Source organism: Ascidiella aspersa, chromosome 8 (assembly GCF_963924565.1).
Source record: "Ascidiella aspersa chromosome 8, kaAscAspe10.2, whole genome shotgun sequence".
Lineage (NCBI taxonomy): Eukaryota > Metazoa > Chordata > Ascidiacea > Phlebobranchia > Ascidiidae > Ascidiella > Ascidiella aspersa.
In genome coordinates, this window is record NC_139454.1 from 14620126 (window position 1) to 14908483 (window position 288358).

At 33.1% G+C, this 288358-nt stretch overlaps 3 protein-coding genes and 2 pseudogenes across 6 annotated transcripts; 3 read left to right on the forward strand and 2 right to left on the reverse strand.

Moving 5' to 3' along the window:
• Positions 1-11810: 11810 nt before the first annotated feature.
• Positions 11811-35626, forward strand: LOC146136265 (uncharacterized). The gene is made up of 8 exons (XM_083395051.1): positions 11811-11983; positions 28391-28569; positions 29210-29336; positions 29693-29794; positions 30591-30692; positions 31026-31127; positions 32763-32864; positions 34071-35626. Exons 1-8 carry the CDS (start codon positions 11944-11946, stop codon positions 34100-34102), a joined length of 786 nt encoding a protein of 261 aa, XP_083251177.1. The 5' UTR covers positions 11811-11943; the 3' UTR covers positions 34103-35626.
• A 5186-nt stretch (positions 35627-40812) lies between these two features.
• LOC146136266 (THO complex subunit 2-like) lies at positions 40813-115012 on the reverse strand. 3 transcript variants are annotated; one of them, XM_083395669.1, is made up of 40 exons: positions 114097-115012; positions 113183-113241; positions 105455-105546; positions 100546-100668; positions 98497-98618; positions 89516-89649; positions 87765-87934; positions 80515-80607; positions 79913-80053; positions 79610-79782; positions 76653-76848; positions 76543-76578; positions 76281-76411; positions 76081-76182; positions 75920-76004; positions 72203-72296; positions 71391-71471; positions 71229-71325; positions 66202-66319; positions 65961-66140; positions 63261-63425; positions 62984-63121; positions 62607-62744; positions 62244-62391; positions 61983-62140; positions 59831-59959; positions 57757-57897; positions 57393-57452; positions 54069-54184; positions 53795-53892; positions 49440-49469; positions 49303-49366; positions 48933-49027; positions 48007-48138; positions 47506-47546; positions 46532-46567; positions 46130-46280; positions 45993-46048; positions 41834-41900; positions 40813-40976 (listed from the first exon to the last, which is right to left on the reverse strand). In XM_083395669.1, exons 1-40 carry the CDS (start codon positions 114180-114182, stop codon positions 40966-40968), a joined length of 4287 nt encoding a protein of 1428 aa, XP_083251795.1. In that variant the 5' UTR covers positions 114183-115012; the 3' UTR covers positions 40813-40965. The 3 variants fall into 3 exon arrangements, 2 of the variants coding, with proteins under 2 accessions (XP_083251795.1, XP_083251794.1); XM_083395668.1 differs by lacking the exon at positions 40813-40976 and having other exon boundaries at positions 41208-41900; XR_014501584.1 differs by lacking the exons at positions 40813-40976; positions 41834-41900; positions 45993-46048 and having other exon boundaries at positions 46169-46280; positions 46532-46719.
• A 23899-nt stretch (positions 115013-138911) lies between these two features.
• LOC146136267 (uncharacterized) lies at positions 138912-150386 on the reverse strand. Of its 2 annotated transcripts, none has more exons than XM_083395898.1 (6): positions 150135-150386; positions 149227-149331; positions 148888-148944; positions 147032-147136; positions 139563-139682; positions 138912-139334 (listed from the first exon to the last, which is right to left on the reverse strand). In XM_083395898.1, the coding sequence occupies exons 1-6, from the start codon at positions 150360-150362 to the stop codon at positions 139311-139313; spliced, it is 639 nt and encodes a 212-aa protein (XP_083252024.1). In that variant the 5' UTR covers positions 150363-150386; the 3' UTR covers positions 138912-139310. The 2 variants fall into 2 exon arrangements, with proteins under 2 accessions (XP_083252024.1, XP_083252023.1); XM_083395897.1 differs by having other exon boundaries at positions 138913-139317.
• A 16266-nt stretch (positions 150387-166652) lies between these two features.
• LOC146136268 (protein FAM200C-like) lies at positions 166653-206939 on the forward strand (annotated as a pseudogene).
• Positions 206940-207198: 259 nt separating this feature from the next.
• Positions 207199-208636, forward strand: LOC146136269 (SCAN domain-containing protein 3-like; annotated as a pseudogene).
• Positions 208637-288358: the final 79722 nt, after the last annotated feature.

Below are 288358 nucleotides of genomic sequence, written 5' to 3' on the forward strand. Positions count from 1 at the left end.
TTCTTGCCTTGTTTGCTTACTTTTGTAATGTTTTGTACGGGTGCCGGGAAGGTTGCGCAAGAACGTTACAATCGCTTTGTTTTTGTCATTAATACGTTACTGAGTTGCAGGAAAGCAGTTAATTTACCTAGTTTAGGACGGTAATTTGGAAAGTGTACTTTTTCTCTGCAAACGAAAAAGGTATACATTGCTTTACATGTTCCAGAAAGTAGCCTAAATTGTAAATTAAAAAGATAGACGACAACTGAAATTGCTTGACTTGATATTGCCGGTAAGACATATACCTGAATGTCGTGCAACGCTGCTGTAGTGCGCCAGTACGGCTTATTGATTACTACAGTCTATTTTTGAAGAATTTTGCAACTGCGTTGATCGTTCAAAAACCAACGTGTTTTTCGGCTTGGACAGATGATAATAGTTGGTGTGTATATGTGTTACTTGTTACATGTGTTAATTTTTCGTTGACGCCCCTTCGCTTTCTCAATCGAAAATATCTGCAGAAGAAGCTGCTACTCGCCCGGGTGGTCCCAAAGCCACACCATAAAGTGGGGCAACGCAACATGCTTAAACGTTAAACGTTTCTAAAACCGACTTAAATATAATGCATCACACGAAAACTGTTTTATCAATATTAAAGCTGTTATACAGATCCTTTTATGTAACTTAGAGTTGCGGCATGTCAGTAAGTCTTCTGTTCTTCCCGGCCTAAATAGGAGTGGTTCAATGACAAAAAGTGAGCAAAAAAAAAAAAACATTTTTTTTTCATGCCGGTTTGGGATGTTGATGCTGAATGTTCCAGAGCAGCAGTTAATCATTATTTTTTTAATTTTACGTGGCTGTCCTCAAATAAATTTTTAAATGATTCGCGGTCCACTATAAAATAAAGGATAATCAACAGAAGAAAAAGGTGATTTTGAAAGCAACAATTTATTTTCAAAATCAGTACACGACACTGGTACAATACACATGAAATAAACCATAAAATCGGAATTTTGTTGTTTACAAACGTTTCGGCAATACCTCACCTGTTCTACGATTTTGATTTGTTTTTAAGTGCCTGTTCATATATTGCTCGTTTTTAGTGCAGTAGATGCTAACACTTACATACGGAACACAAAACCCACTTGGGTTGCTGTCTACACCTGACACAGCAAAACTAAACTGTAAATATGAATCGTGAAATTTTGTTTCGGACTCTCTGAAGTAATATAAATATACGGTACCTTGCAGTAACGTACGGTAACTCAAGATAGCAACAGGGGTACGTGGCGTTGTTTTGCAAACATGTGCGCACTTTTGTGAGTTAGAGTTTGGAGAAAGAGTCAAAGTCCCCGCATCCCCACATCCAAGATAGAGCTTAAATTGAATTACCGGTACAAATAAAATAAACAATCATCAGAACCAACATGTGGCGTGCACCAAAACTAGCACGTTGTTTTAGTTATTGGTCTATTCACTAATAAACCTAATAAATACTTACATATCAGCAACTGTGACATAATATGAACGACTCGACGCAAATTGTGACCATGACCCATATCACAGCTATTCTATTTTCCTTATAATCTTCGACACTCGTTTTTGAACACGTAAGGCAGCACCATTGACTGAAAAGGTCGAGAACCACCGTTTCAGAGCATGGAACAAATCAATGTTATTTTTCGTCGTCTTTAAACCGGTAAGGTAATGTTGTTGGTTTTTGGTGAAATAACATATACGGCTAAGAAATGCAGAATGCTTTCTAATATTTTAAAATGTTTACCACACAACACCATTAAGGAATACAACATGGCTTAATAAACTAATTGTTTTGTTTACAGTGCTCTAAAACAGTACGATATATAAACAGTAGCTCCCAACAGGGCGAAACATCAAACTAAAGTTCATAATAGGGTCAGGGACGTGCAGTCAGGGGAGGCAGTGCCTCTCCTGCCAACATCTGGAAAAGCAAAACATATATCAAGCAAAAGTTATATCAGTTATCTCTACCGCAAATTTTACGGTTCTATACCTAAAGCGTGCTTTAGTTTTTTCTTATATTTCTGTTGCGTTATTCGTATCAAGCTTTCGCGCGGTCAAAATCATTGAAATACACGAAGAGAGACAGCGCCAAGCCGTGCCTCTCTTCAGATCACAAAAGGGCCGAAGACTGCAACTGCATTATGTGAGCCTTTTTCTTTCGCAAATTCTCTCGGAAAACATGATGTATTTAGCTTCGATTTGAGGCATGCCTCAATTGTGACTTCCCAACTAAAATAGAGGAAAATTTAGTTTCTAAGCTGAGGGATTTTTAAAAAATAAACTTTTACTATAAAGTTGAAGTCTTAAATAAAGGAAGACCTGTTGCAAATTTAAAAGTTTTGCATCAGACGACTGGACAAAAAAAAACAACACGCAACTTTCAAAGAAATTTGTAAAAATGGAGTGGATGTGTGGCTGTCATATGCGTAGCCAGGGGGGCCATGGCCACCAAAAAAATTATAAATATTGTACTCTTAATAATAATTTTTTTTGTAGCTTTTATGAACAGTAGCCTACCACAACAGTCGATCACAGACATGCCACACCTTCAATTGTCATGTACTGTTACGTCACAAACGATGTAGTCATTATTACGTTTCCATATTAATGTAGTTTTACTACGGTTAAAAAAATAGAAAAGAGTTAAAAAATAGAGAGTATTTAAGAAATAGCCTATTCTAAATTTATCGCAAAAAAAATCTTTCTATCTCAAAAATGCTCAAGATAGCGACTGTCACGTCTTCCTTTTCTTTTCCCAGGAAAGAGATCGCTGATCAATTAACGACTGAATAGTTCTACTTCTGAGATCGCTGATCAAAATCTTCAGAGAACTGCCAAAAAGGGCGATGTAATCTACAATAGCACTTGCAAATAACGCATTAAAACTTGATAGCGACTGTCAGCACTTCAACGTATTTCTTAATTTCTGTCCTTCCTCTCTTTTACACTCAAAATATGCCGCCTTAATGCCAAAAATATTCTCCCACCTACGAGAAGCTTCGGTTAAGTTACGTCACAAACAATTGTTAAAACTAAACGTCAGGTTCAGTAAATACGTTTATGACATCATAAGCTTCATAATATTCAGTTTAAGTCAGAGAAGAGTCCAGAAGGAATAGAATTAACTCGAATCTAGGTTTCGCAAGAAAAGCAATTATTACGTTATTTCGGATTTCAAAGGTTACTTTAGGACAAACATTAATCTCTAAAGATGCGGTACAAACCTAGGCATTTAAACTACATACAATCAACGCAACATAAAATGAATTATTCGACAAGGCACAGCTTAAATCAGTGGTTCTCAAACTGGGGTCCGCGGTCCTTTTGAGGTACGCGAGACAATTTTCCGGGACCGCGAAGCTTTGTGCAATAAAAGTTTCAGGCAACTTACTTCACCAAGCCAAGTAGAATATTATTATTAGTTGTTTATTCCCGTTATTGCACGCTTCAAGATTGTGACGTCATAGTGTTGCGTTGCGCTAATGAGAATTACGTTTTTACAGCCTGCTACACTGGCAATGTGGACTGTAGGGTTATGGTTTTAAAACTGTTCGTGATTGCTTCAATCAAATAAAGTGAGACGTTAGAGGTTAACATAGCTTAGCTGATAGCAAAGAAACAAGTGCACCCGTACCACTGAAACCATTAAAAACCACGTGTTATTTGTCTGTATTTTTAAGGGACCGTAAGCAATTAAAAAAATTGCTGAGAGACCGTTGCGTAATTTAAAAAAAAAAGTTTGAGAACCACTGGCTTAAATGATTGTGACAGCGACCAAACAGCCTGCCCAACACGGCCGCCAAACAAGTTTGCTGCACAATCAAACAAAGTGTGCTTGTTGGCTTCTGCTTTTATGTTTCCACACGTAAAAACTGATCATTATGCGCCATAAATCAGAAATAAACATTGACGAGTATCGAAGGTGCACTTCTTTTGTGAATAACTCTTTGATTCAGCTGTTAGCTGTACCTCCACTTATTCTTTTTTCCGGACGTGAACTATTGATCATAGGCTATATTCGTATTATCGACAAGACATAGCGAGAAACAACCGTCACTTTTCTACTGTAGTTGCAAGTCCAAATTTTGGGAAACCGCTGGAGAAACAAAACACCTTAAAAAAAACACTGCTTGTGAGCCTTAATAGTAGTTATAGGATAAATATAGTTGTTCAGCTTAATAATGTTGCATATTTTAGTTCAAGGGGTATTAAACTGCCGTGAGACGAACGACGTCTTTATTCTGACAAATTTTCTTAACACGGACTGAGCTATAGTTGGAATAGGCAAACAAAAGTAGCACACAATAATTAAAACTGAACATCCTAAAACCATGGAGTCGAACCGAACCCGAACCGGAACTTTATGAACCGGTTTTGGGCCATTTTTTCCGAACCGTAACTGAACCTGAACCATTTTTTGTAAAATTTTAAGGAGCCGAACCGGAACTGAATCGAATATTTTGAAGATCTGAACCTTAACCGAACGCGAAACTGACAAAAAAGCGATTCACTTCACCATGACGTCACAAGTTGTATTTTACAGAGTCAATTAAGTTATTTTATGTTCGAAACTTTATGGACAAAAATTAATATTGATTAAATAAAATGTTGCTTTTAATTTTTCAGATATTTGAATAATGAGCTGCTTGCTTTTTAAATGTCACCCAACTTGGATTTATTACGAGTTACAAATTCAATTATTCTCCACATTTTCAGGTTGAACGCAACTCATATTGTATCCGAACCGTTAAACCAAAAAGTTTTAAAATGCTCCGAACCGAAACCGGAACTGAACCGGATTCCGAAAAAATGCTTAAACCCAAAACTAACCTGAACCGGAAAACTCGGTTCAACATCCTGGTAGGTGTTTGGTAACCATTCTCGAAATAATATTAGTCTGTATAATCTGAATATAAATCCGTGAAGTTTTGTCAGTTGGTGCATTTAAAAAAAAAACTTATAACTGCGGTTGCAAGTCACCTACATATTAATGTAAATGAGCAGGTCAAGATTCCTTTTGGACAAACATACAGTATGATGTCCTTGTCTCCACACCCAGTACTTTAGTTTACGATCCAAGATGTTGACTCTGCACATTACACAAAGTTATCATGATATGCTTGTTTAAGTAATGCTTACTTGTTGTTCTGTATATCAGTTTTCTTTGCCGCAAAAGTAATTCGAAAGTTGTAACGTTACAGAGTAAATTTTTTACACAGTCCTTGTATTGGCTGTTAGGAGTGTTAGGCCCACTTCGAAAAAGTCTGTTCAGCACAAAGCACTGTAAACTGCTGAATGGAACTCTAAATTTAAATTAAGGACAATTAACAGTCTATATATGTTGTTTAAAAAACGTACTTTAACTATTGAGCCTAGGTTCATGGTTGTCCTAAAAACTATTACTTGGCAGCCCTGTGTAAGTAACAAATCGTTACTTCAAGGCTGGTTACCGGCCATTAAAAGATTTCTTTATTTTTACTGGAGGCCAAGACGTTTTAAAAAGTAGTTGTTACTTCGTAAGTTTCTATATAATTTGACACGGCTAAGAAACAAAGGAATTGTTGGACGTGTGTAATTCAAAAGTCCAAAATTATAAAACATACGTTGTATAACCTTTTAAGCTTAATTATAAGTGGTACCAGTTGTTTAAAATGAAATCAGCATTTGACAGTTACGTTACTAACTGATAATCAATAAACTTGATAAAATTTGATATATCACCAAGTTGCTTTCCGGTATTTGTAATGGCATTGATACAAAACAAAACGTTTGTCGAATCAGTCAGTTAATTTTCTGGTTTTTCACTCAATGGTGATTGAAATATAATATAGCCGTAACTATAAATCAGCAGAAGTAAAAAGTGACGTTGTTAGACTTGGCGCACAGATTTATACCTGCTGCTGCATAAATTTCATGGTATTGCAATGCAATATTTGAGCTAAGAGTCAAAACTCTGCGTGTCCTTGAATGGCGGCTCCTCGGCTGCATACCTTAACGAAAATCGGGTAGCCTCGAGCTAAAATTTACGCTTGTGGCTTTGCTCGACTGCTCAGGCGTTACCAAATCAGCAAAGCTTGTCGGTGTTTCGTGTTGCTTTTACCAGTTGGTCTGTAAGCATTTATTCAATAGTTTTTTCTCAGGGAACAGAATAGTATCGGCTTTCGTGCTAGGCATAGGCCTGGCTGAATGTTCTGTTTTAACGTAGTATAGTTTGGTATGGTTCTTAAAAAAAAAAAAAGCGAAATACACGCTATTAAACGTGGAATGGGCGACTGTAATACAGCAGGTTAATTTTTGTTTTCTTTGATCATCTTACTTATTTCGTCAGTTTTTGCAACAATTAATCAGAGTTAAAAGTTCAATCTAAGGCTCTTTCTAAATGACAATAAAAATCAAAGGCTTACGTATAATAGTCCAGTGGTAGGCAAACTGTGGGCCGCAGAGCTATTTTTGATGGGCCGCGAGTTACTTTTGAATAGTTTAGTGCCATCCTGTAGTTGGGCCGCGTGTTAGTCGTACATTCATTGCACTGTATTTTCCAAGTTGGTGTGGCTAACAATTTTTATATTGTCTCATCGTGGTGCAGGCCCACTTGCCAAATGTGGCCCTGAGAGTGCCTGTCAAACTATATATTTTGCCAACTTTAAGTCTATGTAAACGCAAAATTTTTCGTGCCTCGCGCTTATATTCTTCGTTTTATAGTATGTTGTACATTATGGTATGGCAGTGTTTTGGGCATCAAGGCGTCGTTTAACATTTAACCTTTTCTTGGTGTCAACAGCCTAGGCTATATAGGCTAGCGCTGTGTGAACTTAGACTTCCTGCGAAATGTAATTTCTGCCAAAATATATCTAGTTAAATAGAATTTTCTTATCAACTTTGCAATATAGCTATTGCATCGTGAGTAACATTTATCCAAATTTTAAAACAAGAATAATGTAATGGATTTCCTTTACGTGTTTCGTGCGAACGTTTTACTTGATTGCTGGTGCCGCCGTTCAGCCGTGGAGCGTGGCTTTTATGCATTAAGTACACGTCTAAGGTAAGCGATTCGCCAACTAAAACCAAACAGACGGATTTTTTTTAGTTGTATAATTTCACAACGGTCGGTTCAAGAACACCACGTTTCTTAATTTACTTGACCAACGACGTTTCTTGTGACGTCAAATGTAAGGATTTGTATGTACTTTTATTTTAAGTTTTATACTTAAATCTATTCACCCAAAAGCGATGTTCTATAATTTCTTGCATCGTGTGACCATAACTTTAGTGTACAGTCCCATTTCTGGTAGATTATACTATAAATGTCGTTATACCGCAATATTCGAATCCTATTATGTACCATGTGCGTCACGTATCTTTTTAGTTGAAGTTTTGTCAATTTTAATCTAAGCAACTTAATTTTTTTTATACGCTCATTACGCACCAGTTCGTTCGAGAAAAACAAGTGTTTCTAAGTTTGTGAATTTATTCCAATGCATCCAACTTAAAACATATATCCTGGCTCAGTTTTCGTAGTGGTTTTATGTAGTGGGCCTTCAATACCTCCGAATAGAGCATTTGGGCGCGACGAAAAAAGTTTGCCGACCATTGTAATAGTCCAATAATGTTGCACTTGGAAAAATTAAATTGTTGGCGTTTGTATTGAAAGAATTAGCGACAAAATAATTCCCAGGAAAAATACACAAATATATTGTCAGAACTTCAGCCTTTCCCTATAGAAGGCTTTTATGAAACTTATTTAATAGTCCCAAAACTTAGACTTAAAAAAACTATTTACCTTCCCCGTTTTGTTTTGATATTTAAGTTTTCGCTGTTCGCTCGAATGTAGTTTAGTACTTTGGAGCATAATGGTTGGAGGTTGTAGTAAGACGTAATAAGAATATCAAAGCCCATACAGAAGTAGGTATCATTTTGGACGTTTCGAATAACTCTTTATTCATTTTCAACATCGAAAATGAATAAAGAGTTATTCGAAACGTCCAAAATGATACCTACTTCTGTATGGGCTTTGATATTCTTATTACGTAGTTTAGTACTGTGTATCGTTTGAAAAATTTTTTTAGTCGAAAGAGGTCGTGTACACCAGTGCTCTTCAACCTTTTTTAGTTTGGTGAACCCTTAAAAGTTTTTGTGACAAACTTATGCACCCTCTTCACTTAAAAGGTAAATATCTGAAAAATCATTATGCTTAACAATCAGGGCTGCCACTCCTAGTGGTTTTCCACTAGATTTAGTAGTTTTTGAAATAATCTAGTGGTTTAGTGGTTTTCTTGGAGAATCTAGTGGTTTTTATAATCTTGAAGTGGAGTAATAAACTTTAGGTTATTTCCCGGCTTCCATTGTTAAAAATGGTAAAGTGAATGAAAAATTCCCTTTTTTAAATCAAATGTAAAAGCCTGATCATGTTTGGTGATCGTCGATGGCTCGATGCAAGTTTCTATACTGATTAGATAACAAGTTTCTATACTGATTACTGTTAGTGTTGGGCAGCAGACTATATTTAGAAGTTTGTACGGTACAGCTGTAGTGCTGCACTGTAGGGTGTGGGCCTATTTAATCACCGCTTGCCAACCAAAGGTGCTAAAGGGAGAAGAGGGGAGTGAGAGGAAGGAGCAGGTCTAGGTGGGGTATATAGGTAAAGCTGATAAATTAGTCGGCAAAATAAAAAATAAAAATTCTTTTAAAAAGTCGACCTTTAGGGAGGAATTTTTGGCAATCTCTGGCTAGGACCCCCAGGGTCAGTTATACTCATTTATAGTGAATAGAACTGCCCCCAGGGCCCAAACCCAATCTTTGCGATTGGCCCTTTTATTGGACTTAACAGTTCAATTGATATCATAGTCGGAGTGTGACGTAACTCCACCACGAAAAAACAAGTTTTTATCGCCTGTTTTACCGTGAATTAGTTGAATAATGACAGTTTAAAGCTCGACTGAAACCGGACAAGACTCATAGATATTCAGCAATATGCCAAGCTTGCTATATAAAGTTAAAACAACCAAACACAAGTGGCGTTTAATGTACCGTACAAAGACAGTGTTAAGCATAAAAGAATAATACTGCCAAACTCAAAATCACTGTTGCTACATTTTTTTAAGTAGGTGCCTTAATATTCAACAAAAAAACGGTAATAAAAGCAGAGCTTTTGTTGTGTAGTGTTAAGCATAAAAGAATAATACTGTCAAACTCAAAACCACTGTTGCTACATTTTTTTAAGTAGGTGCCTTAATATTCAACAAAACACGGTAATAAAAGCAGAGCTTTTGTTGTGTATATTTAGCAAATAGTAGCTTTAATAACGCAATTATGTCACACAGACTTAAAAAATAGTCTGTTTTTACATTGAACGTCTGGAGATGTTAAATCAACATAAAAATGGCAAAATGTTGTCGTGATAACAATCTAGTGTTTTTTTATGGTCCAATCTAGTGTTTTTTAATTTCGAGAGTGGCAGCCCTGTTAACAATATCATCATGTTGATTAAACCAAGCGGAGCTGCCGAAGTTTTAAACACTGTCGGCGAACGTTCGATTATGGCTGCGGGCTGCTTGCAAATACTATATTGCATGTCATAAAACAGCATTCGGTGTTAAATATTAATATTTCATAAAAGTTTGTGATGCACCCTTGTATACCTTTTCGTACTGGTGCATCACATGCATATTTTGATGAACACCAGGGTACACCGTGCACACCGGTTGAAGAGCACTGGTGTATACTATCGCATATGGTGTGCTGTGTTTGCTCGAATGACCACGAATTTACCTAGCAATCTGTAACTCACCTTCATTTAATCGGTAATTGTGACATAATAAACATAACTTACACAATTACATTGCGAAACTAACGTTTAGCTAAATAAAGCCACAGGTATCAAACCGTTTTCGCATAATTTGCAGGTTTACGTTATGCGATGTTTCTGTTTATCTGAAAGCACATGTATAATGTTGATCAATTTAGCTATGAAACATATTATTCGCATAGGGGCGTGAGTTTGGATGAATAGTACCAAGGGGGGCGTTGCCCAAAAAGTTTTACGAACCCCTAGGCCCAGTCTCATGTCTACCAATTAGCACTGAATAACACGCCGAAAATCCAGCAGCGCGTCCTCTGGAAATTTCTCATGGTGCCCGCATGTCCAGCTTTAATTGTTTACCGTAAAACTGAATGTAGAACTTTTTAGCTGTGAAATGTGCTGGTTTAACTCGTTGCTGAAGTGGTTTAACTCGTTGCTGAACGAAATAACAGGCCTTCAGTTTTGACTTTTAAGGTAATTTCTTGAATAGGCCTATCAATAAATCAAATTCAGTAGGTCTAATACAAAAAAAATTTACGCCAGTGATTGTTCATGTCAGTGCTGATTGCTGGTGAGTGTTGGACGTCATCAGCACTGAAATTCACTCGTACTGGCGAGAGGCCACGTTAAACATCTCAATCATGCGGTTCCAGAAATCAGTTTTATTCTACATTTTCTTTGTAGTGATAGGTTGGCGTCAGGTTGTCTCTTAGATTTAGATGTGTTGTATCTAATTTCTGTCAGTTATCTAGTTAGAAGTTTATTTTCGCGCTTACCGCCAACACCTCTTTCCAATGCGGCCATTGCGTTGTAGGTAATACGGTAAACACCTCTCCACCAAGGAATTTATTGGGATAAACGTACCGTAGTTTTTTGTTCTCAGGGCAATTTTTTACATTTTTTACGTAGTCCAACCATACAGTTGTGGGGTTAATAACTCTTAAACTTGGCAAAATCATCTTATTAAATGCCAATGATCTAGTAAAAATGAAGCCTATCTTTTTCAATTAAACGTTAGTCAATTTAACCTGAATAATTGGCTTTTTTTCTTTAGTGCGACCGATTTCCTGCCTTATCCTTAAATGCGTTTGAACCAGTTGCGTATTTCCGAGTTCAACAGAGAACAGAAAGTTTTTTAAGATCACTTGTTTCAGGACGTCACACTTAGTGGAAAAACAGAGCTTCTGCTAACTCAAAAAAAAAAAAAAAAAAAATTGAGATATGTTAGTGACAGGGGCTTATTCAGCATTTTTATTTGGGGGGTAGAAAAAATATTAGTTATACTTGTGAAAAGCAGAACAAAATCTATAAAACCACAGTATTAAAACCAACGACATAATAGAGCCTAATACGACGTAATATTTGCAACAGAAGAACTTACTCTTCTTCATAAGACATAAACCTCTTCGAATAAGTTCTAAATTTATCGGAATTAGACCTGATAGGCCAAAATAACGCCTCAAACTGTAAAGAGAGGATGTAGGATGATCGGGAGCCATGGGTCTGGCATCGGCCGTTATGTTGTCGACGTTTGGGTGCCCTATAGTTTCCGTTGGAGCGGGCTGTTTGGGGTTATTGGTGGGTAATAGAAAATGGTTTGGGGTTGAAATTATTAAGGGCGTTAGTGATGAACTTAGGGGTGGGGTTTGGGGCTAGCTAAAATGTTGTATAGGCCTGATTCTGGCCTTTTAGGTGTTATTCCGACCGGTTTAGGTCTTAATCTGAATTTTTTGTATTACAACTATTAGGTATTAGTGCTATTTTGGTCTTATTCCGAAGTGTGTTCCGACGTTGATGTTGTTCTTATTTTGGTCTTATGGATGGAGTCCGGGAAAAAGATTTTTTTATTTACGTATTAAGGTTGGCAAAACCTATAGTTTTTTGGGGGGGCCATGGCCTGATGTCTCTCCCCCTTGGATCCGTCCCTGGACCAGGGATAAATTATTATTGCACTTTCACTTAGTTATGTTTATTCTTGCGTTTTAGAGCACGGTATTTGTTCTTAGATACAATTACCTATTCGTGCATTGTAAATAAATCCAAGCTGTGTAAGCTATTATTTGTTTTACTTGATACAGTTCCGTTTATTTCTTCTGTTGCTTTATTCTTCTTCGAGTGCTGCCATGGGAAATTTTTTTGGAAAAGGAAAGTCGAAGAATGAAAGTAAGTGTCGCGAAATGATGTGTCTAGGTCGTGTAATACCAAAAAATAACATATAATCTTACAGCTTTAGGGTTACAATATGCTAGATATGTGATAGAAATAATGATAATAACAAAAACCGTGCACTGTGGCCTGTGGGTCTGGTGTTCGACCCCCCTCCTTTTTTGTAAGTTATAGTATCGTTTATGTTCGTTTTTGTCAAGGTTTAACTCGGCGGAAATGTTTTTAATTTTATAAGGTCAAACGTTCTATGCTATAAGGCGAAAACAAAATCAAACGAAAAACGCTAGCTTTCGTTTTTTTGTTTGCACCTATGATCGTCGGCGCAGGATTTTTTGTAAAGTGCCTTTCTTACCCGTTCAGGTTGGCTGATCGAAAAGGGTGCATTATACACATCAGTGAATAGATCAGTTTATTCCGTTCGCAGAAGAATTTTGCAGATAAGCAAGAGATTATATAGGTAAAATAGGTCTACTTATATTTTCAACGGTCAGTGCAGAATTCACAAAACTAAACCTCTTCTTCCTTTTTATATCTCTCGAAAAACGTAGAGTAGGGCGAAGTTTACGATACTCGCTGTCTTCGCTAATATCTCTTGTATCCCCGGTAACGGCCCTTCAGCTGAACCGATTCTCTAAAAAAGTGCTCTAACTTCGACTGTCGCACGTTATTTGTGTGCATATGCCTTAATTATTTTTTCCGTTATCAGAACTTGGATTTTAGCCGACTTTTGCGTAGCTTTAAAATTAAAGGATATCAAGTGCAGTTGTACAAGTAACAAGATATTTTTAACCAAAATTTACAACACATCTAAACGACATTTAATTGCCTGTCTTTTTAAACAGTGGTCTCCAACCTGTGGGTCGCGACCCCCTAATTTTTTTCTGGGGTCGCCATAACTCACCATATTTCTGCTGTTTTAGGACGATTTATGTATTATTAACTTAACCCTAAATAACGCTTTGTTTTTTGTGCTTTTGAGCTGATTTACGTGTTTTCGGAACAACTTTATAGATTTTGAGTCAACATTCCCCGAAATTTATTAGATGACAATTTATCTAAAAATGTGCACATATTTTATCTGTACTCCTTAGGAATATCCAATGCTTGATATTTTATTTTGAAACCAATAGGCGTTATTTTGCACAAAAAGTATCGCTATCCGATGCGATAGCTAATGGCGTCATTTGCTGTCCTCCAACAAGCGAAAAAGATAAAAAAAAAATGTTAGGGTTGACAAGTTTGAATCGTTGAATTGCAAATCACTGCTGAAATTATTATGTTAGTTTGGTATCTGAACGGCATCGATACCACCCTAGTATCGGACGAGTACCGATAATACCACTTGGCATACACATTTGCGCACAACGTTCAACGTAATTACAGGTTTCATACAGCCTATTGTTTTAAATCAGGGGTGGCAAACTTATGTTTGATTGCGGTCGACTGAGATACTTTTTAAACTCTCACGATCGACCAGGTCGGAAGTAAAGTCACAGTAACAAACCTCAAAATGAACTTTTTCGGTAACTTCTTTACTGCGTCTAAATAAATACAGTTTACACTTGGTATTAAAAATCTTGACCTACAATTTCAAGCATAGATCTTATATACTTTTTAAAAAAGCTAAAAGACTTTCCTCAATTTCACTTTTTATGTCGTAAAATAACAAACTGCTGTTAGCCTACATATCAATCCACCAATGAAGTTTAATTTTTACATCATAATACGCTTTATTTCTTGACTCGACTCAACAATTGGTCAATTTAATGTTCCGCATGTGCGCGAAGTTCTGTAATGACGTAACAAGTATTTTTCCACATAAGGAATCCGTTAGGCAACCGGTATGATAAAATATGTTGATAAAATATGTAGCTTACGGGCACACAACTAAACTACTTGTGCTGGAGTTCTTATGGACTGTATTTCGTTATATTAATTTAAATTTTGCTTGAAGAACACTCTTTTTACAAATCCGACACCAGACGCGATAAACCAGCTAAGATGTGGCGATCGACGCGTTGGCCACCCCTGTTTTCTTTCGTCACATTATGACGTTACATGGTGTGTTTTCATTTTTTGGTTATTTTCAAGATGGCCGCCAAAAAATGACAGTAAATTGGCCATAAATCAGTCATCTTTTGACCAAGACATGTAGTTTTGGTGTCTATATGTAGGTTTTTATACCCTGTGAAGTCGATGAGACCATAAAGAAAGCACATATATCAAGTATTGCTAAAGCTCATCGCTGACACTTTAGATGTCATCGTCTGTAATTATGTGATTGCTGTATGGGTTGACACATAACCAGTTTGGCACGATCGACATCCAGCATGGCATTGTAGCCCACATCTCCGGCAACTACAGTGAGGTGGACACTATTCGCAATTGCAGTGTAGCATTTTCAGTAGGTTGTCCGGGGCAGCTTTTATGTCCGTCACGATTTGAACCATCTGAATATTGTTTACTTTCCATCCACAGTCTATCTAGAGCATCCATACCATAGTCAGTACTCATCCAGAACAGCATAATCTGGAAGTAAACTCTGCTGCAGTAGAGAATGATGTAGGCGGCAAACGTTCAGGGTGAACAAAGAACTCGGCTGTTGTAATTTTCTTGACGAATGTACTGCAGTGTTTCCAGGTTACTACTGCTATCTTTGCCAAATAAGCAGTCATCTCGGTATCTGCAGTAAAGTGAACAATCGGTTGGGCGTTTATGCCGCGTCTCTGATGGGTACTTTTTTGATAGACGGACCACCATATCCATCAAACACCACCGTTGCTAAGCCATATTGACGAATCGTAAAATCTGCATACGACCGTAGACCCATAATCGTCTACAGCTTTCCATGGCACTGGATGCAACAAGGACCACCCTCCATCAAGGACGTAGTGATAGGTTTTCAGGGCATATTCTTTCACTACTTCATAATCGCCTGACGTCACACTGCTGGCATATCCTTTGATGGCGGTAATTATTTAAGGCTCATCGCCCCCTCGGAAAATATGTCTAGCTTCAAACAAGGCGGAATGGTATGCACTGAGCCCGTGCTTCATCACTTCCCGCATGGAGAGATAACCTGTTTGGGATACGACGATGAATCTCTGAAACAACAATGCGGGATCAATGGTGCGGTCTGGGGCAACTTGGCACGGAAGACGAAGTCCAGGGTTTTAGCCTTATCCTTACTAATGGTAATCTTGGCAAGAGCATGTATGTCTCTCTTTAGGCATGCATCTGTGATGTCCTTGTGTTGTTATTGGTGGTGTATGCCAGGTTGTTAAACTCCTACATTGCCATGTTGAACTGGCATGGACACTGTCCAGAGTTAGCGATGTTCTTCATTCATCCCGCTACCATGTGGCAAGCCTCCAATGTTTTTGAGAGACCTCATATGCTGTTCGATTTACGATCTGAGTTATGGGTCTATTGCACAGTCGTATGCAGATTTTACCATTCGTCATTATGGCTTAGCACGGGTGGTCTTTGATGGCTATGGTGAATCGTCTATCAAAGACAATACCCATCAAAGACGCGGCATAAACGTCCACCTGGTTGTTGACTTTACTGCAGACACTGATTTTATTGGAAAGCAGGAGCAGTTCTTGTCCCGAGCTTCCAACAAGAAAGGATTAATTTATCCAAGTTCAAAATGTGATCAACGCACCTGGCGATGGAGATGTTGACATCGTTAAGACGGCAGTGGACAACTCTCATCGACAAAATACGACTTAAATTGGGAGAGACACGGACCTTTAATATATTTGTCTCAAAGTGTACTATCAGATTATAGTCTGGATCGGTACTGAATGGTATCGATGTTCTATAGCAGGGGTGTTCAAATGATTTCTGCCATGATCCACCACAGTCAAACCTGACAACATGATGATCCACCAAATGCGAATAGTAAACATATTAGACACGCTTCAATTTTTATGGTGCTTTATTTATGTAAATGTACCCTACAACATATTCCTAACTTTGTAAGAGTCAAAAGTGAAGTGTGCTACAGCACCAAGATTGTTTCAGTGAGAAAAATGATGATTTGGTTTAGATTAGGGGTCGGCAACCTTTTTCTAGTCGCGGGCCAACACATTAAAATGTTAGAACAACTTTTAATCAGGCGGACCTCGGATCTTTTTTTTTCACTTAAAAGCGTGTTTTTACGTCGTCAACCAACTCCCAATTAAAAGTGTAATAAAACTACTTTAAAGAAACGCGATAACTTTAATAGTTAATCTTGTTTAGTGTTTGTTAACCTTTCCAAGTCAGGGCGCACGTGGCGAGCGAAGCGAGCGCGATTTTTTACGTATACCGGCATTTCTTTTAAATTTGTTGCAAGTTTTTATTACATTACCGAAAATAAAAAATGTTAGAAAATATATGTGAATACGTTTTCCGTTAACGGCAACGAAGCGCTTTTATAGTTGAAAAGACAGCATTAAAACGTAAACAAGTTGGACGCAGTAAGATCATTCGCGCGAAGCGTGAAAATTTTTCGCACTTACGTTTTTTTTAGTTAAAATAGTCAAAAAGTATGTGAAATGGATCTAGTTTGTCAAAAAGGCGGCGGACCGAATGAATTACATCAGCGGGGCGCATCCGGCCCGCGGATTGCCGACCCCTGTTTTAGACATCAGGTCCTACAATAGCATCGAATGGGGCTTTCTGTCGCTAACTGATATCCTCGAACGCTCACAAAGATTAGCATTTGGGAGTCTCGTTCTATGCTTGATATTTGACAAAATTCATCAACACTGACAACAAGTATTCACATAAGACACTGTTGAAAGTTTATGTTTTCAAGACTACATTAGAAGATCCCCACATAAGGTTAAAAAGATCCGGAACCGGATCGCGATCCGCCATTTGAACATGGCCGTTCTATAGAATGGGGATGGAAAGTGGACAATAATCAGATGGTTCCAATTATGACGGACATGAAAGCTTCCCCGGACAACCTATTGAAAATGATACACTGCAATTGCAAATCGTGTCCACCTCACTGTAGTTGCCGGAGATGTGGGCTACCATCATGCCATGCTGGATGTGGACCATACCAAACTGGTTATGTGTCAACCCATACAGCAATCACATAATTACAGACGATGACTTCGAGAGTGACAGCGACGAGCTTTAGCAATACTTGATCTATGTGCTTTCTATACGCTGATTAGGTCAAAAGTTTTCATGACCACATTGTATGAACTATTTGTGCCTGCTTAGTTTACCCAAATATATATAGAAATTTCCTTCCTCGTTTTTTAATGACCAATACATTATTATTGTTCATTTTTAATTGTTTTGGCAGCCATCTTGGATTGCCATATTATTATTTATAGGCTATCAGATAATTCAACAATTCTAAGAACGGCCTCATCGATTTCACAGGGCATAAAAACCTACACACATATGATGACTGAGTTATGGCCAATTTACTGTTATTTTAATGGTTTGGTGGCCATCTTGGAAGCCATATTGAAAATAACGACTTTCTGGAAGTTAGAATCCTTAAGATTTTCAATATGTGATAATAGACACCTAGTACTGCCCAAATCAGTTAAAAAACCTTTTGTTGCATTTTTTTAGGGTCAAACCATATATGCCCTTACCTATGGTTTAAGAGAGTATTTATTAAGTGTAAAATGAGCGCTTAATGCCTTTGACCGCGGCGCTTTACGAAAATTTTTAAATAGAAAGTTGTTAACACCGACCAAATGTTTTTATAAAAAGACAAAACAGCTCATTTTAAAGGCAAAGCATAATTAATCAAAGTTTAAAATATTTTTATATTTTCGTAGTTTATGAGTTCACGATAACCCATGACCTAACCTAAATCAAGATCAAGTTGGTATAAATCAAGTTGGTATGTTTTACTTTCTTTTTGACATGAATTCTGGCGTAACATAACACGTTTTAAGACACCCTGTGGGTTACATTAAATTACGTTTTTGCCACCAGAGGGCAAAATAGAGCAGTTTATTAACACAACATTCTCTTAGCGCTTTACAAAAGATTTAAAATCGTTTGGAAAAAAAGACAGCCGCGAGGGATGGTTTGTTTAGCTAAGGATATGACGGCATTGCAGAAAACTTGTTAGTCCATGTCAACGTTGCTGCCTTCATTTAAAAGCGTTCTGTAGTGACTCCAGTTCGCTTTACGGAAGTTCTAGCGTTTCGCCGGCCTGGAGGGCACATTCATAGATAGCCTGGATGCGGTAATTAACCATGGACGATGTTATTATTTGGGAAATTCCTCAAAGCAACTTGGGAATTTCTCAAGCAACCATCTAAATCGAGGTGTTAAGTTCAGCACCCACAAAAGCCAGATCAGAGTTTGTCGACATACCCCATCGATTAGAGCAGTGGTTCTCAAAGTGAGCCACTCGGCTCTCTTAGGGAGGAATTTTTAAATTTCCGGAGAAAATTTGTTCCAGGGTGGAACTGGGGAGGAAAAGTAAATAAAAAAAGAAGTTATTTAATTGGTTAAATGCAATAAGTAGCTTATTTCACCGTAGTGATTGTGTTGTTAAAAGTCTATTAGACCCATATAATCCAAGTCCATTGTTTGTTCACAGTCACATATTAATCTATTGCAGGGGTCGGCTAATCTATTGCAGGGGTCGGCAACCTAGCCCGCCAATGTAGTTCATCCGGCCTGCCGCCTATTTGACTAATAGGCGCGAGTCTTTTTGACTATTTTAACTGCGTAGGCCTAAGTGCGAAAATTTTTCGCGCTTTTAGAGGTTAATCTTACGGTTTGTTTCCCCCCAAAAAATTAAGCTCTCTTCGCTCGCCAAATGTGACTTAAATTAAAAAGGATAACAAACACTAAACTAAATTAACTATTAAAGTTATCGCGTTATATCAAAGTGTTTTATTACACTTTTTATTAATAGTACGGATGACGACGTGTGGACTCGAATTTTAAACCAAACAAACGCTTTTCTTCGCGCTCTGACACGATTTTAAATGCAAAAAATATCCGAGGCCCGCTTGATTCACAGATGTTATAACATTTTAATAACACAATTCTTAGTTAACATTTTGTGCGGCCCGCAGAGACCCTTCTGAGTTTGGTTTGGTCCGCAGCCAGAAAGGTTGCCGACCCCTATAGTCTATTGTTTCTTTACAGTTACAGCCATTAAAGAAATATAAACCAATGCAGGCATTTTACATAGGTATTAAATCAATACCTACGTTATACCTTCAAACAAGCTGAAATATCAGACGATTAGCGCATCCAAATTACATCGACGTTCATTATAATGTGTCCATCAACATCCACAAACAGCCGTTCCATCTCTGAATTCAATATCAATTGGCCAACAGGTGGACAAACGTGGCTATATTCATGTCCAAATCAAGTAATCTAATTCTCTCTAAGATAAGAGGTGTGGAATTCAAAATAATACAGAAAAACTTGTCTAGTGGTATAAAAATTATGCACAACTGTTACAAATGATTAGTGCTGCTAAAGGCCCAATTCTATTTTGTGATAAACTCTTTTTATAAATTTGTTTACTCTCAACATACACAGCCTAATACATTAGAATAAAAATGGCTTAAAATTTTTAAATAAAGTAGATGCAACACACATGACATCAAATTAATAAAATAGTGCATTTCGTCTTCACACAATTATATCAATAACTTATTTAAAGTTCAAAAAAATGTGCTAAAAAGCCATTTAGCGTACAAAACAGCCTAACAAATGTTGTTCAAATGTGACGTTTGTACCATGACTACTCACTTTTTTACTGCAAAACAGGTTTATTTATGGCTATTCAATTGCAAAGCAATGCAAAAAAAGAAGAAAACATTTTTTTTAGGTGGAGGACAATTTATTTTTTTCAAAAATTTTAGCCTAAATCTGAATTTTCAAATTGACGTAGCACGGTCAATACTGAACCAAACGTGCTCAGATTTGGTTTGTGGGATTTTTAGACGCAACCTAACAATTTCAGGGGGGACTAAAATTTGTTCAGGGGGCACTAAAATTTGACAAAAAAGTGTTTTTTTGAACAACCCTAATATTCATATACTAATTTCTAAGTGTTGTTGATTATTGACTAGTCTAATATTTGTTTCAGTAAAGAATCGGACCTTTAGAAGTTTAAAGATAAAGAGCTAAACCGATATGAAATACAATCCATGAAAAACGCGCCATCGCTTTTTACAGTAACCCCACTTTATTTTAATTTTTTCGATTGGCTCAGCAATAACATGCTAGTTTTGTGAGATACATCATTTCCTAAACCAGTTTGCAGTTAAAAGCAAAGCTAAAAAAAGACCGATAAATATTTACTTTTTAATGCACAAATTTTAATACGGCCAGCGTGCGGCTCACGATATTATACTGTTTTTTCAGTTTATTAATTCTAATTTTGAAAAGGATGGACTTGCTAATGTAGTGCTCGATCAAATGCTGCAATGATTGACGAAAACCGCAAAAGCGCATGGTTTAGTCATGCGTATAATAGTTGAAGTGGCTGGAAGCTTATACCTAATCATTTTTGATGGACCAATTTAGTCGTGGGCAAAATTAGCTCGAGTTGCATTTAAAATTCAGCAGTTACTAAATCGTCTTATGCAGTGGATTACCGTGTGGTGGATTTTTGCCATGCCAAAGTACGCGGTACGCGCCCAACAAAATATATTTTTTGCTAACTTTTACTACGTAAATACTTTTTTTTAACTTTTATCCGTTATTATTACGTTTTTGTCTGTTCAAAGGAAATCAGTCCAAAAAGCGCTATGTTTACTAGAACCTGGGTTACACGGTGAAACTAATTTATACCAAATACATTTATTTTTTTCGCGCTTCGCTCAATTAGACTGAATTTTGGCCAGTAATAAAATAAAACAACAGTTTTTTAAACTTAAACTATAGGTAAACGAATTTGTGGTAGCCTACTCAGCGCAAAAATGCTTTTATTTTTAGTATGTTTTGCAAGTGGGCATTCAAATGTATATAGCATGAATAAAACGGCTAATATTTTATTTTTTCGGAATTCCACAGCGTAGTACTGTGTCGATTCAGACTCACGAAAATTCTATTTTGCAAAATTATTTGATAAATTCGTTTAATTTAGACCGTTTGCGCTTCTATCATTCTAATATGGCTATTGGATCGTGAGCAAGGCTTATCTAACTTTCCGAACATAATAAACGAAAACTTATGTGTTTTACCCTTCATGCGAAATTGGTACTTGATTTCAGTGCAGCAATTGAGATGTGTATAGTACTAATACGTTCATAAGTCCAGTGCGTAAGGCTGACTTGCACGACTCAAAATGGTACGAGGGCCGCAACAAGAGAAAGTAAGCCGCACTGAAAGCGCAAAACATGCTTTTAATGGTTTAAATTGGCAAAATCTAAAAACATTTAAAGGGTCTTTGACGCTTTAAGTACGTAAAAGAAAATTTGCACATTTGCTTTCATTCGTAGAGGTAAAAGTTGAAAAAAATAAGAGTTTTTGAGGGACATGTGCTGTTTTTCCCCTGTTTATGACCGTGCTTTAACGAAATCACTGTATATCAGCCCCACAGCAGAATCTTCACACGTTAATCCACTTGTGCGACAATTAATTAAACTGTGAATTTGAAATGCATCACGCCATATCACCCTAGAGAATTTGAGTTTTAAACTGCCAGTAACACCGGGGTTATAGCATGCGTCATCTCCATTGTACATGGTATATTAGCCTATTTTGCAGCCGGTTTCCACAGCTCCTTGGTAACTGTTAGGTTTATTTACCAGCAAACATAGTCAAAGAGATGCCTTACATCAGAAAAAGTAAGAAAGGCTGCGCTACAAATTTATACCATTGTGCATTTGTTCAATATTTTTTTTTGAAAAAACTAGTCGTATTTCGTATGCGCAACACCTGGTATTTGGTGAAGTCGTCAATCAGTGCTCATCAAACGGGTATAGATGTACAACTGATCAAAGTTAAGGTGTCAAACTGACAATACGTATAATATTGGTATACAGATTAGGTCAGCATTGGTTCATGTCGCAACTTTGACAGAATATTTTTTTTTTATTCCGTCCTATGTTGTACTTTTTAGTCTTAAGGATCTTGAAACATCATAACGCAATGTTTAATTTTTGTGCTTGACATTTTTATTTGTTCGACATCACAGCCTTACAACTGTGGAGTAAATGTCCTCACAACATTGATAAAATCAGCTCGTGCACGAGCAATTTGTTGCCTAATGCTAAAGCCTCATGAATTTACAGTTTAGCGCCAATTCAACCAATTAAACTTTTTTTTTCGCGCTGCTCGCGACCGGCGACAGACTATAGTATTTTCAAATGGTCTCAGTGATATTTTATTGAAAATGCCGAATTGCTTTTCGTAGAGGGGGGGGGGGGCTGAAAAAAGGTTAAGAACCACTGCTCTATAGCATATAGGTGGTTCTCAGCAGATGCTTTCATTTTCTTTATTATTCTTTAAATTTTGACAACAATAAAGAAAAATAAGCTATAAATTATAATGCTGAAGAGGAAAACTCTGTTTACTGAGGAGCTACACCAGAAGTATGCTCGTTTTAGAAAAGGACGTGTTAATCTCGAAGCTAAATGCAATACTTGTGGATATGGTACGTTTTTCTCAAACGTCACAATTCTACTTTTGTTTTACTTGCAGGCAAGAAAATGTCCTCTTTTTGGGTGCTGAAAATATGGTAGCCGTATTGGATATTATCAGATGAAGTCGTATTTAATACATTGTTGCATAAATGTTACGTAATAATAATGCAATAATTTTTCAATCTGATAGAAAACTGTAATATTTATAAATGCTTCGCGACCCATTGGTTGGGAAGCACTGATTTATAAGTCCAATTTAACAGAAATTGGACTTTGCAGCGTTTATAATTTACATAGCTCACATGTCATACTATGCACAGGACCGGATTAAGGTTTTCATGGACCTGGGGCTGTAGGCATTCAGAGGCCTATTGGTCGTTTTTAGTACGTTGATGTTCCAACCAGAATTAACATGAAATACGATTTTTGATTCACTTGTCAAACAGATTCATTTAAGTTGTTTTCTAACTTTATATAAAGCGAAGCCGTGAACAACTTTATTGCTGTCTATTTTTTTCCAAAATCTCGAGTAGAGCTAAGGAATGCAACCTATTTTGGTCCATAGACGAACGCAATTGGTTCCTTACTCTTTTAAGGACTGAAAGAGCGTTCGCCGGAACAATTAGTAATCATCAGACAAAGATGCATCCTTAATACCACAGATACGTTAGAAAACGATGAACTTATTTTTATTAATAAATCTACACATTTGAGCTCCTTCTATACTTTCCACATAAAATTGGCGTTCTTTTAGCAGTGCAGAAAAATGAATCAACATTTTAGGCAGTGATTCTTCCTGATCATCTGGGTAATACTGAAGCAAGGTTATTTCTTGATATTTCCTGAGTAATGACAGACACTTAAAATTGTACCCCTTTATCAAATTCTTGATATCGGGTCTTTTAATGTCTAAAAAAACAAAATCAATAGACCCCGAAGCAAATTTGTCGCCTTATTTAAAGTCATTTTGCTACTACAGTGCCGGACTAGTTGTAGGCCTATGAGACCGTTCCGTTACGAATTTTTTATGAAGGTAAATAGCACGGCAAATCGCGTACAGAAGAAGATCGAAATCTTCTAAATAAGACGTAAATCTGCCGTAATACGTCCTAAATTTATTCGAATAGGCCTAAATATCTAAAATAGTTCCTGAAACTGTGGGTATAGGGTATGGGGCGATCGGGAGGCCGTCGGTCAGGCATCCGCCGTTTCGCTTTGGACGCCCTATAGTTTGACCGGTGCTTTTATGGATTCGCTGTTTTAGCACCGGATTTTTTATTTTGTTTTGGGTTAATGGTGGGTAATGCTGGGAATATAAAATGTTTTAGGGTTATTAGGGAAGTTAGTGATGTAGCGTACTTAGGGGTGGAGTTTGGGGTTAGGTAAAGTGTTGTTTATAGGCCGGATTCTGGCCTATAGGTCTTATTGCAATACAGACGGTAATACTACTATAAGGTATTAGTCCTATTTTGGTCTTATGGCTGGAGTCCGTGGTGATATCTCTAGAACAGCGGTTCCCAAACTTTTCTCAAAATTTTGCTTGGTCGACCCGTTGCAATTATTTTGATATTTCGCGGCCCTATGAAAATTTAAGGGTCAGTTGACCTTTTTTTCTTGTAGTACCCTAATGCAGTCACGATTCTTTCTAAAGTAACAACTTTCTAACTAAGGCGAACGATTCGCTTACAACGGGTAGTACAGTAATAATAGATGATTTGTGATGTTACAAAAGACATCATAAAACACGCTATATCAGACCTGGGCAACATACGGCCCGCGGGCCGGATTTGTTTTACACCGTCAGAGTATGACGTCATATTGTATGTATGTTAGATCCTATATTTGATCCGGCACGCCACAATATTTTAGGTTTCTCATGCGGCCCGCGGCTAAAAATAATTGCCCACCCCTGCGCTATATGATCGAATAATAAAGTATCCCAGTTTGGGAAACCGCTGCTCTACAATATAACTTTTTATACAAAGATAACATCGGTTGGTCTTATTAAATTCTTAGCGGTGGGCCTATTTTGTTGGTGAGCCTGGGGCTGCAGCCCCCCATACATAGGTAAACTTAGGTAAATGTATATTATATAATTTGGTGGGCCTATGATGAAACAATGAGCCAAAAACAAAACCTCTCAGCCACAGTACGTACAACCTTAACGTACAGGACAGTTGCTCCCAAACTGTGGGTCATGGCCCACTACTTGGCCACCAAGGTATTTTCAATGGGCCACAGAGCCATTTGATAGGATTCTATTGTTTTGTTAAACTGCAGATAGTGTGCGCTTTGTTTTAAAACACAATCATAGCAAGAAAGGTCATTGTTTCCTACCAATGGGGTTTAGCTGCTGTGTTGGAGATAATAGCAGTTCAAAGTGGCGAAGTAGCAATGTTGCCAACCTTGCGTTTTTCCAGCGAATTTGGGCTTTGTTTTTTCTACGCTTGCGTTTTTTTAATTTGCGGGTTGCTTGTTTTGGGCTTGTTGTTGGGAATGTTTTAATGTTTATGTCTAAATTTAGAGCACGTGGTGAGCCACGAATCGTTATTAAACAGACATTTGGGCCACAGACCAAAAAGTTTGGGAACCCCTGGTATAGGACAATCTACTCTAAAGTTATTACACAGCGCACAACTACGTGACTAAGTTATAGCCCGTAGTATTACTTGCACTAAAGAATAGCCCGAGACCCACTAAAAATACCTCAAAAGGCCCACATTTTGCCGACCACTGCCTTACACGATTAATTGTCGCATTTTTTCTCAAACGCAAAAATCTGTTATGTAAACGTATTTTTTTGACTATTTTTCAATTTTTTTTAGCACATTGGCGGACGACTTTTATCCAGGTTTATAGCTATTTATGAGGTATACGAAGTTAACAATGCGTTTGTCAAGGTTTACAACGATTTAAAAGGTTAAGAGCCCTGTGGGCAAAACAACGTCCAGTCGTCCATTTTACACGTATTAAAATACAATGCTAATTTTAATTAGTACATATTCATTGGCTAAGCTAGATTTCGTCTAGTTATCCTTATAAGGAAAAAAAGGCTGCACACGGCAAGATGTGTAGTTTGGGAAAAAATAGCTCACCATCAACCATCTCCTTTTGAGGCGATGCCGCATCTATGACGTTTACGTTAGAAGTTCTCGCTTCGTTAAGCACGGCCGCGCGATTTTGCTTCACTGTTTGTATTGTCGGAGTGGCGGCGGTTCTATTTGCTGGAGCTTGTGTGGAAGGTTCTATAGCAGTGTAGTGACTACACTCTATAGTTATTTTTGTTCGTAAAATGTTTAACAAGCTGTTTCGTTCTCGGTTTAATGAGAATGTAAGTTAATTAAACTTAGCAAGTAAAAATTTTCAGTAAAATGTATCAACAACATTAGGGTACTACTTTTCCCACTTATGCTTTTTGATAGTATAAGAATATCAAAGTATAAGGGTGTATATTGAGACCAGTTTCAGCAGAGGAGAAAATTAATTTTGGCATTCTTAACTGCTTAGGGTGGTATACAATACAGTCGTTCAAAAAGGGACTGCAAAGGCTTAACAATGATTTTTTGTAATTTCAGTTTTACGTTGTTGACACCAGTTACGTTTTTCCTAATGAAGAGTCTATAGCAGCGTTTAAATCGGGGTCAGTGTACCCTTAAACCTCGGGGGCCTTAGAGCGCTGATTTGTTTGTATAAGATCAGTGGTTTCCAAACTTTTGTTTGCCGCGACCAGTTTTCAAAAACCTGTACGACCGCCCGATTTTAGTGTATGACACATTGGGTAAACATAAACTAGATAACAATCATAAGCAATTTGGTAAAATGTTCACATTTCTAGATAGATTTATCAGATTTATCAACAAAGTCCGAATTTAAAAAACATACACAAGTAAATAGAGTTACGGTTTATGGTTTATTGGCGGCATAAATTTTTATACACCAAATAAGAAAAATGTTTTGTGCCCTTTTGGCGTAACAACAGATATTCACTTAGTTTAAACTATAAAGTACAAAGCACAAATATATCTGATTTTACAATTTGTAATCTTTTTTTAAGCCAAAGTAAAGTAATAAAGATTTAGCGGATATTTTACAGCAACTTTTTTCATACAAATTTTATATTGTCTCTGTTTTTCTCTGAATTGTTTAAATAAGTAGTAACAACTCTGTTTTCGTAATTACTCGATTTTATGAAAGCCAAACTAAAAAGTGAATTTTGAGTGTTAAAGCGAAAAACGTGGTTTTATCTCAGTGTATACTTGTCATGACATAACATTTCCTTTTAGTTTCGCTATAATGTTGCTAGCGAAGAGCATATGGCGTAAGTTCTAAACTTTAAGTTTGTTGCCTTAAATGCGTTATTTGTCCCCATAAAAGGTTTGCCAATTTTTACTATTTATCTGTAATTTTTTCTCTAAAAGGTTAATCTAAAAACTATTTTTTTAGTAATCGATTTAGCAGATCGCCTTTGGACAACTTAAACTCTAGAAAGACAGTTTTACACTGAACGCGTGTGTTTCCGTCACGTTTTTATAACTTTGTGACGGTATTCATGTTTATTTTTATGGCCTCAAACAAAAAGTCCTAAATCCTGTACCACAGTGTAATTTTTTTTTAACTTTCACTGGTATACTGTCTAAAAATCAGTACGGTACTAATTCTACAAGAAAGATACTTATAGAACAGTATTTTGCCGTACCCAACAGACAGCTGTTTTAACCGTATGCAGAAGATTAACTTTCCTAAATATAAAAACCTTAAACTTTTCTAATATTATTTAAAACATGAACATACCATATTTTACCTTTAATTGCCTCAAAACAACTTTTTTCGTTTTCATAAACTAAAATTATAAACCATGTCATTATAAAAACGAGGACGCTAGCGCGTACGGTCCAATTATAATCAAAGCTATAAAGCACCCGATCCGCCAGAAATTAGTGCTGTCCCAAGCAAAAAGGCTTACGACAATTAGGGCATCTAAAGCAGTGGTTCCCAAACTGTGACCCATGGCCTAGGAGTGGGCCACAAGACTATGTTCAGTGGGCCATAGAGCTATTCGAAAATATTGTAACTAAAATTTTTAATAATTGTAAGCATATCTAAAACAATATAGGAACGAGACCATTTTCCATATTTTGGCTTTTTTGAACTATATACGTAAAGGCAACGTCATGTGTTCTTTTGACCACGCAGTTAGCACGGCAGTTTACCTTAAAATTAAAATTTTGTTGTCATGGAGTAATTAATTCCAATCTAAAAATTAACCGTAGTTAGGTTAGGGTGCGGGTTGTTAGCGTTTTTGTTTCGGGTGGGCAAGTGTTATAAACTGTATCCCACAGTTTTTTATTATTTTTGGTAAAGTTTTAGCCAATTTTTTCATTTTATCGATGCCGGGAGTTTACCTAAAGGTCTAATTAGTGCAATGCCACGACCTCAAGGTCTAAATGTCAGACTTTTCGGCCCTTGGTTGCCCCAAATGTAGTAGACATTTTGCTTATAATTGCACTAATTCCTGACGGATCGGGTAAATACGTGTTGTACCATCCTTGTGTAAGTTCGTAAACCACATGTTACAGCCGAAGATTTACAAATGATTGTGACAATATATAACATTTAGGCTAACTTTATTGCAATATTGCGTTTGATTTATTAGATGGAACGTTTTCTTCACCTAAGTTTCAAAAAAGTTACCAAATGAATATTATCCGAGCTAATAAAAAGCCTAAATAAATTGGTTTTCGTGTTAGCCGGTTGAAATTATAAGTACTGTCATACCAGTTAATATTTTAATAAAGTTAATTTTAAACAGGTCTTAAGTCAAAAAAGAAGTCTGAATCTGAAATTCAGGCCGACCCTGCGTCAGGAGAGCAAGCAAAGGAAATAAAACCAAACGAAAACGAAACGACAGCAGTAACAGAATCAGTTGAAGAGCAGCAGAATATTGAAGTACAGAAAGAAGAAACAACCCAGGAGCCTTCACAGCCACAAGTAAATTGCGCTAACCTTAAGCTTATTAGGATTTGCATAACTATATCTATATAACTTTTTTTCAAGTGGCCTTATGTTGGCCATCGAAAAATTGCATTTATATAGGGCCTTTATGCTAAAAGACTCAAAAGAAAGCTGCTTTAAATGTTTATCCCCGAAAAATAAAAATTAAGTAAAAAAGCATTAGCATAATGAGTTGGCACAAATATAGTTTGGGAGGAAACTGGCTTTGAAATCGCTTCTTTATAAAATATTGTAAATCTCAGCGCAATTTTCCGCCTGGCCAATAAATTCGAAGAGTATGCAATCTGCAAGGAGTTTATGGTCTTAAAAAACGCTGACGTCTTACTGAATGATACTACATTTTAAGCAAGCACTATACTTTTCATAAACGATGGGAACCTATCGCGTATCATACAATTTATGAGCAACCTTCTGCGTTAAAACGGTGCGTTAGAAATATTTTTTGTGGTTATGCATTTTATTTAGCGTTGATTATTTTCAGCGTTTATTATTACACACTCTTAATTTAAGTAGGCTATAATCTATTGATTCTAAACCTCTATTTCTCGTTCCATGCGGGTTTAGCAGTGCACTATCCTTTTGTAGACAGTATCGAATAAAAATTAATATGAAACAGGTAGAACAAGACCAAGCAAAAGTAAACATGTCAGACAAACCAGATATGTCTGGTATCTCCCAATTTGACAAAAGCAACTTGAAGCCATCACAAACCTCGGAAAAACAGCAACTTCCAACCTCTGAGCGTAAGTTGAACTTCATGTTTACATTTCTTAATAATTTAGGTCAGGGCTATGCAACCTTTTATACCAACGGGGAAAATATGCCTATTCGGATTATGCCGCGGGCCAAATATTCGTAACTGGGTTGAACCATGAGCCAAACGCATTTTCATCGACCAGAATCAACAGTAAATCACGAAGTCAAAAATATCAAAATAAAACATGATCAATGCTTATTACAGTACAATAAACCATTTCATTGTGTCTAATGCTTATTTTTTGTACTTCGATTTGCGGTCAAATGTTTTTTAAATGCGTCATTAAGACCTTAAAAAATGTAATACCAATATGGTCAAACACTATTGCGATACGCTTAACAGAGATTTCAGCCGAGAAGTTGCCTTCAGAAGCGGCCAAGTATGACAAAGCAAACATGAAACACGTCGACACTGTTGAGAAAAGCAATCTGCCAACATCGGCAGGTAAGACTGTATGTGGGGGAGGACATTATCGAAACGAATTAAATCGCCGAAACAGAAAATATATATTCGTATACGCCTTACTTAATGTGAAGTGTTTAACGTTGTTTGGTTTTAAATCCTTTACATAACATGAATCTACTTTTCTATACTTATTTTGATGATTGAGACCCATATGTCCCGCATCTTTAATTTAACAGTACACTCATTACGCTTTGAATAAAATCAAAAACAGGACTAATCACATTTTGTTAAAACAAACAATGAAACCATGATATTTAAGATAGGCTTCATGGGACCCGCAACTACTACGAAAAATTCTGTAAACCATTAAATATATAAATATATCGTTTTTTTAAGTTTAAGATATGTTAAATGTCAAGGTCATTTATTATTCTTTGGTAAAAGATACTTCGCTCATTTGTAAACTTACATTTGTTTTTACAAATATAGTTTTGTTTGCAAAGAAAAGATTGGTTATCGTTTTGTTTAAAAAAATGAAACAATATAGTCCGTTGATACTATGAATGGTAGGGCAGGAAAATATTGTAGTGTCTTCATGTAATTGTTGTTACACAACTAAAACAGCAAACCTTCCCGCTTTGCCATGTTATGCTTTTTAACTTTTTCCTACTTTTCGATACCATTAAGTTAAATATTAAAATGGGTCCGTTTATGATATGTGACAATGAAGACGAAAACGATTCTTCATAGGTGTACCGAAACTAAGCTATTCAAAGAGCAGCGGTTCTTTGTGATACGCTATCTCCCGTAGTTAGGTGCGTTTTCCCACATACAGATATTGCAAGAGAGCGCGTCGTTGTTCAAGCTGCGTCAATGGACAAGGAAAGCTTAAAACATGTTGAAACAGAGGAAAAAAATGCTTTGCCGAGTGGTTCTGGTAAGATTTTTTAATTTTCAAAACTATCACGCGTATTGTATTTTTGGTTTTTTTATAAATATATTTATCTTTAAAGTTGCACGCTATTCGTGTTAAAACGAGTGGATAAACTAGTGCCTGGGCTATTGTTCGTGTATAAGTCGTTTTTGCTACAATCCACGTGTATCACTTTTAAATATGTCGAAAATAATTTTTTTGGTAATCTTGACAAACAAGTTACGTTTAGTTGCCGTTCAATACCCTCACGTTGAACTAAGAGCCTATTACACAACCTGTTGTTTTAATCGATCAAAATACGTTAAAAAAAAACTTGATTTATTGGTATGCACACAGACATTGCAAGGGAGCGCGTTGTTCTACAAGCTGCTTCAGTGAGCAAAGAAAGTTTGAAACATGTTGAAACCGAGGAGAAGAATCCCCTCCCAAGCGGTTCTGGTAAATATATTTTTAGGTTGTAATTTGGTGTTCAGGAGTGGGGCAAACATCATTTCAATCAACTCTCGTTTAAACAGTTCTACCCTTGAAAAGACTCAACGCACAATATATTTTGTTCTAACATTATGTTATTTCACTTGTAAACCATTAGTTTCGCATGTTCCTAAAAAATCCTAACATATTTCCTTGTTTAGATACCCGCAAATAAAATGCTGTCTGTTTCGTGCTATAGTCGACACGGGGATACATTCTTTTAAGGCAATTTAAGGCAACAATTTATATATTAAATATCTGCCAGCCAAACAGTCTACATATAAAAGATAATTAATAATAAAATAGAAAATTAGGTGCGTTAAACCAGGGATTCCCAAGAGAGTAGCTAGTAGGCTATAATAAATAATGTAAATGTATCTCTTATAATAAATCGTCGCGATATGTTCGCCCGGCCGAGACAGAGCAACGTCGCTCATCTCCCTTACGCAAGAACCTGGGCTGTGAGAAGTAGGGGCGACTTACTGTGCGGCACTCTTACTGTGCGGCACTCGAGTTAGGGAGTGAACCATCGCCCAACAAAACCACAACATCGATGTTTAATCACCTGAAGTACAATGGTTGTCAGCATTTGGTGCCATATATTGTTTACATATTATTGGCCATGCAGCTATACGCGTTGTTAGGCCACACGAGTGCTACCTAAACCTAAAAACGCATACAGTGATATACATTTTATCACTAAATTGTAGGCGACAATTTAAAAACATATGCTGTTTACAAATCATTGAAACGAGTTTAATGATCCTTTGAGTACGTGAATAGGGTTTAGGAAAAATTATAATTTTAAACCGTAATCTAAAATATCGTAATATTTACTTCCTAGATTCAGATCGCTTTTGTACAATTATTGTTAGGATTTTGTTACGTGACTGTGTATCATATGATTTTAAGTTTTTGCATAGAAGGTTACTACTAAAAAACGGGATTTTCTTTCGTTGGACGCAGTATGGTACCTACCGCGATTACGTATTTGCTTAAGCTTACAACAATGCTTTTTTTACACAATGCTGGTACCACGCGAATTAGTGATTAAAAAGTCACAATATTGTTGCGGCTTTTATAAGGACCTCATCCTACTTTAATTGTGAGAAAGTATTTACTCGACCCATTTTATACACAATACGAAACACTGCTTTCGGTTACATGTGAAATAACACATTTGTTTACACTTACACGTACACGGAAATGGTACATCATTGTAAGCTTGATGTCTTCTTACATTTTTAACCACGAAAAATCGGGGCATTGCACGAATACACATAATATATCGCGCTTATTGCAAAAGGCTACATATTATTGTTACAATTAAATACCCTCTTTAACCTGGGCAACGCCGGATATTTCGTCTAGTAACAAATAAAACACAATTCAAAACTAAGTTGTACATTTCTTCAACAAATTCGTGCTGTAAAGCAATAAACTCAAAATATTTTGCTTTTTTATGGACACTTCAAGAGCGTATTACAAAATTAAAATGCGTCACAGGGGAAAAAAATTTATAAAGGTATTTTCGTTAGTCTTCTAAAATAATTATAATAATCTTTAATGATACACTTCAAATAAAATTATTTTTTTGCATAGACATTGCCCAGGAAAAGACTATAGAAAACATCACGCTGTTCAAACGGGAATCACTGCAGCACATCGATCCAGTGGTTAAGGATACTCTACCCAGCAAGGAAGGTAAGTAGTGAGCACGACGAGAGAACTAACCAAGTAATTACACAGAAGCATTTAAATTAAAAGTAACGGGATTTTATCATTGGTCTTCCTAAGGAGATCTATGGATATTAGCAATGCAACCGATGTTAGTGGACTTATGTATCGGACGAAATGGCGTAATCGGTTAATTAGTAACACGAACTTCCCGAGTTATAGCTTGTTTGATTTTTGGGTGTGCCTTTCAACGGACTGTCTACCACGTAAGTAAACTAGTGAAAAATGCACTAACGCGTGGGTAAACCAATAGGATAGTTTTAAAAGGGTAGGTTGTTAAACTGGTCATAGAACTGGTATTCAAAGTTTAGATATCTGAACTTATAACCCTTTGTGTTAAACATATAATTACGCCCTATCTATTCGAACAACAATCTACTTTTGTGTCAATGTTTCAATAGTTTCAATTATAACTACGTAGGCCACGACATCCGTCAGCATTAACAAATCCATTTGTTCTGGTTTTCTTAAAAATAAAACAAACCTGCACGGAGGTAGTGACAAATGCAATAAGTTATTAGAGTATGACACTTCTAACACAATTAATATTCGCATGCTGTATAAGACACAAACATCATACAATAGGTGTATGTGAGATTTTTGGCACAGATGTTTATTTTGACCCAACTTGATTTCGGTGGCCCCCCCGTATGACCCCCAAACCCCTAAAATTTAACTTCAACAAAATTAGCTGTGGTTGGTCTCAAACAAACTAGAATGAAAAATCATTTCTAAAACTTTTTTTTAATTTTATGACATAGCCTATGTTTTAAAGGTATTGCTATTTATCGTTTTGATGACGCCATTGTTAGAATGAGAATTTTTGATCATTAATCAAATATCACCTCATTCTAATCACTTTTATAGATTTGATTTTGCGTGACTTTTTCTTGCAATTGTAACGATATCTGCATTTTGGTAAATGAAGAACAATACATTTATGTTAAATTCAGTAAATGAAATTAGAAAAAAAATGTAACAAGAAATTGAAAAAAAAACGATGTTTTATTATCTAATCGTATGCATGCCATTGCAGATAGCGTCCCCCACCATTTAAACTATATTGATTGTGAATAGAAAACGAATACTTTTATTTTAATATAATTTTTGGGCTAAAATTCAAGTTATTAATTAATTATGAATTAAAAAAATGGGTATTTATTCTTTGTTTAGCAATGGAGCAAGAAAAAAGTAACTCTGGTTAATGGACAGCAATAAGAACACAACGACTAACAACCGACATTTCAACTCAACAATGTTTATTGGACACCGTTATTAATCCTAAATTTTAGGGATCTTAACAGACAAACAGATGTTTATATCGAATAATGAAAGATCGCAGTACTTTTAGTATTCATTCAGGTTTGCTGTACATTGTTGTATTATTACAACCGTGGTATGGTGATTTACTGATTTTGAAAGAATTGTTTTTCTTTGCTGCTTATATAGCCTACACCTTGTCTTATATACAAATTTATCACATGTAATTTTTTAATTTCTTGTTAAGTAGTCCTGTTAGTTGACAAATCTCTGTGCTTTTTAACATATTCCACTTTATGTATCCGGCATATTATCCGTGCTATGTCTATTCATAATCTCCTAATGATAATGTTACTTTTAAAAAATGTATATCAGGGGTGGACAAACTTGTTGGCCGCAAGCCGCATTTCAAATTCAGCAGTTTTAAAAAGTCTCTAGAGTTTAACAGGTGGTGAGTTTTATGCAACACAGAGTTTATCTGATCCCACAATTTAGATGACTTTAAGCATGGCTAAAATGTTCGTTTTTCGGTTTTTAAGCTGAGCAATCAGCGCAGGCCAGTAGATCAGCAGTAGCTATGTGCTGGTCATTTTACCTCGACTTAATGTCATCCAAAATGTTGGAGTTTTAAAAATGGTCATGAATACGGATGTCCGAAACTGGCATTGTGTTACGATACCGATTTTTAATGGAATATTTTTCAAATACCTATCTTTAAATGTTGTCCTATTTGCCGCAAAACATGGGCCACATTTATTTAATATCGGACCGTCACCGAAATACCAGCCAAGTATCGGAGAAAGAAACTTCTACACACTATCACTTGGCATCGTGTATCATCTGCAATTCGGTTTTATCGTGAACCTCTAAACTTACAAATTATAGAGCTTTATTAAACGGAGCTGTTTAAAATTATTGCAGCAGTCCAACATTATTTTGGTTCGGTGAATTGAAACCGTCACAGTGTAATGTTACAGCATAGTGTGTAAAAAATCATGTTAACACGGGACTGTAAAAAACAATACTGTTCTTTTTTTAAATGAGGTATCACTTATTTTCAAATTTGGATTCCTCATTAGCTAAAACGAGGCTCCCGAGCCGCAGCTTGCCCACCCTATATGTCTGCAATGTATTTTGGCTATTATCTATAATTTCACCTTTGCGAGTTTTTGATTCGTTTGTTTAAAAATGTGGAGATTTTTCGAAGTGTAAATATATATCATGTAATTAATTATAAATAACAAAAACAACAAAATTGTTTTATTAGGTCAGTAAATTTACGTGAAAAGGGCTCTAAGCCCCGATTTAGTTTGAACATCTTTTTGGTTGATTCATCACGAAAAAGTTGCCGGAATCTCCCTACAACAAAATCCCAGGAAAAATATCCGAATGACGTTGTTTATATTTTTGTTATGGACTTTTACATTTTAAAAACACTTGGAATAAAGTACAAAAAAGGCTGGACCAAAACGCTAAAACTAATTGCGTTAGTAATTTTTGCATTTTAGCTTTTTAACGAAAAAATATTAATTTAGTATTTCGTCAAAGGGTTAGGGAAATAACTATTTAGACTTGACAAAACACTAAAATTTTATATTAGCGATAGAGACCTGGAATTGGTTTTATATAAAATAAATAAATGTGAAAATGTTTTGGGCTGATGTCACAAATTAGGTCTTTCAAGTTGTTTAAAACACGCGTAACTTTCAAGAAATTAAGTTTGATTGGGCCAAAGAAATCGAGTACTGTGGAGAAATAATGTTTATGTTGAAATAGCCATTATTGACCCCAAGCTGTATTGCCGTAAAAGAATCAACAAGCGTTAATGGTTTATTTTTCCTTTCTACGGATCTTTTTTTTAAGTTTAAATTTGTTGACCATAAGGTACTGGAACTATTTCATCGAATCTCCGCTGTAGTGATAACTGGCCAACAACATTATGGGCGGCCGTAGGACGTAAGCAACAAAAGCGTCACATTTGAGAAGACAAAATTAAGATTTATGAAAAACAAAACTTCGATTTACAACGTCAAATTGTGTTTTTATATCAGTCCAGTCTTGGCAAAAATAACAAGTCGAGCCCCAGACCAAGTTATTTTTAGAGCAAGTCAATTTCAAGTGATTTATAAGTTAAACTATTAAAATTGTCTAATTATGAGTAATATCTGGGAACACACAATAAGACCTAAAAAGCAACCATACCTAATGCATAAAAATCCATCATCCAGTACAGAGCATACAAGATCAAAATCGTGTAAATAACCTAACTCAAATTTCATCCGACCTTTACCGGCATATAAGTCTACTAAATTCATCGGAATAAGTCCTTAAAGTCGGAGCCAAAAAACGCCCGAACCTGAGGGGGTAGAGGGTTTGGGACGATCGGGGGCATCGGTCTGTCATCGGCCGTTTGAGTGACTACGTTTGGACGCCCTAGTCTGGACCGGCGCTGTTAGGGCGCCGCTTTTAGGTTTTATTCCGACTGATTTGGACTTATTCCGATTTGTATATTAGTCCTATTTTGGCCTTTTTCCGAATTGTGTTTTATTCTGACGTTGGTGTTGTTTTTATCTCGGTCTTATGGCTGGAGTCCTAATATCTCTAACCCCCCGATCCGTTAGAAATTAGTGCATTAAGCAAAAAGGTCTACGACAATTAGGGGACATCAAAGGGCAGAAAAGTTGGACTTTTAGACCTTGTTGACTTGTCATTGAGCCAAATGAGTTAAAATTAAATTAAAGGGTTAAAATTAAGTGTTTTCATTTTACATTTTACCACAAAATTGAGCTATTTATCTCAAATTTTATCATTATAGGCCTATTGCTATATATTTTGTTTTGTTATTTTTTAGTTGAATTACTGACGAGTTTACCAATTTTAATGGTTATCGTTTTATTATTATGATTTGGGAAGATTAAAGTATGCCTGTATTTAAATAAACTCTTAACCTTATATGACACAAAAATGTCAACAATTTTAGTGTTAGGTTCGCCCCTAATGAAAACGCAACTACAATAAAATGCTTAAAAGTCACACGTTTGATAAACAAAATTGATGGTTGAAATTTACTACCGGTGCGAAGAACGGAATTTGGTTTGGCCCGCGAACAGGAAAAGGTTGCCGACCCCTGGTTTAGATCTTTGACAGAAAAAACAAAACATAAGGAACAAATGTTTTTTCACAAATTACATAACAAAATGTCATTTAACAACCAAAATTCACAGAAGGAGACAATGATATTCCAACTGATTAGGCAAGTACAACTTAACGGCAGAAGATATCGCGACACTGGATTCCTGCCTGATGTAGGAGCAGAAACAACAAACGCCCCTTCAACATCTATATATCATATCGATAGCTGGTAAATTGTCACTTTCGTATTCTCAACGACGAATGATTCATGGATCGTATGAACAGTGCCGAAAATGGTTCCACCAGAATTACGTTAAAATTAAGTATTTATGTCCGCTCCAAAATACCAAAAATAATAAAACATTTCCTGTCGCAAAAATTGTAAATGAGAACAAGGAAATAATCCTTGGATTTTTTTCCGTCAGGCGAAAACCACATGGGCTGTATGAAGAAAAAGGATTACTTATAAATGTTTCGACTAAAATCAACTCAATTAAATGTTGATAAAACATTGGTCGCGAAAACACTTTTTTTTCAAATCCACCTGCCTCATATGGATTTTGATAGATCGACACCTAAAACCGTTATATACCAAATTTAAGCTCATTTCAACATGTATTGGTGTGAGGAAATCGAGTTGAATTTTTGCGGAAAATCGCAAAATCGGGTAAAAGTGCGAAATTTTAGGTTATGTTTAATCCATATTTTTCAAGTGAAATTCATTTGCTGTCACCTTATTCTTGTTTTTTAGACAGTTATGGAATAACAGAAGCAAGTTAGATCTGCAGAGATCACATTTTAATATTTATTTGCAGTAGTATTAAAAATTTTTGACGAAAATCGCAAAATTTATAAAAAGGCAAAATTTTGGATTGCCTTCAATCTGTTGTTTAAGTCAAACCTGACTTCAAATTAATGTTTATGGAAGGTTAAGACTGCAGATGGATATAGCGGCAGGAGACTGCGTTTTTAATACTAACTGCGCAGTATTAAAAATCGATTTTTTGCCGAAAATGTCAAAAACAGTAAAATTTGAGTTTTAAATATTGCCTGTCACTGCAAATGACTTAAAATTCTGCTTTGATTCAGTTGATGCATTGAGTTTTCGGGAGGTAAACTTGAAAAGAATCATTTCCTCTCCTTTTGAATCCACAAACAGTTTTGCTTGCTTCTGTGACAATTCTCATAACGCTTTCAATTGACTGGGTATGATTAGCTAGCACTTTTACCAAACAGTAATAAATTTATTTTGGCCACGTTTCTTTTTTATATTATGGACCGCCTCATATAACTAACCATTATTGGATAATTGTCAGCGATCATTGCTATAGGAAGGTTCTTGCTGTTGGCATTGTATACTTTTCTTTGTGAGAACGTTTCACATTTTACAATATTCTATTTTTTTTTTCGGAAAGCAGTTTAACTTACAGGTTGACATTTGATCCTAAATCACAATGGAATATAATTTTTCCATAAAGTTAACCAAGTGTAGAAGATTTTCGTTAGATTTTTCATTCAAATTATGTTCACTTATTATATACAGACGTCAAACCCTGGATACAAGTGTAAGCCATGATTTAGAGGTCATATTTTTGATTTATTATGTGGTAAAAGTTGTCCTTTTGTAATGGTGTGTGTGATATCGTATAAATATTTTTTTGAAAGAAATACCTATGCCCTACAGCAGGGTTTCCCAAACTGTTTTGGACCACGGACCACTATTTGTGAATCTGCGTTTTCGCGGACCGCAATACAATTAAAGTCAAGTTACTGAAGTTAACAACTAATTTAATGGCAGTATAATAATTACACCATTAAATTATCCTATAATCGCACTTCGTTTCTCATACCAGCCTCACAACCAACTTTTTACCCAATCTTCGCGCAACAAGCAAGAATAACTGCGGCCATTATTAAAAAGGTATACGTAGCCTATACTGTACAACGTATATGTGTGACACTTTTTAATTTCTTCATATCGCCGCGGACCACCTTTGCAGTCGTCTCGGACCACAGTTTGGGAAACCCTGCCCTACAGTACCAACAGCGAGAACCCCCTTATAGCAATGATCTATTAATACGAGGAAAATTGTTCCATAATATAAAAATATACGTGGTCAATATCAATTTGAAGATGACAGTGTGAAACAGTCCAACCAACACTAAATATAATATACTGAAATGACAAACTGGGAAAATCCAACAGAACCAGTTTATACAGAGGACCATATCAGTTGGAAAAATCAAAAAGCTTATATAATACTTATACCCAGTCAATTGAATGGGCTGTTAGAATTGTCACAGAAGAAAGCAAAACCGTTTGTGAATTTAAAAGAGAGGAAATGATTCTTTCCAAGTTTACCACCCGAAAACGCCATGCACCTTATGAATCAAAGCAGAATTTTATGTCATTTGCAGTGACAGGCAATACTTAATTAAATCTTTAAATTTTACTGTTTTTGACATTTTCGGCAAAAAATCGATTTTTAATACAGGCGCAATTAGAATTAAAACGCAGTCTACTGCCGCTATATTCATCAGCAGTGGGTCTTTACTTCCACAAAGATCGATTTAAAGTCAGGTTTGACTTGAAAACTACAGATTAAAGGTTATCCGAAATTTTGCCTTTTTATAAAATTTTGCGATTTTCGGCAAAAATTCAATTTTTAATACTACTGCAAATAAATATTAAAAAGCAATCTCTGTAAATCTGACTTACTTCAGTTATTCCATAACTGTATGAAAAACAAGTATAAAGGTCACAGCAAATGAATTTCACTAGAAAAACATAGATTAAACATAACCTAAAATTTCGCATTTTTACCTGATTTTGCGATTTTCCGCAAAAATTCAATTCGATTTCTTCACACCAATACATGTTCAAATGAGCTTAAACTTTGTATATAACCGTTTTAGGTGTCTATCTATCAAAATTCATATGAGGCAGGTGGATTTGAAAAAAGCGACCCGCCCTAATACACATACACCACACAGCATATTTGGTAAACAAATTCGCCCGTATATGCGCTTTAAACCCTATCAAGTTTTTCCTACTCCATTATTGTAGGAATCGTCTCGAGGGTGCGATATTATTGCCCACTTTGAGAACCATTGGTCTATGACTCTATGTGAATAAATTTACTTTATCTTACACTTTTTTCTCACAATGTAAGCGCCTGTTATGCCATTTATTCTGTGCAGACGTTCCTATCCAGGTAATCTCCTTCAGGGCATATTTAAGATCACCTGGATAGGTTATAGAAACGTCGGCACAGAATAAATAATTGTCGGAAGAACCCTCTTTATAATTGATATTATGCCTGGCAGCAACAGTATATTCATTTTATTTATCTTATATTCCAGGTCTCTTTCTAATACTTCCTAAAGAAAGTATCCTACTGTCTACCAAAAACTATAAAGAGACAACCCTTGTACATGACGTTTTAGACTGCCTATATAAACAGCTTCGCTTGGGGGATTGGGTGCTTGCTCGTACTGTTTAGTACTACGTTCGCAACTTCTGGCAACAATATACAAAATATTATAGTTTAAGTTGCACTCTAGCGGCAAACAGGTTCCGTTTTATTTTTCAAAATGAACGATAGCGAATAACATTTATTGAATAAATCGTTCGGTTGGATATGAACAGACGACGATCACTGTGGCGCCGTACCTATTACCTCCGAGATGTAAAACAAATTAGTTAAGGTTAATAACAAAACAACGCAGGATTTACAACCCTTTTAAACAAGGGTTCGACAGCAACGTTAAAAAACTTCCACACTGCTTACTTAAATCCATTTCAACGATATTCTTATATATGGGCCATGGCCCCTCCCAATAATTTATGACATGTTGCGCAGTGTGGCTAATAATGAAGTGCAATTTCAATTCCTAGGGGTGTAATTTTAGAATTCCTAGGGTGTAATTTTCAAGTTACAAGTGGGATTTGTAATTTGTGCAACAAATCGTATTATTATGTTTTTTATCGTCAGTGGTTGTATTATTGGTGCAAAAAAGAGCAACGTAAACAAGTTATAAGCAGAGCCCACTTTTAAATATAAACAATGCAAGTATTTTTCGCAAGTAAACCTAAAATGAAGTTTAAAGTACCTTATTACTACGTAACAGTGCGCTTTAAGTGCTCTTGTTTTGTTTACTGCGGCAGGCAGTGCGCATATTATTTTCATTAAAATGTCATTTGGCCACGTTAGTTAACAATAATTTGGTACTAATATAGCGGCTCAAAAGCTGGCACTTTTAAAGAGGTTATACGCTATTTTGCATTGACTTATTTACAGGTATATTCGTAGGTGCTATAGGTGCTATCGGTTACTATGGGGCCTATGGGATGAAAAAGGTTGAGAACCACTTGGATAGACCAATATACATAAGTTAACATAAATTTATTTAAACTAGCACTACAGCTCGAAAAAAGTGGATCTTTGAAGGCCACAGTTTTGAGGCAATTGTTCATACAGGTAAATTTATGGCCGTTTTTCAAGCAGCGCTACTCTATAATTTTCAAGAACGCTTCAAAGGATATTCTCTTTCTGCACGAAGTGGAACTCTCTCCTTGCTTAAACGATCCCTTCGAACAGCTTCTGTATCCTGGAACAACGTTTAAAAGTTAAACCATGTTTTGCTGAAAGCGTTAACGAGCAGAACATTATATAGAAATTATAAAAAAAAAGTTTTTTTGCCACTGTCTTCACGTCTAAACCAGTTGTTGTCAAAATTGTTTTGTAAGTTTTAAAAATACCCTTTTGCATTACAATGAAGTATGCTGACAAGCATGAGGACCTTCATTTACTTATCCATTAGATTAAGGCTTCCTGAACTTCTCAGTCTGCGACAACTCTTAATTTATTAAAAAATTTTGTGACGTTCTTATGACAGTGGTTAAAAGACCATTTTTGACTTACTTACAGGATTACCCTGCCGAGTAGTGCAGTATGGGTGATTGCCAAGTTATAATTGTATTAAATTGTTATAATACATCAGCGTTTTGTCAACATCAAATAAAAACTACTGTTTAGCAAAGATCAAACATTAAGAAGTACAGAAAGAATTACATTAAGTACGTTTTTTTTTTTTGCTTCATGAGCTCGGGATTGTCAAAAAACTTATGCCATTTTTCGCAATACAGCTCTTAAATAACGAGTCGGTAGTATCGAGCAGCTCTCGAAACGCTTGAAGACAAATCATCCAAATTTAAAAAATGTCTTCAGTCAAAATGTACTTAATTCACGGTTTTCAAATGACTTGATTCGACACTCGACAGAAATCTTTCGGACAAATGATTTGACTTGACTGATTGTGTCAAACGGCTTCAATAAAAGTGAATTTGTGATTTATCTCGATTGATGCACATAAAACAATTTGCTTGTTATATGTTGGTTTTTTGTTATTCTTTAGTTGAAGCATTGCATACAGACCAGTTTAATCATTTTATTAACGTTTTATTTTATATCAATGACTTCACTTGGGCAACTGAGGATTTTTAGTGGGACTGGACTTTTTTTTTTTTACAAAATAGTGGAACATTCTTAATTACTTGACTGAGGCTTGCTGTTTTAAAATTACTTGTTTAATTAAACATTGCAAAATAATACCTTGTTGATCTGATTTGAGAAACAAACCAACCACGCAAAAACGATAGGCTGTCAAAAACAGGATTTTACAAAGTGGCTTTTTTGAGCTACAAGTAAAAAACACATACTGAAGCGGAACCAATTACTGCTACAACATTTGTTGGACCGTTTTAGGAAATGCTTGGAACAAAGCAGACGACTAATTGAAGACTAGTCCTCAAAATATCAAATTAACAAATACTTTGCAAGTCGACCAATTTACTGACCTAAAAGCATACAGTTTGACTGCTTTCTTTATGCAACATAGAAATGAAACAAAATTAGTAAATGAATGATTGTTTTCCAAAAAAATTTTAGACACAGAAATTAGAAAACGATATTTTAAAATCGTTTATCAAAATGTTTTCTTTCTAACTTTTAGTGGAGTAATTGCGTATGTGTTTGTACTGCAGGCGGTTCTTTGATGGAGGAAAAACATTGGTTGTTACATATTAGTCAAAAAATACAAATGTGTTAAATGTGCATTGTGTAATACACAGAGCGAGTCTAGCGGCCAAATTTTTACATAAGACTTACAAAATGGTGTAGTTAAAGTTAGCAAACTGGCAAATTTCTACATGTTTGACAGCTACTTGATATTTTATTACGATATCGATACCCGATATTTTGAACATAAAGTATTGCGGTCCGATCCGATATCAAATTACGCCGTAACTTTATGCACAAACAAGCAACATGGGGAATAGAAAAGTTCCAATGTCGTTTTTGCTAGATTATTAAGTCAAAATTTGCCTAAGCGTTAAGAAGTTGAGTTACCGTCAGTAGTTGACTTACTACTTTTCGATAAGTTTCCTTTTAAGATCAATTCGCTGCGTTGGATCGTAAATCATAGGTGAAATTTAGAACAAGTACCGATACTACCACTTTGCGTCACTTTGCTTCGGATATCGGCTTCAATCTGATATTATCCGACATCCCTAAATACGAGTGTTTGCTAAATCATACGGAGGTTTCGTTGGCTTTCGTAAATAAATAATATGTTAAAGGCTTGCTTAAAAATTCAAAGGTATTTCGTTCGTAGAAGCGCAGAAATTTCGGACATAATCGTCCTTTCCGACTTGTTTTAAAACTAAATAACTTAAACTCCAGACTTTAAGGGCCATTATAAAACATAATCACAGCAACATCAAAGCTACGATCATAACACGAAAAGTTAACTTGTGGAGAAATAAAGTCATAACTCAAAGTATATCTTTGATTGGTTCTCCACTTTTAAAAATATAAACCTATTGTTTAGAATACAGTCGTCAATTCGTTACACCTTCCCCAAGTTTGAGAGTACCTCACGGTTTTACGAAACAATCCGTTTTTTCAAGCACTTTTAAATTCACAACGGCTGATAGAACCTTCTAACCTGTCTATCCACTGCAAACACGAGCTCCAGCGGAAAAAGCTCATGCAAAGGCAGAAGGAAAATGGCCGCGGATGCAGAAATTCGTGAGGCAAATCGTGAAGTTGAGTTAGCGGAAATCAAAGCCCCTGGCTGGGAAGGAATTTCGATTCCGATGTTTTGCGAATAGCGTGACTGCCAGAAGCTGCCGCAAAACCGCCCGAGAGATTAACGTAGGCTTTACCCGAAATAATTCTCCCGAAGTTGATGTCTGTTGATGAAATCCCAGTTCGTCTTAATCCTGTACTGTCCAAAGAGGTAGTGAATAAAAAAACTCTCATTTACGTGGATTAGAGTTTCCGCACATCGAAAACGGAACAGTCACGGTCTCCTAATTGACCTGGACAGTCCAGGTGCACTGTTTTTAAGGATGCGTCGTGGTCGAAAGCTGAAACCGTTTGCTGTAAGACACCCTTTGGATGGATTTGTTCGGACCGTCCTTGCTTCCAAGTGCCACGTCGTCAAGTACCGTGTGAATTTCATCAACACTCATTTTCCCACCACGCGGGAAGACACAAAAGCATTTCGCAATAAAGCAAAGCCAGTTAAATTAGTAGATGGGTAGATATACGAACAGCCTCTACCCTGGAGGAAATGTTCGCCTCGCCTCCTGAGAATAAATTGATGGCTGCAAGTCGCTTTGCACAAGCGACGCCTCGATGATATGTTGGACTTGAGAAAAGTTGCGTGAGTACGATACAGTCATATATCGAAGGATATGTTTAGGAAATAAAGAGCGGAAGCAGCGCAAGCATTTTTATTTCATACTAAGGTAAAATGACATAGTAATGAAACTGATAAATACCATGTTTAACCTGGACAACGGTGAGTCTCATTAGTTAATTGTCCGTAAAAAAACGGAAATGGAAAAATGAACTCTCCTTCGTAATTTATATTAAGAAATATTCTGTATTAGAAAGCAGCAAATCAAAATTTCAGTCTTTTAAGATTTTTGTTACATGTTTATAGCATATATAAAAGTTTGACCTTTTGGCTAACGGCCGTTTCTTTCTTAAACGTTTTATAACCTAGAACTGCGTATGGACAAACCACGACCCTTTATCACGGTCCACGCAGGACACAGACGTGGCAAGGCACTTGCATCAAAATCCCGGTCACAAAATAGATTTTAAAAACCCCAAGATTCTTGTGACAAGTCGGTGTTGGCGTCGTCTTTTGATTAAGGAAACCGTAGAAATAACACCGCACAACCCGGAAATTAATGCAGACCAAGCTTCTATACCACTCTTTCTTTTCAATATCTGAATCGCATGGATGGCCTTATCTGCTATCGGCGACCTACTTTCTAATCGCCGTACAACCCGGTATAGATAGTATATCTCTCTTTGTTTCCTTCTTTCAGACGTCTGCAGTATATATAGACTTACAAGCATGCCCTCTCTCTATGTTGAAAATGAATATAGAGTTATTCGAAACGTTCAAAATGATACCTACTTCTGTATGAGCTTTGATATTTTTATTACGTTTAAACGTTTTATGTTTCATTTTTGCGATTTGACTGAGTTAACTGAATTAAAGTTGATTCTATATAAGCATAAGGTAACTAAAATTTTGACGTTAAGTTAAATAAAAAATAATCATATCAAGCTCAATCAAAAATAAGGCTTATACATAGTCTGCCCGAAAGCATGTTTTCACCTTTTTAGTCCGTACTTCGGTTTTTATCTTTTCGTTCTCTCTGCTTTTTCGATCTCCTGCGTAACAACGACATATTAAAAAAAATTGTTACAAAACAAAAAAAATTGGAAACAAATCGACAAAACGACCAGTCATACCATTGTCTGACTTTAGTCTTTTGCTTCCATCTAGAAATTCTTGCGGACTTGTCACGAGTTCTCGCTTGCGTTCTTTGCTTTTTCGTGATTTTCTCTGTTCAACCTCGTCCGTATTACCATTCTTCGAAGTTTCTTTTTCCGTTAGTTTCAACTAAAATAGGTGAGTTAAGTAGGAAAATAGCAAAAGAAACTCACAGACGTACTAGAGGATTAAAAATACAAAAGTTTTCTAACAATAAAGTTTATGATTAAGCCTATGTCCAAACAATAAAACATAGATTAAAACAAAGTAAAAATCCTAATGCCATATAGTTTAAACACAACATTTATGCTATATAGTTACAAACATGATAAAACATGCCATCCGTTTATTTTAAATAAAACCATGCGCCATTTTTTTACCTTTTCTTCTTTGTCTTTCTTTTCTGAGCGATGATCCTGTGTAGATTCACAGAAAATGGGTTACATGCCAACAGACAGTAAGTGCACTTAGAAAACATGGTAATTCCATTCACAATTTCTGGTAACAATTCTATGGTTTGTCCTTGTGGCAGTTAGTCGCGAGACATAAACAATGCATGTGCAACGTACTACAATAACAAATCACAAAAGTTACATTCGATAAAGTTTAAAAATAATGTTATATAATAATGCAGTCTCATGAAAAAACACAATAGAAGTTTATAAACAAAAAAAGTACCGCGAGAATACAAAGGCAAGCAACGATAAATCATTATAACATGGTTGTCACACAACTTTTCCAAAAATGGAAAGATATTCTAAGACTTTTCAAAGAAAATTTGTAGGTTGTTCAAAGACCTTACATTTGATTGCCAGACGTTTTTTTTAAATATAATTTCAAAACAAAACACAATAAGGTCATGAAATTGAAAAGTCACAATTTAATTGATATTTAACGGCACTTTCTAAACTCATATCCTGAGCTGGACATAAAATATATTTCAAAGAATATTCAAACAGTTTTGAAAAAACATAGGGTTTTTCGAAGACTCTTCGATACGTAAATCAATTCCAATCGTTCGTGACAACCCTGTATTACGTAACATTAGTGAAATCAGAGTTTTTAATATTAAAACCACAACCAAAATATAGCCGGGATATTAGAGTAACTTAGTGCTTCTCAACACCATTATAAATGAGAATACGAAATCGAAAACGGCAAAACATTCTCCAAATAAGCCAGTCTACAATTCACATAATCACGATGCGGCTTTCGGTGAAACATAAGGTTAGCTTTCGGTGAAACATAAGGTGAGCTCTTGTAGTAGTAACACGACGACAAACAGGTGGGCAATCTTGCAAGGCCCAATTTAATGAGCGGCGGCTGTTAGCAGAACTGACTGGCGATTACTAACCTTTAAAGATGCTGAAGAATCCAACTTGCGGCGTTTATGATCTAAAACCGCACAGATAAAAAACGTGATATATAATAATAAACTGAGTAAACAATCAATGTGAATAACAAAGCGTGAGCCCTCTCGTAGCGAGCCAAAACGAGACTCTCAAAGTCTTAAATGGCAATTATATTCAGCCCAGATAGCTTTCCTGTAGTTTTGCAAAGTTGAGCCTTGTGTTTAGGACGTCAAAAGTATCAAAGAAAATACGCCTGTACAATGTTGTATGTCATACTTTTTGTAAACATTTGCAACAACGATTCGGAAGTACAACTGAAGTAGATGTTTTTCAATATTATGCATGTAAAACATACCAGATATCCCTTTAAAGCCACAACACTTCGTTGTATTCGGATTGTGATTGCGAAAATAATTAATCAACAAATTGCATTATAATTAAATAGGTGCTGGTGAAAGTGTGGTAATTCTAAACGAAAAAAAAACTTGAATGAACGCATGTACCTCTCTCCGACGACGATCGATTGGTGTTTTGCTCGTTCAGTTTGTGTGAAGATGACCTACTTGAGTTTTTATCAATGGACTTGCGAGTAGACTCCTCCTTGTTTTGACGGCCATGGGTGCTTGTTGCGTCACCTGTGATATGATATGATATATGATTTATTTGGAACATCAAAATACAAAAAATGAAAGTCGTCGAAATCAAAAATGTTTAACAATATTTGACGTTCCCAAGAGACAGCGAAAGACCGTAAGGTTCATCGAGTCAGCTGTCCCCTGTATATGGTATTTAATCATGTTAATGTAACTGAAAAAAAAACACAACCAAAAATTTAACGTGGTACGGTTGTTGTTTTTTTCCGGAAAAAAAATTAGTATTGTCATTTTCTACCAGGAGTGTTTCTACTATATCTTTGTAAAATATGAAGTTGTACGCTTTATTTCTGTTCCGATGCTTTTTTTCGTAAAATGTAGTGAGGTTAAAGCTTTGTGTCGCATAAATCCAAAAACAAACTGTAATAAAACTGTGTTAAGTACATGACATCGTCTTATTTATTTTAAATTATTGTAAATTGCTCCCCAGTTATTTTGCTTCTCTAAGCGTTTTATTTGTAAATTGTAAAAAAACACGCTTCATCTTTCAACTTGACTGATTTTATCAAGTTAGAAAAAACCTAAATATTAGGGTGGAATCGGTGTCGATCCGATAGCAAACAAGATAATGTTAACTATAATTTCTGACCCAATGCATTGATTATCTTGCTTGTTTAACACAGTAATGCCGTTACTTGGTATGGAATTAGATATAGTTTGTCAAAAATACCGGGTAAAACGATCGGAATAATACATTAAATATCGAACATTCCTACCAGTATCATATGTGACAAACAAAAACTGATTTTTTTTTACTACAAAATACTCAGGATCACCGGCAGCAAGTGTTTTTTCCTTGCTAGCTTCATGGTAAATGTCGGCCTTAGGTTTGCTTGAACTTCGAGCTTTCGGGCGCGGCGTTTTTTCTTTGCTGCAAAATTGACGATTCATGAGTAATTTTAAACTAAGTACATTCGTTTTATGATACTTCCTTATGTACGGTAATCCTGTGGTACTATATATCATAAATTGTATTGATTCTTGACAAGTTTTCGCACAACAATCAACCGTGCTTAATCAGGTCAAAGTTTTCTACTTTGATTGTGCGAAAGCTTGTCAAACTTCGTCTTTATATAGTATAGTGCCACCTGATTACCCTATTTAGAATTAGATAACTACGGCCGTCTACACATAGTACTTATCTACCTGTCTTCTGATTTTCGCTTCACGTTTTTTTCTCTGCTCTTCCCGCGATCTTTGGTATTTTTTTCTATAAGCACAAATTTGGATTGTAATTCTTCACAGATAACATTTTTTCCATTCAGTAAAACTGTAAAACCTACCAGTGAAAGTTGTTGACTTGTCGTTGGAACCTTAATAAAAAACATTTATGAATTCGTAGATTAAATCTAAACGACAGTAATAAAGTGTTTCTTAACTGATTTGTTTCATTTGGGGTCTATGTATTAACCAAAACAAGTTCCAGCTTAACTGGTCTGGGGAAAGGCGTCGCTTAGGATTTTAAAAATGGCCGCCAGGAAAAATTGTTAATAAAATGCGCAGAGTAAGCTTTTCTGAGGAAAAATGACGTTATTATGTTACTTACTACTTTCTACTTTCTACTACTGGAGATATGGACTTTTTCGTAAGGTAACTTTTATGCTTATTAAAGGGTAAGTAAATAAATTTGATGTATATAGCTCCTTGCGATAATTCTTCCACTAAGGTTCAAATTAGTTATAAACAAACAGTTATGCGCGTTAATTCCAACTGAAAAAAAAATACTTATACCTGGTATAACCACGATAAGTACGAAAGTCTAACTGAATTTTGTCTGGTTAAACCCAATGAAACAATCCATCATGCTGTGGGCTCTTCATCACTATTGCACATTACGTTGTAACACGTTAAACTACTAGGGTCGTGTTATATACCATGATAATGGAAGATAAAATTGGTAATCAGCATATAACAAAAAATAATGTTACGGATAGCGTAAGATCTTCGTCAGAGGCACAAATAATGCAGAAATATTTTTTCAAATGGGATAACATTTTACTTATTCCTAAACGGTTGCACTGCGTGTCACTAAACAGGAATTCCAAATCCTGTGATGTATTTTTTTGCTTCACGCATTAACACACACCGTGTGTCCGAAATCGGTTAACCTAATATTCTCCCACAATCTGAGTAACACTTTACAGGCTGCGTGAAAGCGGCATTAATGGAATTGCGTGTTTCATTATGTGACTTATCTGCGTGGCTCTAAAAGTCTACTTCTTTGTCTTCCTAAATTTCCCTTAATTTTTGCATTTGGTGAAAACGACGTATAACCTAAAAAGCAGTTTTGTGTCTGAAATAGGTCACTAAAGAAAAGGCGCGAACGCGCTGTGATCATTTAATCACTAATTCACGTGGTACCAGCATTGTGTAAGGTTGCTTATAGCGGTATCCGATGATTTAAAAAAAAATATTGGGGTATTGAAAAACTAACCAAACTACAACGTTGTGTGTCTTTTTAATGGAGCTACTAAACACACAACCTTTGCCAAACACGTCTCGAATATTTTACGTAACAAAAATACGCGACATATATCGATCGAAAATCACTAACAAACATAATGTCGTAATGCAGCAATTGTTCAAATTGCGCGAAATTCCAGCAAATACGTAATCCCGGTGAGTACCATACTAATGCATCCAACGAAAGAAAATCCCGTTTGAAAAGTAAATTTGCTTAGTGTTTCCGCTGCAATAAACGCGATTTTGCAAATTCAGTTCAAATGTTGCGTAGTTTACACTCGGTTACGTTGTCTGTGTAACTGTCTGAAGGCCTAATGAAAGAATGTTTAGGAAAACGCTACGATAAATACAATATGTTGCGAACTTGTAGACTATCTGTACGTGTTAAAACAAACTGCAAGAAGCCATTAAACATAACACTCCAAACTTTGTCACATTAAAACCAATGCAATGTACACTTGACTTGATTTTTACGGTCACGCACGGTATTGCCCTATCAATGCTTGCAAACGTTTTACTCTTTTACGTCAAGAGGTTTTGCAGAAGTCGCACACACACCCTTTGGAGTTAACATACAGCGAAAGTGCAATGTTGCGTGATGTTTTTCAAATTATACGACTAAACAATCGACTATAGCACACAAATCTTGGCTAAGCATGTACAATTTTTTAGGAACGAAAACCCGTGACATTTGTCAATTGGAAACCACTCTTCGACGTAAAACTTTAGGTTTGTCGTAAAACTTTAGGTTTGCACTCTTCGACGTAAAACTTTCGGTTTGCAGCAATTGTTTCGACTTGCATGATAACGTGATATTCCAGCAAATACGTAATCCCGGTACCAAATGGCGTACAACGTAAGGAAAAATTTTTAAAAGTTAAAATTGGCAAACCTCTGCACTACACGCCATATTAAGCTGCTTCCAATGTCTGACCAACCCGTAACCGGTTTGAAATATAAATTGCCTTAGTTATACTGTTCAAACTGTGACAACATACGCCATACATTGCCAACTCTGCCTATTTTTGCGTAGTTAAACATACTGCTAGAAGTTTTAAACTTAGGTCTTTACTTGAAACGTTGCACACGTTCGGCAACAATAAATTTCATAACCTGTGATGTGATTTTTCCGTTTACGTGAAGTCTATTGCAAAACAGCAAACGCGCTGGTTGGTCGTCCCTTGACTGTTTGCCGCTGAATGTGTCTGAAACGGTTTAACTTAATGCTTTTCCACAATAAGAGATTAGAACACAACATTTGCTTTTTGGTTACATACTTACCTTATATGGATAAGGTCTATATGGAAGCTACATTGAATCAACTGCGTGGTATTTATTATTATTGCACCAATCTGCGTGACTGTAAAAAAAAGCAATGCAACAAAGTATGTAACCAAAAAGCAATGTTGTGTGCTACCAAACGGCACGTTGTATAATGAAACCTTTTTGTGAGTCATTTCAAATTAATTTAAACACAGTCAATTGCAAAAACTATTAGTGTTTTTCGCTGTTGTAAAACAGTTACAACTGTAATAACCGCAATAGTTTGGGAAATCTATCTACATTTTACGTGATTAGGCCTATACTAGGGTTGCCATACGTCCGGATTTCCCCGGACATGTCCGGGATTTTAGTGTTTAAACTGCGTCCGGGGGGAAATGCCAAAATATGCTTATATGTCCGGAATTTTTTTAAATTGTTTGTTGCGTTAGGGATAATAATTTATTTGTTAAGTCATAAACGACAATACAGCGCTCTATTTGGGATACATGGATGAGTGGAGCTGGGCTAGTAGCTGAAGGCCTTATATCTTGGTCGATATTGCAAAATTTAGACCATGTCTGAAACGATAAGAGCGTATATTCGCTGAAGAAAATTATAAAGCAGTAAAAGCAGTAGAAAAATAGCGCAACAAGAAGTCTGTTGCAGAGTTGCAGACCAAATGAGAATACCAAGGAAATTGTCGTTTTGTTTAATGCTTAATGAGAACTTGCATTCGTTTATTGCAATACAACATTTATTTTCTGTTCGTGTATAGTTTCGTGTTTATCCTTCTTTCACAAAAAAGCAATGGCGGTAATTTACTTTGGTAATATTCCAAAGTTGGTCAATGCAACTGAGGTAAATTTGTTATGGATTGCGCATTATCAAATATAATAGGCTAACCCTAGCTAAGAGATCACGAGAGGTCAAATCAGAGATGACCCAATAGTCTAGTGAATTCAAGACACTATGTTCAAAAATCCACTCCGGTATACAATGGATAGGCAAAGCATTGCTAGTGTGACGTCATATTGACAGACAATGTGTTCATATCTCATTTTAAGAACCGCTAGTGGGGTGTAAAGAGTGTCCGGATTTCAGGACACGAAAATATGGTAACCCTAGCCTATATATAAAAATCAGTTCATTATGACCAGGGCTCCTTATCACTATTGTATATCACGTTGTAATGAAACCTTTTGGTGAGTCATTTCAAATTAATTTAAACGCAGTCAATTGAAAAAATTTAGTCTAAGTCAAGAAGTCTTTTTTAACAATTACAAAGCCAAGTCCCAGTCCAAGTTATTAGTTTCTCAAGTTAAGTCATTGACATTGAAAATAAATGTTAGACAATTAAAATTAGTAAGTACATTTTATTCCAAGCAATATTTCGCATGTGAACAATAACGAAAAAGAAACGAATAGCAAGCAACTTTATACGTCTAAAAATTAGTTTAAATAAATCATTTTTACAAAAAAATGGTTTTAATTAAATCACTCTAATTTGAGTAATTTGCCTGTCTAAGTCAAGTCTTACAAATGAATTTATACAAATACAAATGAATGACTTTAGTAAAACAAAATGCTCTTGGTTTTGTTAGTCGTCTATAACGCTTTTTTGTAAGATGTTTTAAGTTTGTTAATTAAAGCCTAAATAAACGTACTCGTAGTCGTTTATTGTTATTCCATTGAACGACTATGGCGGCCATTTTGTATATCGAAATTGGCTGCTTTTTTAGGGCCAGGTGAGCTGGAACTTTATTTGGGTGATATAATGATCCAATATGACACAAGTCAGTTGAAAAGATCTTGCTTCTAAGTTTTACCTAGAATAACTATTTTTAAATTTTAAGGGTACTATTATATGCTCATACTCTACTAGTATAACCACTACTATAAAGCAAACTTGAACCTTGGACTTTTCCACTGTTACTTTTGGGCGTTGTTTTGTTGTGGAACTGGTGCTCAGCGACCAACGAAGGCTTCTTCATCTTCAACATTCCAGAGTATCTGTCCAAGAATAATTCACGATCAAATCATAATAAACTGAACAAGTATTGAAGGACACGAAAAACTTGACTGGACAAAAAATATGCGTGAAAATTTTCATCCGGTACTGAACTGATGAAGAAAAACGAGAAACAACTAATACCAAAGCAACGGTGTATTTTTTCAATTTTATTTACCCCATGGCAAGTGCAAAGAGGTCAGGTCGCTTGTCCTTCTCCTCGGTGCGTATTTTGTCAATCCTTTTTTCAAGTGCTCCGGCAAGACTCGACACGGCTGGGAAATAAGGAAGGATCTGCGGAACAATAACCATGAAATGGCGGAAACGGAGTTTGTGACCAAGTTTAATTACTTAGTTGATTATATTGCAATTCAATGGTTTCTCACACTTTATTTTTTTAAGAGCACCGTAAGAATTGAAAAATGGATTTGAAGGTTAAAAACGGGTTTGAATATATCACTGACATATATGTGTTTTATTTTATTAATTGTATTCATATAAAACGTATAAAAAAGCTTAAACTGTTTTATAATAAACTCAACTGCTAGCTGTGATATACAATGTCAAGAAAACTGTCGAGATATATCGATCTGAGATTATTATCTATTATGTACATATTAATTAAGAAAACCTGTATTCGTTTAGAGGATATGACCAAAAAAATAACTGTTTTTTGCGAAACTTGCCGCTTTTTCACAGAGCCGTGGTTTCGTTAGCGTTGTATGAATCAAAATGTTTTTACGTTTGTGTTTGTAAAGTAAAATAAGTCTGCAACTGAACGTCTTCAGAACCGAAATTATTGTGCAATTTGTTCACTGTATTAAGCTTTTGTTTTTTTAATTTGGTCAACGTTTACCAACTTCCACCGACCCTTAAACATTTTGGGATGGACTTTTTTCTAAAAATGTTAGTTTTTTACACTAGATATTCAACCATTAAACGTGTTTTTTCCGAAATTTTAAGAATTTAACCATGTTTTAAGATAACCTCTTTTGTGGGACTTATTTTTCAGTACATTTTGCTAAATACTTTTATTTACTAAATACTCTGAGCCAGTGGCGCTATCACTCATTACTCGCCCAGACGAAATACCACTCACCAAAAAGGTTGGAAGCCGTCTGCAAATTTCCGTTCTAGCGCGATCATTTCTTGGGTTATCGTTAACCTGTCTTGGCGGTTTTTACACGTAAACATTAGTTTATATAAAAGTCTAGTCATTTATTTCAACGCATGGATGAACAAAAAAGAAAATCAGAAATATTTTTTTACAATTATAGTAAAAAATTAACATTGACAAGATTTACAACCTGATTTGAGAGCTACACAATCTAATGAGAGCACTATTCACGTAAACATTTGTCAATTAATTCGCATAGGTAAGGACCACATGCACCAGAGGTTCTGTGGCGCGCGACGCCCTATAGTGGGTCGTTTCAATTTTCGAAGGGCGTCGCACAATGGTTTTGATTCACATCTAAACATAATTGCGATAACAAATATTCACAGACAATATTTTTTAGGCTTTGGCTTGGTTGGCCGCTATGAACTTTAAGAGATCGCAAAATCATACTTTCGTAGACTAATTCCTAAATCTCAGGTGTAGTTACACAAGTAGTATTTAGTGGACCATTCTGTCACTCAAAACATCTTAAAAAACACTGCTTACTGATATTATCATAAGACAATTGCATTCGAACTTATTGTGATTAAAAACGGACAAAGCGTCTTTATTACGACCATTGCTTCAAACGAGACCTTCGATTAACCTTATTTTTTGTGTAGTGTTGAATGTATTTGCACTTTAGTATTTAAGGAAATAACTGGCGCTAAGTAGTAATTCGCTTAGTAGTGGTGCTTAACACACAAGTTGTCCTACACCAACTAATTCAATTTCTCGCGGAATCCACACGCCAGTCGGGCGAGCGAGCGAGCGGACGAGTGCATAATCCCAAACCTGAGATACCAAATATTTTCGACATTAAGTATAGCCGATACCAAATGACAGTAGTGTTAGTGTTATACACCAACTAGCAAAATAGAAGAAAACGAAAAACCTAGATTATTAGGCCAAAATTTTGGTAAAAAGATTAGTTCTGCAGTTGTTAATGTACTATTTTTTTAATAAATTTAAAATTTTAATCTATGCTTCAGATCGCAAATCATGGTTGAAAATCCTACATCAATTTGGTATCGGATTGACCACAATAACACCCTAGTATCAGACGAGTACCGAATTTAACCTTTAAAAAATCAGCAACCATTGATGGCAGGTTGTGCTTTTCTCGAGAGTTAAACTAGACATGGCTGCGGTTGCTATATATTTTGGCAGGGGTTATTTTAAATAGGGTAATATGCCAGCAGGACACAAATAAACTCATATACTAAAATACTTATTTTGTTATTTATATTAAGTTTTCTTAACACCTGCTTGGCCTACCCTTTTTAAAACCCCGATAAAACAACCCTGCTAACACCGGCCGCCCCTACTAACACTATCCAATAACCTCTATCCCTATACTAAACTTCCACTTCTATCGAAATACTCCCCTATTTCAAGTTTGTAGAGCTCTTCTGGCAAATGTATTTTTTTTTTATTCCGACGTTTCGACGTCCTATACAGGTCGTCTTCATCGGGGTAAATAACACTGAATGCGACTAGTACAGTGCACGATAAACAAAAGAAAAAAGAATGAAACGCAAGCACGTTACAGCGCAACGCAAACACCGCGCGATAGCGAATGATTGGGCCTCTAATCACTCCCCTATTTATTGTTTATTTTACGCTTTAATTTTATGGCTATTTTAAGTTTCTCCCCTTTTGGAATTTTCGTTCATTAAATCTGCTTCAAGTGGCCGCCTTTGCCTCGGGTAAATAAACATGTTTAGGGTGTCCTTCATGTCAGACGTGACTTAGTTCTGTTAAACAACTACTTTTGTTGTTGTGTAGATTTAGGTTTTATAATTAAGATTTGTTGATGATTATTGGTAACCTTTATCTATAACGGAGTGTTGCTCTTCCAAGCAGTATATATAATAGATCGACGTTTCGACGTACTATACAGAACGTCTTCATCAGGATACTGACGTATCGTGCCTTTATCTACTTGATTACCATTTGAGGAACGAACTACGTTGTTGAAACCATCATTTGTGGTTATTAACTTCAGTAGATATTCTTTTAGCTATTACTGAAATTGCTTTTGTGGAGTTTGTTAGTTCGAGATCGGTATTAGCCTATCCGAATCATAGGCTAAGCAGGGTTTGCGTATATATTAAACGTTTTCAGCCTGTGGCACACTAAATTAATGAAAAACAAAATTGCGACTTAACGTCACCCTTAAATTTACAACAAGATAGTAGGTTAACTACCATTATATTAGAAGTTATTCAATAAAAAGTGTACTTTCAAATCTCCCATGCTTCGCTGCATGCCTAATTGAAATACCTTAAAGTAAACACATCTATTTGATAATATTCAATTACGTCCCTGCGATTTTCTTACCTTCGTCAAGATCATGAGAGCATTTCGAATCTGTGTGTATTCCTTTGATTCCAAACAAACCTGCAAATAAAAACTATATTAGAAAAGTTTGGGAATGTCAGTTCATATAGGAGAATGACAAAGTATACTAAATATCTAGCGTCCAAGTCACAATAATAATCAAGAGCTCTTTTTATAAACATATTTACCAAAATAACAGTGATGACCCTACAAAAAATTTGACTCGTATCTCTGTGAAATCATTACCAAAAACATTTTTAAAAAGGCGTCTATGGTCAATTAAGATTATAGGCTGCAGTTCCAGCTTGGTTCAGAAGAATAGTTTAGTAATATTTGTTAGGATTACAGATAAAAAAAAACTTACCACAACAGCCTTGGTAAGTTTATACTGCCATTTGTGGCAAACGTGTCGAAAATTCTCAAAGTCAAGTTGGTTGGCCTTGCCCGTGCCATCCGCACTGTTCGCTCGCAGCACGGTAACGAAACCGGGAAATTCCCCACAGTCCTTGATAAAAAATGTGTACATAACTTTTAAACTATAACTTAGCTTAAACATCGGCTGTGAGGAAATATATTTCTGCTAAGTTGGTTTAAAACTTTAAAACAATCTGACTGCTGGCCGAAAAACGAAGTCAATTAAAAATCCAACGACTCCATAGCCCTTTATTCCACACATCCCATAACCAATATAATGTAGATGTGTAAAGGTTAAAAATTTGTCTCCCCTATTCTATTCCATCTTTACCACATATGAAGTGTGGCCTTATAGGTTCCGTACTTACTACTGTGCATATCGGAATTGAGACTCGTCGGGTTATCTTGAGTAGTATTGATGTATTTGTGCGTAAAGCGCATTTTCTGCTAAGTATTTACAACATCCACAAAGTTTTACTGGCTCCTTTAAAATTACACTTTTAGCCAATGGAAAAATATTGTTAAGTTAATGCAGTTGAACTGATTTATGAGGTGACGAAAGCATGGTAAGTCAGATGGTTTTAAATAAATTGTTTCTTCTAGCTTTAATAGGATAAACGAGAATTATTATTGTGCTTCACATGCATGTTTTCGTGGTATCTATGTTTATATACAGCTGTGGGTTCAATCCCACCTAAAACGTTCAACCCCTGGAACACAGAGATATTATTACTTATCACTAGAGCGATTATATTTTGACTTGTCTAAAAAAGTCAAAATTTTCATTTCAGGCACTTGTATCGTTGACAAAGTAAAAAAAGTATAGTCAGCTTTTTATAAATTGTCGTTTAGCTAAAATTTTATTATAACAATTTAGTTTCTTAATTATATTCAACGACATTTAAACGTATCATTAGAGCAAAATTACTTGATTAGAGCAAATATTACGGTCTACGCGAACCGGCAGAAATAACCACCCAGGTCTAGCATTAGGTTCAGCTCGAACTTCTTTTTTATTTAGTTGTGTATTCCTGATTTGGCCAATAGTTTTGAACTGTATTTGCTGTCTTTTTTCACTCGTGATTTTCAATTATTTCTACCTTGTATTTCAACTGTTTACACAACATTTTTCTAAAATAACAAGCGTCTTGTTTTTCTTTGGCATTTTTATAGCTGTTTGCTTTTTTAAAATGACAACAATATCAATCAGGAAGTTTTCATGAGTTTTGCATAGACTTGAAAAAATAACTGATTTGTGTTCAACAAACATCAAAATTGTGTGGTTGACAACGCCAAAACGCTAATAAAGCATTTCTTGCAAAAAAATGATGTTTTGGCTCATTTGCACTGTTTTTTGTGTTGTATATGCATATTGCATATTCGTTGTTAATATAATACAAATAACATTTTACGATACAGTTTGCCATTGTTTCCTTACAATATAGTCAATTTAGCAAGTTTTCACCAATAGGGGAATTCCCAATTTTTTATGATTAGACTGCTAAACTTTAAGCGCGTTGAGAAGTACGAAATTATGAGCCAAATGAAATAATTTTTACTTATATTTAACGATTTAAGTGGCCAAACGTCTCCGCGTATTTTAGCATTAGGATTTGTAACGTCAGAAGTAGAATGTTAAATGGTGTTTAAAAAAGTATTTTAGGGCCAGCTAATGGCCTGTCTCTTATTTTATCTTATCGGCTTTTGCTCCAAACACAAAGTTCTTCTCAGCCTAAGCTTGACCTAAGCAAGCTTGTATATGGTGATTTGAGTGCTTTGGGTTATTTGCAGATGCCAACGAACACTTTCGCTTATGGTCTTTCTTTTGCACACTGTTTGTAAACCACAATGGTGCTATCTTTACTATAGTGTTCACAAAATTGGATTTGTAACCTAATTGCGCATGCCACTTGATCATTTCTAGGGCCCTTTTGAAGTACTGCGGGAAATCCTTTTCTTTTATCGGTCAAACTAAAAACTTGCATGCTGCAGGGAAAATTGTTATACAACAACCATTGTCTTACTTTATCGTAGGTGCTTTTGTCAGAGTGCCAGCGTGCAGCAGTCTGCAACATCGTGCACAGAAATCTCCCATATCTGGATGCCTCGTTCTCGGTAAGACTTGCAATTGTGTATGACACATCAGAGAATACCTGCCACGTCGAAATGGTTAAACACTGTATTAAACTATAGTGATGACAACCAAATTCCATGTCTAACAATGAATTGAAATAAACAATATACAAATATATACTGAAATAAAGACCTAGCTTTATCCACGGTATTTTGAAGTATTAACCTAATACATATACGTTCTAATCCAGTGGTTCTTAACCGGGGGCGCCAAATAATTCTTAGGGGGCGTGAGGTCTACTTTAATATTTAACTTTTTTGTAGTGATTGGAATGTTTTTTTTTTGGTGTTCATTCGGTTGTTATGATGTTCTATGCCAGGGCTGTTCAACCCGCGGCGCGCCTGATGTTTACGTGAAGCCCACCACTTATTCTCACTTTCAGTAGCCTTTATTTAAAACAATTGTTTCGACTATCATCAAAACGTGTAGAACGCGCAGTATTTGATGTAGGCCTCATCTCATATTTTTTCGGAGAATATAATCGAGTCTAGGTTGCCTGGTAGCAATAGCTTATATAATCGAGTCTAATGTCGCATTTTAACAGCCATCGAACACTTATTGTGCTCCCATCATTGTTAAGCAAGATGTGTGTTTTTCTAAATGTGTTTTTTTGCAGACCGTTGTAAGCAAATATATCTGCCCAAAGGTATAGTACCATGGCATGATAAAAGATGTAACCTCAATTTTTCGCACTTCGCGCGATAAGGCCGAGTTTTACGTATATTTGTGCAAGAGTTCACTCTCGAAGACGGAGTGTTTATAAGTAAAGTTATTTTATGACGTCACGATATGGCATAACTTATGACGCCAACCCCTTTAAATTAATAGGTTTTGCGGCCCATCGAATTTTTTGCAATGCGGCCCATTAGGTGGCAAATGCGGCCCATTAGGTGGCAAATGCGGCCCATTAGGCTAAAAGGTTGGTCATCCCTGTTCTATGTTTAACATTAAAGTTACATGTGTGTAGAGTTCAGTAGCTAAACTAATAGTTTATGATTTTGCAATTTGCGAGATTCGCTACTAACGACCGTTATGTTTAGTCAGGACAATATGTATAGTTGCAAGTTGTGCACATGTATGTTAAGTTGTGCGATGGGGTTGGGCACCATTCCTACACCTGAACAAACTATTTTTTTTTGCCAACTACAATATTAAAACTGCCAAAAAAATTTAGCGCTATGGGCGCTGTTTTTTTAGTTTTGATTTTAAAGTATAACGGCAATATTCTTCCAGTTTGGCTAACTTACAGATAAACGATAAAAGGTATCCCCTCATCCAACTATTTTCTATACATATTTTATATATATATCATAGCACGATAGCAACAGGGGGACTCGGGACTTTTTTGCGTGAAACTGTAATGTTTTTTGCAATATTGCCGTTGTACTGTGTGTTGTCACCCCTTTTAAAACACGAGTATTACAATAGTTAATTTTTTTATATCAAAAAACACCTTAATATATATTTTTTTTTATCTAGTTATCTTCATGTTAGCAAGATGTTTTGTAATTAGATGCTGTTTTGTCACTAAAAGGGTATGTTACGATTGATTTCAAATAGCAATTAGATAAATATATATAAACAGGGACTCAATTTTCTCGTTTGAATGAAACCTTGGTATTGTATTTGAACATTCCTAACCCCGACCAACGGCAATCCGTGAGCCATTGCAAAATTCATAACCAGGGCTACAACAAGATGGCTACTGTCTGACGGGTTTAACGGCGTACATCTTATTGATAGGCCGGTGGTTGTAAATTTGTTTTAAAAAAGTGTCACTCGACTTGATTGCTTGATTAGTAGAGAAGTGGTCACGTATACCCACAAGCGTGAGTTCGACTTTTACTAAAGCACGACGATGTTTTAAGGACTGTCTTATCTCTTATGCATTGTTTGCGATGAAAAATTAGCAACACTGGAATACAAAAGAAAACTTTTATTTAAAGGTAAATAAAATAAAATGGTTCACTAAATATTATCTCTCTTTCTAACTAAAATAAATTAAGTTCGCTTTTCGACTATAAGCTTTAATTTTGACATACCCTGTCAAAACACAGTAAGGTGGAAAAATTTTTGGTCTTTTGCTGGTGCAAAATGTGTATAAATTTGGCACAGTAGACAGCATCTAGAGGTGAAAAGATGCTTCTTGGAAAGATGCACAACTGGAGGAACTTCGTGATCGTGTCGTTCTTAGTAGTTTCTCAAAATCAAAAAAGTTTTAGTAAATAAATTTGAAAATAAATCAAGTAAAAATTATAATTTGAAAACTTTGGGATTAAAATGTTTACACAAATTAAACTTACTGGCTAAAAACCATTCATCCTTCTCACTCTTGAATCTAGCTCTGACTCTGGATATGTGCTCATCTTGTTTCCGTTCCTCTTCCTTCAGCTTAGAGATAAGGCTCTCACACCGCTCTTTCTCTCTCTTTTTTCGACTTTCAAGGTGGGACTGGAATAAAACAACACTGCTTCATAGGAAAAACAACAGATATAGTAACACAACTGTTTATATTCCAATGCTTTCTAAAATTTCATTTGGGGTTCAGTAGGGTGGGCGCACGGATATTAAAGTATACATCGGCCTGCACTAAAACACGAGAGATCGTTATTGACATACAAGGTTAATCTTTAATATTTTACACAACGTTATTTCAACTTACTTACCCCTTCATTTTCAATAGCCTGAACAGATTGCTTGAGTTTGCTAATTTCACGATCATATGCAGATGAAGGCACATCAATGTCATAAAGGGTGAGAGTCCAAAAAGTAGTGTAGAAACGGGGGGAGACGTCAAGCCAAATCTAAGAAAAATGAATAAACTGCATTGTCATAATAATGTTTCGAGTTTTTTCTTCGGAAAAATATTCTTAATCTCTAAATCAAAAAGTGCTTATTTTAAAATGATGAATTTTCAACTTGTGAAGCTTCTTACGAAATGAATGTTTAACGAACTTGCAGGCTCTATAGACATTTTTACCCAACTATTTTGTAAAAATGTCAACAAAACTAAAATTGAAAACAAAATCTATATGAATCATACATTATTAGAATGCAATTTTTCAATCATGCTGCAAATAGGTGTGACAACAGCTTCCGAGGCTGTTATGTAACGCTGTGTCTTGTCGATAGATGACTTGGGTTTTGACCGATCCAACTTTCGTAGCTCATCATATTTTGTCTGCAGAAATTAAAAAAAAAATTAAAATGTTTTAATAAGTTATACTGTCCTAAGTTAAATCAGTAGATATACACTACAACTTATTCAGCACAAGCAAACATATGCTGCTAAAATATTTCTCAAAGAAAAGCATACATACGTTAATTTGATGAGTGAACATAGGCCTTGAAAGAAAAAAGGCCACATCTGCTGGGGTGTAAAACTCAGTTGACAACTTGTCGATGGATTGAAAACGTTTTAAATATTCATCAATACCTAGTTGCAAAGCCAGAAAGTTGCCAAACTGAACCAGAGTGTCATGACACTGTGGAAAAGATATATTTTACATTTGTTGTCAATAATAACATTGTAATAAAAGAGGTAGATGGTTGTTAGAAGGCTAAAATGGGCATAATTTTAGTCAGTTTTAGTCAAAAAACAACTTATATTTAAAGCTTTATTGTAGACATCAGTTAATGCAGTGATTCCCAACCTTTTTAGACACAGACCCTTCTTTAAAACAAATGTCTAGCTTACTGATTTACTGTTTTTTTTAAGACTAACCCAACTAAGAATTATGAAAATTGTGCTTTAGTTTATCAGTCCTGTAGTGTTACACATGGTCCCTGGATGGCAAAAAAACGTGTTTACTATACTGAAAATATCGACTTAGTGTAAAACGCCATGCAGAAACGATTTTTTTGACAAAAAATAAACAAAATCAGGGCTTGTTATCTAAACCAAGTCCTTGCACAGAGCTTTAAAAACACGATGGTTTTTGACCCAGCTTCTGAAAAAGGTAATATCTTTCAAACAATCTGACAAAACCTCTTCGAGTGGTAGTGACAATATTTTTTTTTCCGCTCGCAGACACGTTACCTAAATCTATGCCATGACGACCGAAGAAGCTGATGAATTCAAACAGAAAATGAGGAAGCAATGAAGTAACTAAGACAGGGGCGGGTAACTCCTCCAGTCGGCGGGCCTAATATGGGAAAATTAAGTACTTGGCGGACAGATTCCTGAATCGATAATTTAATCAGATTGCCATAGGCTGCTTTTTGTCGCATAATGGCGGCTAATGTTGTACTCTTTAAACACGAGAACACTTAACATACTGCTTTCTTGCCAACTTAAGTGAAAAACTAATTGGGTATCCATTCCTTGTTAAATTTGAGACACTTATTTCGATCTTATGGCCGCAGTACTCTAATTTTAACCCAAAAGAAATAGCTAAAGAACAACTAACAATCACTATATTATTTGACGTAGTAACCAAGTAGTGAGGGATTGCGGCAGACTGTGGTCGCGGGCCACATTATCATGTAATACCGGAAACTGTCTGCAGGCCGCTCAAAACCAAATTACGGGCCGGGTCTGGCCCGCGGGCCGTATGTTGCCTGCCCCTGAACTAAGAGATAAGGATGTTTCCAATAAACTAAAAACATTCTCAATTAGCGAAGCATAACGTTACTGACACTAGTCGATAAACCATTAATAGGCTACTATTAGCCTACGCTTGAATAAGCGGTTAATCTGAACTAGGAAAATAGGCTACCAATACCTACAGCTGGCACAATTTTTATATCCCATCAGCATAAAATGGATATTTTGATTGATAGCTAATTTACCCCCTAAAACAAGGAAATTTACCCCAGGTTTTTTTTTTTACTTTTTATTTTATGATCATGGATACAAGTTTAATGAGTGATAGGAAATAGGTTTATTTAACTGTGTAACCCTAAAAATGAGTTCATAACCAAATATTACAAACATGTGCTTGCTTTCTGTTGGTTAGTTAAATCTCTTTATATTAATTATATTAATTTAACAGTGTTTCACAGGCCACGAACATGATGTCGTGGTCCACAAATGACCCAGGCCTGGGTTATGACCACCCTGACCTAGGAACTTGTGGAACCATGGTGTTACGTGCTTAATTAGCACTACAAAATTATCACCGGTTGCTAATTACGCCGACTGTAAATTCTAACATTCATTATTAATTTTGCGCCTTTGCTTTTAAATGTAGGGCTAGGATTTAGGTTTTCACATTTCGAGACATGTATAATAACGTAATATTTTTGTGCGCCCTGGTGTTCGCCCGTTAATTGGACTCTGGACCTGTTATTTCCTGTCTCTAAACAACTCTACAAATCTCACGATCATTTATCGCTTGTTTCTCGCCGCGGTTTAACTTCTCACAAAAAGGTCCGCCTAAAGTTATCTTTCCACGAAACGGCCGCCCTGTAAGGCAGGCCTCGGGTTCTCGGGAGCGCGTCGGTTCCCGTGAGAAGGAGTTTTGTTTTAGCGTATATTATGAGCGGCTGACCGCCTAGAGCTCAGTAGACGTTTGGGTGTAGCCTTGTGAAATTAGCGAGTAAAACTTAAGTGTCATTATGCTCTGTCTGTCGGTTGTTTGTATGTAATCGTGTGTGTCTAAGTGTCATTATTGTTTGTGGTGTGGCAATATTCTACTCTTGCAACCAATACATCTGTATATTGGGTTTTCTTGTTGTGGTCTTTAATATAAGTTCTCTTTGGTAGGTTATTTAATACCCGAAAATAAGGACTCACAAGCGGCTTTAACAGAAGGCCTAGGTAATTTTCTAGAATTACTGTTAAAGTCGTAACAATGGTAAGAAATCCCAGCAATGAATGAACCAATTACTGGTCATTATCAAATTCTGACATATTTATTTACATAAAATATAGTCTTAATGAGTTATAAAACCAGTTCACAGTCTTGCTGTAAAAAATGCTGCTATGAAAGTGACTTACAGACCATCTTGAAACCAAAAAGTGTTAAACACAGAGGATATTCATAAATAATCTCACAGTAGTTAAATAACAAACTTGCCTGATCTGTAAGTTTGCCAACAAGCTTGAGATGAAGTTCCTCCTCTTGATCAAATACAATTCCCTGTCTTTGTTGACCCATAAGAAGGCAAAGAGGAAGAGCCAAATTTTGTTCAATAAGTGCTTCTTTAAGGCGATTGGACGACTTTTTTGTGTTACGTATTTGCCCGAAGTATCCACCCTAAAATAAAACAGTCCATATTTAATTTTTGGCATTAAATTAATAAAATATTATTAGTGACCTCTGCCTTAAGAATTTCACCACCAGCCAAAGCTTTGAGTTGGTCATCAGTGATCTCCTCTGATATTTCAATTCCAGACATCTTTTGCACTACCTCTTTCATAATTAGCAAATCCAAACTGGTATAAAAAACAAATATAAGAATGCCATTTAAGTTAACCACTTTTTATGGATTTTTAAATTGAATAATAAAATCACAATTGTCACATTTTGGGAATCTGATCACTGTTGTATTGACAATTGTACATTGACAATGTTATTATATCCCACAGTCCTTAATAATTAATGAAGTGTAAACTTTATGAAACTAAACCAGTGATATCTACCAAACAGTATGTTTTTGACATGTACCAAGTTAAAAAAAAATATTTAATTACACTGGTCAACAGCAAATTTTAAACGGAGATGTGATAGATTGATGCCTAATGTATTTTTGGAGCTGGTTCTGAAAATGCACTTATTTTTTTTCTAGTACATCAGGTTTTTGAAATATTCGCATTTTAATTTTTTTAATGTATTGCTGTATTACTAATATCTTTAAAAAACAATATAATAAGTTCAATTTTTTGTGTTGACCAGTGTTATTGTTGATCGTTTTATACTAGATAAATAAAAAAAATTGTTGTTGAGTGACAATCCTCATGGGAATTTCCGACAAACTATATTTCTACAAACGTTCAAACTAGGATTCGCGGGAAGCGCTGAAAATTTGCTAATATGTGTAACAAAAAAGGAAAAAAAAGTTAAGAAAGCAGTCGTGGCCGCTTGCGTGGTTTTATTCCAGATGCTGAGAAATAATAGCTTAGATTTATCTGGAAGCAAGATTCTTTCATCAAATGAGCCATATAATGTCACAAAAAGAGCCATAGGTTCCCGACCCCTGATCTAGACTAATGTTTATTTTCCATTCCACTAAAACTAAAATACACAAGTTATAACAAGAAATAGAGTCATGCGCTATATGGCCTGAGCAGCGATGGGTCCAATGGACCCTCTTTTCAGCTGCACAGTAAAGGTAAAATGAAATGAAGACAAAGCATTTTTTATAAATAAATAGAGCACATAAAAAAGTCAATACTTATAAGTTAAACAATGTGAATATAACAATGAACATTTTGAACATAACAATTCGGCAAAAGACAAAGTCCAGAGGAATAACAATAATCAGAAAAAAAATCAGAAACTTAAGGCAATCATAAGAAAATAAGAAAAAAATAATGGGGGTTTATCAGTTATCTTACAGCTTAGTCGTTCAGTGTCATGGGCAGGTGGGGAAGAAAAGTATGAAATACAACTTATGATTTTTTTCGGTTTTGGAGGGAAAAAATTGGTTTTAGAACATTATTACTTGCAAATTCCCAACATAAAATGTCATACAGGAAATGGGGAGGTACCAGGGCACAATATAGTGTGGTAAGACTTTGCAAATAATTTAGTTAGTACTAGAGATAATGACTGCGGCACTTGCAATTTTAACTGGAGATATGCCTAATGTGGCAATTCTATTTTAGTTTGGTGTCTTCAATTACACCCAGATATTTTGAGGAATGTGGCCTAAAAATTGATTAAACCACAGTTACTGCTTGTTGTATTGGTGTAAATCAGGAGTTGACAATTATTTATAACTGCAGGCCACATAAAAAACTCAAAATGTTGTGGCGGTCGGGGTCAAAAATAGGATCTCAAATACACACAATATGACGCCATACTCCGACGCTATTAAACAAATAAGCTAACGAACTTCGCAAATGTGCAATTTAAGTCGAATTTAAAAAAAAAATATGCAACTATAGGCGCGTTGACCCGAAAATGAAGGTTTAAATACATAAATATTTCGCGGCAATATAAATCGGGAGAAAACACACATGGCATTAAATAAATTTGGTTACCAAAATGTAAATCAGTATGTTTCCAGTATTTTGTTTGTATTTTAAAGACAAAATATATTTGGCGGAAACGGGTGAAAGGCTACAGTGCAGAGGAAGCTCTTTGTGTGCAACAATGCCAAAAAAACACAGGGAACTCACAAGAAAGACAGAAGATACTTTTTAGCAATACACTGTACTGTTGTATTTGATACCTGGTTTCCAAAATATTAATGTGTAGTAATTAGTATTTAGTAATTATTACTATACTGTTTAGCTCAGTGGTTCCCAACCTTTTTGCTACATTCCTCCCTTTGCTCATTTTTGAACTATTCATTCCTCCCCATAAGACGAAAAACAAATATAACGCAAAAAATTGTGGCAATTTGAAATATCAATTTATTTCAGATGACAACTCAATGGGAAATTTGCTCTTGTTTGCGCCCTAAAAGTAGTTGTATACGCGGCAACGCAAGTCATTCTCAACACCAAGTTTATATTTGGTGTGCCCTTAATCTGTTCCAAATGTGAACCGACTCTAAATTATAATGGACGGTGTTCATCTTAGTTATATTGTAGTTTAGTTTTATAAAGTATAACTATTTACCATATAATGTGCTTATTCGGTAAGAATTAAAATTTGTACCAACAGTCTAAATCAGTGGTTCTCAACCTTTTTTAGCTTACGGACTGGTAAAATTTAAAAAAAAGTTTTGCGGACAAGTGGACCTTCAAAAATCAAAATCAACTCAAAATGTAATTACGACAAAAGTATATGCAACTTAAAGCAAATAAGGGAAACTACAAAAAAGCAATTTGCTTTGGTCTTTTTGATATCATAGGCGTTTTACGTACAACACTTGCACCATTGTGAGGAACAATAAAGTCCCAAGTAGACTATTAACATTATGTTGCGTCACAAAGCGTGACACAGCAAATTACGGAACTGTCGAAGTTCTACATTTAATGGACAAGCTTTTAACATCTTATATAAAATTGTAATATATTTGGCGGACCGGCGGTTGAGAACCACTGGTCTAAATGTGTCTGCGATTGTATGACAATAGGCTTAAATCTACCAGGTTATTTTAAGGGCAACATGTTAATTTTGTAATTTAAAGGTGCTCCATAGATAGCCAACCTACAATGAGGAATTTATAAACTCAAACTGTTGATTGATTTCGATTGCTCATGTGTGTCGTCGTGAATAATATGAGAACCACTGATTAGACCAAACAATGTAATTTAAATAGGTCAGTTATTGTCCCGTTTTGATTCCTAATAAGGATATGTGAAATAGAAAAAGATAGTTAAAAAAACACTGGCCTAGCCCATGAGGCAAATAAATATTGACATGCCTATATTTTACATGATAGGAAGTTATCTGTGGCCAACATAATGGACATCCCTAACGTATATACAAAAATATTCTAAACACATTTCCAATGTAAATTTTTTTACTGTATTTATGAAATTCCTCCCCTGAACTCATAAAATTCCTCCCTAGGGAGGAGTTCCTCCCCGGTTGGGAACCACTGGTTTAGCTAAAAGACATAGTTCACTATCAATGTTCTGTCTTGAATGCCTATAAATTACTCCAACAATCATGTTTTCCCTGCAATGAGTTGATATTTTTAATGATAAGCTTTGATAATATTGAAGTCTAGACAGGATTTTACATAGAATGCAACATCACCAGCTTGGTAAGTGAATTCTCATTAATAAATTTAAATCCTTCAATGGAAAATATTAGCAACTGTGTCAGACTTAAGTTTGCTTTCATGTATGGCAATAACATCTGTCCTTTTTCATTGATGCATATGGTGTTTTTTTTTGAGTGATCCAGTTTTTGTTTGATTTGAATCATCACTAGGGCGATTATTTTTTGACTTGTCAAAAAAAGTCAAAATTTTGTCAAAATTTACTCGTTAGGTCAAAATTTTCAAAATCAAAATCGAATAAAAATGCACGTAAATCGTCTAAAAATAAAAAAATAACTATAGTCAGTTTTTTAAAATTGGTCTTTTAGTTGTTTTGAAATTTATTGTACAATTTTATCAAAAAAATTTAGTTTTGATTTATGTTCAAAGTCATTTTAACCGTATTATATCTTTATTAGGGCAATATACGGTATAAAAAAACGTGTGATTAAAGACGCCTAGGTTATTTAAATCAATGTATTTCTAACAGGTCAAAATTTGTCAAAATTTCAATTTTTTAGGTCAAAATATTTTATTTTTTAGGTCAAAAAATAATCGCCCTAATCATCACAAAGTTTGAATTTGTTCTCAAATATTATATTTCATGATTTTTTGCTTATGAATTTGGCAATAATTGTTGGTGGTGTTTTCTTGCTTTCACTATCTCTTTTCCTTTTCTTGTTGCCTTAAAGTTCTTAAATTGCTTCTGTTAGATTTTTCCGAATTGCATCCTATTTTGCAGCCAAAAAGTTTTGGCTTGCTTTCATCTCTTTTAAAACTGGGTTTATTTTGCTGTGCATTGCTTTTATGAAATTGTTTATTTGTTCTGTTATACAGTCAATCATGTGCTTGGTGACGTATTAGTCAGTTTATATCAGTTTACCTTCTTTGAATGAAAAGCTTTGCGATATACTTTTGATCCAAATATTGTTTCAAAGTCTAAATTAGAATGAATGTAACTAGATGGTCCATGTGGAAAATCTTTACTATACAGTTGGTTTGACAAGAAGTTGCTTGTCTTTTGATATAGGTTTGGGAAAAATGTGGATTCCTCAATCTAGGTAAATTTGTTGGGCGATAGGATTTTATGTGTTAATGTAAAGTGTTGGTCAGCAACCCAAGTGTTTTGGTAAAGCAGGGGTCAGAAACCTATGTATGATTGTAAAGCAGGGCTTGGCATGCTAGATCCAGCCAAACAATGTAAATTATCCAGACTGATCCGTTTTCTCAAACAGAGTACAATGTCTCATATACTTTATTAACCAAACAAATTATTGAGTTTATTGGATATTTTTGTTTCAGGGCATTTTTTTTCAACCTAAAGCTGCCATTCATACCATGGAATAACCATTTACCGCGTGATTTAAATTCCATTTCTGCTCTGGATAAAAAAGTTCTACTTACTTATATAAAAATTACTAATTAAAACAAAAATAAGGTGGGACTGTTTTGCATAAAAATACCTTTTTCCTGCCTTTAGTTGATTGGCAACATATTGTAGTAATCCTGAAAGCTCAATGGGATATTTCCTGAATATAGCACCGCAAAACGAAGCAAGACCTAAAAAAACAACACATTTCCTGTAATTATAATATAAATTTTCATAAATTTCAATAAAAATTTACTCTGAAGCCAATTTGAAATATTGGTGTCATCATGTTTCATACGTTCCTTGGATGGGTTTGCCAAAGCTTCAATGATACAGACTACATTTGAATCCATATTAATAGAAAAATAGTATTATAAGAAAAGCATCTGCATTTTGCCTCAAAATTTGTCAAACAGACTTGGGTAAAACAAAGTTGGTGAACTTTATTTATTCCTAGTGCATTTCACATTATGTTTTATAAATAAGCTATGGTTTATAGCAGGGGTCACCAAGCTAAGGCATGCCGGTCAGGCATGTGGAATATTTCTTTAAAGAAGAAGTACAGTTGAAATATTGTCAGATGTAATTCAAAACTAAATTTTGATTCAATTTTAAACTGGACGACAAACTATAGAGACTTACTACAGTTTTTTTTTTTTGTATAGGTATTTATTTTTCTATTTTCTTCGTTTAATGATAAGGTTAATAAAGTTTGATTAAAAATTTTATATCTAGCAGCAATCTCTAATCCTAACAGATATAACCTTGGTCTTGTGACAAGCGACAATATTATGGAACACTGTTTAATTAAATTTAGTGATGAATGATCAATATAGAATTCCAAGTATTCTCCAATAATCGGTTTTGAGTCTGGAATAACGAATCCTGAATATTGAATCCTAGCATGTTTTTAATTACCTTCAATATTTTTGGTGGCATTATTGATCTTTGTTCAATTGCCCAGTGAGGGTCATAAATATGGGCTATTAAACATTGTCAATAAAAAGTTATTAATGATTACCTAAACCTTCAAATTAAAGAAAATACAAAATAAGTAAAAAAGGATACATGCCAGCACATCATAAGTAAGATTTGTAAGGTACTTAAGAGCATCCACTACAGGCATAATCAAATTGTCATAACGTTGGATCTGTGATAGAATCTAATAAACAAAAAACAAGAAAGGACATTATAAAGGGGAAAAAAGGACATTATATAAATGCAGTGCCTGTTACGCTAGGTGTTACATTAGCATATGTCACTGGACTGCTGTTAATCAACAACACATAAGTTTGAGTGTACAAACTTTTTTTCCAAGACAATTTTTTACCACCAAGAGTTGTTCAGGGGTGTATAACGAAATCCCAAAAGAGCATTTCTAGATGAGCGAGGGGGAAGATGCTAACTGGCAGCAACTAGCACAGGGGTCAGCAACCTTTTTCTAGTCACGGGCCTAAACCAAACTAAGAAAGGTCTCTGGGGCCACACAATAAGTTAACTAATAATTGTGTTATTAAAATGTTAGAACAACTATATATCAGGCGGCTATCGTTTTTTGCACTTAAAGACGTGTTTAATTACATTCAATGAGGCAGTAAAGTGTTAGCGCAAAGTGCAAAAAAAGCGTTTGTTTGGTGTAAAATTTTTCAAGTGAAATGAAACTACTTTGAAGAAGCGCGAAAACTTTATTGGTTAATCTAATTCAATATGTACTGAGTTTTTATGTCTGGGCGTACCTTGCGAGCGAAGTGAGTGCGATTTTTTTTGGTATACCTGTATTTCTTTCAAGTTTTTATTACACTGCTGAAAAATAAATGTTAAAAAAGGTCAAAAAATTTTAAATTAGTTTTCTGTTTGTCTGTGACGCAGTCAGCTTTTCACGCCGCAACGGTAAAGAAGCACTAATCTTTTGAAAAGACATTACAAAACGTGATCAACCGGATGTATGAAGATGATTCGCGCGTAACGGGAAAGGTTTCGCACTTACGTAGTTAAAATAGTCAAAAAGTGTGTGAAATGGACTGTGTCTATTTTGTCAAATAGGCGGCAGGCCGAATGAATTACTTTGACGGGCCGGATCCGGCCCGCAGGCCGTAGATTGCCGACCCCTGAACAAGTACAACGACTTTGTAACTCACAAAACAATAAATATCAAACATTTAGCTACCGTAAGCTGGGGATATTTTGGCCCAGACCGGTCAGTGTTGTTTGTAAAAAAGCAGATTGGTTTTGAATCATTTTTGTAGTTAACAAACTAAACCATGTGTTTGTATGTTCTTAAGTATTTTAGCTATACATAATACTTTTAATCTAAACAGTTTAAGGGCATTATTTTCTTGCGTCAATATCAAACTAAGATTGTTTTAAAAGTTTCCAAAAATTTCCGAAAACTCTCCAAAATTCCTGTTAATTCCCAAAATTTTCATGGAAAGTTTCGGCTCTGAAAATTCACAGGAATTTTGCAACCCTAATTCTAATCAATATTATTATTTTTACCTCTGATTCATTTTTTAGAATAAAATTAAATATATCTACCAACAGACTCAGTTTGAAAAGTGAACTCCCGATTTAAGTGTGCAACGAATGACAGACATAAGTGAGACTACCAACCGACTCCTCAAGGCGTTAATATAGGGGTGTCCAACAGGCGGGACCTAACAAAATTAGCAGGCACGCCCCCGACCCAACCAAAAAATAATAATAAGTTTGTTATACAGCCAAATGCTATTGTTTATTCACAATATAAAACAATCGCTGCAATTACGACAACTAACAATTAATGATATTATAACATTATACAGCAGTGGAGGCTAGCAAAAGAAATTAAATAGCTTGGTGTCAAGAAACAAGAAGCAAAAGTCAGCTCACCGACAGACACTTAGATGCAGTAATGCACATTGCTACTATACAGCTCAAGGCCATTCTTTCAGAGTTCGGTTGAAAATAACTGTTTGCAAATAAGCAGTTTTGGTCAATTATCATGAATGGTTTGCTTAATTAATAAAACAAATGTTTTCATGTGTATACAAGTTTTTTTTTTCTAAATAAGGGTGCTGGTCTAGAATCCTACTACTTTTTTTTACAGTAACGAAACGAGTTGTCACAAATAAGGCACAAGAAATAAATAATAAGAGAGAAATAAATATAATAATCAGATTAATATGTTTGACCCACCCAAACCTGTACCAAACTTGCACCCTAACCCAACTAATGTTAGCCATTTTAACCTTCAGGTGAAAATGTGGTCTTTAATATTAAAAAGAATTAGTAACTAATCTTTGGCACAGGAAGAAGTTAAAAGATAAAAATTGAGCTGGACACCTTTGCGTTGATGTATTTAGTTTCTTTAATTCGTTATTTTATGAAGAAATAGTTTCTTGGTTTTTCTATATTTCTCAACTCTAGCGATGACTAGTGCACAATGAGTAAGAACAGGTAAATAAAAAATGTGTTTGTTTTAGTTAAATTGAAGTCCATAAAGCGTCATGACAACAAGGAAAATGTGTAATAAACAAATTTTTGGAAACGCCACTACGTTTGGCGAAACATTCGTTGTTGATTGTTTCAGACTAAGCATGACACTTTAGCCTAAGAGATTCACTTACAAAGGCATATGAGATGGAAAAACAATAGCGCGAAGCAGAACTTTTTTTTGCGTTTAGTAGTTTAAAAGTAGCCAAAATATGGAAAATGGAAAATGGCCTTGTACCTATAGTTTGTAAAATAGGTGACAGTCAGGAATCAGGATGATGTTTATTGGCGGGTTACCGACTAATGTTAGAAAAATATTTTTAGTGAATCAAATTATATAGTAACAAGATTTATAGATAGCTCCATGGACCAATAAAAATGGTCTTGTGACCCACTACTTGGTAATGGACCACATTTTAGGAACAACTGGGTTAGGAGATAGCATTAAACAAAGTTTGATCTTCATCCTGCTTCACAACAACCATAACAAGGGTTTAAAAACAAAAGTACATCTAATTACAAGAGGCCTTCACTTTTATATGTTGTCGTACTCGTCACTATTTTATGACATCATTATTCATTAACGTCAGACGGAAAATAGGGGAATTCCTGTAGCTGAAAAAACATTCTTCAAGTTTGCAAAAAGTCTAAAACTAATGTGAAAATAAAATAAGATTTAAACCAATTTATAGTAGTATTTTTGGATGCATTCTTTTCTATTATCTCATTTCTATGAAATGGTTTAAGAAAAAATTGTTACAAAAATTCATTTGTGTATAGAAGTATCAATGTAGTTGCTAGGACAACATTAACACTACTTTTTTGTGTGCCACAAAACGAGTCTTTAGGAAAAATATTGTTACTGCTCCCAAATCAATTAGACAAGTCTAACAAACTGAATTTATTCTTTAGCTTTTAGGTGAAAACAAGCATATTGGTTACCTCTTAAAAGCAAATGCTATAAACCCAAGATTGCCTCTTTTTTAGTTAAAACAGTTGCTTTATTACTTGGTGACCTCCACACAAGCCCTTGCAACCTTATGTTTCAGAACCACTGATTTAAGCAGTGCTTTAAAAGCATGACAATTTCAGCAAAGGTAACATTTAAAACAGGGTTAAAATAAGATAGGACATGGCTTCATGCCTACACAATTAACTATAAGTAATGTATTTATATAAATAATAGAATATTATGTTATATAAAATTATAATTAAAAAAACATAAATTACAAACTAGTAAAATAGATTTACATGACATGCTGACAAACCAGGCCCCGAGTTGAACACAACCTAAATTACCAATGCTTCACTTACACAATCAAACAGAACAGTCGGATTGCTATGACTGAGCTTTCCCATTTGTCTTCCAGTTTGCTTCACATTCTCCTTTGTAAGTCTCCTATAACATTTACCATTTATTTGACACAAGTTTTTTAATAATTGCTGTATGTTAAAAAAATGACAAGAATTTTAACCTCATTATGTACTTTGTCCTATCAATAGTACTACTTTTGGCAATCAAAAGTTGAGGATACTTTTCATATGTGTTGTTCTTCCATTCACCATACAGCCTATACCTAAAAGTGCAATCTATTTTGTTTAAAAAATATTTAACTTCATGCCTCTTATAATATTCATTAAAACTAAAATTTTGGAACAAACCTAAATAAATTACCTTGTTTGATAGGGGAGTAGTTTAACTACCAACCAAATTTCCTCTGACAAGTTGGCGTTGCAGGACAAAAGTGATAGAGATGACAACAATACAACATTGATTACATCAAGCCAACCACCAAAGATGTTGGTCTATGCAAATATTATAAATCTCAGTTGCTAATGTTGTAACTTATTTAAACAAAATAAAATTTGCTCAAAAATAAGCAACTTTAAATCCAAATATTGGTAAAACATCAGAAAAATACAACATAGTGACCTACCACCAACTGTTGATCCGAAGGGGAGGCTGTCTTGTACTGGGATATAAAAAGCAAGTTTAGAAGTTTTATGCTCATCAAAATATGTTATATCAAGTAGTATAGTGTTGTACCTCAGTTATAAAGCTATGTGCCAGTCTGCAAATTTTCACTATCAGTATAGGGTCCAGAGAAGTGTAAGGTCCCAAACGAAGTAACATTGGAAATACAGTATCATAAAGCTGGGCATACTGCGACACAGGGGAAAGGGCTAAACAATGGGATGGATAGTCAATATTCTTCGACTTGCACCCTTCTTTAACAGCAACTCTACACATATAGACATAAATTTGTAAAAAATTAAGCACAATTGTTTATATTTTTCTCATAAAAAGCCATGCAAACAAAAAAGTCTAAAATCTAAACGGTCATTTAAATGTTACAGTTCAGTTCAGAATCCATTCTCTTCAACATAGCAAAAACGAACAATATTTAGTTTTTCTTGGCAACATCTACTGTATGTTATTCTTGGGTTTTTATATTTCTTCTTTTAACACTGGTTTACAATTGACCGCAAACCTTTAAAAGTTATGTTTATTAAAAATCAAGTCATTAAAAATTTACTTGATGTTGTAAAATATCTGTCTATCACAAAAACAAACTTGTATTGTGCTGTGCTGAGCCATCATGGTTTACCGAATATGTAGCACCAAAACTTAAGACTGTAAGGCAGTGGTAAAGCGTAGTAAATTTGCAGATTAGTTTGTTAGTGGTGGATTTTTAAACAGCTTAAAATACACGGATTTAGAAAACTAAAATGAAGTTATGTTAAATTTTAATTTAGTAAGCGTGTATTGCTATGTAGTGTAACTTTAAGGGTGATACAAAATCCCAGGGTGTTTTTTGAACCAGTCTTTACTTATTCGAAGTGCATATCCAGAAAATCAAAAAGGGGAGGTCCCGAAATTTAAAGTTAGGTGATTCCCCTATTTTCCGTCTGCCGTTAATAAATAATGACGTCATAAATAGTGATGGGAATGACGTCATAAAATAGTGATTGTGATGACGCCATAAAAAAATAACCAGACACAGCCAATACGTCTCAGCATATTAGCATTAGGAATTGTGACGCTAGACGAAGTACTGTGTTTAGGGATGTTCAAAGTAGAAATTCTGCTGTTTATTTTGGGTAATTGGAAACAATAAAATTTAATGCTTTACGGATGATTGTTGCGCCTAATTGCACAAACGCATGTGGTAAGTTGGCCTGTCGCTGCGGCGACCAATTTATAGGGCTTGCTTTAAATGTAACCTACTTCGCGTCTTGTGATAGCGTTCGTCTAATAATTAAGTGTCAATCAAGCGTTATTGGGGAGCTACTAATGTGTAATGTCAGGTGAGGAGTTCGCAATTTGCCTAAATGCTTTAAGTGGCAAAAGTAACATTACATTGTAAATGCGCTATAGGGTTACTTAAGGTCAACTTTAGGCCAATATTCACCAAAGGTTATGCAGTTCTACACAGCATAATTGTCAAGTATTAGTTATGTCAATAGTAACTTTGTATTCTTTGCAGTACATTATTGACTGCTCAACAGATCATGTTAGTCAAAAAAAAAGCACTAAGATCCAAGAAAGAAAAAAACAAAAACAGGACCGACAGGATACTCAATATTGGCAAAAATAATAGTTGATATATTACAGTTTACACAACTGCTTCAAATGACAGTTGTTAAGAATGTTGGAACATATGGGTATTTTTTTTATTATATTGTACACATGTTAGCAAATTGTTTGGGCGATTTATTGCTGTGATTGTGGGCTCTGTAGGGTAGATTAGGATTAATCTCTTCCCCAAACAAAATTGAGGTTAAATTATTGAATAAAAATAACTAGGATCCGCTATTCTGGATTCGTTAGTCTAGATTCGAAACCTATTATTCTAGAATAGCTTGGGATTCTACTTTGAACATCCCTAACTGTGTTATTTGGCGTTTAAAAGTTAGAAAATAGGCTAACACTTGTCTATTTCAAGCTTAATAATTGGCTTTACAGATATTTTATCATAGAAGATTTTTCACTAAACACAAATTTCTCATCAGCTTAAGCTTGACCTACGTTAGCGCGACCTGGTATTTTGTATTTTCAGCGCTTTGGTTTATTGATAGGTGCGAACGCACACTTTCGCAGATGGTACTTCTCCCCATGTAATTCTGGAAAGTCGCACATACTGTTAGTGAACCACGATTGTGCTACTAGCGGTGTACATTATGCTAGCTTTAATATAGTTTTTACAGAAGTGGAGTTGCACACTAATTGCACAGGAAACTTGGTGGATTTCTCAAGGGGTTTTGATGCCCTGCAAAAAATCCAGGGTGTCAAAACACGCTCTGCACACCCACATTTGACGCCTATGACCACAGGTATTGTCTACAGGTGTAATTAATTTACATAGCCCATACAACCACAACATAGGGGTTATTTCATATAGTGTATAGTATTAGGCCTTTTTATTCATGCTTCATGTGAACATTTTTGTGCTTCAAATAGTTTTTCTCATTTAGGATATTGAACATTATTTGGATATATTTTGCCTATTTGTGCCCATTGAGTCAAATATACTTTAAATTGAAAGTATTTCCAATAGAAATCAAATACAGGCATTTTTCAACGAGAGAAGTTTAGCTGCATAATTCCATTGAGTTTGCTGGAGAACAGCAGGTATTTTAAAGAGTAATTGTTTTATAATGCAACGGGCACCCAAACGAAAATCATGGATCCGCACATACATGTTAATGAATTATGGCCAGAGAAAAAAAATTTAAACGCAAATTTGGCCCTTCATTTAATAAGGTTGGATGAATAGGCTCTATATAATGTATTTACCAGATAAAAGATATCAAAATATGCACGTAACAACATCATGATATTACACAGGAGACTTTAGGTTTATTACAAAGGTTACAATATTCTACCAATCCGAGGAGAATGTGGGAGTTAATAAATCTCAATATATAATAAAATAGTGATAATTGTTTTAAAAAATAAAATAAAAATAATTTTCAGAACATTGTCACTCGTGGTATAGTTACCTTTTATATAGTGGGTGGATAATGTAAGAGACAAGGCGACACAGGGCAAGTGCAATAGGTTTATGTGAAAGCATTTGATTCCATGAAAACTTATCAAACAGATAACTTGAGTGTTTCCAGTCTCCGATACAAAGCAATGCTTGACATAAGCCGAATTTCTGATTGGGCATTTGCTAAAAAAATGGTAGAAATATTTATCAACAGCTGGATTACAGCTATCATATATAGGTTATTGCACAAGAACAATGAAAATTTCTGATAAAATATACATTCCTACAACCATAAATCTAATGATTATTATACGTCTATATTCAATTTTGATGACTTCTCCTCATTCTTCTCTGTTGAGTTAAGCACCATGACTGTGCTTCTTCGAGCCTCCTCAGTAGTCTCATCAACATAAGACTGCCATTCCTTATGCAAAGTGTCATCTTCAGGGACCAACTATATAATAAAGCTAAATATGAATCTAACAACATAAAATTTTAGAAATCTTTTTGACTTAATATTGAAAACTCGGCATTTACTCATTACAGTTAGTATCCCTATATTAAGGTTAAAAAGAGCCAAAATGGCAAATGAAAACCAAATAAATAGTGCAACACAATGAAGGTACAAATTGACAACAATAATGGAACTGTCAGCATTTTAAAACCAAAAAAAAAATTAAAAAAGATCAGCTTATACCTATATTAATTAAAAACCACTTCGCGATTTCTTCCACACAACATTATGACTTACATGAAACCTAATATCCTCTTAATAAAAATGAATCAATAAAACCTAAAGCAGAAAATATAGATAAAATACACTTCGTTAAACCTAACAATTTAAAACTACTAGCTTATACAGGGCAACAAAAAAAGTTAAAAAAAAGCTTTCCTAAAAAACTAAATGTTTCCTACATGAGGCAATAGGTCATCCAAGCTGACTAGATCATGTTGTACTAAAAGTGCAGCAACGTTGAACAATGTTGATGGAGTCTGTGATGCACTTGACTGCACAAAACAAAAGAGTTAAAAATTAAAAAAAACATAACATTGGACTTTCAATACCAGTTAACCGGATCTAACTACTTGGTCTGCTCAACCTATTCACACTTTTTAACAAAATATTTGGTATATGAGTAACATATCATGGAATTTTGTAATTTTCCCAATCACAGGCACATCATTTTAAAAATTCGAGGATGTGTTTTTTAAATCAGTACAAAATGTTTACATATCAGTAATAACCAAGAAAGCGTAACAATACTTGGGAAACCGATTTAACGCTTCTGTATTATCATTATCATTGAAACAAAGCCCAGTCAAAAATTGAATGGGTGCTCTAAAACGATGAAGGACAACATATAGTGGCAAACTACTCTGCTCACAACAAAAAAATGTTCAAGCGCTGTCAGCGAACAAAATAACATTTCTGCAATACACGATTATTATTCACCACACTAAATTCTAACGCCGCTCAAGTTAACAAAAGTGCTGACAAAGTTGTAGCATACCAAAGTTTTGTGGTAAACCAATATGTCTATTATTTCTTGCAAGTTTCTAAAGATAGATCGAACAGCATAGTGTGTTTTAAGATTTAGAAATTATTATTTTATACGAAGCGATGTGTTATACAGCGTATTAAAGTTAGAAATAAACACATTGACAGTTCTGTCTATTTCAGGCTCAGTTTATGGGTTGATGCAGATTATACCAGAAGAGGTTTTACCCCAAAGGGGTAACACGATTATTATTCACCACACTAAATTCTAACACCGCTCAAGTCAACAAAAGTGCTGACAAAGTCGTAGCATACCAAAGTTTTGTGGTAAACCAGTATGTCTATTATTTCTTGCAAGTTTCTAAAGATAGATCGAACAGCATAGTGTGTTTTAAGATTTAGAAATTATTATTTTATACGAAGCGATGTGTTATACAGCGTATTAAAGTTAGAAATAAACACGTTGACAGTTCTGTCTATTTAAGGCTCAGTTTATGGGTTGATGCAGATTATACCAGAAGAGGTTTTACCCTAAAGGTGGGTTGATGCAGATTATACCAGAAGAGGTTTTACCCTAAAGGGGTATGCATGGTGCATTAGGGATGTTCAGATTTAACTTTTTTTTAAGTTTATGTTTTCTGCTTGATTTCAAATTTTATCACATATATACAATAAAATATATTTAAACAAATTCTTTATTATGAAAAAAAGGCATATAACAAAACTATAACAATGTCATAGTTGAATAAATGTAATAAGGAAAAATCAATGAATAGCTTTTTTATTTTTTAGCCAAGGTTTTTTTAGACAGTACATAAAGACTTAGTTGCACCCATTATGAGGACCATGAATCGGGAGAATGTGTCGGCCAATCACATTTCTGCTTGAGTAGCGTAAAAATAAACCAGGAATCTGTGCCAATCAAATCGTCTAAAGTGGTATAACTTTTGATTTTATGATGCAAAACTTGAATGCCTTGGTGAACATCTTCAGGTTTTGCAGTTGAAAGAAGTTTTCGGGCAATTGCTGCCTTCATGTCGTTGGTCATTTGTGGGTGATTACTAAACAAGGAAAATGTGACAAGTTTGTCTATGAAAATAGCATCATTACCCATCTGTTCAGACCATAGAAAACTTATCCCATTCACCTTGTACTGTGTGTTGCACCTGCTTGATCTTCTTCTTCTTTCATATGGACGATCTTATTATTTCAGTTCAAATGTCCGGGCAGAAGTCAAGATGCCAGTGGATAGTCTCATCGTCCAAGAGTGTCACATCATTTGTCCCACTTGGTTGGCGATATATGGACACCGTGAGACTATGTGATCTGCAGTCTGTTCCTCCAAACCACAGTCGCAGAAAGAGCTTGTCCCTATTTATTCATGGAAGACCTGGCACGCCCGACCCCTGTTCTCAGCCCGTTAAGGCGAGTCCAGGCTCGCATAGGCAGGCCAAAATCTGAAGGTTTATTGGAGGTGGTGGGGTATTAGTGGTGGAGAGGGGTAATCTTGCTCGTCCTTCCATTTGGTTGCCATTCACCTACACCAGAGATTTCCATTCACCTACACCAGAGCTTTCACATTTCTGCAGCGATTTGAGAGCAGCTGGTACGAAGGGGTATCTCAAAGGTAGCCTTTGGTATTGTGTCTCCTCTGGGGCGAAGCTCAGCGGGCAGGATGCCTGCCAGGGTCGGAATGTGAGTGTCCTGTCTAGATGCACAACGAGGTATGTTGACATATAAAACCAAAGTTCTTCCATTGGTATTGACGGACAACACACGTTTAACTTTTTATTGATGTGGACTAAGAGTCCTCTCAACACTGCACCAATTTCCTTTAGCATGCAAGAGCGCCAAGTCATCAGCATATGCTTGGAAACTGTGCCGGGCAAATCACTTGTATAAACATTAAACAGCAAATGAGCCAGGACTCACTCCCTGAGGCATGCCGTTTCTAAGGCGTCATAACCTGCTTTGATGGAGCCGTTGTTTGTCTTAAAACAAAGCTGCGATTATGGACAAGTTCCATGCTGGCTATGAGTTTGTTAAAAATATTAAACACTGATTATGCTGCTATATTAAACGACAATCCTCAGCAACATGCAAGCTTGCTACAGGCTGTTGAAGATCACAGGCGATCATACACAGGTTTTAAACAATTCTCTGAAATGTGTGATACATTAAATGACAACTCTAAATTTGGGGTAAAGTAGGGCTTTATGAATACATTTTACATAAAACTGGAAAATAGATAGTGATGCTTTCTTTCCATTGTTTAATACAAAAACTACAACGTTTCTGTAAAAATGTACAGTATCATGTCAGGGGAAGTCCCAGATTACACAAATTTCAGTATGGTAACTTTGGGGTGTCTGCGGAGCCCCTAAATGTTGTCCAATTGTTTTGAAAACTTGTGAAACTGATTTTTATGTGACACATAATGGGAAATCAAACAGAAAACATAAATTTAAAAAAAAAAGTTAAATCTGAACATCTCTAACAGCAAAATAATCTAGCAAAGCTAGCAATTCAGGTCAGACACATTAACCAGATCTTAAAAGTTATATATATATTTCGCCAACTAAGGCATCGTCAGTATATCTGAATAAACACAAACGCAACAGTATAAGAAAGAGTCAGAAACATTAAAGATTAAATAAAACAAAGTAAAATAACTAAAATATAAAAGCTTTCAAATAGTAGTGACATCCAATGTGTACAACCCCTGTACAGAAACAATAAGAACGGGTCGAGAGAGAAACGCGGCACGCAAAACAACTGCAAGGCAAAAAGAAAAAATGGAGTAGAGGCGTAAGGAATTTTAGAAAATGGTAAACAGGCAGGCCGTGGCTACTAAATTGTCAGTGTTATTTTTCACTAAAGATTGTAAAAAATTATTCCCTAAAAACATTGTTTTGAGCGGAAACTGCTTTATGGGTCATTAATTTGTTTATCCATGCATGGAAATAAATGAACAGACTTTTTTTCCAACTAAGGCATCGTCAGTATATCTGAATAAACACAAACGCAACAGTATAAGAAAGAGTCAGAAACATTAAAGATTAAATAAAACAAAGTAAAATAACTAAAATATAAAAGCTTTCAAATAGTAGTGACATCCAATGTGTACAACCCCTGTACAGAAACAATAAGAACGGGTCGAGAGAGAAACGCGGCACGCAAAACAACTGCAAGGCAAAAAGAAAAAATGGAGTAGAGGCGTAAGGAAACGATAAGAACTAGACAAATACTACTTAATTTGGGGCAGTACCATTTTTTGAATATTAATTCTAGCTTTAATTTTGTTAAGCCATCTATCCTCACAAATGTCTAACATGTGGAACTGTGGCTGGGCAACAAACTGAACAATATAACAGCTAGAAATTAACGGTCTACAGTCAAGTATACCGGGGTGGGTTATGGCGTAGTGATGTTGCAGTGCGGTTTTGTCACTTGACCATCGTGTCGAAATGCGTTCCATAACGAACGGTGGGTAGACCAACGGATGGAAAACTTATTTTTGGTTTGCCCCACGTATTGTTCTTTACACAACGTGCATGTCGCAACTATGTACCGCAATTGCGGCAGGTAAGCGCTTCCTTAAGCGGTATAGCATGGCTGTGTGTGGCTATGTTTGATGTTGAGCTCACCATTGCGACGTGTTTGCCGAAGTGGCCACACAAAGCGCAATGTCCGCACGGGTGGGATCCCGCAGGTAGGGTCGCTTCTATTTCAACGCCATGCGCAATTCTTTTATAACCTATAAGGAGGTTACCAAATGTAGCCGGCCTCTTGTAGGTGATGGAGATGTTCGGCTTGATGACCCGCTCTTTTTTAGAAGGCCTTAATAGTTGAGGAAAATTGGTAGCCCAAACATCCCTCTCAACAGATTCGTTCGATTGACTTGTTTGTGGTGGGAAGCGTTCTGTTCGGAGTGCTACGTTATCGTGTGTACTGATATCAAAAGTAGTTAAGGACAGGTATTTTAGCGGCTGTTCTTTCCAGTCCTATACATACAAGGAAAGTGTAGGACTTAGGCAGCCGTCGGCTCACGGCCTTAAGAGCCAGCGCCTTCTTACCTGTAACTACAGCTCTTCATCGTTAAGATATTTTGTTTAAATTGCCCAGATCTTGAGTTTGGAGGGCACCTTCATGCCCGCGTTCGGCGAGCGAGGTTCTAAGAGCGGCCAGTTCAACTACCCGTGGGACGTGGCGGTCTTTTTTGTAAGGTCCTTGTTGTGCTCATTAATACGCAAAATTAAAAGTTAATATCTTGTCAGTTTCTTGCATTTCCCCTATAGCACCAAAACAAATTTAAATATTTATTTTTAATTTATGCTTCATTGAGCACAGAAAAATTACCTTACAAAAAGGGCCATATCTTGAAATATAATATAAAAGTATTGGAGTGTAACAAACAGGAAATTTGGGCATGTATTTGCAAAAATTTTTGTCAGAGGGCTTAATAATTGTAAAATACACAGGCGTTGTTTGATCGTAATAAAGACTCTTTGTCTCTTTTTAAAAACATTGTTTACCGACAAACAATCAAAGACGTCATTGCTGTAGTGGTAAATAGTTAGGAGGTTTATTGATTAACGTTGTTAATTTTTTAATGTTTAACCCAGTCGTTGACGCCTTTGGAAAAGTTCACGATGTACCCAGCGATAAGAATTCTCCTTTTTTGTATTTTTGAATTGTTTGTATTAGAAAATTAAAACCAATTGCTACCGTTTTTGGTAACAATACGTTTGAATGCAAATGTCTTATAATAATATTTGTAAGAAGTGTTTTTAGGATGTTTTGAGGGACCGAAACGGCCAACTGAACACTATGATATTTTGAAATATCACCTACTTGTATAATTCCAGCTGAGAATTAGAAATTAGTCTACGTAAATATGTTGTTGCGATCTCTTATAGTTCATAGCAGTCAACAAAGTCAAAGCTTAAAAAAAACTGTCTGTAAATATTTTATATGGCAATTATTTTAAGATACGAATCAAAACCATTGTGGAGGTTGTTAACTTTGCGAAAGAATGGTTTAGTCGTAAATTTACAATTATTTTGTCATTATTTGATGTTCAACCAGTAACTATAGTGTTAGGCGAAATGCGGCGTTTTGTTTCTGGCGCGAAGCAACCTGCCATGAAACCTCCTAAAAAAGAGATAAAGAGGAATTTTAGAAAATGGTAAACAGGCAGGCCGTGGCTACTAAATTGTCAGTGTTATTTTTCACTAAAGATTGTAAAAAATTATTCCCTAAAAACATTGTTTTGAGCGGAAACTGCTTTATGGGTCATTAATTTGTTTATCCATGCATGGAAATAAATGAACAGACTTTTATAAAAACTAATGTTTAGAAACCACAAGACAGGTTAACGATAATCCAAGAAAAGATCGCCGTAGTACAGAAATTTGCAGGTGGCTTGCCAATTTGGGGAGTGTTATTTCGTCCGGGCAAGTGCTGATTGGTAGCCGCTCAACCGACTGGCGAGTGCAATTTTTTGCTTAGGAACAACCCTGATATATTTTCAAACTTGATAATTTTTTTTTGGTTGCACTACAAGGCACTAGACGTCACACAGATAGAAGTTCAAAACATTTCATATATTTTTTGCATTCCATGGTTATCGGAAGGCGTCTAGCCTACATTGTTCAAAATTGAAGGCGCTGGTGGTATGTATCCAGTTTGTTCATTATATCTGATATTGGTTGGCTAACAGCTTAACCCCCCAAAAAAATTTACACCTTGTGTATGATGTATTTTGTGCATGGGAATCAGAGGGGTGTAGCCCACATTGTAAAAAAGCCAATGCGCTGGTCATCCCTATTTTGTGCGGTTTAAGCCCATGAAGAAGTGACGCACAGTGTGACATCACTTCACCTTTTTTTCTTCTGGAAGAGAAGCCCACTAAAGCATGTCAGAAGCAAATATCCCGAATGACTGGACAACAAATCTCGACAATTATATATAAGGTTAAAACCTTGTGTGACATGGCCTGGTTAATTGACATGGAAGGACCGCTTTTGTTATTCTATCAGGTTGGCTGATTAGCATCATGTATTCAACAGTTGACAATGCTTAAGTCAATTCTTCTTCCTGTTGTCTCGCTAAAATCATTGAGCTAGTCGCAGCTAATGTTCCTCACTGTTCGCTGTCATATTCTAAAACCATGTGATTCGTGGGCAATTGACACAACTTATTTTCCCACAACCAACCGCAGCTTGTATTTTAGCTGACTTGGCAGAAAGCTCTCCTCAGCTGTTGCACTAATCGTGACATAATAACAACCAGTAAAATCAATTAGTATTGAAGGTGGCAAAAGCGTGCTCATAATTCAGCATAATCCCTTACATAGAACTTAGGAAACTTTGCTGAATATAGTCAATTATGATAATAGTAAACTCATTTTTTCACGGTCTTGGTCTAGTTTTTCGCTTGAAGTTAACAATTGCACATTAAGCGACTTCAATAGTTTAGTTTCTTTTACACAAAAATATATCAATTTAAATGATGCATTCCTGCATAAATTTGAGGAGGAAAGATACTTTTAATTTTTTTACCTGTTTTATTGTTAGCTTAATTTAACTTAAAGTGACTCCTTTGAAGCTGTTTAAGATATGCTTCAGACTACTCTACATTAGGCAAATATATTTCTATTTCTTACCTGATAATGTTGAAATTTAAAGCCCAATAAATGACACAGCGTTGACCTGTCACACAAAATTAGGTAGTTGTTTAGAAGTGGAACAAACAGGTCCTTAGCAAGTTCTGGTTGACATTCAAGTGACTCCAAAATGAGATCCAATACACGATTTGGATCAATGTTAAAGCACCCTAAAAAAGTATATTTTTAGATAAATTAAACACAACATATAACACAGAATAATGCATTAATTAAAGTGACTATACAAAGCTGACCTTATATTTATGCCAACAATAGGCCCTATACAACAAACATCTAACCTTCTGAGTTTTTTTTTTATTTAACCAAATTATATCTAAAAGCAATTGTTTGCAATTATTATTGGACAAAGAATATTTTATACCAATGTTTTTTTAATGGCAATCTATTGACTAAAAATATCTTCCAAAAACACTGCAGGATGGGTTTTAAATTTTGTTAAACCGATAGCTTAATAAGCTCATATTAAGCTATGCTAATACACAAGCAGTGGCGTGTCCAGGGGGGTTGGGGGTTCGGACCCTCCCTTTTCGTAAGTGACATTATCGTTTTTATCAAGGTTTTACTCACCGTCCGAAGCTGCGTGTTTTTAAATGTAATTGGGTCACGCGTTTTAAGCTAATGCGAAACCAAAATCATTTTTGTTTGGTCGATGTCTTTTGTTTGGTCGACCGTAAATGCTAGATAGTTTTTCTCTTTCGCCTTTCGTTATTCGTTTGGGTTGGCTGATCAGCAAGTGTGTGTTCGACAATTAATAATAATAAATCGAGCGGTTCCTGCTTTTTCTCTCTGAAAACGTTGAGTTAGACGGTGCTGATGCTTCTCGCTATTTGTTGTCCGCGTTAATATCAGATGTTGGTGTAAGACATGGGCAAGCAACCTACCGCCCGCATGCCGATGTAATTCATCGGGCCCGTCACCTCTGACAAACTATACACGAGTTCATTTCAAACACTTTGCAAAGAAATTTATAAGAAATGACGTTATACCAAAAATAAATCGTGCTTGCCAGGTGCGCCCAAACTTAAAAAGGTTTTCAAACACTGAACTTGATTAACTAACTATTAAAGTTATTGCATTTCGTCGAAGTAGTTTTATATGTCGCGCTAATCGAAACACCCGGGAAAACAATCTTCATTTAGTATTGCAGGTGGCGAGAGACATGCTTGTAATGTAGCGTAGTCCCGTACATGGATCTACCAAAATCAATCACATATATTTTCTTGTTTTTGTTTTTCTCCTGAAGTTAACGATTGCACGCTAAGCAGTTTCGCAGCTGGCGCCTGGCAGGATTGTTAACAACGCACATGTTCGCTTTTGTGTCTAAATGTTAGCTTTTGCTGGACGCTAATTGACTGTTTCTGATGATTTTTTTCTTTCTTATGACGTCATTACCATCGCTATTTTATGACGTCATTAACATCAGACAAAAAAAACGGGGAATTTGACGTCATTACCATCGCTATTTTATGACGTCATATCCATCACTATTTTATGACGTATTAACATCAGACGAAAAAAAACGGGTAATTCCCTAAATTAAAAATCTGGGACCCCTCTTTTTTAATTTCTGGATACGCTTCTGTACACAAGTCGTCATTGGTATCATAAAGTGTGTTTATTTAATTTAGTACATAAAAAAAAAATATAGTTGCAAGATAAACAAGAAATATGCTATTGGCTTCCTGCCTCTCTACATTTACTCCAAGATTGATTCCTGCTGTAATACATACCAATAAGGCCCTTTATGTTGTGCAACAATTCTGATACAGTGCTGTGATTTCCAATCAGATCACTTAGTTCTACACTCAGTTTTGAATAACCTTCCATTTCTTCCCTTAGTAGGTTAAATTTCTGCTGTTTGTAACTAAAAAACAGAACATTTAATTAAAGCAGTGTTCTATTTAGATCAGTGGTTTTAATCACTTTTCTACCATAAAGCTTGTGCCCCCTGGAAATTGTTTGGTACCCCTGTAGGGGGTGCGCCCCCAGTTGGGAACCACTGATTTAAATAATACCAAAATTCCAACTGGAACAGTATGTTAGAATAAAAGACAAACAACAAAATGAAATTCTATGTGCACAAGTTAAGAAATTATGAAAACTGATTAAGATTATTATCTTATTGAATGCTTACAGACATTTAAACCCACGAGAGCATTTTTTAGAAATGTTACAGTGGTATAAATTAAAGTAAATACCACAAAACATTTTTTTGGGGATGTTGTGAAATTATAGCAATGCCATTAATACTGGATGTGTGTTAAAGTAATGTCAAGAAACAATAAAAGTTTTGTTTTTGTTATCTTTGCCGTATTGTCTGGTATTAAGTTAAATAAAACAGACTCTATCAAAGAAGATCTGAATTAATTACATTGGCTCACTATTTCTTTTTTTTTTCTATAAAAAGAAAATTTTACCATTTTTAAATATTTTGGGGCAACTGAATGTGAAAATAACATCTGTTTCTTTGAATTGGAAAATTCAATATTTTCAAATTTTGGCCAAAGGAAATTTGCTAACTTTACCATCTGCTAAAAAAAATGGATGCAACTATCAGCAACATCCATATTGTAAATGTTTGTTAACCACTCCAGGAAGCATTTCATATTCTTAACAAGATACTGCAATATGTAATATTTCTAATATTTCAAAAATGTTGGCCAGAGAAAAGTTGCTAATTTTAACTTCTTTTTTTTCTATAAAAAGAAAATTTTACCATTTTTAAATATTTTGGGACAACTGAATGTGAAAATAACATCTGTTTCTTTAAATTGGAAAATTCAATATTTTTAAATTTTGGCCAAAGGAAATTTGCTAACTTTACCATCTGCTAAAAAATGGATGCAACTATCAGTAACAACCACATCCTATACAATTCTTAACCAGTATACTAAAGCGGATGGTGCTTTATTGCGTAGCTGCGACATGGTTAAGTTAAGGTAAAAGGGGTAGCAAAAGCACAAACACGCGTTTATAAATGTACAATTGCGAAATAGGAAAAAAGGCGATCTGCACGCTTCGATGAACGTGGATGCACATCGGTAGGTTCGCTACAATACAAACTATACATTCCTTATTCTCAATCCGATACTCCAATATGTTTACTTGTATTAGAATCCTATTAATTCAGCAATAAGTAATTAAAAACACTTGTTACGCAGCCTGTAAATTTTGTTTTAGGGTTTAATTTATGTTTGCAAGAGATTTGATTTCCTTAGCTTTTGGTCAACTGTGCACCATCAGGTAATTCAAGTGTAATAGAAGGTTTATCATTCTGATAAGCCACAGTTCCTTTGAATTAAAACTTATGCCAAATGAATAGGGATGTTCAAAGTAGAATCCCAAGGTATTCTAGAATAATAGGTTTTGAATCTAAAATAACGAATCCAGAATAGCAAATCCTAGTATATTTTTATTAAATTATTTAGCCTCCATTTTGTTTGGGGAAGGGATTAATCTTAATCTACCCTACAGCGCCCACAATCACAGCTAGAAATCGCCCAAACAATTTGCTAACACGTGTACATTATAATAAAAAAAATCTCCCATATGTTTAACATTCTTAACACGAATGCTTGACAATTACGCTGTGCATAACTGCATAACCTCGCTTAATATTGGCCTAAAGTTGACTTAAAGTAACCCTATAGCGCATTTCGGCAACGGCCAGCACGTTTTACAATGTAATGTTACTTTTGCAACTTAACGCATTTAGGGAAATTGCGAACTACGCACATGGCATTACACGTTAGTCGCTCGCCTAATAACGCCTGATTGACACTTAATTATTAGACGAACGTTATCGCGAGACGCGAGTAATTGTTCGCCCAAAACAACGCTCACACTGCACTACGAGCTTACATTCAAAGCAAGCACTATAAATTGGTCACTGCAGCAACAGGCCAACGTATCACACGTGTTTGTACAATTAGGCGCAACAATCGGCGGTAAAACATTAAATTATATCGGCTCCAATTACCCAAAATAAACAGCAGAATTGGATTCGATATTCTACTTTGAACATCCCTACAAATAAAGTACTACATTATCTATCGAATCATGTCAATATCTCATTTTGTAACTAGGTGTTTGTAGACTAGATGCTTTTATCAAAGCTTAACACTGTAGTTTATTAGTCAGAGAAAATAATAGCAGAAAAACTATTTCAAGAGTGGCGCTTGTTCATAGGCAGTTTAAATAGTTTGAAGTGTTTATTGCTACACAGAGCTGACAGGTATACAACTATCTTAATTTGCCAATTAACAAAACTAAAAAGAGCATTGTTCAAATTAATTGTCATGGTGTAGGCTAGACTTGTATTGAATAAATTGCTATAGTTTAAAAAGCCAAATTAGACATGTCTTCTGCTTTGAAAAAGAGAAAAATCACAGACGAAAGAAGAGTTTTTTATGATAGGTGGGAGGAGTTATATTTTGTCACCGCGGTCAGAGATATTTGTCATTGCCTTATTTTCCAGCAAAATATAGCTGTTATAAAGGAGTATAATATGCGTCGGCACTTCGATAAATATGATGCTTACCAGGGAAAAGTAAGAGAAGAAAAAGTCATCTGAAGTCAGCACTTCGCAAACAAAGTAGTTTCTTTACAAATAATAATCAGTCCAACGAAGATTCTGTAAAAGCGAGTTTTGTTATCAGTAAAATGATAGCAAAGTCATCACGGCCCTTTACCGAGGGTTTGTTCAAAAAAGAATGCCTTGTAAAATCAAGTGACATTTTATGTCCAGGTAAAAAAAAAACTGTTTGAAGGTATAAGCTTATCCCCAAATACAGTTGCAAGTAGGGCACAGATTAAGCTACAAATGTGGAGAAACAATTAGTTGCGACCGCAAAGGACTTCAAGGCATTTTGGATAGCCCTTGATAAGAGCACAGATGTCTCAGACACCGCACAATGTGCTGTGTTTATCAGAAGTGTCGATTGCATTCTAAATCTGACGGAAGAGTGTCTGGAATTAAACCATTGAAGGGTACTACAACTGGACGTGATATATTTCAAGCCTTGGAAAAGTGCTTCGAGAAACATGGCTTGTCATGGGATAGGCTTGTAGTGGGTGTAGTTGGATTTGTGAAAAACAGACTAAACAGTCTTGAAACGGAAAGAATCAACTTCGCTAATGTACACTGCATTTTACACCAAGAAGCCCTTTGTGGTAAAAGTCTACAAATGAAGGAAGTCATGGATGTTGTAGTTAAAACAGTCACCTTTATACAATCTCGGGGGGTTGAGCCACAGACAGTTTAAATCATTTCTTGCAGATATGGACTGTGAGTAAGGTGAACTACTTTATCATACTGAGGTCAGGTGGCTGAGCCGTAGAAATGTTTTGAAGCGTTTCTTTGCACTTAAAAATGAAATCGCTTCACCTTTGAAAATGTAAAACAGGGCAGTTCCTTTGTTGACTGATGCTACTTTTTAATGCAATCTTGCTTTCCTAACAGATATTACACATAATTTGAATGAATTCAACTTGAAGCTTCAAGGTAAAAAACAAATTATTACACAGATGTATGACCATGTGAAATCGTTCAAAGTCAAACTACGTCTATGGTTGAAGCAGTTGGGTGAGGGAAATTTGGCTCATTTCTCAACTCTGAAGTCTTTAGGAAAAGTTGAGGCTGAATGCATGAGAGAATATACAGATTTGTTGTCTAATTTAATTTAGCAATTTGACGTGCGCTTTGCAGAATGAAGTATTTGAACCGCAATTTCGACTTTTTTCAACGTTGTTTGCTATAGAAATTGACAATGTAGCCGAGGAATTGCAAATGGAGTTGGTGGAACTTCAATGTGATACTATCCTGAAGCAAAAGTATGCAGAGGTAGAAAGCCAAGAATTCTATACATTTCTTTCACAAGAAAGGTTTCTGAAGTTACTCTCCGCTGCAGCAAGAATTATTGCAATGTTTGGAAGCACATATGTATGTGAGCAATTTTTATCGATGAAGATCAACAGGACTGTGCTAAGGTCAGATACCACTTATGACATCTGCAAGCAACTCTGCGATTGGTTTCTGCTGACAAGTTGAAGCTCAATACCGAGGTCCTTTTCCATGAAAAACGCTGCCAGTTAAGAAGCCAGAATAAAAAAACAACTAGCCTAACTCATCAACCTACTTGTGTTTATCTTTTATTGTGTTCTTAATATGTGGTATTGTTGGTTGATACTTCATCATGAAGTGCGGCCCTTGGGTATTTTATACGTTCCCATTTGGCCCACAGAGTATTTTGAGTTTGAGACCCTTGCCTTATACCAGGGTTTCCCAAACTTTTTTGGACCACAGACCACTATTTGTGAATCTGTTTTTTCGCGGACCGCAATACAAAGCAAAAAATAAATAAAACCAAATTTTAAACTGACAACATTCATGGAACGGATGGGATTGCTTATCTCTGCTTTAATCATTAATTCATCACAAATGTACAACAGGGATCGGCAAACTTTTTCTAGTCGTGGGTTAAAACCAAAGTCAGAAAGGTCTCTGCGGGCCGCACAAAATGTTAACTAAGAATTATGTCATTGAAATGTGAGAACAACTGTCAATCAGGTGGGCTTCGGATATGTTTTTGCACTTAAAATCGTGTTTAGTTCCTCGTAAGGAAGCAGTGTTGGCGCACAGCGGAACAAAAAGCATATGTTTGTGGTGACGACACGCCTTACGTTTGTGAGAAACGTCTTTTTTCTCGTTTTTCCTTTTTCTTGTGTTTCGCTTACGAGTCTCGTTTTCGCGTGATTTTCAAAAATAAATTACATTTCAAAAATAAAAAATTAAAAATGTATGTCCAATGTTTTTGAACACGTTTTCCATTTGAACGCGACGCACTTTGGCACTTGGCAGTCAGTCTTCCACAGCGCAAGAAGCGCTAATCTAGTTCAAATGACAGCATCATATCGTTATGACTGATGTATAAAGATCGTTAACGAAAGCGTATATAGTTAAAACAGTCAAAAAGTATGAAAAATGGACTCTTGTCTAGTTTGTAGGATAAATTACATTCGCGGGCCGGATCCGGCCCACGGGCCGTAGGTTGTCGACCCCTGCTGTACAATATATATGTGTAACTTTTTAATTTGTTGCCATATCGCCACGGAACACCTGTGCAATCGTCGCGGACCACTGGTGACCACAGTTTGGGAAACCCTGCCTTATACAATATGTTGATTAGAAATATTTCAGCCAATGTGTAATTATATGTCTGTAAAGTAGTTGTATGCGAAGTTGCAAAAGGCAATGTATTAATACATTTTAAAGTTCACTTTTTTATTGCATCATTTGAGCATTTTAGGTGCTCAAATTGCAAACATAATAATAACCCATAAATACCAATTGAAAAATACCAATAACCATTTAGAAATTATAAATACTATGTTTTCTCTAGATTATTTTGCCAACATAAAAAAGAGCAGAAAGCTTCAAAAAAGTCTTCAGAAGTTTTAAGCATCATTTTGGAAACCAGTACCCATAGGGGAATAGCATCTAATTACAGGCTTCTGTTTCAAAAAAAAGTCCTCCACAGAGATAAAAGCACTAAAACAAAAAACGTCTCATTTTCACCTAGAAGTCAAATTTTTAAAACGTCATATCTTTGAAACCGCTCATCACACAACGCTCAAAATTTTTGCAACAATTTTTTCATTAAAATCTTTAATTGTTACAATAAAAAGAAAATCTGAGAACATCGATTCCGGCCCTTTAAAGTAAGCATTGAATGACCCAAATGATTTCTGGCTAAAATATAGTTCTGTCAACAACAAAACATGTATTTTTTCAACTTTTGTTTGTTCCATTTATTCACTTTCAGTTTTTTCCTAATGTAGTTTCTGGGTCTGTTTCAGGAGCACAAATGGATATTTGGGCTTTATTGTTATTCAGCAGCAATATGCCCACACAATTACAATTCTACTATTGCCCAAGAAGTCTTATTATTGCATAACAATAAATTAAGCAAATGCCAAAGAAACATTCGAAGTAGTGATACTATAAACAAACTTGGTTGGAAAGAATCAAACAGTCTACATTTTGGCAGATATTAATCGTCGCCAGTGTTCCCGCTAATTTTTTACCATGTGCGCAAAGTGCCCAAAATTTTGTTTTCCGCTAATTTTTTAGCAGGTGCCCAAAATTGTGTTTCCCGCTAATTTTTTGTGTTTCCACTAATTTTTTAGCAGGTGCCCAAAATTTTGCGCTCAAGCCGAAAATAAGTGCACAAAGTGCCCAAAAATGCGGGAGAAAAATAATAATTAGTTCGGAACTTCCGTTTTTTAAAATCTGTAATTATTTTTTGCTACCTTTGTCGAACGGATGCTTTCGTTGCAATGGAGAAGAGCAATATGCGCGGGAGAGCACAAGAGGCGTCGCAATAATCTTAATTAATTTCTCCCAGACATAAAAATGAGTCTCTTTATTTGGAGAATTGTGCTCGCTTGAGACATGATTTCGCTTGGACTTAGTCAAGCGTAGCGCGGTGTAAGTTCCGCCTAATGGCCGAGGTAATACTTTTAAACGGGTTAATGCATGATAACTTTGATTAGAAACAAATTTGGCCTTCACATCTATCCTGATCATATTGACATAAATTTAACCTACTCGTTTAGTTGACACAACACGCAACTTTGCTTTTTCGGAGTATATTGTAATTTGCATTGTACACTGTTTTACCAAAAAAATAAACCTAAAAGTTTTATCTTCGGAAAGTCCTAACCTTTTAAGCATTAAAAAACAGCATGAAAAGTTCTTTTTTGCAAATAAAAGCATATCGCAGGTAATTGTAATAATTATGTTTAAAAAAGTTTAAAGCTATTACAATGCGAGGTTTTTTATATAAAGCAAGTATATACTTTCCTATAACACAAAACATACAGTGCAAAACACAGATACCTTGAACTAAAAATATCTCCAACTTAGGAATAAAATAAAGTTGTAAAACGAAAGATTTGCGAGTATCGGAAAAAAAATACAGTTGCTGAGAACCATGGCCTAGTGTCTACTCGAACCTCTATACAAACCTTAGATTCCAGTCAACTGCACTACCTTGTTTAGACAAACTAAGCCGAAATCCATCGTAAAAGATGCAAATATGAGTTAAATGAGCCTATTAGAGACACTGAGAACTAATCAAAATTAGTAGTTCAAAAACTTGCCAATCACAAAACCACTAACCAAATTTTACAGTTACTAAACTACCACCCGATCTGTCAGGAATTAGTGCACTTTTAAGCAAAGGTATACGGCAATTAGTGCATTCAAAGCATCAAAAAGTCTGACTTTTAAACTTTGAGGTCTTAGACAATGTATATAATAATTGACTTAACAAATATGCTTAAGACGATTAAATTTAATAATACCTGCCAGCCGAGCACAAACGCTGACGAGCACCCTAACCCAAATAATGTGCATTGATTTAGTAATAATATAAACTCTTTCCGTCCGAATACATCAAAAGAGTTTGGGCTTTTTCCCATCATTTAAATAATTATTAAATTAACGTACATTATTTGAGATAGGGAACTGGTGATCGTTTGGGTTCGGATGGGTCAAGTATTATTAAATCTATCTCATAGTTTTTTGTAAGTTTTTAGCCAATATGTTTTGGCGCTCTATTTGGGTGTCAGCGCCTTCCCTAGTTAAGTACCACTTTTTTCGCATGTATATCTCAAAGCAAACTAATTTGGACACTTTTTTGGTCGTACGGAGCTCAAATAAAACTAATTTGTGCACTTTTTTAACAGTACGTAGCTTAAATAAAACTGATTTGAGCACTTTTTGTTCCGTACGTAGCTCGAATAAAACTATTTTGGGCACTTTTTGTTCCGTATGTCGCTCAAGTAAAACTTATTTGGGCAATTTTATGGTCGTATGTAGCTCAAATAAAACTAATTTGGGCACTTTTTTGGTCGTACGTAGCTTGAACAAAACCAATTTGTGCACTTTTTAACAGTGAGTAGCTTCAATAAAACTAATTTGGGCACTTTTTGTTCCGTACGTCGCTCGAATAAACTAATTTGGGCACTTTTTGGTCCGTACGTAGCTCAGATAAAACTAATTTAAGCTCTTGTTTGGTCGTACGTAGCTCAAATAAAATAAATTTAATTTGGGCACTTTTTCGGTCATACATAGCTTAAATAAAAGTAATTTGGGCACTTTTTTGTCCATACGTAGCTTAAATAAAACTGATTTGGGCACTTTTCTGTCCGTACGTAGCTTAAATAAAACTGATTTGGGCACTTTTTTGTCCATACGTAGCTAAATAAAACTAATTTTGGCACTTTTTTGTCCATACGTAGCTTAAATAAAACTGATTTGGGCACTTTTTGTTCTGTACAAAGCTCGAATAAAACTAAATTGGGCACTTTTCGAAACTTTCGTGAAGCAAAATTGGGGTACATAAGGTATTATATGTAATAATCTTTGCAAAATAGTGATAATGTGGGCTTCAGGAGACGACTGGAGGTCGAATTTAAGTAAAAAAACAACTTTTAGCGGGAACACTGATCGTCACTTAGTGACAATATAGGAATTTTTGCAACATCTTCGTATAAATAGAGCAATTGCCTATGTTGACATATTTTGTTTAAAAACTCTAGAACTAGAGTTTTTAACCTGCCTCACAAACTAATATGTTCAAGCTAATTGGTAGAAGGAATTCATCCAATATATTTGACTACAAAAAATTATTATTAAACAACTTACAATAGTCTGGTTTTTGTTTTGATGTATTTTTGTTGAAACATTTTAGTGCTGTTTATTAGGTGGAGCAATTCCAAAGTTTCAACTTCCAATCGTTCCTTGAGTAATGCTATGCCAATATCATTCTGCAAAAAATATAGAGATGTTCACAAATCAAAAAAGAAATCATACCTAGGGATGTTCAAAGTAGAATATCAAATCCTTGGATTCAAATCCAAATAGGATTTGAAGCCAATTCTGCCATTTCTTGCGGGTAACTGGAACCGATATAATTTTATTAGAGCTATGTAGACTAACAAAAAGTTCCCATATTAGTCTTATTCAAGCTACGGCTGAATCAGTATGCAAATTATATTTTTTTGAGCTATATACAAACACAAAATTGCCTAAATAAATTTTATTTAAGCTACATACACCAAAAAAAGTACCAATATTAGTTTAGACGGGCTATGTGTTAATAAAAAAATGCCAAAGTTACAACTATAAGAGCAGTTTTTCGCTGCGCATTTGTTCTCATGTGTTTTTATTTTAGTTTCCTAGACGAAATACTGGGCGTTGACCAGGTTAAATAGAGTATTTCCAAGTTTGATTTATAACTGTTCAAGGACTACTGGCATTTCCTTGTCAGAGGGATAAACCATGCAAAAAAGTATTTTTTGCAAATGGCATAACATTTTTACTTATGCCTTAACATAATAAGTAACACAATTCAAGGATAGGGGTTAAAGGGGTTATGGTGGGTAGTTGATGGAGTCGCAACCCCACAAACACATATTGGTTGCTAAATCACATTTTTCATCCGAATGAGAGATCACAAGTAGTAAAACTCAATTCTTTTCAGTTGAGTTACAGAAACCTTTCTCTTTTAAAATGAGCAAAACGCAAAACGCAAAACGCAAAACACAGATTTGTCCTAATAAATAGAGACACAATAAGTTTATATGTTTTTTTTAACCAAGATATTTATTAAAAAGCAACCATCCAAGTCATCTTAAGTAGTAAAACTGTTAGTTTCATGATGAAATACTTGAATGCTTTGGAGAAACGAGACAACATTGCCTTCGTCCCGATGAACAACTATAAACATTCAGAATCAGGTTCCTCGTGCTCAACTATTATGCAAGAGGAAGTTAGGAAAGACTTGCCAGAGAGGAAGACCGCATTTTCCGGAAAAAATAGTGCACGCTTTACAGGCGCCATTTTTATGTAAAGATAGTTTTCGTAAAACTATTCTTTATAAGCATATTTTTCAATTGACGCAACTTATTTTCCCCTCAACCGCAGCTTGTATTTTAGCTGGCTTGGCACACAGCTCAGCGCAGATATTAACCGTGGCTTAATAACACCTGGGTAAAATGATCATCATACAGTATTACAGGTGGTAAAGACATGCTTGTAATTTGGCATAGTCCTGTACATGGAACCTAAGAAACTGCACTGCTGATAGTCGAAACATGATTCTTACAAAATCACACAATTTTCGCCTAAAGTTAACAATTGCACATTAAGCTGTTTTGCAGCTGGCGCCTGGCAGGAGATGCATGTGTTCACTTTGCATTTATAGGCTCGCTTTTGCTGGAAGTTAATTGGCTATGTATGATCATTACAATCATTATTGTATGACGTCATACCGTCACTATTTATGACATCATTGTATATAAAACATCAGATGGAAAATAAAAGAATTCCCTTAGAAGATGCAAATTAAAACCCCCCTTTGGGTTTCTGGATACGCACCAGAGTTTGTCATCTCTAAGATTAAATGGGTTTAGAAATGTTTGTAACCTGTACAGATAGAAATTTAACAAAAAGTTACAAAGTTAATGTGCATGTGGATCCACCTAGCACCAAACACAGATCAAATGAGTCCACAGACTGGGGGTTGAGAAACACTTATCAAAACAAAGTACATAAATCTGTATTGGAGAACAAATGCAATATGTTTTTCCAATTTTACCCACGCTAAGCTATCTACAAATTATATATATCCTTTATTACAATGAAAAAAAAAACTTTATTACTGATAAGTCTAAAAGCAATAAATTTGATTACCTTACAAGATGAAATAAGGGCAACAAATTTTTCTTTTCCTTCTTTGTCATCAAGTGCACCAAGTTCAATGTCGACAATTGATAAGACATCAACTACCGTAGAACAAACGGCATTATTTTTTTCCTGAAAAAGTCACAAAACATTTATTCTATATACAATAGAAACACTTTGATTTAAACCACAAAAGTAAATTTCTGTTTAATAACCTAATAATTATCACTATATGCAAATCAAAATCAAGCTAATGTTTGTGGAGTGAGTCAAGGAATAATCATATAACCATTATTTGCTTCAACATGTTAGTACAAATAACTTCAGATCAAACGCGATCTACAGTACCAATCATTTAATGAGAACTCTGGACAAAAAGTTTAAAACATACCAATCCCCAAAAAAACAAAAGTCGCACATTAACTTAAGAAACAATATACATTTATTGGTGTTAGTTAATACTTGTTAATGTCTAACTTAATATATTGAAGTTTAGTATAGTTGTTATGGCAAGCTCTGTCAAATGCTTTAAGATGCAAACAGGGGTATCCAGAAATCCAAATGGGGGTAGCGAATTTTTTTTAATGAAATCCCCTATTTTCCTTCTGCCATAATTGAATAATCATGTCATAAAATAGTGATTTTAATGACAGCATAAATGGAAAAAAACTAAACATTTAGAGCTAATTAACGTCCAGAATAAGCAAACCTTTAGATCAGTGGTTCTTAACCTTTGGTCAAATGAGCCCCCATTTGCTAAGTGTCCTGTGCCTTGCCCCCCTTACGAAAATCAATTTGGCATTTTTCAATTACTTATTATTGAGACAACATAAAAAATACTCAAGTGTATTGTTTGTCAAAAAAATTTTGTCAGTTTATTTGATTGACTTGGCTAAAAATTGTAATTCAAGAGACTTTTCGCATTGGGTGAACAACTTTTTATTTTAAAACAGACATGTTGTGACGGCATTGACTTAACAAATTGTAAGGCTGTGAAGAAATTACGTAACAATGTCTCCCAAAGCGCAAAAATTACCATTTGCGTTAATCATGTTTCAAATTTTTTTGCAGTTTTAATGTTAAAGGTGCCCCAAAAACAGTTTGTACAGGTGTACGAGTGGTGCCCAACCCAACTGAACAAATTAGATCACATGTTCACAATTTACCCAAGTGTCCAACCCATGTGCACAACTTACAACTACCATATTGTTGTACTTGTAAACATAGCCCAAATCGTTCATAAAAATTAGCAATTATAGTCCAGAAACAGAGAACTATTTCTTTAGTCCCCTAACTACAAGTACACGCATGTAATTTTAATGTAAAAAAGTATAGGACATCAGTTGTTGTTGTTGTTTCGTTTGAGCCAAGATTTTACATTATTCCGGGCTAGATTTTGGGGCAGATGTTGGCCAGCCAGTATATTGTTTGGTCGTCCAAATTCTTCAGACCATGCACTCCATGCGGTGCTCGTAGAATTCTGCACTCCTCAATGACGTGATCTACGGTTTGTTCTTCCGCACCGCACTCGCAGTCTCCTGACGGGGCTAGGCCCCATTTGTACATTGTTGAGCTAAAACGCCCAACACCTGTTCTCAACCGGTTAAGCCTAACCCATGAAACTCTAGGTAGGGACATTCCCATGGGTAGGGATCCAGCATCTGGGATGAAGTTTTGAAGGCAGTTGTTGGCTGAATGCCACTCCATATTCCATGTGTGGTTCGTCCAGTGGGCCGCGGTGGTACCAAGCTCGTCAAGGGTCTTCGTTAGCTTTAAAGCGACTTGCACAAATGGGTGTCGAGACTTAAGGCGGGGTACTCCCTTTGGAGGAAAGGCCAACACGGAGTGAAGCAGATTGTTAGGATCAAGTGCCCGGCGGGCCAGGTGTAAAGTTGTTCCTTTGCGGCGAAGATCAGCTGGTGGAATACCTGCAAGGATTGGCAGACAGGTCGTTGGGGTTGGCCTCAGACAACCTGTGACAATACGCAAGGCTTTGTTAAGCGTTGTATTGATGAGGTGAGTGTGAGCACTGCAACACCAGGCAGGTGCACAGTACTCAGCGGTTGAGTAAACCAGGGCCAGAGTTGCTGTTCGCAATGTTGAAGCGCATGCACCCCAGCCTGTTCCCGCCAGACGACGAAGTAACGCAATACGCGTTGACAGTTTCTTTTGCAGTGATTGTAAGTGGCATCGAAAGGTCAGTGTCCTGTCCAAAGTTACTCCAAGATATCTCGGCTCGTTGGAAAAAGGCAGAATGCCATCGCCTAGGTGGACTTCAAGTTCCGGCCTTGCTTCCCTGTTGTTAAGATGGAAGGCTGCCGTAGCAGTTTTACTAATGCTGAGAGTCAGTCTCCATTTTTTAAGGTAGTCAGTGAAGGCTGTCATATCTTGTGTGAGGGTTGCCTCCAACGACCGCCAGTCCCCAGAGGAATGAAATTGCAAAATGGCTAAGTTGTCAGCATAAGCATACTTTTTTGAGGTCATTTCGGGCAAGTCGTAAGTGTAGATATTATATAGCAGAGGTGCCAGGACTGAGCTTTGTGGTACGCCGTTCTTGAGACGCCGCAGTCTACTCAGCTTGCCGTTTCCTGTTGTCAGGGTGAAACTCCGGTTCGAGATAGCTCCAAAATCATGCGGACCATGTGCCTGTCGGGAAGCAGACGAAGAAGCTTGCATGTAAGGCCGCGGTGCCAAACGGTATCGTAGGCAGCTATGAGAAAAAATACAGCCCCGGCCGGCCTTTTTCTTAGCTGCAAAACTGTCCTCGATGTCCTGTGTAATTAAAGTGACCTGATCTGCCGTTGATCTCCCGCGTCGAAAACCCGCTTGCTCCCGTGGAAGAAGTGGGTCAATAGTTGGTTCAATACGCGCGTAGATAAGCCTTTCGAGGATCTTAAAGGGAATACAGAGCAAGGATATGGGACGGTAGCTTTTGGGATCTTCTGGTGGTTTGTTCGGTTTAGGAATCGCAACCACTAATGACCTTCTCCAGATTTTTGGTATTCTGAGGTGGTGCAGACATGATGACAGAAAATCACGCAGCCATGATTTCATAGCACTTCCGGCATGATGTATCATCTCTGCAAAAATTGAATCTGGACCTGGCGCCTTTCCGGATTTTAAACGCCCGAGAGCGGTATCGAACTCGTCATCAGTAAAACAGAATGAATATCAAACGAAACCAATAAAATCACTACCAAAAAGGTAAATATTGAATTAGATCAAAGGTTTCCAACGTGGGCGGTACCACCCCTTGTGGGCGTTGGCGAGTTACAAGGGGGCGTTTTGGGTCTTTTTCCCATTTTAGGGGCGCTAAACGCACATAAGGGGGCGTTACATGAATCTACTTACGGCAAAAGTTTATGAAAAGTTCACATAAAATAGTAACAAACAGCACTGTAGGTAACTTTTAACCTTAAATGGCAACTTCCGTACTGTAAACTTGTAGTAGTTTCCCGACCATTGTTACGTAATAATTGGCTTTCTTATGTAAAGTTGTTGGTTGCTATTGCGTTTCACCGATTAATACGCGGCAAAATGTTTGTATATTTAAAGGAGGGGTCGCCAACCTACGGACACGAGTCCATTTCAAATATTTTTTTACTATTTTAACTTAGTGCAGGCAAAAATTTTTCAAAAGTTTTTTATATCTGCAATTTGTTTACGTTTTGATGCTGTCTTTGGACTAGATCTAGATCAGTGCTTCTTTACCGTTGCGCCGTGGAAGGCTGCCAAGTGCGTCGCGGACAAACGGCAAACGTATTAAACAATATTAGACATATATTTCTTAACAATTTTTGCTTTTTTTCGGCAATGTAATAAAACCTAGCAGGAAATTTAAAAGAAATGCCGGTATACCCTCAAAAATCGCACTCGCTTCGCTCGCCAGGTTCGCCCATAATTCAAAATCTATTGAGCTAATCGCGTTTTCTCAAAGTAGCTTTATTACACTTTTAATTAGTAGTATGGATGAAAAAAATCCGATGCCCGCCTGATTAACAGTTGTCTTAACATTTAAATAACACAATTCTTAGTTAACATTTAGTGCGGCCCGAAGAGACCTTTCAGTGTTTGGTTTGGGCCCACGACTAGAAAAGGTTGCCAACCCCTGATTCTTGGTTCAGAAAGTTGAATTTTTCCTGTAATGACATAACCTGGTGAAATAATGTATCTATAAATTCCCATAGTGAATGTATTAGACAACCTAAAATATGACTGACAGCTTATCGAAACGAAAGTGAAGACAATGATGTTAGACACATTTAATATAATACTTTACTGTAAAGCAACATGAGGGGGGCCATATGTAATAATATTGAGCCCAAGGGGGCACTAGTGTAAAAAAGGTTGGGAAACACTAAATTACATCCTTGGTTTGTAATATTACCCTGCATTTTGGTGTGTAAACAAAGTCTACAAATCAGAGTGTTTACTTACATGCATGTTGGAAAAAAGGAATGTAGTTGTGTACTTAACACTAATTAATGCTTTTTTAAGAATTTTGATGCCCACAAGTAAACAAGTTTACCAAATCATTGTCAGTCTGTTTTATAGAGCTGCCGTAATCAGGGCTGGGGAGCAACAGTAAATCAAGATTGGCCCTGGCTTCAGCTCCAGAGCAATTGAACACTTATCCGGAAGGCCTGGCTCCAGCCACGGAGCCATCAAACACATATCCAATGGATCCAGCTTGAGTTTTGATTTTGTAGCGTAATTTTACTCATTGGCAAAGTGAACTTAAAATCCTAACCCTGTGCTAGGATTTAATATTCTGGATTAATTATTCTAGATTAGAAAACTATTATTCCAGAATCCCCTGTGAAAGTACTTTGAAGTAGCATATTTTTATATTTAAGAATTACTACGTTTGCGATCTGTGTTGCCACTATTGCTGTTCAGAAGTTTTAGTTTTGCATACCTTGAGTAAAGATAATAAGTCATGAAAATTTTCTGGTTTGAGTTTGCCTTGTAAAACATGATGCACAATTTCATACCAAACTCTTCTGATATCTGCAAAAAGAAGAGGTGATTAGTTAAGAACAAAAAAAAATATCTTTCACCAACTTTTACTATGTAGATATATTTTTTTGGGCTTTTTTTCACACAAACTTTGCACTGTCTTTGTTCTGTGTTTTTTCAATTGTGTACCACTTTAAGTAAATCCATTCATATCCAACTTTTACTATGTAGATATATTTTTTTGGGCTTTTTTTCACACGAACTTTGCACTGTCTTTGTTCTGTGTTTTTTCAATTGTGTACCACTTTAAGTAAATCCATTCATATCATATGAGCTAGGTATGTTACAGGATGTAATAAATTGCGCCACATTACTAACAAAATATATAAAGTCAAATTTCTATTAAATTAAAATATGAATGACAGTACTTTTTAACAATATGCAATTACTTGTTTTTATGTGTTAAAAAAATTCGTACGAAAGGTTTTTTAACGGTTTCTTGTAGTATCTATCATCAACAATAACATATTAAAAATCTCAAAAGAAAAAAAAAATATTTGACACTTTTTATTTCAGCAGTTTGTTGTTTAATAACACTGGTCAACAAATTTTCATTTTTTTTCTAAACGAAAATGTGAGTATTTCATCTTAGATGTATTTTTCACGCTGATTCCGAATATACATTTAGTTTTTCTCTAGCACATCACATTTTTAAGATTTAACCAATTATAATTTTCCGAAAAAGGCGCTTTGAAAACAACGCACAGTTGTGATATATAGCCTTAAAAACATCTGACATATAATGTTTTTATACACATAACTCGATTCACTACAATAGTACTTCTATGATGGAATTTTTAACTATTCCCTTTAATAAAATCCTTGATGAGGGGTTTTAGAGCTTAAAATGTTGTTTTTGTTTGCGCGGCCCACAAGGGTATCAACAAGGGTACCATGTTATCCATCGCTGGCACCAGTTTTGGGCAGGTCTCAGCTCAGACCTAATCATTGAACAGAGCCTGATGAGATTGCTGAAGACGTCGGGAGGTTTAACGCGTGGAACCGGCATGACAGAAGAACGATCATTGTGGACGATGTCGACTACAATCAAGTCTGAGTACAGTTATGTCATACAGGAATTCGATACAGTCTCCTACACAACAAGCGAACAACGAAGGAAGCAACACAGGGTAGGGTTCAGAGAGGCAGTTCTGATCTTGAAAAGCTGAATACATCACTGGCTGGTTATGTACCTTTTTCTCAGGATCCAACCCAGATAAATATTGTGAATGGTGTTGTGGCCGAGGATGACGTTAATGTACATCAATTCGAACCAGTTGGAAGGAAGCATTAAGGAAAAAATGACTGGACAGTCTGTTTTCTCAATATCTTCTTTGCAGAAGAATAAGTCAAGACATTTGGCAACACCTCATCAGTGAAGGTGGTGACACCTGAAAGAACGATTGACCTAGGTTTGCTTTTTCAACGTTTCCGAGTTGTTTCACAACTAGGGGACTTATCAATTGAAGATATCTTAAAGTATGAACTAAGCCCGTTCCCTCCAGCACTATTTGAAGCAAGGAAAGTGCACCGGAAGCCTGATAATCCTCAACTTGCGAATGCTAACAGACTATGCAGTTCGAGGCAGTTCGTGAAATTGGTGAATCCCATAGGAGACACTTCACCAAAAACTGAACACTACGTAATAGATGAAGGTTCAGTACTACAGCGGGCCGCTGTAGTAGTGAACCTCCAGTGTTTTTTTAAGGTGCTTGCTGAATGCTGCTTTGGTCCATCTCACCAAGTTATCATTGTTGTTTAGAAAAGGTAGTTTTCACTTTTCTCACATGCAGTCGGCACTTTCAATATGCAAAAAATAGATTAGGAGCATTGCCAATTCAGATCAGGTTTTAAACAGCCTAAAACTTGACTGGGAGAAGATTTCAAAAATTTTACCAATATCTCAAAATACACTTCTTGAAGATGATTTTAAACTGCTGCGATTCACCACAGAAACATACTGTGAGGCACTGCTCTGTAATCTCGAAGAACGTTTCCCTGAACCTGAGGTACTCTCTGCTTTTCGAATCTTTGATGCTAATGAGATTCCTCTTGATCTCTCGCTGCTCATCAGAAGATTTGACATTGTTCCTGCTGAACAAACCTTGAAAGTACTAAATGACTATCAAACGTTGAAAGATAGAATGACAATGCCAGAATTTGAGTTCTGTCAAGATCCCGGTGATGTCTGCAGCAAAATTGCTCGAGACAACGTATTCCAGCAAATGTTTCCAGAGCTGCATCAACTTTGCTGCATTGTTAATTCCTCTAGCAACCGCCTGGCCAGAGCAAGGATTTTCGACTCTATGTCGTGTTTAAACCAAGCAACGAAATAGGCTACTAGATATCACCCTGAATGCTTTAATCAACATTTCGATACACGGTCCGGAGCAGCTCACTGACGAGGATGCACAAAAGATAGCCGAGAAATGGCAAAAAACAAAGGACCGACGAACAGTGAAAGGGCGAGCATTGAAGGCGTTGGAATCTGCAAACAACGAAGAAATGGAAGCTGGCGGATGGGAACGGGATTGCGAATCTGTTTTGTTGCATGAGATAGAACCTGAAAAATTTGTTCTGTGATTGTGCACTGCCAGTAGCCTAATAAATAATTGGTTAAAATATGGCTATTTTTTGGTATTTAAATGAAACACTTGCGGTCTCTTAAAACTACTTAGCGGTCATCCAAACCAAACCTTAAAAAAAAACCTGACAGCTGCTACCATGTAAGAGGGAAAAACCTACAGACCATTGCACTTACGGGCACCTAGGAGGCCATTTGCACTTACGGGCACCTAGGAGGACCGACATTCAAGGACAACACACTCCAGAAGCGTTGAAAGAATGTGCATGCAGTAATCAGCTTTACGGAAGAGACAGTGTTTGATGGAAAGAAGGATGAGTTTCTCTCAAGGGACATGACCAAACAAAAATGATCGACCTGATCAGTGAAACACTTCGTGGTAAACGCTGCGAAGTGATCAATGCCCCCAGGGGGTGCTGATATTCAAAATATGAAGGCTGCTGAGTTGGCTGCTGACACAGATCTGTTGGTCCTGCTTCTTCATTATGCGAAACAAGCAAACAAGCATCTATATTTCCGTTCTGACAATGCAAATGCTGACAAAGTATATCATATAAACCAGTGGTTCTCAACCTACTTAAAATGTATATAGGATCATTAACAAGGGTAGATTAGCTAATTAGTTGGCCCGGAAATTTCAAAACAAATGACGCCCACCTCAAAAAAGTTTCTCTTTTTTAACTTGCAAGATACTGGTAGTCAAGTTTGTGATTTTTTGTTGTTTTGCTATGATGCCATAAAAGAAATATGCATAGATGTTCCGGAAAGATAATAATAGTTCCTATCATTAAAGAAGCATAAAAAATTTAACTATACAATCAATACGATAAATGTATAGTTTACAATAAAAAAATGCTTCCTTTTGGTAAAACTGTAATTTTTAAAACATACTGGACACAGCGTACCACCCAAAATGATAATGATCTGGCTAGGACAGGGGAGTAATATGGAAATTTGCGGGTGGGGTGGGAAACTAAAAGGCAGTCAGTTTGTGCCAACAGAGTCAAACATGAATGTGGCCCCAGATTCCCTCTTGAAGATTATCCACTAGAACTGCACAACTGCCTGCAGCACCCCAGGTGAAGCTGTAGGAAGAATAATATACCCTGTACCCAGTGTTCCCGCTAAGCGCATTTTTTTGTGCGCATTTGCACTTCTGCGCACTTTTTTTCACGGAAGTGTGCAATCAAAAAAAAATTAAAGTTGTTTTTTTCACTTAAATTCGACCTTCAGTCGTCTCCTGAAACCACATTATCACTATTGTGCACAGATTATTACATATAATACCTTATGTACCCCATTTTTTGCTTCACGAAAGTTTCGAAAAAGTGCCTAAATTAGTTTTATCCGAGCTACGTACGGACAAAAAGTGCCCAAATCAGTTTTATTTAAGCTATGTACGACCTAAAAAGTGCCAAAAAAAGTTTTATTTAAGCTACGTACGGACAGAAAAGTGCCCAAATTTATTTTTATATTTGAGCCATACGTACAACCAAAAAAGTGCCCAAATTAATTTTATTTAAGCAACGTACGGAATAAAGAATAAAAAGTCCCCAAATCAGTTTTATTTAAGCTACGTACGAACAGAAAAGTAAAAAAAAGTGCCCAAATTTGTTTTATTTCAGCTACGTACGACCAAAAAACTGCCCAAATTTATTTTGTTTGAGCTATGTGCGACCAAAAAAGTGCCCAAAATAGTTTTATTCGAGCTACGTATGACCAAAAAAGTGCCCAAATTAGTTTTATCCAGTATGGCAGAATGCTGGCGACTTGTCGACTATGCCGGCCGAAGAATCAGCCAGAAAACTGAAGAAAACTTGTGCAGAAAAAATTTAAGTTTTTTTTTTTTTTTTTTTTAATTTTTTTATATGTAATAATGAATAACATTACACACTACAATTGGCAGAAATTAGTTTAGTTGTGTCATTTCGAAAAAAGTTACGGTAGTGTGAAGCACTTTGTTTAGTGAGAAAAAGCCAGTGTAAGGCTTATAGACTGTTTATTATTTTAAAAAGTACACACTTTTGATCATACAATTGTTACATGTTGGCAGTTTTACTGAATTGGCAAGTACTTCTATATTGAATTGATTTCCTGTATATTGAGTTGAATTCCCCATTCCTGTTAAATGTATAGGTATAACATTCGCACCGGCATATTAAGGATGTACCAGGCTATGCTTCTCCCCCTAAGGCCTAAAGTATATTTTTGGTTGTTTAATTACGCAAATTCAAAAAATTTCCGAGCTTCGTGATTTTTTGGGCACCTGCGCACATGGTAAAAAATTAGCGGGAACACTGCCTGTACCTCAGCATGTGGACAGTGCCAACTTGATGCCTGTTTCAATACGTACTATCAGTCATTACTCGATAAACATGATGACCAGGACTTATTTTTTAGATAAACATGATGCCGGCGTTTTTTATACCGTATATTGCTCTAATAAAGATATAATCTGGTTAAAATGACTTTGAACATAAATCAAAGCTAAATTTTTTTGATAAAATTGAACGATAAATTTCAAAACAACTGAACGATGAATTCCAAAAAGCTGACTATAGTTTTTTTTTAATTTTGTAAAGAATTTATGTGCATTTTTATTCGATTTTGACTTGAAAATTTTTGACAAATTTTGACCTAACGCGTAAATTTTGACAAAATCTTGACTTTTTTGGACAAGTCAAAAGATAATCGCCCTAGTTATTACATATTCAGTTAATGTGAGGTTGAGCTTGTTTTTGCTCTGACAATTACTTAATTGCATGTCATATTAAATATCCAAGACGCTGCGCTGCTCTGTCTTTAAGGATAACATTGTTGACAACCCACATTCACAAGGATATGTTAATGGGAAAGGCAACAGCAATGGCAAGACCATTTCATTAAGCTTAGAGCAACGGTGTCCAACCTGCGGTCGTCGATGAATAATTGTGCGGCCGTTAACACGTATTTTAATAAGCATGTGTTGGCGGCCGTGACCGTGCTGACATGCGTTAATGGTTGATATGCTAAATGCAGAATATAATTTTTTTTTTACTTTACGAAGTGCAGTTAAATCAGTGAGCCAAGCTCTATCGCTACATTCTCAGTGAACAGACTTTTTATGTGCGCTAAAAAAACTTGATTTCATTGATTGATTGATGCACAAAGAAATCAGTGTATGACAGGGGTAGGCAACCTACGGCCCGCCGACCGGATCGGCTCGCCAATGTAGTCAATTACAAATACTTTTTGACTATTTTAACTAGGCAAATGCGTAAAATTTTTCGCTCTTCGCGCGAATAATATTTGTACGTCCTGTTCGTTTACGTTTTAAGGCTGTCTTTTGAACTAGATCTGCGCTTCTTTACCGTCAAACAGCGGAAGGCTGACAAGTGGGTTGCTGACAAAAGTAAATCGTATTCAAAAATATTGGGCATATATTTTCAATTTGTTTTTAATTTTTGGCAATGTAATAAAAATTTGCACGAAATTTAAAACAAATGCCAGTATAGAAAAAAAATGCTGAATTTGTAACTTTGAGACAGTTCTAAATTAGACAGGGTTTTATGTTATAGGCCAGCCAGACATTCATCAACCATTGCTGGTCAATAGATTGGCTAGGAGTATTAGAGCAGGCCCCTTAAAAATATTATTTTTGACAAATTTCATTGCAAACGCTATTTTTTCGCTTTGCGCGAACTTCTTCTATCTGTCTTTATTGTTTTTAGTCCCTTGAAGTAAATCCGTTAATAACAAAAGTGCTACTCATATCATGGCATATCGCGCCGAATTACTAATAAAATCCAATTCTTACATTGTGTTTATAACAATATGCGATTATTTTATGTGCCTAAGCCCATTTCGATTGAATTAAAAGTTTTGCCAAATCTAAACGTGTTAAACGCATTTTTTTCTTAATCTGCGTTCCATACTTTGCCATGAGTTCGTTAGACAACAAAACGTTTTAAGATTAATTATGTTATGACGTCACAATTTGACAACTTTTTGAATTATCCCTATAAAAATTTAACATAAGACTGTCAATGCAGCCATCAAAAGCTGAAAGGTTGGACACCCCTGGCTTAGAGTATGAATTGCTTAGTTTTGCCCAAAATGTCCTCAAAGCTCAATCGGGCTGCCATTTCTTCTTGCAGCTTCAAGAGTTCATTAAATTTTAATTTATTTTTTTGTTATAGTGGAGTAGATAATAAACTAAAAAAATATTATTTTTTAATTTATTTCATGGCCCCGTTAAAAAGGCTCATGGCCCCCTAAGGGGGGCCCACAGGTTGGGAACCCCTGCATTAAAGTGATATGTTAATTTCTTTTTTTTTGGGGGGGGGGGCACTTTTTTGTCCTTCCATAGCTAGTATAAAACTAATTTGGACAACTTTTTGGTTGTACGTAGCCTGGATAAAACTAATTTAGGCACTTTATTGGTCTTGCGTAGCTCAAATAAAACTAATCCAGGCACTTTCTTTGCGTCCGTAGCTCAAATAAAACTAATTTGGGCACTTTTTGTTTCATATGTAACTTGGATAAAACTAATTTGGGCACTTTTTAGTCTGTACGTAGCTCAAATAAAACTAATTTGGTCAGTTTTTGTTTCATATGTAACTTGGATAAAACTAATTTGGGCACTTTTTAGTCTGTACATAGCTCGGATAAAACTAATTTTGGCACTTTTTGGTTGTATGTAGCTCAAATAAACCTAATTTGGGCACTTTTTTGGACGTACAAAGCTCAAATAAAACTAATTTGGGCACTTTTTATTCCGTACGTAGCTCAAATAAAACTAATTTGGACAACAAACTTTCGTGAAGCAAAAATGGGGTTCATAAGGTGTAATATGCAAATCTTTGCAAAATAGTGACAATGTGGACTTCAGGAGACGACTGGAGGTCGAATTTAAGTAAAAAAAGCACCTTAAATATTTTTTAAGTGCCCACAATTTGGCACAAATGCACAAAAAATGTGCTTAGGAGGAACACTGCTACTGTCTACCATCTTTTTCATATTTCATACTGTCTACCAAGTTGTAAAAATACAAAAAGGACCTACCTGACGTATTACTAGAATTGTAATAACCATCTTCATCATGTTGTTGGAGCAATGTGATACTAAAGATAAAAATAATTAGTTTGTTGGTTTTGTAAACATCTATTAACTTAATATACAATTTAATAAGGATGTTCAAAGTAGAATCCTAGGAGATTTTATAACGTTAGGTTACAAATCTAGATACAAATATGCAGAATATTGAATACTAGTATTTTTTAAATAAATATTTAACTTTACTTTTGTTGAAAGATAGGGGAAACTTACCGTAATACCCTATAGTGAAACACTTTGCTAGCATATGTACAAATAACAATATTAAAATATATCTTCCAAATGTTTTTATATAACTAATTTGTAACAAAAAATATCTTTCAAATGCATTCTAAACAACTACAATAGCAGTGCATAATTTTACACAAATATTGTGCTGCAAAGAATACCGATCAATGCTTAACCAAGACCTAATAATTATGTTGTGCTTAACATCGTTAAATAGTGACCTAGAGTTAACCTTGAGTAGCCCCATAGCTCATTTCGTTCAAGGCCAGCTTGTTTTATAATGAAATGGTACTTTTGAAACAGAATGCATTTAAGTAAGTTGGGAACTCTGCACCTGGTTTTATACGTTACTCGCTCGCCCAATAACACTTGATTGACACTTAATGAATAGGTGAAGTTACATTTAAATCAAGTTCTAGAAATATTTTGTAGTGGCGATAGGCCTTTATCCAAACTTGCTACTCGGATATGTACAATTACATGCAACCATTCACGGTAAAACAAAGAAATTTAGCAGTTACAATAACCATAAATGGCAGAATTGAATTTAATCCAACTTGAATTTGAATCTAAGGATAATATATTCTATTTTGAACATTCTTACAATTCAAACAATTATATAAAAAGATTATTACATTGAATGTTTCCCATTTTTTTCCCAAACTTGGCAAGAATCCTGTGTGACAGCAATGTAGTTAACCAACATTATGCTGCCTTGCATTTTTCTATAGAAGAGTGGAGGCTGAAATCAAAACACTTGCAAAATATTTTTTTCAATACCACATAATTTGTTTACTAGTTTTCATGCAATACAAACTGCAGTATAAAGTTTAGGTACAGCATCAAAAGGCTGTAATTTCTTAGGAAATCGCTATTTGGCAGGCTAGCCATGGTACGAAGTTTTAAGGTTGCACTACAGTCCTGTCCATTGCTCTGCAACATCAGTAATTTATTGCTTGGCCATGGATATTGAACAGCTAATCTTCATTGTGCGTCCGGTGCACATACACGAGTTTTGCAGGGAAATTTGTGTGCACACATAATTTAGTAAATTTTTCTGCTCTGTGAATTCAAAAATCTTAAATTGCCAACATATATTGTTATGCCCTATTAATGTATCTCAGGGGTCCATAAATCCCTGATTGTACACATGTACATTTGAAAATTTGGTGCTGCATGATTGAGATCTTGGTTAAATATGTCAGGATATGCAGACTGTAGCTAAACAGAAACGAGAAAACTCAAGTTTTATACCCGGATACCATTTACATTATGTATCGTAATTTTGCAAAATACCATTTACATTCAAATGTATTGTAACTTTGCCTTATTTTGCTATGATTGTGTCTCTGTTTTAAGCAAATCTATTCAACCCATAGCCACTAATCATACTATGGCATATTGTACTTGACTGTGTGACTTTAACCTCGGTAAACAATTTCGATTAAATTTTATTATAAATATCATTATTTCAAGAAATATATATTAAAAATTTCTCAGGATTAAAAAAACAGAAATATGCAATTATGTACTCAGGCCCCAGTTTGTACATTTACATGTCCCTCGTAAATAAATTTGTTTAAGTCGCAAAAAAAATTGAAAATTTTTTAACTTTTTGTTGACTTATTTAGTTGTTAACCACCTTGTTTATCACCTAAACATGGCAAAGTTGATGCATTCCTTAGGCAAACACATTATTTAACTTTAAAGGCGGGCCTAAAAAAAACGAAGAATTTAGGCAAAAATGCTCGTCACCAGAAGGCTGGTAAGTTTCTGCCAGAACTCAATTTTACAAAATAATACATTAGGAACAAAGCTAAATGTGCATTTGTAAAAAAAATCACTGCAAACATGATATCAAAACCGTACTGCCAAAGATCTAGTTGAATGTTGCCCAAAACTACGCTAATGATGTCATTTGGCGTAAAATATTGCTGTGTTACAATGAAAAATGGCATTTTTGGCGTATATACTGCAGTAGTTTGGTGTACTGAACAATTTAGTTTTTGTCTAGAATCGCAGGCGGCCAAAAAATATGGAATGCAGTCTGGCATCGAAACAACCAACAGAGTACAAAATATATGGTGCTGGTCCAGAATCCTACCACCTATTTTTTATAGTAACAAAATACAGTCATGAAACCAGTCGTCAAAATTGAAAACTGAGAAAAGAAATAAATAAAAAATTAATACTAATACTTGAACCAACCTAATCCTATTGCCAACTTGAACCCTAAACCAAATAATGTGCACTGATTTAATAATTTCAATGCTGAGGTAGGATTATAGACCAGCGCCAAACTTAGAAAACGTTGATGGATGCCTGTGACGACGCCGCGATTGTGACAACAAGCACAGCAAAATCCATGAGAGGGGTTCGTAGCTGATGTCGGTAATAGCAAATTAGTATTCTATGGTTAGACAAATTCACCCATATATGCAACATACTGTCACCTTATATGCGACCAAAATACCCAGGTTGGTAATATCGGCTAACCAGGTTGGAAAGTAAGACCTGCGCCGGGGATAAATCCAGGGATAGGGATGAATCCCCGGCACAGTTTCTCGCTCGGCCACGGTCATATGCATTTTATCTGAAATCAACGTAAAATGCGGCCACCGCGAAAAATTGCTCAATGGCGCAAAATCCAAAGTTTCCAATCTGGTCGGCTACCACCCTGGTGCAGGAAATCTCCGAGTCTGACTCGTGTTTGTCGGTCTGGTACGGTATAGTTTACACAACCCACTTAGTCCAGCTAGCTCCAGATTGAAAAACTTAGATTTTGCGCGGGAGACGATTTTTGGAGCTTGAAATTGCGCGGCCGTAATAATGGTATTTGTAAAATTTGCACGTCTGAAAATGGAGTATCATACTGAAAATGGTAGCGTGACGTAAGTTGTGCGCGTTTGAGTGTTTTTCGCGGCTGCCGCACTTTACGTTGCATTTACATGAATGCGCGGCTATGACCGCGACTGAGCGGGAAACTGCGCGCGGGATAAATCGGCGCTCTTTCACTATTGTACGTGAAAAGTTATGCAAAAAAAAATAATAATACCGCATACCACAACGCATATTGTTTGGGTTAGGGGGCGGGTTAGCGTTTGGGTGAGGGTGGGTCCAGTAATATTATGTTTATTATTAATAATAACTTGACCCACCCTCAACCAAACGCTAATCCGCACCCTAACCCAAACAATATGTCTTTGTGGTATGCGGCATTTGAAGAATTTTTTTTTTTATTAATTTTTACGTACAATAGTGAAAGAGCGCCGATAAATCCCCTGGAGCGAACTCAGCAATAGCATTACAGTTAAGCTCATTACGTCGACTTGATTCAAAACTAAAAGGAAGAGGCATTTCACCCGGACAGCAGTGTATTATTATTTAATAATAATATTGCTTAACCTATCAAAACCCTAACCTGCACCCTAACCCAAATAATGTTCGTTGGGGTGGGATTCTAGACCAGCGCCCAAAGTAGTTGGCCTTTAGGGACCTCCTGATGCTATTTACCCGGCTAAAAAGGTAATTTAAATCGATTTTTTAAAAAATCATTGAAGTTATGCTAAACTCGGAAAATTTCTAACTTTCATCAACAATAAGATTGTAGCGACGTGCAAACAGCCACCTTCAAGCTAAAAACGTGCGCAAAGTAACCATTATCATTTCGGCGCAATACTTTTTTTTGATATTTTTTAATGTCGTTTACCATAACTCTAGCATACCTGATTGAAAGTTTAAACAAAATTTAAACATGTACTTCGTATAATTTTTGACTAAAAATCCCCATAGTAAAAATTACCATTACTAAACATAATGATAGTAATCTGTAGTTTCAAACATTACATAAGTTGTAACAAAATCCCTTTTTATAAGCCTGCCTACACGCACATTGTATTACCAATTCGAACCAATGTAAGATCGATTCAAAACACTTTCCTCGCCGACAATTTTTTTTTAATTTTAACACTACACATATAAACAACACTGAACGACATATAGGTAGGCTAGTTGAAATTTCGCCCGATTAGACGTTTTCCATCTAAATAAATTCTCCGAAGGCTAATTTAGGGCGAAATCCCAGCTAAACACAGTTTGTGGAGCAAAAGAATTGTGGGGGTGGGTCCGATTAATGAGTCTTCATTTATATAATTGCCAAGATGAATCGACCACACTCCTACAAGATTTGAGATGGCCTGTCTTCGGAAGGCCATTCAGGTCCAATTCTTTCCTTTAGTTCAGATACATGAACAGTCAATTTTTGCTGTCTTCAGTCCAAGCTTTAAAAGCCTCTCTATTTTATATTGATTGAACACGCTATTTATAGACGAGAATCAGTTAAGAAAATTTCTGCGATAAAGAAAGATTTACGTCATTAATTCTTATAATACTTAACAAAATATCACGTGATAACAAGGCGTGGTCTAAACCTTTTTTACACTTATTTCTGACGCGAAACATACAAATTTTACGTCAAAATGCGATTGCGAAACAGCCTCTGACTCCAGTTAAATGTCAACAGTTTGAAAATCACACAACCGGGGAAACCGACTAATGTTCAGACCGCGGTGTTTTGAAACATATACAAAAAAACGGATGTAAATACCTTGACGCATAAAAATTGGTGTCAGCAATTTGAATTTTTGCAAATTCGCTGCAAATATTACAATGTGGTTGCAAGAAATCTACGTAACGGAATTTTACCGAAAACTTTCCGCTTATCGTTTGCACATTGGCTGCAAGGAGTAACGCAAACATTACAATGTGGTTGCAAAGAATTTAGGCCATAGATTTTTACTGAAAATTTTTCGTTACGACACATCGATTAAAAACAAAAATTCTCTGTGTAAACACAATATGACAAAGTGGCTTCTACAAATATTCCCACGCTAGATTTTGGAACAGCTTGCATATCAAAAGCTGGTTATTTGTTTGTGAAATGTGTGTGGACACGTGGACGCGAAAATTGTTCGATCACATAACGCATTTGCGCAATTGTTTTAGTCAGATTCCTGATTCCTCGAGAAAGTTTTCTCTTTGGTGCCTGAATTAGCAACCGAGGACTTTGATGTCAGCGTTCGCTGAGTTGCTCGAAATTGTTGTGTGCTTGACACACCATTGCATTGCTGTGGATTGAGCTTTTCAGGCGATCTGTGCGGCAGCAGGGGAAACTCCCTGTTTGGTGCGTTGTAATTTTGACGTCACCGGAAAGCCATTCATTGTGCGCTGCGCTGTGCTGTGACCTTTCGCTGTCCAACGTGCTTTTGTATTCTGAAAAATGCGAAATATTTTTCGGCAGATGTGTGTTCGTATGTCTGGAACATTTTTATTGCAACACTTCAAACTTAGGTTATTAACATTTTGGTTATAGACACACATATTTTCTATACTTATATATATATAGGCGCAACAGGTTACACTTAAAGTTTGAGACAATTAATTATTGCAATATATTCATTCAAATTTATATTCTTTGCGATTCATACAATGACATATACTTTATAGCGATTACATGGTTATTTAATTTACATTATACGCGATACATAGAGTAACTTATACATAATGGTAACATTTTTACATTTCTTCGCTTCAAAAGCGATACATACAATGATTATAGTTATAACAATTTTGCAACAAGTGAACATTTGTGGGGCAGTTCGCGAGCAACGTGCATTTTCATTGAAATTGGTTATCGTCATTCGACTGGCTAGTCGAAGTTTATCATAACTTCATTTTGGCGTGGCAACTCTAGGGTTTGTGAAGTAGGACAGGCGTTGTTGGAAATTCTATCCAGCTATTTTGTAATTGCGACCGCATATAGGCCTTGGTCGGATAAGGGGATTTTCTTATCGTGGAAATGGTAGAATTAACCACCATGATATATTTAGGGTCAACGTAGCAACAACACGTTAGCGATGAAAACTCGTGACCTAGCAAGCTATAGGATATTTGACGTTACCGAATATCATTGGTAACTTGCGGAATACATTTATAGCACTCGCTGAGAACTAATGCGTATGCTATGTATTCTTTTGAAAAGATAAGTGAAATTTATCTGGAAACGTAGAATTTTTGCTTTACATTTCGCTTGGAGGGATTAAGTACCGGCGTTGAAAAGCGATGACTTACGGAAACACCACTAATGGGTTTGTCGGTTGCTAGCTTACCGACATATTCAAAAGCGATCGAGTGGCAACTAAGCCTTGTAAGCCAGGCACGCCTTGGGCGTAAGTTTACAGATGAACAAGCTACTTTTTAGGTAGGGTCAAGTGTCTTAACGCGTACTGGCAATCCGTGTTAAAATAGTAAGCTTTTGCGAGTGAGTTTCACAAAATGGTTCATGAGATATAATATATTAGACGTATAGAAGTGTACACTTAAAATTAGTCATTTTGACTGGCTTGCGTTTTATAAGTAGCTGCGGATCCGTTTATAGAAACGCTGTTTGTTTTTGGAAGGGAAAATGCGGTTGGAAACGAGTTCAGTTTCCACGTAGAGTGCCGTTACGGAAGTTGTTTGATTTACGCCTATTTAATTGGGGTTGCATTTGAAAAGCACGAAGGCAAGCGATGCATTGAAAATATTTACATAAAACATTTAACACATTACGAACGCGAGCAGGGTTTTATCCCTAAAGTCGTGTTTATAGACTTACATGAGTTGAAGCATATTTTTCGCTTGTGAATGACATTACTATGCTTTTACGAAGTATTTCCGCTACGCGTGCTTTGACGCGGGCAAAATTTGGACACATTTGAATGGCTCAAAAAAATGTCGCATAAACAATTTACAGACCTTTCGGTCGGTATTTTAATAATTATATATATATATATATTAAAAGTATAATAGATTTTCACCTGATAAACTAGGCAGAATCAGTTATTGTGAAATCCATAATTCCGTTTCGTTTTCCATGATTCCAAACAGTGGTGATGTCTTTATCGGCAACGCTTGTTTGTATTTCGTGTTTCGAATTCCAAGCAAATGCTTTGCTGACGCAATGGAGCGTCTCTTCACGTATCTTTCGATGAGATTAATTTCTTCTAAAGCTGGCTTCTTGCAAGTTCCAAACATGACAGTTTTTAGGCGGCCGTTTGTAGGTGGTCCATACAGATTAAGGCACATATTTTTTCTTTGAGCTTCGTTTATTCAGTCTTCTTGGGAAAGTAGTTTTCAGGTGGTTCGTTCGTCACACGCGGGCATCAATTTGTGGGGGTGGGTCCGATTAATGAGTCTTCATTTATATAATTGCCAAGATGAATCGACCACACTCCTACAAGATTTGAGATGGCCTGTCTTCGGAAGGCCATTCAGGTCCAATTCTTTCCTTTAGTTCAGATACATGAACAGTCAATTTTTGCTGTCTTCAGTCAAAGCTGTAAAAGCCTCTCTATTTTATATTGATTGAACACGCTATTTATAGACGAGAATCAGTTAAGAAAATTTCTGCGATAAAGAAAGATTTACGTCATTAATTCTTATAATACTTAACAAAATATCACGTGATAACAAGGCGTGGTCTAAACCTTTTTTACACTTATTTCTGACGCGAAACATACAAATTTTACGTCAAAATGCGATTGCGAAACAGCCTCTGACTCCAGTTAAATGTCAACAGTTTGAAAATCACACAACCGGGGAAACCGACTAATGTTCAGACCGCGGTGTTTTGAAACATATACAAAAAAACGGATGTAACATGTAAATACCTTGACGCATAAAAATTGGTGTCAGCAATTTGAATTTTTGCAAATTCGCTGCAAATATTACAATGTGGTTGCAAGAAATCTACGTAACGGAATTTTACCGAAAATTTCCGCTTATCGTTTGCACATTGGCTGCAAGGAGTAACGCAAACATTACAATGTGGTTGCAAAGAATTTAGGCCATAGATTTTTACTGAAAATTTTTCGTTACGACACATCGATTAAAAACAAAAATTCTCTGTGTAAACACAATATGACAAAGTGGCTTCTACAAATATTCCCACGCTAGATTTTGGAACAGCTTGCATATCAAAAGCTGGTTATTTGTTTGTGAAATGTGTGTGGACACGTGGACGCGAAAATTGTTCGATCACATAACGCATTTGCGCAATTGTTTTAGTCAGATTCCTGATTCCTCGAGAAAGTTTTCTCTTTGGTGCCTGAATTAGCAACCGAGGACTTTGATGTCAGCGTTCGCTTAGTTGCTCGAAATTGTTGTGTGCTTGACACACCATTGCATTGCTGTGGATTGAGCTTTTCAGGCGATCTGTGCGGCAGCAGGGGAAACTCCCTGTTTGGTGCGTTGTAATTTTGACGTCACCGGAAAGCCATTCATTGTGCGCTGCGCTGTGCTGTGACCTTTCGCTGTCCAACGTGCTTTTGTATTCTGAAAAATGCGAAATATTTTTCGGCAGATGTGTGTTCGTATGTCTGGAACATTTTTATTGCAACACTTCAAACTTAGGTTATTAACATTTTGGTTATAGACACACATATTTTCTATACTTATATCTATATAGGCGCAACAGGTTACACTTAAAGTTTGAGACAATTAATTATTGCAATATATTCATTCAAATTTATATTCTTTGCGATTCGTACAATGACATATACTTTATAGCGATTACATGGTTATTTAATTTACATTATACGCGATACATAGAGTAACTTATACATAATGGTAACATTTTTACATTTCTTCGCTTCAAAAGCGATACATACAATGATTATAGTTATAACAATTTTGCAACAAGTGAACATTTGTGGGGCAGTTCGCGAGCAACGTGCATTTTCATTGAAATTGGTTATCGTCATTCGACTGGCTAGTCGAAGTTTATCATAACTTCATTTTGGCGTGGCAACTCTAGGGTTTGTGAAGTAGGACAGGCGTTGTTGGAAATTCTATCCAGCTATTTTGTAATTGCGACCGCATATAGGCCTTGGTCGGATAAGGGGATTTTCTTATCGTGGAAATGGTAGAATTAACCACCATGATATATTTAGGGTCAACGTAGCAACAACACGTTAGCGATGAAAACTCGTGACCTAGCAAGCTATAGGATATTTGACGTTACCGAATATCATTGGTAACTTGCGGAATACATTTATAGCACTCGCTGAGAACTAATGCGTATGCTATGTATTCTTTTGAAAAGATAAGTGAAATTTATCTGGAAACGTAGAATTTTTGCTTTACATTTCGCTTGGAGGGATTAAGTACCGGCGTTGAAAAGCGATGACTTACGGAAACACCGCTAATGGGTTTGTCGGTTGCTAGCTTAACGACATATTCAAAAGCGATCGAGTGGCAACTAAGCCTTGTAAGCCAGGCACGCCTTGGGCGTAAGTTTACAGATGAACAAGCTACTTTTTAGGTAGGGTCAAGTGTCTTAACGCGTACTGGCAATCCGTGTTAAAATAGTAAGCTTTTGCGAGTGAGTTTCACAAAATGGTTCATGAGATATAATATATTAGACGTATAGAAGTGTACACTTAAAATTAGTCATTTTGACTGGCTTGCGTTTTATAAGTAGCTGCGGATCCGTTTATAGAAACGCTGTTTGTTTTTGGAAGGGAAAATGCGGTTGGAAACGAGTTCAGTTTCCACGTAGAGTGCCGTTACGGAAGTTGTTTGATTTACGCCTATTTAATTGGGGTTGCATTTGAAAAGCACGAAGGCAAGCGATGCATTGAAAATATTTACATAAAACATTTAACACATTACGAACGCGAGCAGGGTTTTATCCCTAAAGTCGTGTTTATAGACTTACATGAGTTGAAGCATATTTTTCGCTTGTGAATGACATTACTATGCTTTTACGAAGTATTTCCGCTACGCGTGCTTTGACGCGGGCAAAATTTGGACACATTTGAATGGCTCAAAAAAATGTCGCATAAAAAATTACAGACCTTTCGGTCGGTATTTTAATAATTATATATATATATATTAAAAGTATAATAGATTTTCACCTGATAAACTAGGCAGAATCAGTTATTGTGAAATCCATAATTCCGTTTCGTTTTCCATGATTCCAAACAGTGGTGATGTCTTTATCGGCAACGCTTGTTTGTATTTCGTGTTTCGAATTCCAAGCAAATGCTTTGCTGACGCAATGGAGCGTCTCTTCACGTATCTTTCGATGAGATTAATTTCTTCTAAAGCTGGCTTCTTGCAAGTTCCAAACATGACAGTTTTTAGGCGGCCGTTTGTAGGTGGTCCATACAGATTAAGGCACATATTTTTTCTTTGAGCTTCGTTTCTTCAGTCTTCTTGGGAAAGTAGTTTTCAGGTGGTTCGTTCGTCACACGCGGGCATCAATTTGTGGGGGTGGGTCCGATTAATGAGTCTTCATTTATATAATTGCCAAGATGAATCGACCACACTCCTACAAGATTTGAGATGGCCTGTCTTCGGAAGGCCATTCAGGTCCAATTCTTTCCTTTAGTTCAGATACATGAACAGTCAATTTTTGCTGTCTTCAGTCAAAGCTGTAAAAGCCTCTCTATTTTATATTGATTGAACACGCTATTTATAGACGAGAATCAGTTAAGAAAATTTCTGCGATAAAGAAAGATTTACGTCATTAATTCTTATAATACTTAACAAAATATCACGTGATAACAAGGCGTGGTCTAAACCTTTTTTACACTTATTTCTGACGCGAAACATACAAATTTTACGTCAAAATGCGATTGCGAAACAGCCTCTGACTCCAGTTAAATGTCAACAGTTTGAAAATCACACAACCGGGGAAACCGACTAATGTTCAGACCGCGGTGTTTTGAAACATATACAAAAAAACGGATGTAAATACCTTGACGCATAAAAATTGGTGTCAGCAATTTGAATTTTTGCAAATTCGCTGCAAATATTACAATGTGGTTGCAAGAAATCTACGTAACGGAATTTTACCGAAAACTTTCCGCTTATCGTTTGCACATTGGCTGCAAGGAGTAACGCAAACATTACAATGTGGTTGCAAAGAATTTAGGCCATAGATTTTTACTGAAAATTTTTCGTTACGACACATCGATTAAAAACAAAAATTCTCTGTGTAAACACAATATGACAAAGTGGCTTCTACAGAATAAACAAATTTTTAAACATTTTACTCACCAACAACTTTTTTTTATAAATATCTACGTTACATATTTAAACATCTCTAAACAACATAAAAATAGTTAAAATTTCGTCCAATTACCCGTTTTCTATCTAAATTGTTTTTCCGAAGGTTAACTTAGGGCGAAACCCAAACAAACTCGATCCCTGAAGCGGAAAAGTAGGAAACCTTTAAAACACTTTACTTACCGGTATCGACAAATGTTTTTTAACCTGGACGTAATAAATTTAAACATCACTAAACAATACATATATAGTTAAAATTTCGCGCCATTGGCAGTTTTCCATCTAAATACCTTTTCCGAATGTAGGGTGAAAACCAAACTAAACACAATTGGATCGAATTTAGGTTAGTTTCAAAACACTTTACTCAGCGACATTTTGTGGCGCTGCATGGACAAGCATGGTGTATAAATAGATAGATAGATTTTATTTTTTGGAACCAAAACAACTAGAACGCAGTAGGCCTACAAAGTTACAAGGAAAAAATTACAGTTTTTTTTTTCAGGATGCAGCGAAAGACCGTAAGTATATCGAGTCACATGCACCCTGTTTGTAAAAAGGTTATTTATAGAACTGTGGTTCTAAACCCCCGGTCCGCTGCCCGGTTCCGGTCTGTCAAGGGACGATCAAGCAGCGCGATCGAGTCACATGCACCCTGTTTGTAAAAAGGTTCTTTATAGAACTGTGGTTCTAAACCCCCGGTCCGCTGCCCGGTTCCGGTCTGTCAAGGGACGATCAAGCAGCGCGCTTGGTGTTTTTCAATAGGCTACATGTATAGGTAAAAACACTTAACATGTTATGAAATTTATTGTTACCGAACGTGTGCAACGTACCAAGTAAAGGCTTAAGTTTAAAACTTCTAGCAGTATGTCTAACCACGCAAAATTTAGGCAGAGTTTGAATATCGCGTTTGTTGTCGCAGGTTAAACACTAAGCAAATTTACTTTTCAAACGAGGTTTTCGTTCGTTGGATACAGTAATACCTATCGGATGACGTATTTGCTTGAATTTCGCTCAATTTGAACTATTGCTGCTACGATTTAAGGTTTTATGTTTGTTAGTGATATATTTTCGATCGATGTATGGAACAGGTTTCCGTTACGTAAAATATGCAGACGTGTTTATAACTTAAAGTTGTCCGTTTACTCGTTCATTTAAACAAAATACACAACGTTGCAATTCGGTTTAATGTCAAATACCCCAATACTTTTTTTAAATCATCGGCTATATAATAGGCCTACCATATGTCCTCTTTTAGGAGGATTTGTCCTCTTTTCCAAAGAAAACTGAATGGTCCTCCGTGGACGCTCAAAAATATCCATTTTGAGTTAAAATGGCAACAGAACCCTGATTTAAAAAGGCCCATAATAAAGCAAAGGTGTGAGTTTTGTAGGCCTAACCTACTATCGATGTTACTGTATGGTAGGCTATGTTCTTATTTCTCACAGAAGCGTGTCTAGTTGGTAGCAGCGGTTCAGCGGTTCAGCGGTTAGCAGTGATTCTTAACCGGGGCGCGCCCCCTAGCGGGGCTCCAAGCAATTCTTAGGGGGCGTGATCGAGCTCCAAGTTAATATTTAATTTTTTTGCAATGATTCTAATAGTTTCGTTTGGTTGTACACCACTCCGACAGCGCTCTACAAACTGTTTTTTTCCAACTTTTACATTACAGCTGCCAAAAAATTTCGCGCTCTTCGCGAATCTTCTGTTTTCTATTTTTGTTAACTTTTTCAGCACAAAAGTCTCTTTGAGAGCCATTGCATGTTTTCATGTCATCGAAGGTATAACGGCCCTATTTAATTATAATTTTGATAACTTATAGATAAACGATAAAAGTCATCCACCGTTCGAACTATTTTTTATCCATATTTTATATAATTGGAAAACAGGTTAGCAACAGGGGCACCCAAACTTTTTTGCGCGTTTTTTTTGCAATATTGCCGTTGTATTGTGTGTCGTCACATCTTTTAAAACACAATAGCGCAATGTTTAATTTTTGGGCTTGAAATTTTTATTTGTGCTCGACATCACAGCCTTACAACTGTGGAGTAAATACCCTCACAACACGTTTATGAAAATCACCTCGTGCACGAGAAATTTGTTGTGTGCCCAATGCGAAAAGCCTCCTGAATTTACAGTTTAGTGCCAATTTAACCAATTAAACTCAATTTTTTGGCACTTCGCGCGACCAACAACAAACTTCACTATTATCAAGTTGTCAGTGACATTTAATTAAAAATACCGAATTGCTTTTCGTAGGGGGGCGCGGCTGAAAAAAAGGTTAAGAACCACTGGTATATCGCATACAGGTGGTTCTCAGCAGATGCTTTCATTTTTGTTTATTTTTCTTTAAATTTAGACAACCATAAAGCAAAATAAGCTATAAATTATAATGTTGAAGAGGAAAACTCTGCTTACTGATGAGCTATGCCAGAAGTATCCTTGTTTTAAAAAAAGACGTATTAATTTTGAAGCTGAATGCATTACTTGTGGATATGGCACGTTTTTCTCAAACAAAACAATTTTACTTTCGTTTTACTTGCAGGCAAAAAATGTCCCCTTCGTGCCTGCTGAAAATATGGTAGCCCTTCTATATAATGTGCGGCTTCATAATGCATACACTATGCTGGTACCACGCGAATCAGTGATTAAATGGTCACAATATTGTTGCCACTTTTACAAGGGCCGCATCCTACTTTAATTGTGAGAAAGTATTTACTAGATCCATTTTATACACATTACGGAAATTACTTTCGGTTACATGTTAAATTACACATTTATTTACACTTACACGGAAATAGTACACCATAATATGCGATGGTAATCAACAATCAACAGCTTGATGGCTTCATACATTTTGAACCACGCCAGATCGGGGCATTGCAGGAATGCACGTAATTTATCGCAATTTTTGCATGTTTTAATTATTGTTACAAGTAAATATTCCAATTAACCTCGGCAACGTCGGGTATTTCGTCTAGTGTCAAATAAAATGTCTGGTTAACGATTTGTAACATTTGAAATGAAATATCGTCCGACTTTTAAACTCTACACAGACCAAATTATTTTAAATTAAACCGTCAATGCCGTTCTTTAGAGCATTTTTCGAATCTCCTTTAGGTGTTTCAGGCTCTACTTGTGACATCATAGCCAAATATTTTTTTTCGTGATAAAATGGTTATTGTGATGTAATCATGTAATAACTAGTTATTGTCACAACGCCGTTGTTGCGACAATGGATAGCAGTTTTTTAATTTTTTTGCGGTACAGTAAACACTTGTTTAGCTTCTGATTTCTGTCGTTATTGAATTTGAGAATAAACATAGCGCAATATAAGTAATTGCAACTTGGATTACAGATTAGAGTTTTTACTTAGTTGTTGGACCAATTGCAAGGGCTGGCGTGTGTACAAGTTCTTCAGTAAACGTAAAACTGTGTACTGTTCCAGAAAAGGTTGAAAAGCACTGCCGTAGGCTACCTATGATTGAAACCGGGAACTCAATAGTAAGCCTACACTGTTAAAATAATAGTCGCACAATCACTGTTGAAACAGAGTTCAAATCTGTAGGTTTAAGCAATATGCAAACACTTTTATGTGCCTAATAAGCCACCTTTTATATTGAAAGTGCCACCACTAGAGGCGTTGCGTGAGTCAGATGAACAGCCTATCTTTTACAATGGTTATTCGTTGTTTTCAATCACGTGTTTTCGCGCTTTGTTTTTGTAAAATCTATTGTGAAGCTAATTATTCGTTTTAAGTGAACTTTAATTAATATCTATTTTCACTTTTTATTCGCAATTTCGTCAAATACTGGTAGCGAGAAGTCGTTAAACATGTACTATTACAACTTTAATTTTGTACTTAAAATAGGATTTCAGTTAAAACCAGGAAGCATTTGCGCCAACTTCAAATTATAAATAAAATATAATTAGAATATTTAAGGCCAGCTAGTTGCGAACAAAGCTGAAATAAGCATTTTTATGAGGGAATATTGTAGTTTTTTGTGGTACTGCTGTTTTTTAACCTATAACTTTGCATTTTGCAAGTTGTTTCATTCACACTTTTTAACAGTCATATTTAATTCGAAAATATATCTTCTGTATAGTATTCTAAACGACATTGTATTGCTTGTGGATTAACTTAAAATTTTCACCAAATATTTCTTTTGTACTCAACATTAATTTAACATATTTTGATACAAGATACCTCACATCTTAGGAAAATATTCGAGTGATCCACTTATTTTAAAACAACTAACTATTTGTACTGTTATACTGATTTGAAATAAGTGTAATTTTGTAAATGTTATCTTATTATAACCTTTCTTACAAGTGATCCCATGTGGTTTTACAAAAGTTGAATAAATATATCCTGAAGCCCTAGTGCAGACACTGTCATGCAAGCTTGTGCATTTGGCTGAAAAATCAGGCACTTGCAGAATTCCAAAGAATATTTTAGCTACAGAACTGAAATCTTACATCTTGACAAAGAAACCGTATATTTGTGGAACAACGCCAGGACAATGAAAGAAGTTTGTCAGTTTTCAGTGTTACAAACAAGTCACAACTACAATGAATCTCATCATTCTTCAAATAGTATTCAAATCTCTAGAATAATATTGTACTGATTTTAATATGAAATTTAGTTGAATGTTTTTTACTTGTGGTTTTGCGTACTTCAGGTTTGCAAAGCATCAATTTAATTCGCAGCGTTTAGATCAACTGTATAATTTGTTTCATTTTGTATCATACAAAAAATAAATGCATATTATGAAGTTTAATAAAACAAGCAAATCTGTTGACTTTTTGTTAGGTGTGAACTGTAGTATGTGACATCAAGAACATGATTAAAAGTGTTTTTTTAATGCAGGCTTGTTTGAATCTTCCCTCGTAGAAATTGTATTTCCAGATTTGTCTGTTATGATTCCAAACCTATAAAAAAGGTATAAATAATTTTTATAAGATAATGATTATTTGCTACAAATACAACAGTATAGCAACTAAACAAGTGTATTTTTTGAATTATAGATTATTATTGATTTTAATTAAATCAAACACTGTTAAAGAATCCCACAACTTAATAAAAACTGCATATAACAAACTAATATAATCAGGGAACACTAGAGGTAGAAAATAAACTTTTACCTGTTATCACTTGGAAAGCAGCATCTGCTTAAATTGTATTCCAGTACCAGTTTCTTTAGTTCCATAAATTGTTAACCCAGGTACAGAATGCATAGCAGGTTTAATATTACCAAACAAGTATTTTCTAGAAGTTTACGCAAAATTCTCACTAACTTCAGAAATTTATAAACAACATCATTAGTAAAAATTGACCAATATATCTAACTTCATTATGGTAAACCCTTTCACTTGGTAAATGCATGTTAGTTTAATGCACTTTCTGGATCAATAACTAGAAGCTTACCCCAAAACATACCACAGCCACCTTGCCAACCAAACTTCTCGTGAAAGATTTTCTGAGTGTGAAAACAAGCTAAAATTGTAAACTAACTTAATTAACAATCCAGTCTTTGATTCGGGGAATGGAAAAGGCGTAAATAACAACAAGGATAGTTTGATGACTGGAAAAAAGCAATATTCACATACTTGTCTTTGCGATTAAAATTAAAAAATGATCTGATAGTGACTACAGGGATAAACTTCCCAGTTAAACCGGTCAAAATGTCGCAAACGGCCCTAATAACTGAATTATCGAACAAATAGTGCCAGTCTCAGACCTATCGCCATTGTAAATTTTTTTTTTTTTTTTTTTTTAATAAAATAGATAGCGAAAAAAAACGAACAAGAAAAACAAATCAAACTAGACGGGGGTGCGGTTGTTGTTTATTTTGTCAGGGGGTATACTTTCAAGGTTTAGTGTTATTTTGTTTTAATTTTTAATTTTTTTTTTTTTCAATTTTTTTTTTAATATTTTTGATTGACTTAATTATTTATTTTTATTTTTCAATATTTTTATTTTTTAATGTTTTTATTTTTATTATTTATTTTTTTTATTTATTTTTTTTTTATTTTTGTTTTGATTTTTAATTTTTTTATTTTTTATTTTTCATTTTTTATGTTTTATTTTTATTTTTATTTTCATTTTTTTTTTATTTAATACTTTTTATTTTTTAATATTTTGTATTGTGTATTTTATATTATATATTTTGTTTTTCATTTTCCTTAACTTGTTTCTGCAAGCAAAAACAGATATGGGCCGAAAAATTCCCCACTTAACTTATGCCTTTGATGCGAAAGGGATTCAAATATGGCGTAGATTTTGGGAAATGATCGAAACATATATTTGATAAATAGAATTTACGTAGATAGTGTGTATGGCCATTTTATTACATTTTGGCCAGCTTACGTGTTTGAAAAGCAAATATTATCATTTTCCTAAAGACTTAAAATGGTTTAACGCCTATGGTTTGCCATACTTTTGCAAACTTTTACTCGGTAAATTTTTACCATGGCTTGGTCCGAGCAATCACTGTTAAAACAGACTTTAAATCTGTAGTTTTAAACAATATGAAACACTCTATTATGTGCCTAATACGCAAACTATTAAATCGAAAGTTTTGCTAGTTGTTTAGGCCTGATGTTGGTTGGTAGGTTGGTTGGAGCAACATGCGCAACAGGTGCTAACAGAGAGGCGTACACTGCCTTAAGATTTCGCATTTAAATTTGCAGCGGACACTTGATTATTAGGCGAAGCTTATCGCAAAGTAATTGGTCGCCCGAAAAAATGCTGACACTGCATTTAAAGCAAGCATTATAAATGTGTCGCCGATATTCTGCTTTGAACATCTCTACTCGCAATGCTTCCCTCCGTTAATTGTACGCTGGGTTAAACTTTATTCACGGCCTTACCTCTTTGTGTATTACCACGACAATATGATGAAATACGATTTGGAGAATATTTGAAAAAATCGTATTTGGAGAATATTTGCTATTTGCACCTGTATAGTTACTCCAATCCAACATATCAACACACAATTTTAAGTTGTGTAGGCCTGGTGTTGATATGTTGGATTAGAGTTGCCCAATTTCGCATTTAAATTTGGAGCGGTAAAATATGTTATTTCTTAAGAGCATTAAGTAATTTTACTAAAGAGAAGCCTCGTTTTAAAATGCAAGTCGCACGAGCCCAGTGTTGGACGTGCTACTTCACACAATGAAAGTCTCACGCGCGGGACAATAAAGCACAGCAGGCGGTGAGTCGCTTCGTCACTTCACAAGCTGGACAAAGCAAGCGAATGTGAACGAATTCTGTATGAAAGTTTTTCTGTTGCTAGATGGCAGTCGTTAGCTAGAAAGAGCTAAAACGCAATACTTCAGGTTTTTGCCCCCCAAGCAAAGGCCCCTGGGGGTGCAGCCTCATAAACTTCTACAAAGCACCTACATACCACTTTACGCCATGTCTGAAAATTTGAAGGTTCTACGATGTCTACTTTTTCTATAAAGCTTCGGACAAAAGTCGGTCTGAAACATACCATAGGAAACCAAAAAAGAATAGCGGCAAAAACAAGATATGTCCCGAAAATAAATTTTCGGCCCATATAAATAGTGAAGCTCTCAAGCAGCTAACGACCATTTACTTTTGTGTTTTGTCATACTTCCTCTTTTTAAAGCCGAATATCGCTCGGAAGTTTGCACAGAAGATAGCAACAGTAAAAAGCGTAACATAGTCGGGACAGTGTCGGCATATTTACATTGATAAATAACATATCGCGCGCATAAAAGGACACAATTCACAAATGTTTTGCACGGTTCGTTTTTGTGCACTCCAAAGAGTAATTGCTCGCGGGAAAAAACACACGATATTCGTAGTTTAGTACTTAACCACGCACTCACGTTTTCCCAGTATAGACACGTAACAGGACACAAATAAAACAAGTGGTACAGGGTTTCCGTGGCCTTTTTGCAAAAAGTACATTGGTTAGATTCGGTTTTACCAAACGAATAAAGTCAGTCATTTGTAACAATTGCGCCCAAGTTAAACTTTATCTGAAAGCTTCTCAGTTTGTTTTCGATTGTTGAATTGTAGAGGTTGCGGTAAATTTTCTCCCATGGCAAACGTGCCCTCCCGCAATTTAAGGTCCAGTGCCATTTTAATTGAGCTTTTGGAGGAAAGAGAATTGTTGTTTGTATTTTTTCGTAAACCGATTTGGTGGAGTTATACTGCTGGATAAATAATTTTAATGTTGGGGTTCTATACGAATGGGACGTTGTTGCGCTACCCGAATCCCATTCTTCTGGGAGACTCGATATTAATTTTATGAATTGGACAAAATCTGTGTTGTTAGGTGTAAAGTTAAATTTATTTACTAATGTGTCATATTGTAGATACTCGCCGTTTCTATTCAATAAATCCTGGTGAAAAATTATATTGGAATCTATAAGTGATGGCATAAAAAAACCATTTGAGCGGAATTTTACTTTTTTGTTTAGCCAAAGCGGACGGCTGTTTGACTTTGGATCTATAATTTCCAAGAGTTGTTTGCACGCCGTTATTGCGCAACGTAACGTTCGCATAGGAAGTATACGCCTTGTGATTGCATTGTTTGTTCCTATGTTCCCATTAAGAAGCGCTTCTAATCTGTTACCTTGGATAAAGGGGCCTTCGATTTGTTTCCAATCAGCTTCCGCGTTTTCGTCAAGTAGTTTAGAGATCCATTTCGTATGTAAGGCTAACAAGTAATTATCTATATTGATCATTCCTGCCCCCCCATTTGCAATACTCGCACTCAAAGTCTCTCTTTTCACCCTCTCCCATTTGGACCCCCATAAGAATGTAAAGAGGATTCGTTTAACTTTTGAGATAAAGCATTTGGGTATATTAACCGGGACAACATTCATTTTAAAGGTTAAGATTGGAATCATGAGGGTCTTGATAACTGTTATTTTTCCGAGAAGAGAGAGACCCCTCGCGGACCAAATATTTGATACTATTTTAATTTTTTTCAGAAGTGGTGTGAAATTTTTTTCAATTAGCTCGGCGTCGTTACTCGAGCTAGTGGGAGTTTCAACGCCTAAGTATTTGATAGTACCTGATGGCCATAGAAGTCCACTTTGTTCCATGGGTTTGTGACAGTTTTCACGATTTGTTCCGATAAAAAAGGCGTTTGATTTGGACATGTTGACCTTGCAGCCTGACATTTCGCCGAAGTCGTCGATAATCCGAAAGACTTCTGTAAAATCCTGATCACTACCCGATAGAAATATTGTATTGTCGTCAGCAAATAAGGACACTTCAAATTCTTTGCCATTTATTGTGATGCCGTTTTGGCGGCCCTGTTTTAACGCAGCTGCAAGGCATTCAATGCACAGGACAAATAAAGTTGGAGAGAGAGGGTCTCCCTGGCGTACGTCACGTTCAACGTTAAACGATTTTGATAAAAAGTTGTTGTTAACAATTACGCACGAAGGATTTTGGTAAAAACATTCGATCAATTTAATGATCTTGTCCCCGAACCCGAAAGCAGCTAAGGCTGTATATATGAAGTCCCAGTTTACCGTGTCGAAGGCCTTGAACATGTCTAAAGACAGTATCACGTCAGGTATATCGTAATAGTCGGCGCAGTCAATGATATCGAACAAAAGACGAATATTAGTGCCTATGTATCGTTTTGGAATAAAACCATTTTGCGCAGGCGAGATAATGTCGTTTAGTACCCCTCGGATCCTGGTGTTAACTACTTTTGAAGCAATTTTGTAGTCTACATTCAAAAGCGTTATCGGTCTAAAATTTCCCGGTTGAAGATGATCTTTATAACTTTTGGAAGTAGAGTTACCACTGCTTCGGACTGAGAAGCTGATAGCCTACCTGTATTTACTGTATGTCGCCAAGCTGCCATATAGACGCATTTGATATTGTCCCAAAAGGTGATATAAAACTCTGCTGAAAAACCGTCTAGCCCAGGGGATTTATTTTTACCCATGTTGCAGAGAGCAGTGAAGAATTCCGCTTCTGTTGTTTCCGCTTCTAATAGTTTTGATTGTTCTGCCTTAATTTTTGGGAGATTTAGTGTTTTTAATTTTGAGGCGATTAAGGTTTTGTTCAATAGATCTCCGTTTTGTTTGTAGAGTTGCTTGTAAAAGTCAACTAGACCGTCCAAAATGTTGTTTTGGTCAGTTATTATTTTATCATCTACAAAAAGTCTGTTAATACCCTTTTTTTCGCAATGCCTTTTTTCCAAATTTAAAAAGTATTTTGGTGCTGGGTTAATGTCAGCCCCTAGGGTTGCCATATTATGGTCGGACATAATACCGGGGACTATGTCTACATTTTTAACGTTTTCGATTAGAGATCCGTCAATTAAAAAGAAATCTAAACGCGATGATGCCGCTGGTAGTTTCTGAAGCCTTGAGAACTTTTTAACGGTTAGAAATTTGTGGCGAAAAATATCTGTTAGTTTGTAATGTGTCATATATTGCAAAAGACTTTCTCTTGCTTTTCGGTTACGATGTTTTTTACTTCCATTTTGATCTAGGACATTGTCCAGAACTAGATTAAAGTCCCCTCCCATGATTATTGGGGCATCGGAAAAGCTGTCAAGTACGGCGAATAAATTGATGAAAAATTCTGGATCGTCCTTATTCGTCGCGTAAACATTAACAATTACTATTGGGGTTGCATTTATTGTCATTTCAACCATTAAGTATCGACCTTCTTGGTCTACCCGTGTGCCTGAGACGGAATAGGATAAGTTTTTGTCGATTAGTATTGCCACCCCTCTACTGCTTGAGGTGCCGTGCGCCCAAAACGCTTCCCCTCCCCATTCCATACCCCATAACTTTTCGTGCTTAGCACTACCATGGGTTTCCTGCAAAAGGGCAACGTAACACTTTTTACGACGTAAAAAATTAAAAATCGATTTTCTTTTCATAGCAATGTTTGAACCTCGAACATTGTGTGAAATAATATTTAAAGACATAAAAATAGTATTTAAACGCGTTCGACACCAATATCAATGTCCCACTCGTACTCCATGCCACAATCACATCTAAACGCTTTATTGGGACCCATAAGACAGGAATGCTATTTTAGTCGCGCTCCAAGTAAGACGGCTATCTTGTATACAATTCAGTGTACTAATGGAAACAATTAGAAAACTTAAAATATAAGCCTCTATTGACAAGCCCTCTATTAATAAGGCTTTCGCGACCCAAACTGAATGGTCCCGCGACACAATTTTTTTTTTTTATTGGAGTAAAATGCGCAACAGGTGCAAATAGAGAGGCGTACACTGCCACCAGATTTCTCATCAAGCAAAGGTCCCTGGGGGTTCAGCCTCATAAACTTCTACAAAGCACCTACATACCACTCTACGCCATGTCTGAAAATTTGAAGGTTCTACGCTGTATACTTTTTCTATAAAGCTTCGGACAAAAATCGGTCTGAAACATGCCATAGCAAACCATAGCAAACCATATGAAACCAAAAAAAAACTAGACGGGGGTGCGGTTGTTGTATGTTTTGTCAGGGGGTATATTTTCAGGGCTTAGTGTTTATTTTCAATTTTTACTTTCTTTTTATATTATATTATATATTTTGTTTTTCATTTTCCTTAACTTGTTTCTGCAAGCAAAAACAGATATGGGCCGAAAACTTCCCCACTTAAAATATGCCTTTGATGCGAAAGGGGTTCAAATATGACGTAGTATTTGGGGAATGATCGAAACATATATTTGATAAATATAATTTAGGTAGATAAGGCGTATGGCCATTTTATTACATTTTGACCAGCTTACGTATTTGAAAATCAAATATTATCATTCTTTTAAAGACTAAAAATGGTTTAACGTCTATGGTTTGCTATACTTTTGCAAACTTTTACTTGTTAATTTTTTACCATGGCTTGGTCCGAGCAATCACTGTTAAAACAGGCTTGAAATCTGTAGTTTCAAACAATATGAAAAACACTATTATGTTCTCAATACGCAAACTATTAAATCGAAAGTTTTGCTAGATGTTTAGGCCTGATGTTGGTATGCTGGTTGGAGCAAGATGCACGACAGGTGCTAACAGAGAGGCGTAGACTGCCTCAAGATTTCGCATTTAAACTTGCGTCGATAAATACACCCTATTGACACTTAATTATTAGGCGAAGCTTATCGCGAAGTAATTGGTCGCCCAAAAAAATGCTGACGCCGCATTTAAAGCAAGCATTATAAATGTGTCGCCGATATTCTGCCTTGAACATCCCTACTCGCAATCCAGTGTTGTAATGACTTAAGTCATTGACTTGACTTAAGTGCACTTAAGTCACTGTTTTCAAATGACTTGACTTGACTTAGGGCCTTTGACCAAAATGACTTGGCTTGACTTAAGTCTTTTTGGCAAATAACTTGGGAGTAAATTAAGTGTTTTTCATTAAAATTTTTCTCAAGTTTTGCGTATTAAACACTTTAATTGCTGCGTATTGCGTATGTGTTTTTTTAGTTAAATTGTTGCATATAATCGGACGAGTTTACCAATTTTAATAGTTTAATAATTTACTTTTATGTCAATGACATGACTTGAAATTGACTTGCTCTCATAATGACTTGACTGGGACTTGACTTGGGCAACCGATGACTTGGACTGGGACTTGACTTGTTATTTTTGCAAAAGACTTGACTTGAACTTTAGTTATTTTTCAAATGACTTGACTTGGACTTAAGTTATTTCAAAATGACTTGTTTACAACACTGTCGCAATGCTTCCCTGCGTTAATTGTACGGTGGTTGAAACTTTATTCACGGCCTTAACTCTTTTTGTATTACCGCGACAATACGATGAAATACGAGTTGAAGAATATTTGAAAAAATCATATCAACACACAATTTTAAGTTGTGCAGGCCTGGTGTTGATATGTTGGATTGGAGTTGCCACCCGATCGCTTCGTCACTTCACAAGCTGGACAAAGCAAGCGAATATGAACGAATTCTGTATGAAAGTTTTTCTGCTGCTAGATGGCAGTCGTTAGCTACAAAGAGCTAAAACGCAATATTTCAGGTTTTTGCCCCCCAAGCTACGGCCCCTGAGGGTGCAGTCTCATAAACAAAAGCACCTACATACCATTCTACGCCATGTCTGAAAATTTGAAAGTTCTACGATGTATACTTATTCTATAAAGCTTCGGACAAAAATTGGTCTGAAACATGCCATAGGAAACCATAGCAAACCAAAAAGAATAGCGGCAAAAACAAGATATGTCCCGAAAATAAATTTTTGGCCCATAACAACGGCAAAAACAAGATATGTCCAGAAAATAAATTTTTGGCCCATAACAACGGCAAAAACAAGATATGTCCCGAAAATAAATTTTCGGCCCATATAATAAGAGCAAAAACCAGATATGTCCCGAAAATAAATTTTCGGCCCATATAATAAGGGCAAAAACAAGATATGTCCCGAAAATAAATTTTCGGCCCATATAATAACGGCAAAAACGAGATATGTCCCCAAAATAAATTTTCGGCCCATATAATAACGGCAAAAACAAGATATGTCCCGAAAATAAATTTTCGGCCCATATAAATAGCGGCAAAAACAAGATATGTCCCGAAAATAAATTTTCGGCCCATATAATTTTATCTTCTCACCTCTTGGAAAACATGAGGACATTATATTACCGCAGTTTAACATGCCTTGTAGCAGTAATTTGAATAAGTGTACTATAAAACTCTATGGTCAAGTGTTATTTATTTAACTTTAAAAGGAGCTGGCAAAAGCCAATTCGACACACAACTAACAAAATGTACCGTAACATACTGATGTAATTATGCTGACCGTTAGTACGCGACCTTACAATTGGAGTTCAGTTGTTATTTAATAAACACAGATACGTTTTACTGTGGCTAAGCGGTTTGGAACACGCAACCAGATGAAGTCGGTTTTACTGCCGTTTTTTACGGCAATAATTTTGGTAAATTAGCTTTCCTTATATTTAAAACTTTTAAAACCTAGGTTGTCTTCACTTGCCAAAAGTCGTAATTGAACTATATAGCCGTTCAGGTTAGGTACAGTATGGGAAAAAGCAAAAGCGAGTTGTACATTGACACCCCTGCAATGTAAATTACCGAGTCCCAAAATTTGTTACAACTTTTTTGAATTCATTTTTTTTGGTCATGTCATGACGTTTTTCAGGGACATTTTTATAAACATTCGTCATAGACTAGCCACTAGTGACTCTTAAACATTTGACCCTGTCGGACCTAGAAGGCATTATATTTCTGCGGCAAAAATTATTTGAAAAAAAAATGTTTATTAAGAGCCATATAAACGCCATCATCGTGTGTTTAAACAGATACATGCAAATTAATCCAATTGTTTTAACATAAACAAAAACAGCGTACAAGAACATTAAGCCTCTAAAATGTCCTAGCACCATTATCGGGGAAGTTTTTTAGCAATTTTTAACCAGCGTTCTACTTTTGAAACCTAGCCCTATTCAATATTTACACACAAACTTCATTCCCTATACTTGAGAGCATTTTCCTTTGATAACTTTGGGCTCTACCGTCCAAAATTTTGCCCATTTCGGTGAAAAACATTTTCATCATGTATTGTTGTTGAAAAACTTTAAAGTTTCACCCAACTTCAAAGGGTAAAAAAAAGGATAAACAATCTTGTGATAAATAACAACTTTGTGCAAAAACTTATGTTTTTTTATTTTCTCGAGTATAAGTTTGGTTCACGCGACATGATCCAATATCACATCCGTCGGCGATTCACCACACATAACATCTTCCATTACCATCTGAAATAAAAACAGAACTACTAAAAGGTTAGCTAAGGGTGTAAGTCGAATGTTTTTTGCAAGTTTTTTTTAGAACATTATAGAATAAAAGCAACATACTATTTATTTGTCATATTTATACTTTATTCTATTCGAATGTTTTACGTAAGAAGTGTGCAATCTATGCTGCGAACGAACGAACAAACGAACTGTTTTTTTATTGTTTTTACGGTTTTTATTTATTTGTTTTTGCTGATGCTGCATACTTTTGGTGAGGGGTTGATTCGGCATTTTTTTTCCCGGCAATAAATCTGAATTGAAATGGAAGTGAAAATAATCTCAAGGAAGGCCAGTAGAACTGAAGTCGCGTGCATAGCGACAGAAGCCTGAAATTAATGAAAAATTATTAAATAACAGCATTATATCAGCATTAAAATGATTTTCATTATTAGCATATGACTATATACAGGCAGTAATCTCAAAGTGATAAAAGTCGCTTAAAGTGTTAGGTACCCTGGCCAATTTTGCAAAATGTTGTTTAGTAAGTTTGGCAATGTAATTATGCAAATTAGCATCTACGGCACATTATAGTTGTTTGTTGCGTCAATTTTTCTCACTTTTTTGTCGCTTTTTGTGAAAAAAATTTTTCTCTTTTTGTGATTTTTTTTGGCAGTTTTTTTCTTTTTGTGTTAGTTTGATCTCTTCTTAACATAATTCTCATGAAATTTTTGAATAAAACAAAAATTCTAAAAAGCCAAATTTCATTTGAATTTGTTTTTGACAAAAATATAATCCAAAGAGGTTCAAAAAAAGCCTACATTTTCAAATTTGGCTTTAAAATTCCTAACTGGCAACCCTGGTACATGAAAACGCAGGATGGTGCTAATACGTATATAATAGAATAAATGTATACGCTATTAAACGAATGGCAATAAACAACTTAAATAATTACTTTACCCTTTCCCACACAAAAGCTAAATTCTAAAAATAACTTCAGAAAACCACCTAGTGGGGAATCATCCACGATTGTAGATAAAACAATTATGAATAAATAAAACAATTATGATAAACAATTACCGATTATATCACCAAAGTAAAATATTAGGTGAACAATATTAGGTCCTCCAATATGTGAAGTTGGCATCTGCTAACATTTTGAATCCCACGAGCCATATAGAACTTATTTTTAAGTGAATTTGCCATAGCCTAATATATATCGTTTTACGCCAAATTAAAACTCCACCGGTTGTTTTGAATGAAATCTCAGCAACGACGACTAGGCCAGGGTCCATAAGAAATTATTGTAATAAACCGCTTTAGTAGTCCTGGGCGTTTCACAATATAAAAACCCACAAGTAAAAAGGTAGCTTAATTGAACATAAAAAGACCAGAGGCGGATCGAGGATTTCTGTTTGGTGAGGATCATAAGTTTTTCAGAGACGATTTCACGAAGTTGCGCATAAAAAATAAACTAATTCTAAAAAAAACAAGTCGAAACACAGCATGCTTGAAAATATTGCATTTGTTTTATTTAACTTGGCAACTTTTATTTTAGAGACGTAACGCATTAGGCGCCAAAAAAGATTAGCATATTAATGGACATAATCATTTACTAATTTGGCAAACATTAAAAAAAAATGAGGGGCATTGGCTTGTTCCCACACCTCTGATGGTTACGTGTGACTTCCGCTATTGTCGCTACTTACCGATGTGTTGCAAAGTTTAACAAACTTAGCCTAATATTTATATATATTTTAAATATTAGGCTAAGTTTGTTAAAATTTCGTTGGAGAGAGTGCCACTGAGCAGAGGACGCTATTTGTCTGTGAAGTTGCCAAAAAATCGCGTGAAACATACGAGCAACACAGGAGAGATTCGCGCGAAGCGCGAAAATAATTTCCGTTTTAGCATTTAGAAGTTAGAACAGGCTAAAAATCGAATTTAGCGGAGTCTTGACAAGATCTGTCAACTTGCCCTGGTTTTCGCTTAGCCTATGTATTTTATTGAAAATAAGCCGCGGGCCGGATTAAACTGCCTGGCAGGCCGGATCCGGCCCGCGGTCCGTATGTTGCCCAGGTCTGACTTATATTATTGGTGACAAATGGTACACACGTGGGCCTGTCACGCCAAACTTGGTCCGGTCGGATCTTAGGGTTAGGGTTAAAGGACAAATAAGCGATTTTGAAGGCCGGACCAGTTTTGGCCTAGCCGGACCTGTTTTAGCGGCTGTTCCAACGCCAAAATTGACCCGACCGGATCAGTTTTGGCCCCGGACCAAATTTCGCGTTACAGGCCCAATGCACTATAGCAAGGGACCAAGGCACCATCTTGTTAAGGCTATCAAGAAACAAAACGTTTACAATGAAAACAGTATATGGAAACCGATGCTCTGTTCCAAAGGTACGCAAATCAGCGAAGCAAAGTCAGTCTCCGTATGCTAAGTATCAAATGACGCCGCAAGTAAAAAGGACAGCAAATGCTCAACAAACTTGTGCTGCTATCGCTGTGGCAAGTCTGAACATTTTGCTTCCACATGTCGTCACAGAAATTCTGTTTATAAATTTTCGACTCCTAAGCTGGACATTAATATTTTCGTTTCAGGCAGGATTTGTTACTTGGAGCTTGATACTGCAACTGCAACTACCGGAAATGTTTTGTCTGTTGATACATGAAATCAAATTAACAGTTCAACGGTGGAGACACCGACTGGTCGTTTTAATTCGGCGACAGAGCATTCAGTACCACTAATCGGTAGTTATGAAGCAGAATCAGCATATGATGAAACCATGTGTTATGTACGCTATAGTTCTACGTATCACAGAAATCGAACCTTGATATACTTGAACGAAATGCTATTTAGTCGCACAAAATATCAGTGGACAAATTGATATTTACCGATATTGTTCCAATACATGCTTTATCCGTCGATTATTCAGTTGCAAAAGAATTACCGGAAACCTTGCAGTCAATTTCCGGAAGTTTTCAAAGAAGAACTAGGTTGTTTAAAGGACTTTGAATTAGAGATACAAATCAAATCCGCAGCGAAGACCTTGTTCTGTAAAGCTCGTTCAGTTCCATTTGCTCTACAGCAGAACGTGAGTCAAGCTTATGATATTGTAATAGCAAAAGGAATCTCGACTCTAGTAGTCCCGCTTTCAGGAGAATCCAAAGGTCGTTTGTGCGTGTGTGTTGACTATTGACGGTTAACCCGCAACACGCCTGTGCAATCACCGCTACAAGGTGGATATGGATTCATAAAAATGTTTTACCTTTTGGTATACATCCGCTCCAGGGTATTTTCAGGAAATAATGGATGACCTTACAAAAGACCTTTCAGGAGTTGCTGTTTATATGGATGATCTTTCAGTCAGTGGTTCGTGTGTAGAGGAACATCTTCAGAATCTTCGCCAAGTTAAACGTTTGCATGACAAAGGACTTCTCTGCCGTTTGGAGAAATGAGTGTTCGAACAACCAAATGTGAAATTCTTGGGACACACATTGTTTAAAAGTGGAACTGCAAAAGGTTCCATGTATTGAACATGTCACCTCTATTATTGGGGTCCGTTCAACTTTATGAAAAGTTTCTCGCATGTGGTGCTTCTAATGTGGAAAATTGGCGCCGGTTTCATCGTTATCCTAACGGAACTGAAAGGCCCATTTCTAATGCTTCAAAGTGTTTGGATGACGTACACACAGTTTGCTCCTTCACAACATTAGGCTTCCAAGGAGCCGAGGAAATCCACGCATACTGGAAACTATCTGTGCATTCACCGAACGCAATCCATGTAATCCAAAACTACTATGGAATTGCTAGAAGGATAACAAGGGGAATTTTTATCACCCTGCTTGGTGCTGCCGAGCGGCTTGTGCAGACTTTCAGAAAAGCTCTCTGTAAGTCAACGAATTCTCGAAACGAAGCGTTACTGGAATTCTTAAACCAGTGCCGATGAACATCTGGCAGCGGCATTTTCTCGCCAAGTAAATTAAACGGACGTCAAATTCGTGCTCGGATCGGCATCTTGTTTCCCACACCAGGTCATGTAAAACAACGCGAGCAGATAAAATATGCATCGAACGATATCTCTGGAAAGAAAATACTTTTGTACAAAGCGCGACTAAAATGCACGTTGGTCCCGGCTATCATAACAAAACGTCATGGCAGTCGAAGTGTAAATGTCAAGGTGATTCCCCATGGTCCGATATTGAGGCGTCATATCGACCAACTTCAATTTCGCCACACCAGCGACGAAGATGCTGACTCAGAAACAAAACTCGGTTCTTCGACCATCGACGAATTCTTCGCGGCCATCCTGGTTACTGCCAAATTCAAAGCCAAATTCAACCTCACATCCACGAAGCTCGAAACGCCAGCGCAAGCCTCGACAACTATATTGCTGTTAACGAGGCGTTTCTTTTCACAGGGAAGGTGTCATGAAGTGATCACGCGGCTCTACTGCGATAGGTTGCCCGAGGCCCTGAGCCGCGTGCTGTAGGCACGTGTTTGTAAGCATTGATTGTGTTGTACGTAAATTGTATCGCAATGTTAATTACGCGACTACTCGCCTATAAATGCTCTTACCCTTGCTGTAATACGTCCTTTTCAAATTAAACCATTAAATGAAAAATTTATTTAAACCTGACAATTTTAAAAACAAAAAAAACATTAAAAAAAAAAAAAAACGTTAAAAAAAAACGGACTCTGTTATATATATTATACAGTATTGGCAAGGCAAAAAAAGGGTAAAAACACAACACATATACTAATATTTCTACAATGTTGGAAACAAATCTTCATATGCAAAGACAATCCAGTCAAGCCTTTTGCAAAAAAACTTTCCAAGTCAAATAATTTTTAGTCCGATTCATCAGTTACATGTGTATAATTAAGTCATTGCCAAAGCAAGTCAATTCAAGTCTGGTATCAATAATTTAACTATTACAATAAGTAAATTCATTCCACTTCAAGCAAAAATTTCGCATAGCAAACACCAAACAAATCAAAAGGCTTTTTAACGTTGTAAAACAAATTGCTTTTTACTGCCCTAACACCAAAATTAAGATATATAAACTATTTTTTCTTGTTGAAATGAAACTATTGATTTATTAGGAAATAATAGCCGTATTTTGGTCGTTGGAGGTATATAGTTGTTACTGTGCGCCATGTGCGAAATTACAGGATCACACAATTAAGCTTCGTCAAGATACGATCACCGCAGTGCGATTGCTAATACGCCTTTGGCTATGATAACTATGCTGTATAGTGTATATAATAGCTGTACTTTGTAGTTGTACTAACATACTTTTTAGTTGTACTAAAAAACTGACCATTTTTAAAAAAACTCTAAACGTAATATACGTTTTGTGACGGCACACTATACCGGAGGCGGTAAAACTAAGTTGAAGACGAATCACTATTATGGACGAAATTCAACACGCAAAAAATAATATAATGGCTTTAACAACCAAACAAACAGCGCATAAAACCTGTCGACATTAATTGGCACATTAGGACAAAGATTAATTAGGTTTTTACTCGACCTAGGTTTTATGAAATCAAAGGCGAGCAGGGAAGCAATAAGTGGCCCAGTTGGCTGTAAAATGCCTATTTAATAAGTTGGCGTACGGTCTGGTAAATAAGAAATCAAGCCACATTCTGTTCGTTTTAACTAAATGTATGACATCTTTTGATCAAAATTTCTAATATTAGCAATAAAATTATTTGTTCTTAACTTTAGTACTTTGTATCCTAAAAAGCGACTCAGAAGAATTTTAATTTTGTTAATTACTAGGCGAACCATACGTTGGCATCAAATATATTATAAGCAGCCAAGAGAAAAACCAACGATATATGCCAAAACGCGCCCAAGGCGTCAAAACATTTACTTTTTTTTTATTTTTGCGAGCAAAGAGCTGCTAGTACTAAATATACAATCACAAAATGCCAATAATAATATATTGAAAAACATATTTTATGAGTTGCGAGCGTATGGTTATTCTCCCTTTTTAATTTGGTTCAACGTTTGAAAACAATTGTATGTGTATACTCCTCGTAGTTGAGTCAGTTAAAAATATTTTGATATTTTGAAAAGTGTTTGTTTTGCTCTTCAATTTTTCGTTTAACAAATAGTCCACGGCGACCCCTAGACAACTTCTTAGAGAGACCCCCGGGTCAGAAACCACTAATGAAAAGAATATATACGTTGGCAAAAACTTGGTGAGAGTTACATAGCATGCTTGCGCGCGTTTGGGTTAAGAAGATTCACGTAAAATGGGACATTGCCTCGTGTCGAGTTTGAGAAGACAAGTTTACCCAAAAACACCGGTCGCTTTAACGATTAAATTGTTTTATGATATCACGCTATGACGTAACTTTGTGACGCCATCCTTGGCAATTTTCATGAACCCCTCACACAAAAATCCCAGATCCGCTCCGGTCTACATATTCAATTAGGTCACGCAAAAAATGGTAATTTAAATAGGGCTTTTGTTTTATACATATCTAAAATAGATTAAAACTAGCTATTTACGTGCAGCGTGGCACAACGCCATTTAGAACTGTTATGTTCGTAAAACAGTATTTTACAATTTGCTATTCTGTGCACTGAACATTTTCTTGAACAGGACGAAAAACATAATAAAACATAGCATAGCCTTGTTGTCAACACCGAGACCCAAACCTAAGTAGTGACAGGAAAATGTTAATTTTAGTAATGTAAAAAAAGAATATATTCATAATCAAATAATTTTATTACGTACGTTAGGTGTTCATTAATCCCTGGTCTCCTAATAAACCCTCTAAGATATATGTTAAGAATTATTAAAAATGTTTCGCGGCCACAGAAATTAATTTCGGATTGTCGGGCCTGTGTTTTGGATTAAAACCGTCGAAATTAGCGCAATATTTCGCGAACAATGCCTAATTACGCGAGGTTAAACATACTGTAAGGCGCAAAAAGCTTTAACCCGGGAAAGTTTTATTAAAGTAAAAGCATTGGGCTTGTCCGTTCGCTCGAGACGCGCGATCGTTGTTTCGTCTCTTTCATAGAACGATATTTATTTTTTGTCAGGGAGAAAATAATTTTCTTTGCATTTTAGGATAGTGATGACGCTGGCTTGAGACGACACACTACCGCGCACATTGTTGCGTCTCTGTCTTGGAAAGAACATCCTTCCAACTGGCGGACAAAGCAAGCCATGTCTCCTTATTACATTCATCATAACCTTATTACATTCATCATATTGCATACATAAAATATTAGAGTTTAGTTGTGAATGTCATTTACTGTCATTTTTTTTGCAAATCTTCAATATTTGTCACTTTTTTATTATAGTTCTAAAACTCTATATAGGGTTGTAAATTAAAATTTTGCTGCTGGGCATCATATAAACCAAAAGGCTCTTCTGAATATTGCATTACGAAATGTGTTTAGATCAGGGGTGGGCAACTTATTCTAGTGGCGGGCCAAACAAAACGTAGATAGGTCTCAGTGTGTATATAAACTGTATAGACTTTACGCATCTTATTATAACCTCATTGACAGTTTAATCAGGGATAAGGAACAAGATTTACGCAAAGCGCAAAAAAATATTTGCTTTTTCGTAATTAAATAGCCAAAAATATATGAGGAATGGCCTCGTGCCCAGTTTGTAAAACAGGTCGCGGGCCTCCGCGGGCCGTAAGTTGTTCAACCCTGGTTTAAATGATAATATTTAACTGCAATTTAATTTTTCTTACCTTCATAATGTATTTATCGTTGAAATCAGAAACTAATTCCACAACTTCAACTACCATCATAAGAATTGCAAAGTAAATGCACGTCGCAGCAAACGCCAAACTTACCTTTTTAAAATAACAATGTTAGCTTAAGCATAATTAATGTATTGTGACTTGTACCTAAATATAAGGGTATCACATCACTTTAGTATAATATACGAATCAACATAAAGGACATGAAAATCACGTATATGATGCTGGCATATCTAATCTATGCTAAGAGTTTTGTCTGTGCTCTATGATTCCGCTCCGTGCTTACACCGAAAATTCCGCAGTTATTTATTCGATTGGTACAAAGTTGGCTGGCGGCTCGACTTCTTTCGCATGTGCACTGTTGTGCCTTGCACATTCACACCTAGTGTTACAAGCGATAGCATATTAAGCGCCTTGCCATAAACAGTGTACAGTTTTAGTGACAGAAGTATACAACTGCTGTGAAGAAGAAAAATAAAATTAGCAGGTCCGGCCATTAACAATATACCAAAAAAAATGTATTGCTAAAAAATGTGGGATAATTTTTTGCCACTTTTTATATGAATCAGCGAAAAGCATAAGTTTGCTTTGAACAACAAAAAAACTATTTAGGGATTTTAGGCTGTATAGCCCGATATATATTTTTCTATCTTTACTAAGATCACTGAATTTTTAGACTTCAAAAAATGAAGTAAATTAATTTTTAGTGTTGTTTTTAACTTATCAAGAGCTTACAGCGGTCAATTTTGTATTTTTGCATTATAAGCAACCAAAACATTTTTCAAATTTGGAATAAAAAGCCGCCATGGCGCAAATACACCCTAAACCGTAACTGTAGTTACTTGTGCTTGGACAATGGACATGGCCTAAACCAGGACAAAATTGACAAATTTGAAAACAATCGTGTCTAGAAATTAGATCATTTTGCCAAATTTTAGATCGTTGTAGTCTGACACACCATAATTGACGGTCGCGTAGGTTTTCAAAAAAGTAAAAAGGTGTGGCGACAACAAAAAAGTTGGCAACCACTGATCTTAATGGCGCAGGGGTTAATGGTTTCAGGGTGTTTTGATAAAACAATACAGAAGAAAAACTACAAAAAAGTCACAAAGCTTAACAGTATTTTTTTTTTACTTCTTACACTTATATAAATAGGTAAATAAAAACCGTTGTAAAATATTTCATCAATAATGTCGTTCGCTGTCCTTCGTAATGATTTGATTATTTATCACAATAAATATGCAGCATCCAATTAACACCCATCGCACTTCAGTCTATCTGTATAATGGATAGTTTCGAATATAGAAAAATAACAATTTTCACAGTTACCGTCGTTTGCTATGGCTGTCCTGTTTTTGTTAAGTTAACTATTAGTGTGAATAGCATTATCAATCATACATTACAATTAATACAGATTAAGATGTTGTAGACAATTTTTAGATTTATCCCAATACAGAGTTTACAATTCCCAATACAGAGAACATAATTTTCATTAGATAAAACACAAATATAACGTACATTATAAGAATATCAAAGCCCATACAGAAGTAGATATCATTTTGAACGTTTTGAATAACTCTTTATTTATTATTTATTCATTTTATTATTAATGAATAAAGAGTTATTCGAAACGTTCAAAATGATACCTACTTCTGCATGGGCTTAGATATTCTTATTAAGTCTTACTACAACCTCCAACCATTATGCTCCATAACGTACATTCATTTATGTTTTTTAACTTAATAACATCAAAGACTAGGCTGATGTTAATTGTATCAAATATATAACTCCTGTTATAACCTCAACAAAAACATGATGACGTAATTATAATGTGGTTAACTTACCCGAAATTGCCTCTCTAAGGATGCTCCTGTCAGATTTAGAACAGACACCAAGATAAACTGCGATTAACAAATATATGCATAATTAAAAAAGGGTGAAGTAAACTTACAGTTTTAAAAATTTAATCCCAACTACCGCCAATTTTGTGTTCAATAAAAAAGCAAGATACTCTTGTGAATTAACTCTATTCCCATAAACAAATTAGCAATAAACCTCTTAAAACGTATTTAAGTAAGGCCGTCTCTCCTGTGTCATTACAATGAATAAAGGCTATGCTAATTTTCACAAAATTTCAACTTCTTGTTACTATGACAATGTAGCTTAAATGTTCCGATACTTACAATTGCTGAACACCAAATGCCGCTTCCAGCAGAATTCTTGTCTGTGTCGACGATAAGGGCAAGAGATATAGACAAGCAAAGAAAGGCCGAGAACAGTTGAGCTATCTGTTTGGATTTAAAAAAATCATATTTTTCAATTCTATATTTTTAGCTTAACTTTGGAAAACTTGTATGGGTTCCAAACTACGAGGTTCCTGCACTTTGCTGAATCTTTCTATCGTTTATATTTTCCCCTTTAAACAGTAACTGGAAATCAAACACTTTAAGAACGTGCTAGGTAACAATACACCATGTTTTTTGCAACACCTAAGAACCATTCACCCATCGTTTTTTTAGCCTTTAAGGGACAGTTTATATAAGACTGTGATAACAATTGTTTTCGATTTTGTAAGTTTCAAACGACTGCTCTGTTCTCCCTTGGGAACCAAGAGTTTCACCGTTGAGAAACCCGAAACTATTTTAACGATTAATTTTTTTTCTAAAACATTTCTGTTACATTTTTTGTTGTGATCATAGATGACGCCGTGTGGAATCAAATTAAACACAAATTAACCGATTTTTTAGCGCATTTCCGCAACGACCCCCTTTATACTTAAATGTAGGCTACTAAAATTGCAAACAAATTGCAAAAAATAACAGGCTCGCCTCTGATTAACATTTGTTATATTACGTTGCTTAAAAATTAATGCAGAAATTTAGAAACCGTACCACACTCAAATAAATAGCTGTTAAAAGGCCTGACATTTATTTGACAATTGTTTACCGACTAATACGGAAGAATATTATTTTGACAGTTGTATATCGACCAATAAAAGCAGACAAGAGTATAAGATATTCAGGTGGCTACGTGTTAAAAAAAAATTATTGGCATTCACTACAATCAAAGAATTACAAGCTTAAAATTTTACCCCGACTCGCCGTATTGATTGGTAGTGCAAAAAAGCAGCTGGAGCCGTCTGCCTATTCCACTTGTAGTGGTCCAAACTTTCATGCCCAGCATCACTTACATCATTCTTATTGGAGAGACTTGGATGAGTAATTAGTTTATAACTTGGAGTGGCGGAGTCACTGGAATTGCTCACTCCAGAAACTTGACTACTACTCGGCAAAGAGCTTCCCATTACTTCCTGCTGCATTACTTGACAAATAATTTCACCAAAGAAAATATTTAAATTACATTAAAAATGCGGTTCAGGTATATTTGGGAGCGCTCAAACCCAAAACATTTTTTGTTGTCAATTAAATGCACATAGTACAAATATCATAAGCAATCAAAAGTCAGAGCTAAGGTATAATTGCTGAAAAGTACGGCTACCATCCTTAAAGCTGCGTTGGATCGAAAATCATGGCTAAACTACGCATTTTATTAGAACATCAGATCGGCACCGTTGCCTCCGTGTAACATTTAAACCTACCGTTACAAAACCTTTTACTTCAAGGCATGTTGTTGTTACCAGTAGCGACAGATTAGGGAGTTAAATTCGAACGGATCGCAACACAAAATTTGCGCTGATTTGATCTGCAGATTGCCGTGAAAAAAAATGCGCTCATTTGATCTGCAGAAGGTATGTCATCTATCAATGTAAATGTGCCGAAAGTATCCCCACTATGTTACGCTTTATTGCAATTTTATCTTCTGTGCGAACTTCCGAGCAATATTCAACTTTAAAAAGAGGAAGTATGGCGGTACACAAAAGTAAATGGTCATTAGCTGCAGGAGAGCTTTTTTATTATAATTTGTTTTCTTTGTACAATTTTCGCCAATTTAAAGTTTTGGCCCTTGATTAGGGTAATTTTTTTTTATATTATGGAACATATTACACTGCGATTTGAAAAAAAATATTTTATTTAGACGCGTATAACTTAGGACATAATTTTTGTAAGAGGGTTATAATTGCATTACTTAAACTAGACCAGTGGTTCTCAACTTTTTCCTTTAGTGGCCCATTTTCGTTGAACAAAAAACGAAAGAGGCCCAAATATTTTTTTATGAAAGAACAAACTATAAAAAAGGTTTAGAACAAAAAAATAGCAGAGCATATATTAATACAGATTGTTTATTCAACCGAGCATTAGTGAGGTAGCCTACTTGCTTCTGAATAATAAATTTGCGTTTATTTACATTACTTCTCAACTCCTCCCCAAGCCATTATTCCTGTAAAATTAGGTATAGTGAGACAAATGAAACTAAATTCTTAAAAATAAATCTAGCTTTTTTTAAATTGGTCTGTGGCCCATCTAAAAAGTTTCCATGGCCCACCAGTGAGCCATGGCCCACTGGTTGAGAACCGCTGGACTAGACGATCTGGTACGAAAACGTTGGCGTCTAAGATGAGCGGTAATTACATACAACTTTAGAGTGTATCTTTATAGAATCCAAAACCATCGGCGGCAGGTTTTAGCCAGTCGATCACTGCTCCTCTGACGCGTATATTCACAAGTAAAACTCATAGTTAAAAACATGAGTAAAAACAGTATCAGACGTTTTGTTTAAAATAAAAATATATTTCGCCAAGTGGAATAAGGAACTGATGATGCCACTTGGCGAAATATATTTTCCTTTATAACTATTGTTAATACAAATACTGTCTTTACCCTAGTTTTGCGGCACACTTGGCAATCTCTCGAGGTACATTAGTGTGCCGCGGCACATAGTTTGGGAATCACTGACTCAACTAGACGATCTGGCACAAAAACATTGGCGTCAAAGATGAGAGGTAATTACATACAGCTTGTTGCGAAAACAAGTTATTAGTCGTGTTTTGTATTTACACAGGTCGCCCGACACCGGATTGAAAGGTTATCGTTTGAATTTTTAGTTTTACGACATGATATAAAGGTAATTATAATATTTAGACATAACAAAAAACATTCCAGTACAAAACACAATACTTGGGAAGTACTGCACTAGTCATATATCTCACCCTGAACATTTGTTGAGCGATTACAAATAGTCAAAACTGACATTCTTAAAACATCACTTGTATCAGCTGAGCGCTAATATTTATATTCATTTATTATTGTAAAGCTAAACAAAAAACCTCTTAAGCTGCTAAATCTTTTTGTGCATCTGAACATACTTTACTTGCTGTCTACATTGGCTAAAGAGTGACATTGTCGACTGGTTGCGCAGGCAAAGCCCAGTGATGTCAACATTTCAGAGAAAGAAAAACACTACATTCGAGCAATTGCTTGTGGGAGTATTATAAGCGATAACAGGAATTAGCATGACGACCTTAAACAAGTTCACATCTCGGTATGAAGATTTTGTTATCACAGACTGAAACTTTCTAAACTTTCAGAACACAGGTGGCAACCCACAAGTTGTTTAAGATTAAAAAAAAAAAATAAAACGCTATATTTTTTATGAAATAAATTACTTTATTTTTTGAGGCAATAAATGTATGTTAATCTCCTTATACCGGTATGTTTTAAAAATAGCATTGTCAAACTGCGAACAAAACACTTATTTCATTTGAAAGGAACTACAAAAATTTAACATGTTTAGCACATATCATTAATATGTACAAATCTCATGTCATGTAGGCCTAATAAAAATTGTTTGCGTCTGCAAAATTTGTATTTAAAGGAAGCATTCATTTTAAAAGGGAAAATGATTGCTCCACAGATGCTTAAGTAGGCTGGAATTTTAGCAATTATGCATACAATTTTGAAGACGAACAAAAAACAAAATCTGTGTTATGCTCTTAGCTCGGAAAGTACCCTTATCTTTTAAGATGTCAGCATTGTTAGCGCTGGCTGACCGTAGACTAAAATGTGATCCGACTGAATGCACCCGATCCGTCAGAAATCAGTGCAGTTCTAAGCAAAAAGGTCTACGACAATCAGTGCATTCAAAGGATCAAAAAGTCCGACTTTTAGACTTTGAGGTCTTGGACAATGCACTAATTTGCATTAACAAATGTGCATAAGAAGATTAAGTTTAACAATACTTGACCCAATCAAACCCAAACGCTAACCAGCGCCCTAACCCAAATAATGTGCGATAATTTAATAATTATAACGCTTCAGGCCCCAATACCTCAATTTGTGACGTAATAATCTTAAATACAATGGACGAGAAACCATCCGAGTTTGGGCTTTTTTCCCCAGCATTTAAAGAATTATTAAAATAACGCACATTATTTGGGTTAGGATTCGGGTTAGCGTTAGGGTTTAGGTGGGTCAAGTGTTATTAATCCTATCTCACATTTTTTGTTATCTTTTCTGAACTTTTAATGAATATTTTTAATTTATCTTCGCCGGGAGTTTACCTAAAGGTCCAAATCAGTGTATTGCCAGGACCTCAAGGTCTAAAAGTCTAGACTTTTCTGCCATTGGATGCCCTGATTGTCGTAGACCTTTTTGCTTAGAAATGCACTGATTTCTAACGGATCGGGTGCTGAATGTATGTGCTCATTATTTATTGTAGAATATTGCTTTTGGGCTGAATAGATTTAAAGATTACACTTACAAAAGAAAATAATCCATACATTTGACGTCACATATAAAGTTGTAGTTCAATATTACACGGCGCCTTTATGGCGAAGCACCACCTTGCTATAATATATAAAAAAAATTACGTTTAGTACCGGTATAGTTAAAATTGATTAAATATAAGTTGACAGGCACTATCAAGCGAGCCCGAACCACGCTGAGACAATATAAAAATTCTTAGCCATACCAAATTTAAAAATACAGTGCAATCATTGTACTCTGCGGCCCACAGTTTGCCGACCACTGGTTTAGACTTTAGAGCAGTGGTCGGCAATACGGCTCGCGGGCCGGACCCGGCCCGCCAATGTAATTCATCCGGCCCGCCGCCTCTTTGGAAAAACTAGACACGAGTCCATTACAATAACTTTTTTAATATTTTAACTACGTAAGTGCAAACAGTTTTCGCGCTTCGCTTGAATCATCTTTGTGCGTCCGGTTCGTTTACGTTTTTAGGCTGTCTTTTTAACTAGATTATCGCTTCTTTACCGTTGCGCCGTGAAAGACTGTCAACTGCGTCGCGGACAAACGGAAAGCGTATTAAAAAATATTGGGCATATATTTTTAATTTGTTTTTCTTTTGGCAATGTAATAAAAACGAAATTTGAAAGAGATGTCCGTATAGCAAAAAAAATCGCTAGAGCTTCGCTTGCCAGGTGGACACATAAATGTTAATAAACACTTAACTAGATTAACTATTAATGGTTATCGCGTTTCCTCAAAGTAGTGTTATTACACTTTTCATTAGCTGTATGGATGACGACGTGTGAACTAAACCAAACAAATGATTTTTTTTCGCGCTTTATGTTGTAGCGTTGTAAGTAATAATTAGTGGATAATTTGGAATTTATTTTATTGTGCATTTATCAAATATGTTACGATTTATGATTTGTCACTTTTTCACGCCTTTTACCAAACACTCGCTGTCATTGTGAGAACAGAGCATTCGGCTGTTTCACACATGATAAATGTTATATCGTGACACTTATTTCCGTAACAGATAAAAGTATTTCACCTGTGTGAACGCGTTATTGTTAAAGCTCCCGGCTGCCAAAAAGGCTCCGGGTTATAAATCATTTCCGCTTTTTGGTGTTGCCTTTCCTCTTTTATGCAAACTTTCAACTTATATATGCGAAAGCTTATATCAATATAACCAACCAGTCTTGTCTAGTCAATACAGTGAGTGGTTGTGCTTGCCGGCATTTGCCGGCTTGCACATAATAGTCAACAAAAACTGTGGATTTGTAATCAGACTACAGCAATACTTATTGAAGCAATAGCGAGGTTGATTGGTCGAGGCAAATTAGCTTCACGAGACTTTGCAATTAAATCTGCATGCTTCAAATTGTTGCCACGCGAGTGAGGAAAAAAAGAACTCTATTTCTTATGGCCAAGAAAAGTCGTCGAACGAAGCTCAAAGAGAAGATGTACCTTAATCTGTACGAACTACCTACAAACGACCGCCTAAAAACTGCCATGTTTGGAACCTACAAAAAGCTAGCTGTTAGAAGAATTCATCTCGTCGAAGTATACGTCGAAAGGACGCTCCATGTCGTCAGCAAAGCATTTGCTTGGAATTCGAAATATTAAATACAAACAAGCGTTGCCGATAAAGACATCACCACCGTTTGGAATCATGGAAAACGCAATTACACATGGATTTCACTATAACTGCGATTCTGCCTAGTTTATCAGGTGAAAAATCTATTATACTTTTAAAATAAAAACAAAATTATATATATAATAAGTAAAAATATCGACTGAAAGGTCTGTAAATTGTTTTAATGCGACTTTTTATTAAACCGTTATGTATCGCATTTCGCAAATTATGTATAGTCTATATCTATGAAGTCTAAGCTTAAACGTCGATCGCACGATCTTTTGATAAATGTTAAAAGAGCTTAATTTTTGTGCTTGGAGCTCAACAGTTTGAAATCAACGCGTTAAACTTGCGAATCACGACTTAATTTTGTTGTGCACGAAATAATTTCGTGTTAAATTTCCGAATTCTTTTAAACATTTGGTACGTTTTGGGTTTTTGTCTGTTTTTCTCTCATCACGCAGCCGCGTTTACACACGAGTTTAAATACCTCGTATCAAAAAGCATAATGATTTATCCACATCCGAAACATTAGCTTTCAAATCACAACTTTAGGAACACCCCGTTTCCTGCCTTTTGTTGAAAGCAATAGTCAATAAGCAACAACTTCAAAGCGTATTTTCTTGTGATGCGTCGTTAGTTTAAAACTTACATTGAACGAATTGTGCAAACTAAAAAAAAAATGCAAATTTATAAGAAGATGTTGCTCAATGTTAAAAATCAATGCAATTTAATTCCGAACAAATAACTGCCCCTCCTTTCTTTTGTTTTCACAGTTTCACGTTTTTTTTTTCATCATTTATGACGAAAGGACTGAACGAGACAAGGAGACAACAACAAAACGCCTGTCGTTCGTTGACTTACCGACAGAAGAAAACATCTTGTTGTTGAACGTGTTGCTAAAGGCTACAACTCGTGACTCATTGCCTTGTTCGTGTTCATTTCGCTCAAATCGTATGAAGCACTTTCTAACAAAAGTCAATTGTGTTAAAAAAATAGCAACCTTTCGGGTATATTGCGAAAAGCAGCCGCCGTGTTATATTCACGACGGCAATTCCTTTTGTGCTCGAGTGTCTGTAGCGTTAAAAGTAATAATTAGTGGATAATTTGGAATTTATTGTTTTGTGTATTTATCAAATATGTTACGATTTATGATTTGTCACTTTTTCACGCCTTTTACCGAACACTCGCTGTCATTCTGAGAACAGAGCATTCGGCTGTTTCACACATGATAAATGTTATATCGTGACACTTATTTCCGTAACAGATAAAAGTATTTCACCTGTGTGAACGCGTTATTGTTAAAGTTCCCGGCTGCCAATAAGGCTCCGGGTTATAAATCATTTCCGCTTTTCGGTGTTGCCTTTCCTCTTTTATGCAAACTTTCAATTTATATATGCGAAAGCTTATATCAATATAACCAGTCTTGTCTAGTCAATACAGTGAGTGGTTGTGCTTGCCGGCATTTGCCGGCTTGCCCATAATAGCCAACAAAAACTGTGTGGATTTGTATTCAGACTACAGCAATACTTATTGAAGCAATAGCGAGGTTGATTGGTCAAGGCAACTTAGTTTCATGAGACTTGCAATTAAACCCGCATGCTTCAATGTCAACACTTTACTGCCTCCTTAAATGTAATAAAACACGATTTTAAGTGCAAAAAAGATCTGAGGCCCGACAGATTAAACTTGTTCTAATATTTTAATAACACAATTCTTAGTTAGCATTTTGTGCGGCCCGCAGAGACCTTTCTGAGTTTGGTTTGGCCCGGTACTAGAAAAAGGTTGCCGAACCCTGCTTTAGAGCAACTGTAAATAAAAATTATTGAAAGGCTGCAATAAAAATTATTGAAAGTTCTCAATGTTGTATCCTGACATTCATCTTTTGAATCATAGTTACCAGTCTTTTGCAAAAATAACAAGCCAAGTCAATTTCAAGCAGGGAGTCGAACCGTTTGACTTTGCGGGTCAAGGATTTTTTCGGAATCTGGTTCAGTTCCGACTTGAGTTTCGATCAATTTAAAAGTTCCTGTTCGGATACAATATAAGTTGGGTTAAATATAAATATGTGGGTCAATAAATGTAGAGAATAATCTTTAAATTGTAAGTTACGTGCAGTAGGCTAATAAAAAAAGCAACTAATTAATAAAATATCTAAAAAATGGAAATTTAAAGTTTTATTTAATCAATACTTATATTTTGTCATAAAATTTCGAACATGGCATAACTTGACTCTGTAAAATACAAGTTGTGACGTCATGCTGGAATGAACCGCTTTTGTTTACAGATTCGGGTTCGGTTAAGGTTCATGTTCTTTCAAATTATTCGGTTCAGTTCCGGTTCAGCTCCTTAAAATCTTATAAAAAACAGTTCAGGTTCGGTTACGGTTCGGAAAAAAATGACCCAAAACCGGTTCATTATGTTCCGGTTCGGTTCCGGTTCGATTCCCTGCTCTATACCCAATTCAACTTGCGATTTGGTCACGTGATGCTTTCCCAACCTGCGATCAAGTCACGTGATGATTTCAACTCATTGTTCGAATTACTTTTGCCGCGTTTATCACCTTTAAAGCAACAAAAGGACGAAAGTAAGCCTTTTACACAGAAAAGCACGATTTTCAAGCATATGACAATGTTTTCACGTTGAATTTATTTAAGCCCAGAGAATACCGCAAATGTTGAATGTGTGTGCCCACTCCGAGGCAAATGCTAACAGAAGATATGTTGTCTTCAAACCCAGAAATTAAGGTACAGTTTTTTTTATGTTGGGTAAAACTATATTTAACGTTATTTTTGTTTAAAGGCCTTGCAGTGGTTTGATTCCTATGTAGCAGCAAGAAATACTTGGAATCAAAAAAAATTGTTTTTAAAGACATTAAGTACAAAAGAAAAGCTGGAAGCGTAAAAATCAGAGCAAATAGCCCATATCCATCCCCTGAATCTATTTATGCTCATTAAATTTTGCAAGAAAATTAATTTAATACTACCGCAACCCAAACGCTAACCCCAACCAAAACCCAAATCGCTCTGTTGGCGTGAAGATTTTGATACAACCTAGTTGCGCCCATTTTTATTAAATCAATTGCAAAACAATTGATTAACATATTACATATGAATAAAGAATGTATTTTGCCAATTTAGTAAGTACAATGTGCGACGTCCAAAATTTTAGGACTGTCACGCATAGGCTTACAAGTTAGCAAACCTAGGCTTTTGCCTTTGTCGTAGGTGACGTCATCGGGCACGATGAGTCAGAAATTCACAACTGTCCTCTAACTGCACAAACTGTGGTTTTCAGTGTTATATTATGGCGATGAAGGTGAAAGAACGGTGCACGAATTCGGCAACGGATAAACAAATACAGTTCGTATCCAAAGAGGGTTCATTCCAAATCATGACATAGAAAGGCGTTTACATCATACAGAACATGTTGGGGTTATACAGTAGAGGACACATTGATATTTCTGAAGTTCACAGTACCTAGGTGTTTAGCATTACGGTGTTGGTTTAATCGTCTTATTCAAATAGAATAACAACAAACAAAATGTTACCAAAACACTTTACATAACTAGATATATAAACAACTAAACTTAGCCGATTCCAACTGCCATACGAAGACTGCAACAGAAAGTGAACAAAGACTGCACTAAAAAGGGGTGCGAAAACAAAGCCGAAATACACAAAGGAATCATACCGTAACGCATGGTTGCACTTGACAGAGAAGCATAGAAAACTTATATAAATATTGTTATTTTGTTCGTAACACAATGCAACATTACACAATGAACTGTTCAGTTTGTAAGAGCAATAAGATGTTGGGATATAAAAGCACATCATGATGGCAGTCTCTTTGCAAGCTCAACAAAGCAAGCGAATATATGACTGAATTCTGTATTAAAGCAAATATTCTTAGCAACATATATTTTATATACTCTCGGATGAAAATGATGTAGGATTCTATCTGTTGCTAATTATTTTATTACATTTTACAGATAGGGACAGGGGTCGATATGATTAAAACATTTGATATTGTGTTCAGACCGCTCACCTCACGGGCCCCCTTATTGCAGATGAAAACCAAAATAATTGGATATCTTGTATATTACCTGTTGGCAAGTAAGTTAATTAAATTATAAACTTGCATTTGTATAGGTTACCTTGGCCAAACTTTAAATTTATAACATCACATGACACCATGGCACATAAAAGAGTTTCGTATTTACCTTGAAATAACAGCATTTATGTTTCAGAGGACATTATCGCCGAACCCTTAAAACAGCTGTGTCGAACCCCAAGGGTTCAATCAAACCCTAGTAAAAAACAACTGAGCTAGGCCATGGGAATACACATATTAACAACTTTTCACCTAAATATCAAAGCAGAATAAACATACATACATTAAAAATATTTCACCTAATTATCCCAGCAGAAACAGAAAGACTCTAATGTACACATGATGCCAATGCAAACTATTTTTGTGAAAACCAAGTCATTTTTGGAATCATCATTCGTCACTAATAAAGGAAATTGGAGCTTAAAATACTGCTCAGCTGTAAAAAATTCCAATTTTCAAAAATGCATTTCTTTGGCAGGCATGCCTAACCTTTTAACCACTGCGGGCCAATTTACAAGTGTTTTCGCGGGCCACAGTTGCTCTAAAGATAAATAAAAGCATTTTACTAGTCATTGTTACTTTCTAATTATAAAATATTTAACTTTTGTTAATAAATGAACACTGATTATCACAAGGCATTCTGGTAACCCTATTTTTAATCAAAAAAGGTTACATTTCGGAATCTAGATTGTCAGTGAGCAGATTACCATTGTTTACCATGCTGCTTGTGAGGGCACATACTCCTTCTTAAAATCAATTAGTTGTATTTGGTTGAATATGCTTTTAATAAACTTGTTGCAATGTAAATTAAGCATTTCCAATTAAAATTGTGTTGGGGCATGTGCGGCTTCATCAGAAAATGATTGGGTTAAAATGTTATCTTATACTCTTGTGATCAAATTTTTTTGAAGCCCAGTTCACAAAACTGGGCACGTAATCTGCAATGTTGTTGCTTCATCACAAGAATATGTGTGAAGGTTTTTTGGGCTGTGTCGCTTTTTTTATTCTTTCTTCTGTAGAGGAATGACGCATGTCTGTTTGTGCTTGTAATTATAGCGTGTTCGCCTGGTAAAGTGTTAAATATTTCACCTCGATACTCATTTCCTTTCCTGGCCGTTCTGGCAAATCAATTAATCCCCATCGCAGTCGCTCTTGTGCTATATAGTGTCACGCTACTGCTGGATAAAACACTACAGTCAACAGATGCCTGCCTTACTTGCGAGACGTGTTTGCGAACTATGCTGAATTATGTGAATGTACAATAAATCTGTAAGCAACCTGACAGTATGCTCCTTAAATCACAATGACAGTTTGTATTCGTTTAGATTTAGTGGAGTCAGATAGCACGGTGGTCATGTCTCACCTGTTGGAATATACACTTCAAATGATTTAAAATGACTAAAAAAATGTGGATTAGTTGTCCTCTTTATTGGAGTTTATTGTTTACAGTGAATAAATGACTAGAAAAGTCAGTAAGAAATGCAAAATGTGCAAACAATTAAGGTCATTAAATTCATTAACTGGAGTTTTTAAAGATCATGAACTTTTAAATAGCGTCCTTGATTTCGGTGCTTAATCTCTCCCAACAAAATTGAGGTTAAATAATTTGATAAAAATATATTAGGATTGCTATTCTGGATTTGTTATTCTTTTGAAAACCAAGTTCAAGAAATCCCCTGGGATTCTACTTTGAACATCCTTAGGGGGAACATGAATTGCAGTCAGTCAATTAACATTTTTTACACCAAAAGGACACCAATTAACATATTTTGACAAAAAATAGGTTGGTAAGCCTAAATTTATTTTAGGATTTTTTGCCTAAACAGCGAAAAACAATTGTGCATTAATATACAGAGCTTGTCCACATTTTTTCTCACAGTTTAGCAATATTTTTATGCAACTTTCTGCAAGCTTTAGTTGTATTTTGGATATTAACTTTATAAGCGGTTATCACAACATTATAAACTTATATTTAAAAATAAGTTAAATAGTGCTTAATAGTTTGTTAAATAATGATGGCCTTCCCGAAAACTTTAAAAAGGTTGTCAATAATTTAATAAATATTTAAAAAAAACTCTTTTGTTGCAGAATATTCCTGCTCTAAAAGGCTTCATGGAAAGAAAAAACAAAGCATGGAAAAACCTAAGCAGAGTACAAATACGATTTTGTAGTGAAAGGGTAAACAAGGGTGGGGGTCTGGTGAACTAAAATAAAAAAGTAATATACTGGAACAGAAAAAGGGCCATGTTAACAACCATCCTAGCAAATTAAAATATTTTTTTGATTGTAATCCAAACCTGCACCTTAAACCTATCTTTTAATGGAATTAAATTATTATTTTGCACTTGCCCATTAATACAAGTGCAATTCCCTCAAGCCCAAAAAAATCGGTTGTAACTGACATCCATAAACTTACCATTTCAAGTGATGTAGGATCAAACGGTTAATTGTAACAGCAGTAGCAAGATACAAAAATTATTAAAGTGTCATCAACCCTTGAAAAACTGAATTTGTGAAAAGTTGATAGGTGTGCCATTGAACTCACTATATTGTATTTTGTTTTAATTGCCTGCTAAAATTTTTTACATAGGCTTCATCGTGGCGGTATCTTTAAAGTACTGAACGACAAATTTGTTTTATGTTGGTTGCGATAGGAAGCTTGTGCTTTGGCATTGAGCGACCGAGCGTCACAGCGTGTTTAAGACTTAGGAATTGTTGCGTCACACGATGCAAAAAAAAATATATATATAAATAAAATACATCTATATCGGTCCAAAATTGGTCTTTTATGGCAGTGGTTCCCAACACGTTTTTAAGGCGACCCATTTAAAAAAATAATTTTGTATAATCTTGCGACACAAGCAAATACAAGATTGCGTTGCAAACAAACTGCTCTTCAAAAGCAGTTACTTTTTCCGAAAATAATATGTTTATTAAACCACTAATAAGATGGTTGTGCTCGCTTGCTCTCAGTGTTTTTGAAATCGAGGCGTTATTTTGCTTGAACATATAGAGTCACGCATGTCAGCTTTAACTTCCAGCCGGTTTCGTTAGTTTTCATATTAAGTCTATGATTACAAAACCCCATCGTCCACTATAATACTGTTTATCTTTTTACAGACGAATAGGTTATCGTCCACATTTCATATTACTAAGACTACTTTATCATAGTAATTTTGATTTCTAATAATTTTTTTACAATGTTCTCAGTGTGAAAATTTTTTTTTAAGCAATACTGAAGAATATCAGTGTAGTTTTTAGAATAGTTTCAATTTGTTTGATAATGTGGGTATTAAATCTTAATGGAACCAAAAATTAAACTGTTACTGGTAAAATTAAACTGGTATCAATTAAATTTTGCTGATTTTCTATTTTGTTGTATTCTCGTTTTGTAAGTTATCTTAAATGACATTTCTTTCTTTTTTCAGAGTTATACACATTAGATGTTTGTTGTTGCAAAGTTCTCACAATTAATGCGCTGTGATATCTTTATATCTAAAATCACTTCTTAGATTATCCTTAAACTTAATCTATATAGCATTACGATAAATAAATCAGTGTTATAGTTTCTATTTTCTTCTGTTCATAAATTCTCTTAAATTCACATTTCTTTTTTTAGAGTACACATCAGATGTTTGTTGCAAGTATCATCAATGACTTTAGGTAGTATAAAGGTTACATAAATTAATGAATTTAATTTTCATGTTATGTCTTCTATCAAACAAATTACTTAAGTAGCACTAGGATAATTAAATCAGTTTGAATTTGTTTTCATTTAAATACTTCACCATTCTCCATGAATTCTATGAGCAACCAAATATTAGACAGGTAGTACTAGGCTTAATAATTTGTTGATGTTTCTATTTCTTCTGTTCATAATATTTCTTAAGTTTACATTTCATTTTTCAGAGTACACATCAGATGTTTGTTGCAAGTATCATCAAAGACTTTAGGTAGTAGAAAGGTTACATAACTTAATGGATTTAATTTTCATGTTATGTCTTCAATCAAACAAATTACTTTAGTAGCACTACGATAATTAAATCAGTTTGAATTTGTTTTCATTTAATTACCTCACCATTCTCCATGAATTCTATGAGCAACCAAATATTAGACAGGTAGTACTAGGCTTAATATTTTGTTGTTGTTTCTATTTTCTTCTGTTCATAATTTTTCTTAACTTTACATTTCATTTTTTAGAGTACACATCAGATGTTTGTTGCAAGTATCAAAAATGACTTTATATAGTAAAAAGGTTACGTAAGTTAATGGATTTAATTTTCATTTTATGTCTTTAATCAAACAAATTACGTAAGTAGCACTAGGATAATTAAATCAGTTTGAATTTGTTTTCATTTATTACTTCACCATTCTCCATGAATTCTATGAGCAACCAAATATTAGACATGTAGTACTAGGCGTAATAATTTGTTGTTTCTATTTTATTCTGTTCATAATTTCTCTTAAATTCACATTTCTTTTTTTACAGTAGACATCAGATATTTGTTGCAAGATTTAATGTTTATTTTATGTCTTCTATCGAACAAATTACTTAAGTAGCTCTAGGATAATTAAATCAGTTTGAAGAAGAATTCTATGAGCAACCAAATATTAGACAGGAAGTACAAGTCTACCCCCTTTGTTGTTTTTTTAGGGTAAACACATCCTATGAATATCCATAAATTTAGTTGTAAAACCATTATCATTGAATATAATGGGGTGGGATTTCTTTAGATAAAGGGTACACAAAAGCAGTGGAATTATGTTTTTATTTTAAGCCTTCCGGTAGTCTCCGGTGTTACAAATAGGATTATTAAAATCAACACGAATTTGGTTACCTGAATGTTCTACCTTTGAGTTTCTGCAACCCAAAGTTAGACCAGTAGTACTAGGCCAAATACTTTGTTGATTTGGCCATTGTTTCTAATTGGTCATATTTTCTTAGTTTACTTCACATAACAGGTCTTGTTCCTATGTTTATTTTTAAAATTAATTATTTTGTTACTTAACTTGAACCAGGGAGTCGAACCGGAACCGAACCGGAACTTTATGAACCGGTTTTGGGTCAATTTTTTCCGAACCGTAACCGAACCTGAACCGTTTTTTTATAAGATTTAAGGAGCCGAACCGGAACTGAACCGAATAATTTGAAAGTACCTGAACCTTAACCGAACCCGAACCTGTAAACAAAAGCGGTTCGCTCCAGCATGACGTCACAACTTCTATTTTAGTCAAGTTCGCCATGTTCGAAATTTTATGAAAAAAATATGAACATTGAATAAAAAAATCGTTCATATTTTATTTTTTAGATATTTCAATATTGAGTTGACTGTTTTTTTAATAAGTCACGGAACTTAGATTAAATGAATTACAATTCAAAGATTATTCTCTACATTTATCGACCCACATTTTGAGATTTAGCGCAAATTATATTTTATCTGAACCGGTTTTGAAATAACGATTGTCGAACCGGAGCTGAACCGGAACTTTTAAATTACTCCGAACCGAAACCGAAAAATCCTTGAACCCGAACCGAATCTGAACCGGAAAAGTCAAACGGTTCGACTCCCTGACTTAAACGTCAGTTGAGGTTTCCTCTCTTGTGACATTATTTTTGAAACTTTAACATGGGGGCCAAAATTTGTTGAGAGTCCATGGAAGGGATTGCAGCTCATTGAAAGGTTAAACATTCAGTGATTTAATAGTGTGAGGTTAGGGCGCCACATCTTTATAGTTTTGCCTGAAAAGTAGAATTTTTTTAAAGATTGTTTTTTTAATTTTAGTGTAGTGGAAATGTTTTCATGTTGACCTTTTCCAAAATTTCTGTTATGTAGTATAAAACCAAACCATGCAAAAAATGTTACCACTTATAAAAGTCAATATTTCTTTATTTCATCATTAAAAAAAGGGCTCAATTTCATTAATACATAACAGGCCTGATAACACTCTAATGTGGGGTTTAAAAATTGGTATAAGACCCCCAAAATTCCTGCGTAGATAAGTGGATGTTGTTCTATATTCAAATAACGCCAAGGGAAATATTAGAGAGGTGTAACTGACTTTTATGAAAGCAGCCTTTTTTAATACTAGTTGTTTTATGACTTAACATTGCCTAGGGATGTTCAAAGTATTCTTGATTTTAAGACTCTTATATATATATGATTTTAAGAGTCTTATCCAAATTGATGTCAATCAAATCCAATTAATTTCTAATATCAAAGTGTTATGGGACGACTAACTCATGAAAAAGGCCAGGATTAGAGTTCTGGCATAGTTGCAGAAGAGGCTTTATTTTGAAAGGACTATTATTATTATTATCTTAGTTAATAGTATTATCAGACTTAACAATGAAACCGTGATACACCAATGAGCCAAAATCAATTTGTTTAGCTAGTCGTATTATTTTTTTCTGATGTGAATATTTATATTATACTAATGAAATTATTACTCAGTAAGTCAATTCGTATACCTTATGACACAATTTTATATCAATTTTTTTTACCCTGTTTAATCCTGAACATCCATTTATAAGTAAGTAAGGAAAATTGTGTGTCAATGTTATTACAGACGTTTTTCCTGCTGCCATTGATTCAAGACAAATGCAATGATAATGTCACAAAGACTATTGGTTCATTCAAAGAGATTATAATCATGACGTAGCCCATTGTTCTACTTTCGACAGCGTTACGCTCTAGTGCATAATAGTAAAACGTAAACAACTGGGCTTGACTTGCATGTTGGTTAAGTAAAATTTTGGAGCAACCAGCTTATATATATTAAGGTTCGACATTTCTGACAGGTTAAAAGTTATGTTTGAATTAAGTGTAAACTTTCATTTTCGAGTTTCGTGTGAACACACTTAAAAAAGCCTGCAGTGGTTCCCAACCTGGGGGTCGCAGAGCATTTCATAGGGGGTCGCGAAGCTATTGCTCATGCAACAACAAAAGTGAATGTAAGTAGGGCGAGGTACCGGTCCGCTAGTAGTATGTGCCTTATTGTGTGTCACTCATCCAGTATGCGTCCACTGTGATGTAATAAATATGACTGTAGGTCCTACAGTAACGTTTATTACATCACAGTGAACGCATACTGTGTAGGACTAAGCGTTCAGTCACTGTAAATTGAAACTCTATTAACAAAGTAGCCTAGTATATTAGACAACAGAGATCAGTCAAGACTCGAGATTGCTAAAAAATAGTTAAGGGAGCATCATCGTTCGATGAAGAAAAAACGAAAATACATTGAAGAGTACATTAACCTCGGCTTTACTTCTTTATTGACCAATGGTGTTGAGAAGCCACAGTGTGTTCTCTGCAACGTTGTTCTTAGCGCAGAATCATTGAAACCATCAAAATTGAAACGCCATTTGGAAACCAAGCACCCTTAAAAAGGATGCAGCATTCTTTAAGCGCCATGAAGCTGGTCTCAAGCGGCAACGGCTTGATGCTACTGGAAACTTTCATCAGGTAAATGTGGCTGTACTTCAGGCGTCCTATGAAGTCGCACTGGAAATTGCCAAAGGAAAGAAACCTCACACTATTGGGGAAACACTTGTGAAGCCATGCTTGTTAAAAACAGTAAAGCTGGTTCTCTGGGATGCAAGTGCGGCGAAAGTTAAACAAGTCTCTCTTTCTAACAATACCATCAAGAGACGCATATCGGATATGTCCAAAGATGTAACAGTGCAAGTGATACATGAGATCAAGGCTTCTCCGATGTTTTCAATTCAGGTAGACGAGACAACAGATGTAAGCTCATGTGCTCAGCTTCTCGTTTTTGTCAAGTATATCAATTCCGGTGACTTCAAAGAGGAATTTCTTTTCTGCAGTGAGCTGGAAACTACTACAAAAAGTGCAGATGTTATGAAGAAGATGACAACTTTTTTTGAATCTGCCCAACTTGATCGGACAAATGTTTGTGGAGTTTGTACCGATGGCGCCCCTTCTATGTTGGGATCGCAGTCTGGCTTTCAAACACAAGTTAAGGGGCTTGCACCTGAAGCAAAGGGAACGCACTGTTTCATCCATAGATATGCGCTTGCCAGCAAAACATTACCAGCTCAACTAAAAGATGTATTGAATTTCCGTGGTGAAAATCGTAAATTTTGGAGGTCTCAGCCCACGTCAGTTCAAAGAACTTTGCAAGGATATGAACTCAACACAGCTGTTCGTTGGCTCTCCAAAGGGAACGTTCTTAATCGCGTTTATGAGATGAAGGTTGAGATTCAGGCATTTTTAGAATTTAAAAATAAAAGGGAATTTTTGTCATACTTCAATGATGATAAGTGGATGAACTGCCTGGCTTACTTGGCGGACATATTTGAAAAATTAAACTGCCTAAATCTGAAACTTCAAGGGAAAGACACAAATATTATACAACTCAATGATAATGTCAAGGCATTTGTCTCAAAATTGAAAAACTGGCAGCGAAAAGTGCATATTGGGAACATTGCTATGTTGGACAGATTGTCCAGTGTTTCTTGCATCGAAGAAACGGGTGAAGAGTTCGAAGATTTAAAAAAATTGATTGTGGGCTGTGGCACACCTGCAGACCATGGAGTCCGAGTTCCAACGTTACTTTCCAGAACTCCAAGAACAAGAAGCTACACTTGTTCAAAATCCGTTTTCCGTTTCTTTGGATGCAAGTGGCATTCCTGATGAAATCCAAGATCAATATTTTGATCTTAAGAATGACTCATCTGCTCGAATTCGCTACCATGAAAAGTCACTCTCTCAATTTTGGTGTGAAATGTATGATTCATACCCACAAATTTCTAAGCTGGCTTTTCAAGTGTTACTGCCCTTTGCTACGACGTATCTATGCGAGAGTGGTTTTTCAGCTCTTCTACATATGAAAACGAAGGAAAGAAATAGAATGAATGTGGAAGACGACATGAGACTGGCTCTGTCTAGCACCCAACCTCGAATTTCACGGTTAGCTGCAGACCTACAAGGTCAACCATCGCATTGATTTGTCAATAAATGCAAGAAAAACATTTTTAGTGCTGCCTTTCTAATTATGCATTTAGGAAAGGATATAAGTGGGGGTCGCGGTATCTAAGAAAATTTTTAAAAGGGGTCACCAAGACAAAAAGGTTGGGAACCACTGCTGTAGGGCATACAATATCAGCTGACCATAAGTACTACCGGTATATAATATGGTAACACACTCGTTGGCGCGCCAACGTCGTCCAGTTAATGACTGCGGAAGCGTACAATGCGTTGCTGTAGAGTAGACCAGTGGTTCCAAACCGGGGTGCCGGAGAGGAATTTACATTTTTTTATTATTACTAGTAAGCCTTTTGGTACAACTTTTTGTGTTCGCTTATATAGTACAATAAACAAAATATTACAATATTGTTTAAAGTTATTTTTATTGCCTCAGTTTCGTTTATTTTAGCTTTACAGTAAAACACTTGAAGAAAATTAGAGTAGGGATCTTGTAATATATTCAATTATTCTTCAGTTTTGGTGTTAAGAAATATTAACATTACACATTTTGGTACCAGTTTAGTGTATAGGGTTTAGCAGTGTTGTAAACAAGTCATTTGAAAATGACTTAAGTCCCAGTCAAGTTATTTGTAAAATAACTTAAGTTCAAGTCAAGTCTTTTCGAATAAATAACAAGTCAAGTCCCAGTCCAAGTCATCCGTTGCCCAAGTCAAGTCCCAGTCAAGTCATAATTAGAGCAAGTCAACTTCAAGTCATGTCCTTGTCATAAAAATAAAACGTTAAACTATTAGAATTTTTAAACTCGCATGATTATGAACAATACCTGAAATAAAAAAATAAGGAAAACGGAACATATAGCAAGCAATTTTTTTTTGTGCAAAAATTTGGACAAATATAGCTCAATTTAAAAAATAAATACTTAAAGAAATGCTTTATTTCAACCCAAGTCATTTGTTCAAAAGACTTAAGTCAAGTCAAGTCATCCCATTGAACACAAAACGTTTTTAGGTTATCTTCAAATCGTTTTAATCTCGCACTCGTCTTGGTCTTATTTAGGTCTTCAGAATGTCTAAAATCGTAACGGTAATAAACGTGCGCTAAAACCCGACTAGTAGACGTACTAAAAAATCGCATTTAAATCGATTACAAAAACGTCTTTATGGCACCTTTTAATCGTCTAAAAGTCGTTTTCGTTTTGATCTTGTTTACGTCTATGTGAAATCGTAACGGTAAAACACGATCATAAAAATCGTTTAAAAAACGATTTCAGATATGATCTCTTTCGGGGGCTTTAAGACGTCCTTAGGCCATCTTCAATTCGTCCTAAACACATCCACTACTCGTCTAGGTCTTTTCGACCATAGACGTCTTTTTAAATTTAACTAACAATATCAGCGTATTCCTTGCTTTCACCGCAACATATTAAACTTGCAAACTACAAAACAAAATATGATAAGATCAAGCTACAGTTTTATTTACATATCAATGTTCACCGTGGCAATATTAAGCATGTTCTCTTTATAAAGGGCAACACAATGACGTGATCAATATTTCAGCATGCAGTTGACGAAGAGTTTGTAGAAACTGTAAAGATATAAAAAAATAAACATCTTATAAAACCACATTCCTTTTATTGAATATAAAATACTAATAGGATACAAAATTAAGAATTCACTAAACAAAAAATATAACCTACTTCTTTGAACTACATCAGGGAATAATGGTTGTCATAGGCAGGTTATGTGTACCCGATCCGTTAGAAATTAGTGCATTTCTAAGCAAAAAAGTCTACGACAATTAGGGCATCCAATGGCAGAAAAGTCTAGACTTTTAGACCTTGAGGTCCTGGCAATGCACTAATTTGAACCTTTAGGCAAACTCCCGGCATAGATAAATTGAAAATATTCGTTGAACATTCATAAAAGATTACAAAAATTGTGAGATGGCTTTAATAAAACTTGACCCACCCTAACCCAAATAATGTGCGTTAATGTAATAAAAATATAGTTTCTCGTCGATGGTACCATAGGATTGTTACGTCACAAATTTAGGTATTGGAGCCTAAAGCGTTTATGTAATTACTAGACGAAATACCCGGCGTTGCCCAGGTGAAATAGAATATTTACCGGTTATTCGTAAGATCTTAGTAAAAGACATAAATCATGGAAACATATTTTTTCAAATGTCATGTCGGTTAACTATAGCGCACAACACTTGGCTAAGCATGCAATACATCTTTTCAGTAACGAAAACCCGTTACGTTTGTCAATTGAGAATAACTCCCAAACGTAAAACTTTAGGTTGCAGCAGCAATTGCTTCGACTTGCTTGGTAGCGTCATATTTAAGCAAATACGTAATCCCGGTGCTAAACTGCGTCAAATGTGAGAAAAATCCTCATTAAAAAAAACAAATGCTTACTGTTAACTGCTGCAATAAAGCTTTTTTCGCGAACTCTGCTAAGTATTGCGTGGTTAATAAACACATTGTTAGAAGTCATTAGGCTTTGGCCTCAATCACTATCGCTATCAAACGGCTTTGAAATAAAAATTCAATTCTTCGTGAATTTGCGAACTCTACCTAAATTTTACGCGTAACAGGCATCAATAAGTTCCTAAACATAATAGTCTTGGTTGGAAACATTAAAATTTTACTTTACTAAGGAAATATACTTACTTTTATTTCCCCGCAGGTAATTGCGCTTGAAAAAAAGTTTTGCGCGGATACGTTAAACTTGGATTATCTTTTACTTAAACTCTGAGTAACACAAAAACTTCTAGATATACCTATATTAAATTAACTAATGCTGGGGTCTGGGATACGTGCTTAAACACAATCTTGGTAAGTGACAAATCACAGTTGTAACATTTTGTAAATCGCATTGAGTGTGACGTAACATTGTGATGCAAACCATTGTAAATTGAAATTAAGCTTTTACAACAGTCTTCCACCAGTGAGGTTTGAACACACCTTTGGTTCACGAAACCAGTTGTCTACCACTGAGCTAAAGCGGGGCAACGTCAAACTGCTCGAATTTCGTATTATAACCATCGCCAACTGGGCGAACATCTTGCCACACACTTACATCTCACAAACTTTCTCTTTTATTATGTAGATTAATTCAATGCACATTATTTGCAGGGTTGCCAGTTAGGATTTTTTAAAGCCAAATTTGAAAATTTAGGCTTTTTTTGAACCTCTTTGGATTTTATTTTTTCAAAAAAAAATCCAAATGAAATTTGGCTTTTTCAGGCTTTTTTCGTTTTGCTCAGAAATGTCATGAGTGTTATGTTAAGAAGATATCAAACTAACGCAAAAAGAAAAAAAATTTACAAAAAGAGAAAAAATTGTCAAGAAAAATTTACAAAAAAAGAAAAAAATTTGCCACAGAAAGAGAAATTCAATGTTTCAACACGACCATTTATTGCATTTTTTATTTATTTAAGGAAAAACATAGGCTTGTGTTTGTTGTAGATTTGGCTTTTTTTGGCCTTTTTATGGAGTAATTTTGGCTTTTTTTATTTTTTCTATCTGGCAACCCTGATTATTTGGGTTAGGGTGCTGGTTAGCGTTTGGGTTTAGGTAGGTCAAGTATTATTAAACTTAATCTTTTGAAGCACATTGATAAGTCAAATTAGTGCATTGTCCGAGACCTCAACGTCTAAATGTCGGTTTTTTGATCCTTTGGATGCTGCTTAGAAATGCACTAATTTCTAAAGGATCGGGTGTTATGTGGGACTTTTTTTTCACCGAATCTTAAAAAACCTGTGTACAGCTCAAATTAGGAATAATTTTTTATAAATAAACATTTCTCTATAAAATTAAGATGTCCTACACAAAAATCATAAATATAAAAAACGTTCTGAACTAAATTAATAACTCCTATCTATGACAAATATTATTTAACAAAACTAATTGTTGCAACAAAATCATTGATCCCTACTTTTCTTAATTCAATATTCAAAAACCACATGAGTTACTTCCGACTGCCTTGTATATACACAGCCAAAAATGTACAAAAGTCCTGTAAAAGGAATCCGATGAATTATTGTTTTTAGAACATTTGGTTAGGTGTACCACCGATGATTTGTTAATTGGTGTGCTTCAAGGGTGGAATATTAACACAAATTTTAAATCGAAATTTTGCTATTTTAAATAAGGCAAACTCAGGTATTTAGTTACAAGGTGAATATATACTGAAAATAACAGAAAAAGAATGATTATATGTCATATTTCATTCACATCCTGATTATAAACAACTTGTTTATTTTAAACATTCACTGTTATTTTTACTGGGCTGCTTTAAAAAAGACATAAACTTAGGATAGCGTGCGGTGCGCTTAGGCAAGGTGCATTTAAATTTGCTCACCTTATGCCTTTATGGACTCAGATAAATCTCACAATCAATTAGCACCGGCTTTTACTTTGCATGATGCTTAACAAAACCATACGATTTGATCAAATTCCAAAAATTGTTCATTTCACTGTACCTTTAACCACATCAAACCAGGAACAACAGAATGTCATATATCAAAAAAACTCAAATAAAAAACAGGATCAACAAATGTATTATCATACGCATTGACAACAAACCAACAGTTCTGTTAATCACGGAAGACAATAAAATCAATACCTCAATAATTTCACTAATGCAAAACTTAAAAAAAGGAAATACCTGCAAAACTAAAATAGGATATATATACCATAATTACCCACTTTTGAAAAACAGCTAGCATTATGTCAATACAAATTCAAAAAAACAGTCACAAATTCCATAAATATACATCCAAGAAGGTTCACCAGTAAAGTCATTCTATTTTCATACAAACTTGAATGTTTAAATAAAACAACACACAAATCACTGTATATATTACAAGCCAGCAGACCTTATAACATACCAGATCCAATACATTAAAAAGTGTTAATAACACCTATTTTGACCTAGCTTTATAATATATGTGTATTACTAAATTCAGAATTCTCTGATTGCCTTGAAGAAGCCCAAATTGTACGCAGTCCACAAATCACTAAACTTCTGACCGCAAGCAACTAAAGACCCATGAACATTTATGGCGACTTGGCGACTATGTCGGCTGAAGAATCAGCCAAAAAAACAAAGGAATCGATACCAAAAATTTTAATCTAAAGAAATAAAAAAATTAAAACTTTTTTTTAAATACTCAATTTCAATCATTGAATTGTTGTGTGTTTGCAGTTTACTTGGTTTTGACCAGTTCTCCTATATTGAAATAAAAAGCCATCACAATATAAATAGACATGATGCTACTCGCATGGGCATATTGAGTATGTACCAGGCTATCCATCTCCACCTTTAGCCTAAACCTAAACTATATTTTTGGCTCTTTTAATTATGGTATGTTAACTCAAAAAATGTTTGCTCCATGCAGAAGCTTTGGCCTATTTTTGTTATGTTTGTGTCTCTGTGTAAAGCAAATTTATTCAGCACAAAGCACCATGCATACTATGGCATGTTGCACTGTGTGATACATAACCTCGACGAACAATTTCTGTTGACTTGGACTATCAATATCGTTATTTCTAGCAATAGAAGTTGAAAATTTCTCCCAAATTAATTAAAGACTTTTTTTTGCGCTTTTCACTGCACACAAGTTCGCCAAAAACAGCTGATTGATGTAACAGCGTCAAAGTAAGAAAAGCGTTATTTTGTGCCATCAATGCAACTATTAGTTCATTTTTTCCTAGTTTTGTTTATTGCCTAAACATGACAATAAATTTAGAAAGAATCTGAAAGCCTGCACTTGTATATCACTATCAGTAACATCTGTAACTAGGATTTTTGAAGTAATTAACAACCAATTACAACAAAACTATATTCAAGCAACAACATGGTCACTCCAGTCCACTTCACATGTTACAATTGAACTGCAAGTAAATCTACTACAACATAAAGAATGGTGATACTGTTATTTGCCACCTATTGTGACAAAAAACAGTTGACAACAAAATACAACTGTATGAACTAACTACAACTGATCATTAGTTTCAAGCAAACAAACTATTCAGAAAATACTCAAAAACACACTTTATTTCAAATGAAGGAAATATGAGCTCAAAAAATTGGAATCCAGGATAAAAAAACAACTAATTAAGCTAAATATTTTAGGTTTGATATAGACAACTATCATGGCTTCCACAAACAAAAAGTATTAGAACAACGTATATATAGGGAATTGGTTTAATAGCTAAAATTAGATTTTACTTAGACAACTATGAGCTACATCTTCAATTCACATCCACATTCAGTATTGTGTTTTGCGGACATACGCAGCACTCCAAAATCTAGAATACTCCCATGTACAATAAATGTATTTTGAGATTTTTTTCACTTTTGAGAAACAACTTGAAATAGTTTTATCGACAAAAAAGGTTAAAGAACCACTGAGATCATTCATTTTGATGCTTTATTGAACGTCACAGGCTAGTATTTATTTTTATGCAACATCTTCTTATGTTCATATTTTTGTTTATTTTGTATGAAGCAATGTGCTCTAATTTTTGCATTTTGACTTTGTGTTGTGAGCTAACTAATTTTTTTTAATTACATGGTAAAAAAATATCAAATCCCATATAAATGTAGGTATCATTTTGAACGTTGTGAATAGCCCTTTATTGATTTTTAACATGACTACTTCTGTATGGGCTTTGATATTCTAAAGCAGTGCTTTTCAACCTTTTTGCTGGAGTGGAACCCTATGGAAACATTTCACTCGCTCGAGGAACCCCAGTACAATAATTCCACTGGCTCGAGGAACCTCTGTAATAAACACACCTCAATTAGCTAAACAATTTAGAAATTGCGGAACCCTGGTTGAAAACCACTGTTCTAAAGTATGTCCTACTACAACCTCCAACCATTATGCTTCTAAATTTATTTTGTTTTTAATTGTTAAAATGGAGTTACTACTAAAGGTATTTAATGTAGAATATCGGATACCAACTAAATTTGCTGGTTATATCAGGCAAATCTAAATTTTATGTGAGTGGCCAGTTTCCAATAAGGTTCATGTTAGTGACAAAACAAATTTAGTGCTTGCTATAAATATTGACATGGACTGCGGCGTTAGCGTTTTTTGAGGAAGGCAACCAGTTCCTGACCTATTTTAAAAAGTTTTATTCAAAGGTTAGTGGGGCTAACATTTCATACCACATGTAGAGTGGCCAGTTTCCAATAAGGTTCATGTTAGTGACAAAACAAATTTAGTGCTTGCTATAAATATTGACATGGACTGCGGCGTTAGCGTTTTTTGAGGAAGGCAACCAGTTCCTGACCTATTTTAAAAAGTTTTATTCAAAGGTTAGTGGGGCTAACACTTCATACCACATGTAGCGATTTTGCAATTTCCTCAAAAGGCGTGAAGTTGCCAAAGTAACATTACATCATAAAACACTCAAAAGTATGGTATGCGGTTGGTAACCCAAGGTCATCATTAGGCCAATATTCAGCTTATTTGACTTCCAAATTAACTTGCAAATTTGTAGTAAAGTACAGCTATAACAGCGGTTCTCAACCTTTTAGTACACGGACCGATAAAGTTTAAAAATAAATTTTGCAGACTGGTGAACCTTCAAAATTTAAAATCAGCCCAAAATTTAATTACGCAACAGTGGGCAACTAAAACCCTTCTTAGCTTTCACATACAACTGGTATTAAAGTTTGAGACTTAAACAGGTTGCACGTTGCAGCCTACTTTTAAAAAAGTGAAGCAAAACACTTGCAGCATTGTGGCGTACAATGAAGTCCAAAGTAGACCATTAAGTCATATGTTAAGTCGTCAGAATGCTGCAAATTATGTAGCTGGCGGAGTTCTCTAAATTTGATGGATAAGCCTTCAACATCTTACATTTTGTAATTGAAATATAAATTTGCAATATATTTGGCGGACCGTGAAATTTACTTACATTTAAGCAACGCTCCATAAAGTGTCATACTATACAAAGTTAAAATCTAGTTTAATTCTTTAGCTCAGCAATTTTGGATGTGGAATTCAAGTAGTTTTAGGTGGGTTAGGTACTCTTTACTAAGCCATAATGATTTAGTTTGGCTAAATAGAAGCCATGTAAAATCGCTGTGAACACGTCTTGTATCAAAAACGTTTTATTTATGTTTATAACTGGAAATCACGTCTTCGGCTTTAAGTTGACAACTTAAAAACGTCTTGAGACGTTTTTTTAAATACAAAACTAATTGTACTTGTTTTACGTTTTAGAACGACATCTACAAATTGTTTATTAGTCGAATTTTTTAAAACGTTATTTTGAAATCCTATAAAAAACGTACAACTACAAACCAGTTAAAGAGTCTTTTTAACGTAAAAAATAAGTTTACTAAACGGTCAAAGACAGTTTCTTTAAAACGTCTGAATAAAAACGTCAACAAAACATATGCTTGTAGACAAAATATAACTGTCTTCACTTATCGTTCGAAATGCGTTGTATAAACGTTATAAACTCGACCTATGTAAAACGTTTAATTTAAAACTACTTTAAAGCGTTGTTTTGCAAACATAAAATATGTGTTTAAAAATTTTGCCAAAAAAATTTTTCTTAAACGATGTAATCTCCTATTCTTAAAAACGTTTTAGAAAACAGAGGACAAAAACGAAATTTCGAACGAAATAAAAATGTTTACGATTTGTGTTTAAACCGTTGTTTGAACGCTAAAAACTCTACCTTTTAAAGCATTTACATTTAATACCACCAGAAAACGGGCACGTGGAAATGTCCCTCAAACTTATGGCTACCATTTTTTCAGCAACTAAAGAGGTCATTTTAACAAAACGAAAAGTAGAATTGTTACGTTTGAGTTTGATGATGTTGTACATTTCCTTGGTAGATGCAGGCAAAAGTTACAAAAACAAAGCAAAGCAAAAGTTACAAAAACAGACACAAAATCAACGAAATTTTATTTTTTGATTCAGTCCGTGAATACTTCACAATCAGGAATGATCATCTTTCTACGAGATCGTGAAATATTGAAATTATATACGACCGTCAAGATGCTCGAAACTGACCCAACTAATAGGCTGTCTCTTTCTTTGCACCATTGTGGCTAAATCAAGAAAAAATATGTTCAACATTTGCATTTAGGCCATAACGCACCCTTAAAATGAAGTTTTTGTAACTCAAACAACATAACGGCGTTTTTGCGTTTTACGCGAATCAATAACCTCGTTGTAGCTTTTGTATTAATAACAACACCTCTTCAAGCTTAAACTTTACAAAAAAAAATAACTTTATCGTGACTTTAGGTTACTTCTTTAACTTCTTTAAGACGCCACGTTGAGATGTAACTTATTGACGTCATGTCATGACGTAACTTTAGAACGTCACTATTAATAATGCTTTACTTAAAACTGCTAAAATATTGTTTTGTGAATTAAAATATGTGTTTAGGGACTTCGCTAAAGAACGTTGTTTCAATATTCTACATCAATAAATCGTTTAATTGTAAACCAATAAAATAGGTATAACTGTGAACTATTTGATTTGCGTTTGGGAAATGCCTTTTAACGTTGTTAATCAATTTCTTTAAACTGTTAATTGAAAAGTTTTTTTTAGGCCTGAGCATTTTATGAATGTTGTAAAAGCTAACCGCTGAATATCATTTTTATTAAAAAACAATGGGATGGTTTCCACCACTAGAGGCGGTGCGTGAGTCAGATGAACAGTTGCGAGCGCCTATCTTTTACAATGGTTATCCGTGGTTTTCAATTACGTGTTTTCGCGTTTTGTTTTTGTAGAATCTATTGTGAAGCTAATTATTCGTTTTAAGTTAACTTTAATTAATCTCTATAATCACTTTTTATTCGCAATTTCTTCAAATACTGGTAGCGAGAAGTTGTTAAACATGTACTGTTACAACTTTAATTTTGTACTTAAAATAGGGTTTCGGTTAATACCAGGAAGCATTTGCGTCAACTTTAAATTATAAATAAAATGTAATTAGATTACTTAAGGTCAGCTAGTTCCAAACAAAGCTGAAATAAGCATTTTCACGAGGGAATATTGTAGTTATTTGTGGTACTGCTGTTTTTTAACCTATAACTTTGCATTTTGCAAGTTGTTTCATTCACACTTTTAACAGACATTTTTAATTCAAAAACATATCTTCTGTATAGTATTCTAAAGGACATTGTATTGCTTGCGCATTAACTTAAAAAAAATTTCACCAGATCTTTCTTTTGTACTCAACATTAATTTAACACCTTTTAATACAAGATACCTCACATCTTAGGAAAATATTCGAGTGATCCACATCCTTTTAAAACAACTAACTATTTTATACTGTTATACTGTTTTGAAATAGGTGGAATTTTCTAAATTCTACCTTATTATAACCTTTCTTACAAGTGACCCCATGTGGTTTTCCAACAGTTGAATAAATATAGCCTGGAGCCCTAGAGCAGACACTATCATGGAAGCTTGTGCATTTGGCTGAAAAATCAGGCACTTGCTGAATTCCAAAGAATATTTTGGCTACAGAACTGAAATCTTACATCTTGACAAAGAAACCGTATATTTGTGGAAGAACGCCAGGACAATAAAATAAGTTTGTCAGTTTCCAATGTTACAAACAAGTCACAACTACAATGAATCTTATCATTCTTCAAATAGTAGTCAAATCTCTAGAATAATATTGTACTGATTTTAATATGAAATTTAGTAGAATGTTTTTTACTTGTGGTTTTGCAAGCATCAATTTAATTCGCAGCGTTTAGATCAACTGTAAAATTTTGTTTCATTTCGTATCATACAAAAAATAAATGCATATTATGAAGTTTAATAAAGCAAGCAAAACTGTTGACTTTTTGTTAGGTGTGGACATCAAGAACATGATTAAAAGTGCTTTTTCAATGTAGGCTTGTTTACATCTACCTCGTAGAAATTATATTTCCAGATTTGTCTGTTTTGATTTCAAACCTATAAAAAAGGTATAAATAATTTTTATAAGATAATGATCATTATTTATTTCAACTAAATCATATACTGTTAAAGAATCCCATAACTTAATAAAAAATGCATATAACAAATTAATTTAATCAGCGAGCACTAGAGGTAGAAAATAAACTTTTACCTGTTAGATCACTTGGAAAGTAGCATCTGCTTAAATTGTATTCCAGTACCAGTTTCTTTAGTTCCATAAATTGTTAACCCAGGGAGAGAATGCATAGCAGGTTTAATATTACCAAACAAGTATTTTCTAGAAGTTTACACAAAATTCTCACTAACTTCAGAAAATTATAAACAATATTATTAGTAAAAATTGACCAATATATCTAACTTTATTATGGTAAACCCTTTCACTTGGTAAATGCATGTTAGTTTAATGCACTTTCTGGATCAATAACTAGAAGCTTACCCCAAAACATACCACAGCCACCTTGCCAAACAAATTTCTCGTGAAAGATTTTCTGAGTGTGACAACAAGCTAAAATTGTGAACTAACTTAAATAACAATCCAGTCTTTGATTCAGGGAATGGAAAAAGCGTAGATTACAACAACTTATTGCCAGGACAGTTTGATGACTGGAAAAAGCAATACTCACATACTTGTCTTTGCGATAAAAATAAAAAGATGGTCTGACAGTGACTACAGGAATAAACTTATCAGTTAAACCGGTCAAAATGTCGCAAACGGCCCTAATAACTGAATTATCGACCAAAGAGTGCCAGTCTCAGTCCTATCGCCATTGTAAAAAAATGCGACTTATCTGAGTCGGTCCGCGCGACCCCTAGTGGTGGAAACTATCCCATTATTTGCAAACTTAAAGTTGATGCTGAAGGAAAATGTTCAGGAATAATTACACAAAGTTACGCATTATCATGACGTCATGGGACAAGAAACCTTAGGAAACTTTCTGTACAGGGGTTAACCCTGAAATAAAGTAACTAATTAACAGTTTAAATTTATTTAAGAAGACTGCAAAGAGATTTTCGCTTATGTGGTTTAATTGGAAACCCTGACGATAAATGTCAAATCATCTTTGTTAATGCTATTGGATCAATCAATGTTAATTGTTGCCTATTCCTAAATATGATTTTTGCAAACAGTTAATAGTGCAATTGCTCAACATTTTTCTGGCTGCAAAAAAACGGGTAAAAAGCTCGCGCGATGTCAGAAAAATACAGCCCTTAAACGTTACACAATTTAAGGCAGTGGTTCTTAACATGGCTTGCGGCACCTCTACACGATTTTTTTATAGGTAACTCACTAGAATGTCACATAAACGTAACTGAAAGAACACACACCAACTCTACACAAAGTATAGGAAGTTTTAATTGGGTTTATTTGGCTCTAATCCTACACAAATAGTTGTAAAAGTTGAGCAAAAATCAGAATCTCAACGATTCTCAAATATCTCTCGGCACCCTTGAGCATGAGAAATGGCACCTCGGATGAGAACCAATGCTTAAACAGTGCTACTTACGATGCACTAAAGCGCTATTTAAAAAAAATGCACCAAATTAATAATGCAGCTGTGATAAAACATTTTTTTGAAACAGTGGTTGACTTTTTTGTTTGTCGCGGCCCGTGTTGTTCTTGTGATTTTTATCAATGATTAGCAACTAACTAATTCGTAAAATAATGCGTGTTTTGTGACAAATTTATTACACAGTGCTATCCCTGCAGATAAGCAATAACATTGTTAGTTTCTATTATAGAAGAAGTTAAGGCAAAAGATTCAACTTTTTACCCGCTAATATGTGGAAACTTGGATATAGCGCCGCCGTTCTCGAATTGCGAAATACTGGCAAGCGACCAAGGCATCACGTTGGTTTTGCTGTCACAACTTTTCGCGCCGAAACAGTTTTCCGAAAAATTAAATTCGGATATGCAAGACGGCTTTGCTTAAGCGTTAATTGTTAAAAACGTATTGACCACTTTAAACAGTATAAAATAGTTTTATTATTTTGGCCTACATTCACTTATTAAATATTCCTAAAATAACAACAAACACAGCTATGGTTAGTTTTGCATGTAATACGTCTTTGCGTTTTCAACTCAAGTTATTGATATTAATAAATGTTGCACAATGAATATGTTTTATGTTGTTATTTAAACTTTTAAAAAGCGTACCTGTTGTATTTGTTATGATGAGTAATAAATCATTTAGTTAAATTTTCATGCGTGTTTTGTGGCATATTTATTAGCCTACACAGTGCTTCTATCTCTGCAGATAAGCAATAGCATTGTTAGCTTCTATCCATAGAAGAAACTAAGTTAAGGCAAGATATTCAACTTTTTACTCGCTAATATGTGGAAACCCGGGTATAGCGCCGGCGTTCTCTAATTGCGAAATACTGGCAAGCGACCAAGCCACGTTGGTTTTGCTGTTACAGCTTTTCGCGCCGAAACTGTTTTTTGCGTGTTGAAACTCAATTCAGAAATGCTAGACGAGCGCTTTGCTTGAGCGATCAGTGCTTGTGGAAACGTTGCATGAAATGGTAAGGATGTGTTCTTATGCCTAATTATAATACTTTTGCATTAAGAAATGTTTTTGCCTATTGTCGTGTTTGTTTTTGAAGTAAAACTGTAAATTGCATGGCTTTTGGCTTATGCCTTAGGATAACGTAAAGCACGTAAATTTAAGTAACACGATAATTGTTTCTTTTCCTTGCTTTCCAACATTGTCATTCAGCAATTTTTTTTCAATTAAAGGCAGATCGGCGATCTTGGGCCAGATTAACTGTAAAGATTAGAGATCACGAACCGGATTTAAAACTTTATTTACCTTATTTAACTTAATTATTATAAAACGATCGAAGGAGATTTCTAATAAATAGTTATCCAAATTTGTTCGCTTTATGAAATTTTCGTTTATACAATGCAATAATGCACCACTAATAGTGGTCATGATTAGGTTGGCCAGTAGCCCTGGTCTGGGTTGGAAAGTAGGGCCTGCGCGGGATATTTATCCCCCTTGCAGTTTCCCGTCGTGCATTTCATGTAAATTAAATATAAAAAAATGCGGTCAGTCGCGAAACGGTTTTTAGTATAGCACTCCATTTTGAGCCATGCAAATTTTCCAAATAACGTTATTCCAGCCAGCCGCGCTAATTTGGGCCGAAGCCGCGCAATTTCAAGCAGCAAAATCGCCTCCCCCGCGCAAAATCCAAAGTGCCTAATCTGGGCCCTATCGTTGGGATGAGTTTATGTGCGCCCTATTCGTTAAACACTGACGTGCTTTAATAAAGTTGCCTGGGCATATTTAACGACGTTTTAAATAACACTAAAAGCGCCTCTAGAGTCTTTGCATGACAGTGCTGCAATTATGCGTGTGATATTGTTATAGTCGGCTTCCATGTAAAACCAAAATGGAAGGTTTGCGCTTTTAAGTCTTAGTGCCATAGCCACGCATTTCGTGAAAAGTTGCTGTGAAATGCATCCAGCCGCTGAAAGTACATCGAGGTTATATTCCGATTTAAGCTAAATCGGACAAAATTCCTTTCCGATTTAAATTTTGTCCATCATCTTCTTGGACACACCAACAGTGCGAGAAATCCTTTTTGTTTTTTCACAAAAGAATCTCGTTTGTAACAAGTATATTAATTAAGGTGGTAATAGGCTACTCACTAGTCCTAAATACAATGATGAATTTAGCTTGATTTATTAATGACATTTTAATATCGATTGCTTTCATATTTGGCGTTCTTATAAAAAGTGTTCAGCTCTGTTCAACACAAGGACTCTTTCCTGTTGGACCTTGCTAAGATATTGCCTCCTATAATTCCCACCGCATTTTTTTTATTTTTCTTGTTTTGGAATTTAACTAGGATAACAACCATAATAATAAATATGAACTATGTAGATGCAGGTTAAGTTATCTAGTTCTATTATTTTAACCTAACCTTTTTAATATATAGGCTACATATAAAAAGCACAATTTATATTTATTATTTGTGGTTATTCTAGTTGACTTCAAGCTTGCACAAGAACTAGAAATTTACTATAATTTCAATTTGTAACTGGTGTCAGCGTATAATATTTACTTATTATTATATTTTACCCCTTTCTGTTGAATACATACGGGTAAATATTCATTTGGCCCTTTTTGGCCTTTTTTTTGTATTATTTTGGCCTTAAAACCTTTTCAAAGTCTGGCAACCCTGGCTTAGTAGGCCTTCCCCTCAGAATCTCTTAGTATAGGCTTGTTAAATCTATTTAAACTACACTTTTTTTTTAAATGTTTTTTAATTTGTAGTCCCTAACATTCCTATATACAGGCTGCAGGGAGTCAAAATGTTTGACTTTGGGTTTACCACTGTTAAATATAAACAAAAACTGATAGTCTATACCGGTAATAACATATATCAAATTATAGAACGCCATGAATATAACGCGTAAAAAATAAATATTGAAGGGGGCAAAAATAAAACAATTGTGAAAGTGTCCCATGAAAAATAAACAAGAACAAGAATTGGCAATGTTTTAATCTTTCGCCCTTTTGTTGTTGCCTTTTACACATTTTTTGTCTAATCCAAGTTTTTATAACATAGGTAGAAAGCATATTTATCGCATCATACACTTTAAATGAAAAGCATAATAAAAACAGGTAATATTTTATAGCTTATGTTATCGACAGTCCACACCATTGTACATTAATATACTTCTGGGGGCAAAAGAAATCTTAAAATAATTATGTGTTTTGACATCATGTTGGAGTAAACCGTTTTACAAACCGGTTCGGGTTCGGGAAAGGTTTGAGTGATCCCAAAACATTCGTTTCAGGTTTGGTTACGCCCAAAATAAGTTCATAAAACTCCGATGTGGGTCCGTTAGAATCCCTGCATTCCTAGTTGACCATCAACATTAACATAATCTGTTGTTATTTTTATCGTGAAACTTAGATTAAATACGATTTTTTTTTTAATTTATCAAGTAGTTAACCATTTTGTGGATGAATTTAATTATCTGGAGGAGCAGTTGTTGCTTGATCCAACAAACAGCATAGATCTTTTTTGTCTTTGCATAGTATAAACAATTATCTATGGTCAACTGAACGTACCACACACCACTGTAACTTTATTGCATGAAGGTACCAGCTACTACAAATGCAGAGCCTGGGCCCTTCATTTAATATTGATAACAATGACACCATTTTGCCCAAAACAAGGAATATTGATGATTTAACTCTTTGAATGACCAATAGTTGATCGCACAATTCAAGCCTTAATGAAATCCTTGCGGAAAACATATTATATAAGTTAAGTCTTCAATTCGTAGCAACAAATATTATTTTATACTTAACGAAAAATTTATTTTGACATTCAATAATGCTATAGATGTGTAACTTGAGTAAAAGTAGCATCATTTTGTTGGCTTGCCCTTCTCTAGAGTAGACTATAAAATATAAAAATCTGTACAAATCTATGATTGGTGTTTATTTAATGAAAAACAACGCAGATTTATGTAACACCAAATCCAGGGGAGTTTAAAATCTTTATTTCCCCAAGCAATTGTCAACACAAAGGGTATTTTGTATCATTAGGAAATTCTATTGTAGGTTGAGGGTGAAACCCCAGTGGCAGTACCTGGACAGCACCAGTAGCAAATATTACAATTGCCTCCAAACAAATTTCCGATTCTCCATCTATAAAAAACATTTATATATTGTTAGAAATGAACTACACAGAAGCCCAGAATGCTAAGTTTAACGCTAGTGTCACCGTTCTATGTGGGCTGCATGCGTTTTGCAATATAATAATATTTACGGTTTATTTCTAGTAAATCAATGTGTATTTGCTTGCATAATTGCCTTAATGTTTGGCAAAAACAGCAAGAACATGATTTTTGTATGAATATAATAGTTTGGGTAAACCAATTCAATTGGCAAACTTTTTAGCCTGCAAGCCGCGTTTTAAAATCAGTAGTTTAATAAAGAGCTGCATATAATAGTGAATTAACATGTGGAGAATTTTTGCCTTGACATGGTCACAAATAGTGGCGGGTTCTTATCTATTATCCTGTAACTACATTCTTTGGATATTTTTTGTTTTTACTAGGCTTTATCCTTCTAATACGGACCACCTTGTTGCACATGAAGTTGCATGAACAACAATTTTTTAGAGTTAGTGTTTTATCCTGTCCTCCAACTTCAGGATGCATCCCTTACTAGGATTTAAACAGCACATTCAAGTATACAATGTGTTGTTAAATTGATCAGGTTTACTTCATCTTGATAAATTACCTTTTTCAACTCTTCAATAGACTCTAAACAAATCTCCTACTGATTTAAAGTCATCATCCCCATCCCAGTTTAACCAACTGGAGTTTTTCGGACAATGGTCCGTAGATCAAATACATTGTATATTTTGATAGTTCAATATTTTTCAAATAGCATTAACACTAATATCTATAAAAAAATTATTTTACATATGAACAAACTAATTTGGGGGTTTTAAAGTTCGAGTTTTGCCACGTAACATAAGGTACCCTCAATGAACTATTAAACAAAAAATAACTTTAGGTATAAGTTCATCTTGAAAATGAATACTTTTATTTTCCATTTATTTTAAATCTTTAAAATATGCATAAGGTTATAAAACTCAAATATATATTTCATGCTAGGAGTAGGACACAAATCTTACATAATTAATAAATTGATTTCAGTTGTTGAGGCCCATTTACACTACAGCTGTGTGGGGCTGATCAAAGTGTAATTTACATTTAATTTATATTGTGGCGAGAGTTTCACTCTTTGCCCAACTGACATCGAAACCTGAAAGTGATTTTGCATTGTCTGTTGCGCAGCAATAGTACAAGCACAATTTAACACGCAGCTCAGCTGTAGTGTAAACAGGCCTTAAAGATGCTGGCTGAAGAGAGGTAAAAAATATTTATTCTTTTTCATTAATTTTGTATTGAAGTTACCTACTTGTTAACAAACAAAACAAACGATCAAAAACGTATATAGCAAAATTGTCAACATTAATAACTGTAGCGTGAAGCCTAAAGAGTTTGACGCCACTTCAGAACAGAGGGTTGCCCACTTGGATGACTAAACTGTAAAGTTGCTATGTTCATCACATTTGTAGGGCTTTGGAAGTGAATGATTGGTTCTGATTATGGTACTATATAACAATTGTGATTTTTTATTGGCTACAGATCTAACATACACATTAGCTGTTTAAATTTGTCAACTTAAAGGTAGCCATGGCTTGATTGTTATAACAGGCTTTTCTATCAGCGCCATGTCAGGTTACCTTTACACTGACTTTTCAATTGGAGAACATCGTTCTGCAGATGCAAACAAACCACTTTTGTGTCGCTAACATATCTTCAATATATGGTTAAAATGCTTTTAGATCGTGCAATGTTTCCCCATATTTAGTTGTACTTAAATGCAGTGTTGGTTAACAGAATCATTTTGTTTTATTCAATATTTTTTTCTGTTACATGTTTATTATAAGATGTGTATTCCCTCAATTTTTGAGGTAAATATGGCATATTGCTAACATTTTGATTGCAATTTGATTTTTTTTTATTGTAATAAAAAATATAATTATTACTCGCACATTTTTGAATTATTTCTTGCAATGTTTGATGAATTGATTTCATTATTACAGCAGCAAGCTCATTATCAGCTTCAGTTATATGTTCTTTCAAACTCGCCAGACATACCATTTATTGGCAAAATCAGTGCAGTTATAAAGAAAGATAATAAATTTTAATGACATTCAAGAGAACAACTTACCCATGCCTAAACACAAATCAGCATAGTTGCCATGTCTTTCCAACAGTAAATATTTAGAATTACATTAAATTATATCTATATTTTTATAGAAGAAAAATCAATAAATATGTTGCATCAAGGGTATTGCTTGGTGATTTAGATCTAAGATTGTCTATTTTTTTAATTTTTATGCGTTGGTCTAGAACAGGGATGGCGAAACTTTTCATCGCGCGGGTCACATACATGACCTTAATCCTTACAAAATGATCAAGTGGGTCATATATTTAATTATTTGCCAGTTTTATGCAAACTCTTCTGCTGCGTCGGTTTAAATGTTATTGTCTGGCTTCGTAATTCAAGGTTTTTAGAAAATTTCCAAATTCGGGATCTCACAAATAGTAAAAAGCTAAATAGTTAACAAATGCTGCAGCATTTTTATTGGATTACAGGAGTTCAGCAGAAAGGTTTTTTAGCATGGTTTATTGCTTTAACCAGAGTTTTTTTTTAACTTTTAGTCTGCAAACTCTTCATTTTTCTTAAAGGATTCCCACCCTTTACGTTTTACAGCAATAAACAAAAGCCTTTCTGTGCACATTTGTTAAAGTGCAGTTAATTTAGGCCTACTCACCACCCTAAAACACTTTTTTATATCAATCCTTTTATAAAAAAATATTGAAAACATTTTGGTATTTTTAGGGAGATTAGTGTGTCATTAAAAATCTGTGGTGGGACAGTGGCTCGCCATCTCTGGTCTACAATCTTACCCACGAGTCGAAAACAATTATTAATGGCAATTATGTTTGTTCTGATCCTTGACACATACACCCAAACGCTAACGCACACCCTAACCCAAATAATATGATTTGAACAGTTATGTTCAAAATGATGGAATCTAAAAAATATATCTAAACTAGAATATATAATGCATATAGTCTTAAATCTATACCAAAAATCATATTTAGAAATAAATAATGACAACGATAAGCCTGGTTCTAAGTCAAGGCAGAATTTTATTAATTTTGATACGCCCTATAAACAACTCGCGTAAAAGTTGTATCGTAATGAAATTTTTTCCGATTTAATTTAAAGAGACAAATTATATTCCGATTTAAGTTAAATATGAAAGAAATTTTGTCCAATTTAGCTTAAATCGGAATATAATCTGTCCCTTTAAATTAAATCGGACAGTTCAATTTAAGCTAAATCGGACAAAAAAGTTATCCGTATAAGCGTATTTGTTTTTTTCCAAACGGCGCCCCATAGTTGACCAGGTACTACACAAACGAAAACAATACTGAAGTGGCCTCTGGAATCTGGTGTCAATAAAGAACTTTATTTATTCTTTAAATTGATTGATTCTTACCATGTTTAACCAAATAAATGTTAAATAAACATTATTTTGTTTTGCTTGCCTGAGTTTGCATATAAGGTGTACCAATAAGTAGGAAAATAATGACTCTTTTAACAAAAATTGATTACTTAAGGCAGGGTGGTCCAAAACCCAGGCCCGACATCGTTGTTTGTGGCTCGCGAAGCACTGTTGATTTATTGTAATGCGTACAGGGTTTATTTTAAAGAAATATAAGTGACCAACAATCAGCGAGCATCCTGCAATGGTTTGGTAAGGGTTACATTTTTCCGATTGCACCATTAGATAAACCAGTTTACTATGACTTGGCAAAAAAGACCAATTTTTTGTATGTGTCAGACAGGTTTGAAAAGCGCGGTGCTTCCTATATGGAATTTTCTAAAATGGATGTTTTGCAATGCAAGTTATATTTGTGTTCACTTATAAATGCAGTCTTTTTCAAAATTAAGTGTTGTCAAATATTCAATTTTGCGTGTTTGGAGCGCACGATTCTGCTTTACATTTCTTTTTTTTAAAGTACACATCAGATGTTTGTTGCAAGTAACAAAATAGGTAGTAAAAAGGTTACGTAAATTAATGGATTTAATTTTCATGTTATGTCTTCAATCAAACAAATTACTTAAGTAGCACTAGGAAATTAAATCAGTTTGAATTTGTTTTCATTTAATTACTTCACCATTCTCCATGAATTCTATGAGCAACCAAATATTAGACAGGAAGTACTAGGCCAAATAATTTGTCGTTGATTTTGTCATTGTTTCTATTTTCTTCTGTTCATAATTTCTCTTAAATTCACATTTCTTTTTTCAGAGTACATCTCAGATTTTCGTTGCAAGTAACAAAATAGGTAGGAAAAAGGTTACGTAAATTAATGGATTTGCTTCATGTTATGTCTTCAATCAAACAAATTACTTAAGTAGCACTAGCAAAATTAAATCAGTTTGAATTTGTTTTCATTTAATTACTTCACCATTCTCCATGAATTCTATGAGCAACCAAATATTAGACAGGTAGCACTAGGCTTAACAATTTGTTGTTGTTTCTATTTCTTCTGTTTATAATTTTTCTTAACTTTACATTTCATTTTTTAGAGTACACATCAGATGTTTGTTGCAAGTATCATCAATGACTTTAGGTAATATAAAGGTTACATAAATTAATGGATTTAATTTTTTTCATGTTATGTCTTCAATCTAACAAGTTACTTAAGTAGCACTAGGATAATTAAATCAGTTTGAATTTGTTTTCATTCAATTACTTCACCATTCTCCATGAATTCTATGAGCAACCAAATATTAGACAGGTAGAACTAGGCTTAGCAATTTGTTGTTGTTTCTATTTCTTCCGTTTATAATTTTTCCAAACTTTACATTTCATTTTTCAGAGTACACATCAGATGTTTGTTACAAGTATCATCAATGATTTTAGGTAGTCTAAAGGTTACATAAATTAATGGATTTAATTTTCATGTTATGTCTCCAATTAAACAAATTACTTAAGTAGCACTAGGATAATTAAATCAGTTTGAATTTGTTTTCATTTAATTACTTAACCATTCTCCATGAATTCTATGAGCAACCAAATATTAGACCGGTAGTGCTAGGCCAAATAATTTGTCGTTGATTTTGTCATTGTTTCTGTTTTCTTCTGTTCATAGTTTCTCTTAAATTAACATTTCTTATTTTTTAGAATACACATCAGATGTTTGTTTCAAGTAACAAAATAGGTAGTAAAAAGGTTACGTAAATTAATGGATTTAATTTTCATGTCATGTCTTCAATCAAACAAATTACTTAAGTAGCACTAGGAAAATTAAATCAGTTTGAATTTGTTTTCATTTAATTACTTCACCATTCTCCATGAATTCTACGAGCAACCAAATATTAGACAGGTAGTAGTAGGCCAAACAATTTGTTGTTGATTTTTCATCGTTTCTATTTTCCTCTGTTCATCATTTCTCTTAAATTCAAATTTCTTTTTTTAGAGTACACATCAGATTTTCATTGCAAGTAACAAAATAGGTAGTAAAAAGGTTACGTAAATTAATGGATTTAATTTTTTTCATGTTATGTCTTCAATCTAACAAATTACTTAAGTAGCACTAGGATAATTCAATCAGTTTGAATTTGTTTTCATTTAAATACTTCACCATTCTCCATGAATTCTATGAGCAACCAAATATTAGACAGGTAGTACTAGGCTTAATAATTCGTTGTTGATTTTTATGTTGTTTCTATTTCTTCTGTTCATAATTTCTCTTAAGTTTACATTTGTTTTTTTTAGAGTACACATCACATGTGTATTGCAATTAACAAAAATAAATGACTTTAGGTAGTAAAATGTTATTTAAATTAATGGATTTAATTTTTTTCATGTTATGTCTTCAATCTAAAAATTACTTAAGTAGCACTAGGATAATTAAATCAGTTTGAATTTGTTTTCATTCAATTACTTCACCATTCTCCATGAATTCTATGAGCAACCAAATATTTGACAGGTAGAACTAGGCTTAGCAATTGGTTGTTGTTTCTATTTCTTCCGTTTATAATTTTTCCTAACTTTACATTTCATTTTTCAGAGTACACATCAGATGTTTGTTACAAGTATCATCAATGACTTTAGGTAGTATAAAGGTTACATAAATTAATGGATTTAATTTTCATGTTATGTCTTCAATCAAACAAACTACTTAAGTAGCACTAGGATAATTATATCAGTTTGAATTTGTTTTCATTTAATTACTTCACCATTTTCCATGAATTCTATGAGCAACCAAATATTAGACAGGTAGTACTAGGCCAAATAATTTGTCGTTGATTTTGTCATTGTTTCTATTATCTTCTGTTCATAGTTTCTATTAAATTAACATTTTTTTTAGAGTACACATCAGATGTTTGTAGCAAGTAACAAAATAGGTAGTAAAAAGGTTACGTAAATTAATGGATTTAATTTTCATGTTATGTCTTCAATCAAACAAATTACTTAAGTAGCACTAGGATAATTAAATCAGTTTGAATTTGTTTTCATTTAATTACTTCACCATTCTCCATGAATTCTACGAGCAACCAAATATTAGACAGGTAGTAGTAGGCCAAATATTTTGTTGTTGATTTTGTCATTGTTTCTATTTTCTTCTGTTCATAATTTCTCTTAAATTCACATTTCTTTTTTTAGAGTACACATCAGATTTTCGTTGCAAGTAACAAAATAGGTAGTAAAAAGGTTACGTAAATTAATGGATTTAATTTTCATGTTATGTCTTCAATCAAACAAATTACTTAAGTAGCACTAGGATAATTAAATCAGTTTGAATTTGTTTTCATTCAATTACTTCACCATTCTCCATGAATTCTATGAGCAACCAAATATTAGACAGGTAGTACTAGGCTTAACAATTTGTTGTTGAATTACAATTTTTCTTAACTTTACATTTCATTTTTTAGAGTACACATCAGATTTTCGTTGCAAGTATCATAAATCACTTTAGGTAGTATAAAGTTGACGTAAATTAATGGATTTAATTTTCATGTTATGTCTTCAATCAAACAAATTACTTAAGTAGCACTAGGAAAATTAAATCAGTTTGAATTTGTTTTCATGCAATTACTTCACCATTCTCCATGAATTCTATGAGCAACCAAATATTAGACAGGTAGTACTAGGCTTAACAATTTGTTGTTGTTTCTATTTCTTCTGTTTATAATTTTTCTCAACTTTACATTTCATTTTTAGAGTACACATCAGATGTTTGTTGCAAGTATCATCAATGACTTTAGGTAGTATAAAGGTTACATAAATTAATGGATTTAATTTTCATGTTATGTCTTCAATCAAACAAATTACTTAAGTAGCACTAGGATAATTAAATCAGTTTGAATTTATTTTCATTTAATTACTTCACCATCCTCCATGAATTCTATGAGCAACCAAATATTAGACAGGTAGTAGTAGGCCAAACATTTTGTTGTTGAAGTTGTTGTTGTCTCTATTTCTTCTGTTTATAATTTTTCTTAACTTTACATTTCATTTTTTAGAGTACACATCAGATGTTTGTTGCAAGTATCATAAATGACTTTAGGTAGTATAAAGGTTACATAAATTAATGGATTTAATGTTCATGTTATGTCTTCAATCAAACAAATTACTTAAGTAGCACTAGGATAATTAAATCAGTTTGAATTTGTTTTCGTTTAATTACTTCACCATTCTCCATGAATTCTATGAGCAACCAAATATTAGACAGGTAGTACTAGGCATAATAATTTGTTGTTTCTTCTGTTCATAATATTTCTTAACTTTACATTTCTTTTTTTTAGAGTACACATCAGATGTTTGTTGCAAGTAACAAAATAGGTAGTAAAAAGGTTACGTAAATTAATGGATTTAATTTTCATGTTATTTCTTCAATCAAACAAATTACTTAAGTAGCACTAGGATAATTAAATCAGTTTGAATTTGTTTTCGTTTAATTACTTCACCATTCTCCATGAATTCTATGAGCAACCAAATATTAGACAGGTAGTACTAGGCATAATAATTTGTTGTTTCTATTTTCTTCTGTTAATAATTTCGCTTAAATTCACATTTCTTTTTTTACAGTACACATCAGATGTTTGTTGCAAGATTTAATGTTTATTTTATGTCTTCAATCGAACAAATTACTTAAGTAGCTCTAGGATAATTAAATCAGTTTGAATTTGTTTTCATTTAAATACTTCTCCATGAATTCTATAAGCAACCAAATATTAGACAGGTAGTAGTAGGCCAAATGATTTGTTGTTGATTTTGTCATTGTTTCTATTTTCTTCTGTTCATAATTTCTCTGAAATTTACATTTCTTTTTTTTAGAGTACACATCAAATGTTTGTTGCAAGTAACAAAATAGGTAGTAAAAAGGTTACGTAAATTAATGGATTTAATTTTCATGTTATGTCTTCAATCAAACAAATTACTTAAGTAGCACTAGGATAATTAAATCAGTTTGAATTTGTTTTCATTTAATTACTTTACCATTCTCCATGAATTCTATGAGCAACCAAATATTAGACAGGTAGCACTAGGCCAAATAATTTGTTGTTGATTTTGTCATTGTTTCTATTTTCTTCTGTTCATAATGTCTCTTAAATTCACATTTCTTTTTTCAGAGTACACCTCAGATTTTCGTTGTAAGTAACAAAATAGGTAGTAAAAAGTTTACGTAAAGTAATGGATTTAATTTTCATGTTATGTCTTCAATCAAACAAATTACTTAAGTAGCACTAGGATAATTAAATCAGTTTGAATTTGTTTTCATTTAATTACTTCACCATTCTCCGTGAATTCTATGAGCCACCAAATATTAGACAGGTAGTACTAGACTTAATAATTTGTTGTTGTTTCTATTTCTTCTGTTCATAATATTTCTTAACTTTACATTTCATTTTTTAGAGTACACATCAGTTGTTTGTTGCAAGTATCATAAATGAGTTTACGTAGTATAAAGGTTACATAAATTAATGGATTTAATTTTCATGTTATGTCTTCAATCAAACAAATTACTTAAGTAGCACTAGGATAATTAAATCAGTTTGAATTTGTTTTCATTTAATTACTTCACCATTCTCCATGAATTCTATGAGCAACCAAATATTAGACCGGTGGAACTAGGCCAAATAATTTGTCGTTGATTTTGTCATTGTTTCTGTTTTCTTCTGTTCATAGTTTCTCTTAAATTAACATTTCTTCTTTTTTAGAGTACACATCAGATGTTTGTTTCAAGTAACAAAATAGGTAGTAAAAAGGTTACGTAAATTAATGGATTTAATTTTCATGTCATGTCTTCAATCAAACAAATTACTTAAGTAGCACTAGGAAAATTAAATCAGTTTGAATTTGTTTTCATTCAATTACTTCACCATTCTCCATGAATTCTATGAGCAACCTAATATTAGAGAGGTAGTACTAGACTTAACAATTTGTTGTTGTTTCTATTTCTTCTGTTTATAATTTTTCTTAACTTTACATTTCATTTTTTAGAGTACACATCAGATGTTTGTTGCAAGTATCATAAATGACTTAAGGTAGTATAAAGGTTACATAAATTAATGGATTTAATTTTCATGTTATGTCTTCAATCAAACAAATTACTTAAGTAGCACTAGGATAATTAAATCAGTTTGAATTTGTTTTCATTTAATTACTTCACCATCCTCCATGAATTCTATGAGCAACCAAATATTAGACAGGTAGTACTAGGCTTAATAATTTGTTGTTGTTTCTATTTCTTCTGTTCATAATATTTCTTAACTTTACATTTCTTTTTTTTAGAATACACATCAGATGTTTGTTGCAAGTAACAAAATAGGTAGTAAAAAGGTTACGTAAATTAATGGATTTAATTTTCATGTTATTTCTTCAATCAAACAAATTACTTAAGTAGCACTAGGATAATTAAATCAGTTTGAATTTGTTTTCATTTAATTACTTCACCATTCTCCATGAATTCTATGAGCAACCAAATATTAGACAGGTAGTACTAGGCATAATAATTTGTTGTTTCTATTTTCTTCTGTTCATAATTTCGCTTAAATTCACATTTCTTTTTTTACAGTACACGTCATTTGTTTGTTGCAAGATTTAATGTTTATTTTATGTCTTCAATCGAACAAATTACTTAAGTAGCTCTAGGATAATTAAATCAGTTTGAATTTGTTTACATTTAAATACTTCTCCATGAATTCTATAAGCAACCAAATATTAGACAGGTAGTACTAGGCCAAATGATTTTTTGTTGATTTTGTCATTGTTTCTATTTACTTCTGTTCATAATTTCTCTGAAATTTACATTTCTTTTTTTTAGAGTACACATCAGATGTTTGTTGCAAGTAACAAAATAGGTAGTAAAAAGGTTACGTAAATTAATGGATTTAATTTTCATGTTATGTCTTCAATCAAACAAATTACTTAGGTAGCACTAGGATAATTATATCAGTTTGAATTTGTTTTCATTTAATTACTTCACCATTCTCCATGAATTCTATGAGCAACCAAATATTAGACAGGTAGCACTAGGCCAAATAATTTGTTGTTGATTTTGTCATTGTTTCTATTTTCTTCTGTTCATAATGTCTCTTAAATTCACATTTCTTTCTTCAGAGTACACCTCAGATTTTCGTTGTAAGTAACAAAATAGGTAGTAAAAAGTTTACGTAAAGTAATGGATTTAATTTTCATGTTATGTCTTCAATCAAACAAATTACTTAAGTAGCACTAGGATAATTAAATCAGTTTGAATTTGTTTTCATTTAATTACTTCACCATTTTCCATGAATTCTATGAGCAACCAAAGATTAGACAGGTAGTACTAGGCCAAATAATTTGTCGTTGATTTTGTCATTGTTTCTATTATCTTCTGTTCATAGTTTCTCTTAAATTAACATTTTTTTTTAGAGTACACATCAGATTTTCGTTGCAAGTAACAAAATAGGTAGTAAAAAGGTTACGTAAATTAATGGATTTAATTTTCATGTTATGTCTTCAATCAAACAAATTACTTAAGTAGCACTAGGATAATTAAATCAGTTTGAATTTGTTTTCATTCAATTACTTCACCATTCTGCATGAATTCTATGAGCAACCAAATATTAGACAGGTAGTACTGGTTTAATAATTTGTTGTTGTTTCTATTTCTTCTGTTCATAATATTTCCTAACTTTACATTTCATTTTTCAGAGTACACATCAGATGTTTGTTACAAGTATCATCAATGACTTTAGATAGTATAAAGGTTACATAAATTAATGGATTTAATTTTCATGTTATGTCTTCAATCAAACAAATTACTTAAGTAGCACTAGGATAATTAAATCAGTTTGAATTTGTTTTCATTTAATTACTTCACCATTCTCCATGAATTCTACGAGCAACCAAATATTAGACAGGTAGTAGTAGGCCAAATATTTTGTTGTTGATTTTGTCATTGTTTCTATTTTCTTCTGTTCATAATTTCTCTTAAATTCACATTTCTTTTTTTAGAGTACACATCAGATTTTCGTTGCAAGTAACAAAATAGGTAGTAAAAAGGTTACGTAAATTAATGGATTTAATTTTCATGTTATGTCTTCAATCAAACAAATTACTTAAGTAGCACTAGGATAATTAAATCAGTTTGAATTTGTTTTCATTCAATTACTTCACCATTCTCCATGAATTCTATGAGCAACCAAATATTAGACAGGTAGTACTAGGCTTAACAATTTGTTGTTGAATTACAATTTTTCTTAACTTTACATTTCATTTTTTAGAGTACACATCAGATTTTCGTTGCAAGTATCATAAATCACTTTAGGTAGTATAAAGTTTACGTAAATTAATGGATTTAATTTTCATGTTATGTCTTCAATCAAACAAATTACTTAAGTAGCACTAGGAAAATTAAATCAGTTTGAATTTGTTTTCATGCAATTACTTCACCATTCTCCATGAATTCTATGAGCAACCAAATATTAGACAGGTAGTACTAGGCTTAACAATTTGTTGTTGTTTCTATTTCTTCTGTTTATAATTTTTCTCAACTTTACATTTCATTTTTAGAGTACACATCAGATGTTTGTTGCAAGTATCATCAATGACTTTAGGTAGTATAAAGGTTACATAAATTAATGGATTTAATTTTCATGTTATGTCTTCAATCAAACAAATTACTTAAGTAGCACTAGGATAATTAAATCAGTTTGAATTTGTTTTCATTCAATTACTTCACCATTCTCCATGAATTCTATGAGCAACCAAATATTAGACAGGTAGTAGTAGGCCAAACATTTTGTTGTTGAAGTTGTTGTTGTCTCTATTTCTTCTGTTTATAATTTTTCTTAACTTTACATTTCATTTTTTAGAGTACACATCAGATGTTTGTTGCAAGTATCATAAATGACTTTAGGTAGTATAAAGGTTACATAAATTATTGGATTTAATGTTCATGTTATGTCTTCAATCAAACAAATTACTTAAGTAGCACTAGGATAATTAAATCAGTTTGAATTTATTTTCATTTAATTACTTCACCATCCTCCATGAATTCTATGAGCAACCAAATATTGGACAGGTAGTACTAGGCTTAATAATTTGTTGTTGTTTCTATTTCTTCTGTTCATAATATTTCTTAACTTTACATTTCTTTTTTTTAGAGTACACATCAGATGTTTGTTGCAAGTAACAAAATAGGTAGTAAAAAGGTTACGTAAATTAATGGATTTAATTTTCATGTTATTTCTTCAATCAAACAAATTACTTAAGTAGTACTAGGATAATTAAATCAGTTTGAATTTGTTTTCGTTTAATTACTTCACCATTCTCCATGAATTCTATGAGCAACCAAATATTAGACAGGTAGTACTAGGCATAATAATTTGTTGTTTCTATTTTCTTCTGTTAATAATTTCGCTTAAATTCACATTTCTTTTTTTACAGTACACATCAGATGTTTGTTGCAAGATTTAATGTTTATTTTATGTCTTCAATCGAACAAATTACTTAAGTAGCTCTAGGATAATTAAATCAGTTTGAATTTGTTTTCATTTAAATACTTCTCCATGAATTCTATAAGCAACCAAATATTAGACAGGTAGTACTAGGCCAAATGATTTGTTGTTGGTTTTGTCATTGTTTCTATTTTCTTCTGTTCATAATTTCTCTGAAATTTACATTTCTTTTTTTTAGAGTACACATCAAATGTTTGTTGCAAGTAACAAAATAGGTAGTAAAAAGGTTACGTAAATTAATGGATTTAATTTTCATGTTATGTCTTCAATCAAACAAATTACTTAAGTAGCACTAGGATAATTAAATCAGTTTGAATTTGTTTTCATTTAATTACTTCACCATTCTCCATGAATTCTATGAGCAACCAAATATTAGACAGGTAGCACTAGGCCAAATAATTTGTTGTTGATTTTGTCATTGTTTCTATTTTCTTCTGTTCATAATGTCTCTTAAATTCACATTTCTTTTTTCAGAGTACACCTCAGATTTTCGTTGTAAGTAACAAAATAGGTAGTAAAAAGTTTACGTAAAGTAATGGATTTAATTTTCATGTTATGTCTTCAATCAAACAAATTACTTAAGTAGCACTAGGATAATTAAATCAGTTTGAATTTGTTTTCATTTAATTACTTCACCATTCTCCGTGAATTCTATGAGCCACCAAATATTAGACAGGTAGTACTAGACTTAATAATTTGTTGTTGTTTCTATTTCTTCTGTTCATAATATTTCTTAACTTTACATTTCATTTTTTAGAGTACACATCAGTTGTTTGTTGCAAGTATCATAAATGAGTTTACGTAGTATAAAGGTTACATAAATTAATGGATTTAATTTTCATGTTATGTCTTCAATCAAACAAATTACTTAAGTAGCACTAGGATAATTAAATCAGTTTGAATTTGTTTTCATTTAATTACTTCACCATTCTCCATGAATTCTATGAGCAACCAAATATTAGACCGGTGGAACTAGGCCAAATAATTTGTCGTTGATTTTGTCATTGTTTCTGTTTTCTTCTGTTCATAGTTTCTCTTAAATTAACATTTCTTATTTTTTAGAGTACACATCAGATGTTTGTTTCAAGTAACAAAATAGGTAGTAAAAAGGTTACGTAAATTAATGGATTTAATTTTCATGTCATGTCTTCAATCAAACAAATTACTTAAGTAGCACTAGGAAAATTAAATCAGTTTGAATTTGTTTTCATTCAATTACTTCACCATCCTCCATGAATTCTATGAGCAACCAAATATTAGACAGGTAGTACTAGGCTTAATAATTTGTTGTTGTTTCTATTTCTTCTGTTCATAATATTTCTTAACTTTACATTTCTTTTTTTTAGAATACACATCAGATGTTTGTTGCAAGTAACAAAATAGGTAGTAAAAAGGTTACGTAAATTAATGGATTTAATTTTCATGTTATTTCTTCAATCAAACAAATTACTTAAGTAGCACTAGGATAATTAAATCAGTTTGAATTTGTTTTCATTTAATTACTTCACCATTCTCCATGAATTCTATGAGCAACCAAATATTAGACAGGTAGTACTAGGCATAATAATTTGTTGTTTCTATTTTCTTCTGTTCATAATTTCGCTTAAATTCACATTTCTTTTTTTACAGTACACGTCATTTGTTTGTTGCAAGATTTAATGTTTATTTTATGTCTTCAATCGAACAAATTACTTAAGTAGCTCTAGGATAATTAAATCAGTTTGAATTTGTTTACATTTAAATACTTCTCCATGAATTCTATAAGCAACCAAATATTAGACAGGTAGTACTAGGCCAAATGATTTTTTGTTGATTTTGTCATTGTTTCTATTTACTTCTGTTCATAATTTCTCTGAAATTTACATTTCTTTTTTTTAGAGTACACATCAGATGTTTGTTGCAAGTAACAAAATAGGTAGTAAAAAGGTTACGTAAATTAATGGATTTAATTTTCATGTTATGTCTTCAATCAAACAAATTACTTAGGTAGCACTAGGATAATTATATCAGTTTGAATTTGTTTTCATTTAATTACTTCACCATTCTCCATGAATTCTATGAGCAACCAAATATTAGACAGGTAGCACTAGGCCAAATAATTTGTTGTTGATTTTGTCATTGTTTCTATTTTCTTCTGTTCATAATGTCTCTTAAATTCACATTTCTTTCTTCAGAGTACACCTCAGATTTTCGTTGTAAGTAACAAAATAGGTAGTAAAAAGTTTACGTAAAGTAATGGATTTAATTTTCATGTTATGTCTTCAATCAAACAAATTACTTAAGTAGCACTAGGATAATTAAATCAGTTTGAATTTGTTTTCATTTAATTACTTCACCATTTTCCATGAATTCTATGAGCAACCAAAGATTAGACAGGTAGTACTAGGCCAAATAATTTGTCGTTGATTTTGTCATTGTTTCTATTATCTTCTGTTCATAGTTTCTCTTAAATTAACATTTTTTTTTAGAGTACACATCAGATTTTCGTTGCAAGTAACAAAATAGGTAGTAAAAAGGTTACGTAAATTAATGGATTTAATTTTCATGTTATGTCTTCAATCAAACAAATTACTTAAGTAGCACTAGGATAATTAAATCAGTTTGAATTTGTTTTCATTCAATTACTTCACCATTCTGCATGAATTCTATGAGCAACCAAATATTAGACAGGTAGTACTGGTTTAATAATTTGTTGTTGTTTCTATTTCTTCTGTTCATAATATTTCCTAACTTTACATTTCATTTTTCAGAGTACACATCAGATGTTTGTTACAAGTATCATCAATGACTTTAGATAGTATAAAGGTTACATAAATTAATGGATTTAATTTTCATGTTATGTCTTCAATCAAACAAATTACTTAAGTAGCACTAGGATAATTAAATCAGTTTGAATTTGTTTTCATTTAATTACTTCACCATTCTCCATGAATTCTACGAGCAACCAAATATTAGACAGGTAGTAGTAGGCCAAATATTTTGTTGTTGATTTTGTCATTGTTTCTATTTTCTTCTGTTCATAATTTCTCTTAAATTCACATTTCTTTTTTTAGAGTACACATCAGATTTTCGTTGCAAGTAACAAAATAGGTAGTAAAAAGGTTACGTAAATTAATGGATTTAATTTTCATGTTATGTCTTCAATCAAACAAATTACTTAAGTAGCACTAGGATAATTAAATCAGTTTGAATTTGTTTTCATTCAATTACTTCACCATTCTCCATGAATTCTATGAGCAACCAAATATTAGACAGGTAGTACTAGGCTTAACAATTTGTTGTTGAATTACAATTTTTCTTAACTTTACATTTCATTTTTTAGAGTACACATCAGATTTTCGTTGCAAGTATCATAAATCACTTTAGGTAGTATAAAGTTTACGTAAATTAATGGATTTAATTTTCATGTTATGTCTTCAATCAAACAAATTACTTAAGTAGCACTAGGAAAATTAAATCAGTTTGAATTTGTTTTCATGCAATTACTTCACCATTCTCCATGAATTCTATGAGCAACCAAATATTAGACAGGTAGTACTAGGCTTAACAATTTGTTGTTGTTTCTATTTCTTCTGTTTATAATTTTTCTCAACTTTACATTTCATTTTTAGAGTACACATCAGATGTTTGTTGCAAGTATCATCAATGACTTTAGGTAGTATAAAGGTTACATAAATTAATGGATTTAATTTTCATGTTATGTCTTCAATCAAACAAATTACTTAAGTAGCACTAGGATAATTAAATCAGTTTGAATTTGTTTTCATTCAATTACTTCACCATTCTCCATGAATTCTATGAGCAACCAAATATTAGACAGGTAGTAGTAGGCCAAACATTTTGTTGTTGAAGTTGTTGTTGTCTCTATTTCTTCTGTTTATAATTTTTCTTAACTTTACATTTCATTTTTTAGAGTACACATCAGATGTTTGTTGCAAGTATCATAAATGACTTTAGGTAGTATAAAGGTTACATAAATTATTGGATTTAATGTTCATGTTATGTCTTCAATCAAACAAATTACTTAAGTAGCACTAGGATAATTAAATCAGTTTGAATTTATTTTCATTTAATTACTTCACCATCCTCCATGAATTCTATGAGCAACCAAATATTGGACAGGTAGTACTAGGCTTAATAATTTGTTGTTGTTTCTATTTCTTCTGTTCATAATATTTCTTAACTTTACATTTCTTTTTTTTAGAGTACACATCAGATGTTTGTTGCAAGTAACAAAATAGGTAGTAAAAAGGTTACGTAAATTAATGGATTTAATTTTCATGTTATTTCTTCAATCAAACAAATTACTTAAGTAGTACTAGGATAATTAAATCAGTTTGAATTTGTTTTCGTTTAATTACTTCACCATTCTCCATGAATTCTATGAGCAACCAAATATTAGACAGGTAGTACTAGGCATAATAATTTGTTGTTTCTATTTTCTTCTGTTAATAATTTCGCTTAAATTCACATTTCTTTTTTTACAGTACACATCAGATGTTTGTTGCAAGATTTAATGTTTATTTTATGTCTTCAATCGAACAAATTACTTAAGTAGCTCTAGGATAATTAAATCAGTTTGAATTTGTTTTCATTTAAATACTTCTCCATGAATTCTATAAGCAACCAAATATTAGACAGGTAGTACTAGGCCAAATGATTTGTTGTTGGTTTTGTCATTGTTTCTATTTTCTTCTGTTCATAATTTCTCTGAAATTTACATTTCTTTTTTTTAGAGTACACATCAAATGTTTGTTGCAAGTAACAAAATAGGTAGTAAAAAGGTTACGTAAATTAATGGATTTAATTTTCATGTTATGTCTTCAATCAAACAAATTACTTAAGTAGCACTAGGATAATTAAATCAGTTTGAATTTGTTTTCATTTAATTACTTCACCATTCTCCATGAATTCTATGAGCAACCAAATATTAGACAGGTAGCACTAGGCCAAATAATTTGTTGTTGATTTTGTCATTGTTTCTATTTTCTTCTGTTCATAATGTCTCTTAAATTCACATTTCTTTTTTCAGAGTACACCTCAGATTTTCGTTGTAAGTAACAAAATAGGTAGTAAAAAGTTTACGTAAAGTAATGGATTTAATTTTCATGTTATGTCTTCAATCAAACAAATTACTTAAGTAGCACTAGGATAATTAAATCAGTTTGAATTTGTTTTCATTTAATTACTTCACCATTCTCCGTGAATTCTATGAGCCACCAAATATTAGACAGGTAGTACTAGACTTAATAATTTGTTGTTGTTTCTATTTCTTCTGTTCATAATATTTCTTAACTTTACATTTCATTTTTTAGAGTACACATCAGTTGTTTGTTGCAAGTATCATAAATGAGTTTACGTAGTATAAAGGTTACATAAATTAATGGATTTAATTTTCATGTTATGTCTTCAATCAAACAAATTACTTAAGTAGCACTAGGATAATTAAATCAGTTTGAATTTGTTTTCATTTAATTACTTCACCATTCTCCATGAATTCTATGAGCAACCAAATATTAGACCGGTGGAACTAGGCCAAATAATTTGTCGTTGATTTTGTCATTGTTTCTGTTTTCTTCTGTTCATAGTTTCTCTTAAATTAACATTTCTTATTTTTTAGAGTACACATCAGATGTTTGTTTCAAGTAACAAAATAGGTAGTAAAAAGGTTACGTAAATTAATGGATTTAATTTTCATGTCATGTCTTCAATCAAACAAATTACTTAAGTAGCACTAGGAAAATTAAATCAGTTTGAATTTGTTTTCATTCAATTACTTCACCATTCTCCATGAATTCTATGAGCAACCTAATATTAGAGAGGTAGTACTAGACTTAACAATTTGTTGTTGTTTCTATTTCTTCTGTTTATAATTTTTCTTAACTTTACATTTCATTTTTTAGAGTACACATCAGATGTTTGTTGCAAGTATCATAAATGACTTAAGGTAGTATAAAGGTTACATAAATTAATGGATTTAATTTTCATGTTATGTCTTCAATCAAACAAATTACTTAAGTAGCACTACGATAATTAAATCAGTTTGAATTTGTTTTCATTTAATTACCTCACCATTCTCCATGAATTCTATGAGCAACCAAATATTAGACAGGTAGTACTAGGCTTAATATTTTGTTGTTGTTTCTATTTTCTTCTGTTCATAATTTTTCTTAACTTTTCATTTCATTTTTTAGAGTACACATCAGATGTTTGTTGCAAGTATCAAAAATGACTTTATATAGTAAAAAGGTTACGTAAGTTAATGGATTTAATTTTCATTTTATGTCTTTAATCAAACAAATTACGTAAGTAGCACTAGGATAAGTAAATCAGTTTGAATTTGTTTTCATTTATTACTTCACCATTCTCCATGAATTCTATGAGCAACCAAATATTAGACATGTAGTACTAGGCGTAATAATTTGTTGTTTCTATTTTATTCTGTTCATAATTTCTCTTAAATTCACATTTCTTTTTTTACAGTAGACATCAGATATTTGTTGCAAGATTTAATGTTTATTTTATGTCTTCTATCGAACAAATTACTTAAGTAGCTCTAGGATAATTAAATCAGTTTGAAGAAGAATTCTATGAGCAACCAAATATTAGACAGGAAGTACAAGTCTACCCCCTTTGTTGTTTTTTTAGGGTAAACACATCCTATGAATATCCATAAATTTAGTTGTAAAACCATTATCATTGAATATAATGGGGTGGGATTTCTTTAGATAAAGGGTACACAAAAGCAGTGGAATTATGTTTTTATTTTAAGCCTTCCGGTAGTCTCCGGTGTTACAAATAGGATTATTAAAATCAACACGAATTTGGTTACCTGAATGTTCTACCTTTGAGTTTCTGCAACCCAAAGTTAGACCAGTAGTACTAGGCCAAATACTTTGTTGATTTGGCCATTGTTTCTAATTGGTCATATTTTCTTAGTTTACTTCACATAACAGGTCTTGTTCCTATGTTTATTTTTAAAATTAATTATTTTGTTACTTAACTTGAACCAGGGAGTCGAACCGGAACCGAACCGGAACTTTATGAACCGGTTTTGGGTCAATTTTTTCCGAACCGTAACCGAACCTGAACCGTTTTTTTATAAGATTTAAGGAGCCGAACCGGAACTGAACCGAATAATTTGAAAGTACCTGAACCTTAACCGAACCCGAACCTGTAAACAAAAGCGGTTCGCTCCAGCATGACGTCACAACTTCTATTTTAGTCAAGTTCGCCATGTTCGAAATTTTATGAAAAAAATATGAACATTGAATAAAAAAATCGTTCATATTTTATTTTTTAGATATTTCAATATTGAGTTGACTGTTTTTTTAATAAGTCACGGAACTTAGATTAAATGAATTACAATTCAAAGATTATTCTCTACATTTATCGACCCACATTTTGAGATTTAGCGCAAATTATATTTTATCTGAACCGGTTTTGAAATAACGATTGTCGAACCGGAGCTGAACCGGAACTTTTAAATTACTCCGAACCGAAACCGAAAAATCCTTGAACCCGAACCGAATCTGAACCGGAAAAGTCAAACGGTTCGACTCCCTGACTTAAACGTCAGTTGAGGTTTCCTCTCTTGTGACATTATTTTTGAAACTTTAACATGGGGGCCAAAATTTGTTGAGAGTCCATGGAAGGGATTGCAGCTCATTGAAAGGTTAAACATTCAGTGATTTAATAGTGTGAGGTTAGGGCGCCACATCTTTATAGTTTTGCCTGAAAAGTAGAATTTTTTTAAAGATTGTTTTTTTAATTTTAGTGTAGTGGAAATGTTTTCATGTTGACCTTTTCCAAAATTTCTGTTATGTAGTATAAAACCAAACCATGCAAAAAATGTTACCACTTATAAAAGTCAATATTTCTTTATTTCATCATTAAAAAAAGGGCTCAATTTCATTAATACATAACAGGCCTGATAACACTCTAATGTGGGGTTTAAAAATTGGTATAAGACCCCCAAAATTCCTGCGTAGATAAGTGGATGTTGTTCTATATTCAAATAACGCCAAGGGAAATATTAGAGAGGTGTAACTGACTTTTATGAAAGCAGCCTTTTTTAATACTAGTTGTTTTATGACTTAACATTGCCTAGGGATGTTCAAAGTATTCTTGATTTTAAGACTCTTATATATATATGATTTTAAGAGTCTTATCCAAATTGATGTCAATCAAATCCAATTAATTTCTAATATCAAAGTGTTATGGGACGACTAACTCATGAAAAAGGCCAGGATTAGAGTTCTGGCATAGTTGCAGAAGAGGCTTTATTTTGAAAGGACTATTATTATTATTATCTTAGTTAATAGTATTATCAGACTTAACAATGAAACCGTGATACACCAATGAGCCAAAATCAATTTGTTTAGCTAGTCGTATTATTTTTTTCTGATGTGAATATTTATATTATACTAATGAAATTATTACTCAGTAAGTCAATTCGTATACCTTATGACACAATTTTATATCAATTTTTTTTACCCTGTTTAATCCTGAACATCCATTTATAAGTAAGTAAGGAAAATTGTGTGTCAATGTTATTACAGACGTTTTTCCTGCTGCCATTGATTCAAGACAAATGCAATGATAATGTCACAAAGACTATTGGTTCATTCAAAGAGATTATAATCATGACGTAGCCCATTGTTCTACTTTCGACAGCGTTACGCTCTAGTGCATAATAGTAAAACGTAAACAACTGGGCTTGACTTGCATGTTGGTTAAGTAAAATTTTGGAGCAACCAGCTTATATATATTAAGGTTCGACATTTCTGACAGGTTAAAAGTTATGTTTGAATTAAGTGTAAACTTTCATTTTCGAGTTTCGTGTGAACACACTTAAAAAAGCCTGCAGTGGTTCCCAACCTGGGGGTCGCAGAGCATTTCATAGGGGGTCGCGAAGCTATTGCTCATGCAACAACAAAAGTGAATGTAAGTAGGGCGAGGTACCGGTCCGCTAGTAGTATGTGCCTTATTGTGTGTCACTCATCCAGTATGCGTCCACTGTGATGTAATAAATATGACTGTAGGTCCTACAGTAACGTTTATTACATCACAGTGAACGCATACTGTGTAGGACTAAGCGTTCAGTCACTGTAAATTGAAACTCTATTAACAAAGTAGCCTAGTATATTAGACAACAGAGATCAGTCAAGACTCGAGATTGCTAAAAAATAGTTAAGGGAGCATCATCGTTCGATGAAGAAAAAACGAAAATACATTGAAGAGTACATTAACCTCGGCTTTACTTCTTTATTGACCAATGGTGTTGAGAAGCCACAGTGTGTTCTCTGCAACGTTGTTCTTAGCGCAGAATCATTGAAACCATCAAAATTGAAACGCCATTTGGAAACCAAGCACCCTTAAAAAGGATGCAGCATTCTTTAAGCGCCATGAAGCTGGTCTCAAGCGGCAACGGCTTGATGCTACTGGAAACTTTCATCAGGTAAATGTGGCTGTACTTCAGGCGTCCTATGAAGTCGCACTGGAAATTGCCAAAGGAAAGAAACCTCACACTATTGGGGAAACACTTGTGAAGCCATGCTTGTTAAAAACAGTAAAGCTGGTTCTCTGGGATGCAAGTGCGGCGAAAGTTAAACAAGTCTCTCTTTCTAACAATACCATCAAGAGACGCATATCGGATATGTCCAAAGATGTAACAGTGCAAGTGATACATGAGATCAAGGCTTCTCCGATGTTTTCAATTCAGGTAGACGAGACAACAGATGTAAGCTCATGTGCTCAGCTTCTCGTTTTTGTCAAGTATATCAATTCCGGTGACTTCAAAGAGGAATTTCTTTTCTGCAGTGAGCTGGAAACTACTACAAAAAGTGCAGATGTTATGAAGAAGATGACAACTTTTTTTGAATCTGCCCAACTTGATCGGACAAATGTTTGTGGAGTTTGTACCGATGGCGCCCCTTCTATGTTGGGATCGCAGTCTGGCTTTCAAACACAAGTTAAGGGGCTTGCACCTGAAGCAAAGGGAACGCACTGTTTCATCCATAGATATGCGCTTGCCAGCAAAACATTACCAGCTCAACTAAAAGATGTATTGAATTTCTGTGGTGAAAATCGTAAATTTTGGAGGTCTCAGCCCACGTCAGTTCAAAGAACTTTGCAAGGATATGAACTCAACACAGCTGTTCGTTGGCTCTCCAAAGGGAACGTTCTTAATCGCGTTTATGAGATGAAGGTTGAGATTCAGGCATTTTTAGAATTTAAAAATAAAAGGGAATTTTTGTCATACTTCAATGATGATAAGTGGATGAACTGCCTGGCTTACTTGGCGGACATATTTGAAAAATTAAACTGCCTAAATCTGAAACTTCAAGGGAAAGACACAAATATTATACAACTCAATGATAATGTCAAGGCATTTGTCTCAAAATTGAAAAACTGGCAGCGAAAAGTGCATATTGGGAACATTGCTATGTTGGACAGATTGTCCAGTGTTTCTTGCATCGAAGAAACGGGTGAAGAGTTCGAAGATTTAAAAAAATTGATTGTGGGCTGTGGCACACCTGCAGACCATGGAGTCCGAGTTCCAACGTTACTTTCCAGAACTCCAAGAACAAGAAGCTACACTTGTTCAAAATCCGTTTTCCGTTTCTTTGGATGCAAGTGGCATTCCTGATGAAATCCAAGATCAATATTTTGATCTTAAGAATGACTCATCTGCTCGAATTCGCTACCATGAAAAGTCACTCTCTCAATTTTGGTGTGAAATGTATGATTCATACCCACAAATTTCTAAGCTGGCTTTTCAAGTGTTACTGCCCTTTGCTACGACGTATCTATGCGAGAGTGGTTTTTCAGCTCTTCTACATATGAAAACGAAGGAAAGAAATAGAATGAATGTGGAAGACGACATGAGACTGGCTCTGTCTAGCACCCAACCTCGAATTTCACGGTTAGCTGCAGACCTACAAGGTCAACCATCGCATTGATTTGTCAATAAATGCAAGAAAAACATTTTTAGTGCTGCCTTTCTAATTATGCATTTAGGAAAGGATATAAGTGGGGGTCGCGGTATCTAAGAAAATTTTTAAAAGGGGTCACCAAGACAAAAAGGTTGGGAACCACTGCTGTAGGGCATACAATATCAGCTGACCATAAGTACTACCGGTATATAATATGGTAACACACTCGTTGGCGCGCCAACGTCGTCCAGTTAATGACTGCGGAAGCGTACAATGCGTTGCTGTAGAGTAGACCAGTGGTTCCAAACCGGGGTGCCGGAGAGGAATTTACATTTTTTTATTATTACTAGTAAGCCTTTTGGTACAACTTTTTGTGTTCGTTTATATAGTACAATAAACAAAATATTACAATATTGTTTAAAGTTATTTTTATTGCCTCAGTTTCGTTTATTTTAGCTTTACAGTAAAACACTTGAAGAAAATTAGAGTAGGGATCTTGTAATATATTCAATTATTCTTCAGTTTTGGTGTTAAGAAATATTAACATTACACATTTTGGTACCAGTTTAGTGTATAGGGTTTAGCAGTGTTGTAAACAAGTCATTTGAAAATGACTTAAGTCCCAGTCAAGTTATTTGTAAAATAACTTAAGTTCAAGTCAAGTCTTTTCGAATAAATAACAAGTCAAGTCCCAGTCCAAGTCATCCGTTGCCCAAGTCAAGTCCCAGTCAAGTCATAATTAGAGCAAGTCAACTTCAAGTCATGTCCTTGTCATAAAAATAAAACGTTAAACTATTAGAATTTTTAAACTCGCATGATTATGAACAATACCTGAAATAAAAAAATAAGGAAAACGGAACATATAGCAAGCAATTTTTTTTTGTGCAAAAATTTGGACAAATATAGCTCAATTTAAAAAATAAATACTTAAAGAAATGCTTTATTTCAACCCAAGTCATTTGTTCAAAAGACTTAAGTCAAGTCAAGTCATCCCATTGAACACAAAACGTTTTTAGGTTATCTTCAAATCGTTTTAATCTCGCACTCGTCTTGGTCTTATTTAGGTCTTCAGAATGTCTAAAATCGTAACGGTAATAAACGTGCGCTAAAACCCGACTAGTAGACGTACTAAAAAATCGCATTTAAATCGATTACAAAAACGTCTTTATGGCACCTTTTAATCGTCTAAAAGTCGTTTTCGTTTTGATCTTGTTTACGTCTATGTGAAATCGTAACGGTAAAACACGATCATAAAAATCGTTTAAAAAACGATTTCAGATATGATCTCTTTCGGGGGCTTTAAGACGTCCTTAGGCCATCTTCAATTCGTCCTAAACACATCCACTACTCGTCTAGGTCTTTTCGACCATAGACGTCTTTTTAAATTTAACTAACAATATTAGCGTATTCCTTGCTTTCACCGCAACATATTAAACTTGCAAACTACAAAACAAAATATGATAAGATCAAGCTACAGTTTTATTTACATATCAATGTTCACCGTGGCAATATTAAGCATGTTCTCTTTATAAAGGGCAACACAATGACGTGATCAATATTTCAGCATGCAGTTGACGAAGAGTTTGTAGAAACTGTAAAGATATAAAAAAATAAACATCTTATAAAACCACATTCCTTTTATTGAATATAAAATACTAATAGGATACAAAATTAAGAATTCACTAAACAAAAAATATAACCTACTTCTTTGAACTACATCAGGGAATAATGGTTGTCATAGGCAGGTTATGTGTACCCGATCCGTTAGAAATTAGTGCATTTCTAAGCAAAAAAGTCTACGACAATTAGGGCATCCAATGGCAGAAAAGTCTAGACTTTTAGACCTTGAGGTCCTGGCAATGCACTAATTTGAACCTTTAGGCAAACTCCCGGCATAGATAAATTGAAAATATTCGTTGAACATTCATAAAAGATTACAAAAATTGTGAGATGGCTTTAATAAAACTTGACCCACCCTAACCCAAATAATGTGCGTTAATGTAATAAAAATATAGTTTCTCGTCTATGGTACCATAGGATTGTTACGTCACAAATTTAGGTATTGGAGCCTAAAGCGTTTATGTAATTACTAGACGAAATACCCGGCGTTGCCCAGGTGAAATAGAATATTTACCGGTTATTCGTAAGATCTTAGTAAAAGACATAAATCATGGAAACATATTTTTTCAAATGTCATGTCGGTTAACTATAGCGCACAACACTTGGCTAAGCATGCAATACATCTTTTCAGTAACGAAAACCCGTTACGTTTGTCAATTGAGAATAACTCCCAAACGTAAAACTTTAGGTTGCAGCAGCAATTGCTTCGACTTGCTTGGTAGCGTCATATTTAAGCAAATACGTAATCCCGGTGCTAAACTGCGTCAAATGTGAGAAAAATCCTCATTAAAAAAACAAATGCTTACTGTTAACTGCTGCAATAAAGCTTTTTTCGCGAACTCTGCTAAGTATTGCGTGGTTAATAAACACATTGTTAGAAGTCATTAGGCTTTGGCCTCAATCACTATCGCTATCAAACGGCTTTGAAATAAAAATTCAATTCTTCGTGAATTTGCGAACTCTACCTAAATTTTACGCGGTAACAGGCATCAATAAGTTCCTAAACATAATAGTCTTAGTTGGAAACATTAAAATTTTACTTTACTAAGGAAATATACTTACTTTTATTTCCCCGCAGGTAATTGCGCTTGAAAAAAAGTTTTGCGCGGATACGTTAAACTTGGATTATCTTTTACTTAAACTCTGAGTAACACAAAAACTTCTAGATATACCTATATTAAATTAACTAATGCTGGGGTCTGGGATACGTGCTTAAACACAATCTTGGTAAGTGACAAATCACAGTTGTAACATTTTGTAAATCGCATTGAGTGTGACGTAACATTGTGATGCAAACCATTGTAAATTGAAATTAAGCTTTTACAACAGTCTTCCACCAGTGAGGTTTGAACACACCTTTGGTTCACGAAACCAGTTGTCTACCACTGAGCTAAAGCGGGGCAACGTCAAACTGCTCGAATTTCGTATTATAACCATCGCCAACTGGGCGAACATCTTGCCACACACTTACATCTCACAAACTTTCTCTTTTATTATGTAGATTAATTCAATGCACATTATTTGCAGGGTTGCCAGTTAGGATTTTTTAAAGCCAAATTTGAAAATTTAGGCTTTTTTTGAACCTCTTTGGATTTTATTTTTTCAAAAAAAAATCCAAATGAAATTTGGCTTTTTCAGGCTTTTTTCGTTTTGCTCAGAAATGTCATGAGTGTTATGTTAAGAAGATATCAAACTAACGCAAAAAGAAAAAAAATTTACAAAAAGAGAAAAAATTGTCAAGAAAAATTTACAAAAAAAGAAAAAAATTTGCCACAGAAAGAGAAATTCAATGTTTCAACACGACCATTTATTGCATTTTTTATTTATTTAAGGAAAAACATAGGCTTGTGTTTGTTGTAGATTTGGCTTTTTTTGGCCTTTTTATGGAGTAATTTTGGCTTTTTTTATTTTTTCTATCTGGCAACCCTGATTATTTGGGTTAGGGTGCTGGTTAGCGTTTGGGTTTAGGTAGGTCAAGTATTATTAAACTTAATCTTTTGAAGCACATTGATAAGTCAAATTAGTGCATTGTCCGAGACCTCAAAGTCTAAATGTCGGTTTTTTGATCCTTTGGATGCTGCTTAGAAATGCACTAATTTCTAAAGGATCGGGTGTTATGTGGGACTTTTTTTTCACCGAATCTTAAAAAACCTGTGTACAGCTCAAATTAGGAATAATTTTTTATAAATAAACATTTCTCTATAAAATTAAGATGTCCTACACAAAAATCATAAATATAAAAAACGTTCTGAACTAAATTAATAACTCCTATCTATGACAAATATTATTTAACAAAACTAATTGTTGCAACAAAATCATTGATCCCTACTTTTCTTAATTCAATATTCAAAAACCACATGAGTTACTTCCGACTGCCTTGTATATACACAGCCAAAAATGTACAAAAGTCCTGTAAAAGGAATCCGATGAATTATTGTTTTTAGAACATTTGGTTAGGTGTACCACCGATGATTTGTTAATTGGTGTGCTTCAAGGGTGGAATATTAACACAAACTTTAATTAGAAATTTTGCTATTTTAAATAAGGCAAACTCAGGTATTTAGTTACAAGGTGAATATATACTGAAAATAACAGAAAAAGAATGATTGTATGTCATATTTCATTCACATCCTGATTATAAACAACTTGTTTATTTTAAACATTCACTGTTATTTTTACTGGGCTGCTTTAAAAAAGACATAAACTTAGGATGGCGTGCGGTGCGCTTAGGCAAGGTGCATTTAAATTTGCTCACCTTATGCCTTTATGGACTCAGATAAATCTCACAATCAATTAGCACCGGCTTTTACTTTGCATGATGCTTAACAAAACCATACGATTTGATCAAATTCCAAAAATTGTTCATTTCACTGTACCTTTAACCACATCAAACCAGGAACAACAGAATGTCATATATCAAAAAAACTCAAATAAAAAACAGGATCAACAAATGTATTATCATACGCATTTACAACAAACCAACAGTTCTGTTAATCACGGAAGACAATAAAATCAATACCTCAATAATTTCACTAATGCAAAACTTAAAAAAAGGAAATACCTGCAAAACTAAAATAGGATATATATACCATAATTACCCACTTTTGAAAAACAGCTAGCATTATGTCAATACAAATTCAAAAAAAAACAGTCACAAATTCCATAAATATACATCCAAGAAGGTTCACCAGTAAAGTCATTCTATTTTCATACAAAATTGAATGTTTAAATAAAACAACACACACAATCACTGTATATATTACAAGCCAGCAGACCTTATAACATACCAGATCCAATACATTAAAAAGTGTTAATAACACCTATTTTGACCTAGCTTTATAATATATGTGTATTACTAAATTCAGAATTCTCTGATTGCCTTGAAGAAGCCCAAATTGTACACAGTCCACAAATCACTAAACCTCTGACCGCAAGCAACTAAAGACCAAGTACATTTATGGCGACTTGGCGACTATGTCGGCTGAAGAATCAGCCAAAAAAACAAAGGAATCGATACCAAAAATTTTTATCTAAAGAAATAAAAAAATTAAAACTTTTTTTAAAATACTCAATTTCAATCATAGAATTGTTGTGTGTTTGCAGTTTTACTTGGTTTTGACCAGTACTCCTATATTGAAATAAAAAGCCATCACAATATAAATAGACATGATGCTACTCGCATGGGCATATTGAGTATGTACCAGGCTATCCATCTCCACCTTTAGCCTAAACCTAAACTATATTTTTGGCTCTTTTAATTATGGTATGTTAACTCAAAAAATGTTTGCTCCATGCAGAAGCTTTGGCCAATTTTTGTTATGTTTGTGTCTCTGTGTAAAGCAAATTTATTCAGCACAAAGCACCATGTATACTATGGCATGTTGCACTGTGTGATACATAACCTCGACGAACAATTTCTGTTGACTTGGACTATCAATATCGTTATTTCTAGCAATAGAAGTTGAAAATTTCTCCCAAATTAATTAAAGACTTTTTTTTGCGCTTTTCACTGCACACAAGTTCGCCTAAAACAGCTGATTGATGTAACAGCGTCAAAGTAAGAAAAGCGTTATTTTGTGCCATCAATGCAACTATTAGTTCATTTTTTCCTAGTTAATTGTTTTGTTTATTGCCTAAACATGACAATAAATTTAGAAAGAATCTAAAAGCCTGCACTTGTATATCACTATCAGTAACATCTGTAACTAGGATTTTTGAAGTAATTAACAACCAATTACAACAAAACTATATTCAAGCAACAACATGGTCACTCCAGTCCACTTCACATGTTACAATTGAACTGCAAGTAAATCTACTACAACATAAAGAATGGCGATACTGGTATTTGCCTCCTATTGTGACAAAAAAACAGTTGACAACAAAATACAATTGTATGAACTAACTACAACTGATCATTAGTTTCAAGCAAACAAACTATTCAGAAAATACTCAAAAACACACTTCATTTCAAATGAAGGAAATATGAGCTCAAAAAATTGGAATCCAGGATAAAAAAACAACTAATTAAGCTAAATATTTTAGGTTTGATATAGACAACTATCATGGCTTCCACAAACAAAAAGTGTTAGAACAAAGTATATATAGGTAATTGGTTTAATAGCTAAAATTAGATTTTACTTAGACAACTATGAGCTACATCTTCAATTCACATCCACATTCAGTATTGTGTTTTGCGGACATACGCAGCACTCCAAAAACTAGAATACTCCCATGTATAATAAATGTATTTTGAGATTTTTTTCACTTTTGAGAAACAACTTGAAATAGTTTTATCGACAAAAAAGGTTAAAGAACCACTGAGATCATTCATTTTGATGCTTTATTGAACGCCACAGGCTAGTATTTATTTTTATGCAACATCTTCTTATGTTCATATTTTTGTTTATTTTGTACGAAGCAATCTGCTCTAATTTTTGCAATTTGACTTTGTGTTGTGAGCTAATTAATTTTTTTATTTACATGGTAAAAAAAATATCAAAGCCCATACAGATGTAGGTATCATTTTGAACGTTGTGAATAGCCCTTTATTGATTTTTAACATGACTACTTCTGTATGGGCTTTGATATTGTAAAGCAGTGCTTTTCAACCTTATTGCTGGAGTGGAACCCTATGGAAACAATTCTCTAATTTTTGCAATTTGACTTTGTGTTGTGAGCTAATTAATTTTTTTTATTTACATGGTAAAAAAATATCAAAGCCCATATAGATGTAGGTATCATTTTGAACGTTGTGAATAGCCCTTTATTGATTTTTAACAGGACTACTTCTGTATGGGCTTTGATATTCTAAAGCAGTGCTTTTCAACCTTTTTGCTGGAGTGGAACCCTATGGAAACATTTCACTGGCTCGAGGAACCCCAGTACAATAATTCCACTGGCTCGAGGAACCTCTGTAATAAACTCACCTCAATTAGCTAAACATTTTAGAAATTGCGGAACCCTGGTTGAAAACCACTGTTCTAAAGTATGTCCTACTACAACCTCCAACCATTATGCTTCTAAATTTATTTTGTTTTTAATTGTTAAAATGGAGTTACTACTAAAGGTATTTAATGTAGAATATCGGATACCAACTAAATTTGCTGGTTATATCAGGCAAATCTAAATTTTATGTGAGTGGCCAGTTTCCAATAAGGTTCATGTTAGTGACAAAACAAATTTAGTGCTTGCTATAAATATTGACATGGACTGCGGCGTTAGCGTTTTTTGAGGAAGGCAACCAGTTCCTGACCTATTTTAAAAAGTTTTATTCAAAGGTTAGTGGGGCTAACACTTCATACCACATGTAGCGATTTTGCAATTTCCTCAAAAGGCGTGAAGTTGCCAAAGTAACATTACATCATAAAACACTCAAAAGTATGGTATGCGGTTGGTAACCCAAGGTCATCATTAGGCCAATATTCAGCTTATTTGACTTCCAAATTAACTTGCAAATTTGTAGTAAAGTACAGCTATAACAGCGGTTCTCAACCTTTTAGTACACGGACCGATAAAGTTTAAAAATAAATTTTGCAGACTGGTGAACCTTCAAAATTTAAAATCAGCCCAAAATTTAATTACGCAACAGTGGGCAACTAAAACCCTTCTTAGCTTTCACATACAACTGGTATTAAAGTTTGAGACTTAAACAGGTTGCACGTTGCAGCCTACTTTTAAAAAGTGAAGCAAAACACTTGCAGCATTGTGGCGTACAATGAAGTCCAAAGTAGACCATTAAGTCATATGTTAAGTCGTCAGAATGCTGCAAATTATGTAGCTGGCGGAGTTCTCTAAATTTGATGGATAAGCCTTCAACATCTTACATTTTGTAATTGAAATATAAATTTGCAATATATTTGGCGGACCGTGAAATTTACTTACATTTAAGCAACGCTCCATAAAGTGTCATACTATACAAAGTTAAAATCTAGTTTAATTCTTTAGCTCAGCAATTTTGGATGTGGAATTCAAGTAGTTTTAGGTGGGTTAGGTACTCTTTACTAAGCCATAATGATTTAGTTTGGGCTAAATAGAAGCCATGTAAAATCGCTGTGAACACGTCTTGTATCAAAAACGTTTTATTTATGTTTATAACTGGAAATCACGTCTTCGGCTTTAAGTTGACAACTTAAAAACGTCTTGAGACGTTTTTTTAAATACAAAACTAATTGTACTTCTTTTACGTTTTAGAACGACATCTACAAATTGTTTATTAGTCGAATTTTTTAAAACGTTATTTTGAAATCCTATAAAAAACGTACAACTACAAACCAGTTAAAGAGTTTTTTTAACGTAAAAAATAAGTTTACTAAACGGTCAAAGACAGTTTCTTTAAAACGTCTGAATAAAAACGTCAACAAAACATATGCTTGTAGACAAAATATAACTGTCTTCACTTATCGTTCGAAATGCGTTGTATAAACGTTATAAACTCGACCTATGTAAAACGTTTAATTTAAAACTACTTTAAAGCGTTGTTTTGCAAACATAAAATATGTGTTTAAAAATTTTGCCAAAAAAATTTTTCTTAAACGATGTAATCTCCTATTCTTAAAAACGTTTTAGAAAACAGAGGACAAAAACGAAATTTCGAACGAAATAAAAATGTTTACGATTTGTGTTTAAACCGTTGTTTGAACGCTAAAACTCTACCTTTTAAAGCATTTACATTTAATACCACCAGAAAACGGGCACGTGGAAATGTCCCTCAAACTTATGGCTACCATTTTTTCAGCAACTAAAGAGGTCATTTTAACAAAACGAAAAGTAGAATTGTTACGTTTGAGTTTGATGATGTTGTACATTTCCTTGGTAGATGCAGGCAAAAGTTACAAAAACAAAGCAAAGCAAAAGTTACAAAAACAGACACAAAATCAACGAAATTTTATTTTTTGATTCAGTCCGTGAATACTTCACAATCAGGAATGATCATCTTTCTACGAGATCGTGAAATATTGAAATTATATACGACCGTCAAGATGCTCGAAACTGACCCAACTAATAGGCTGTCTCTTTCTTTGCACCATTGTGGCTAAATCAAGAAAAAATATGTTCAACATTTGCATTTAGGCCATAACGCACCCTTAAAATGAAGTTTTTGTAACTCAAACAACATAACGGCGTTTTTGCGTTTTACGCGAATCAATAACCTCGTTGTAGCTTTTGTATTAATAACAACACCTCTTCAAGCTTAAACTTTACAAAAAAAAATAACTTTATCGTGACTTTAGGTTACTTCTTTAACTTCTTTAAGACGCCACGTTGAGATGTAACTTATTGACGTCATGTCATGACGTAACTTTAGAACGTCACTATTAATAATGCTTTACTTAAAACTGCTAAAATATTGTTTTGTGAATTAAAATATGTGTTTAGGGACTTCGCTAAAGAACGTTGTTTCAATATTCTACATCAATAAATCGTTTAATTGTAAACCAATAAAATAGGTATAACTGTGAACTATTTGATTTGCGTTTGGGAAATGCCTTTTAACGTTGTTAATCAATTTCTTTAAACTGTTAATTGAAAAGTTTTTTTTAGGCCTGAGCATTTTATGAATGTTGTAAAAGCTAACCGCTGAATATCATTTTTATTAAAAAACAATGGGATGGTTTCCACCACTAGAGGCGGTGCGTGAGTCAGATGAACAGTTGCGAGCGCCTATCTTTTACAATGGTTATCCGTGGTTTTCAATTACGTGTTTTCGCGTTTTGTTTTTGTAGAATCTATTGTGAAGCTAATTATTCGTTTTAAGTTAACTTTAATTAATCTCTATAATCACTTTTTATTCGCAATTTCTTCAAATACTGGTAGCGAGAAGTTGTTAAACATGTACTGTTACAACTTTAATTTTGTACTTAAAATAGGGTTTCGGTTAATACCAGGAAGCATTTGCGTCAACTTTAAATTATAAATAAAATGTAATTAGATTACTTAAGGTCAGCTAGTTCCAAACAAAGCTGAAATAAGCATTTTCACGAGGGAATATTGTAGTTATTTGTGGTACTGCTGTTTTTTAACCTATAACTTTGCATTTTGCAAGTTGTTTCATTCACACTTTTAACAGACATTTTTAATTCAAAAACATATCTTCTGTATAGTATTCTAAAGGACATTGTATTGCTTGCGCATTAACTTAAAAAAAATTTCACCAGATCTTTCTTTTGTACTGAACATTAATTTAACACCTTTTAATACAAGATACCTCACATCTTAGGAAAATATTCGAGTGATCCACATCCTTTTAAAACAACTAACTATTTTATACTGTTATACTGTTTTGAAATAGGTGGAATTTTCTAAATTCTACCTTATTATAACCTTTCTTACAAGTGACCCCATGTGGTTTTCCAACAGTTGAATAAATATAGCCTGGAGCCCTAGAGCAGACACTATCATGGAAGCTTGTGCATTTGGCTGAAAAATCAGGCACTTGCTGAATTCCAAAGAATATTTTGGCTACAGAACTGAAATCTTACATCTTGACAAAGAAACCGTATATTTGTGGAAGAACGCCAGGACAATGAAATAAGTTTGTCAGTTTCCAATGTTACAAACAAGTCACAACTACAATGAATCTTATCATTCTTCAAATAGTAGTCAAATCTCTAGAATAATATTGTACTGATTTTAATATGAAATTTAGTAGAATGTTTTTTACTTGTGGTTTTGCAAACATCAATTTAATTCGCAGCGTTTAGATCAACTGTAAAATTTTGTTTCATTTCGTATCATACAAAAAATAAATGCATATTATGAAGTTTAATAAAGCAAGCAAAACTGTTGACTTTTTGTTAGGTGTGGACATCAAGAACATGATTAAAAGTGCTTTTTCAATGCAGGCTTGTTTACATCTACCTCGTAGAAATTATATTTCCAGATTTGTCTGTTTTGATTCAAACCTATAAAAAAGGTATAAATAATTTTTATAAGATAATGATCATTATTTATTTCAACTAAATCATATACTGTTAAAGAATCCCATAACTTAATAAAAAATGCATATAACAAATTAATTTAATCAGCGAGCACTAGAGGTAGAAAATAAACTTTTACCTGTTAGATCACTTGGAAAGTAGCATCTGCTTAAATTGTATTCCAGTACCAGTTTCTTTAGTTCCATAAATTGTTAACCCAGGGAGAGAATGCATAGCAGGTTTAATATTACCAAACAAGTATTTTCTAGAAGTTTACACAAAATTCTCACTAACTTCAGAAAATTATAAACAATATTATTAGTAAAAATTGACCAATATATCTAACTTTATTATGGTAAACCCTTTCACTTGGTAAATGCATGTTAGTTTAATGCACTTTCTGGATCAATAACTAGAAGCTTACCCCAAAACATACCACAGCCACCTTGCCAAACAAATTTCTCGTGAAAGATTTTCTGAGTGTGACAACAAGCTAAAATTGTGAACTAACTTAAATAACAATCCAGTCTTTGATTCAGGGAATGGAAAAAGCGTAGATTACAACAACTTATTGCCAGGACAGTTTGATGACTGGAAAAAGCAATACTCACATACTTGTCTTTGCGATAAAAATAAAAAGATGGTCTGACAGTGACTACAGGAATAAACTTATCAGTTAAACCGGTCAAAATGTCGCAAACGGCCCTAATAACTGAATTATCGACCAAAGAGTGCCAGTCTCAGTCCTATCGCCATTGTAAAAAAAATGCGACTTATCTGAGTCGGTCCGCGCGACCCCTAGTGGTGGAAACTATCCCATTATTTGCAAACTTAAAGTTGATGCTGAAGGAAAATGTTCAGGAATAATTACACAAAGTTACGCATTATCATGACGTCATGGGACAAGAAACCTTAGGAAACTTTCTGTACAGGGGTTAACCCTGAAATAAAGTAACTAATTAACAGTTTAAATTTATTTAAGAAGACTGCAAAGAGATTTTCGCTTATGTGGTTTAATTGGAAACCCTGACGATAAATGTCAAATCATCTTTGTTAATGCTATTGGATCAATCAATGTTAATTGTTGCCTATTCCTAAATATGATTTTTGCAAACAGTTAATAGTGCAATTGCTCAACATTTTTCTGGCTGCAAAAAACGGGTAAAAAGCTCGCGCGATGTCAGAAAAATACAGCCCTTAAACGTTACACAATTTAAGGCAGTGGTTCTTAACATGGCTTGCGGCACCTCTACACGATTTTTTTATAGGTAACTCACTAGAATGTCACATAAACGTAACTGAAAGAACACACACCAACTCTACACAAAGTATAGGAAGTTTTAATTGGGTTTATTTGGCTCTAATCCTACACAAATAGTTGTAAAAGTTGAGCAAAAATCAGAATCTCAACGATTCTCAAATATCTCTCGGCACCCTTGAGCATGAGAAATGGCACCTCGGATGAGAACCAATGCTTAAACAGTGCTACTTACGATGCACTAAAGCGCTATTTAAAAAAAATGCACCAAATTAATAATGCAGCTGTGATAAAACATTTTTTTGAAACAGTGGTTGACTTTTTTGTTTGTCGCGGCCCGTGTTGTTCTTGTGATTTTTATCAATGATTAGCAACTAACTAATTCGTAAAATAATGCGTGTTTTGTGACAAATTTATTACACAGTGCTATCCCTGCAGATAAGCAATAACATTGTTAGTTTCTATTATAGAAGAAGTTAAGGCAAAAGATTCAACTTTTTACCCGCTAATATGTGGAAACTTGGATATAGCGCCGCCGTTCTCGAATTGCGAAATACTGGCAAGCGACCAAGGCATCACGTTGGTTTTGCTGTCACAACTTTTCGCGCCGAAACAGTTTTCCGAAAAATTAAATTCGGATATGCAAGACGGCTTTGCTTAAGCGTTAATTGTTAAAAACGTATTGACCACTTTAAACAGTATAAAATAGTTTTATTATTTTGGCCTACATTCACTTATTAAATATTCCTAAAATAACAACAAACACAGCTATGGTTAGTTTTGCATGTAATACGTCTTTGCGTTTTCAACTCAAGTTATTGATATTAATAAATGTTGCACAATGAATATGTTTTATGTTGTTATTTAAACTTTTAAAAAGCGTACCTGTTGTATTTGTTATGATGAGTAATAAATCATTTAGTTAAATTTTCATGCGTGTTTTGTGGCATATTTATTAGCCTACACAGTGCTTCTATCTCTGCAGATAAGCAATAGCATTGTTAGCTTCTATCCATAGAAGAAACTAAGTTAAGGCAAGATATTCAACTTTTTACTCGCTAATATGTGGAAACCCGGGTATAGCGCCGGCGTTCTCTAATTGCGAAATACTGGCAAGCGACCAAGCCACGTTGGTTTTGCTGTTACAGCTTTTCGCGCCGAAACTGTTTTTTGCGTGTTGAAACTCAATTCAGAAATGCTAGACGAGCGCTTTGCTTGAGCGATCAGTGCTTGTGGAAACGTTGCATGAAATGGTAAGGATGTGTTCTTATGCCTAATTATAATACTTTTGCATTAAGAAATGTTTTTGCCTATTGTCGTGTTTGTTTTTGAAGTAAAACTGTAAATTGCATGGCTTTTGGCTTATGCCTTAGGATAACGTAAAGCACGTAAATTTAAGTAACACGATAATTGTTTCTTTTCCTTGCTTTCCAACATTGTCATTCAGCAATTTTTTTTCAATTAAAGGCAGATCGGCGATCTTGGGCCAGATTAACTGTAAAGATTAGAGATCACGAACCGGATTTAAAACTTTATTTACCTTATTTAACTTAATTATTATAAAACGATCGAAGGAGATTTCTAATAAATAGTTATCCAAATTTGTTCGCTTTATGAAATTTTCGTTTATACAATGCAATAATGCACCACTAATAGTGGTCATGATTAGGTTGGCCAGTAGCCCTGGTCTGGGTTGGAAAGTAGGGCCTGCGCGGGATATTTATCCCCCTTGCAGTTTCCCGTCGTGCATTTCATGTAAATTAAATATAAAAAAATGCGGTCAGTCGCGAAACGGTTTTTAGTATAGCACTCCATTTTGAGCCATGCAAATTTTCCAAATAACGTTATTCCAGCCAGCCGCGCTAATTTGGGCCGAAGCCGCGCAATTTCAAGCAGCAAAATCGCCTCCCCCGCGCAAAATCCAAAGTGCCTAATCTGGGCCCTATCGTTGGGATGAGTTTATGTGCGCCCTATTCGTTAAACACTGACGTGCTTTAATAAAGTTGCCTGGGCATATTTAACGACGTTTTAAATAACACTAAAAGCGCCTCTAGAGTCTTTGCATGACAGTGCTGCAATTATGCGTGTGATATTGTTATAGTCGGCTTCCATGTAAAACCAAAATGGAAGGTTTGCGCTTTTAAGTCTTAGTGCCATAGCCACGCATTTCGTGAAAAGTTGCTGTGAAATGCATCCAGCCGCTGAAAGTACATCGAGGTTATATTCCGATTTAAGCTAAATCGGACAAAATTCCTTTCCGATTTAAATTTTGTCCATCATCTTCTTGGACACACCAACAGTGCGAGAAATCCTTTTTGTTTTTTCACAAAAGAATCTCGTTTGTAACAAGTATATTAATTAAGGTGGTAATAGGCTACTCACTAGTCCTAAATACAATGATGAATTTAGCTTGATTTATTAATGACATTTTAATATCGATTGCTTTCATATTTGGCGTTCTTATAAAAAGTGTTCAGCTCTGTTCAACACAAGGACTCTTTCCTGTTGGACCTTGCTAAGATATTGCCTCCTATAATTCCCACCGCATTTTTTTTATTTTTCTTGTTTTGGAATTTAACTAGGATAACAACCATAATAATAAATATGAACTATGTAGATGCAGGTTAAGTTATCTAGTTCTATTATTTTAACCTAACCTTTTTAATATATAGGCTACATATAAAAAGCACAATTTATATTTATTATTTGTGGTTATTCTAGTTGACTTCAAGCTTGCACAAGAACTAGAAATTTACTATAATTTCAATTTGTAACTGGTGTCAGCGTATAATATTTACTTATTATTATATTTTACCCCTTTCTGTTGAATACATACGGGTAAATATTCATTTGGCCCTTTTTGGCCTTTTTTTTGTATTATTTTGGCCTTAAAACCTTTTCAAAGTCTGGCAACCCTGGCTTAGTAGGCCTTCCCCTCAGAATCTCTTAGTATAGGCTTGTTAAATCTATTTAAACTACACTTTTTTTTTAAATGTTTTTTAATTTGTAGTCCCTAACATTCCTATATACAGGCTGCAGGGAGTCAAAATGTTTGACTTTGGGTTTACCACTGTTAAATATAAACAAAAACTGATAGTCTATACCGGTAATAACATATATCAAATTATAGAACGCCATGAATATAACGCGTAAAAAATAAATATTGAAGGGGGCAAAAATAAAACAATTGTGAAAGTGTCCCATGAAAAATAAACAAGAACAAGAATTGGCAATGTTTTAATCTTTCGCCCTTTTGTTGTTGCCTTTTACACATTTTTTGTCTAATCCAAGTTTTTATAACATAGGTAGAAAGCATATTTATCGCATCATACACTTTAAATGAAAAGCATAATAAAAACTGGTAATATTTTATAGCTTATGTTATCGACAGTCCACACCATTGTACATTAATATACTTCTGGGGGCAAAAGAAATCTTAAAATAATTATGTGTTTTGACATCATGTTGGAGTAAACCGTTTTACAAACCGGTTCGGGTTCGGGAAAGGTTTGAGTGATCCCAAAACATTCGTTTCAGGTTTGGTTACGCCCAAAATAAGTTCATAAAACTCCGATGTGGGTCCGTTAGAATCCCTGCATTCCTAGTTGACCATCAACATTAACATAATCTGTTGTTATTTTTATCGTGAAACTTAGATTAAATACGATTTTTTTTTTAATTTATCAAGTAGTTAACCATTTTGTGGATGAATTTAATTATCTGGAGGAGCAGTTGTTGCTTGATCCAACAAACAGCATAGATCTTTTTTGTCTTTGCATAGTATAAACAATTATCTATGGTCAACTGAACGTACCACACACCACTGTAACTTTATTGCATGAAGGTACCAGCTACTACAAATGCAGAGCCTGGGCCCTTCATTTAATATTGATAACAATGACACCATTTTGCCCAAAACAAGGAATATTGATGATTTAACTCTTTGAATGACCAATAGTTGATCGCACAATTCAAGCCTTAATGAAATCCTTGCGGAAAACATATTATATAAGTTAAGTCTTCAATTCGTAGCAACAAATATTATTTTATACTTAACGAAAAATTTATTTTGACATTCAATAATGCTATAGATGTGTAACTTGAGTAAAAGTAGCATCATTTTGTTGGCTTGCCCTTCTCTAGAGTAGACTATAAAATATAAAAATCTGTACAAATCTATGATTGGTGTTTATTTAATGAAAAACAACGCAGATTTATGTAACACCAAATCCAGGGGAGTTTAAAATCTTTATTTCCCCAAGCAATTGTCAACACAAAGGGTATTTTGTATCATTAGGAAATTCTATTGTAGGTTGAGGGTGAAACCCCAGTGGCAGTACCTGGACAGCACCAGTAGCAAATATTACAATTGCCTCCAAACAAATTTCCGATTCTCCATCTATAAAAAACATTTATATATTGTTAGAAATGAACTACACAGAAGCCCAGAATGCTAAGTTTAACGCTAGTGTCACCGTTCTATGTGGGCTGCATGCGTTTTGCAATATAATAATATTTACGGTTTATTTCTAGTAAATCAATGTGTATTTGCTTGCATAATTGCCTTAATGTTTGGCAAAAACAGCAAGAACATGATTTTGTATGAATATAATAGTTTGGGTAAACCAATTCAATTGGCAAACTTTTTAGCCTGCAAGCCGCGTTTTAAAATCAGTAGTTTAATAAAGAGCTGCATATAATAGTGAATTAACATGTGGAGAATTTTTGCCTTGACATGGTCACAAATAGTGGCGGGTTCTTATCTATTATCCTGTAACTACATTCTTTGGATATTTTTTGTTTTTACTAGGCTTTATCCTTCTAATACGGACCACCTTGTTGCACATGAAGTTGCATGAACAACAATTTTTTAGAGTTAGTGTTTTATCCTGTCCTCCAACTTCAGGATGCATCCCTTACTAGGATTTAAACAGCACATTCAAGTATACAATGTGTTGTTAAATTGATCAGGTTTACTTCATCTTGATAAATTACCTTTTTCAACTCTTCAATAGACTCTAAACAAATCTCCTACTGATTTAAAGTCATCATCCCCATCCCAGTTTAACCAACTGGAGTTTTTCGGACAATGGTCCGTAGATCAAATACATTGTATATTTTGATAGTTCAATATTTTTCAAATAGCATTAACACTAATATCTATAAAAAAATTATTTTACATATGAACAAACTAATTTGGGGGTTTTAAAGTTCGAGTTTTGCCACGTAACATAAGGTACCCTCAATGAACTATTAAACAAAAAATAACTTTAGGTATAAGTTCATCTTGAAAATGAATACTTTTATTTTCCATTTTTTTTAAATCTTTAAAATATGCATAAGGTTACAAAACTCAAATATATATTTCATGCTAGGAGTAGGACACAAATCTTACATAATTAATAAATTGATTTCAGTTGTTGAGGCCCATTTACACTACAGCTGTGTGGGGCTGATCAAAGTGTAATTTACATTTAATTTATATTGTGGCGAGAGTTTCACTCTTTGCCCAACTGACATCGAAACCTGAAAGTGATTTTGCATTGTCTGTTGCGCAGCAATAGTACAAGCACAATTTAACACGCAGCTCAGCTGTAGTGTAAACAGGCCTTAAAGATGCTGGCTGAAGAGAGGTAAAAAATATTTATTCTTTTTCATTAATTTTGTATTGAAGTTACCTACTTGTTAACAAACAAAACAAACGATCAAAAACGTATATAGCAAAATTGTCAACATTAATAACTGTAGCGTGAAGCCTAAAGAGTTTGACGCCACTTCAGAACAGAGGGTTGCCCACTTGGATGACTAAACTGTAAAGTTGCTATGTTCATCACATTTGTAGGGCTTTGGAAGTGAATGATTGGTTCTGATTATGGTACTATATAACAATTGTGATTTTTTATTGGCTACAGATCTAACATACACATTAGCTGTTTAAATTTGTCAACTTAAAGGTAGCCATGGCTTGATTGTTATAACAGGCTTTTCTATCAGCGCCATGTCAGGTTACCTTTACACTGACTTTTCAATTGGAGAACATCGTTCTGCAGATGCAAACAAACCACTTTTGTGTCGCTAACATATCTTCAATATATGGTTAAAATGCTTTTAGATCGTGCAATGTTTCCCCATATTTAGTTGTACTTAAATGCAGTGTTGGTTAACAGAATCATTTTGTTTTATTCAATATTTTTTTCTGTTACATGTTTATTATAAGATGTGTATTCCCTCAATTTTTGAGGTAAATATGGCATATTGCTAACATTTTGATTGCAATTTGATTTTTTTTTATTGTAATAAAAAATATAATTATTACTCGCACATTTTTGAATTATTTCTTGCAATGTTTGATGAATTGATTTCATTATTACAGCAGCAAGCTCATTATCAGCTTCAGTTATATGTTCTTTCAAACTCGCCAGACATACCATTTATTGGCAAAATCAGTGCAGTTATAAAGAAAGATAATAAATTTTAATGACATTCAAGAGAACAACTTACCCATGCCTAAACACAAATCAGCATAGTTGCCATGTCTTTCCAACAGTAAATATTTAGAATTACATTAAATTATATCTATATTTTTATAGAAGAAAAATCAATAAATATGTTGCATCAAGGGTATTGCTTGGTGATTTAGATCTAAGATTGTCTATTTTTTGAATTTTTATGCGTTGGTCTAGAACAGGGATGGCGAAACTTTTCATCGCGCGGGTCACATACATGACCTTAATCCTTACAAAATGATCAAGTGGGTCATATATTTAATTATTTGCCAGTTTTATGCAAACTCTTCTGCTGCGTCGGTTTAAATGTTATTGTCTGGCTTCGTAATTCAAGGTTTTTAGAAAATTTCCAAATTCGGGATCTCACAAATAGTAAAAAGCTAAATAGTTAACAAATGCTGCAGCATTTTTATTGGATTACAGGAGTTCAGCAGAAAGGTTTTTTAGCATGGTTTATTGCTTTAACCAGAGTTTTTTTTTAACTTTTAGTCTGCAAACTCTTCATTTTTCTTAAAGGATTCCCACCCTTTACGTTTTACAGCAATAAACAAAAGCCTTTCTGTGCACATTTGTTAAAGTGCAGTTAATTTAGGCCTACTCACCACCCTAAAACACTTTTTTATATCAATCCTTTTATAAAAAAATATTGAAAACATTTTGGTATTTTTAGGGAGATTAGTGTGTCATTAAAAATCTGTGGTGGGACAGTGGCTCGCCATCTCTGGTCTACAATCTTACCCACGAGTCGAAAACAATTATTAATGGCAATTATGTTTGTTCTGATCCTTGACACATACACCCAAACGCTAACGCACACCCTAACCCAAATAATATGATTTGAACAGTTATGTTCAAAACGATGGAATCTAAAAAATATATCTAAACTAGAATATATAATGCATATAGTCTTAAATCTATACCAAAAATCATATTTAGAAATAAATAATGACAACGATAAGCCTGGTTCTAAGTCAAGGCAGAATTTTATTAATTTTGATACGCCCTATAAACAACTCGCGTAAAAGTTGTATCGTAATGAAATTTTTTCCGATTTAATTTAAAGGGACAAATTATATTCCGATTTAAGTTAAATAGGAAAGAAATTTTGTCCAATTTAGCTTAAATCGGAATATAATCTGTCCCTTTAAATTAAATCGGACAGTTCAATTTAAGCTAAATCGGACAAAAAAGTTATCCGTATAAGCGTATTTGTTTTTTTCCAAACGGCGCCCCATAGTTGACCAAGTACTACACAAACGAAAACAATACTGAAGTGGCCTCTGGAATCTGGTGTCAATAAAGAACTTTATTTATTCTTTAAATTGATTGATTCTTACCATGTTTAACCAAATAAATGTTAAATAAACATTATTTTGTTTTGCTTGCCTGAGTTTGCATATAAGGTGTACCAATAAGTAGGAAAATAATGACTCTTTTAACAAAAATTGATTACTTAAGGCAGGGTGGTCCAAAACCCAGGCCCGACATCGTTGTTTGTGGCTCGCGAAGCACTGTTGATTTATTGTAATGCGTACAGGGTTTATTTTAAAGAAATATAAGTGACCAACAATCAGCGAGCATCCTGCAATGGTTTGGTAAGGGTTACATTTTTCCGATTGCACCATTAGATAAACCAGTTTACTATGACTTGGCAAAAAAGACCAATTTTTTGTATGTGTCAGACAGGTTTGAAAAGCGCGGTGCTTCCTATATGGAATTTTCTAAAATGGATGTTTTGCAATGCAAGTTATATTTGTGTTCACTTATAAATGCAGTCTTTTTCAAAATTAAGTGTTGTCAAATATTCAATTTTGCGTGTTTGGAGCGCACGATTCTGCTTTACATTTCTTTTTTTTAAAGTACACATCAGATGTTTGTTGCAAGTAACAAAATAGGTAGTAAAAAGGTTACGTAAATTAATGGATTTAATTTTCATGTTATGTCTTCAATCAAACAAATTACTTAAGTAGCACTAGGAAATTAAATCAGTTTGAATTTGTTTTCATTTAATTACTTCACCATTCTCCATGAATTCTATGAGCAACCAAATATTAGACAGGAAGTACTAGGCCAAATAATTTGACGTTGATTTTGTCATTGTTTCTATTTTCTTCTGTTCATAATTTCTCTTAAATTCACATTTCTTTTTTCAGAGTACATCTCAGATTTTCGTTGCAAGTAACAAAATAGGTAGGAAAAAGGTTACGTAAATTAATGGATTTGCTTCATGTTATGTCTTCAATCAAACAAATTACTTAAGTAGCACTAGCAAAATTAAATCAGTTTGAATTTGTTTTCATTTAATTACTTCACCATTCTCCATGAATTCTATGAGCAACCAAATATTAGACAGGTAGCACTAGGCTTAACAATTTGTTGTTGAATTTGTTGTTGTTTCTATTTCTTCTGTTTATAATTTTTCTTAACTTTACATTTCATTTTTTAGAGTACACATCAGATGTTTGTTGCAAGTATCATCAATGACTTTAGGTAATATAAAGGTTACATAAATTAATGGATTTAATTTTTTTCATGTTATGTCTTCAATCTAACAAATTACTTAAGTAGCACTAGGATAATTAAATCAGTTTGAATTTGTTTTCATTCAATTACTTCACCATTCTCCATGAATTCTATGAGCAACCAAATATTAGACAGGTAGAACTAGGCTTAGCAATTTGTTGTTGTTTCTATTTCTTCCGTTTATAATTTTTCCAAACTTTACATTTCATTTTTCAGAGTACACATCAGATGTTTGTTACAAGTATCATCAATGATTTTAGGTAGTCTAAAGGTTACATAAATTAATGGATTTAATTTTCATGTTATGTCTCCAATTAAACAAATTACTTAAGTAGCACTAGGATAATTAAATCAGTTTGAATTTGTTTTCATTTAATTACTTAACCATTCTCCATGAATTCTATGAGCAACCAAATATTAGACCGGTAGTGCTAGGCCAAATAATTTGTCGTTGATTTTGTCATTGTTTCTGTTTTCTTCTGTTCATAGTTTCTCTTAAATTAACATTTCTTATTTTTTAGAATACACATCAGATGTTTGTTTCAAGTAACAAAATAGGTAGTAAAAAGGTTACGTAAATTAATGGATTTAATTTTCATGTCATGTCTTCAATCAAACAAATTACTTAAGTAGCACTAGGAAAATTAAATCAGTTTGAATTTGTTTTCATTTAATTACTTCACCATTCTCCATGAATTCTACGAGCAACCAAATATTAGACAGGTAGTAGTAGGCCAAACAATTTGTTGTTGATTTTTCATCGTTTCTATTTTCCTCTGTTCATCATTTCTCTTAAATTCAAATTTCTTTTTTTAGAGTACACATCAGATTTTCATTGCAAGTAACAAAATAGGTAGTAAAAAGGTTACGTAAATTAATGGATTTAATTTTTTTCATGTTATCTCTTCAATCTAACAAATTACTTAAGTAGCACTAGGATAATTCAATCAGTTTGAATTTATTTTCATTTAAATACTTCACCATTCTCCATGAATTCTATGAGCAACCAAATATTAGACAGGTAGTACTAGGCTTAATAATTCGTTGTTGATTTTTATGTTGTTTCTATTTCTTCTGTTCATAATTTCTCTTAAGTTTACATTTGTTTTTTTTAGAGTACACATCAGATGTGTATTGCAATTAACAAAAATAAATGACTTTAGGTAGTAAAATGTTATTTAAATTAATGGATTTAATTTTTTTCATGTTATGTCTTCAATCTAAAAATTACTTAAGTAGCACTAGGATAATTAAATCAGTTTGAATTTGTTTTCATTCAATTACTTCACCATTCTCCATGAATTCTATGAGCAACCAAATATTTGACAGGTAGAACTAGGCTTAGCAATTGGTTGTTGTTTCTATTTCTTCCGTTTATAATTTTTCCTAACTTTACATTTCATTTTTCAGAGTACACATCAGATGTTTGTTACAAGTATCATCAATGACTTTAGGTAGTATAAAGGTTACATAAATTAATGGATTTAATTTTCATGTTATGTCTTCAATCAAACAAACTACTTAAGTAGCACTAGGATAATTAAATCAGTTTGAATTTGTTTTCATTTAATTACTTCACCATTTTCCATGAATTCTATGAGCAACCAAATATTAGACAGGTAGTACTAGGCCAAATAATTTGTCGTTGATTTTGTCATTGTTTCTATTATCTTCTGTTCATAGTTTCTATTAAATTAACATTTTTTTTAGAGTACACATCAGATGTTTGTAGCAAGTAACAAAATAGGTAGTAAAAAGGTTACGTAAATTAATGGATTTAATTTTCATGTTATGTCTTCAATCAAACAAATTACTTAAGTAGCACTAGGATAATTAAATCAGTTTGAATTTGTTTTCATTTAATTACTTCACCATTCTCCATGAATTCTACGAGCAACCAAATATTAGACAGGTAGTAGTAGGCCAAATATTTTGTTGTTGATTTTGTCATTGTTTCTATTTTCTTCTGTTCATAATTTCTCTTAAATTCACATTTCTTTTTTTAGAGTACACATCAGATTTTCGTTGCAAGTAACAAAATAGGTAGTAAAAAGGTTACGTAAATTAATGGATTTAATTTTCATGTTATGTCTTCAATCAAACAAATTACTTAAGTAGCACTAGGATAATTAAATCAGTTTGAATTTGTTTTCATTCAATTACTTCACCATTCTCCATGAATTCTATGAGCAACCAAATATTAGACAGGTAGTACTAGGCTTAACAATTTGTTGTTGAATTACAATTTTTCTTAACTTTACATTTCATTTTTTAGAGTACACATCAGATTTTCGTTGCAAGTATCATAAATCACTTTAGGTAGTATAAAGTTGACGTAAATTAATGGATTTAATTTTCATGTTATGTCTTCAATCAAACAAATTACTTAAGTAGCACTAGGATAATTAAATCAGTTTGAATTTGTTTTCATTTAATTACTTCACCATTCTCCATGAATTCTATGAGCAACCAAATATTAGACCGGTGGAACTAGGCCAAATAATTTGTCGTTGATTTTGTCATTGTTTCTGTTTTCTTCTGTTCATAGTTTCTCTTAAATTAACATTTCTTATTTTTTAGAGTACACATCAGATGTTTGTTTCAAGTAACAAAATAGGTAGTAAAAAGGTTACGTAAATTAATGGATTTAATTTTCATGTCATGTCTTCAATCAAACAAATTACTTAAGTAGCACTAGGAAAATTAAATCAGTTTGAATTTGTTTTCATTCAATTACTTCACCATTCTCCATGAATTCTATGAGCAACCTAATATTAGAGAGGTAGTACTAGACTTAACAATTTGTTGTTGTTTCTATTTCTTCTGTTTATAATTTTTCTTAACTTTACATTTCATTTTTTAGAGTACACATCACATGTTTGTTGCAAGTATCATAAATGACTTAAGGTAGTATAAAGGTTACATAAATTAATGGATTTAATTTTCATGTTATTTCTTCAATCAAACAAATTACTTAAGTAGCACTAGGATAATTAAATCAGTTTGAATTTGTTTTCATTTAATTACTTCACCATTCTCCATGAATTCTATGAGCAACCAAATATTAGACAGGTAGTACTAGGCATAATAATTTGTTGTTTCTATTTTCTTCTGTTCATAATTTCGCTTAAATTCACATTTCTTTTTTTACAGTACACGTCAGATGTTTGTTGCAAGATTTAATGTTTATTTTATGTCTTCAATCGAACAAATTACTTAAGTAGCTCTAGGATAATTAAATCAGTTTGAATTTGTTTACATTTAAATACTTCTCCATGAATTCTATAAGCAACCAAATATTAGACAGGTAGTACTAGGCCAAATGATTTTTTGTTGATTTTGTCATTGTTTCTATTTACTTCTGTTCATAATTTCTCTGAAATTTACATTTCTTTTTTTTAGAGTACACATCAGATGTTTGTTGCAAGTAACAAAATAGGTAGTAAAAAGGTTACGTAAATTAATGGATTTAATTTTCATGTTATGTCTTCAATCAAACAAATTACTTAGGTAGCACTAGGATAATTATATCAGTTTGAATTTGTTTTCATTTAATTACTTCACCATTCTCCATGAATTCTATGAGCAACCAAATATTAGACAGGTAGCACTAGGCCAAATAATTTGTTGTTGATTTTGTCATTGTTTCTATTTTCTTCTGTTCATAATGTCTCTTAAATTCACATTTCTTTTTTCAGAGTACATATCAGATTTTCGTTGTAAGTAACAAAATAGGTAGTAAAAAGTTTACGTAAAGTAATGGATTTAATTTTCATGTTATGTCTTCAATCAAACAAATTACTTAAGTAGCACTAGGATAATTAAATCAGTTTGAATTTGTTTTCATTTAATTACTTCACCATTTTCCATGAATTCTATGAGCAACCAAAGATTAGACAGGTAGTACTAGGCCAAATAATTTGTCGTTGATTTTGTCATTGTTTCTATTATCTTCTGTTCATAGTTTCTCTCAAATTAACATTTTTTTTTAGAGTACACATCAGATTTTCGTTGCAAGTAACAAAATAGGTAGTAAAAAGGTTACGTAAATTAATGGATTTAATTTTCATGTTATGTCTTCAATCAAACAAATTACTTAAGTAGCACTAGGATAATTAAATCAGTTTGAATTTGTTTTCATTCAATTACTTCACCATTCTCCATGAATTCTATGAGCAACCAAATATTAGACAGCTAGTACTAGGCTTAACAATTTGTTGTTGAATTATAATTTTTCTTAACTTTACATTTCATTTTTTAGAGTACAGATCAGATTTTCGTTGCAAGTATCATAAATCACTTTAGGTAGTATAAAGTTTACGTAAATTAATGGATTTAATTTTCATGTTATGTCTTCAATCAAACAAATTACTTAAGTAGCACTAGGAAAATTAAATCAGTTTGAATTTGTTTTCATTCAATTACTTCACCATTCTCCATGAATTCTATGAGCAACCAAATATTAGACAGGTAGTACTAGGCTTAACAATTTGTTGTTGTTTCTATTTCTTCTGTTTATAATTTTTCTTAACTTTACATTTCATTTTTTAGAGTACACATCAGATGTTTGTTGCAAGTATCATAAATGACTTTAGGTAGTATAAAGGTTACATAAATTAATGGATTTAATTTTCATGTTATGTCTTCAATCAAACAAATTACTTAAGTAGCACTAGGATAATTAAATCAGTTTGAATTTGTTTTCATTTAATTACGTCACCATTGTCCATGAATTCTACGAGCAACCAAATATTAGACAGGTAGTAGTAGGCCAAACATTTTGTTGTTGATTTTGTTATTGTTTCTATTTTCTTCTTTTCATAATTTCTCTTAAATTCACATTTCTCTTTTTAGAGTACACATCAGATTTTCGTTGCAAGTAACAAAATAGGTAGTAAAAAGTTTACGTAAATTAATGGATTTAATTTTCATGTTATGTCTTCAATCAAACAAATTACTTAAGTAGCACTAGGATAATTAAATCAGTTTGAATTTATTTTCATTTAATTACTTCACCATCCTCCATGAATTCTATGAGCAACCAAATATTAGACAGGTAGTACTAGGCTTAATAATTTGTTGTTGTTTCTAATTCTTCTGTTCATAATATTTCTTAACTTTACATTTCATTTTTTAGAGTACACATCAGATTTTCGTTGCAAGTAACAAAATAGGTACTAAAAAGGTTACGTAAATTAATGGATTTAATTTTCATGTTATGACTTCAATCAAACAAATTACTTAAGTAGCACTAGGATAATTAAATCAGTTTGAATTTGTTTTCATTCAATTACTTCACCATTCTCCATGAATTCTAGGAGCAACCAAATATTAGACAGGTAGTACTAGGCTTAACAATTTGTTGTTGATTTTGTCATTGTTTCTATTTTCTTCTGTTCATAATTTCTCTTAAATTCACATTTCTTTTTTTAGAGTACACATCAGATTTTCGTTGCAAGTAACAAAATAGGTAGTAAAAAGGTTACGTAAATTAATGGATTTAATTTTCATGTTATGTCTTCAATCAAACAAATTACTTAAGTAGCACTAGGATAATTAAATCAGTTTGAATTTGTTTTCATTCAATTACTTCACCATTCTCCATGAATTCTATGAGCAACCAAATATTAGACAGCTAGTACTAGGCTTAACAATTTGTTGTTGAATTATAATTTTTCTTAACTTTACATTTCATTTTTTAGAGTACAGATCAGATTTTCGTTGCAAGTATCATAAATCGCTTTAGGTAGTATAAAGTTTACGTAAATTAATGGATTTAATTTTCATGTTATGTCTTCAATCAAACAAATTACTTAAGTAGCACTAGGAAAATTAAATCAGTTTGAATTTGTTTTCATTCAGTTACTTCACCATTCTCCATGAATTCTATGAGCAACCAAATATTAGACAGGTAGTACTAGGCTTAACAATTTGTTGTTGTTTCTATTTCTTCTGTTTATAATTTTTCTTAACTTTACATTTCATTTTTTAGAGTACACATCAGATGTTTGTTGCAAGTATCATAAATGACTTTAGGTAGTATAAAGGTTACATAAATTAATGGATTTAATTTTCATGTTATGTCTTCAATCAAACAAATTACTTAAGTAGCACTAGGATAATTAAATCAGTTTGAATTTGTTTTCATTTAATTACGTCACCATTGTCCATGAATTCTACGAGCAACCAAATATTAGACAGGTAGTAGTAGGCCAAACATTTTGTTGTTGATTTTGTTATTGTTTCTATTTTCTTCTTTTCATAATTTCTCTTAAATTCACATTTCTCTTTTTAGAGTACAGATCAGATTTTCGTTGCAAGTATCATAAATCACTTTAGGTAGTATAAAGTTTACGTAAATTAATGGATTTAATTTTCATGTTATGTCTTCAATCAAACAAATTACTTAAGTAGCACTAGGAAAATTAAATCAGTTTGAATTTGTTTTCATTCAATTACTTCACCATTCTCCATGAATTCTATGAGCAACCAAATATTAGACAGGTAGTACTAGGCTTAACAATTTGTTGTTGTTTCTATTTCTTCTGTTTATAATTTTTCTTAACTTTACATTTCATTTTTTAGAGTACACATCAGATGTTTGTTGCAAGTATCATAAATGACTTTAGGTAGTATAAAGGTTACATAAATTAATGGATTTAATTTTCATGTTATGTCTTCAATCAAACAAATTACTTGAGTAGCACTAGGATAATTAAATCAGTTTGAATTTGTTTTCATTTAATTACGTCACCATTGTCCATGAATTCTACGAGCAACCAAATATTAGACAGGTAGTACTAGGCCAAACATTTTGTTGTTGATTTTGTTATTGTTTCTATTTTCTTCTTTTCATAATTTCTCTTAAATTCACATTTCTCTTTTTAGAGTACACATCAGATTTTCGTTGCAAGTAACAAAATAGGTAGTAAAAAGTTTACGTAAATTAATGGATTTAATTTTCATGTTATGTCTTCAATCAAACAAATTACTTAAGTAGCACTAGGATAATTAAATCAGTTTGAATTTATTTTCATTTAATTACTTCACCATCCTCCATGAATTCTATGAGCAACCAAATATTAGACAGGTAGTACTAGGCTTAATAATTTGTTGTTGTTTCTAATTCTTCTGTTCATAATATTTCTTAACTTTACATTTCATTTTTTAGAGTACACATCAGATTTTCGTTGCAAGTAACAAAATAGGTACTAAAAAGGTTACGTAAATTAATGGATTTAATTTTCATGTTATGACTTCAATCAAACAAATTACTTAAGTAGCACTAGGATAATTAAATCAGTTTGAATTTGTTTTCATTCAATTACTTCACCATTCTCCATGAATTCTAGGAGCAACCAAATATTAGACAGGTAGTACTAGGCTTAACAATTTGTTGTTGATTTTGTCATTGTTTCTATTTTCTTCTGTTCATAATTTCTCTTAAATTCACATTTCTTTTTTTAGAGTACACATCAGATTTTCGTGGCAAGTAACAAAATAGGTAGTAAAAAGGTTACGTAAATTAATGGATTTAATTTTTTTCATGTTATGTCTTCAATTTAACAAATTACTTAAGTAGCACTAGGATAATTAAATCAGTTTGAATTTGTTTTCATTTAAATACTTCACCATTCTCCATGAATTCTATGAGCAACCAAATATTAGATAGGTAGTACTAGGCTTAATAATTCGTTGTTGACTTTTATGTTGTTTCTATTTCTTCTGTTCATAATTTTTCTTAAGTTTACATTTGTTTTTTTTTAGAGTACACATCAGATGTGTATTGCATGTAACAAAAATAAATAACTTTAGGTAATAAAAACGTTATGTAAATTAATGGATTTAATTTTCGTGTTACGTCTTCAATCAAACAAATTACTTAAGTAGCACTAGGATAATTAAATCAGTTTGAATTTGTTTTCATTTAATTACTTCACCATTCTCCATGAATTCTATGAGCAACCAAATATTAGACAGGTAGTACTAGGCATAAGAATTTGTTGTTTCTATTTTCTTCTGTTCATAATTTCGCTTAAATTCACATTTCTTTTTTTACAGTACACATCAGATGTTTGTTGCAAGATTTAATGTTTATTTTATGCCTTCAATCGAGCAAACTACTTAAGTAGCTCTAGGATATTTAAATCAGTTTGAATTTGTTTTCATTTAAATACTTCTCCATGAATTCTATAAGCAACCAAATATTAGACAGGTAGTACTAGGCCAAATGATTTGTTGTTGATTTTGTCATTGTTTCTATTTTCTTCTGTTCATAATTGCTCTGAAATTTACATTTCATTTTTTAGAGTACATATCAGATGTTTGTTGCAAGTATCATAAATGACTTTAGGTAGTATAAAGGTTACATAAATTAATGGATTTAATTTTCATGTTATGTCTTCAATCAAACAAATTACTTAAGTAGCACTAGGATAATTAAATCAGTTTGAATTTGTTTTCATTTAAATACTTCACCATTCTCCATGAATTCTATGAGCAACCAAATATTAGACAGGTAGTACTAGGCTTAATAATTTGTTGTTGTTTCTATTTCTTCTGTTCATAATATTTCTTAACTTTACATTTCATTTTTTAGAGTACACATCAGTTGTTTGTTGCAAGTGTCATAAATGAGTTTACGTAGTATAAAGGTTACATAAATTAATGGATTTAATTTTCATATTATGTCTTCAATCAAACAAATTACTTAAGTAGCACTAGGATAATTAAATCAGTTTGAATTTGTTTTCATTTAATTACTTCACCATTTTCCATGAATTCTATGAGCAAACAAATATTAGACAGGTAGTACTAGGCCAAATAATTTGTCGTTGATTTTGTCATTGTTTCTATTATCTTCTGTTCATAGTTTCTCTTAAATTAACATTTATTTTAGAGTACACATCAGATGTTTGTAGCAAGTAACAAAATAGGTAGTAAAAAGGTTACGTAAATTAATGGATTTAATTTTCATGTTATGTCTTCAATCAAACAAATTACTTAAGTAGCACTAGGATAATTAAATCAGTTTGAATTTGTTTTCATTTAATTACTTCACCATTCTCCATGAATTCTACAAGCAACCAAATATTAGACAGGTAGTAGTAGGCCAAATATTTTGTTGTTGATTTTGTTATTGTTTCTATTTTCTTCTTTTCATAATTTCTCTTAAATTCACATTTCTCTTTTTAGAGTACACATCAGATTTTCGTTGCAAGTAACAAAATAGGTAGTAAAAAGTTTACGTAAATTAATGGATTTAATTTTCATGTTATGTCTTCAATCAAACAAATTACTTAAGTAGCACTAGGATAATTAAATCAGTTTGAATTTGTTTTCATTCAATTACTTCACCATTCTCCATGAATTCTATGAGCAACCAAATATTAGACAGGTAGTGCTAGGCTTAACAATTTGTTGTTGTTTCTATTTCTTCTGTTTATAATTTTTCTTAACTTTACAATTCATTTTTTAGAGTACACATAAGATGTTTGTTGCAAGTATCATAAATGACTTTAGGTAGTATAAAGGTTACATAAATTAATGGATTTAATTTTCATGTTATGTCTTCAATCAAACAAATTACGTAAGTAGCACTAGGATAATTAAATCAGTTTGAATTTGTTTTCATTTAATTACGTCACCATTGTCCATGAATTCTACGAGCAACCAAATATTAGACAGGTAGTAGTAGGCCAAACATTTTGTTGTTGATTTTGTTATTGTTTCTATTTTCTTCTGTTCATAATTTCTCTTAAATTCACATTTCTCTTTTTAGAGAACACATCACATTTTCGTTGCAAGTAACAAAATAGGTAGTAAAAAGGTTACGTAAATTAATGGATTTAATTTTCATGTTATGTCTTCAATCAAACAAATTACTTAAGTAGCACTAGGATAATTAAATCAGTTTGAATTTGTTTTCATTCAATTACTTCACCATTCTCCATGAATTCTATGAGCAACCAAATATTAGACAGGTAGTACTAGGCTTAATAATTTGTTGTTGTTTCTATTTCTTCTGTTCATAATATTTCTTAACTTTACATTTCAATTTTTAGAGTACACATCAGATGTTTGTTGCAAGTATCATAAATGAGTTTACGTAGTATAAAGGTTACATAAATTAATGGATTTAATTTTCATGTTATGTCTTCAATCAAACAAATTACTTAAGTAGCACTAGGATAATTAAATCAGTTTGAATTTGTTTTCATTTAATTACTTCACCATTCTCCATGAAATCTACGAGCAACCAAATATTAGACAGGTAGTAGTAGGCCAAATATTTTGTTGTTGATTTTGTCATTGTTTCTATTTTCTGCTGTTCACAATTTCTCTTAAATTCACATTTTTTTTTAGAGTACACTTCAGATTTTCGTTGCAAGTAACAAAATAGGTAGTAAAAAGGTTACGTAAATTAATGGATTTAATTTTCATGTTATGTCTTCAATCAAACAAATTACTTAAGTTGCACTAGGATAATTAAATCAGTTTGAATTTGTTTTCATTTAATTACTTCACCATTTTCCATGAATTCTATGAGCAACCAAAGATTAGACAGGTAGTACTAGGCCAAATAATTTGTCGTTGATTTTGTCATTGTTTCTATTATCTTCTGTTCATAGTTTCTCTTAAATTAACATTTTTTCTTAGAGTACACATCAGATTTTCGTTGCAAGTAACAAAATAGGTAGTAAAAAGGTTACGTAAATTAATGGATTTAATTTTCATGTTATGTCTTCAATCAAACAAATTACTTAAGTAGCACTAGGATAATTAAATCAGTTTGAATTTGTTTTCATTCAATTACTTCACCATTCTGCATGAATTCTATGAGCAACCAAATATTAGACAGGTAGAACTAGGCTTAGCAATTTGTTGTTGTTTCTATTTCTTCCGTTTATAATTTTTCCTAACTTTACATTTCATTTTTCAGAGTACACATCAGATGTTTGTTACAAGTATCATCAATGACTTTAGGTAGTATAAAGGTTACATAAATTAATGGATTTAATTTTCATGTTATGTCTTCAATCAAACAAATTACTTAAGTAGCACTAGGATAATTAAATCAGTTTGAATTTGTTTTCATTTAATTACTTAACCATTCTCCATGAATTCTATGAGCAACCAAATATTAGACCGGTGGAACTAGGCGAAATAATTTGTCGTTGATTTTGTCATTGTTTCTATTATCTTCTGTTCATAGTTTCTCTTAAATTAACATTTTTTCTTAGAGTACACATCAGATTTTCGTTGCAAGTAACAAAATAGGTAGTAAAAAGGTTACGTAAATTAATGGATTTAATTTTCATGTTATGTCTTCAATCAAACAAATTACTTAAGTAGCACTAGGATAATTAAATCAGTTTGAATTTGTTTTCATTCAATTACTTCACCATTCTGCATGAATTCTATGAGCAACCAAATATTAGACAGGTAGTACTAGGCTTAATAATTTGTTGTTGTTTCTATTTCTTCTGTTCATAATATTTCTTAACTTTACATTTCATTTTTTAGAGTACACATCAGATATTTGTTGCAAGTATCATAAATGAGTTTACGTAGTATAAAGGTTACATAAATTAATGGATTTAATTTTCATGTTATGTCTTCAATCAAACAAATTACTTAAGTAGCACTAGGATAATTAAATCAGTTTGAATTTGTTTTCATTTAATTACTTAACCATTCTCCATGAATTCTATGAGCAACCAAATATTAGACCGGTGGAACTAGGCCAAATAATTTGTCGTTGATTTTGTCATTGTTTCTGTTTTCTTCTTTTCATAGTTTCTCTTAAATTAACATTTCTTATTTTTTAGAGTACACATCAGATGTTTGTTTCAAGTAACAAAATAGGTAGTAAAAAGGTTACATAAATTAATGGATTTAATTTTCATGTCATGTCTTCAATCAAACAAATTACTTAAGTAGCACTAGGAAAATTAAATCAGTTTGAATTTGTTTTCATTCAATTACTTCACCATTCTCCATGAATTCTATGAGCAACCTAATATTAGACAGGTAGTACTAGACTTAACAATTTGTTGTTGTTTCTATTTCTTCTGTTTATAATTTTTCTTAACTTTACATTTCATTTTTTAGAGTACACATCAGATTTTCGTTGCAAGTATCATAAATCACTTTAGGTAGTATAAAGTTTACGTAAATTAATGGATTTAATTTTCATGTTATGTCTTCAATCAAACAAATTACTTAAGTAGCACTAGGAAAATTAAATCAGTTTGAATTTGTTTTCATTCAATTACTTCACCATTCTCCATGAATTCTATGAGCAACCAAATATTAGACAGGTAGTGCTAGGCTTAACAATTTGTTGTTGTTTCTATTTCTTCTGTTTATAATTTTTCTTAACTTTACAATTCATTTTTTAGAGTACACATCAGATGTTTGTTGCAAGTATCATAAATGACTTTAGGTAGTATAAAGGTTACATAAATTAATGGATTTAATTTTCATGTTATGTCTTCAATCAAACAAATTACGTAAGTAGCACTAGGATAATTAAATCAGTTTGAATTTGTTTTCATTTAATTACGTCACCATTGTCCATGAATTCTACGAGCAACCAAATATTAGACAGGTAGTAGTAGGCCAAACATTTTGTTGTTGATTTTGTTATTGTTTCTATTTTCTTCTGTTCATAATTTCTCTTAAATTCACATTTCTCTTTTTAGAGTACACATCACATTTTCGTTGCAAGTAACAAAATAGGTAGTAAAAAGGTTACGTAAATTAATGGATTTAATTTTCATGTTATGTCTTCAATCAAACAAATTACTTAAGTAGCACTAGGATAATTAAATCAGTTTGAATTTGTTTTCATTCAATTACTTCACCATTCTCCATGAATTCTATGAGCAACCAAATATTAGACAGGTAGTACTAGGCTTAATAATTTGTTGTTGTTTCTATTTCTTCTGTTCATAATATTTCTTAACTTTACATTTCATTTTTTAGAGTACACATCAGATGTTTGTTGCAAGTATCATAAATGAGTTTACGTAGTATAAAGGTTACATAAATTAATGGATTTAATTTTCATGTTATGTCTTCAATCAAACAAATTACTTAAGTAGCACTAGGATAATTAAATCAGTTTGAATTTGTTTTCATTTAATTACTTCACCATTCTCCATGAAATCTACGAGCAACCAAATATTAGACAGGTAGTAGTAGGCCAAATATTTTGTTGTTGATTTTGTCATTGTTTCTATTTTCTGCTGTTCACAATTTCTCTTAAATTCACATTTTCTTTTAGAGTACACTTCAGATTTTCGTTGCAAGTAACAAAATAGGTAGTAAAAAGGTTACGTAAATTAATGGATTTAATTTTCATGTTATGTCTTCAATCAAACAAATTACTTAAGTTGCACTAGGATAATTAAATCAGTTTGAATTTGTTTTCATTCAATTACTTCACCATTCTGCAAGAATTCTATGAGCAACCAAATATTAGACAGGTAGTACTAGGCTTAACAATTTATTGTTGAATTATAATTTTTCTTAACTTTACATTTCATTTTTTAGAGTACACATCAGATTTTCGTTGCAAGTAACAAAATAGGTAGTAAAAAGGTTACGTAAATTAATGGATTTAATTTTCATGTTATGTCTTCAATCAAACAAATTACTTAAGTAGCACTAGGATAATTAAATCAGTTTGAATTTGTTTTCATTTAATTACTTCACCATTCTCCATGAAATCTACGAGCAACCAAATATAATACAGGTAGTAGTAGGCCAAATATTTTGTTGTTGATTTTGTCATTGTTTCTATTTTCTTCTGTTCACAATTTCTCTGAAATTCACATTTCTTTTTTTAGAGTACACATCAGATTTTCGTTACAAGTAACAAAATAGGTAGTAAAAAGGTTACGTAAATTAATGGATTTAATTTTCATGTTATGTCTTCAATCAAACAAATTACTTAAGTAGCACTAGGATAATTAAATCAGTTTGAATTTGTTTTCATTCAATTACTTCATCATTCTCCATGAATTCTATAAGCAACCAAATATTAGACAGGTAGTACTAGGCTTAACAATTTGTTGTTGAATTATAATTTTTCTTAACTTTACATTTCATTTTTTAGAGTACACATCAGATTTTCGTTGCAAGTATCATAAATCACTTTAGGTAGTATAAAGTTTACGTAAATTAATGGATTTAATTTTCATGTTATGTCTTCAATCAAACAAATTACTTAAGTAGCACTAGGAAAATTAAATCAGTTTGAATTTGTTTTCATTCAATTACTTCACCATTCTCCGTGAATTCTGTGAGCAACCAAATATTAGACAGGTAGTACTAGGCTTAACAATTTGTTGTTGTTTCTATTTCTTCTGTTTATAATTTTTCTTAACTTTACATTTCATTTTTTAGAGTACACATCAGATGTTTGTTGCAAGTATCATAAATTACTTTAGGTAGTATAAAGGTTACATCAATTAATGGATTTAATTTTCATGTTATGTCTTCAATCAAACAAATTACTTAAGTAGCACTAGGATAATTAAATCAGTTTGAATTTGTTTTCATTTAATTACGTCACCATTGTCCATGAATTCTACGAGCAACCAAATATTAGACAGGTAGTAGTAGGCCAAACATTTTGTTGTTGATTTTGTTATTGTTTCTATTTTCTTCTGTTCATAATTTCTCTTAAATTCACATTTCTCTTTTTAGAGTACACATCAGATTTTCGTTGCAAGTAACAAAATAGGTAGTAAAAAGGTTACGTAAATTAATGGATTTAATTTTCATGTTATGTCTTCAATCAAACAAATTACTTAAGTAGCACTAGGATAATTAAAACAGTTTGAATTTATTTTCATTTAATTACTTCACCATCCTCCATGAATTCTATGAGCAACCAAATATTAGACAGGTAGTACTAGGCTTAATAATTTGTTGTTGTTTCTATTTCTTCTGTTCATAATATTTATTAACTTTACATTTCATTTTTTAGAGTACACATCAGATGTTTGTTGCAAGTATCATCAATGAGTTTACGTAGTATAAAGGTTACATGAATTAATGGATTTAATTTTCATGTTATGTCTTCAATCAAACAAATTACTTTAGTAGCACTAGGATAATTAAATCAGTTTGAATTTGTTTTCATTTAATTACTTCACCATTCTCCATGAATTCTATGAGCAACAAAATATTAGATAGGTAGTACTAGGCTTAATAATTCGTTGTTGACTTTTATGTTGTTTCTATTTCTTCTGTTCATAATTTTTCTTAAGTTTACATTTGTTTTTTTTTAAAGTACACATCAGATGTGTATTGCAAGTAACAAAAATAAATGACTTTAGGTAATAAAAACGTTATGTAAATTAATGGATTTAATTTTCATGTTACGTCTTCAATCAAACAAATTACTCAAGTAGCACTACGATAATTAAATCAGTTTGAATTTGTTTTCATTTAATTACTTCACCATTCTCCATGAATTCTATGAGCAACCAAATATTAGACAGGTAGTACTAGGCATAAGAATTTGTTGTTTCTATTTTCTTCTGTTCACAATTTCGCTTAAATTCACATTTCTTTTTTTACAGTACACGTCAGATGTTTGTTGCAAGATTTAATGTTTATTTTATGTCTTCAATCGAACAAATTACTTAAGTAGCTCTAGGATAATTAAATCAGTTTGAATTTGTTTTCATTTAAATACTTCTCCATGAATTCTATAAGCAACCAAATATTAGACAGGTAGTACTAGGCCAAATGATTTGTTGTTGATTTTGTCATTGTTTCTATTTTCTTCTGTTCATAATTTCTCTGAAATTTATATATCTTTTTTTTAGAGTACACATCAAATGTTTGTTGCAAGTAACAAAATAGGTAGTAAAAAGGTTACGTAAATTAATGGATTTAATTTTCATGTTATGTCTTCAATCAAACAAATTACTTAAGTAGCACTAGGATAATTAAATCAGTTTGAATTTGTTTTGATTTAATTACTTCACCATTCTCCATGAATTCTATGAGCAACCAAATATTAGACAGGTAGTACTAGGTTTAATAATTCGTTGTTGATTTTTATGTTGTTTCTATTTCTTCTGTTCATAATTTTTCTTAAGTTTACATTTGTTTTTTTTAGAGTACACATCAGATGTGTATTGCAATTAACAAAAATAAATGACTTTAGGTAGTAAAATGTTATTTAAATTAATGGATTTAATTTTTTTCATGTTATGTCTTCAATCTAACAAATTACTTAAGTAGCACTAGGATAATTAAATCAGTTTTAATTTGTTTTCATTTAATTACTTCACCATTCTCCATGAAATCTACGAGCAACCAAATATTAGACAGGTAGTAGTAGGCCAAATATTTTGTTGTTGATTTTGTCATTGTTTCTATTTTCTTCTTTTCATAATTTCTCTTAAATTCACATTTCTCTTTTTAGAGTACACATCAGATTTTCGTTGCAAGTAACAAAATAGGTAGTAAAAAGGTTACGTAAATTAATGGATTTAATTTTCATGTTATGTCTTCAATCAAACAAATTACTTAAGTAGCACTAGGATAATTAAATCAGTTTGAATTTGTTTTCATTCAATTACTTCATCATTCTCCATGAATTCTATAAGCAACCAAATATTAGACAGGTAGAACTAGGCTTAACAATTTGTTGTTGAATTATAATTTTTCTTAACTTTACATTTCATTTTTTAGAGTACACATCAGATTTTCGTTGCAAGTATCATAAATCACTTTAGGTAGTATAAAGTTTACGTAAATTAATGGATTTAATTTTCATGTTATGTCTTCAATCAAACAAATTACTTAAGTAGCACTAGGAAAATTAAATCAGTTTGAATTTGTTTTCATTCAATTACTTCACCATTCTCCGTGAATTCTATGAGCAACCAAATATTAGACAGGTAGTACTAGGCTTAACAATTTGTTGTTGTTTCTATTTCTTCTGTTTATAATTTTTCTTAACTTTACATTTCATTTTTAAGAGTACACATCAGATGTTTGTTGCAAGTATCATAAATTACTTTAGGTAGTATAAAGGTTACATAAATTAATGGATTTAATTTTCATGTTATGTCTTCAATCAAACAAATTACTTAAGTAGCACTAGGATAATTAAATCAGTTTGAATTTGTTTCATTTAATTACGTCACCATTGTCCATGAATTCTACGAGCAACCAAATATTAGACAGGTAGTAGTAGGCCAAACATTTTGTTGTTGATTTTGTTATTGTTTCTATTTTCTTCTGTTCATAATTTCTCTGAAATTCACATTTCTCTTTTTAGAGTACACATCACATTTTCGTTGCAAGTAACAAAATAGGTAGTAAAAAGGTTACGTAAATTAATGGATTTAATTTTCATGTTATGTCTTCAATCAAACAAATTACTTAAGTAGCACTAGGATAATTAAATCAGTTTGAATTTGTTTTCATTCAATTACTTCACCATTCTCCATGAATTCTATGAGCAACCAAATATTAGACAGGTAGTACTAGGCTTAATAATTTGTTGTTGTTTCTATTTCTTCTGTTCATAATATTTCTTAACTTTACATTTCATTTTTTAGAGTACACATCAGATGTTTGTTGCAAGTATCATCAATGAGTTTACGTAGTATAAAGGTTACATAAATTAATGGATTTAATTTTCATGTTATGTCTTCAATCACACAAATTACTTAAGTAGCACTAGGATAATTAAATCAGTTTGAATTTGTTTTGATTTAAGTACTTCACCATTCTCCATGAATTCTATGAGCAACCAAATATTAGACAGGTAGTACTGGTTTAATAATTCGTTGTTGATTTTTATGTTGTTTCTATTTCTTCTGTTCATAATTTTTCTTAAGTTTACATTTGTTTTTTTTAGAGTACACATCAGATGTGTATTGCAATTAACAAAAAAAAATGACTTTAGGTAGTAAAATGTTATTTAAATTAATGGATTTAATATTTTTCATGTTATGTCTTCAATCTAACAAATTACTTAAGTAGCACTAGGATAATTAAATCAGTTTGAATTTGTTTTCATTCAATTACTTCACCATTCTCCATGAATTCTATGAGCAACCAAATATTTGACAGGTAGAACTAGGCTTAGCAATTTGTTGTTGTTTCTATTTCTTCCGTTTTTAATTTTTCCTAACTTTACATTTCATTTTTCAGAGTACACATCAGATGTTTGTTACAAGTATCATCAATGACTTTAGGTAGTATAAAGGTTACATAAATTAATGGATTTAATTTCATGTTATGTCTTCAATCAAACAAACTACTTAAGTAGCACTAGGATAATTAAATCAGTTTGAATTTGTTTTCATTTAATTACTTCACCATTTTCCATGAATTCTATGAGCAACCAAATATTAGACAGGTAGTACTAGGCCAAATAATTTGTCGTTGATTTTGTCATTGTTTCAATTATCTTCTGTTCATAGTTTCTCTTAAATTAACATTTTTTTTAGAGTACACATCAGATGTTTGTAGCAAGTAACAAAATAGGTAATAAAAAGGTTTCGTAAATTAATGGATTTAATTTTCATGTTATGTCTTCAATCAAACAAATTACTTAAGTAGCACTAGGATAATTAAATCAGTTTGAATTTGTTTTCATTTAATTACTTCACCATTCTCCATGAAATCTACGAGCAACCAAATATTAGACAGGTAGTAGTAGGCCAAATATTTTGTTGTTGATTTTGTCATTGTTTCTATTTTCTTCTGTTCATAATTTCTCTTAAATTCACATTTCTTTTTTTAGAGTACACATCAGATTTTCGTTGCAAGTAACAAAATAGGTAGTAAAAAGGTTACGTAAATTAATGGATTTAATTTTCATGTTATGTCTTCAATCAAACAAATTACTTAAGTAGCACTAGGATAATTAAATCAGTTTGAATTTGTTTTCTGTCAATTACTTCACCATTCTCCATGAATTCTATGAGCAACCAAATATTAGACAGGTAGTACTAGGCTTAACAATTTTTGTTGAATTATAATTTTTCTTAACTTTACATTTCATTTTTTAGAGTACACATCAGATTTTCGTTGCAAGTATAATAAATCACTTTAGGTAGTATAAAGTTTACGTAAATTAATGGATTTAATTTTCATGTTATGTCTTCAATCAAACAACTTACTTAAGTAGCACTAGGATAATTAAATCAGTTTGAATTTGTTTTCATTTAATTACTTCACCATTCTCCATGAATTCTACGAGCAACCAAATATTAGACAGGTAGTAGTAGGCCAAACATTTTGTTGTTGATTTTGTTATTGTTTCTATTTTCTTCTGTTCATAATTTCTCTTAAATTCACATTTCTCTTTTTAGAGTACACATCAGATTTTCGTTGCAAGTAACAAAATAGGTAGTGAAAAGGTTACGTAAATTAATGGATTTAACTTTCATGTTATGTCTTCAATCAAACAAATTACTTAAGTAGCACTAGGATAATTAAATCAGTTTGAATTTGTTTTCATTCAATTACTTCACCATTCTCCATGAATTCTAGGAGCAACCAAATATTAGACAGGTAGTACTAGGCTTAATAATTCGTTGTTGACTTTTATGTTGTTTCTATTTCTTCTGTTCATAATTTTTCTTAAGTTTACATTTGTTTTTTTTTAGAGTACATATCAGATGTGTATTGCAAGTAACAAAAATAAATGACTTTAGGTAATAAAAACGTTGTGTAAATTAATGGATTGAATTTTCATGTTACGTCTTCAATCAAACAAATTACTTAAGTAGCACTAGGATAATTAAATCAGTTTGAATTTGTTTTCATTTAATTACTTCACCATTCTCCATGAATTCTATGAGCAACCAAATATTAGACAGGTAGTACTAGGCATAAGAATTTGTTGTTTCTATTTTCTTCTGTTCATAATTTCGCTTAAATTCACATTTCTTTTTTTACAGTACACATCAGATGTTTGTTGCAAGATTTAATGTTTGTTTTATGCCTTCAATAGAGCAAACTACTTAAGTAGCTCTAGGATATTTAAATCAGTTTGAATTTGTTTTCATTTAAATACTTCTCCATGAATTCTATAAGCAACCAAATATTAGACAGGTAGTACTAGGCCAAATGATTTGTTGTTGATTTTGTCATTGTTTCTATTTTCTTTTGTTCATAATTTCTCTGAAATTTACATTTCATTTTTTAGAGTACATATCAGATGTTTGTTGCAAGTATCATAAATGACTTTAGGTAGTATAAAGGTTACATAAATTAATGGATTTAATTTTCATGTTATGTCTTCAATCAAACAAATTACTTAAGTAGCACTAGGATAATTAAATCAGTTTGAATTTGTTTTAATTTAATTACTTCACCATTCTCCATGAATTCTATGAGCAACCAAATATTAGACAGGTAGTACTAGGCTTAATAATTTGTTGTTGTTTCTATTTCTTCTGTTCATAATATTTCTTAAGTTTACATTTCATTTTTTAGAGTACACATCAGTTGTTTGTTGCAAGTGTCATAAATGAGTTTACGTAGTATAAAGGTTACATAAATTAATGGATTTAATTTTCATATTATGTCTTCAATCAAACAAATTACTTAAGTAGCACTAGGATAATTAAATCAGTTTGAATTTGTTTTCATTTAATTACTTCACCATTTTCCATGAATTCTATGAGCAAACAAATATTAGACAGGTAGTACTAGGCCAAATAATTTGTCGTTGATTTTGTCATTGTTTCTATTATCTTCTGTTCATAGTTTCTCTTAAATTAACATTTATTTTAGAGTACACATCAGATGTTTGTAGCAAGTAACAAAATAGGTAGTAAAAAGGTTACATAAATTAATGGATTTAATTTTCATGTTATGTCTTCAATCAAACAAATTACTTAAGTAGCACTAGGATAATTAAATCAGTTTGAATTTGTTTTCATTTAATTACTTCACCATTCTCCATGAATTCTACAAGCAACCAAATATTAGACAGGTAGTAGTAGGCCAAATATTTTGTTGTTGATTTTGTCATTGTTTCTATTTTCTTCTGTTCATAATTTCTCTCAAATTCACATTTCTTTTTTTAGAGTACACATCAGATTTTCGTTGCAAGTAACAAAATAGGTAGTAAAAAGGTTACGTAAATTAATGGATTTAATTTTCATGTTATGTCTTCAATCAAACAAATTACTTAAGTAGCACTAGGATAATTAAATCAGTTTGAATTTGTTTTCATTCAATTACTTCACCATTCTCCATGAATTCTATGAGCAACCAAATATTAGACAGGTAGTACTAGGCTTAACAATTTGTTGTTGAATTATAATTTTTCTTAACTTTACATTTCTTATTTTTTAGAGTACATATCAGATTTTCGTTGCAAGTATCATAAATCACTTTAGGTAGTATAAAGTTTACGTAAATTAATGGATTTAATTTTCATGTTATGTCTTCAATCAAACAAATTACTTGAGTAGCACTAGGAAAATTAAATCAGTTTGAATTTGTTTTCATTCAATTACTTCACCATTCTCCATGAATTCTATGAGCAACCAAATATTAGACAGGTAGTACTAGGCTTAATAATTTGTTGTTGTTTCTATTTCTTCTGTTTATAATTTTTCTTAACTTTACATTTCATTTTTTAGAGTACATATCAGATTTTCGTTGCAAGTATCATAAATCACTTTAGGTAGTATAAAGGTTACATAAATTAATGGATTTAATTTTCATGTTATGTCTTCAATCAAACAAATTACTTAAGTAGCACTAGGATAATTAAATAAGTTTGAATTTGTTTTCATTTAATTACTTCACCATTTTCCATGAATTCTATGAGCAACCAAAGATTAGACAGGTAGTACTAGGCCAAATAATTTGTCGTTGATTTTGTCATTGTTTCTATTATCTTCTGTTCATAGTTTCTCTCAAATTAACATTTTTTTTTAGAGTACACATCAGATTTTCGTTGCAAGTAACAAAATAGGTAGTAAAAAGGTTACGTAAATTAATGGATTTAATTTTCATGTTATGTCTTCAATCAAACAAATTACTTAAGTAGCACTAGGATAATTAAATCAGTTTGAATTTGTTTTCATTCAATTACTTCACCATTCTCCGTGAATTCTATGAGCAACCAAATATTAGACAGGTAGTACTAGGCTTAACAATTTGTTGTTGTTTCTATTTCTTCTGTTTATAATTTTTCTTAACTTTACATTTCATTTTTAAGAGTACACATCAGATGTTTGTTGCAAGTATCATAAATTACTTTAGGTAGTATAAAGGTTACATAAATTAATGGATTTAATTTTCATGTTATGTCTTCAATCAAACAAATTACTTGAGTAGCACTAGGATAATTAAATCAGTTTGAATTTGTTCTCATTCAATTACTTCACCATTCTCCATGAATTCTAGGAGCAACCAAATATTAGACAGGTAGTACTAGGCTTAACAATTTGTTGTTGATTTTGTCATTGTTTCTATTTTCTTCTGTTCATAATTTCTCTTAAATTCACATTTCTTTTTTTAGTGTACACATCAGATTTTCGTTGCAAGTAACAAAATAGGTAGTAAAAAGGTTACGTAAATTAATGGATTTAATTTCATGTTATGTCTTCAATCAAACACATTACTTAAGTAGCACTAGGATAATTAAATCAGTTTGAATTTGTTTTCATTCAATTTCTTCACCATTCTCCATGAATTCTATGAGCAACCAAATATTAGACAGGTAGTAGTAGGCCAAATATTTTGTTGTTGATTTTGTCAATGTTTCTATTTTCTTCTGTTCATAATTTCTCTTAAATTCACATTTCTTTTTTTAGAGTACACATCAGATTTTCGTTGCAAGTAACAAAATAGGTAGTAAAAAGGTTACGTAAATTAATGGATTTAATTTTCATGTTATGTCTTCAATCAAACAAATTACTTAAGTAGCACTAGGATAATTAAATCAGTTTGAATTTGTTTTCATTTAATTACTTCACCATTCTCCATGAATTCTATGAGCAACCAAATATTAGACAGCTAGTACTAGGCTTAACAATTTGTTGTTGAATTATAATTTTTCTTAACTTTACATTTCATTTTTTAGAGTACAGATCAGATTTTCGTTGCAAGTATCATAAATCACTTTAGGTAGTATAAAGTTTACGTAAATTAATGGATTTAATTTTCATGTTATGTCTTCAATCAAACAAATTACTTAAGTAGCACTAGGAAAATTAAATCAGTTTGAATTTGTTTTCATTCAATTACTTCACCATTCTCCATGAATTCTATGAGCAACCAAATATTAGACAGGTAATACTAGGCTTAACAATTTGTTGTTGTTTCTATTTCTTCTGTTTATAATTTTTCTTAACTTTACATTTCATTTTTTAGAGTACACATCAGATGTTTGTTGCAAGTATCATAAATGACTTTAGGTAGTATAAAGGTTACATAAATTAATGGATTTAATTTTCATGTTATGTCTTCAATCAAACAAATTACTTAAGTAGCACTAGGATAATTAAATCAGTTTGAATTTGTTTTCATTTAATTACGTCACCATTGTCCATGAATTCTACGAGCAACCAAATATTAGACAGGTAGTAGTAGGCCAAACATTTTGTTGTTGATTTTGTTATTGTTTCTATTTTCTTCTTTTCATAATTTCTCTTAAATTCACATTTCTCTTTTTAGAGTACACATCAGATTTTCGTTGCAAGTAACAAAATAGGTAGTAAAAAGTTTACGTAAATTAATGGATTTAATTTTCATGTTATGTCTTCAATCAAACAAATTACTTAAGTAGCACTAGGATAATTAAATCAGTTTGAATTTGTTTTCATTCAATTACTTCACCATTCTCCATGAATTCTATGAGCAACCAAATATTAGACAGCTAGTACTAGGCTTAACAATTTGTTGTTGAATTATAATTTTTCTTAACTTTACATTTCATTTTTTAGAGTACAGATCAGATTTTCGTTGCAAGTATCATAAATCACTTTAGGTAGTATAAAGTTTACGTAAATTAATGGATTTAATTTTCATGTTATGTCTTCAATCAAACAAATTACTTAAGTAGCACTAGGAAAATTAAATCAGTTTGAATTTGTTTTCATTCAATTACTTCACCATTCTCCATGAATTCTATGAGCAACCAAATATTAGACAGGTAGTACTAGGCTTAACAATTTGTTGTTGTTTCTATTTCTTCTGTTTATAATTTTTCTTAACTTTACATTTCATTTTTTAGAGTACACATCAGATGTTTGTTGCAAGTATCATAAATGACTTTAGGTAGTATAAAGGTTACATAAATTAATGGATTTAATTTTCATGTTATGACTTCAATCAAACAAATTACTTAAGTAGCACTAGGATAATTAAATCAGTTTGAATTTGTTTTCATTTAATTACGTCACCATTGTCCATGAATTCTACGAGCAACCAAATATTAGACAGGTAGTAGTAGGCCAAACATTTTGTTGTTGATTTTGTCATTGTTTCTATTTTCTTCTGTTCATCATTTCTCTTAAATTCACATTTCTTTTTTTAGAGTACACATCAGATTTTCGTGGCAAGTAACAAAATAGGTAGTAAAAAGGTTACGTAAATTAATGGATTTAATTTTTTTCATGTTATGTCTTCAATCTAACAAATTACTTAAGTAGCACTAGGATAATTAAATCAGTTTGAATTTGTTTTCATTTAAATACTTCACCATTCTCCATGAATTCTATGAGCAACCAAATATTAGATAGGTAGTACTAGGCTTAATAATTCGTTGTTGACTTTTATGTTGCTTCTATTTCTTCTGTTCATAATTTTTCTTAAGTTTACATTTGTTTTTTTTTTAGAGTACACATCAGATGTGTATTGCATGTAACAAAAATAAATGACTTTAGGTAATAAAAACGTTATGTAAATTAATGGATTTAATTTTCGTGTTACGTCTTCAATCAAACAAATTACTTAAGTAGCACTAGGATAATTAAATCAGTTTGAATTTGTTTTCATTTAATTACTTCACCATTCTCCATGAATTCTATGAGCAACCAAATATTAGACAGGTAGTACTAGGCATAAGAATTTGTTGTTTCTATTTTCTTCTGTTCATAATTTCGCTTAAATTCACATTTCTTTTTTTATAGTACACATCAGATGTTTGTTGCAAGATTTAATGTTTGTTTTATGCCTTCAATCGAGCAAACTACTTAAGTAGCTCTAGGATATTTAAATCAGTTTGAATTTGTTTTCATTTAAATACTTCTCCATGAATTCTATAAGCAACCAAATATTAGACAGGTAGTACTAGGCCAAATGATTTGTTGTTGATTTTGTCATTGTTTCTATTTTCTTCTGTTCATAATTTCTCTGAAATTTACATTTCATTTTTTAGAGTACATATCAGATGTTTGTTGCAAGTATCATAAATGACTTTGGGTAGTATAAAGGTTACATAAATTAATGGATTTAATTTTCATGTTATGTCTTCAATCAAACAAATTACTTAAGTAGCACTAGGATAATTAAATCAGTTTGAATTTGTTTTCATTTAATTACTTCACCATTCTCCATGAATTCTATGAGCAACCAAATATTAGACAGGTAGTACTAGGCTTAATAATTTGTTGTTGTTTCTATTTCTTCTGTTCATAATATTTCTTAACTTTACATTTCATTTTTTAGAGTACACATCAGTTGTTTGTTGCAAGTGTCATAAATGAGTTTACGTAGTATAAAGGTTACATAAATTAATGGATTTAATTTTCATATTATGTCTTCAATCAAACAAATTACTTAAGTAGCACTAGGATAATTAAATCAGTTTGAATTTGTTTTCATTTAATTACTTCACCATTTTCCATGAATTCTATGAGCAAACAAATATTAGACAGGTAGTACTAGGCCAAATAATTTGTCGTTGATTTTGTCATTGTTTCTATTATCTTCTGTTCATAGTTTCTCTTAAATTAACATTTATTTTAGAGTACACATCAGATGTTTGTAGCAAGTAACAAAATAGGTAGTAAAATGGTTACGTAAATTAATGGATTTAATTTTCATGTTATGTCTTCAATCAAACAAATTACTTAAGTAGCACTAGGATAATTAAATCAGTTTTAATTTGTTTTCATTTAATTACTTCACCATTCTCCATGAATTCTACAAGCAACCAAATATTAGACAGGTAGTAGTAGGCCAAATATTTTGTTGTTGATTTTGTCATTGTTTCTATTTTCTTCTGTTCATAATTTCTCTCAAATTCACATTTCTTTTTTTAGAGTACACATCAGATTTTCGTTGCAAGTAACAAAATAGGTAGTAAAAAGGTTACGTAAATTAATGGATTTAATTTTCATGTTATGTCTTCAATCAAACAAATTACTTAAGTAGCACTAGGATAATTAAATCAGTTTGAATTTGTTTTCATTCAATTACTTCACCATTCTCCATGAATTCTATGAGCAACCAAATATTAGACAGCTAGTACTAGGCTTAACAATTTGTTGTTGAATTATAATTTTTCTTAACTTTACATTTCTTATTTTTTAGAGTACATATCAGATTTTCGTTGCAAGTATCATAAATCACTTTAGGTAGTATAAAGTTTACGTAAATTAATGGATTTAATTTTCATGTTATGTCTTCAATCAAACAAATTACTTGAGTAGCACTAGGAAAATTAAATCAGTTTGAATTTGTTTTCATTCAATTACTTCACCATTCTCCATGAATTCTATGAGCAACCAAATATTTGACAGGTAGTACTAGGCTTAATAATTTGTTGTTGTTTCTGTTTCTTCTGTTTATAATTTTTCTTAACTTTACATTTCATTTTTTAGAGTACATATCAGATTTTCGTTGCAAGTATCATAAATCACTTTAGGTAGTATAAAGGTTACATAAATTAATGGATTTAATTTTCATGTTATGTCTTCAATCAAACAAATTACTTAAGTAGCACTAGGATAATTAAATCAGTTTGAATTTGTTTTCATTTAATTACTTCACCATTTTCCATGAATTCTATGAGCAACCAAAGATTAGACAGGTAGTACTAGGCCAAATAATTTGTCGTTGATTTTGTCATTGTTTCTATTATCTTCTGTTCATTGTTTCTCTCAAATTAACATTTTTTTTTAGAGTACACATCAGATTTTCGTTGCAAGTAACAAAATAGGTAGTAAAAAGGTTACGTAAATTAATGGATTTAATTTTCATGTTATGTCTTCAATCAAACAAATTACTTAAGTAGCACTAGGATAATTAAATCAGTTTGAATTTGTTTTCATTCAATTACTTCACCATTCTCCGTGAATTCTATGAGCAACCAAATATTAGACAGGTAGTACTAGGCTTAACAATTTGTTGTTGTTTCTATTTCTTCTGTTTATAATTTTTCTTAACTTTACATTTCATTTTTAAGAGTACACATCAGATGTTTGTTGCAAGTATCATAAATTACTTTAGGTAGTATAAAGGTTACATAAATTAATGGATTTAATTTTCATGTTATGTCTTCAATCAAACAAATTACTTGAGTAGCACTAGGATAATTAAATCAGTTTGAATTTGTTCTCATTCAATTACTTCACCATTCTCCATGAATTCTAGGAGCAACCAAATATTAGACAGGTAGTACTAGGCTTAACAATTTGTTGTTGATTTTGTCATTGTTTCTATTTTCTTCTGTTCATAATTTCTCTTAAATTCACATTTCTTTTTTTAGTGTACACATCAGATTTTCGTTGCAAGTAACAAAATAGGTAGTAAAAAGGTTACGTAAATTAATGGATTTAATTTCATGTTATGTCTTCAATCAAACACATTACTTAAGTAGCACTAGGATAATTAAATCAGTTTGAATTTGTTTTCATTCAATTTCTTCACCATTCTCCATGAATTCTATGAGCAACCAAATATTAGACAGGTAGTAGTAGGCCAAATATTTTGTTGTTGATTTTGTCAATGTTTCTATTTTCTTCTGTTCATAATTTCTCTTAAATTCACATTTCTTTTTTTAGAGTACACATCAGATTTTCGTTGCAAGTAACAAAATAGGTAGTAAAAAGGTTACGTAAATTAATGGATTTAATTTTCATGTTATGTCTTCAATCAAACAAATTACTTAAGTAGCACTAGGATAATTAAATCAGTTTGAATTTGTTTTCATTCAATTACTTCACCATTCTCCATGAATTCTATGAGCAACCAAATATTAGACAGCTAGTACTAGGCTTAACAATTTGTTGTTGAATTATAATTTTTCTTAACTTTACATTTCATTTTTTAGAGTACAGATCAGATTTTCGTTGCAAGTATCATAAATCACTTTAGGTAGTATAAAGTTTACGTAAATTAATGGATTTAATTTTCATGTTATGTCTTCAATCAAACAAATTACTTAAGTAGCACTAGGAAAATTAAATCAGTTTGAATTTGTTTTCATTCAATTACTTCACCATTCTCCATGAATTCTATGAGCAACCAAATATTAGACAGGTAATACTAGGCTTAGCAATTTGTTGTTGTTTCTATTTCTTCTGTTTATAATTTTTCTTAACTTTACATTTCATTTTTTAGAGTACACATCAGATGTTTGTTGCAAGTATCATAAATGACTTTAGGTAGTATAAAGGTTACATAAATTAATGGATTTAATTTTCATGTTATGTCTTCAATCAAACAAATTACTTAAGTAGCACTAGGATAATTAAATCAGTTTGAATTTGTTTTCATTTAATTACGTCACCATTGTCCATGAATTCTACGAGCAACCAAATATTAGACAGGTAGTAGTAGGCCAAACATTTTGTTGTTGATTTTGTTATTGTTTCTATTTTCTTCTTTTCATAATTTCTCTTAAATTCACATTTCTCTTTTTAGAGTACACATCAGATTTTCGTTGCAAGTAACAAAATAGGTAGTAAAAAGTTTACGTAAATTAATGGATTTAATTTTCATGTTATGTCTTCAATCAAACAAATTACTTAAGTAGCACTAGGATAATTAAATCAGTTTGAATTTGTTTTCATTCAATTACTTCACCATTCTCCATGAATTCTATGAGCAACCAAATATTAGACAGCTAGTACTAGGCTTAACAATTTGTTGTTGAATTATAATTTTTCTTAACTTTACATTTCATTTTTTAGAGTACAGATCAGATTTTCGTTGCAAGTATCATAAATCACTTTAGGTAGTATAAAGTTTACGTAAATTAATGGATTTAATTTTCATGTTATGTCTTCAATCAAACAAATTACTTAAGTAGCACTAGGAAAATTAAATCAGTTTGAATTTGTTTTCATTCAATTACTTCACCATTCTCCATGAATTCTATGAGCAACCAAATATTAGACAGGTAGTACTAGGCTTAACAATTTGTTGTTGTTTCTATTTCTTCTGTTTATAATTTTTCTTAACTTTACATTTCATTTTTTAGAGTACACATCAGATGTTTGTTGCAAGTATCATAAATGACTTTAGGTAGTATAAAGGTTACATAAATTAATGGATTTAATTTTCATGTTATGTCTTCAATCAAACAAATTACTTAAGTAGCACTAGGATAATTAAATCAGTTTGAATTTGTTTTCATTTAATTACGTCACCATTGTCCATGAATTCTACGAGCAACCAAATATTAGACAGGTAGTAGTAGGCCAAACATTTTGTTGTTGATTTTGTTATTGTTTCTATTTTCTTCTTTTCATAATTTCTCTTAAATTCACATTTCTCTTTTTAGAGTACACATCAGATTTTCGTTGCAAGTAACAAAATAGGTAGTAAAAAGTTTACGTAAATTAATGGATTTAATTTTCATGTTATGTCTTCAATCAAACAAATTACTTAAGTAGCACTAGGATAATTAAATCAGTTTGAATTTATTTTCATTTAATTACTTCACCATCCTCCATGAATTCTATGAGCAACCAAATATTAGACAGGTAGTACTAGGCTTAATAATTTGTTGTTGTTTCTAATTCTTCTGTTCATAATATTTCTTAACTTTACATTTCATTTTTTAGAGTACACATCAGATTTTCGTTGCAAGTAACAAAATAGGTACTAAAAAGGTTACGTAAATTAATGGATTTAATTTTCATGTTATGACTTCAATCAAACAAATTACTTAAGTAGCACTAGGATAATTAAATCAGTTTGAATTTGTTTTCATTCAATTACTTCACCATTCTCCATGAATTCTAGGAGCAACCAAATATTAGACAGGTAGTACTAGGCTTAACAATTTGTTGTTGATTTTGTCATTGTTTCTATTTTCTTCTGTTCATAATTTCTCTTAAATTCACATTTCTTTTTTTAGAGTACACATCAGATTTTCGTTGCAAGTAACAAAATAGGTAGTAAAAAGGTTACGTAAATTAATGGATTTAATTTTCATGTTATGTCTTCAATCAAACAAATTACTTAAGTAGCACTAGGATAATTAAATCAGTTTGAATTTGTTTTCATTCAATTACTTCACCATTCTCCATGAATTCTATGAGCAACCAAATATTAGACAGCTAGTACTAGGCTTAACAATTTGTTGTTGAATTATAATTTTTCTTAACTTTACATTTCATTTTTTAGAGTACAGATCAGATTTTCGTTGCAAGTATCATAAATCACTTTAGGTAGTATAAAGTTTACGTAAATTAATGGATTTAATTTTCATGTTATGTCTTCAATCAAACAAATTACTTAAGTAGCACTAGGAAAATTAAATCAGTTTGAATTTGTTTTCATTCAATTACTTCACCATTCTCCATGAATTCTATGAGCAACCAAATATTAGACAGGTAGTACTAGGCTTAACAATTTGTTGTTGTTTCTATTTCTTCTGTTTATAATTTTTCTTAACTTTACATTTCATTTTTTAGAGTACACATCAGATGTTTGTTGCAAGTATCATAAATGACTTTAGGTAGTATAAAGGTTACATAAATTAATGGATTTAATTTTCATGTTATGTCTTCAATCAAACAAATTACTTAAGTAGCATTAGGATAATTAAATCAGTTTGAATTTGTTTTCATTTAATTACGTCACCATTGTCCATGAATTCTACGAGCAACCAAATATTAGACAGGTAGTAGTAGGCCAAACATTTTGTTGTTGATTTTGTTATTGTTTCTATTTTCTTCTTTTCATAATTTCTCTTAAATTCACATTTCTCTTTTTAGAGTACACATCAGATTTTCGTTGCAAGTAACAAAATAGGTAGTAAAAAGTTTACGTAAATTAATGGATTTAATTTTCATGTTATGTCTTCAATCAAACAAATTACTTAAGTAGCACTAGGATAATTAAATCAGTTTGAATTTGTTTTCATTCAATTACTTCACCATTCTCCATGAATTCTATGAGCAACCAAATATTAGACAGCTAGTACTAGGCTTAACAATTTGTTGTTGAATTATAATTTTTCTTAACTTTACATTTCATTTTTTAGAGTACAGATCAGATTTTCGTTGCAAGTATCATAAATCACTTTAGGTAGTATAAAGTTTACGTAAATTAATGGATTTAATTTTCATGTTATGTCTTCAATCAAACAAATTACTTAAGTAGCACTAGGAAAATTAAATCAGTTTGAATTTGTTTTCATTCAATTACTTCACCATTCTCCATGAATTCTATGAGCAACCAAATATTAGACAGGTAGTACTAGGCTTAACAATTTGTTGTTGTTTCTATTTCTTCTGTTTATAATTTTTCTTAACTTTACATTTCATTTTTTAGAGTACACATCAGATGTTTGTTGCAAGTATCATAAATGACTTTAGGTAGTATAAAGGTTACATAAATTAATGGATTTAATTTTCATGTTATGTCTTCAATCAAACAAATTACTTAAGTAGCACTAGGATAATTAAATCAGTTTGAATTTGTTTTCATTTAATTACGTCACCATTGTCCATGAATTCTACGAGCAACCAAATATTAGACAGGTAGTAGTAGGCCAAACATTTTGTTGTTGATTTTGTTATTGTTTCTATTTTCTTCTTTTCATAATTTCTCTTAAATTCACATTTCTCTTTTTAGAGTACACATCAGATTTTCGTTGCAAGTAACAAAATAGGTAGTAAAAAGTTTACGTAAATTAATGGATTTAATTTTCATGTTATGTCTTCAATCAAACAAATTACTTAAGTAGCACTAGGATAATTAAATCAGTTTGAATTTGTTTTCATTCAATTACTTCACCATTCTCCATGAATTCTATGAGCAACCAAATATTAGACAGCTAGTACTAGGCTTAACAATTTGTTGTTGAATTATAATTTTTCTTAACTTTACATTTCATTTTTTAGAGTACAGATCAGATTTTCGTTGCAAGTATCATAAATCACTTTAGGTAGTATAAAGTTTACGTAAATTAATGGATTTAATTTTCATGTTATGTCTTCAATCAAATAAATTACTTAAGTAGCACTAGGATAATTAAATCATTTTGAATTTGTTTTCATTTAATTACTTCACCATTCTCCGTGAATTCTATGAGCCACCAAATATTAGACAGGTAGCACTAGGCCAAATAATTTGTCGTTGATTTTGTCATTGTTTCTATTATCTTCTGTTCATAGTTTCTCTTAAATTAACATTTTTTTTTTAGAGTACACATCAGATTTTCGTTGCAAGTAACAAAATAGGTAGTAAAAAGGTTACGTAAATTAATGGATTTAATTTTCATGTTATGTCTTCAATCAAACAAATTACTTAAGTAGCACTAGGATAATTAAATCAGTTTGAATTTGTTTTCATTCAATTACTTCACCATTCTCCATGAAATCTACGAGCAACCAAATATTAGACAGGTAGTAGTAGGCCAAATATTTTGTTGTTGATTTTGTCATTGTTTCTATTTTCTGCTGTTCACAATTTCTCTTAAATTCACATTTCTTTTTTTAGAGTACACATCAGATTTTCGTTGCAAGTAACAAAATAGGTAGTAAAAAGGTTACGTAAATTAATGGATTTAATTTTCATGTTATGTCTTCAATCAAACAAATTACTTAAGTAGCACTAGGATAATTAAATCAGTTTGAATTTGTTTTCATTCAATTACTTCACCATTCTCCATGAATTCTATGAGCAACCAAATATTAGACAGGTAGTACTAGGCTTAACAATTTGCTGTTGAATTATAATTTTTCTTAACTTTACATTTCATTTTTTAGAGTACACATCAGATTTTCGTTGCAAGTATCATAAATCACTTTAGGTAGTATAAAGTTTACGTAAATTAATGGATTTAATTTTCATGTTATGTCTTCAATCAAACAAATTACTTAAGTAGCACTAGGAAAATTAAATCAGTTTGAATTTGTTTTCATTCAATTACTTCACCATTCTCCATGAATTCTATGAGCAACCAAATATTAGACAGGTAGTACTAGGCTTAACAATTTGTTGTTGTTTCTATTTCTTCTGTTTATAATTTTTCTTAACTTTACACTTCATTTTTTAGAGTACACATCAGATGTTTGTTGCAAGTATCATAAATGACTTTAGGTAGTATAAAGGTTACATAAATTAATGGATTTAATTTTCATGTTATGTCTTCAATCAAACAAATTACGTAAGTAGCACTAGGATAATTAAATCAGTTTGAATTTGTTTTCATTTAATTACGTCACCATTGTCCATGAATTCTACGAGCAACCAAATATTAGACAGGTAGTAGTAGGCCAAACATTTTGTTGTTGATTTTGTTATTGTTTCTATTTTCTTATTTTCATAATTTCTCTTAAATTCACATTTCTTTTTTTAGAGTACACATCAGATTTTCGTGGCAAGTAACAAAATAGGTAGTAAAAAGTTTACGTAAAGTAATGGATTTAATTTTCATGTTATGTCTTCAATCAAACAAATTACTTAAGTAGCACTAGGATAATTAAATCAGTTTGAATTTGTTTTCATTTAATTACTTCACCATTCTCCGTGAATTCTATGAGCCACCAAATATTAGACAGGTAGTACTAGACCTAATAATTTGTTGTTGTTTCTATTTCTTCTGTTCATAATATTTCTTAACTTTACATTTCATTTTTTAGAGTACACATCAGTTGTTTGTTGCAAGTATCATAAATGAGTTTACGTAGTATAAAGGTTACATAAATTAATGGATTTAATTTTCATGTTATGTCTTCAATCAAACAAATTACTTAAGTAGCACTAGGATAATTAAATCAGTTTGAATTTGTTTTCATTTAATTACTTCACCATTCTCCATGAATTCTATGAGCAACCAAATATTAGACCGGTGGAACTAGGCCAAATAATTTGTCGTTGATTTTGTCATTGTTTCTGTTTTCTTCTGTTCATAGTTTCTCTTAAATTAACATTTCTTATTTTTTAGAGTACACATCAGATGTTTGTTTCAAGTAACAAAATAGGTAGTAAAAAGGTTACGTAAATTAATGGATTTAATTTTCATGTCATGTCTTCAATCAAACAAATTACTTAAGTAGCACTAGGAAAATTAAATCAGTTTGAATTTGTTTTCATTCAATTACTTCACCATTCTCTATGAATTCTATGAGCAACCTAATATTAGAGAGGTAGTACTAGACTTAACAATTTGTTGTTGTTTCTATTTCTTCTGTTCATAATATTTCTTAACTTTACATTTCTTTTTTTTAGAGTACACATCAGATGTTTGTTGCAAGTAACAAAATAGGTAGTAAAAAGGTTACGTAAATTAATGGATTTAATTTTCATGTTATTTCTTCAATCAAACAAATTACTTAAGTAGCACTAGGATAATTAAATCAGTTTGAATTTGTTTTCATTCAATTACTTCACCATTCTCCATGAATTCTATGAGCAACCTAATATTAGAGAGGTAGTACTAGACTTAACAATTTGTTGTTGTTTCTATTTCTTCTGTTTATAATTTTTCTTAACTTTGCATTTCATTTTTTAGAGCACACATCAGATGTTTGTTGCAAGTATCATAAATGACTTAAGGTAGTATAAAGGTTACATAAATTAATGGATTTAATTTTCATGTTATGTCTTCAATCAAACAAATTACTTAAGTAGCACTAGGATAATTAAATCAGTTTGAATTTATTTTCATTTAATTACTTCACCATCCTCCATGAATTCTATGAGCAACCAAATATTAGACAGGTAGTACTAGGCTTAATAATTTGTTGTTGTTTCTATTTCTTCTGTTCATAATATTTCTTAACTTTACATTTCTTTTTTTTAGAGTACACATCAGATGTTTGTTGCAAGTAACAAAATAGGTAGTAAAAAGGTTACGTAAATTAATGGATTTAATTTTCATGTTATTTCTTCAATCAAACAAATTACTTAAGTAGCACTAGGATAATTAAATCAGTTTGAATTTGTTTTCATTTAATTACTTCACCATTCTCCATGAATTCTATGAGCAACCAAATATTAGACAGGTAGTACTAGGCATAATAATTTGTTGTTTCTATTTTCTTCTGTTCATAATTTCGCTTAAATTCACATTTCTTTTTTTACAGTACACGTCAGATGTTTGTTGCAAGATTTAATGTTTATTTTATGTCTTCAATCGAACAAATTACTTAAGTAGCTCTAGGATAATTAAATCAGTTTGAATTTGTTTTCATTTAAATACTTCTCCATGAATTCTATAAGCAACCAAATATTAGACAGGTAGTACTAGGCCAAATGATTTTTTGTTGATTTTGTCATTGTTTCTATTTTCTTCTGTTCATAATTTCTCTGAAATTTACATTTCTTTTTTTTAGAGTACACATCAGATGTTTGTTGCAAGTAACAAAATAGGTAGTAAAAAGGTTACGTAAATTAATGGATTTAATTTTCATGTTATGTCTTTAATCAAACAAATTACTTAAGTAGCACTACGATAATTATATCAGTTTGAATTTGTTTTCATTTAATTACTTCACCATTCTCCATGAATTCTATGAGCAACCAAATATTAGACAGGTAGCACTAGGCCAAATAATTTGTTGTTGATTTTGTCATTGTTTCTATTTTCTTCTGTTCATAATGTCTCTTAAATTCACATTTCTTTTTTCAAAGTACACCTCAGATTTTCGTTGTAAGTAACAAAATAGGTAGTAAAAAGTTTACGTAAAGTAATGGATTTAATTTTCATGTGATGTCTTCAATCAAACAAATTACTTAAGTAGCACTAGGATAATTAAATCAGTTTGAATTTGTTTTCATTTAATTACTTCACCATTTTCCATGAATTCTATGAACAACCAAATATTAGACAGGTAGTGCTAGGCCAAATAATTTGTCGTTGATTTTGTCATTGTTTCTATTATCTTCTGTTCATAGTTTCTCTTAAATTAACATTTTTTTTTTCAGAGTACACCTCAGATTTTCGTTGTAAGTAACAAAATAGGTAGTAAAAAGTTTACGTAAAGTAATGGATTTAATTTTCATGTTATGTCTTCAATCAAACAAATTACTTAAGTAGCACTAGGATAATTAAATCAGTTTGAATTTGTTTTCATTTAACTACTTCACCATTTTCCATGAATTCTATGAGCAACCAAAGATTAGACAGGTAGTACTAGGCCAAATAATTTGTCGTTGATTTTGTCATTGTTTCTATTATCTTCTGTTCATAGTTTCTCTTAAATTAACATTTTTTTTTTCAGAGTACACCTCAGATTTTCGTTGTAAGTAACAAAATAGGTAGTAAAAAGTTTACGTAAAGTAATGGATTTAATTTTCATGTTATGTCTTCAATCAAACAAATTACTTAAGTAGCACTAGGATAATTAAATCAGTTTGAATTTGTTTTCATTTAACTACTTCACCATTTTCCATGAATTCTATGAGCAACCAAAGATTAGACAGGTAGCACTAGGCCAAATAATTTGTTGTTGATTTTGTCATTGTTTCTATTTTCTTCTGTTCATAATGTCTCTTAAATTCACATTTCTTTTTTCAGAGTACACCTCAGATTTTCGTTGTAAGTAACAAAATAGGTAGTAAAAAGTTTACGTAAAGTAATGGATTTAATTTTCATGTTATGTCTTCAATCAAACAAATTACTTAAGTAGCACTAGGATAATTAAATCAGTTTGAATTTGTTTTCATTTAATTACTTCACCATTCTCCATGAATTCTATGAGCAACCAAATATTAGACCGGTGGAACTAGGCCAAATAATTTGTCGTTGATTTTGTCATTGTTTCTGTTTTCTTCTGTTCATAGTTTCTCTTAAATTAACATTTCTTATTTTTTAGAGTACACATCGGATGTTTGTTTCAAGTAACAAAATAGGTAGTAAAAAGGTTACGTAAATTAATGGATTTAATTTTCATGTCATGTCTTCAATCAAACAAATTACTTAAGTAGCACTAGGAAAATTAAATCAGTTTGAATTTGTTTTCATTCAATTACTTCACCATTCTCCATGAATTCTGTGAGCAACCTAATATTAGAGAGGTAGTACTAGACTTAACAATTTGTTGTTGTTTCTATTTCTTCTGTTTATAATTTTTCTTAACTTTACATTTCATTTTTTAGAGTACACATCAGATGTTTGTTGCAAGTATCATAAATGACTTAAGGTAGTATAAAGGTTACATAAATTAATGGATTTAATTTTCATGTTATGTCTTCAATCAAACAAATTACTTAAGTAGCACTAGGATAATTAAATCAGTTTGAATTTATTTTCATTTAATTACTTCACCATCCTCCATGAATTCTATGAGCAACCAAATATTAGACAGGTAGTACTAGGCTTAATAATTTGTTGTTGTTTCTATTTCTTCTGTTCATAATATTTCTTAACTTTACATTTCTTTTTTTTAGAGTACACATCAGATGTTTGTTGCAAGTAACAAAATAGGTAGTAAAAAGGTTACATAAATTAATGGATTTAATTTTCATGTTATTTCTTCAATCAAACAAATTACTTAAGTAGCACTAGGATAATTAAATCAGTTTGAATTTGTTTTCATTCAATTACTTCACCATTCTCCATGAATTCTATGAGCAACCTAATATTAGAGAGGTAGTACTAGACTTAACAATTTGTTGTTGTTTCTATTTCTTCTGTTTATAATTTTTCTTAACTTTACATTTCATTTTTTAGAGTACACATCAGATGTTTGTTGCAAGTATCATAAATGACTTAAGGTAGTATAAAGGTTACATAAATTAACGGATTTAATTTTCATGTTATAACTTCAATCAAACAAATTACTTAAGTAGCACTAGGATAATTAAATCAGTTTGAATTGATTTTCATTTAATTACTTCACCATCCTCCATGAATTCTATGAGCAACCAAATATTAGACAGGTAGTACTAGGCTTAATAATTTGTTGTTGTTTCTATTTCTTCTGTTCATAATATTTCTTAACTTTACATTTCTTTTTTTTAGAGTACACATCAGATGTTTGTTGCAAGTAACAAAATAGGTAGTAAAAAGGTTACGTAAATTAATGGATTTAATTTTCATGTTATTTCTTCAATCAAACAAATTACTTAAGTAGCACTAGGATAATTAAATCAGTTTGAATTTGTTTTCATTTAATTACTTCACCATTCTCCATGAATTTTATGAGCAACCAAATATTAGACAGGTAGTACTAGGCATAATAATTTGTTGTTTCTATTTTCTTCTGTTCATAATTTCGCTTAAATTCACATTTCTTTTTTTACAGTACACGTCAGATGTTTGTTGCAAGATTTAATGTTTATTTTATGTCTTCAATCGAACAAATTACTTAAGTAGCTCTAGGATAATTAAATCAGTTTGAATTTGTTTACATTTAAATACTTCTCCATGAATTCTATAAGCAACCAAATATTAGACAGGTAGTACTAGGCCAAATGATTTTTTGTTGATTTTGTCATTGTTTCTATTTACTTCTGTTCATAATTTCTCTTAAATTCACATTTCTTTTTTTTAGAGTACACATCAGATGTTTGTTGCAAGTAACAAAATAGGTAGTAAAAAGGTTACGTAAATTAATGGATTTAATTTTCATGTTATGTCTTCAATCAAACAAATTACTTAGGTAGCACTAGGATAATTATATCAGTTTGAATTTGTTTTCATTTAATTACTTCACCATTCTCCATGAATTCTATGAGCAACCAAATATTAGACAGGTAGCACTAGGCCAAATAATTTGTTGTTGATTTTGTCATTGTTTCTATTTTCTTCTGTTCATAATGTCTCTTAAATTCACATTTCTTTTTTCAGAGTACACCTCAGATTTTCGTTGTAAGTAACAAAATAGGTAGTAAAAAGTTTACGTAAAGTAATGGATTTAATTTTCATGTTATGTCTTCAATCAAACAAATTACTTAAGTAGCACTAGGATAATTAAATCAGTTTGAATTTGTTTTCATTTAACTACTTCACCATTTTCCATGAATTCTATGAGCAACCAAAGATTAGACAGGTAGTACTAGGCCAAATAATTTGTCGTTGATTTTGTCATTGTTTCTATTATCTTCTGTTCATAGTTTCTCTTAAATTAACATTTTTTTTAGAGTACACATCAGATTTTCGTTGCAAGTATCATAAATCACTTTAGGTAGTATAAAGTTTACGTAAATTAATGGATTTAATTTTCATGTTATGTCTTCAATCAAACAAATTACTTAAGTAGCACTAGGATAATTAAATCAGTTTGAATTTGTTTTCATTTAACTACTTCACCATTTTCCATGAATTCTATGAGCAACCAAAGATTAGACAGGTAGTACTAGGCCAAATAATTTGTCGTTGATTTTGTCATTGTTTCTATTATCTTCTGTTCATAGTTTCTCTTAAATTAACATTTTTTTTAGAGTACACATCAGATGTTTGTTGCAAGTATCATAAATGACTTTAGGTAGTATAAAGGTTACATAAATTAATGGATTTAATTTTCATGTTATGTCTTCAATCAAACAAATTACGTAAGTAGCACTAGGATAATTAAATCAGTTTGAATTTGTTTTCATTTAATTACGTCACCATTGTCCATGAATTCTACGAGCAACCAAATATTAGACAGGTAGTAGTAGGCCAAACATTTTGTTGTTGATTTTGTTATTGTTTCTATTTTCTTCTGTTCATAATTTCTCTTAAATTCACATTTCTCTTTTTAGAGTACACATCACATTTTCGTTGCAAGTAACAAAATAGGTAGTAAAAAGGTTACGTAAATTAATGGATTTAATTTTCATGTTATGTCTTCAATCAAACAAATTACTTAAGTAGCACTAGGATAATTAAATCAGTTTGAATTTGTTTTCATTCAATTACTTCACCATTCTCCATGAATTCTATGAGCAACCAAATATTAGACAGGTAGTACTAGGCTTAATAATTTGTTGTTGTTTCTATTTCTTCTGTTCATAATATTTCTTAACTTTACATTTCATTTTTTAGAGTACACATCAGATGTTTGTTGCAAGTATCATAAATGAGTTTACGTAGTATAAAGGTTACATAAATTAATGGATTTAATTTTCATGTTATGTCTTCAATCAAACAAATTACTTAAGTAGCACTAGGATAATTAAATCAGTTTGAATTTGTTTTCATTTAATTACTTCACCATTCTCCATGAAATCTACGAGCAACCAAATATTAGACAGGTAGTAGTAGGCCAAATATTTTGTTGTTGATTTTGTCATTGTTTCTATTTTCTGCATTTCATAATTTCTCTTAAATTCACATTTTTTTTTAGAGTACACATCAGATTTTCGTTGCAAGTAACAAAATAGGTAGTAAAAAGGTTACGTAAATTAATGGATTTAATTTTCATGTTATGTCTTCAATCAAACAAATTACTTAAGTAGCACTAGGATAATTAAATCAGTTTGAATTTGTTTTCATTCAATTACTTCACCATTCTCCATGAATTCTATGAGCAACCAAATATTAGACAGGTAGTACTAGGCTTAACAATTTGTTGTTGAATTATAATTTTTCTTAACTTTACATTTCATTTTTTAGAGTACACATCAGATTTTCGTTGCAAGTATCATAAATCACTTTAGGTAGTATAAGGTTTACGTAAATTAATGGATTTAATTTTCATGTTATGTCTTCAATCAAACAAATTATTAAGTAGCACTAGGAAAATTAAATCAGTTTGAATTTGTTTTCATTCAATTACTTCACCATTCTCCATGAATTCTATGAGCAACCAAATATTAGACAGGTAGTACTAGGCTTAACAATTTGTTGTTGTTTCTATTTCTTCTGTTTATAATTTTTCTTAACTTCACAATTCATTTTTTAGAGTACACATCAGATGTTTGTTGCAAGTATCATAAATGACTTTAGGTAGTATAAAGGTTACATAAATTAATGGATTTAATTTTCATGTTATGTCTTCAATCAAACAAATTACGTAAGTAGCACTAGGATAATTAAATCAGTTTGAATTTGTTTTCATTTAATTACGTCACCATTGTCCATGAATTCTACGAGCAACCAAATATTAGACAGGTAGTAGCAGGCCAAATATGTTGTTGTTGATTTTGTCATTGTTTCTATTTTCTTCTGTTCACAATTTCTCTGAAATTCACATTTCTTTTTTTAGAGTACACATCAGATTTTCGTTACAAGTAACAAAATAGGTAGTAAAAAGGTTACGTAAATTAATGGATTTAATTTTCATGTTATGTCTTCAATCAACCAAATTACTTAAGTAGCACTAGGATAATTAAATCAGTTTGAATTTGTTTTCATTCAATTACTTCATCATTCTCCATGAATTCTATAAGCAACCAAATATTAGACAGGTAGTACTAGGCTTAACAATTTGTTGTTGAATTATAATTTTTCTTAACTTTACATTTCATTTTTTAGAGTACACATCAGATTTTCGTTGCAAGTATCATAAATCACTTTAGGTAGTATAAAGTTTACGTAAATTAATGGATTTAATTTTCATGTTATGTCTTCAATCAAACAAATTACTTAAGTAGCACTAGGAAAATTAAATCAGTTTGAATTTGTTTTCATTCAATTACTTCACCATTCTCCGTGAATTCTGTGAGCAACCAAATATTAGACAGGTAGTACTAGGCTTAACAATTTGTTGTTGTTTCTATTTCTTCTGTTTATAATTTTTCTTAACTTTACATTTCATTTTTTAGAGAACACATCAGATGTTTGTTGCAAGTATCATCAATTACTTTAGGTAGTATAAAGGTTACATAAATTAATGGATTTAATTTTCATGTTATGTCTTCAATCAAACAAATTACTTAAGTAGCACTAGGATAATTAAATCAGTTTGAATTTGTTTTCATTTAATTACGTCACCATTGTCCATGAATTCTACGAGCAACCAAATATTAGACAGGTAGTAGTAGGCCAAACATTTTGTTGTTGATTTTGTTATTGTTTCTATTTTCTTCTGTTCATAATTTCTCTTAAATTCACATTTCTCTTTTTAGAGTACACATCAGATTTTCGTTGCAAGTAACAAAATAGGTAGTAAAAAGGTTACGTAAATTAATGGATTTAATTTTCATGTTATGTCTTCAATCAAACAAATTACTTGAGTAGCACTAGGATAATTAAATCAGTTTGAATTTGTTGTCATTCAATTACTTCACCATTCTCCATGAATTCTAGGAGCAACCAAATATTAGACAGGTAGTACTAGGCTTTACAATATGTTGTTGTTTCTATTTCTTCTGTTTATAATTTTTCTTAACTTTACATTTCATTTTTTAGAGTACACATCAGATGTTTGTTGCAAGTATCATCAATGACTTTAGGTAGTATAAAGGTTACATGAATTAATGGATTTAATTTTCATGTTATGTCTTCAATCAAACAAATTACTTAAGTAGCACTAGGATAATTAAATCAGTTTGAATTTGTTTTCAATTAATTACTTCACCATTCTCCATGAATTCTATGAGCAACCAAATATTAGACAGGTAGTATTATGCTTAATAATTTGTTGTTGTTTCTATTTCTTCTGTTCATAATATTTCTTAACTTTACATTTCATTTTTTAGAGTACACATCAGATGTTTGTTGCAAGTATCATCAATGACTCTAGGTAATATAAAGGTTACATAAATTAATGGATTTAATTTTTTTCATGTTATGTCTTCAATCTAACAAATTACTTAAGTAGCACTAACATAATTAAATCAGTTTGAATTTGTTTTCATTCAATTACTTCACCATTCTCCATGAATTCTATGAGCAACCAAATATTAGACAGGTAGAACTAGGCTTAGCAATTTGTTGTTGTTTCTATTTCTTCCGTTTATAATTTTTCCTAACTTTACATTTCATTCTTCAGAGTACACATCAGATGTTTGTGACAAGTATCATCAATGATTTTAGGTAGTATAAAGGTTACATAAATTAATGGATTTAATTTTCATGTTATGTCTCCAATTAAACAAATTACTTAAGTAGCAGTAGGATAATTAAATCAGTTTGAATTTGTTTTCATTTAATTACTTCACCATTCTCCATGAATTCTATGAGCAACCAAATATTAGACCGGTGGAACTAGGCCAAACAATTTGTCGTTGATTTTGTCATTGTTTCTGTTTTCTTCTGTTCATAGTTTCTCTTAAATTAACATTTCTTATTTTTTAGAGTACACATCAGATGTTTGTTTCAAGTAACAAAATAGGTAGTAAAAAGGTTATGTAATTAATGGATTTAATTTTCATGTCATGTCTTCAATCAAACAAATTACTTAAGTAGCACTAGGATAATTAAATCAGTTTGAATTTGTTTTCATTTAATTGCTTCACCATTCACCATGAATTCTATGACCAACCAAATATTAGACAGGTAGTACTAGGCATAATAATTTGTTGTTTCTATTTTCTTCTGTTCATAATTTCGCTTAAATTCACATTTCTTTTTTTACAGTACACGTCAGATGTTTGTTGCAAGATTTAATGTTTATTTTATGTCTTCAATCGAACAAATTACTTAAGTAGCTCTAGGATAATTAAATCAGTTTGAATTTGTTTTCATTTAAATACTTCTCCATGAATTCTATAAGCAACCAAATATTAGACAGGTAGTACTAGGCCAAATGATTTTTTGTTGATTTTGTCATTGTTTCTATTTTCTTCTGTTCATAATTTCTCTGAAATTTACATTTCTTTTTTTTAGAGTACACATCAGATGTTTGTTGCAAGTAACAAAATAGGTAGTAAAAAGGTTACGTAAATTAATGGATTTAATTTTCATGTTATGTCTTTAATCAAACAAATTACTTAAGTAGCACTACGATAATTAAATCAGTTTGAATTTGTTTTCATTCAATTACTTCACCATTCTCCATGAATTCTATGAGCAACCAAATATTAGACAGGTAGCACTAGGCCAAATAATTTGTTGTTGATTTTGTCATTGTTTCTATTTTCTTCTGTTCATAATGTCTCTTAAATTCACATTTCTTTTTTCAAAGTACACCTCAGATTTTCGTTGTAAGTAACAAAATAGGTAGTAAAAAGTTTACGTAAAGTAATGGATTTAATTTTCATGTGATGTCTTCAATCAAACAAATTACTTAAGTAGCACTAGGATAATTAAATCAGTTTGAATTTGTTTTCATTTAATTACTTCACCATTTTCCATGAATTCTATGAACAACCAAATATTAGACAGGTAGTGCTAGGCCAAATAATTTGTCGTTAATTTTGTCATTGTTTCTATTATCTTCTGTTCATAGTTTCTCTTAAATTAACATTTTTTTTTTAGAGTACACATCAGATTTTCGTTGCAAGTAACATAATAGGTAGTAAAAAGGTTACGTAAATTAATGGATTTAATTTTCATGTTATGTCTTCAATCAAACAAATTACTTAAGTAGCACTAGGATAATTAAATCAGTTTGAATTTGTTTTCATTTAATTACTTTACCATTCTCCATGAATTCTATGAGCAACCAAATATTAGACAGGTAGCACTAGGCCAAATAATTTGTTGTTGATTTTGTCATTGTTTCTATTTTCTTCTGTTCATAATGTCTCTTAAATTCACATTTCTTTTTTCAGAGTACACCTCAGATTTTCGTTGCAAGTAACAAAATAGGTAGTAAAAAGGTTACGTAAATTAATGGATTTAATTTTCATGTTATGTCTTAAATCAAACAAATTACTTAAGTAGCACTAGGATAATTAAATCAGTTTGAATTTGTTTTCATTCAATTACTTCACCATTCTCCATGAATTCTATGAGCAACCAAATATTAGACAGGTAGTACTATGCTTAACAATTTGTTGTTGAATTATAATTTTTCTTAACTTTACATTTCATTTTTTAGAGTACACATCAGATTTTCGTTACAAGTATCATGAATCACTTTAGGTAGTATAAAGTTTACGTAAATTAATGGATTTAATTTTCATGTTATGTCTTCAATCAAACAAATTACTTAAGTAGCACTAGGAAAATTAAATCAGTTTGAATTTGTTTTCATTCAATTACTTCACCATTCTCCATGAATTCTATGAGCAACCAAATATTAGACAGGTAGTACTAGGCTTAACAATTTGTTGTTGTTTCTATTTCTTCTGTTTATAATTTTTCTTAACTTTACAATTCATTTTTTAGAGTACACATCAGATGTTTGTTGCAAGTATCATAAATGACTTTAGGTAGTATAAAGGTTACATAAATTACTGGATTCAATTTTCATGTTATGTCTTCAATCAAACAAATTACGTAAGTAGCACTAGGATAATTAAATCAGTTTGAATTTGTTTTCATTTAATTACGTCACCATTGCCCATGAATTCGACGAGCAACCAAATATTAGACAGGTAGTAGTAGGCCAAACATTTTGTTGTTGATTTTGTTATTGTTTCTATTTTCTTCTGTTCATAATTTCTCTTAAATTCACATTTCTCTTTTTAGAGCACACATCACATTTTCGTTGCAAGTAACAAAATAGGTAGTAAAAAGGTTACGTAAATTAATGGATTTAATTTTCATGTTATGTCTTCAATCAAACAAATTACTTAAGTAGCACTAGGATAATTAAATCAGTTTGAATTTGTTTTCATTCAATTACTTCACCATTCTCCATGAATTCTATGAGCAACCAAATATTAGACAGGTAGTACTAGGCTTAATAATTTGTTGTTGTTTCTATTTCTTCTGTTCATAATATTTCTTAACTTTACATTTCATTTTTTAGAGTACACATCAGATGTTTGTTGCAAGTATCATAAATGAGTTTACGTAGTATAAAGGTTACATAAATTAATGGATTTAATTTTCATGTTATGTCTTCAATCAAACAATTTACTTAAGTAGCACTAGGATAATTAAATCAGTTTGAATTTGTTTTCATTTAATTACTTCACCATTCTCCATAAAATCTACGAGCAACCAAATATTAGACAGGTAGTAGTAGGCCAAATATTTTGTTGTTGATTTTGTCATGGTTTCTATTTTCTGCTGTTCACAATTTCTCTTAAATTCACATTTTTTTTTAGAGTACACTTCAGATTTTCGTTGCAAGTAACAAAATAGGTAGTAAAAAGGTTACGTAAATTAATGGATTTAATTTTCATGTTATGTCTTTAATCAAACAAATTACTTAAGTTGCACTAGGATAATTAAATCAGTTTGAATTTGTTTTCATTCAATTATTTCACCATTCTCCATGAATTCTATGAGCAACCAAATATTAGACAGGTAGTACTAGGCTTAACAATTTGTTGTTGAATTATAATTTTTCTTAACTTTACATTTCATTTTCTAGAGTACACATCAGATTTTCGTTGCAAGTATCATAAATCACTTTAGGTAGTATAAAGTTTACGTAAATTAATGGATTTAATTTTCATGTTATGTCTTCAATCAAACAAATTACTTAAGTAGCACTAGGAAAATTAAATCAGTTTGAATTTGTTTTCATTCAATTACTTCACCATTCTCCATGAATTCTATGAGCAACCAAATATTAGACAGGTAGCACTAGGCTTAACAATTTGTTGTTGTTTCTATTTCTTCTGTTTATAATTTTTCTTAACTTCACAATTCATTTTTTAGAGTACACATCAGATGTTTGTTGCAAGTATCATAAATGACTTTAGGTAGTATAAAGGTTACATAAATTAATGGATTTAATTTTCATGTTATGTCTTCAATCAAACAAACTACGTAAGTAGCCCTAGGATAATTAAATCAGTTTGAATTTGTTTTCATTTAATTACGTCACCATTGTCCATGAATTCTACGAGCAACCAAATATTAGACAGGTAGTAGTAGGCCAAACATTTTGTTGTTGATTTTGTTGTTGTTTCTATTTTCTTCTGTTCATAATTTCTCTTAAATTCACATTTCTCTTTTTAGAGTACACATCAGATTTTCGTTGCAAGTAACAAAATAGGTAGTAAAAAGGTTACGTAAATTAATGGATTTAATTTTCATGTTATGTCTTCAATCAAAAAAATTACGTAAGTAGCACTAGGATAATTAAATCAGTTTGAATTTGTTTTCATTCAATTACTTCACCATTCTCCATGAATTCTAGGAGCAACCAAATATTAGACAGGTAGTACTAGGCTTAACAATTTGTTGTTGTTTCTATTTCTTCTGTTTATAATTTTTCTTAACTTTACATTTCATTTTTAGAGTACACATCAGATGTTTGTTGCAAGTATCATCAATGACTTTAGGTAATATAAAGGTTACATAAATTAATGGATTTAATTTTTTTCATGTTATGTCTTCAATCTAACAAATTACTTAAGTAGCACTAGGATAATTAAATCAGTTTGAATTTGTTTTCATTCAATTACTTCACCATTCTCCATGAATTCTATGAGCAACCAAATATTAGACAGGTAGAACTAGGCTTAGCAATTTGTTGTTGTTTCTATTTCTTCCGTTTATAATTTTTCCTAACTTTACATTTCATTCTTCAGAGTACACATCAGATGTTTGTTACAAGTATCATCAATGATTTTAGGTAGTATAAAGGTTACATAAATTAATGGATTTAATTTTCATGTTATGTCTCCAATTGAACAAATTACTTAAGTAGCAGTAGGATAATTAAATCAGTTTGAATTTGTTTTCATTTAATTACTTCACCATTCTCCATGAATTCTGTGAGCAACCAAATATTAGACCGGTGGAACTAGGCCAAACAATTTGTCGTTGATTTTGTCATTGTTTCTGTTTTCTTCTGTTCATAGTTTCTCTTAAATTAACATTTCTTATTTTTTAGAGTACACATCAGATGTTTGTTTCAAGTAACAAAATAGGTAGTAAAAAGGTTATGTAAATTAATGGATTTAATTTTCATGTCATGTCTTCAATCAAACAAATTACTTAAGTAGCACTAGGATAATTAAATCAGTTTGAATTTGTTTTCATTTAATTACTTCACCATTCACCATGAATTCTATGAGCAACCAAATATTAGACAGGTAGTACTAGGCATAATAATTTGTTGTTTCTATTTTCTTCTGTTCATAATTTCGCTTAAATTCACATTTCATTTTTTACAGTACACGTCAGATGTTTGTTGCAAGATTTAATGTTGATTTTATGTCTTCAATCGAACAAATTACTTAAGTAGCTCTAGGATAATTAAATCAGTTTGAATTTGTTTTCATTTAAATACTTCTCCATGAATTCTATAAGCAACCAAATATTAGACAGGTAGTACTAGGCTTAACAATTTGTTGTTGTTTCTATTTCTTCTGTTTATAATTTTTCTTAACTTTACAATTCATTTTTTAGAGTACACATCAGATGTTTGTTGCAAGTATCATAAATGACTTTAGGTAGTTTAAAGGTTACATAAATTAATGGATTTAATTTTCATGTTATGTCTTCAATCAAACAAATTACGTAAGTAGCACTAGGATAATTAAATCAGTTTGAATTTTGTTTTCATTTAATTACGTCACCATTGTCCATGAATTCTACGAGCAACCAAATATTAGACAGGTAGTAGTAGGCCAAACATTTTGTTGTTGATTTTGTTATTGTTTCTATTTTCTTCTGTTCATAATTTCTCTGAAATTCACATTTCTCTTTTTAGAGTACACATCACATTTTCGTTGCAAGTAACAAAATAGGTAGTAAAAAGGTTACGTAAATTAATGGATTTAATTTTCATGTTATGTCTTCAATCAAACAAATTACTTAAGTAGCACTAGGATAATTAAATCAGTTTGAATTTGTTTTCATTCAATTACTTCACCATTCTCCATGAATTCTATGAGCAACCAAATATTAGACAGGTAGTACTAGGCTTAATAATTTGTTCTGGTTTCTATTTCTTCTGTTCATAATATTTCTTAACTTTACATTTCATTTTTTAGAGTACACATCAGATGTTTGTTGCAAGTATCATAAATGAGTTTACGTAGTATAAAGGTTACATAAATTAATGCATTTAATTTTCATGTTATGTCTTCAATCAAACAAATTACTTAAGTAGCACTAGGATAATTAAATCAGTTTGAATTTGTTTTCATTTAATTACTTCACCATTCTCCATGAAATCTACGAGCAACCAAATATTAGACAGGTAGTAGTAGGCCAAATATTTTGTTGTTGAGTTTGTCATTGTTTCTATTTTCTGCTGTTCACAATTTCTCTTAAATTCACATTTTTTTTTAGAGTACACATCAGATTTTCGTTGCAAGTAACAAAATAGGTAGTAAAAAGGTTACGTAAATTAATGGATTTAATTTTCATGTTATGACTTCAATCAAACAAATTACTTAAGTAGCACTAGGAAAATTAAATCAGTTTGAATTTGTTTTCATTCAATTACTTCACCATTCTCCATGAATTCTATGAGCAACCAAATATTAGACAGGTAGTACTAGGCTTAACAATTTGTTGTTGAATTATAATTTTTCTTAACTTTACATTTCATTTTTTAGACTACACATCAGATTTTGGTTGCAAGTATCATAAATCACTTTAGGTAGTATAAAGTTTACGTAAATTAATGGATTTAATTTTCATGTTATGTCTTCAATCAAACAAATTACTTAAGTAGCACTAGGAAAATTAAATCAGTTTGAATTTGTTTTCATTCAATTACTTCACCATTCTCCATGAATTCTATGAGCAACCAAATATTAGGCAGGTAGTACTAGGCTTAACAATTTGTTGTTGTTTCTATTTCTTCTGTTTATAATTTTTCTTAACTTCACAATTCATTTTTTAGAGTACACATCAGATGTTTGTTGCAAGTATCATAAATGACTTTAGGTAGTATAATGGTTACATAAATTAATGGATTTAATTTTCATGTTATGTCTTCAATCAAACAAATTACGTAAGTAGCACTAGGATAATTAAATCAGTTTGAATTTGTTTTCATTTAATTACGTCACCATTGTCCATGAATTCTACGAGCAACCAAATATTAGACAGGTAGTAGTAGGCCAAACATTTTGTTGTTGATTTTGTTATTGTTTCTATTTTCTTCTGTTTATAATTTTTCTTAACTTTACATTTCATTTTTTAGAGTACACATCAGATGTTTGTTGCAAGTATCATCAATGACTTTAGGTAATATAAAGGTTACATAAATTAATGGATTTAATTTTTTTCATGTTATGTCTTCAATCTAACAAATTACTTAAGTAGCACTAGGATAATTAAATCAGTTTGAATTTGTTTTCATTCAATTACTTCACCATTCTCCATGAATTCTATGAGCAACCAAATATTAGACAGGTAGAACTAGGCTTAGCAATTTGTTGTTGTTTCTATTTCTTCCGTTTATAATTTTTCCTAACTTTACATTTCATTCTTCAGAGTACACATCAGATGTTTGTTACAAGTATCATCAATGATTTTAGGTAGTATAAAGGTTACATAAATTAATGGATTTAATTTTCATGTTATGTCTCCAATTAAACAAATTACTTAAGTAGCAGTAGGATAATTAAATCAGTTTGAATTTGTTTTCATTTAATTACTTCACCATTCTCCATGAATTCTATGAGCAACCAAATATTAGACCGGTGGAACTAGGCCAAACAATTTGTCGTTGATTTTGTCATTGTTTCTGTTTTCTTCTGTTCATAGTTTCTCTTAAATTAACATTTCTTATTTTTTAGAGTACACATCAGATGTTTGTTTCAAGTAACAAAATAGGTAGTAAAAAGGTTATGTAAATTAATGGATTTAATTTTCATGTCATGTCTTCAATCAAACAAATTACTTAAGTAGCACTAGGATAATTAAATCAGTTTGAATTTGTTTTCATTTAATTACTTCACCATTCACCATGAATTCTATGAGCAACCAAATATTAGACAGGTAGTACTAGGCATAATAATTTGTTGTTTCTATTTTCTTCTGTTCATAATTTCGCTTAAATTCACATTTCTTTTTTTACAGTACACGTCAGATGTTTGTTGCAAGATTTAATGTTGATTTTATGTCTTCAATCGAACAAATTACTTAAGTAGCTCTAGGATAATTAAATCAGTTTGAATTTGTTTTCATTTAAATACTTCTCCATGAATTCTATAAGCAACCAAATATTATACAGGTAGTACTAGGCCAAATGATTTTTTGTTGATTTTTTCATTGTTTCTATTTTCTTCTGTTCATAATTTCTCTGAAATTTACATTTCTTTTTTTTAGAGTACACATCAGATTTTCGTTGCAAGTAACAAAATAGGTAGTAAAAAGGTTACGTAAATTAATGGATTTAATTTTCATGTTATGTCTTCAATCAAACAAATTACTTAAGTAGCACTAGGATAATTAAATCAGTTTGAATTTGTTTTCATTCAATTACTTCACCATTCTGCATGAATTCTATGAGCAACCAAATATTAGACAGGTAGTACTATGCTTAATAATTTGTTGTTGTTTCTATTTCTTCTGTTCATAATATTTCTTAACTTTACATTTCATTTTTTAGAGTACACATCAGATGTTTGTTGCAAGTATCATCAATGACTCTAGGTAATATAAAGGTTACATAAATTAATGGATTTAATTTTTGTTCATGTTATATCTTCAATCGAACAAATTACTTAAGTAGCTCTAGGATAATTAAATCAGTTTGAATTTGTTTTCATTTAAATACTTCTCCATGAATTCTGTAAGCAACCAAATATTAGACAGGTAGTACTAGGCTTAACAATTTGTTGTTGTTTCTATTTCTTCTGTTTATAATTTTTCTTAACTTTACAATTCATTTTTTAGAGTACACATCAGATGTTTGTTGCAAGTATCATAAATGACTTTAGGTAGTATAAAGGTTACATAAATTAATGGATTTAATTTTCATGTTATGTCTTCAATCAAACAAATTACGTAAGTAGCACTAGGATAATTAAATCAGTTTGAATTTGTTTTCATTCAATTACTTCACCATTCTCCATGAATTCTATGAGCAACCAAATATTAGACAGGTAGTAGTAGGCCAAACATTTTGTTGTTGATTTTGTTATTGTTTCTATTTTCTTCTGTTCATAATTTCTCTGAAATTCACATTTCTCTTTTTAGAGTACACATCACATTTTCGTTGCAAGTAACAAAATAGGTAGTAAAAAGGTTACGTAAATTAATGGATTTAATTTTCATGTTATGTCTTCAATCAAACAAATTACTTAAGTAGCACTAGGATAATTAAATCAGTTTGAATTTGTTTTCATTCAATTACTTCACCATTCTCCATGAATTCTATGAGAAACCAAATATTAGACAGGTAGTACTAGGCTTAATAATTTGTTGTTGTTTCTATTTCTTCTGTTCATAATATTTCTTAACTTTACATTTCATTTTTTAGAGTACACATCAGATGTTTGTTGCAAGTATCATAAATGAGTTTACGTAGTATAAAGGTTACATAAATTAATGGATTTAATTTTCATGTTATGTCTTCAATCAAACAAATTACTTAAGTAGCACTAGGATAATTAAATCAGTTTGAATTTGTTTTCATTTAATTACTTCACCATTCTCCATGAAATCTACGAGCAACCAAATATTAGACAGGTAGTAGTAGGCCAAATATTTTGTTGTTGATTTTGTCATTGTTTCTATTTTCTGCTGTTCACAATTTCTCTTAAATTCACATTTTTTTTTTAGAGTACACATCAGATTTTCGTTGCAAGTAACAAAATAGGTAGTAAAAAGGTTACGTAAATTAATGGATTTAATTTTCATGTTATGTCTTCAATCAAACAAATTACTTAAGTAGCACTAGGATAATTAAATCAGTTTGAATTTGTTTTCATTCAATTACTTCACCATTCTCCATGAATTCTATGAGCAACTAAATATTAGACAGGTAGTACTAGGCTTAACAATTTGTTGTTGAATTATAATTTTTCTTAACTTTACATTTCATTTTTTAGAGTACACATCAGATTTTCGTTGCAAGTATCATAAATCACTTTAGGTAGTATAAAGTTTACGTAAATTAATGGATTTAATTTTCATGTTATGTCTTCAATCAAACAAATTACTTAAGTAGCACTAGGAAAATTAAATCAGTTTGAATTTGTTTTCATTCAATTACTTCACCATTCTCCATGAATTCTATGAGCAACCAAATATTAGACAGGTAGTACTAGGCTTAACAATTTGTTGTTGTTTCTATTTCTTCTGTTTATAATTTTTCTTAACTTCACAATTCATTTTTTAGAGTACACATCAGATGTTTGTTGCAAGTATCATAAATGACTTTAGGTAGTATAAAGGTTACATAAATTAATGGATTTAATTTTCATGTTATGTCTTCAATCAAACAAATTACGTAAGTAGCACCAGGATAATTAAATCAGTTTGAATTTGTTTTCATTTAATTACGTCACCATTGTCCATGAATTCTACGAGCAACCAAATATTAGACAGGTAGTAGTAGGCCAAACATTTTGTTGTTGATTTTGTTATTGTTTCTATTTTCTTCTGTTCATAATTTCTCTTCAATTCACATTTCTCTTTTTAGAGTACACATCAGATTTTCGTTGCAAGTAACAAAATAGGTAGTAAAAAGGTTACGTAAATTAATGGATTTAATTTTCATGTTATGTCTTCAATCAAACAAATTACTTAAGTAGCACTAGGATAATTAAATCAGTTTGAATTTGTTTTCATTCAATTACTTCACCATTCTCCATGAATTCTAGGAGCAACCAAATATTAGACAGGTAGTACTAGGCTTAACAATTTGTTGTTGTTTCTATTTCTTCTGTTTATAATTTTTCTTAACTTTACATTTCATTTTTTAGAGTACACATCAGATGTTTGTTGCAAGTATCATCAATGACTTTAGGTAATATAAAGGTTACATAAATTAATGGATTTAATTTTTTTCATGTTATGTCTTCAATCTAACAAATTACTTAAGTAGCACTAGGATAATTAAATCAGTTTGAATTTGTTTTCATTCAATTACTTCACCATTCTCCATGAATTCTATGAGCAACCAAATATTAGACAGGTAGAACTAGGCTTAGCAATTTGTTGTTGTTTCTATTTCTTCCGTTTGTAATTTTTCCTAACTTTACATTTCATTCTTCAGAGTACACATCAGATGTTTGTTACAAGTATCATCAATGATTTTAGGTAGTATAAAGGTTACATAAATTAATGGATTTAATTTTCATGTTATGTCTCCAATTAAACAAATTACTTAAGTAGCAGTAGGATAATTAAATCAGTTTGAATTTGTTTTCATTTAATTACGTCACCATTGTCCATGAATTCTACGAGCAACCAAATATTAGACAGGTAGTAGTAGGCCAAACATTTTGTTGTTGATTTTGTTATTGTTTCTATTTTCTTCTGTTCATAATTTCTCTTCAATTCACATTTCTCTTTTTAGAGTACACATCAGATTTTCGTTGCAAGTAACAAAATAGGTAGTAAAAAGGTTACGTAAATTAATGGATTTAATTTTCATGTTATGTCTTCAATCAAACAAATTACTTAAGTAGCACTAGGATAATTAAATCAGTTTGAATTTGTTTTCATTCAATTACTTCACCATTCTCCATGAATTCTAGGAGCAACCAAATATTAGACAGGTAGTACTAGGCTTAACAATTTGTTGTTGTTTCTATTTCTTCTGTTTATAATTTTTCTTAACTTTACATTTCATTTTTAGAGTACACATCAGATGTTTGTTGCAAGTATCATCAATGACTTTAGGTAATATAAAGGTTACATAAATTAATGGATTTAATTTTTTTCATGTTATGTCTTCAATCTAACAAATTACTTAAGTAGCACTAGGATAATTAAATCAGTTTGAATTTGTTTTCATTCAATTACTTCACCATTCTCCATGAATTCTATGAGCAACCAAATATTAGACAGGTAGAACTAGGCTTAGCAATTTGTTGTTGTTTCTATTTCTTCCGTTTGTAATTTTTCCTAACTTTACATTTCATTCTTCAGAGTACACATCAGATGTTTGTTACAAGTATCATCAATGATTTTAGGTAGTATAAAGGTTACATAAATTAATGGATTTAATTTTCATGTTATGTCTCCAATTAAACAAATTACTTAAGTAGCAGTAGGATAATTAAATCAGTTTGAATTTGTTTTCATTTAATTACTTCACCATTCTCCATGAATTCTATGAGCAACCAAATATTAGACCCGTGGAACTAGGCCAAACAATTTGTCGTTGATTTTGTCATTGTTTCTGTTTTCTTCTGTTCATAGTTTCTCTTAAATTAACATTTCTTATTTTTCAGAGTACACATCAGATGTTTGTTTTAAGTAACAAAATAGGTAGTAAAAAGGTTATGTAAATTAATGGATTTAATTTTCATGTCATGTCTTCAATCAAACAAATTACTTAAGTAGCACTAGGATAATTAAATCAGTTTGAATTTGTTTTCATTTAATTACTTCACCATTCACCATGAATTCTATGAGCAACCAAATATTAGACAGGTAGTACTAGGCATAATAATTTGTTGTTTCTATTTTCTTCTGTTCATAATTTCGCTTAAATTCACATTTCATTTTTTACAGTACACGTCAGATGTTTGTTGCAAGATTTAATGTTGATTTTATGTCTTCAATCGAACAAATTACTTAAGTAGCTCTAGGATAATTAAATCAGTTTGAATTTGTTTTCATTTAAATACTTCTCCATGAATTCTATAAGCAACCAAATATTAGACAGGTAGTACTAGGCTTAACAATTTGTTGTTGTTTCTATTTCTTCTGTTTATAATTTTTCTTAACTTTACAATTCATTTTTTAGAGTACACATCAGATGTTTGTTGCAAGTATCATAAATGACTTTAGGTAGTTTAAAGGTTACATAAATTAATGGATTTAATTTTCATGTTATGTCTTCAATCAAACAAATTACGTAAGTAGCACTAGGATAATTAAATCAGTTTGAATTTTGTTTTCATTTAATTACGTCACCATTGTCCATGAATTCTACGAGCAACCAAATATTAGACAGGTAGTAGTAGGCCAAACATTTTGTTGTTGATTTTGTTATTGTTTCTATTTTCTTCTGTTCATAATTTCTCTGAAATTCACATTTCTCTTTTTAGAGTACACATCACATTTTCGTTGCAAGTAACAAAATAGGTAGTAAAAAGGTTACGTAAATTAATGGATTTAATTTTCATGTTATGTCTTCAATCAAACAAATTACTTAAGTAGCACTAGGATAATTAAATCAGTTTGAATTTGTTTTCATTCAATTACTTCACCATTCTCCATGAATTCTATGAGCAACCAAATATTAGACAGGTAGTACTAGGCTTAATAATTTGTTCTGGTTTCTATTTCTTCTGTTCATAATATTTCTTAACTTTACATTTCATTTTTTAGAGTACACATCAGATGTTTGTTGCAAGTATCATAAATGAGTTTACGTAGTATAAAGGTTACATAAATTAATGCATTTAATTTTCATGTTATGTCTTCAATCAAACAAATTACTTAAGTAGCACTAGGATAATTAAATCAGTTTGAATTTGTTTTCATTTAATTACTTCACCATTCTCCATGAAATCTACGAGCAACCAAATATTAGACAGGTAGTAGTAGGCCAAATATTTTGTTGTTGATTTTGTCATTGTTTCTATTTTCTGCTGTTCACAATTTCTCTTAAATTCACATTTTTTTTTAGAGTACACATCAGATTTTCGTTGCAAGTAACAAAATAGGTAGTAAAAAGGTTACGTAAATTAATGGATTTAATTTTCATGTTATGACTTCAATCAAACAAATTACTTAAGTAGCACTAGGAAAATTAAATCAGTTTGAATTTGTTTTCATTCAATTACTTCACCATTCTCCATGAATTCTATGAGCAACCAAATATTAGACAGGTAGTACTAGGCTTAACAATTTGTTGTTGAATTATAATTTTTCTTAACTTTACATTTCATTTTTTAGACTACACATCAGATTTTGGTTGCAAGTATCATAAATCACTTTAGGTAGTATAAAGTTTACGTAAATTAATGGATTTAATTTTCATGTTATGTCTTCAATCAAACAAATTACTTAAGTAGCACTAGGAAAATTAAATCAGTTTGAATTTGTTTTCATTCAATTACTTCACCATTCTCCATGAATTCTATGAGCAACCAAATATTAGACAGGTAGTACTAGGCTTAACAATTTGTTGTTGTTTCTATTTCTTCTGTTTATAATTTTTCTTAACTTCACAATTCATTTTTTAGAGTACACATCAGATGTTTGTTGCAAGTATCATAAATGACTTTAGGTAGTATAATGGTTACATAAATTAATGGATTTAATTTTCATGTTATGTCTTCAATCAAACAAATTACGTAAGTAGCACTAGGATAATTAAATCAGTTTGAATTTGTTTTCATTTAATTACGTCACCATTGTCCATGAATTCTACGAGCAACCAAATATTAGACAGGTAGTAGTAGGCCAAACATTTTGTTGTTGATTTTGTTATTGTTTCTATTTTCTTCTGTTTATAATTTTTCTTAACTTTACATTTCATTTTTTAGAGTACACATCAGATGTTTGTTGCAAGTATCATCAATGACTTTAGGTAATATAAAGGTTACATAAATTAATGGATTTAATTTTTTTCATGTTATGTCTTCAATCTAACAAATTACTTAAGTAGCACTAGGATAATTAAATCAGTTTGAATTTGTTTTCATTCAATTACTTCA

What these genes read in the sequence shown, in the direction of transcription:
- LOC146136265 (XM_083395051.1), top strand. Translation starts at nt 11,944, where the DNA reads ATGGGAAATTTTTTTGGAAAAGGAAAGTCGAAGAATGAAA. An exon ending in AGGAGCCTTCACAGCCACAA is followed by an intron (nt 28,570 to 29,209) that starts GTAAATTGCGCT and finishes AATATGAAACAG; the next exon opens with GTAGAACAAGACCAAGCAAA. An exon ending in GCAACTTCCAACCTCTGAGC is followed by an intron (nt 29,337 to 29,692) that starts GTAAGTTGAACT and finishes TACGCTTAACAG; the next exon opens with AGATTTCAGCCGAGAAGTTG.
- LOC146136266 (XM_083395668.1), bottom strand. Translation starts at nt 114,182, where the DNA reads ATGCAAGGCAGCATAATGTTGGTTAACTACATTGCTGTCACACAGGAT. An exon ending in GGATGAATGGTTTTTAGCCA is followed by an intron (nt 62,141 to 62,243) that starts GTAAGTTTAATT and finishes TTTGATTTTGAG; the next exon opens with AAACTACTAAGAACGACACG. An exon ending in AAGACTAAAGTCAGACAATG is followed by an intron (nt 46,049 to 46,129) that starts GTATGACTGGTC and finishes GTTGTTACGCAG; the next exon opens with GAGATCGAAAAAGCAGAGAG.
- LOC146136267 (XM_083395897.1), bottom strand. Translation starts at nt 150,362, where the DNA reads ATGCAGCAGGAAGTAATGGGAAGCTCTTTGCCGAGTAGTAGTCAAGTT. An exon ending in GCATTTGGTGTTCAGCAATT is followed by an intron (nt 148,945 to 149,226) that starts GTAAGTATCGGA and finishes TGTTAATCGCAG; the next exon opens with TTTATCTTGGTGTCTGTTCT. An exon ending in ACGATAAATACATTATGAAG is followed by an intron (nt 139,683 to 147,031) that starts GTAAGAAAAATT and finishes CATTAATTTCAG; the next exon opens with GCTTCTGTCGCTATGCACGC.